General features: G+C 50.6%; 5 protein-coding genes across 12 annotated transcripts; 4 read left to right on the top strand and 1 right to left on the bottom strand.

The window, feature by feature from the left end:
- Positions 1-6,292: 6,292 nt before the first annotated feature.
- On the bottom strand, positions 6,293-28,397 carry SZRD1 (SUZ RNA binding domain containing 1). The gene is made up of 4 exons (XM_073316299.1): positions 28,284-28,397; positions 13,333-13,382; positions 10,553-10,807; positions 6,293-9,344 (listed from the first exon to the last, which is right to left on the bottom strand). Exons 1-4 carry the CDS (start codon positions 28,377-28,379, stop codon positions 9,242-9,244), a joined length of 504 nt encoding a protein of 167 aa, XP_073172400.1. The 5' UTR covers positions 28,380-28,397; the 3' UTR covers positions 6,293-9,241.
- Positions 28,398-39,347: 10,950 nt separating this feature from the next.
- On the top strand, positions 39,348-143,655 carry FBXO42 (F-box protein 42). The gene is made up of 10 exons (XM_073317006.1): positions 39,348-39,457; positions 79,059-79,325; positions 89,471-89,587; positions 100,148-100,282; positions 133,489-133,642; positions 135,670-135,780; positions 136,840-136,936; positions 138,161-138,217; positions 138,743-138,859; positions 139,127-143,655. Exons 2-10 carry the CDS (start codon positions 79,076-79,078, stop codon positions 140,240-140,242), a joined length of 2,154 nt encoding a protein of 717 aa, XP_073173107.1. The 5' UTR covers positions 39,348-39,457; positions 79,059-79,075; the 3' UTR covers positions 140,243-143,655.
- On the top strand, positions 138,777-163,263 carry CPLANE2 (ciliogenesis and planar polarity effector complex subunit 2). Of its 5 annotated transcripts, none has more exons than XM_073317009.1 (7): positions 138,777-138,859; positions 151,914-152,075; positions 156,034-156,186; positions 157,935-158,059; positions 158,810-158,946; positions 161,023-161,344; positions 163,020-163,263. In XM_073317009.1, exons 2-6 carry the CDS (start codon positions 151,970-151,972, stop codon positions 161,282-161,284), a joined length of 783 nt encoding a protein of 260 aa, XP_073173110.1. In that variant the 5' UTR covers positions 138,777-138,859; positions 151,914-151,969; the 3' UTR covers positions 161,285-161,344; positions 163,020-163,263. The 5 variants fall into 5 exon arrangements, with proteins under 5 accessions (XP_073173110.1, XP_073173108.1, XP_073173109.1 ...); XM_073317007.1 differs by lacking the exon at positions 138,777-138,859 and adding an exon at positions 147,629-147,713; XM_073317008.1 differs by lacking the exon at positions 138,777-138,859 and adding an exon at positions 147,836-148,507.
- A 6,143-nt stretch (positions 163,264-169,406) lies between these two features.
- Positions 169,407-199,309, top strand: LOC140900101 (anoctamin-7-like). The gene is made up of 23 exons (XM_073316729.1): positions 169,407-170,670; positions 173,276-173,375; positions 175,386-175,534; positions 177,876-177,983; positions 178,253-178,389; positions 180,826-180,883; positions 181,553-181,663; positions 181,946-182,111; positions 182,777-182,867; positions 183,223-183,319; positions 183,811-183,954; positions 185,217-185,354; positions 186,382-186,480; positions 187,017-187,119; positions 188,252-188,363; positions 190,461-190,515; positions 191,137-191,234; positions 191,757-191,893; positions 192,314-192,519; positions 194,588-194,733; positions 195,279-195,369; positions 196,838-196,997; positions 199,200-199,309. The coding sequence occupies exons 1-23, from the start codon at positions 170,539-170,541 to the stop codon at positions 199,229-199,231; spliced, it is 2,670 nt and encodes an 889-aa protein (XP_073172830.1). The 5' UTR covers positions 169,407-170,538; the 3' UTR covers positions 199,232-199,309.
- A 20,454-nt stretch (positions 199,310-219,763) lies between these two features.
- ARHGEF19 (Rho guanine nucleotide exchange factor 19) lies at positions 219,764-247,171 on the top strand. Of its 4 annotated transcripts, XM_073316709.1 has the most exons (17): positions 219,764-220,082; positions 221,533-221,670; positions 228,792-229,426; positions 232,777-233,169; positions 233,852-233,948; positions 235,089-235,165; positions 235,708-235,979; positions 237,355-237,515; positions 238,008-238,160; positions 239,244-239,373; positions 241,841-241,915; positions 242,517-242,606; positions 243,509-243,672; positions 244,271-244,429; positions 245,118-245,197; positions 245,679-245,783; positions 245,918-247,171. In XM_073316709.1, the coding sequence occupies exons 3-17, from the start codon at positions 228,817-228,819 to the stop codon at positions 246,073-246,075; spliced, it is 2,724 nt and encodes a 907-aa protein (XP_073172810.1). In that variant the 5' UTR covers positions 219,764-220,082; positions 221,533-221,670; positions 228,792-228,816; the 3' UTR covers positions 246,076-247,171. The 4 variants fall into 4 exon arrangements, with proteins under 4 accessions (XP_073172810.1, XP_073172809.1, XP_073172812.1 ...); XM_073316708.1 differs by lacking the exon at positions 221,533-221,670; XM_073316711.1 differs by lacking the exon at positions 221,533-221,670 and having other exon boundaries at positions 219,772-219,852.
- The last annotated feature ends 35,756 nt before the right edge of the window (positions 247,172-282,927 follow it).

Raw genomic sequence — 282,927 nt, 5'->3', positions numbered from 1 at the left:
GCTCAGTGGCATAGGTGATAGTTTTCTACCAGAGTCTTGGAATAACTGTTCTCTTTTCCAGGAAGGAGTCTCCAGGAAAGTTCATACCATCCAGTGCCACCACAGCCTGAAATAGCGCAAAGACCAGCACTGATTGTGACAGTGCCCACATCATGCTGGGTGCCAGCCAAAGACACAGAGCGTTCCATGCTCTTAAGTGTTCACAGTTAAAGGAGACATAAAGCAAACACGGGCTAGACCAGGGTAAAAGCTGCAATTTCCCCTTTCTAAATTCTTCCCATTGTTGTACAGAGTCATTTGTTTTAAGATCCAATAAATACCACACTGAGTTTCAGTAGCTCAGACACTTTTTTGCAGGATCAATTTGTACCCTCAAAAATATGCTCGTGTTGTTCATGTCTGCAGATATAAATCTCTATCTGTGGCACGTGCATGGCTTCCCATCACTGTAGTATCTGAGCATCTCACTATCTTTAATTTATTTTTCCTCTCTTTCCCCCCACTCCCCCGTGTGTGAGGCATTTCAGAGCTATCTTTCCCGTTGTACTGATGGTAAACCAAGGCAGAGAGAGACTACATAACTTGCTCAAGGTCACCTAGGAAGTCTGTGGCAGACCAGGAACTTGAACAAAGGACTGAGCCACTGGACTATCTTTCCCATCAGTAGCTGCATCTCCTACCTGATACCAAGATAACGTACACCTTAGAAAAAAGAAAAGGAGTACCTGTGGCACCTTAGAGACTAACCAATTTATTTGAGCATAAGCTTTCGTGAGCTACAGCTCACACCTTAGAAATACTGTGACATTCTGGCATGCAATCCAGACCAGTGAGAGGCTGTGTCACCCCTGCCCTGCAAACGTGGGTCCCTCACTATGCTTTGCTGCTGTAGCTCCTACCTGGGCAACTCAGTCAAACATCCTGCAGGTCACACCCTGAGTGTCTGTATATAGCTGCAGCTCACAAGTCACACATCAGTCACACTCTGGCTTCCATCAAGCCTTGGTTACCACTTGCAGGGTGACTCCAACACATTCCCACTTCTGGATTTCCCCCAAAAATGTGTGTTCTGCACTGTCCAGCCTTCTCGTGGACAGTCCAGATATATTAGGTCTGTTGCCCTCTAAGGGGATCAATATAAAACAGTTTGCTACCAAAAATGGAGTTACCCACATAGTTCAGTTTAAAGACAACACTGGTCTGTTCTTAATTAAAGAATAAAACAGGTTTATTTAACTGCAAAGAGGGAGATGTTAAGTCATTACAAACATAAGGCATTAAAGTCAGAAATGGTTACAAGAGAAATAAAGATAAAATCCTTCCTAGGACTAAAACATAACGAGCTAGACTTGGGTCAAGATAAAATTCTCACCACATGCTCCCAGCAACAGGGCTGACTAAATTTCAGGTCAGGATCTCTCCCAAAGTCAAATGGGCTTGTTTCTTTTGAGGTCCTAGGTGAAAGAACGAGAGATGGATAGGGAGAGAGAACTTGGGATGTTTTTGTCTGTCCCTTTTATAGTTCAGTCACCCTTTGAAATGCATTTTCCTGAGGGCTGTGCCTAGATAAAGTTCATTCCTCTTGTGTGGATGGAGACAAGCAATTTGGTGGTGAAAGAGGGTCCATGCTATTGTTTGCTAAGATGCTGATCTGTTTGTTCCTGCCCTCACTCTTTGCCAAAGAATTGGCCACTTGACTGGTGATTGTCCATCAGTTTTGATGACCACTTGGCTAGATGCATCAGCTTGTCCTTTGTCTTTAAGAAACAGGTTCACTCCCTCCCCAGAATTGTCTAGCAGACGCACTTCAGCCATGATTTCAGCTCAAGTCCATAACTGTATTACACACTTTTCATCATATTATTGACCAGTGAGTTATTAGTTTTCAGATGATACCTCATAAGGCATATTTTGTACAAAGATTGTTACAGTAAGGTGCAGGGTGTGAACAGAGGGGTGCATTCCATCACAAATACCTAGGATGGATGCAATGACACAGATCAAGCAGTTAGGCCTGGCATTAAGGTTTGTGCCCACCATTCATTTTGGACACACTTCTTGCTGTACAAATTATGTAGACACTTTCTTCTTTTCCTTGCCTCCCTTCACACAAATAAATGTGTCCATTTTACAAAAGGGTTGTCTCTATATTCTCTCTGGTTGTTGCCTTCAGCTGTTGTCCAAATAAAGGGCCTTAAAACTTTACGCTATATTTGCTGGAGACGTGGTGGAGGGAAATGGTAGCCATGGATGTATAATTTACTTTGGGTGTTAGTTGAGCCCATAGAACCTGCTAAAGACTACCCATTTATCTCACGTGAGCCTGTGTCGGCAGGGTGGTGGTGGAACGGCCCTTCATTGTTTTGAAAACACATTGTACATTTAGGCTCAAGAAAAGCTAAAGGAAGTAGCTGGAGTTGCCAAGAGGTTCCATCTCCCACTGTCTACTTCTCGTTCCCTATTTTCCCCCTCCACCTCTAAACGGCCCTTGGCTGGATTGGAACCAGTGACCTAGAAGTGAACAGCCACCAGCTCCCACCTTCAGTTCAGGTGTGCTTAAAGCAGAGGAAAGATGGCATAGGTATTAGGGTGCTCACTTAGAAGACCCATGTTCAATTTCTTGTTCCACCACAGTCTTCCTGCATGACCTTGGGCAAGGCACTTCCCACTCTGGGCCTCAGTTCCGATCTGTAAATGGGTCTAATAGCCCTACCCTGCCTCACAGGGCAAATACATTAAAGCTTGTGAGGAGCTCAGGTACTGTGGCAATGGGAGCCAGATAAGTCCCTAAGACAGTAAGTATTTTATCAGCAGCGCCATGCCTGGGTCCTGCTTGTCTGGCATTGTAATGGCTACATTTTGTAGTGTAGTTTCCCTTTTGGTTGTTGATGGCCATATTGGGGGAAACTATTCTGTTGTTTCTGATTTTTTTTAAAGCAATAAACAAAACATTTAAAACAAACTTCCACTGACCTTAGTGGGAGCAGGCCCAATATTAGTAATTCTCTTTTTCAGGTGCATCCCAATCATCAGTTGTTAATACACTCTCCACAGGAGATGTGATTTGTAGGGCCAGGCAGTGAAAGGTGCTGAATCCCTCAACTCCTGTTGATATCAGTAGGAGCCGAGTGTTCATCAGCTCCGAGGATCTGGCCTCACAACCACTCAGGTTGAAGTCGGTGGGAGTTTTAACACTGATTTCCCTGGGAACAGGATCAGGGTCTTAATTTACTCCAACAGCAGTTCAATCCATTAGAGCATCAAGGAATCCTTGCACTGCGGAGTCAAGGGGGTCAATGTAGTTTGCCAGGCACCCCACCACTGTATACCAGCCCTCCCCAGGCTTTGAGATCAACCTAGCTAGTTCCAAGGGACTTTCTTTTTTGGGTTGTTGCTGTGTCATCCAAGTTTTCCCCTGAACTCAGTCCCTCTGTGAAACATTCCCAGAGCAGGGAGCCAGCTCCCCGTTGCAAGCAGAGGTGGTGAGCTAATGGAAGCTGCCAAGGCTCCATCAAAGCATTCCCAAGTCCCTGCGAGCGCTGAGTCATCAAGGAAGGGAGGACATCATGAGCAATGGTGAACAATTCCAAGGACCATGCAGATCAGAAGGCGGTGATGCTAGAAGCAAGCCCAGTAATTAAACTGGCAAAGGGACCAGCAGGGATAACTGGTAGGTTTGCTTGGATGAATGTTTAATAAATAGGACATGACAGAACATGCGTTACTGTGCTATGATCACCTCATCCATGCATCAGAAGAAGCCTTATATGGAACCTTAATATTTAAGGTCAGACTTAAGGCTGGCTGGTGGTTGTTCAGGATGAAGGTAAAGCTACATGGGATGTGGATTGTGGAAAGGAGCTGGAGCTGAGATTGCAAAGGGGAACTGACTAGAGCTTATGCGGGGTGATGTTGAATGACTCAACTGCTTCTTTCCTAGCTGCATGTGATTTGCATTGGTGGGAGGTGCAGGGAAGCATCTTATTAGGTTAAAGTTTTGTCTGAGAATTTCCCAGCTTTATAATGGAGGAACATTAATAGTTCTTCACATGAATGGCTATGAACACGGTTGTGTATTATTTCTTGGATGTCTCCTGTGCCATCCTGAGCTGCATGGTTTGTCCTTATCCCACGATAGAGCCATTTCCCCTCTACTTCGCAGTAACCCCATTGCCCAACTCCAGAACATTTGCCCCCCTACATTCTGCATCTAGGCATTACTGTAATACACAGTATTCCATGTCCTGCTGTTACGTCTCAAGTACTTTGAGATGCCCACATACAAGGTCGCATAAGATGGTGTAGCTGTAGTCTATTCATGAGCTATTTACTGTTCCTGTAACTAAGATCAATGCAGAAGGCCACTGGCTGGCACCTTGGCTTCATAGACAGCTGCAAGAACAGTAGGTTTGCAGCAGGAAAGGCAAGTCTGAACTCCTGAGAGCCCCATGAAATCCTGTTCTAAAGCTTCCACTGAGAGTTCTCACAACAGGAAATAAAATATCCTACTTGCTGCACTTCTCTTGCCCCTGGACCCCAGATCAATAGTTGGACTGCGAACAGAACATGGGTTACCGCAACTTCAGCGTATCAGATGAGGGGTAGCAATTATGTCCCAATTGTGGCCAATACTATAACGGGGTTCAAATGGGAGCTAGATAGATTCATGGAAGATAGCCAGGATGGGCAGAGATGGTGTCCCTCGCCTCTGTTTGCCTAAAGCTGGAATTGGGTGACAGGGCATAGATCACTTGATGATAACCTGTCTGTTCATTCCCTTTGGGGCACCTGCCATTGGCCACTGTCAGAGGACAAGATACTGGGCTTGATGGACCTTTAGTCTGACCCAGTATGGCTGTTATGTCCTTTATGTTCTCCAAACAGCACTACAAGCAGTAGAGGAAGTGAAAACTGAAAGCTCCACAAAGGAGAGCTTAGTTCTGTTGTATGGTTGCTCCTAGGAGTTCGGTACCTAGCAGACAGTCTAGCCTATGGTGCTGTGACACCAACCAACTAATCCCCAGCTACTGAAGAAACTGGTATAAACCTGAATCTAATCTCAAACTGCGCCCAATTTCCTTGTCGTTCCAGCCTTAATGCTCTCTATAGAAATCACATCTTTTGCCTTCTCTCCAAAGATAACGAGATGGAATTGTAAAGTGAATTTGGCTCTGGAGAAATCTAAATTGTGCCACGCTGTATACAGACAGGGCACGAAGCTGTAAAAGAGCTGATGCTGTTCCTAAGCTTGAGTGCACCAGTGAAGCTGGAGGATGTGATGTAGTAGGATATCTGAATATATGGTGACTGACCATTCCTGCCTGAGGTCCAGGTCCGGTGATATGAGGAAAACTCATCTCCCTCCACTCAGGGATATGCACATAATGCTTTCTAGTGTTCAGTTCACTTAAGTCTCACATAAGACTGTTTGCGCTACCATCCCCAGAGCCTGGGACTTACACAGAGACTGTTAGTTTCTGTGATTTAGGAGAACCTCAAAAGAAAAGGGAAGTGTGTTTTGCAGAACAGAGGCAGCTTTCCACCCATGCTGCTGTCTAAATCACACATTGTAAAGGACCCATTGAAGGCCACTCTGCTTGTTGTGTAGGTGACTTGAGGGTTCAGGATCCTACAGATATGTTTCTGTTTAGTACAAGGTGCCTTAGGACTTTTGACTGCTTAACCCATTACAAAGGCTCTCAGACTTTTCATGTGATCTAGACTATGGAAGAGAGCCTGACTAGGATCCATGACAACTGCATGAACCATCCTGCCTACCATCCATGGTTACTTACCATCCCAGGGGCAATTGCTACCAGTTACTTTGCTGGGATTAGTGTCTAGGTAAGCAAGGTAGCAGTAGCTAGTTTCTAGTGCTTGCTTACTTCCCCCTCCTTAGTAGGAGAGCCAGCATCCTAGAGCAGACAGCTCTCTGAACCATCCCTCCACCCCTGCCCTCAGAAAGCACCCCTTTTAATTCAAGTAGTTTTCACATACATGGGAGGAGACCCTGTTTCAATGACCTGCCCAGTACATTAAAAGCATATTATAGAAACCCCAACAAGGAGACTATATAGGAGTCAAGTAGTTTCAATCCACTCTCAGCAGGAATAAACTCCCCTTGGCCAACAGTTATTCACAACCCCTTGTCCTCCCCTTCCGGTGTTGTGCCTCTTGCATGTGTTCTCACTCCAGTTTAGACTGTAAACTCCTGGGGCAGCTTCTAGAGCCCAATTTAGCCCTGGGGCGCTCCAGGAAGAGGGCACACACAGTTTGAAAAAATAAAACGGCATTTTAAAAAGTTTAACACATTTATTTAAAATACAATTTATAAAATGTTTTTCTGCATACTTAGGAGCACTTCCATGGGGAGACAGACAGCTGTGTGTCCTGTAGCAGATGCACACAGCTTTGCACTTACCACCTGAATACACACACATGCGTGCACACGCATACACACACACAGATAACCATAAAGTGCCCCTAAGAACACACACAAAAAACCCTATAAACATGTATTAGAACAAGAGCTCTAGCCCCTCTGTAAACAGGGCCTTTGACTTATCCCAACACTGATTTCTGGACAGGATCACTGACCTACTGTCCACCTGGAAGAGGGGGCCTAGTGGCAGGTTTCTCCAGGAACGTTGCCCCCCCCCCGCCCGCAGGTTGGAAGCATCCTGACTGACCACGCTATAAGGATGAATAAGCTGGAGAGGGGTGCTCTGGTTAGCTCCCCCCACATAATCTTATATTAGTTATGTGAGGTTGATGCTGGAGGACCTGATTTTGTCCTATGAGCAGCTAGCAAGGATGTCAGACCCCTGATATACAGGTACCAGGTGGTAGAAAAGGGATACTGTTGTCCTAACATTGGCAAGATATCAGAAGCTACATCAGGAGGCTTTTGCCAGCAGCTGGCCAGCCAAAGTAATAGCTATTTTAATTATTGATTAAGGAAAGGCGTGGTGACTACACAGTTATCGCAAATGTCTTTCCCCATCCTCTTCTCTTCTACCCTCCCCCATCCAGCTACTCTTCCCATCAGTTTCTCCTTGCTGCCATGAGGGAAAGATGTTTCCTGTGAAGCAGCTGCTGGCGGCTTGTACAGGTGCTCATGCAGCACATTCCAAGCCCTACCTGAGAGGAAGTTAGGTAAACATCAGATTACAGTCTTATAAAACCACAAGGACTTGAGCCCAACTGCAGGCCTAATGGGACATCTGTACACCTGTGCCCACCTCTCTGATTACAGCAGCGTAAAAAAAAAATTATAATCCTTTAACAAGCATTCCAAGGGCTCACTTGATTTAGGGAATCGCAGGAGGGCAGGACAGAAAAGAAATTCAGTTAAAAGATCAACGTTCTAGTAGATTTCATCTTTTGTACACAGGTAGTTTATTTTACCAGTTGTTTGCTGTATTTCTGTACACATCTTGGTTTACTGTATGGGAATCTCCCATACAACTCACTTTAGGCAGAGGTTCTGTACAGCTGCTTCCTTTCAGGCAAAAGAAGATGGGTTCAGGTGCCCAATATTCAACCTATTAAGCACAAACAGTGGCCCATGTCATATTGCACCTGTACAGAATACATCCTCCAAAAAACCAACTGTGTGGAAAGGCAGCTTCTGGAAACACAGTGAAGCAGACTAGCCCACGGTCCTTTTAGGTGAAGGGATGATCTAAATCCTTCTTGGCCTCTGGCTGCTGTCACAGAAAGATAGTCTGTTTCTATGCCACACATGCTGTCTACAGTAACAGGTCCTATCAACATGCTGAGACATCTCTACTACTGGAGTCTTTCCAGCATACAAGATACATTCTTGTTGCCCCAGCAGAAGGAAGCTTTAGTGTTCATCTAATCCCTTGAGACAATTAATATTAAGAGTTGATCAGCTTCCTTGTTGTCTAATATACAGTTAGACAATGCAACACAATAGTATAGGGCACAGGAGAAGCAATGGAGTAGCTATATTTGACAGCTTGCAACAGCTGATTTGGTGGTACCTTAAAATTCTCTTCCATGGCCAGGACCCCTTCCTCAGACCCCTTTCTTTTTTGGGGGCTGGAGGACAGAGCTTAGCAGAAAGCCATTTGTTACCACCAATGCATGAAAACAGGGATTTTTTTTCCAAACTTTATTGAACATGGTTTGTTCCCGATGTCTATGATTTCTAGAAGTAAATGCATCAAGTACAGCACTGGAATTGTACCATAAGCCATCGGTCCATCACAAGCCACTTAGGGTTCAAACCTCTGGAGCAGTGGTTGCCCAGCCTCCTGCCATACGTCAGCCTTCCAACAAGCACATGCTGCACAGAGCCAGGCTCGTTACCATGCACTAACCGGAGTGGACCAGTACAGTATTGAACTAGTCTATTCCTAGCTTGTAAACCTAGATGCAACAGAGCCCTGTTCCTTCACCCTGCTTTCTCTGCTGGAAGCAGCAGGTGTCTCCATGGGATCTGTCGACATTCCCTTCTCCCCAAATACAAGAAATGTATTACTAAGTTTTTCCTCAAGCCAGCAGAAAACTAGCCAAGCTTATGACAGGTGCAGTAAGCGAACTAGGCCACTGGACTCCACTGGCTTCTGGGGCCAAGGCAATTAGAAAGCCCAGGTACCTGGAAGTCCCCTTCCATTTGCTTGGCAGCAGTGGAGATACAGAACGAGAAGCTAAGCTTGCCAAATCCTAGCCATTATATTGTGGAAATTCCTAGAAACTCCTTTTTTAGAACACTATCAACTACCTCTCTCAATTAAAACAAACTAAACAGTTAAAACCCTTCCCATGCACTTGGTTTAAAGTTGATCTGATTTACAAACAAAAAACAAAGATTCTTTGAAACAGAACTCGCTCAGAAGTGAGAGAGACAACATGCACATGTGGGGAGGCTTCCCATTCCTCTTTTAAATCCCAGGCTAATGAGTATGATAAACATTATTGCTGGCGCTAGCTTCAACTGAAGTGGCACACACGACTCTGCACCTGTTCAGAGTCCTTAACGTACCCCCCTTCCTTTTACAGTGACTTGGGACAGCCCTCGTCGGTGTGCCAATCACAGTGGGTGGAGCAGGGGGTCACAGTGCATGGGGTTCAAGGTCACAGTGGGCAGAGCAAAGGGATCACAGTGCAAGTAAACCAGGTAGTTCCCTCTGCTCAAGTCCATTTGTCCACCACGGCAGTGCAACCCGTGGCAGCTGACCCTGCTTTTGACAGCGTGATCTCTTGCCCATATCTATCTGCGTTGTTTGAAACCTTGTGAACCATCAGGACCCAGTGGTTGCCGTATCACATTATTGGGCTGCCTGGAATCTTCTGGCTGGGAGATCCTTGTTGGCCTGCAGGAAAGAAATCAGTCTTAAAAAGAAGAAATACGTCTACCTCCCCCATGCAATTCCAACTAAGACGGGGAAGAGTCCATCAGTGGAAAGTCACCGCCATGGTGAAAGTGCTGCTGTACTCTGCAGGATCTCACAGGCAATTGAGAATTGACTAGTGCTCCATTTCCCCAAGCCCTGCTCTTCGGCAGCCAAAACTCAGGTAACTTCAAAGTCCAAGTTCCTACCCTACCCGAGCGGAATCATCCTGCTCTGGTTTTATTACCAACCCCTTTGTTCACTGATGTTCTTTAGGAACATTTATCATTTCTGTCTTTTGTCAGAAAGCCATTCCAGTGATGCACCTTTTCCCACCCCACGCACACCTTTTCTTTTTTTAAACTGAAGTCCTTTGGTCTTTGGAAAGAGTGGCTGCTGGTCTGTTCAAACAGGACTCCAGTTTAAGTTGATCCCCCCCTCCAAGGTTATGTTTAGTTGGAGAATACACTGGGAAAGGACTACAGAGCCAATTAGATGTCAATCAGAAGGCAGGGCAGAACATGCAATATGGGGTGGGAAAGTGCCTCTGGAGCAACTGGTCTGTCTCTTTCTAATCTCCAATCAGTGATAAAGCAGCATGGCTGTGGGGGGTGTGTGTGTAAATTCAGCTTGTTCCACACCATTTGAGTGAGGCTAGCCAGCTCAGCTTGATAGTCACAGACAAGACTCTCAACTCGGTAGCCCCCTTGCTTGGGGAAACAGTCACATTTTGTTGAAAGGTTATGCTCCCTGTGTAGACAGACAGACACTGATCTGTGCAGAATTATTTCTAATCCTTTTGTTTTACTATTAAAGACATTTGTATGAAACATGGCAAGTCCTTCCTTGCAGAGTCAACCTGCTCCTGCTGCCTAGTCCCCTGGTTATGTCAGAGAAGGTTTTGTCCTCGATGAAGGTGTTTAAAAGCCCACAATCTGTATCTAAACACCTTTGCTTCCAATAAGCATTTGCTTTCATTTCTATGCATTTGAGCTATACCGTGTCACATTTGCTAACAGCATGCCCCCACCTCTCCGTGGGCTTTAGGTATGTAACATATTAGGTATCAGCCTGGCTCCTCTTCCCTCTGGAGGACTATCATCTGTAGGATGGCATTTGCTGAAGGACTTCCTACAGGGGTTAGTTCAGGGATGCGGCTAGAATTGCCATTAAGCCCCAGCCATTCTCACCTGTCTAGAATGGGTTTCTCCTGTTCCTCTTCTGGGCTTGCGCTGCCCAGAATTCGTTTTCTGGCTTCTGCGTATTCTGCTTCTCTCTGTGCCAGAGACTTTACTGGAAAAGCTGGTCTGCTCACAGAGTTGGGGTTACTAAGCACACCGTTAGTTGTGGGCCTCTTTAAGATCCTGATCTGTGGAGGAGGACCTGAGGGAAGGCTGTCGTCCTGAATGACAATCGGCACTTTAGGAGGAGATTTTGATTTTCTGCTGTTGAAGAAAAGACACAAACATTTAATTAGTATCTATATCCCACTGACAGAAAGCGTTAACTGCTGGGAGCGGGAGCCCTGCCAGACGGATACCGTCTTCATGACTAGGAGGTGTCTTGCAACAATTAAAGACCTTGTTATAATTGCAACTCAGATACTGTAGTAGAGAGCATCCTTATTTGAGATTTGCCCACTCAAGTCAAACGTGTGGAAGGGCAGAAGATAGACCTGGTGCTTTGGTTCCTCTCCTTTAAAAAAAAGAAAAGGGGGGATGGGGGGAAGAAGAAAAGGAGGGGTGCTAGGACACAGACCAGAGAATCTCACTTTCAACTGGGTGGGATGATGAATTAGAGTTTTTTGTTACCAGTTTCAATCTTAAAAATTAAAAGCCCAAAGTTTCTGAGTTGGGGTGTCCCAAGTTAGCTTGTAAATTCTTTGAGGCAGGAAGTATTCTATAGTTTTGTGAGGCATCTGGCCCATTCCTGAGTGCTAAAAAACCCATAGCACCTACATTTGAACATGTAGGAAGGAAAATATACTTAAGTTATCTCAGGATTTCCTACAGCATGCATCAGCATTTGATATTCTCTCTCCAGCTCCACCCACCTTCCTTTCTGGAATTATGTCCCCACAACCCCACTTCAGATTTTTGGTACAGTCCCTCTCCCACCTAAAATCACAACAAAACAATTCTGTTAGCTTAGGCATTTGCCCTTATTGAGCCACCAGAAAACTGAACGAAAGACTGACACTCATCAGAAGTTTAGATTTTTTTTTTTTTTTTTGGTTTGTGGGGGAGAAAGAGAGGTGGGAAGGGGAGGTAGAGCAAGCAGGAAGATAGAAACCCAATTCACATCACTGAGAACAGTGACAAGTCATAGAATCACAGAATATCAGGGTTGGAAGGGACCTCAGGAGGCCATATAGTCCAACCCCCTGCTCAAAGCAGGACCAATCCCCAATTAAATCATCCCAGCCAGGGCTTTGTCAAGCCTGACCTTAAAAACTTCCAAGGAAGGAGATTCTACCACCTCCCTAGGTAACACATTCCAGTGTTTCACCACCCTCCTAGTGAAAAAGTTTTTCCTAATATCCAACCTAAACCTCTCCCACTGCAACTTGAGACCATTACTCCTTGTCCTGTCATCTTCTACCACTGAGAATAGTCTAGAACCATCCTCTTTGGAACCACCTCTCAGGTAGTTGAAAGCAGCTATCAAATCCCCCCTCATTCTTCTCTTCTGCAGACTAAACAATCCCAGTTCCCTCAGCCTCTCCTCATAACTCATGTGTTCCAGACCTCTAATAATTTTTGTTGCCCTTTGCTGGACTCTCTCCAATTTTTCCACATCCTTCTTGTAGTGTGGGGCCCAAAACTGGACACAGTACTCCAGATGAGGCCTCACCAATGTCAAATAGAGGGGAACGATCATATCCCCCGATCTGCTCGCTATGCCCCTACTTATACATCCCAAAATGCCATTGGCCTTCTTGGCAACAATATGTTGACTCATATCCAGCTTCTCGTCCACTGTCACCCCTAGGTCCTTTTCCGCAGAACTGCTGCCTAGCCATTCGGTCCCTAGTCTGTAGCGGTGCATTGGATTCTTCCGTCCTAAGTGCAGGACCCTGCACTTATCCTTGTTGAACCTCAGATTTCTTTTGGCCCAATCCTCCAATTTGTCTAGGTCCCTCTGTATCCTGCCCTCCAGCGTATCTACCACTCCTCCTAGTTTAGTATCATCCGCAAATTTGCTGAGAGTGCAATCCACACCACCCTCCAGATCATTTATGAAGATATTGAACAAAACCAGCCCCAGGACTGAACCTTGGGGCACTCCACTTGATACCGGCTGCCATCTAGACATGGAGCCATTGATCACAACCTGTTGAACTCGACAATCTAGCCAACTTTCTACCCACCTTATAGTGCATTCATCCAGCCCATACTTCCTTAACTTGCTGGCAAGAATACTGTGGGAGACAGTGTCAAAAGCTTTGCTAAAGTCAAGAAACAATACGTCCACTGCTTTCCCTTCATCCACAGAACCAGTAGTGATAGGTTTGTGGCAGCACAGGATGATGTAACCCACCCAAGCCAGAATACAGGCACAAAAGTCTCACTGACAGAGCACAGCAGGTCAAAAAAGAGTTGGTACATGAAGGGGTTACTTGGCTTTCACCAATTTCTTCATTCTATTTCAGTTTTGGTTTTTTGTTTGTTTTTTAAATGGCTTCCCTATAGGCGTGGCTATATCTGCTCTTGAATACGCTACTTCAGGGATCAAATTATCCCCAATGATCTTTCAGCTACACTGCTATGGATTAGAGGTGCCACAAAGTGACATATTACTTAATACAAGCTCCCCATTTCTTAGCTCAAATTGGAGGTTAGTTACATCAAATTTAGTGGGTATCTAATGCAATTTACCCTCCTTTGCCAACTCTCTGAACCTGCAAGTGTCCAACTCCAGGCAGGGGAGCCTAGAACAAGGGTGTTTCAGACCAACAGATCACCATTACCTTTCCTTTTGTGTAATCTTCAGTTTCTTTTCCAACCGTCTATCTATTTCCTGTAAGGGATATGAGAAACACAGTGTGAAACCTCTCCCCTTTTATAGAGAATTTACAGATTCTACTTGAGGACACTTGTAATTTCTTTAGTCTCACTTTTTCCATTACAACAATACTCTTACTTGCTTGCAAATCACACACAGAAAGATACCAATCTGAAAAAAAAAATCCAAACCCTTATATGAAAGGGTCATGTACATTTTCCTGTATTCGTTGGTATTAGCAGTAGGAGAACAGCAAAGCATTAAAGATAGTTTGGGACCCATACTAATGGCTTTTTAAAAAGTTTCATGGTGATAGAGTGGCAGTTCATCTCATCGGAACAGCACCTTTGATCCCAAGGATTCCCCAAGCACTTAAGCGACCACTGAAGCTTCCTCTGGGGTGAAATGTGACTGTTTAACAATCAGAGTAACATTAAACAGTTTCACATATTATACACTCCATTGAGGAAAAGGAAAATATACCTGAGTGTCTCTGGTACAGTTACACTGGAACAGACCACTGGGGTAGCTGCTGCTCCTTGATTCAGTCATGCAGGTGGTAACTAGCAGGGCTCAAGGAAGTGTATACCGCTGGCTCAGCTTGCTGTCCTCCGCCCATTTGCTAGCTTACAAAGCTATTATATGAACTCAACTCATAACCAGAACCATAGTGAAAGCTTGCTCCTAAGGAGAGAGGCTGTCTGCATTGCCATCACGAGCCATTATCAGGTTGGAAGCTATGTGGCCTACAGCCATCCATTCAGCTACATGTGGTTTGCGTAGCAATTCCCCACTATACTAAGAACAGGGAAGGGATGCAAATGCTAAGTCACTGACAACCCTACTTGGTTCTATACAAGTATGGTTTTACTATTGGTTGTGTGGTTCTAGGGCCACCAGCCTGAGAAACCTGTAGCCAAAAGCTCAAGTGACTATGCTGAAATTGGTAAAAGTACTACCAGATGGCAGCTTCATAATGTTCCACTGAGTTGTGTGTTCAAGAAGCCACAGCGGTCTGGGTGGAGCAAACTTTGATTTTAACTGGAAAAGGGCAATGAATGGTTTGGTAGGTTTTTCAATTGCAAAACCAAACCAAAGTTAAGCCATTTGACTATGACAATGACATAGTTCTAGGCACCTACAGCCTCTTTCGACGTCATAAAGACTCCCAATATTGTCAGAAAAGTTAGCATCAAGTTGCAATGCTACACAGACGGTTGAGGGTGTATGCATAAATAAAGCATATCAGAAGCTGCCTACTTCTGACCACCTGCAAGAACAGAAAGACTGGCTGGGAACTGGAAGTGGAGATGCAGCCATCTTGGCTGGCAGCTAGAAGTCTCCTGTACTGGCTGGTGCTGAATCTGAGGATCAAATCAAGGTGAAGGAGCTGCCTTATATGTCTGCACAAGCCCAAAAGAGGTTAATTTCCTGCTATAGAAAAGCGCATTTAAAAAAAAAAAAGCGTTGTGAAAGCCAAGTGCTTAACTACCCTCACCCCAGGTAGTAGACAACTGGAAGGATGCTTCCTCAAACATCTCATTAACAACTCTGTTATTTGGGAGTAGGATGGGGAAAGAGCAGCATCTCAACCAGCTTAAGAGTTCCATGCTTTTAATTTACAGTGCTATTTCAGTTACTTTGAACACTACACAGTGACCAAGCTTCAAAATCAGTCTTGTGTCCAAAACATCCAAGCCAATCGTGTCCCACAACTCCTTTAAACAGGAGCTGAATTTGATAATCCCCTTCTGGGGAACATGGAAGACTAGACTCCTTGTTACACTCAACATGCAGCCAGCAATAGGGAACAGATACCTGGCAGGATAGCATAGAGAAAGGGTGTTACAGGTTTCAAAGTAGCCCTATGGAAATACAATTGGAAGCTACAAAAAAAGCGAAGGGCTTACTGTAAGCACATGAAGCTTTACAAGGAGTCGAGCTGGAAAGCCTACTTTGGTTTCTCTTACATGTCTGACATGAGAGCATGACTGGGCTGAACCCTTTACAGAGTACTGACTCTTGGGGGGGAGGAGGGGGGCAAAAACACCTGTGTTTTGGGGAACATCACTCATTACAGCTCCTAAATCTCTACTTGCCAAATGACACATCAAATATTTGCCTGATGCATTTATACCTAGTGGCAACTTACAGTAGCCAGTACCATTTCACAATCTTAAATAAGAGAAAAACTAACCCGTGTTTTCTCACACAAGTACTGTCTTTAAGCTGCATCACATCACATCTTAGAAACGAGTCCCATTCTCCAATAAGATCACTCTCTAGATATCAAAAACTTAAGATAGAGGCACCTTTGCTTTGCACCAGCAGAGATTCATTGGCATTTTGCCAGGTGTCTAAAGGCTTCAACCAATTTGCACATGTTCCAGGGAGAGATTAAAAAAATACAACAAAGCCATACTATTTGCTTGAGGGTTTTGCTTCCTTGACAGGAATCATAGAATATCAGGGTTGGAAGGGACCTCAGGAGGTCATCTAGTCCAACCCCCTGCTCAAAAGCAGGACCCATCCCCAATTAAATCATCCCAGCCAGGGCTTTGTCAAGCCTGACCTTAAAAACTTCCAAGGAAGGAGATTCTACCACCTCCCTAGGTAACACATTCCAGTGTTTCACCACCCTCCTAGTGAAAAAGTTTTTCCTAATATCCAACCTAAACCTCTCCCACGGCAACTTGAGACCATTACTCCTTGTCCTGTCCTCTTCCACCACTGAGAATAGTCTAGAACCATCCTCTCTGGAACTACCTCTCAGGTAGTTGAAAGCAGCTATCAAATCCCCCCTCATTCTTCTCTTCTGCAGACTAAACAATCCCAGTTCCCTCAGCCTCTCCTCATAACTCATGTGTTCCAGACCCCTAATCATTTTTGTTGCCCTTCGCTGGACTCTCTCCAATTTATACACATCCTTCTTGTAGTGTGGGGCCCAAAACTGGACACAGTACTCCAGATGAGGCCTCACCAATGTCGAATAGAGGGGGACGATCACATCCCTCGATCTGCTCGCTATGCCCCTACTTATACATCCCAAAATGCCATTGGCCTTCTTGGCAACAAGGGCACACTGCTGGCTCATATCCAGCTTCTCGTCCACTGTCACCCCTAGGTCCTTTTCCGCAGAACTGCTGCCTAGCCATTCGGTCCCTAGTCTGTAGCTGTGCATTGGGTTCTTCCGTCCTAAGTGCAGGACCCTGCACTTATCCTTATTGAACCTCATCAGATTTCTTTTGGCCCAATCCTCCAATTTGTCTAGGTCCCTCTGTATCCTATCCCTGCCCTCCAGCGTATCTACCACTCCTCCCTGTTTAGTATCATCCGCAAATTTGCTGAGAGTGCAATCCACACCATCCTCTAGATCATTTATGAAGATATTCAACAAAACCGGCCCCAGGACCGACCCTTGGGGCACTCCACTTGATACCGGCTGCCAACTAGACATGGAGCCATTGATCACTACCCGTTGAGTCCGACAATCTAGCCAACTTTCTACCCACCTTATAGTGCATGCATCCAACCCATACTTCCTTAACTTGCTGGCAAGAATACTGTGGGAGACCGTGTCAAAAGCTTTGCTAAAGTCAAGAAACAATACATCCACTGCTTTCCCTTCATCCACAGAACCAGTAATCTCATCATAGAAGGCGATTAGATTAGTCAGGCATGACCTTCCCTTGGTGAATCCATGCTGACTGTTCCTGATCACTTTCCTCTCATGTAAGTGCTTCAGGATTGATTCTTTGAGGACCTGCTCCATGATTTTTCCGGGGACTGAAGTGAGGCTTATTGGCCTGTAGTTCCCAGGATCCTCCTTCTTCCCTTTTTTAAAGTTTGGCACTACATTAGCCTTTTTCCAGTCATCCGGGACTTCCCCCGTTCGCCACGAGTTTTCAAAGATAATGGCCAAAGATAATGGAGCAGAAATTGCTTTTCCAAATCAATCAGTAATAAAAGTCTGGGACTGTTCAGCTGTCAGTACCCTGCAGTCACACAAAGAGGGGGCTATGGGCCACGTTTTAGAACCTCACAGGCGGTTTTCATGGCACACATATTAAATTTTATTTTTCATAGCAGAGCATTCAGAGTATTCTGAAATCTCATTTTGGTGATGCTGGAGGGCTCCCACCTCCATAAACTCTCATTCCCTCCCTCCCCACCCTTTACTTTCTCTATCACCATCCTCAGAGAGCTAGTGCCAGAAACTTCCCCTTTCAGTCAAGTCAATTCAAGAGTTAAAAGCCACCTCTCTTGTAAAATTATTATGGTTTTCACATCAGATTCTTTTCTGCACATGTAAAGATCACTTCCTTGGATGCACTTGGAATGAGAGTCAAGGGGCTTGTCTACATGGTGAGTGAATGGACCACAAGCCAGAATGTGAACTTAGAGCACATGAGTTTCACACACACTAACATTGCTTGTGTGCACGTCTACAGTGCACTAGCAGTTCCTTAGTGTGCTATGAAACAGAGTACATCAAAGCTCAGTAAGGAACTTTTAGTGAGCTGTAGCAGCATCCGCATGGGACATTAACGTATGTTAAACTAGTGTGCTCTAGGTTCACAATGTGGCTTGCACTATACTAACTTGCTAGGTAGGCAAACCTAACATCACAATCCCTCTTAACTTTCTTCCGATCAAACCCCTAATTACAATCATACTAACAACTGTAAGTTGCTCCTAACAATTTCTCTCATTTCCTTGGCTAGAACAGCCTCACAATCAGAGCAGAGTTGAGATGAAAGAATATCCTGGTCATGCCACAAATCATTGTAATTAGAACGACTGGGTACTCTTCCAAGAGGAGATACTTCCCATCTTCACCCTATTCCAATTACACAAACACTTTGTGATCACACATGGGGGGAGGGATAGCTCAGTGGTTTGAGCATTGGCATGCTAAACCCAGGGTTGAGAGTTCAATCCCTGAGGGGGCCATTGAGGGATCGGGGGCAAAAATTGGGGATTGGTCCTGCTTTGAGCAGGAGGTTGGACTAGATGACCTCCTGGGGTCCCTTCCAACCCTGATATTCTATGATCCAATATTGCTGTCACATACTAGATCCAGCCCACGCAGTTCTTCCTAATAGCCCATGTCAGCAGCGACCCCACACCATCTTATCCTTCTTGTGCCACCCAAGTCCTCAGTCAGTTGGTCACATGAATCCAAGTGGGAGCAATTTTTGTGTGTGGGGAAGATACCACATGAGAAATAGGAAACAATACTACATCTCAACAATCTTCCCATTGGACAGGCAAGACCCCCATTTTTTCGTTTCAAAATAATCTATCAGTTTTGTCAGGGTGCCCTTTTAGACTAAGAATGCCTGGGGTAATCCACGAAGGATGACACTGCAAAGGGAATGAGTGTATTGGAGGAAAGGTGCACACACATCTATGGTCCAGCTGAGTACTCTGGATCTTCAGCAACTGATTAGTCTTGTTTAGTCAACATGGCATGTATAGTCATTTAACAAACCCCTATGATTTGGAGGCATAGCAGTTGCTCTAACTCAGATTTGAAATGGTTGGTCACAGAAATCATATGCCAAATGTCTTAACAAAATAGACTATAGGATTCCAAAGTGTCCTCACAAATAGCTGGCATTGTAGCCTACCAAAAGTCATAGTCAGTGGACTATATACAGTTGTACTCAGCTTAAGTGGTTCTACCATATATTTTCATTACATCAAGATTTAGTACAACAGAACTGAACACAGTAGAAGAACCTATATAGAGCTGCTCTCTCCCACCATCCCTCCTATTACTGTGTTCTATTTCTTTCCTTCTCATGACTCCTTGCAGTGTAATTCCTTGGTCAATTTCAGGACTCCTCACTGGTCCACTTCTAAAGCATGATATGGCAGCACAGCATCAGCTTTTCCCTACTGTTACCACCCTCACACCCTCTCCCAAAGAAGGTTTCCTTGTTACACCCATGATCCAAATAATCCCGACCGCCACCCATGTTGGGGTTCTAACGCCAGTCAGACACCCACTATGAACAGCAACAGACAATTGAGAGCTTCCAATTATGTTTAAAACTCCCGTGGCTAGCGCCCACCAAGGGGTTTACCAAGACATTTTGTAATTCATGTGTATTTATGCAGAGATACTGTATTAATCATATATTTTCTCTTGAAACAAACATTGTTACCTCACACTCTTGAGCTCTATTTGAGATTGTTTTTTTATTAGGTGTTGCTATATTTTGCACTCATGGTAAGAAAAGTCAAGTTACAGTTTGCAGAATGTTACCTATTCAAATTATGTTGCCACCTTACTGGACAGTGTCCCTTAACGGGTCAGCAAAAAAATGTGGGATATTAGTGACCTCTCTTCCACACGTCTAGCAGTCCATAACATTGCATGCATTTAGGGCTTGAAAAGTTGATGCACCTCACAAACTTTGGTCTCAACACTTTGAAACTGAAACAAGATCACTTTAGGGGCTCCCAGCAGTCCTGTTTTTGTCAGTTGATTCTCAACCAACTTCAGCTACTATCCTCACATGCTGCACTGTGTCACTGAGCTATGCAGATAACATGTTAAAATTAGGGTCTGATTTATGACTCTTGAGTGCCAGAAGCACTACAGCAACTGAAAGGCACGAGCTTACAGGAGAGACAATCAGACTTACTATTAGAAAATATCATGCAGCGCACACACTCATTAATTGGGTTGGTCACACTGCATGAGAGCTATGTTTATCTTTTGAGATTATTGGATTCTGTTATGGGAGGATACCTCCTCTTCACAATTCCCTATATACCAGGTTTACATTAACAATAGCTAAGAAAGTCCATTTTACATTCCCCTTTTTCCCCTGCAAAGGGATCTATGAATAGATTACTAAATTTAGTAAAAGAATTCCTATATGCTGTTTTTATCTCAGTCATTTTTTAAGACTCAAGAGAATCCAACAGAAAGCACAGTGTTTTGCTTATCCTTTGATATTAAAAGCCTGTTGTGGACGGGGGCTAACAGAAGCTATATATTTATCATGAAGTAGGTCTTTAATATCAAAATCTCCATCCATCTGCATTAGAGACAAATGCTATAAATATCAAGACCTAACGAAAAGTAATCTGTCGCATCCACCAAGAACAAAAGGCAAACCTACCACAATCACTGTCTATAGTCACTTATCCTGATTGAGAATTCCATTAATAGAGGACTAGTGTTCTGCAGCATGCATTAGAACATGTAGATGAAGGGCATCCATCTCCAAGGCAACCCAGAGATGCACATTCCAGACATCTTTTGGTTGGAGTCTGCATCCACAGTTCAGTACAGAGCTAGACGCCACACCAGGTAGGCATGGTTCTCCAATTTGTGGGGAAGTGGTGGAAAGGGAGAAGAGCAAGAATTAGCGTATCACGAATAGCCAAATTTGAGGTGGAGTCCCCACCTAGTTCTCCTGTTCCCAAGAGACTAAAATAGTGAGTGAAGGAAATTCCCTGAAGTTCCCCAGTGGCAGAATTTCTGGAAATGTGCAAATAGTGATAATTTGCCTTATTTCTCAAGATTTTTCTATATATGGACAATGTTTACACTTCAGATGTACTGGTATTTCTCCTATGTCTCCTGCATAGGCTATAATTTTTTTTAATGTTAAAATTAGTGCTTCATCAAATAGAGGAGTCTCATTTATGTCTGAAAAAACAAAGTTAATGCCCAAGGTTACTGGAACTGAAAGTAAACAGTTATCTATTTTTTTTTTCCAGTTAGTTTACTTTGTGAATTGCGTATTACTGTCCTACTATTTCTCCTGCATAGTCAATTTCTTCCTTGATGAGAATGAACAAGGGAACAGAAAAAATCCAGGCAATATTCTCATAAAACGATTCACTTTCTGAAAGAGAATTTTTTTTTAAGTTGCTCTTTAAGAATAAGCTTGAACAGCATTTTCTGTCACTTTAAGGAACAGTAAGGGAAGAAGTCTAGTGAACTGAAAACACAAGATTGGAGTTATTTTGTGGAAAATCAAGAGAAAATGTGTGGTGGAGCAGGCTGTAATGGCCACCAAGGAGAGAAGTTATGTTTGGAAGTTATAATTCTGAACAGCAGCCATGCCCCTTTCTGTACTTTGTACAAATTACCACTGAACACAAAAAAACCCCCCTAAATCCTGCTCACTTTACTCACTTGAGCAATCCCATTTGAGAGTGAATAAACTGAGTGGGATTGGGCTTTAGGAGTTGAATCCTTCAGCAGTGATGTTAAACAAGGTCCTTTCTACTTATTTGTAAGGATGCAGTTAAAGCTCCTACGGCATTTTATGAAGCGTAGGGGGATAACTCTGAGGACCTGGCTAGAATTCCCTTACTTAGTGAGAACAGGTTTTAAAATGTTCAAGGTTGCATGAGCCATTGCCGAGTGCATAATGCAGCCATTCAACCACTAATATCCAACTCATTGCTTCATAAGGTGCTTTGGGATATGCTTGAGTACAAAAGGCATTAGATACAACTAATTCTAAGATATGTCTAGTTTGTTTCCCCATTAATTTCTCTTCTCAGAAATGTTTCATTAATTAATGGAACAATTTTCTAGGGTACTCCCATTAAATCCTGGCTGTAGTTTGTAGTCAGTGCAAGGTTCTCAGTCAAGACTATTTTCAGCTTCACTGGGGCTTAGGTTTTCTGAAGGTAGCCAATTCTTAGCAGCAGCCTGTGCAGTTAGACAACTGGGAAACAGCAAGTACCACAGTTGTTCTGCAAGACTACATTAAATCCTAAGCAGTGACTTACAAACTTGTGTTCTGCGGCTTCAGAACAGCTAAATATTTTGATGAGATATAAAAGCCTTTAAATAGTATTTCACAAATTCCTTTGTAATCCTTGAAATCAAAACTCATCCTTGTACCTCATACATTTTAAACCTCGTCAACATCCTCAGCCTTCAACTTTACCCTGAAGCCATATTTATATGATTCTTTGTTCACACATTAAAATCCCATTGTGTTCCACTGAATTCAATGGATAGTTCTTTTATGACAAGAGGACAATGCTGATTAGCAGTCACAGGGTCAGACTCCATAACTCTGAAATAACATTTCCCCTTAGCTGTTGTGCTTTGATCACATTTCAGGTCAATTAGAGTTTACTGCAACAGGCTGGGAAAGATCCTAAAGTAAATTCCATATTAATATAGGGAGGCAGCGTGATTTAGTGGCTGAAGCAAGGAATTGGGAGTCAGAAGACTTGAGCTCTGACTGCTACTTACATGCCTCTGCTAACCCATTTCACAGTGCTATGAGACCCACGAGTGAAAGGTAGAATACACAGCAAATGCACAGACAATAAAAGTGCAGATCAGAAGTACAATCACTACTCTGCTCAATCGCTCTTATATATCACCTGGCTGCTAAGAATTTAGAAAAACTAAACTGTCTGCTCCCCATAGCACACCAGGGTGCAAGATGCATCCTAGCCAAGTGGCCAGGGTTCAAAGTCAATTTAAACTTAGACTTTGAACTACACCAGGCTCAGTTTTAAGCTTCCACAAAGAGCCATTAGAATTAATATTTTAGCACTACTCCTTGGAAGAAGAAGCCACAGCACCATCAGCTGAACAGTACTACTATGATACGAGATGGTTGAGCAAATCTGAATTTATCCCTCCCACTGCTTCCATAAGAGATGTTACCAATAAGTTGGCTTATTAAGTTGTTAAATTTGAAGCCACAGTTTGAGAATGGAAACAAGTTTCCAAAGAACAAAAAACTATCCTTAGGTTACTATCAGTTTCTTTGCAGGTAACAGTGACGTAACACCTTGGGGAAAGAGCAGCACAGCCGTACTGGAAATGGCTGTAGTAAGACGCACCGAAAGGGTTACATCAACGTTTCTGTCTTTTATATGAAGATTCAACAGCTATTTTTAAAAGGACAAATTGGAATCAGTCGCTTCACTGCAGGTCTGTACCAAGTAATTGGAATTTGGCTTTCAGTACAGAGTCAGTTTTACATAAAGATCAGAATTACATCAACGGCGAAAGTGGTGAAGAATACTATTGTCACTAACATCTCTGTTTATGAACAGAAACACAGGCGCGCCAACTCCTTCTAGCCTGTAAGCAATGGCAGCTTTTCCTTCCTACCAAGTTCAAGTAATAGTGGTGAGTTCTAGTAAAAGATGCTAAATTGTACGTCTGGTATACCATGTATCCTAACTAAATGTTATGCATGGATTATTTTTATAGACACGCAGGCTTTCCTTCTGCCCTGTACTTTTAAACACCAACATTGTACTGAAGAGTAAAAAATGAAAGGTTAAATTCCATACAGCATCTGTCAGAGTATTTGGCTCATGAACTCTGAAGCTGGAGGAACATATTTGTTGCTGTACTGGTCTTCAAAGACGACGGCCAAAGAGATCATCAGGATTTTATAAATAACCATTAGTCAGGCCCAACTTACAGCTGCAGTTACCTTCACTCAGATTAGTAAACGAACAGTATACTCTGGGAGACTTCTGGCTGGGTGAAAACAAGCTAACGCTGTATCAATACAAACCTATTTCTGTCTTGAGGTACTGATATAGTGCATAATTTGCAAAATACCATTGATGAACAGTTGATCAAACCAACATAAAGCAGGCAAATTAGAGCTCAGGCTGATATACCATTGGCTCCAAATGACCCCTTTTCTCCATACTCCCCATACACTTATAAGGCGGACATTCTAGCCTTGAAGTAGTCTCCAGCTTGAAGTCTATTCAGATTCAAAAAACAGATTAAAAATGGTTCCAGGTGCTACACCTACCTTTAGGCCCTCAGCTAATTTTTGTTATTTTACAATTACTTTTGAAAAATGTTACTCCCTATAGCTGTACAGAGGAACTCTCACAAACAGGACACTTAAGTTATGTTAGTGGTTAGGATGCTAGGCTTGGACTTGGGGGAAGATGTGCATTTGATTCCCTGCTCTGCCACAGACCATGGACAAGTCACTACATCTTTCCATGGCTCAGTTTCCTCATCTGTAAGATGGGAACAAGCAGTATTTTCCCTACCTCCTGGGTGTGTTATGAGGATAACTACATTAAACATTGTGATTGTTCAGATACTACAGGAATGGGGGCTTTAGACAGAAATGCACAAAGTAAACCAACTGAAAAACATGTGTTTACTCTAGTCGCTCTGTTATAGTCATCTTAGGTGTTACTTGCAACAAGATTCAGAATAGAGATTTAAATTGATCTCTCTTTTAATTTTCAAATTCTTGATTTTTATTAGTTTAAAGGTGACCAGCAAAGAAAAGAGTTGGATTTATGCCTGATTTGCCTAAAAGTTTTTTTTCTGTTTTCCTTGACGTAAGAAATTAAAGTCTTGTCTGCCCGGGAAAACTCTGGGTATATTTACACTGCCATTGGCAGTATGATTGCAGCACATGTAGACACACCCAAGCTACCTTTAATCTACCTAGCTAAGGTACCAATACCAGTGAAGCCATAGCAGCATGAGCACGTGCCCAGACTCCCTGGCAGGCTTGTATTAGGGCAGCTAGCCTGACGCTGCTACAGCTGCATTGCTGTTGGTGCCCAAGATTAAAGCTACTTTGGGTAGGTCTACACACTGCGGTGCAGACATACCTTCTGATGACAAGATGTCACAAGAATTGAGAGGGAAAGGCCATTTCCAGACAGCGTGTTTGAAACTCTGACTCCTGGGCAACAAACAACTTTTTGAAGTTTCACCAACTCATTCTTTCAGTTCAGCTGTGAGAGCACACAGTACATGTTTTCAGACATCTAGGAATTCCTCCAGCAAAACCAGGGAATACCAGACTAGATATTCCTGATATTTTAAGAGTATCAGCCAAGACACAACTTTCGGGACAAGCTGCAGCAAAAGGGAATACAAAAGCCCAATTCTTTAAAAATCCTTCATACATCATTTTCCCCACACACATTTATTATTACTTTGGAGATAAAAATAAAATATATATGCAAATAAGTCTACAAGTTCTATATTGCCCAACTGACAGAGTACCAACTAATGAGTCAATCTTTTGTAAAGGTATAATTAACAGGTAGGTATTCATTAAATTGTCCATAGGGACACTATTAAAAGTCATGTTTATTTTATTTTTTTTTTTGCTGGTTACTAATACCTTACACTGATCATATGTTTAAAAAGACATTTACTTTTCACAGTTTATTTTTTGCACCATATTCATCTTCACAAATGACTAGAATAATCAGTGTAACTATCTAGCTCTCCTGCACTAAGAGCAATGCTGCAATGTTGCACTAAGTATACTGTAGAGGCATGTATAAATTCAAGTGAAACTTTTCATATGAAGTCTTAAAACCCACAAAGAAAGATTTCTATTATTTTTCAGGGTTGTTGTTTTTTTTTTTAAATAAAAAAAGAGGGTTTGTTTTTTAAAAAAAAAAGCCCAAATTTCAGGCCTACACTACTCAGGAGTTCCTATTTAAACAACTGAGATATTTTAATATTTACGCATACATTTTTAAAGGAATACCATATACAGAATGGCTTACACATTTTTCCAAACCCACTCCTGTCTTACATGCCATGGTAGAATATGAACTACCTACAGTTAAGTACTTAACCTGTTTTGCTTCACCTGCCCATAGTGCTTCTCCAGATGGAAATTGACAAGCAGTTGTGCTCCACTGGGTAAGCTCTACATATCATAGTCATTGGGGTTGCTCTACGCCGAACAAAGTTTCGGTGAAGGAGAGAGAGAGGAGAAACAATGACCTATCAGCAACAGATGATCAGGTCAGTTCATGGGCTCTTGCACATAGCTGTTCCCTCATGGTTCTAGTAGCAGAGTGATTCCACTAAGGCAGCTCTCAAATTTTACAGCCTTATAGCAGTTACAACAGTTTACATGAAGAGTAAGCATGTCTACCTATAGCTGCCTTTAGAATGGCAAGTGTTTTATCCTTTGTGAAGAGTCACACTGTCTGCTTTTACCATCTCATCTCATCTCCCCCACCACTCCCTGTATGTATCCTGTTCCTCTTTTCCTGTGGGATCTCTCTCCACCACTGGTGGCCCTGGTCTCACTGTCAGCTCCTAGAGTCTCCAACTGGTGGCTGGCATCTCCAATCTGAGGGTAGCTCCTGTTTCCTCTCCTATGTAGCAGCAGCCTCTATAGGAGGTAGCTAGGTTTGCTCCTTCTTCCAACTGCTGTTACAGGCATCAAGAGACTGGACAACTGTAGAAGCAGCTGCAAGTATGGAGGAGTTAGCACCATGTGGTCAGTCTGCTCTCCATTGAGCAGTATGAATACTACTGCACTGAGGATTACAGCAGTTTCCCCCTGTTGGGCCCACTGGGAAAACACTTTAAGGAGGACCACCACTTGAGATGAGATTTTCCTGTAAAAGAAGTTTAGAAACAACTACTAAGGGTATAGACTGGGGGGGGGACACAGAGGGAAAGTGGGTGGAAGCCTAGAATTCCTACATTCCTTCAAGTCATTGGTCTTGGCCAGAATTATCAACAGCCCTCCAGACAAGTTATGTACCTTCATGGAACATTTTAACGAGATGGGGAATTAACACCAATGTTCTAGACAAATTCTAATAGCAATGATGATCACAGCATTGACAGACTGCATAATTGTTTCACTGGCAAACACTATCACTCCACTCCTGGCTTATTTAGCTTAATGGCTTTCAAACAAATTGTAACCCAACATCCTTTAACAGAGAAAAAAACAGTTTTACCCAAATAATGATAGTGAGAAATGAATTAATAAGTGTAAACAAGTAGAGAGACATTGTCCAAGACCAAATTCTATCTTCTCACACTTTAAAAGCTTACTGTTATTTAGCTTGTCCACTCTCTGAAAAGGGAAGATGCTAGGGCACATCTCACAAGAATACTAATTCCCCTTCCCTCACCATGCAGCTGTGTGCACCATACAGGTTACCCACCTACACTACCACTCAAATGATGACCGCATTTCAGTGGTGCTGTACGTAACACAACTTTGGGATTCTTCAGAATGAAAAACACAATAGATATGTAAGTTATTGATCTGGCTATTGAAGATCAAAAATGGGTGATTGATATTTGAAGTGAAACAAAGGGAATACTTGGTAATACTAAAAGCAGGCACATTCTTGTCTTAAAAAAAAAAGTATAGAGAGGAATCATGCTTCTTGTCAGCCTCTGGTTAGAGATACCAGCTCTTTAGTTAGTGAATTTAATGTTGCACGTTTGACAGAATCAAGTACCAATTACCTTACCAGCCACATCACCCGCAGCAGGTGATGAGCCAGAGCCCACCCAACATCACGACACTTTGCAAGTCTCACTGCGTCTCTCTAAAGCGAGATTTCATTTGAATCTTTCACGAGAGCGGGCGAGTGAGCTGCAAAACTTTCAGCACCTTCCCTGTGGTTGCTTTGTTTCAAGCTACCTTTGGAGGTAGGAAATCCTGACTCTAAGCCACAGCCAGAACTCTATTATTCAGCCGGCGATGAAGATCTCGCCCAGAGGCCCCCATTCATCGCCACATAATCCAGACACATTTCTTGGGGGGGAGCGATGGAGTTTAAACGCAGTGAGAGGCACGTGCGAGTCCAGCCCCAAGCCCCAGACCCGACCCAGCCCCCCAAGGAGAGCTGGGGCCCGGCCAGCCGGAGACACAATCCTGCCCCCGTGGACCCACGCGGGCCAGCAGCTGCCTGTCCCGCCGGGCCGGGCGGGGGCGATGAGGGCGGGGCAGACAGGCCCCAGCAGGAATGGGGACACGGTCCCTTTAAGAGGCCTAGCAGGCGCTCAGGGACCCGGGCTCTTCGCTGCCGCCCGGCGGAGACCACCCAGGCGGGGCCCCCTGGCCAAGCCGCGCGGCCTCGCCCGCGCTCCCCCGCGCGCGCGGCTGGGCCCGAGCCGGGGCCCTTCCTCACCCCGCTGTCGGCCGCCTCCTCCCAGCTCTCAGCGACCTCCTCATCTTCCATTTTAAGTCTCCGCCGCCGCCGCCAGGCCAGCCCGCCCCCGCGCATGCGCCCTGCCCGCGCCAGCGATCGGCGCGGCCGCAGCCTCAGCACATGCGCGCCGTGAGCCGACCTCGGCCCCCTTTCTGCACGTGCGCGCTCCTGCAGCCCCACGGACATGCGCACTGCACAGCCCGCCGCCTGGCTGAGTGAGTTGAGGCGTGGACACACCTGTCCCCCCGGCCCCCAACCCGTGGACACACCTGCCCCCCCCCCCCGACTCCCCATCCACGGGCAGCCGGGCGATGAACACACCTGTCCCCAGTCACACACCCCCTAGCCCATGAACACACCTGTCCCCAGTCACACACCCCCTGGCCCATGAACACACCTGTCCCCAGTCACACACCCCCTGGCCCATGAACACACCTGTCCCCCCAACTCCCGCATCCACAGGCAACCGGCCCATGAACACACCTGTCGTCATCCCCCCAGCCCCTGAACACACCTGTCGTCATCCCCCCAGCCCATGAACACACCTGTCGTCATCCCCCCAGCCCCTGAACACACCTGTCCTTCCCCCCCAAGCCACAGGCAGCAGGCCCCTGAACACACCTGTCCCCAAAGTAACAACAGGCAGCCAGCCCCATGAACACACCTGTCACCATGTCGGGAGGGGAGATAAATCTGACAAGGACCCGGGGAGTAGGAGGAGAACTGGGACTGGCTGGGCAAAGAGATGGACCAAGGAGCCAGTGGGGATGGAGACTTTGGTGATGGGGGTGGTGGGTGAAAAGCAGGCTGTGAGGGGAGGGAGATAGATCGGACAATGAGCCAGGCACAGGGAAACTGGGATAGGATGGGCAAGGAGAGTGGAGACAGGGAATTTAGGATGTGAACAACTGGTAATGGCTCGGGAAGGAGACTGGGCTGGGAGCTGGGCATAGTGGGGGGCTGGGTGTTGTTAAGGAAAAGTTAGCACATGTGACTCCATTTTGGTTTGGGGCCCACCATAGTTTAAATGCCAGCACATCATACACCAGGAGGAGCGATCCTTAGATACTGAATCCCTTTGAAAATCCTCCTCCTTTTCTCCAGCCTGCCTCGACTCCCAGGATCTGGTTTTTGTCAGTCTCTAACTCCCTGTCTCTTGGCCTTGATGTGAGGCCTCCCATCCTGATAAAAAAGGTTACTGATGCATGGCTTTAGGACCATGCTGTGTAATTAACATACTGGTATAGCAGGAGGAATGCACCAAGCAGGGATAGGTGGTAGATAAGACAAGGGTTTGTTTATTGGCTAAGGTTTCTGATGCACGAGGGCAACATGCTTTGCTAAAAAGTATATAACCTTTGTATAATCTGTATTCAGGGTCCCCTCCTGGCTAGCAGGGGGGCACCACGCTCGAGAGTAATAAACTTAGTGTCTTTTGGGAACTCTGCAGTTGTGGACTTTGTTTCTGTGCCTCAGCCTAGATTTGAACTGTGCTTGACCTATCAGGTATAATTCGCAGCATTGGTGTGCGTGTCCTACCAGGTGTAATTTGTAGCATTTGTGTGCGTGTCCTACAAGGTATAGTTCGCAGCAGTTGTGTGCATGTCCTCTCAGGTGTAATTCGTAACAGTGTGAGGGAGATGAGGATGGGGTGTAAGACTAGGACTTTCCAGGCAAGAGGTCTGGGAATAGGATGAAAAGCCTGAGGAGTGGAGACTGGGACTGGCTTGGTGAAGAGAATGGGGCTGGACCAGGAGTTAGGGGTCGGGAGGAGACAGGACTGGGACAGGGACAGGTTGAAGGGGATGTGGCAGAAGGGGTCAAGCTTGTGGGGAATGGGCAGAAGAGTCTGTGCCCACCAGAGTGCACTCCTCTCTAGAGCCGAGAATGAAATCCAAGATGCTGGAGTCTCACCATTCCTCTGCTGTCAGCAACTTCCTGTGAGACTCACTGGCAAATTGTTCCATCTCCCTCTAGTGCCGGTCCCCATAGAGGATGACAACCTACTTCTGCTAACAGTTACGCCATTAGCTCAAGGGGCAAAGGAGTGTGCAGTGACCTTGCCTGCTGTAGAAATCAAGAAGAACAAACTTGGACGGAGCCCACAGAGACCATTGTAAAGTCCACAGAAGCAGATTATCTCCAGAGCTCTGTTGATGGTTAACACCTTAGCCAACAAATTGCTCTTATATGAATACTGCCTCCAGCAGCTGCTGCTTTCTTGAGAGCACAGCAACATATTGCAAAGACCTCCTTTGTCTCACTCTCTAATATAGGTATTACCAGCGCTGGGAATGACAGAAACCTTTGGTTTGCCAGTAGTCGCACCACCCTATCCTGTGGTACCCATCAGCTCTCACAACGTAGGCAGGTTTGGGCTCGGCCAATACTTGCATAAGAGGCATCCAAGAAGCACCTTGGTGCTGCAAAATGGGACTGACAATTTAATAGATGGCGGGCGCCTTTCCTGTATGTTAATGTTGAACTAATGCCCCAGGATAGTCCTAAGAGTTGCGGTGGTGCGATTGGTGAGATGTAACTCCAAAGTTCTGGCTCCTTGGGGCTGTTGAAGTTGCCAAGGCATTTTGTAGGAGCAGAGGTGGCCAAACTCCCATCTGCCTCCCTAAATTCCCTGGTTTGCACTCTCAGGCAAAACTTCAGCAATGGTAAAGCACAATAGCTTCCTAAGTGCATCAGCTGGGCTGATTGGTTGATAGAAGGGATATAAAAGCATATGATGTCACTGTTAAAGTTTTGTGTTACAGGGATGTGACGTTATTGACATAATCTGGGACCGTATAGATCATCGTTGCAACCAACGTCCTGTAGTGGCACCAAATCATATAAAGGGGGCCAAATGAGGTGTCTAAGACAAGGTTATGGTTTGTTGATTATCCTGTCTATATGTGTGTATCATTTTTGTAGTTGAAGTTATGAATATTGGCTCTATACTGTCTGTAGTTCAAACTTGTGCTATGCTTCTGGGTGACACCCCAGACAAGCTGGTGTCAGCTCAGCCTAGCTGGCTTGAAGGACCATGAGCTACACAGCTGACCCATTGAGAGAAGGCAGACAGGCCTTGGGACTCAGCAAGGCATGCAGAGACCTGCCTATGGACAGAACTCTGAGGTGTTTCCAGGCCATGGGATGGGCAGCTTGTCCTTGGGACAAAGAAAGAGAGACCACATGGCAAGAGACTATAAAAAGCTGCTGCAGCTCCTCCATCTGGTCTTCAATCCTGCTTCTTACCTCTGGAGGGACCTAAGCTTTGAACCAAGGTCTGAAAGACCCATCCCAGCTGTGGGTGTTCTCCAGAGACTGGATTTGAACCTGCAGTTTATTCCATCACTTCTGCAAGCCTGAACTAAGAACTTTGCCATTCCTGTATATAATTGATTCCATTTAACCAATTTTAGCTCTCATCTGTATCTTTTTCCTTGTATGAATAAACCTTTAGATTTTAGATTCTAAAGGATTGGCAACAGCATGATTTGTGGGTAAGATCTGATTTGTATATTGACCTGGGTCTGTGCTTGGTCCTTTGGGATCGAGAGAACCTTTTTTTCTTTTACTGGGGTATCGGTTTTCATAACCATTTGTCCCCATAACGAGTGGCACTGGTGGGGATACTGAGAAACTGGAATGTCTAAGAGAATTGCTTGTGTGACTTGTGGTTAGCCAGTGGGGTAAGACCAAAGTCTGCTCTGTCTGTCTGGTTTGGTTTGCCTTAGGGTGGAAAAACCCCAGCCTTGGGCTGTAACTACCCTGCTTTTAGCTGTTTGTCCTGAATTGGCACTCTCGGTTGGGTCCCACCAGAACCAGCATCGTTACAAGGGAGCTGGCGGATGTGTTGCTTTTGGGTATCTGTTGGTGACGGACAGGAAAGCCTGATGGAGTGCTGGAGTATGCTATTGATAGCATTGTACCCAAAGTGAAAGTGGGCACGAAGGCACAAGTCTTTCCTCTTCACTCACTTCCATTCTTTCAAGATTTTGGGCCAATCCCTGGGGAGTACCCCTTGATGCGATGGGCAGGCTTCTGTGTTCCAATGACGCTCAGACTATGCCAGCGGGCGTTTGAATTCCTGGGAGGACTCCCTATGCCAGAGAGGTCAAAGGGCAGCAAACAGACGAAAAGCAGCCCAGATTGGATTTCAGTGATGGGCTAACAACATATCCTCAGAAAACAGGGAATTTATAGAAACACAGCAAGGTCAGTACTCATGTGGAGCCTTGTTCGTGGCCTAAGTGACATTGATGGCATGGAAAGGATTCTGATTCAGAAAGTTTTGAGTGGATGAAGTATGTCCTGCTGCAACCTTGACTTCTACTAATCCTAGCATTTGTTTGCTAGTAGTAACCCTTAGAGAGACAAGGTGTGGGGGGGTCGTGTCTTTTATTGGACCAGCGTTAAAAGATGTGACCTCCCCCACCTTATCTCTCTCATATCCTGGGGACTGACTCGCTTCAACTACACTGCATAAAACAGTAATCCCTGCTAGTTATCTAATTCCTTTTAGTGTCCACACAAGGACCCTGCCCTAGTCTCTAAAACCCAGAATTTGAATAGTTTTAGGCATATAAAAAATCTGGGCCTATCTGCCTTGGTCATTAGTTAATTAGCCACATCAAAAAGATTGAATTGGCAGCTGCTCCTCACCTCAAACCCAAAAAATTATTAACTGTAGATTAAATCAACCCAATCAGTCCTGCCGTGATGGAGCTTATCCCCCATCATGGGCAAGGTAAGAGATAAAACCCCAGTTAGTGAGGTGCTGTACCTGATTAACTAATGGCCTCCTAACCAGAAGAGACAGAGCTAGGCCTGATAAGTAGCCTGAGGGAGCTCAGGTGAGGGAGTTTGTTCCTCTCCTTTGAGGAAGGTCTGGGCCAGGTAGACTAAGCAAAGCTATAGGGACAGGACTGGCTATTCCAAAAATGGGTGAGATCTAGGGGAGACTGCAGAGAGGGCATAACTTTCCTATAGAGGGAGGCTCATAGGGGGCAGAGCAGGCCCCTGTGGGAGGGAGCCCTGAGATATGCTTTGTAAGCAGATAAAAGACAGGGCAGAAGAATTATTCAGTTTTGCCTGAACCTGGCTGGAGGCTGGTAGCCTGCGGGAAGTGCTGGAGCTGAAGATAGTTGCAACACCCTGCCCTGACCCATCTGGGAGGGTCACCCAGGGTGAGTGAGTACTACCAAACCTCTCTTACCACAAACTGCTAGTTTCTATCCCTTCTCCAAAAGGCTGGATAAAGAAGGGCCTTGCAACCTTCCCTGAAGGTTAACATAGTCTGGCTACTTCTTTCTTTCTTAATGGTCTTAAGTGGGGACACACACAATTGACTGTATAAAATTGATTTCTAAAAAATCAACTTCTATAAATTTGACTTAATTTTGTAGTGTAGCCAAAGGGTGAAGACTCCTCTTGAAAAATGCCCTGCTCTCTTATATCCAAGAGGCTGCACCTTTGCTGATCCCAACTGCAGCAGTATGAGATGGGGAGAGATGTCACCCCCTTTAATCTCAAATAGCCAGGTCTCAGGCCAGATGGTGTTCCTAGGGCAATATGTTCCCTATCCTCAGGGATAAATAGCCAGTCAGTACAGATCAAAGACCTGGTGACCTAGTGTTGCCAGGCTGCATCTATATCTGTACGCACTCTTCAAACATCTGGTGATAATCAAGCACATGGTACTCTCTCTACAGGAGCATGATTGAAGCAAATTGAGAGACTCCCAAAGCTCTCATGGACTTAAACAGGCTTTGGATCAGGTTCTTTACTGCTTATCTGCCTTGCAGGGGTGTTGTGAAGCTTAATTACGTATGTACAATACTTTGAGGCTTTTGCTTGGAAGGTGCAACTTGACTGGAGTTCTGAGGATCCACTCTCCTTTGAGTTTGAACAACAGTCAAAATTTTGGAGCAAAAATATGGGGGGAAAGATGCCAATATCACTTGTTGAGACACCACTTTTTAAGTCACAAAGGGCCTGATTCTCTCCCCCTGCTGTAGGATAGGCTTAATTCTCATTGATTTCAGTGGCAGCTACTGCTCACCTTTGGTCGGAGAATACAGATTACATTACCCCAGTGCCACACAGTTATGCAGTATCTTGAAAATAGTGGTGTAAGCCACTGGTGAGTATGTGCCACAGGGATTATATGGTGAAGTTGCTTGTGATGACCCAGGAGGTCCATTTTAGTCTGATGTTCTTGGTCCTCCTCTGTGCTGGTCCACACACACAATATGAATTGTCACAGTCCTCCGCTATAGAGCTGCGAAGCGCGAGCTACAGTAGCTGGATTTAAACTCCAGAGGTTGGTCTGTGGTTCAGTCCCACTGTGTCAGCCAAGAGGGCAATTGTCACACTGTAACATTCTACAAACCACTAATCCTTCAGTTTCCTGGACAGATAACCTATAAAAGCCAGGGAGCTTATATTTACTCCACTTCCCTCTGACAATGGTATAGTGGTGGCAAGGTTTCAAATGAGCCCTTTGAAGAGTGGTTTAAAATTAACTAATTCAAATAGTGGTAACAAACCTGAATTCTACCAGCGCTTGGGATCCAGGTTAGGGGTGTGGGGAGGGAAGGCGTTTAGGGCCTGCCCTCATCGTGCCAAGGTGCTGAATGACTTCACTGGGAGCTGAAGCCAAAGGGAATTGGTCACTCAGCCCCTCCCAGCACTGGGCTCTAGGAAGGCTGGTGTAGTGTTACATACAACTGGGGGAGTGGAGTTCATCTGCTGTAAGTGCAGGGGATAGAACCCAATTTGAAGGCACTTCTGTGCCTCCTGCTGTTGTTTCACCGGACTCACCTGAACTTCTGGTATGCAGATTAGACATAATGGGCTGAAAAACTCTCTAGTGCAACTCCCCTTAAATCAGTCAAGTTACACTAGGGATGAACTTGGCCCATTCCCTTTCGCAGGAGCTCCCAAAGGTAAATGCCAGGCGCTTTTCAAGCTGTATTTGTTACTGTGGCTTGTGACTGTAGAGCAACTCAGTAGGTTTATTTTATTTATTTAGATTTACATCATAAAAAGACTCCTATGCAAGGACCCTAGGGCCCCCAACACTTAAATGTACAACATTATACTGCCCCCAGCAGCATTAGAAAGCAAACATTCTTACTGGAACAATACCTCAACCTGGCCACCTACAAAAAGCTCCTTTTCATCTCCATCATCCTGGGACCATCTCCTCAACTCTCCCCAAAACCTGATGAAAGGCAGCTGAATGCAATTATGCCAATGTACTAGCAGATGGCGACTAGCATCCTACGAACTCCACCTAAAAGCCTCCTGAACATGGTTAGGTTCTACACTCCTCCTTAGATCCCTTGTCTGACACCCCCTTTCAGCAGCCCCCACCCCACGCAGCTGAATCTGCAGTCTCTCTCTCTCTCTGCGTGCTCTCAGGGGTGGCCAGTACAGTCATCCTCTCCTCTGGAAGGTTATACCAACAAAACATCCAGCCTGTGGGAGGAAAAAATATTGCAGTGCAAAGCCTCTGCATCTTTTGGGCAGAACCTAATTCAGCAGTATGATGCCATGCGTTGAAGCAAAAGCTTCTGCAAGCCGCAGCAGGACTGAGAGAGGCTGTGAATACCTTCCAGCTGTCCACACGGCTATTTGTGCATAAAGGTCAGCCTGACTCAGTTGCCTCTCGGACAGAAAGCATGTGCAATGCATTGCATGCCGTTGCGGGGGAGGAGGGATGCAGCATTGGTGGAGGTGCTGATCTCCAAGGGCAACATTAGGCTGCTTCTGTGCCTTTCCAGAAGGAACTGAAATGTCCTCAGGCATGTTTTAAAAAAAGAATCCAGAACAGATGTGTGTGTCCTGGGCAATAAAACAGCTGAGAATGTCCTTGGGAGCTGCTCTGTTTGCTTGCTTACAGGCTCAGATTTAGGACCTCAGCGGCTTCCACCAGTGTTATCTTGGAGGGGGCCCCAGCCCTCTTTTTTGCCCTTGCATCCCCCCTGATCCCTTAGGAGTGATGGAGGAGGGGAGCGTCCCTATGTAATGCCTATGTTCAGCACATACAGTAAAACTTATTCTAATGACGAGGGTAAAATGTTCAAAAGCACCTAAGTGACTTAGGTACTGGGAAAATGGGACCCAGGCTCCCAAGTCACTTAGATGCTTTGAAATATTTTACTCTAAGACTCGTCCCCATAGTACTTTATATGCTGAAGTATATGCACATCAATATTGGGGAATAAAGTGTATTTATGCCCTGAAGCAAGTCCTGGCCCTCACCTCTGCAGGCATGTGCCTCAGTAGAGGCAGTGAGTGGAAACTTGCTTTGAATGAGGGGGCAGAGTGGTGGTGCTCTGCATGGGGAGTCTGGGGCAGAGGAGCGTTGGGGTATCACAGAGAGGAGGAGGAGTGGGATGGGTGCTCTGCATGGGGAGCAAGGGGAACTATTGAGACTTGGCAGAGCGGGAGGGTTCCTACCTGTGCTCCAGCCTGATCCTGTGCGCCGTGGTGGATGCTCCAGCCCCTCCCGGGTCCTGCTTCCACCACTGCCTCTCCCCCCCCACTTGCACACAGTTGACAGGGAATGACACATGGGGTGGAAACACAGATCAGCCCCACTATATTTCCATTGCAGGGCACTAGCTCACACTCCCCACAGTCCCATTCTGCTACTTCTGTGCTTCAGTGTTGCGGAGCCCAGGTCCACAGGGTTTCTCTGAGCAACCGTCCATAAGGCCTATTTAGGTGGCTCACGGACAGGTTCAGGTGATCTGCTGCTGTACATGTTGTTCAGTCCTTCCACCACTCTAATGGCTGGAACAGTCTCAGTGGAGGGGTATCACTGCTATGTTAAGGGCTTGGGAGCACAATTCTTTCCCCACTACGGATCTCGTCACTGCCCAGCTGTGATACTTGGCCTGGGTGCTGAGGAGTGGTTACATTTTCTGTAATATTTGTATGAATCCTTTGCATGCCTCAGTTCCCCACTGTACTGTGCATTGCTACCCAATGGATGTGAAAGGATGAACACCAGTGCTGGAAGTGAGTGTGAGTGTGCGCGTGCGTGCGTGCGTCTGTCCGTCCTAGCTGTCTAGGTGGAATGACTGGGTCATTCCAGAGCTGGTTGAGAACAACACAGATCAATAGAGGATCCAGCGATAACGAGACCCCCCAATGACTGAACAATCAACACAAGAAACCCTAGGAGAAGGGACATGTGACCTCAGCTGGAGAACAGATGGAAAAAGTGTCAAACAGCTGGAGTAAGGGCTGTCCTTTGGAGGCACCCAGCATTCACATTTGGAACTAAGGCCACAGAGTCAGATGGAGCTGATAACAGCCTTCATTGCACTGGCTTGGCCAGGATGAACTGTATTTAACCTTTGTCTCTCTGTGATAACCTAAGGACTGTAAGCTTCTGTAGCCAGGTCACTAATACATTGTTACCTTGTTTTGGAAAGGCTGCCACCGCCAACACTCACTGAGAGCATTGTGCCCTGAAGGGGCCCAGGACAAGCCTGCTCCAGGCATCTGGTTCAGCTGAATTCACTGCAGGGAGCCAGGGGGAGAAACAGGGATTGCTGGGGCCCGAAGGCCCAGTCTTGGTGGCCATGGGCCTGTCCCTGTAGAAACATGTGGGTCCTTGAGATCCGACACACTAAAGGGGTCATTCGTAAGGGACTGGTTACCGACTGGGGCATAGACGAGAGCCTGTGAATCCATGACACTTGGCCTGGGTGCTGTGGAGTGGTTTTGGCCCTTGATAATTCTGTATAATAATTCTAATTTTAAAGAAAAAGAAATTCACACACCAAAAACTTTGTGAACAATAGGTTAAGGATGCTACATTACAAATGCTACGTACCATGAAAGTTGCCATTAATAAAATCTAAGGGTTAAAGTATAGAAATGATAAATGCTGTTTTTAACCTTACAGGAAATATATTGGCATGAGGAAAAAATGTATGAAGATCCACATTCAACTTTTCAAGAAAAATCTTAACACTTTCCCTCCCTCCCATGGCAGTGACTGCTGTAATTTAGGTGGCCCGAATGTTTCTGTTCTCACCTATTTTCACTTGCTCAAGATCCTGTCCAGTCTCTGGCCCTTTGGGCGGTTTCCCAGGCATGGTCTCCGCCTGAAGCAGACTCCTTGTTAGCAATGGTCCCTGGGGCGCTTGTGGCTAAGAGGTGGCTGGAGCAAGCCTCACACCTTTTACCTGCTCTGCACGCGGGAGGGTTGGGAAGGGGAGACTTGGGGGAAACAGCCTGGCTGAGGCGAAGGGGTTTCTGAAGTGTATGCAGGATGTTGCTGAGCTGGTCAAGGGCCTGGCTAAAGGATGCACCCAGCGTAGGGTGCAAAGGGCTGGGCGACAGGGCCTGCAATGGCACGTTCTCTAGTCTGCAAATGACCTCCTAAACATGGTGCCCAGCATCGGCACTCTCCCTCCATGACTGCCCTTCTCAACATGGCGCCCACCCCTTTCACGCCCCGCTTAGATTGCCCTTCCCAATATGGTGGCAGCATTCGCCCTCTTCAGTGACCTTTCCAATATGCCGCCTTTCCTTGCCCTCATACTCTAACTACCTACATTTGCCTTTTGCAACATAACAACAACTCCCCTTCCTGTGCGAAAACTGCCCTTCCAAATATGGCGCTCAGCCTGTCCTTCTTCGTTGACCTTCCAATAATGGCGTCTGTCCTGTCTCATTTGTGTCCGTGCTGCGACTGTCCTTTATGGTTATTCGTTTTCTCCCTTCCCAATATGGCTCCCGGTTTGGTTAAACCTTCCTACTGGCCTGTTTCGCAGCTGTGTAGCCTCCCCAGTATGACCCCCAGACTGCTACCCTTTGCGTGACCTTCTCAATATGGCGCATTTCCCGTCCTTCTTCTCACGTGACCTTCTGAACACGATTTCCGCCGCTCCCAGGTCACGTGACCGGGCCGGCGCGCGCCTGCGCGCTGCTCTCCCCCTCCTGGCTGGACTGGAGCGCTGGTGGTTGCGATGCTGCCGAGCGGAGCGAAGATGGCGGCGGCCGAGGGCGGCTCGGGCTCCCGGTGCCCGCTGCTCTGAGGGGGTTGGGCAGCGCGGCCGCGGAGCAGGGGGAAGGGCCCCGGCTCCTGCCTTTACCCCGGGCCCTGGAGAGAGCGAGGCGGCGGCGCGGAGGTGAGTCCCGCCGGGGGGTGGAGCGGCGCCCCGGGACGTGGGGGAGGGGGCTCGGCCGGGAGCGTGAGGCGAGCCGGGGCATGGCGGGGCCCGACAGCCAGTGCGGGAGGAGCCCCCGGGGCTGCGGGTGGGATCCCCCACGAACGACGGTGGGGTCGGCCAGGGGATCGGGTCTCCCTGTAGTGGGGGACGCCCCATGTGAACGGGGGCCTGGGAAGCTGCCTCTGGGGCCATGAGAAGGGAGCTAGTTCCTCAGCTTGGGGTGGGGGGAAGGGAAGGGTGAGGAGCTCTGCTTGGGGGCGCTGGGGTGTGGGGAGAACCCCTCAGCTCCCTGCCCGCGACCCCGGCTCTGATTCAGGGAAGTGGAAACCCGAGCAGACATGTCCGCTCCCTGTCTGGGAGGTGAGGAGGGGCTACGGCTTTCTGTGCCGCCCCCCCCCCCGCGGCCGCCAGACTTGGGGGCAGTGGGGCGTGCAGCCTCTCAGCAGGACTCCGAGAGAGGAGGTGGTTGTGGGAGCACCTGCAGCGTTCTCTGCCCTTTCCTGGGAGGGAAGAGTGAGTAACCCTGGAGTGTGCTCAGGAAAGACCTGTTCTGGTGTGAAGGTGGCTGCTTTTAGGGAGGGAGGTCTGGAAGGGGGGATTAAACAGCAAATCCAGGGACAAGAGTTGGAGACTCTGACCATCCTGTTCGTTAGAGAAGCGCTTGAGTTCTCTGTGTCTAACGAAAGCTGTGTATTTTTGCTGTCTTTGATATAATGCTGATGAGGGAGTTACGCTCCAGATTACACACCACAGCTCCTGCCAAACTCTGGTCAGTCAAGAGTAGTCTACATATAAGGCATGATTCTTTAAGTTTCCATTCTGATTGCTATGCTGAAGGGGAGGATGGTTCTGCTCCATCATAGCATAGTGCATAGTGTGTGCATAGTGCTTGTGTGGGGAACAGTTGCACTAAGATTCCCATTTGCTTTCTTTTTATTACTCACTAAATACTAACTTCTGAGAGGATGTTACAACTTCACCATTTTAGGAATAAGGAAAAAGCTTGTTTCTCTTCTCAGTATTTTCATTGTCTGGGATATTGTTAGTAAGAGCACATTCTGAGAAAAGGGATTTCTTTCAATATGTTCTGGTTTTGTGAAGGGCATTAAACTCTGTACTAATGTCTTGGGACAGCCAAAGCTGTCATAAAATTGGGATTTCATTAAAAAACACAAACTTCAGCAATGCAGCACAAAGCGTGAATTTCAGATAACGCAGATCCAGACAATCAGGACTGAGAGAACTTGCGTTCACTTGTGTTTTTCATAACAAGGCTGGTGTTATAATGAAGTTGCCAGTAGAAATAGCATTTTATATGTATAAAAATAAAGATGAGTCCAAAGAAAATATTTCAGATCCATGGAGAACTTGTTGTGAGTTCAGAATCTAAACGAGGCTCTGCATGTTGTGCCTTGGGTGTCTGTGAGAGAGATATGTTGGATTTAGGAAGCTTACATTGTATTCATGCTAGTGGTGAACATAACATAAACAGCAAGAGATGGTAGCATGGGTATTACTTTACATTATCCACCTTCTCTGGCTTTCTTCTGGTAGTCTGTTTCACTGGTGGTATGAGTGAAAAAGGGCTTTTTGTTAAACTATGAACTGAATAGTATTACTTCGGTGGGATTGCCTCAAAATGCATAGCTCTTACGAGGATTACATTGTATTGCTGTAAGCAAGATGAAACCAAGCCTCTCTGGCTGAAGTATTTTGCATAGATGAATTCAAATTTGAAATCCTAACATATTCCATCTGAGAACAGGTGTTTATTTTTTCGTGGCCTCTGAGGCCGAGGGTGGAACATTGGCACATAGCATTCCTGATTTTGTGACCCAAACTCTGCTGTTGGAGGTGTTGGGGAAAGAACGAAAGGTATATGAAGGTATATTGAAATGTATGTCTGTAGTGTATGGCATCAGTTTGTTACCTGTAACTATTTCCTGCTTATAAACTAACTCAGTTGTGGGACTTCTGTTGTGAGGCTTGCTTAATGCCTATTGATGGGCACATCGTTTGCATTAAAATGGCTTCAGTTATCATAGTGAGAACTGTTTACACTGCAGGCTAATAAATGGTGGAACTTTGCAAAAGAAACACTGTTTATTTGGGCAGAGAAAAACAGATTTGATCTGGGCAGAAATCATGGTCCTTTCTAGAGGAGTGGTTGATTGCACTTGAGATACCACTACTAACCTAAATTCTAAACTTAAGAGTAGCAGTATTCAGCCTTTAAGAGCCATCTTGCCACCTAATGGCACCGCAGAGCTGGAAAGAATCCGTGTACGATGCCCCAGTATTGTGTGCATTATGAAGTCACATCTACATGATGACATTACATTGTCATGACAAATTGATGCAACATCACAATACAATGGTTATAATCAGGGAATGAAAAACTTATTTGATGTGCTAATCAGAAGATTAAACCTGTTAGCTAGATGCTGACTTGAAATATTAGGGGAGGCTTACCATCATGGTTCGGGGCAGTATTTGATGAGAAGTGTTATGCTAATCCAGCTTCTTGGGAGGAAGGGATGCTGGAATTCTTAGTAGGGTTTTGTCCCTGGACCTTGCTTGGGGAAGGGTAGGGACCTCTTTCTTAATAAGAGATTACATTGTTGCATACAATAGGTATACGCAAAAAGAAAAGGAGTACTTGTGGCACCTTAGAGACTAACAAATTTATTTGAGCATAAGCTCTCGTGAGCTATAGCTCACTTCGTCGGATGCATTCAGTTTTCAGTGCTGTGTGACATTTCTCTCTCATACACTCTAACGGCAGCAGGTATAATAGTAAAACTGAGCTTTTTATCATCAGCCTTTACTGTCTCTCGATAAATAAACTCTCTTGCTAGCCCACAAATTGTCAACTCCAATAATGGATTTTTCTATTCTCAAAATTCAAGAAAGTTGTAAAAGAACCTTTTTAAAGAATGAGGCTCATGCGCAAAGTGGACACAAACATTGTAGCTGTGGTTAAAATACAATATCTCAATTGTTCATTGGTAGGAAGGAGCCTGAATTAAATTTTACTTGATGGAGGATTTTAGGTAATCGGTATTAGAGGATACTACTTCTGCTATTTTTGTTTCTGGCTTTTTGCTGGTGAGGTGCATTTGGAAATCCTTTCGTTAGAATATTAAAATATTAAAACAGTCTGGCTCTGTACTGTATTTAGTTTTACATTTTCTTTTCATATGTTTAGTGGAAAGAGTGACGTGAACTGTTGGCAGGGGACAAGGTACACATTTCGTGTGCAGAGAGGAGGATTATTATCAGCTCATTCCCAGAATATGAATGTTTTTTTAAATGTGTGTTCAAAACTTCACTAAACTTAAATTGCACTGTAGTCAGCTGAGGTAGTTGCCAATTTATGTTGCTTCCACAGCATAATTTATGCTGCTGAGGGTTGCTTAACAAGGTTACCAGTTTATATAAACACACCTTTGTGACAGTGTGAAGCTTTTCCCCCTGTATTTGGTTATCAGAGAAAGTTGTCAAAGATATTGATTCATGTCTCTAACAAATTTATGACACTGGTAAACACTGATGAATTTCATAGTCTCATTGGCTTTTAAAAGACAACATCTTTCTGATATTGGACATGGGCGTAAGAAAACAAAGTTTGGCATATAGTCTCAAATAGCTGGATTAAAATTTCCTTTCCAGAATGCTTGCATATAGCCCAGTGAGACATCTGTATCATTATTAAAGTGGCAATACTAGGCCTGGTATTGTGCAAGATGCAGAAAATATTGTTGTTACCCATGGGAGTTTACAATCTCAAGTGCCATGAATGTCCTAGAGCTTTAGTTCATTCCCATTAGATTGTTCTGTGGTTTGTCCTCTTCCCTAGTTTACTAGAAACCATTGATACATGTGTGCTCCTTTAGCCTGGAGATGGACACCACCCAAATGCCTGGAAATACAAACAAATAAAAATGGGAATTTACCTCCCATCTAATGTGAATTGAAGCATCATTTACACTCCAATAGTCTGTATTGCTTCCTTTGACTTGAATGCATTTTAAAATGTTTGTCTGGTTTATTTTGTCCTGTGAAGTTCCCGAGTTCCATACTGGACCGGGCATTCATTGGTTTTAGGTAGGTTCTTAGTGTTACCTGAATTTAGTTTTTGCTTGCTTGTTACATGAACATCATTGCACTATGTCTGAAACTGTACCCTCTCTGGCCATGATTTCGTCAGAGCTAATAAGATCAGTAGTGTTAATTGCAGAACTCTGGGCTATCCAGGAAATGGTGTTGGACTCAGGAAGTTGTTACTCCCTGAGTCAGTACTGAACCAGTGTATGGAAGTACTATGCTGATTATGTACTGGAAGAGAGTGTCATTTTTCACAGTGGTAAGGATATAAACCCTGATGTCTTGGCAGAATTCAAATTTGGTAGGTGTACATTCTGCCTAATTAAAATGCCTTCTGTGGGTTGATGAAATATTAATTTTGCTGGCACAGAGGGGATATACTGTCCTAGAGGTGGGTGCATTTCATTAGTAGGTGAGTGAATATATGTAGTATTCAAACTGATTTAGGATCCTTCAGGATGAAAGCCACTGCATAAGCATAAAGTTTCTCTCTGAAAGGTAGACTCCCTTTACGAAATATGTCTGAACCTGAAAAAGCAGTAAATCCATCCATGTACTGGATTCAGGTGCCAAATTTTGTAAGTGCTTAAACAGTGATATTTTCTTGTGGCATTTGTTTGACGGGGAACCTGGTACTGTCCATTTATAAACTTTTATCACACTGGAATTGAGACTGGGAACCATGAAAGAGGTGTTATAATGTGTCCAAAGTCCCCAGACTGCTTCTGTTTAAATCATAACAAATTCGGACATACTTCTAGTGTATAGGGGGAGCTATAATAATAGAGGCTTCATTCGTTTTTATAAATTGTTGTGAATCTCCTTGTACTTCTCTGTGAACTCCCAGTCACAAAGAAGGGGGCTGTTTGTATTTGGGAGATGAACCCTTCTGAAAGACTGAAATCTTTACAAATCTATATTTTTCAGAAGGCCATTGGTTTACTGCTCTGACTGATGTTATGCATGATCTGATTCCAGTTCTAACGAGGCTTTTGCTTGTGTGCATTATGGTGGTAAGATTTTTTTTTTTTTTTTTTTAGACACAAGTGGTTGGAAAATCACTCGTCTTTAAGTGTTTCTTGGTTGCTTTGTGAGTTAAATTTCTTTTGTTAGAAAAGGAAGGTGTCTGTGTTACATTTGAGTAAATACATTTACAGACAAGTGTCAGTGGCTTTTTTTACCCTTTTTACATATTCTATTCTATGGAATCAAGTATATGAGCTAAAATTATTTAGATTAAAGGTAGCAGTTCAAGGGATAAGTGGGAAGTTAACTTTTCCTGTCTTGCTGAATTTGTACTGTACCCCTTTCCCACTCCTAGGTCTCCTTCACTCTGGGGTAGCTAGGTGATTGTAGGTTTCAGAGTAGCAGACGTGTTAGTCTGTATCCGCAAAAAGAAAAGGAGTACTTGTGGCACCTTAGAGACTAACAAATTTATTTGAGCATAAGCTTTCATGAGCTACAGCTCACTTCATCGGATGAGTGCTGTGGAAAATATAGTGGGGAGATTTTATACACACAGAGAACATGAAACAAGGGGTGTTACCATACACACTGTAACAAGAGTGATCAGATAAGGTGAGCTATTACCAGCAGGGGGGTAGAGGGGAACCTTTCGTAGTGATGATAAGGGTGGGTCATTTCCAGCCGTTGACAAGAGTAACAAACCATTATGAATTTCTAATGTCAGAAGCCCACTTGAGTATGATGATTCTGGGCCAAGCATTAGCCTGTTCCAGGCGTACCAGAAAGTGTAACTCTGAGACCTATAAATTATGTAGCAGGTGTGCATGCTGTCTCCTGTCACTGTTTCAGAGAACATCTTTGACTCTTGGACTACAAACTTTTTAGATCATGTGCTGTTGTGTGCTATTAGATGTCGTCATGTTTTGTCCCAGTAGTTGATGAAATGAGCCCACATATATAGTTCATTTTGATTGTAGCCACCTGATCACTCTGCCTTTCTGACAATGGGGAGCTAGGAGTCAAGAGATCTAGTTCTCAGTGCACCCTGGTTTGCTTCAGTTGACCACTCTGTAAAATGGGGATACTTTGTGAACTCTTGTAAGATCTTTGGATGAAAGGTGCTAAATAAATGCAATAGAAGATCAAAAGTTAATTATTGAATTTGCCAGTGGCCTGTATAATTTATTTGTAGTATCCTTAAAAAAAAGTTTCTTGGTGTGTTGCCTTTATAGGACATTTTGGTAAAATGTTATAAAAATCTAAACAAAAACCAATTCTGAAAATAGTTGAAAGACAGGAGAGAGCAAAGCAAATATATACTTGTCCAACTTGTGTTTTACATCTTTCCTCTTCTGACAAATCTAATGAGAGAAAACGAGCTATTATAAAATTCAGAATCCTTAAATTACTAATGAGCTAATGACCTGAAGAATAGCTCTGTGTTGCTCAAAAGTTTTTCTCCCACCATCAGATGTGGATCCAATAAAAGATAGCTCAGCCCCCTGTCTTTCTCAACAATCTAACTAGAAATGTAATCTGTGAATTGTCTCTAGTATTGTAGTGAAGCTGGATGTTTGTACTTAACTTTAATTTCACATTTTTGTAGATTTGCATTGTGTTTTTCTATTCATGGGCCAGTCATCTCTTGATCTTTCTTAGTCACTGGGCTGCTCGTAGTTTTCTCACTGTCCTGTCCTCTTCTCTCTTAGGTGTGTCAAGATTTAGTATAAACCTTAATGTCAGATCTGTCCATGCATGTGGCTGATCACCAGGGGAATCCAGAAAAAATTACCACCTCATAATGCAGAATAGCCATTGTATCCCCAATAACTTGCCACCCTTAGAGCCAATTTGTTGTACTCTTCATCTTTGTATAATGTTTGGCTGGCTAACGGGGGAGGTACTTATCCTTCTCTTCCCCATCTGCATTACCTCCTTAAGAATCCAAATGAATCACTTCTGACTTGCCTGAAATATATCAACACTCCAAATGAGATTAGTGTTCCTTCTGAATCCTGTTACAGAGCTGCTTTTCCTCTTGCATGCATGTGTAGAAATACTATTGCTAGTCATGTAAGAAACATCATTTTTAATAGTCTTAAACCTCTAGCACTGGAAGTTTTAGCTCTTCCAACTTCTATTGGTAGTGCAGAGCTTATTGATGATTAGCATAAGGGATTCCAGACTGCCAGCTACAGAGTTAGTGGTAGCTTGGCAGGATTTTGATATGTAGGTAGAAATGTTGCCTTACAAATCAGTCTAATATTTGTCAAATTGTAGTTTGACTGTTGTAGGGACACATGGTGCAGTCATAATTACATGCATCCATTGTCCCTGTAATAATGTACTTGCCTAGTGCATATAGAACCCAGTGAAGAGATGCAAAATATCTTCCATTCTGAATTGCAGTATACGAAATATATGTAATTTTTTTATGTATAGATAGCGATCAAAGTATTTATTGCTTCTTTGCTCTCCCTGGTCATATCGTGAGTGAGAATGCCAGTGACAAATGCTGACACATTTGAATTTACATGTTAAACCCCTTTGCTCAATGTGAAGGTAAGCATTTGTGTTTTCTGCAGAGTTCTGTACTTACCTTTCTCATATTGGTATCCAACAACCTTTCAGTTTTTGCTTATTGTGTTTTTAGTTTAGTCCTAACTGTTCAGTTAACTGTCAAATATCAAATGAGCTCTCTCACAAATAGTCGAGTATTCATTTTAATATCTAGAGAGGCAGTGTCCTAGTTTATTAAGCGCGGGTTAGGGAGCCAGAAATCTCAAATTCTAATCCCAACTCTGTCAGCAACTTGCTGTGAGACTCTGCTTCCTCAAGTTCCTTATCTATAAAATAGAGTTAATTACCGCAGTGTAATGTACAGAGTTAGGCAGTGAAGCACCCACTGTCTGAATGCTGTTGGAATTCATAATAAAAATATTATTTATGAACGAATTTAGGTTAACTTTTTTGTAATTGAACAGCAGGTTTATACATATGAAGTGCTGTCTTTGAAGTGTGTTTTTTTTAATAACACACTTTTGGTGTCATGTAAATTTTTTTCTAATTAGAAACTGAAAATTATACATGCTAGTGGTTTGTTGCATTAGTTTTGTCAGCTAAAAAGTAGTGCTTTAAAGAAAAAAAAAAAAAAAAGCCTTGTGTATAGGTGATGTTTCCCTCCTCCTTTATCCTGGTCAATATGAAATCAAAAGTTTGTAGGTGGTTAACATTGTACTAACTGATTTTTGTTGTCCTTTCCTTTGTAGCATGAAAGCTGAATGTGGCTCTCATCCTTTCCAGACCCACTGTACCCCTTTCAGAAGTCTGATTTGTCTTGCGTACCCCCAAGTTTCACCTCACTTAAAAGCCACTTGCTTACAAAATCAGACATAAGTGTCACAGCACACTATTACTGAAAAATGGCTGTCTCATTTTTACCATATAATTATAGATCAATTGGAATATAAATATTGTACTTACATTGAACAATGTAAGCAAGTCATATGAAGTTTTAGTTTGTACTGACTTCTCTAGTGCTTTTTATGTAGTCTGTTGTAAAACTAGGCAAATCTCTAAATGAGTTGATGTCCCCTGGGAAGACCTCTGCGAACCCCCAGGCGTGCAGGTACTCATGGTTGAGAACCACTGCCCTAGTTCATAGAATGTGATTCATGGGATCTGTGTGGTTATGATTAACCAAGTGGATGCCATGAAGCATCTTTTTAGGACAGGCTTGGTTAGTGGGTCACAGTTCTTCATGGGATATATAGTCTAGAATACACCGTTAATCTGAGTGGATATGAATCTGATACGGAGGAGACTCTCTGGTGCAGGTGCTAAGACGGTAATGTCCATGACAAACTAGCATTACCTAGATTCTCATGCCATAGCTGCTAAGCAGAAAGATCATTGCAATAGCCAATTCTTCAAAGCAGTGCATTCGGACAGTTTTAGAGATTGATTAAATCCTGAATGCTGAACCTGTCCTTTGCTTTTGCAGCATCTGTTGCTTTTTGATCGTAAATTACATGGCATTCCAGGCACTCTTCCTACCTTCAAATTAAATATCTCAAGGCTGCTTGTTATGTGAATTTGTTAAGCAACATGACATGGTGGGGAATGGAGCATCATGGTTCTTAAAATTAGGATGCAGTATAATTTTGCTCTGTTGTAAATACAGAATTTGCTTCTCTGCAAAGATACTTCATTAAGTGTATGCATGCTTATTCAGAGACTAGTAGAACTAGACATTTAAGATTTGGGTGTAGAGTGAAGCAGCATATACTGCTCTGCCAGTAATCCTAACTTTGACCTGGAGTTTGTGCTGAAAACTACTTTTATTGAGAATTTGAACTGGCTAAGCATAAATCTGGTGGATACTTGTCAGAAATCTGAACTTTATTGAAGTCTCAGTCATACCAGTACACGTACTGGAAGCTGCAGTTGATTGCTTGACTTTAAGCATTAAACAAAGTGTACAAATATTAATTACTAATTACTTTTCTTCCCTCAAACCTCCATCATCCTTCTAGACAAAGCTATATCTGCCTCCGTACTCCATTTAATATACAAAGTCAGATGACAGTTTGTCTTAATTTCTCTCTCATTTCATTTTTCATTGAATGACAGTGTCCATAAGGTTACTTTGTGCAACTCAGGCTGTCTCAGCTGCTCCTGGAACTCAGCATTAGGCCGGTATTTATCTTTCTGAAATTAAGGTTTTGAGGCACAGGCCTTCAACTGGGGGCAAATCTCCAGTATACAAAAGGAAACAGTTATTTTTTTTTTAAAGTATCCCTGTAACTTTTTCTTGTGTATGCTTCCTGACTTAATGTTCCCAACTATAAAAGCTGTTTTTGGTGTTAGGGGTGCAGTACCCAGATGGTCAGTGTTTTCCTTTTGTGTTTGTTTTGTTTCCTTGTGGCCTGCTGAAATTTCATGAAGCAGGTGCAATCTAGCAGGATCTTTCCAATCCAAGAATGCTGCAAACTGTATGGAATTGTCACTCGGGTTGGGGTGCTGCTTTACTGTCAGAACAAGTGTAATTGACACATGGTTATCTCGCTGACCTTATGTGACAATGCAGTCTTCTTGCACTCTTTTCACTTGGTGTTTTGCAGCATTAACCCCTTTCTTTCATTGTCATTAATTTAAACATGGATGTCCTGCTGCTGAATTAATGCTGTCATGCAAATAACTAGTCTTTTTCAACTTGGAAATTCTTGTGTTACTGCTGTGACCGGACATATTATACCAGTTGTATATTTTCTCAGACCATTCTTCTCCTTTGCTTCTGCCCACATTTTGTCCTTGCATGTGGCTCTCAAATCTTACCTTCAATAATCTTTTTGTCCTGCCCCATTATATGCTTCATGATTATTGCAGTGCTTGGTTAACTTGACCCCATTATTGGCAATTCCTGTGACTCTTGTTTTCTTGGTTCCCTTTCATCTGTCCCATGTGCACGATCAATTCTGTTTGGTTAATGCCATCTGACGCTCATTGTTAGTCTGGTTTTTCACTTTGATCTATTCAAGTACACAGTCACTCAGATTTACCACCTGTCCATTTGGACTACACAGGCTCATTTTTACACCACTCATAAATATTCTTTTGGCAGTTTAAAAAAGAAGAAATTGTGTTTGCCCTCCATTTTCCAGGTCTACTTATTTCCTGTGTTTGCTGGTGAGTTTGTTAGGAATTAAATTTATAGTCAGTCCTTTAAAAAAAAATCTGATTTATACACTAATGTAGTTTTCAAAATTAGGATTAAATCCAAAAACATTTCTCAAAATAAATAAAAATTCCCATGTGGTCAGTTGCCATTTTACCTGTGCTATGTGTTAGTTGTTGGCTAGCTTAAATATAAATAGTCTTCAGATGGCCATTTGAGGATCAGACAGCATTTGCACATGTTTAAAAAATTAGGGAAGATCCTAAATTAACAGTATGGCTCAGGTATTGTTACTCCTGCATGATATCTCTCAATTAGCGTGTGTGTGTGTTTAGCTCCTTGAAGAAACTAGCACCTTTTGCATAAAATCCCCAAATGCGTTAGTTCACCTGATTGTTAAACCTGAATTCCAAAAAGTAAACTTTGAAAATGCATGTCTTTGCTTATTGTGGAGAATTTTCACCTTCATCTCCCATCCCTTGCTGCTGATCATTGTCACTTAGTCGATGCTCTCTCTGATGCACAATTTGGCTTTGTGCATCTGGGGCTGGGAGGGTCACTGAAGAGTAATATAATGGCTACAAGGGGTAGGACAGAGGAGTCTCTCAAACCTAGGTCTCAGTCATGTGAGTACCTGTTTCATAGTTTGTATTGGAAACAATGGTTCATATTTATTTGAGCATAAGCTTAGCTCACTTAATCGGATGAAGTGAGCTGTAGCTTATGAAAGCTTATGCTCAAATTGGTTAGTCTCTAAGGTGCCACAAGTACTCCTTTTCTTTTTGCGAATACAGACTAACACGGCTGCTACTCTGAAACCAATGGTTCATATTGATCAAGTGGTAGAAGTAGTACAGGAAAATAATCCTTTATTATAGTAAAAAAATAAGATTAATATGCTACAAGTGATGTCTACTGCAGCGTAGCTGGAAAAAGCAGCCTTGAATAGAATCATAGAATATGAGGGTTGGAAGGGACCCCAGAAGGTCATCTAGTCCAACCCCCTGCTCGAAGCAGGACCAATTCCCAGTTAAATCATCCCAGCCAGGGCTTTGTCAAGCCTGACCTTAAAAACCTCTAAGGAAGGAGATTCTACCACCTCCCTAGGTAACGCATTCCAGTGTTTCACCACCCTCTTAGTGAAAAAGTTTTTCCTAATATCCAATCTAAACCTCGCCCACTGCAACTTGAGACCATTACTCCTCGTTCTGTCATCTGCTACCATTGAGAACAGTCTAGAGCCATCCTCTCTGGTACCCCCTTTCAGGTAGTTGAAAGCAGCTATCAAATCCCCCCTCATTCTTCTCTTCTGCAGACTAAACAATCCCAGCTCCCTCAGCCTCTCCTCATAACTCATGTGTTCCAGACCCCTAATCATTTTTGTTGCCCTTCGCTGGACTCTCTCCAATTTATCCACATCCTTCTTGTAGTGTGGGGCCCAAAACTGGACACAGTACTCCAGATGAGGCCTCACCAATGTCGAATAGAGGGGAACGATCACGTCCCTCGATCTGCTGGCTATGCCCCTACTTATACATCCCAAAATGCCATTGGCCTTCTTGGCAACAAGGGCACACTGCTGACTCATATCCAGCTTCTCGTCCACTGTCACCCCTAGGTCCTTTTCCACAGAACTGCTGCCTAGCCATTCGGTCCCTAGTCTGTAGCTGTGCATTGGGTTCTTCCGTCCTAAGTGCAGGACCCTGCACTTATCCTTATTGAACCTCATCAGATTTCTTTTGGCCCAATCCTCCAATTTGTCTAGGTCCTTCTGTATCCTATCCCTGCCCTCCAGCGTATCTACCAGCGAATATACCTTGGTTGCTTTAAATCAACTCCACAGTTCTTGTTTTTCTTCAGCAAAAACAAATTTTCAATGTAATTATCCCTGCAAAAAGTATATTAATTGGTCAAATATAGAGATATTGTCTTTTAAGACTACACTGAATCATTTAGTCTAATAAAAATCTGCGAACATGGCCTCTGTTTTATGACTCGTATTAGTAGTACACACACAGCTCTACTGGTTCTAGAAGTATAGCATGTCTCCCTCATGACATAACTGTAGGCTTGATTTTATGCACCTAAACCTATAAACAAGTTGATTAGGTTTAGTGGTCTTTGTAGGTTAAAAAATAATTTCAGACACCACAAAGAGGAACAGTCCTGCATAGTAACCTTGAGAGTTGTCCTCTAAACAGTGGATTTAATTTTAATTTACTAGTACAACTTCACATGCTCTGCAATCCAATATCCTGAGAAAGGAGTTGGGCTGTATTTATTTGAAATATCTAACTGTGACATGTCTTGTAGCCTTTATCAAATGCAAACTGGGTTCTTGGTAATGATTCATTTTAGGCACTTTTGGAAAGACACCCAAATTCTTGCTGACATTCCAAAATTTGTTCTGTACAGACTCTGTACCACCGTCAAGATAAAAGCATTGTACTTTGTGCTCAACTTACATTAGGATTGGAAAAAAGTCTACTTATCTTAAATCTTCCAATACATTCTGAAGCCTGAAAGCCATCTCTTTGTTAATTTGTGTCCTTTCCCCCTTTTTTCATTTGACAAGCATGCACTTGCCTTTTTACTTCGGATGGAGCTGAAATCAACCAATTTTCTTTTCCCCCTAGGAAAGCACAGCTCTAAAAGTAGTTAACAGCTGATTCAGAGCCAGCAGAGGGAGCACAGGAGCAAAAACGTTTCCTGTGTACTTTCCACTAGAATAACAGTGTTCTTCTCAAAAAGAAAAGGAGTACTTGTGGCACCATAGAGACTAACCAATTTATTTCAGCATAAGGTTTTGTGAGCTACAGCTCACTTCATCGGATGCGTGCAGTGGAGTAGCCAGTACAGTGCATGCATCCGATGAAGTGAGCTGTAGCTCACGAAAGCTTATGCTCAATTAAATTGGTTAGTCTCTAAGGTGCCACAAGTCCTCCTTTTCTTTTTGCAGATACAGACTAACATGGCTGCTACTCTGAAAAGTGTCTTCTCAGTCTCATCAAGAGCAACACATTTAAAAAACAAATTGAGATACTTAAGTCTTGTCTGCACATGGAGTTGTTCCTGATTAACTTTCAAGGTGTTGAAGTTAAACAGGAGCACTTATTCCAGAATAAATTGTTCACATATGGAGTTAATCTGCAGCATGTGCCCACAAGACTCCAGAGAATTAGTCCACTAGATTAGAACCGTTTCAAAATAGGGTCAAATTTGTGTCTAAATTACTTGAATGTCCTTTTTTTAATTAATCCAGATTACACAGTTTGTGCCAATTCCAAGCTTAATTTATATTTGGCTCAGTCAGTCTGGATAGAATATCTAGGTTCACCGGGGGAAGGAGACCAAAGCCCTGAGGTAAGTGGGAAAGCGGGATACCGGGAGGAAGCACAGGCAGGAATGTCTGTGAGGGGAGGGCTCCTGCCTCATACTGGGAATGAGGGGCGATCAACAGGTTATCTCAAGTGCTTATATACAAATGCACAAAGCCTTGGAAACAAGCAGGGAGAACTGGAGGTCCTGGTGATGTCAAGGAACTATGACGTGATCGGAATAACAGAGACTTGGTGGGATAACTCACATGACTGGAGTACTGTCATGGATGGTTATAAACTGTTCAGGAAGGACAGGCAGGGCAGAAAAGGTGGGGGAGTAGCACTGTATGTAAGGGAGCAGTATGACTGCTCAGAGCTCCGGTACGAAACTGCAGAAAAACCTGAGTGTCTCTGGATTAAGTTTAGAAGTGTGTGCAACAAGAGTGATGTAGTGGTGGGAGTCTGCTATAGACCACCAGACCAGGGGGATGAGGTAGATGAGGCTTTCTTCCGGCAGCTCACGGAAGCTACTAGATCGCATGCCCTGATTCTCATGGGTGACTTTAATTTTCCTGATATCTGCTGGGAGAGCAATACAGCGGCACATAGACAATCCAGGAAGTTTTTGGAGAGCGTAGGGGACAATTTCCTGGCGCAAGTGCTAGAGGAGCCAACTAGGGGGGGCGCTTTTCTTGACCTGCTGCTCACAAACCGGGTAGAATTAGTGGGGGAAGCAAAAGTGGATGGGAATCTGGGAGGCAGTGACCATGAGTCGGTTGAGTTCAGGATCCTGACGCAGGGAAGAAAAGTAAGCAGCAGGATACGGACCCTGGACTTCAGGAAAGCAGACTTCGACTCCCTCAGGGAACGGATGGCCAGGATCCCCTGGGGGACTAACTTGAAGGGGAAAGGAGTCCAGGAGAGCTGACTGTATTTCAAGGAATCCCTGTTGAGGTTGCAGGGACAAACCATCCCAATGAGTCGAAAGAATAGTAAATATGGCAGGCGACCAGCTTGGCTTAATGGTGAAATCCTAGCGGATCTTAAACATAAAAAAGAAGCTTACAAGAAGTGTAAGGTTGGATATATGACCAGGGAAGAGTATAAAAATATTGCTCGGGCATGTAGGAATGAAATCAGGAGGGCCAAATCGCACCTGGAGCTGCAGCTAGCCAGAGATGTTAAGAGTAACAAGAAGGGTTTCTTCAGGTATGTTGGCAACAAGAAGAAAGCCAAGGAAAGTGTGGGCCCCTTACTGAATGAGGGAGGCAACCTAGTGACAGAGGATGTGGAAAAAGCTAATGTACTCAATGCTTTTTTTGCCTCTGTTTTCACTAACAAGGTCAGCTCCCAGACTGCTGTGCTGGGCATCACAAAATGGGGAAGAGATGGCCAGCCCTCTGTGGAGATAGAGGTGGTTAGGGACTATTTAGAAAAGCTGGACGAGCACAAGTCCATGGGGCCGGACGAGTTGCATCCGAGAGTGCTGAAGGAATTGGCGGCTGTGATTGCTGAGCCATTGGCCATTATCTTTGAAAACTCGCGGCAAACCGGGGATGTCCCGGATGACTGGAAAAAGGCTAATGTAGTGCCAATCTTTAAAAAAGGGAAGAAGGAGGATCCTGGGAACTACAGGCCAGTCAGCCTCACCTCAGTCCCTGGAAAAATCATGGAGCAGGTCCTCAAAGAATCAATCCTGAAGCACTTGCATGAGAGGAAAGTGATCAGGAACAGCCAGCATGGATTCACCAAGGAAAGGTCATGCCTGACTAATCTAATCGCCTTTTATGATGAGATTACTGGTTCTGTGGATGAAGGGAAAGCAGTAGATGTATTGTTTCTTGACTTTAGCAAAGCTTTTGACACGGTCTCCCACAGTATTCTTGTCAGCAAGTTAAGGAATTATGGGCTGGATGAATGCACTATAAGGTGGGTAGAAAGCTGGCTAGATTGTCGGACTCAACGGGTAGTGATCAATGGCTCCATGTCTAGTTGGCAGCCGGTATCAAGTGGAGTGCCCCAAGGGTCGGTCCTGGGGCCGGTTTTGTTCAATATCTTCATAAATGATCTGGAGGATGGTGTGGATTGCACTCTCAGCAAATTTGTGGATGATACTAAACTGGGAGGAGTGGTAGATACGCTGGAGGGGAGGGATAGGATACAGAAGGACCTAGACAAATTGGAGGATTGGGCCAAAAGAAATCTGATGAGGTTCAATAAGGATAAGTGCAGGGTCCTGCACTTAGGACGGAAGAACCCAATGCACAGCTACAGACTAGGGACCGAATGGCTAGGCAGCAGTTCTGCGGAAAAGGACCTAGGGGTGACAGTGGACGAGAAGCTGGATATGAGTCAGCAGTGTGCCCTTGTTGCCAAGAAGGCCAATGGCATTTTGGGATGTATAAGTAGGGGCATAGCGAGCAGATCGAGGGACGTGATCGTTCCCCTCTATTCGACATTGGTGAGGCCTCATCTGGAGTACTGTGTCCAGTTTTGGGCCCCACACTACAAGAAGGATGTGGATAAATTGGAGAGAGTCCAGCAAAGGGCAACAAAAATGATTAGGGGTCTGGAACACATGAGTTATGAGGAGAGGCTGAGGGAGCTGGGATTGTTTAGCCTGCAGAAGAGAAGAATGAGGGGGGATTTGATAGCTGCTTTCAACTACCTGAAAGGGGGTTCCAGAGAGGATGGCTCTAGACTGTTCTCAATGGTAGCAGATGACAGAACGAGGAGTAACCTTCTCAAGTTGCAGTGGGGGAGGTTTAGATTGGATATTAGGAAAAACTTTTTCACTAAGAGGGTGGTGAAACACTGGAATGCGTTACCTAGGGAGGTGGTAGAATCTCCTTCCTTAGAGGTTTTTAAGGTCAGGCTTGACAAAGCCCTGGCTGGGATGATTTAACTGGGAATTGGTCCTGCTTCGAGCAGGGGGTTGGACTAGATGACCTTCAGGGGTCCCTTCCAACCCTGATATTCTATGATTCTATGATTAGGCCTCAACTGGAGTATTGTATCCAGTTCTGGATGCCACATTTCAGGAAAGATGTGGACAAACTGGATAAAGTCTGGAGAAGAGCAGCAAAAATGATTAAAGGTCTGGAAAACATGACCTATGACGGAAGATTTGAAAAAATTGGGTTTGTTTAGTCTGGAGAAGAGAAGACTGAGTGGGTAATATAACAGTTTTCAAGTACATAAAAGATTTTTACAAAAAGGCATGAGAAAAATTGTTCTTGTTAACCTCTGAGGACAGGACAAGTAGCAATGGGTTTAATTGCAGTAAGGGTGGTTTAGGTTGGACATTAGGAAAAACTTCCTAACTCTCAGGGTGGTTAAGCATGGGAATAAATTGCCTAGGAAGGTTGTGGAATCTCCATGATTGGAGATTTTTAATAGCAGGTCAGACAAACACCTGTCAAGGATGGCCTAGAATTGATAATATTCAGTCCTGCCGTGGATGCAGGGGACTGGACTAGATGACCTCTCGAGGTCCCTTCCAGTCCTATGATTCTTTCATTTATAACAACACATAGTACTGGACTCTGTGTAATTGAAATAGGTTTTTACAGGCTTGTATCTGGTGTCCTTTATGTATAGTAATACTGTACGGGTTTTAACATGTTCAACAGGAAAGAACTACTTATGGAAAATCATTGCTATTGCATACATTTGAGTTTTACACATGTGAAACAGCAGGAATCTATGCAAATGTTTATTTCATTCTCAAGGTTTTAGATTTCTTTCTTTGGGTATCCTTTTGAAAAGCAGTTAGGGGGAAAAGCTCAACTTCAAACCTCACTTCCAAGGACTCCTGACTGTCCTCTCAGAGCTAGTGGTGTTGAGAAAAAGCTTACTGAAAACATCTTCCAGTGCCTCAGTCTGACTCAATCCTATGCAGCCATTTTATGTCTCTGCAGACAAGGGATGTTGCACATCATTCTGGTCCCCAAAGCTCATTGCCCAGATGCACATTTTTTTTTAGTCTGGATGTTCCAGTGCTTTATAGAAACATTTTTCTGCAAAGATAATTCATCCGATTTGCTAGGTACAGCAGTGTAATGACCAAATCCCTCTTCCTTTTTCCTACTCTGCTGCTGGACTAAGGTCAGGAAAAGAGTAGGATTTTGTTTCCAGCACAAGTTATGTCAGGTGTTTCTTAACCTGTTACTGACATTTACTTTAATTACAATTTTAGCGCTACTCTTCCCTTGCGAATTAACTGGATTTTGCAAAAGAATTCTAGAATCTCCCCAAGGGAAGTGGTTTTCCTTTATCATTGAGCACCAGCAATTCAAGAATTGATTTAAATATTTACACACACATTACAGGATCTCTTCCCTGCCTCTCCATCCACCCCAAGATCCCTGACACTCTTAAATATCTGTTCTCTCCCTGCTATTCTCCACCTGTCACTTAGTGCTTAAAACAAGTAGTGTCTTAGAATTGCTAACTTATTCCTTGAGTTCTGTCATGTACGTTCAGTGCTCTTCACCTGACTGCATGGACTTGACATTCTGTACAATCTGTTTTTGTAAATAGCTTTTCTACCATAATTTTTACTGAGGAAATAGGATTTGCCCATTTTAGCAGTAAGAAAAACAAGTGAAGCTTGGATACCTCCTTTGGTTTTTGGGGTATTGGTGGTGCTAGTGGCACTGGGATAGGCTTGGCGAGGCTTGATTATCTTGCTTTGTTTTATGCCTTAGCATTTTTCTTCAGTTCCGTGCTGCCACACTTTGTTTCCTATTTTGTATGAGACGATGGTGTGATCTTCCAGGGGGCTGGTTCAAAGAAAAAACAGTACTTGTAGCGCAGGTCAGAAGCTCTGAATATGGGACCTGTCCGGTGACTGGTCGTCAGCACATGCATTGCCCCAATACCACAGCTTGAACGTTCCCCCTCTGACATGGTGATCTTTGGAAGGACATGGCTAAGTGCATAGAAGCCAGCCATTTTTATTTACCTACCCATTGCGTTTTTTTCCATTTGGCAAACGTTCATTTTCCACTCTTGTCTCTTACTGGAACTGAAATGACTCCCGTGGTTCTTGTTTCCACCAGTATCCTTGGTAGTGCAGCTGTGGGCAGATAGCATTAGCTGTTAGCGAGAGCATGAAACAATCTGCAAATCCAACAAAAAATGTCACTTGAGAATTTTCTTTTCTGTTAGAGGTGATTTCTTTAAGGGGGAAAAAAATAACAAAATCAACCCCCAAGACTTAGAATCTGAAGAACCCCTCCCGTTGGATAAGTGTTTTTAAGGTAGGTTAACAATTGTCTAAACTACTGGAGTGTCTCAGTAAATGCTGACTAAGGCCATGTCTACACTACTGGGACGGCAGCAGTACAGCTATGGAGCCACAGCCCCATGGTGTTGATGCAGTCTGAAGTGATGGACATTTTTCCCTTCACTGTAGGACAGTGGTCTCCAACCTTTTTACGCCCAAGATCACTTTTTGAATCGAAGGGCAACCCAAGATCTACCCCCGCCCCCTTCCCCAAAGCCCTGCCCCACTCACTCTTCTCCCCCACCCTCACTCACTTTCATCAGGCTGGGGCAGGAGTTTGGGCTGCGGCCAAGGGGTCTGCAGTGTGGGAAGAGGCTCTGGGCTGAGCCTGGGGCAGGGAGTTTGGGAGCAGGAGGGGGCTCTGGGCTGGGGCAGAGTGTTGGGGTATGGGAGGGAGTGCAGGCTCTGGGAGGGGGTCAGGGCTGGGGCAAGGGGTTGGGGTGTAGGAGGGGGTAAGTGGTGCTAGCTCTGGGAGGGGCCTTAGGGTGGGTTGGGGTGCAGTGTGTTGGGGTGCAGGAGGGGGTACAGAGTGGCTCTGGAAGGGGGGGGTCAGGCTTGGGGTTTGGGATGCAGGAGGGGGTTTGGGGTGCTGACTCTGGGAGGAGGTTCAGGGTGGGGCTTGGGGTGCAGAAGGGGGTGTGGGGTGCTGGCTTCAGGAGGGGCTTCAGGGATAGGGGTTAGGATGCGGCCTCCTGCCGGCAGCACTTACCTCCAGCGGCTCCCGGTGGGCGCAGCGAGGCTGAGGCAGGCTCCCTGCATACCCCGGCCCCACACCACTCCCAGAAGGGGCCATAGCGCCCCTGCAGCCCCGGGGGGAGAGAAGGGGCATGTGGCTCTGCGTGCTACCCCTCTCTGCAAGCACTGCCCGCTACAGCTCTCCTGCCCAATGGGAGCTGCAGTGGGCAGTGCTCGCAGGCAGGAGCAGTGTGCAGAGGGAGACCCCTGGGGCGACAGGGCTGCACTGGCCACGGGAGGAGTGTGGGGCCAGGGTAGGCAGGGAGTCTGCCTTAGCCACAGCCACACTGCGCTGCTGGAGATTGTGATTGACTGGGAGATCCTCTAGGATCGACGGGTTGGTGACCACTGCTGTAGGAACACCATCTCTCTGAGTGGTTGCGGCTAGGTTGATGGAAACATTCTTCTGTGGCTCTAGCTTTGTCGCTAGTGAGTAGGTTGGCATAGCTACGGGTTGCTCTGTGGTGTGGATTTGTTTTACATCCCTGAGTGATACAGCTATGCTGACCTAAATTTTAAATGACAGGTTTCAGAGTAACAGCCGTGTTAGTCTGTATTCGCAAAAAGAAAAGGAGTACTTGTGGCACCTTAGAGACTAACCAATTTATTTGAGCATGAGCTTTCGTGAGCTACAGCTCACTTCATCGGATGCATACCGTGACTTCTGCTGCAGTTTCCACAGTATGCATCCGATGAAGTGAGCTGTAGCTCACGAAAGCTCATGCTCAAATAAATTGGTTAGTCTCTAAGGTGCCACAAGTACTCCTTTTCTTTTTGTAAATTTTAAATGTAGACCAGGCCTAAAGCCTGGCCTACACTACAGAGTTAGGTTGAGGTGGGGGAGCTTACGTCAACTTAACTCTATAAGTGTCTATGCTACAATTTTGCGCCCGCTGATATGAGTCACTCACTACACCAACCTAATAAATCCACTGTGTCAGTGTAGATTGAGCCACCCAGGGCTCACAGCCCAGAGCCCCGCACTGCTCCACGCTGTCAGTTACATGATGGAAATGCTCCTGGTGAGGACGTGCACTGCCCACAGAGGGAGCATAGTGTGGACATGAAAAAAAAGATTCAATGACTGTGGTGGCTGTATGTCAGCATAATTAAGTTGATTTAATTTTCTAGTGTAGACTTACCTGGGGATACATTAGGCCTGCCTTCGCTTTGAGGGAAATGCTAAGCTTTAGGTAAGACATGTAGGCCTTTTGTCTTAATCCTCTCTCTGAATGCTGCATTCCTGTAGATACATTGTTTTGAAGAAGCTGTACTGTAGTGGTTCCCAAACTTTTTGCTAAGGTGACCCACCTACTCCATTTTGTCCTTTTTGGGTACCCATCCGCTCCCCCACCCCAGCTCCCTGCTTCGCTCTTCCCAGCCCCATTGCTTTTGCTCTCTCAGCCCTACCCCCTCCTGCAGCCCCAGCTGGCTCCTCTCTCCCCATGGATGGGTTGTGATTGCTACAAGACTGCTGACTGTCTGCTTGCTGGCTCTGGCCATTTCCTCTGCATTGCTACAGCTACCCGTCTCCTGCTCTCAGTTCCCATTGCTTGGGGAGTGTGCTCCAGCTGGCAGCAGCAGTGTGAAGGAAGCAGCAAGGGCCAGGGAGTGGACAGTCAGCAGCCGGTGTGTGGCTTGGAGGCACTTCCAGGGCCAGTGCAACCACTAGGCGAACTAGGCGGTCGCCTAGGGTGCCAAGTGGTTGGGGGCAGCCAAAAGTGCGCTCCAGGGAGGTGGTGGAGTGGAGGTGAGCTGGGGCAGGGGGTCGCGGGGAGGGCCGCCTGCAGCAAGTAACGGGGGGGGGGGGCGCGGGGAGGTGGCGCACAGGGGAACCACTCCCAGCCCCAGCTCACCTCTGCTTCGCTGCCTCCTCTGAGCGTGCCGCCCCGCTCTGCTTTTCTCCCTCCCAGGCTTGCATGCCAAATGGCTGATTGGTGCTGCCTGCCGCGTGCTCGGAGAGGAGGTGGAGCAGAGGTGAGCTGGGGTGGGGAGTTGCTGCATGACTTCCTGGGCCGAGGGGGGTGTGTGTGTGTGTGTGTGCCTCAGGGTGGCGGGGAGCTGCTGCGGGGGGGGGGGGTGTGTGCTTCAGGGCGGAGGGGGGCGGTGGGGAGCTGCTGCGGGGGGGGGGTGCAAGGGGGAAGTTTTGCCTAAGGCGCAAAACATCCTTGCACCAGTCCTGGGCAGTTCCTCCATGCTGCTGCTGCCCAGATCCCTCTCCCTTAGCCTGCTGCCCAGGGGATGTGAGAGTGCGGGGGGGTGCGGGCAAGATCTGCTTAGAAACACTGCTGGACTGAGTCACTGTATATTCACCCACTGGTCGCAGCTCCTGAAGGGAAGTCTGCTGCAGGTACCAAACCCAGCTGGGCCTGCTAAGGCAGCAGAGTTAGTAAATGGGTGCTGTAGCCCAGGATCCAGTCTGATTGGAAGAATTGCAGGATGCCACCCTAGTGAGGTAAAGGCTTGAGGCCGAAGACCTGGAGGTGGGTGCTCGCCAGAGAGATTAGCTAGGGATACCAGGCAACTGTGTCAGGAATGTTTTAATATTTATATATAAGCAATTTAACAATCTGTGGTGGTTCTCATCAGATTTCAAGACAAGTCTAAGATCAAAACAGTAATTTTTTTTGCTTACATCTAGCTTCCCCACTGTTTTTGTTACACAGCAGTGAATGGTCACTTCAGCAGATTCCTAAAACAAGCAAGTTCTATTTCAAATGTATCTGGGAAGGGAGGGCAGGAAAAAATGAAACCCTATAAAATGCCAAAAGCAGTTATAAAATATATTGACAGTTGCAGTGACACAGCTTTTGGGGACAATCAAACAAATTTGATTATCACTAGCCTGACTTGAATTTTATTACATGAATTTGTTCATTTATTTATCTGTTATTTTAAGTGTTTGGATTTTCTTTTTGGTGGGGTTTTGGAGCTAGTTGGTAAATGTTTTGAAATGTTCATGCTGCTTTGGAATAAAAACACTTCTCTCAGAAAATGAAATAGGAGAATATACATCCGGTGAAAAATTAAAGGATGCTTCAGAGCAGTCCTATTATGTGATAAGTTGTTAGAGTAAAACTGGGCTCCAGTCTGTCTACATGTTGTGGGTAAATGAAGACTTGACTGTATATTTTTGATGTGGTGCCATCATTTGACTTCAGTATAGATGAGCTCTTGATCTTGAGTATTAATGCTGCACAAATTAATATTTACAGCTTAGCTAAACTGAAGCCTACTTTATAATGTAAATAGTGGACACTCAAAGTGCTAGATTTGCTGATCAGTGATGTCTGGGAGCAAGTCCTCTATTATCCAGGAAGCCCTGCTTTGAACTGTTGGAAAACTTAAGTTCAAAATAAAACAAGAATCATATGGAATAATTCATAAGGGGAAGATGATCTGTTCTTTCTTAACTCAGAAGTAGAAATAAATACTTCCTTACCTAGATAGTACTCTCATCTGCAAATGTCAAGTGCTTTATGAAGGTAGGCATCACTGTTGCATGTTAGAGATGGGGACGCTGATGCACAGATAGGTGATCTGACTTGGACAAAGTCATCAAGCAATTTAGTGGCAGAGTCACTGGCCTGGGACGCTGGTGCTGTTTTCTAGAATCCTTTTTCCCTGAATAACAGGTTCTTATTTTCAGTTTTGTTTCTCTGTAATAAATCTTCTGGAGTGGATCATAGCAAAAGCGTTTCTCCGTCCCCCGTCCCACCCCAAGGTAGGTGGAATGGACTGTAATCCTACAACAGTCTTATGGTAGCCACTCCCTACCCAGTGTAAAACACTGCTCGGGTACACAGATTTTTCTGATAGTAACAAATCAAGTTGTGTAGAATTATTTGTCCGCAGATTTTTGTGTTTGTGGAGTTGAAGGAGTGTATTACTAATTTGGGGGTGTGTGTGTGCATGTGTGTGAGAAAAATAACAGTGGAAAGGCTTAGAGGAATATTATCTGTGAAACTAAAATGTTTAGAAAACCATAAACTAGCAAAGTGGAATGAATCCAACTATTTCTAATGTGACATGATTTTACACAGCAGGCTCTAATACATCCCTGGCTGGGGTTGTTAGGTTGGTTTCTTTGATTTCTGCTTGGAGAGTAAATAGGACTTCCATTGTTTCCATGTTGAATCCTGTAATACCAGCGCACCACCAGTTTCAACTTCCTTTTAGTCCACTTCCTGTGATTTTTTCCATAGAGAATTTCAAGATTACACAGATGACAATTAATGTTAAATATAAATGTTCAAGGAATGCATTCACTGGAACTTGGTGCTTAGTAGCCAGACTAGTTAGAAGCACTTTCTCCTGTGCTAGTCAATATCATACAGTTCATCTTTATATACACTTTCTTCATACATGGTATGAGGACACTCTTTATGTAGTCAAGTGTAAACTAAATTGTGAAAATTTTAGTATTAGAACAGATTAACTGGTTCATTTGGGGAAAAAGGGTGCAGGAAATGAGAACGGAACAAGTGGAGCTGTTGACACTTGAACTAGGCTAACCCAGATGCTGATCACTCAGGCTAACTCTGCAGTGCTGCATGCTCTAAAGTGTCTGGACAACTTGCTTTTAGTTTCTCCACGCTGCTATTTGCAGCTATTTTTCTGGCCTGTGCCAAAGACTGAACTTGCTGACTGCGCTTGCTCCCTGTTTGGAAAGATTTGCTAGGATTATACTTCCTGAGTTTTTAGCCTATATAGAGAGGGCACCAGAACACCTGTTTAGGGGAAATGGAGTGCCTCACTGCAGCCTGATAGATGTTGTAGGCAGACATGAGATGGAGTGGGGGAGAGCATCATTGTTATACAGAGGACTAGAGTAGCTGGTTGTGGGTGCACAGGAAGTCAGATTGGGCATCAGGTGTGTTTCATATAACAGCTGAAAGGGAGAGAGAAGGATAAAGTGACATACATACTGAAAGTGGACTAAGGGCTTGTCTACACCACGCAGTTTTAGTGACAAGGCTGTGTTGACACAGCCTTGTCGCTAAAAGTCAGCGTGTGTAAACGCTCTTTTTCAGTACTTTCTCTGCACTTTAGCCAAAAAAATACTTCCAGCCCCACGAGCGGTTTTAGCTTTGTGGGCAGGAGAGCGCTCCTGCTGACAAAGCTGCTTTCACACTGCCACTTGCGTCAGCAAAAGGTTTGTCTTTGGGGGAGGGCAGGCGGCTTTCTTAAGTCCCCATGAAAGACAAAAGTTTTGTCAACAACTTCGCAGTGTAGAGAAGACCTAAATAGTGAAATATATTACGTCACTTTTGGTTCATGAATTTTATCCCCTTTTGCAAGCCAGGAGAATTTTAAAATTATACATATAAAAATTGTGAATACGTTGGGTTAATTGCTGGAAACCTGGTAATCTGAAATGGATACTCTATAACCATGCCCAATGTAAAGAAAGATTCTCTGAATAGAACCTGTGCTGAAAATGTGTATGGTAGAGTTTAAGAACTAATTGCAATGTGGGTGGTATCCTTAAATAGAGAAGCAGATTTGTGTAGAACTTTATAAATGTGACACCAAGAGCTCTGTACCCCCTGGCTAGGACGATAATGCAAGAAGCTGAGAGCAGGATAAACTACATCTCAGAGGTGCAGTGTCCCTAACTAGAGTGTCAGAAGTGCTCCGACTTTGCTACTCTCTCTGATAGGGTTTTGCTTCAAACAGTGTTAGGGATCTTGGTCACAAAACAGCAGTTTGGATAACTTAAACTAGCATGGAAGGGTTTTAAATGGACCAGATATCTGATCTGTTACGACAAATATTGTGATAAAACATGAAGACTGGTATTAGCTAATGGTATATGGGCTCCAGGGCCTTTTCCACTTCTCCTAGGAGTAGTTTGTGTAAACACACACCACTTTTAATCTGTTTCTGAAGCACCCTTCATGGTATCTAGGCACTGTATATAAATAATAGAAAACAGGGATCCCTCCAAACAGGACAGGCATTTCTCTGTTCTGCTCTCCCACTGGATCATTGATTGCTTTTTTAGAACAAAATGTTGCATGTTTTATATCTTTGTATTTTGGGGTAATGCTTTATGAAAGAGGTAAATTATGCAGCTTGATGGGAAGATGGCAAGGACTCTTCCTGATCCCCTTGGGCAGGTTATTCCATAGTCTTGGTCTAGCTATTGAGTCTCTTCCCCTTGCGTTTAGACTTGGGTTCCGTTAGCCATAGTGCACTGGGTAACTGTTGCAGTGGGTCCTGGAAGGAGAAGTGAACCTTCATTTGGCACGGTCCTCTCAACAACTAAAAATGTTTTACCATACATCTACTAGCCAGAAATAGACATGAAGGACAAAGGTAGATATCTGAGAGACATGAATACCCTTGTGTACTCCATTACTGTTGATTTCTAGGTTTGCATTTGTTAAATTTTGGAGGCAGGTGTATGTTTTTATCTGTTCTTGTCTAAGTAGCATGCAGTTTGCTGATAGTAACAGCAGTTATGTCAAATCATTCTGGTTCCAGGCATTCTTTGTCATAACATTTGCTATATTAGGGAGTAAAGACGCTAGAAGATTTGAGAGCATCAGATGATATAATAACTGTAGCTTTTAGCAGTCTGTAAATTTGATTATATATTTTAAACTTTATTTCAAAGATTTTGACAGCCCATATAATTTAGACTAGCTCTCCTAGAATTTTGCATGGCTCTGCCTAATAAAAGCAGAGCAGTTCTGTTTAAAATGTACAATCCATGCGTGTTCCTAAAAGCTATACAGAACTTTTCTTGTCTACTTCTATTCACCCGGCAAGTTCCATGGCTTCTTTGTTTGTTGATTCTGTTTCTATACCAGTTTGTTGGTAAAAATAAGCTGCTGTGTTTCAGGACTAATCGTGAAAATTACTCTTATTTGGTCACCTGGCAACACTCATCATGCATGTGTAGGAGAATGTGCTGTGTGAAATTTCTGACCTTTGAAAGATGACATGCATATATACAAATAATGTAAACTAGACACACGCATTGGTCACCTGCAAGGATTGTATTGGTTAATTCCATAGTGGTCCAGCTATCCCATTTTTCACTTAATTGATCCCAGGAGAGAATTCGGTGGAGGTTGAATTCTTCCATGCTTTGTTTCAGCAACGGGGGTGGTTTTTTAAATGTTGATCTACTTGAGTACAGTCAATCTGAATTCAATAGGTTTCAGAGTAACAGCCGTGTTAGTCTGTATTTGCAAAAAGAAAAGGAGTACTTGTGGCACCTTAGCGACTAACCGATTTATTTGAGCATAAGCTTTTGTGAGCTACAGCTCACTTCCACAGTATGCATCCGATGAAAGTATAGAAGATCTTTTTATACACACAAAGCATGAAAAAATGGGTGTATACCACTACAAAAGGTTTTCTCTCCCCCCACCCCACTCTCCTGCTGGTAATAGCTTATCTAAAGTGATCACTCTCCTTACAATGTGTATGATGATCAAGTTGGGCCATTTCCAGCACAAATCCAGGTTTCCCCCCCACCCACCCCCGCAAACCTACTCTCCTGTTGGTAATAGCTTATCTAAAGTGATCACTCTCCTCCTTCCTGAGGAAACTACAATCCATCGGTGATCTTCCTGATAACACCATCCTGGCCACTATGGATGTAGAAGCCCTCTACACCAACATTCCACACAAAGATGGACTACAAGCAGTCAAGAACACTATCCCCGATAATGTCATGGCTAACCTGGTGGCTGAACTTTGTGACTTTGTCCTTACTCATAACTATTTTACATTTGGGGACAATGTATACCTTCAAATCAGCGGCACTCCTATGGGTACCCGCGTGGCCCCACAGTATGCCACATTTTTATATCTGACTTAGAACAACGCTTCCTCAGCTCTCGTCCCCTAACGCCCCTACTCGCGCTATATTGATGACCTCTTCATCATCTGGACCCATGGAAAAGAAGCCCTTGAGGAATTCCACCATGATTTCAACAATTTCCATCCCACCATCAACCTCAGCCTGGTCCAGTCCACACAAGAGATCCACTTCCTGGACACTACAGTGCTAATAAACGATGGTCACGTAAACACCACCCTATACCGGAAACCTACTGACCGCTATTCCTACCTACATGCCTCCAGCTTTCACCCTGACCACACCACACGATCCATTGTCTACAGCCAAGCTCTGTGATACAACCGCATTTGCTCCAATCCCTCAGACAGAGACAAACAACTATAAGATCTCTATCAAGCATTCTTACAACTACGATACCCACCTGCGGAAGTGAAGAAACAGATTGATAGAGCCAGAAGAGTTCCCAGAAGTCACCTACTACAGGACAGGCCTAACAAAGAAAATAACAGAACGCCACTAGCTGTCACCTTCAGCCTCCAACTAAAACCCCTCCAACGCATTATCAAGGATCTACAACCTATCCTGAAGGATGACCCAACACTCTCACAAATCTTGGGAGACAGGCCAGTCCTTGCCTACAGACAGCCCCCCAACCTGAAGCAAATACTCCCCAGCAACCACATACCACACAACAGAACCACTAACCCAGAAACCTATCCTTGCAACAAAGCCCGTTGCCAACTGTGCCCACATATCTATTCAGGGGACACCATCACAGGGCCTAATAACATCAGCCACACTATGAGGCTCGTTCACCTGCACATCCACCAATGTGATATATGCCATCATGTGCCAGCAATGCCCCTCTGCCATGTACATTGGGTCAAACTGGACAGTCTCTACGTAAAAGAATAAATGGACACAAATCAGATGTCAAGAATTATAACATACATAAACCAGTCGGAGAACACTTCAATCTCTCTGGTCATGCGATTACAGACATGAAAGTTGCGATATTACATCAAAAAAACTTCAAAACCAGACTCCAGCGAGAGACTGAATTGGAATTCATTTGCAAATTGGATACAATTAACTTAGGCTTGAATAGAGATTGGGAGTGGCTAAGTCATTATGCAAGGTAACCTATTTCCCCTTGTCGTCCCCCCCCCCCCCGACGTTCTTGTTAAACCCTGGATTTGTGCTGGAAATGGCCCAACTTGATTATCATACACGTTGTAAGGAGAGTGATCACTTTAGATAAGCTATTACCAGCAGGAGAGTGGGGTGGGGGGAGAGAAAACCTTTTGTAGTGGTAAACACCCATTTTTTCATGCTTTGTGTGTATAAAAAGATCTTCTATACTTTCCACAGTATGCATCCGATGAAGTGAGCTGTAGCTCACGAAAGCTCATGCTCAAATAAATTTGGTTAGTCTCTAAGGTGCCACAAGTACTCCTTTTCTTTTTGCTGAATTCAATAGGTGAAAAATACCCTATTTCTGATTCCCATCCCCAGTCGTTTCTCTCACTCTTACAAAATGGCTGTACTTTCCCTCCTGTGAAATCCAGGAACATCAATATTCATCCAAAATTATCAGTCAGTATTATTGCAAGTCACTAACTCTAAATGACATTAATATTTTATATAGACAACAGACATCAAAATAGCTGTAACTTAGTTTTTAATGTAATCTAAATATATGTGAAAAGAACATAAAGGTTGCAAAGCTGAGCGGTCAGGTAACGCCCAAATTGAAGTTGCCCATGCATTCTTAATTTAGTCTTCTTGTGTGTGTACATTATGATTTCCACTTATGCTGATGTATTTGTGTCTTTAAGTAAAGATACCTTCCATACTCCTGTAATTCTCAATCTGGACTTGTTCTAAATAACAGGATTAATGTATTCCCCAGTTTCCAGCTGTAGGAAAGTTATCTATCTTTAAAAAAAACAAAAAAACAAAAAAAACCCACTTAAGTTACAGTAAGTTAAATTACAATTTCAGAGCAACAGCCGTGTTAGTCTGTATTCGCAAAAAGAAAAGGAGTACTTGTGGCACCTTAGAGACTAACCAATTTATTTGAGCATGAGCTTTCGTGAGCTACAGCTCACTTCATCGCATGCATACTGTGGAAGCTGCAGCAGACTTTATATATACACAGAGAATATGAAACAATACCTCTTCCCACCCCACTGTCCTGCTGGTAATAGCTTATCTAAAGTGATCATCAGGTGGGCCATTTCCAGCACAAATCCAGGTTTTCTCACCCTCCACCCCCCCACACAAATTCACTCTCCTGGTGATAGCCCATCCAAAGTGACAACTCTTTACACAATGTGCATGATAAACAAGTTGGGCTATTTCCTGCACAAATCCAGGTTTTCTCACATCCCCCCACCCCCATACACACACAAACTCACTCTCCTGCTGGACTTGGAGAGTGGTCAGTTTGGATGAGCTATTACCAGCAGGAGAGTGAGTTTGTGTGTGTATGGGGGTGGGGGGGATGTGAGAGAACCTGGATTTGTGCAGGAAATAGCCCAACTTGATTGTCATGCACATTGTGTAAAGAGTTGTCTCTTTGGATGGGCTATCACCAGCAGGAGAGTGAATTTGTGTGGGGGGGTGGAGGGTGAGAAAACCTGGATTTGTGCTGGAAATGGCCCACCTGATGATCACTTTAGATAAGCTATTACCAGCAGGACAGTGGGGTGGGAAGAGGTATTGTTTCATATTCTCTGTGTATATATAAAGTCTGCTGCAGTTTCCACGGTATGCATCCGATGAAGTGAGCTGTAGCTCACGAAAGCTCATGCTCAAATAAATTGGTTAGTCTCTAAGGTGCCACAAGTACTCCTTTTCTTTTTGCGAATACAGACTAACACGGCTGTTACTCTGAAAAAACTTTATCTAAAGTGATCACTCTCCTTACAATGTGTATGATAATCAAGTTGGGCCATTTCCAGCACAAATCCAGGTTTTCTCAACCTCCCCTCCCCCCCCTCGCCACAAACCCACTCTCCTGCTGGTAATAGCTTATCTAAAGTGACAAATTACAATGAAATGTTATCATACGTGGTATGTAACTAACTTATTCAGGATCAGGTGAATACTCAAAGAACTTGGCTAAGGATTCCTGCTTACTGGTGGGGGAGCTCTCCTCTTCTGAGTGCACTAAAAAGGATGACCAAATTTCAAAACAGCTATCCTCTTTTGGCACTCTTCTTGTGTACGTACTTGGTGTGAAAGCTTTTCCATGACAAGGACAGTCCATATTTTATAATACCACAATCCATAGGAGGAGGAATCACATATTTCCAATAATGTGCAATATAAAGTCTAATTGTTAAAGATAAAATAAACCTTCTCACATTGTTTAAAATGCAGATCCTTCACTGGAGCATTAAGTAAGCAAACTGGGGAATGCTAGCAATCCAGTATTTTGTCAGAAGATGTCTCTCTTTAATAATTTCCTCCAAAAACTGTCTTAACTCCTGGATGCAACCACCACATGTTCCTATATCCCCGCAAACCCTCCAGTGGAGAGCCTCCATAGTAGCAAAAATATTATGGCTCTTAAGTGGAGTTCAAGCCACGTACGCAGTAATTTATACATTTCCTTGAGCTACCCAAATTGAGGATGTATATCTCCTTTCCCATATAGAGACCCACTTTTCCATATAATTTGTCCAAATCCCTCTCTCATCTTTTCATCTGCTTTTCTTCTCAACATTTTTCAATCAGAATTGTATATATTTTAGAAATTAAACCTTTTGTTCCAACTTGTTCCTGGGTCAACTCCTCAAATGTGGTTAAAGGTCTAGATAGAGCTGACTTGTAGCCAGAGTTCACAATAAAATGTTTGACTTGTAAATACTGAAAATACAAGATCTTTATATAGTTTATATTACATATCTCTTGGTATGATTTCAAATCAGGACCCACGAACAGCCGTCTGCATTGTGTAATTTCAGCTTTTACCTGTAACAAATAGGTACTTTAATAACCAGGAATTTATTTTTAGGCAATATCAGTGAAAGGGCCTTGATCGACAAGAATTTAAAAAAAAAAAAAAAACTGTCCAAAGCTGCCAGGTGTGTGAGTGGGTGATTTTTTTTATTTTTGATCTAAATTTCTTTTTAACCCAATAATTATTAAAAATAGTTATATTTAGGCTCCTGTTCTGTTTGAGTGGTCTGTCATTAACCCCGTTGATCACATTTTAATCGTGATGCATAATAAATCAAATTAGGGAAAGCTTACTTTTTAGGTTATACAGAACTTTCAGGTTCACCCTGTTTCTTTTATGTTTCAGGACAAATTTTAATAGCACATCCTGCCATGTTCTTAATGTCATGTCGGGGGTGCACTGAAACAAAAATAATAACTTTGAGAGGACACTCAACCTTAACCAAGGCTACTCTACCTAACCAAGAAATGTTATATTTGGTCAATTTCTCCAGGTCTTTTTTTATTTATTCCACAGTGGAGGGTAATTTGCCTTAAAAATGTTTTCTCCACAGTGAGTATTTCTAAATATTTTAAAGATTCCTTTTCCCATTTAAATTCATGGAGCTGAGCACCGTTTTTGATCTTTTTGGGAATATTAATTTCTAAAATTTCAGATTTATCATTTATTTTGAAACCTGATACCTGCCTAAATTTCAAAGTCAATTGTTCTGTAATTTTTAATTGAGTCTTCTGGATCCTGAAAATATAAGAAGTCATCATCAGCATACAGAGCTATTTTGTGTTCTAATTCAGAAAGTGATTTGATACCCTTTACCAAGGGGCAGTTTTTCACATTTATTGCAAATGGCTCTATTGCCAAAACAAACGGGGGCATAATGGGCAACCCTGTCCCTTACTGTTACATAAATTAAAAGGGGATTAATGACCACTAACCACAGCAGAAACTCAGGGTTGAGTATAAAGAGCTGATATGTCCCTATAAAACTTATTTCCAAAACCAAACCATACCAAATTCTGCCTGAGGTACTCCCATTCCAGTCATTCAAAGGCTTTCTCAGCATCCAAAGGAAGCATCACTCAAGAAGATTACTAGAATTAACATTACAGATCAAATTCAGAGTTCATCTGCTATTACCAGATAAATGCCTGCCAGCAGCAAACTCAGATTGGTCAGGGTGAACACATTTGGACAATATGATTTTCAGTTTGCTTGCTAAGTTCTTGGCATAAGTTTTAACATCCATGTTAATTAGGAATAGGTCTGTATGTTGTGCAGTTGGTAAGATCTCTTCCTTCAGGAGCGACCACAATTTTTGCCTCTTTTTAGGAATCTGGAATCTTGTTTCCTTGCAATAGACCACTGAACAATTCAGTTATAACAGGGACCAGCACTTGCTTTAGCGCTCTGTAATACTCCCCAGAAAACCCATCAGGACCTGGTGCTTTATTGGATTTTAAATTCTCAATTACAACTTCAACTTCCTTAGCAGTAATTTACCTATCAAGACCTTCCTCTGGCAGTGAAAGTAGTTTCACTCTTCTCAAATGTCTATAAATTTAGGCTTTGGATGTTCTGAAGGGTACAAAGATTGGAAAACGTTTTAGTGATCTGTTTAATGCCTTTTTATTTCTAACCAGGATGGATGGCTGATTATTTGTTAATTTTTCTGGCTAAAAACATATCTTTATTGTCCTTTTCATAATTTGATATATCTGTTTGCTTAGTCTTACATGTTTGTAACAGGTGAATCTTCCCTCTTATCATATTTTTTTCTATACACTCCTTTAGTACCTGTAGATTCATGTCTACCTTGCAAAACAGAAAGTTCTTTAACCAAACTCTTTCAAGAGCTCTTATCCTTTTGAGATATAATGCTTCAATTATAAGGATCCTCCTCATTACTGCCTTTTCAGCACCCCAGAGAACATTTTTGATCTCTTCCATATAATTTTGTTCTATATATCTGAAAAATTTCCTTCAGCTTTTGAATTCTGAGGGAGTCCTATCACAAAGCTATATTCAACCACCAGGCCCTTTGTTTTTTCACTGTCTCAGGCCATATCTACACTACAAAATTAAGTCGACCTAACTTTCATCAGCATACAGCCACTTACATGTGTCTACATTTTGCTGCTTGCGTCAGAGGTGTGCGTACTCACCAGGAGTGCTTGTATCAATTGTACTGTCAGTGTGGGGGCATTGTGGGACAGCCCCTGAAAGCCAGTAATCATCAACATAAGCAACAGCGTCTACACTGACACACTGTAGACCGAATTACATCAACCTTGACTTTTTCCTGCTCGTGGAGATGGAGTTATAAGTCAGCCTAGCAGGGCAGTTATATCCGTAGGAGCAAAATTTTAGTGTAGACACATCCACAATTAGGTCGACGTAAGCTGCCTTACATTGATTTAACTGTGTAGTGCAGAGCAGGTCTCAGTCTTTTAATCTAATATATTATGCAGGGACTTGTCAGACCAAGTAATAACTTCCAGATCAGCTTTTTTGACCAAATTAGCCAAGGTCCTAGAAATAAAAATCACATCTATCCTGGAATAAGATCCATGAGTAGAAGAATGTGTAGACCCTGACATCTGGATTCATTTACCACCAGATGCCCATGAGATCCTCTTTTTGTTTGTGATGCAACAAATTTGCTCTTCCTCCTCCTGATCACCTGCTGTGTCCATTTGATTGATCCAGAGTGGGGTTAAGCATCTCATTAAAATCTCCCCTAGAATAAAGTCCCTTTCCCTAAAACTTCTTAAAACCCTAAAAAAAAACAAAAACCCAAAACAAAGCTCTCCCTGATTGAGAATATACACATTGGCTAATGTGAGAAGTTTACCTTTCAAGGACCCCTTAATTAAAATATATCTGCCCTCTGTCTCTGAGTTGTGCAGAAACAACAAAAGGGAAGTGTTTAGCGAAGAGTATTGCCACCTCTCTTCTGTTAGATTACCCTGGAGAGAGACAATGACTGCGTCCAAGAAGTATTTAGGTATTATCATTTTTCTTCAAATGTGTTTCCTGAAGATACTGGGGAAATCCTTTTTCAGTGAGCAGAATACCCTTTTCCTTTTTGTTGGATTGTTCACCCCTTTAACAGTAACAGTCATGACATTAATAAACTCGCCCATGAATTCAGGTCTGTTCTTGTCTATTATATTACCATTGGTTAAAAGCAGTGAGCCCTCTTAGCCAGGCCTCCATTACATTTGTGCCTCTTTAAACATGACATTTTAGATAGTTCCTATCATATAGCAATTTTAAAACTCCAACAAATACTGCTTTTCCTTTTTTAAGCATCTATATTGCTGTACCTGATCTGGAGTCTGATTTACTGTAAATTTTTTAATTGAGCCGACATTTTTATTAATCTTTCTATTAAAACATAACAATATTTAACACCTGCTTGTTTCTTATCCTGTTTCTGTATCTGTGCATTTCCCATTGTTGCCTGGTCCCCTCTGGTAGTGAGTGTCTGGGTTATACTTCCTTTATTGGCATTTTAGTTCCCTGCTGGAGGGGGGTTTCTCTTGAGAACTAATCTGTACGTAATCTTATCAAACATCTTTATAATATTGCGGCTCATGAGATTATTTATACCATCGCTGAGTTCACTTATTCTTAAAATTTTCCACCATAGATGACCCTTCTCCAATTAACATAAATGTTGGAATGTTTGTGATAATTCTGACTTCAAACTCTCTTCAGTAGGGGAGATCTGAGTCTCTTGATATTTTGTTGTTAACTTTGTTTATAATATAAATCACATTAAATTAACTAAATATTATACCTCTGAAGTATATATTACCCACAGAGTTAAATATCCTGTCAGCTAAAGTTTTAATCCTTAAGCTCATTGTTTAGAAAACTCTTTACTTGTTGATTTTACCTAGATTTTACCTGCTACTCTTCCAGCCAGTGATCTCTCCGCTTCCATATTACATTCTCTATTAATCAGATATTAGATCAAGAGTCTTTATTTGAGAAGAGTAACTATGTTCTGGCAACTGGAAAATGTTTCCTTAGCCCTCAACAGAACAAAAAGTTGTTCAAAGTTTCTCTTCTCATTGGGTGCCTTTGTTAAATGCTATTCTAGGTTGTTAGCTTCTTGAGCTAGTCAAGACCACTTGACTTTGGAGTTTCTCCTTCATTGGTGGAGTAGGAGGCTTGGAGAGGCTTGTTAGGAGCCAGCTACCAAGTGGGATGCTCCCAAGTCCATCTCATGTTGTAAATTGGACTCCTTCATGCTCTAGTCATATTATTGGCAGACTACTCACTCGAGTGGCTACATAAAGATAATAAGAAAAGGAGTACTTGTGGCACCTTAGAGACTAACAAATTTATTTGAGATAATAGTCTCCTAACTTACTGCTTGCTATGTTAAGGTCTGATGTAAAGGTCAGGTCTGGGGAGAAAATGAACTGCTAGTTTCCCTTCAGATTATCGTCCCATCCCAATCTTTCTTGAATCTGTGCAACGTGGTAGCAGTGTTCTGAATGAGTGTCTAGTTCCTGGCTCTAGGAGCCTTCAGATGTTCCTTGATAATCCAGCAAAGTTGTCTTAGGTTGATCAGTTTGTTGGAAGAGCTGAAAAAGATTGATGAACTTTGTATCACTTGCAAGTCAATGTTTATAATTTAGCATATTGTTTAAAATATATCTATACATAAAGGGAAATTTGTTACTTAAATAAAAAACCCCTACCCTGGGAGCATGGAGAGATATTGCTCTTCATTATGGTATGATTGGAATGAACTTTAAAAGCTGGTTTGAACTAGCAATGAGCATGTAATTATGGAGCAGCTGCAGCACAACCCATCCCACTGATGCCTTAACCTGGCAGCTGTGTATGTGTAAACTCAAATTACCACAACTCTTCCACTAAAATGGGATTAGTCATTCTCCTGGGAAATGGGGTTTGATGTTTTTAAAATGACTAGGATGGTCTTAATGAAGACAGAAGCTTGTGTACCACATTGGTTGGCAGATTGCCTGCAGCAATTGGTTTAAGGCTTCGAGCGCTGCCTAGTCTAGCATTATTGTCACTGTATTATCCTATTACTTTTAGTCATATCTAAATAGCTGGAGATACTGACAAAGAGGCCTGAAGGGCCATAAACCCCTACTTTGCCTGCTGTTTTCTTCTCCATACCTGCTGTGGATAGACAGCTGGACACAGGTGGTATTGAAATAACCTTTTAGTTGTTTATTTGTTTAAACTCTAGTGACTTGTAAGCCATCTAAGTAAATTATCAAGTCAGTACTTTTCTATCTGAAGCTCTGCAGTAAATGTAACAAGTAGATTAAGTGATGACTTGCCTCGTATTCTACAAACCGGAGCTCTATTTTTTCAAATATGAGACTCCATTGTTCTAGCGTACGCAAGAGAGAATTGTTCGTGTGGCTGAGATAAAAGTGAGAGGCTGTTGGTGTCATGGGACACCGCCAGTACCAGGTCGAGTAACTGAGAATGCCGACCAGGGAAATAACCCACTTCCTTCCCTGACGAAACAAGGGATGCACCCCACCCATGTACTTATTCTCTACTTACTTGGACTCTTAATACATTCCATGGGTGGCATACCTGAGCCCACTTATCCACTGATGCTTTAAAAACTCCCACATCTCAATCTGGATCGGTGCTGGTTGTGATATGTATGTACCTTGGGAACCTTGTAACCGATACTTGCAATCCCCCATAACCCAAGCCCGACCCCAGGTGTACAGTACCTTCCCTCTTAACTTGTGTAAATTTGGTTTTAAACATAACTTTAATATTTTTAAAGCTAACACAGATTTCTGAAACATTTTATTAGCTTATCCTGCAGTAGAATTAACATTAATTTGAATATAGCTCTAACTGTATCAGGAGCAAACGCCTCCTACTTCTAAACATATTTTAAAGTCAATCTTTATTTACACAACTGATCTCTAAATGAAGCTTTTGAATTGTATTTGATGGGAGTTAGGAACTGTACAAATAATGATGGACAATAATGGAAATAGTGACAGGCTGAAAGACCTTCACTAATAGAAAGCTTTTTCTTTTAATTTCTGGCACTATTTGGGCAAGCTGAGTGGTATCTTCTGTCATGAAAATCAAATAGTTTATAAGGACGCAATGTGCGAGTGTGTCTGATTATATAGGTAAAGGGGACTATTTCGTTAAAAAGTTTGGAGTTTTGGCTCCAAATTTCGGTTCTATTTCTTGTTTTTATTTAATAAAAAGCTTTCAAACTTTTATAAATAGAAATAATGTATTTGTTTGGGTTTAATTATTTCCCAGTTTGAAACGCAAACATTAGAGCGCAGGGATAAGAAAAGTGACTCCGACTATTACTGTTTTTATTGTTCAAACTGAGTGAAATGAAGAAAATGAGTAGGTGACAGTAAACTAGTCTTTTTGTGCTTTCAACTTCACTAATCTGTGGTGGCACAGGTAACCATTTGTCATTTTAACTATTATTTTTAAGCAGCCATGACCTCTGAATACTTTAGATTGACTAAAAGAAAAGGAGTACTTGTGGCACCTTAGAGACTAACCAATTTATTTGAGCATAAGCTTTCGTGAGCTACAGCTCACTTCATCGGATGCTCAAATAAATTGGTTAGTCTCTAAGGTGCCACAAGTACTCCTTTTCTTTTTGCGAATACAGACTAAGACGGCTGTTACTCTGAAACCTTTAGATTAACTGACTGTCTCTCATTGACATGCACAGCTTATTAAACCCTTCCCTTGGCCATAAACACAAGCAATGGAGGTTGAGGCAATTGCTTCATGATCTAGTCTCCTCCTTTGCTTTCAGCAGCAGGGCAACTCCCAGTTCAAGTTTTAATTTCCCCTTTTTCTCCTCCTAGACCCCTGTCCCACAGGGGGGCCTAGAGGAGAAGACCCTGCCATTGTTGGGGCCCTGTGGTGAGTTTCTTGCTTGGCGAATTGCAAACTCATTCTTGATTACATTAACAGATGATATGGGACTGAATTTCTTCATTGTGGTAACCTCTAGATCTATACCTGGAAAGAACCATTAAAATGAACGTGCAACATCTTGTCAGCCTTAAAAGCTTAACTTTTAGTAGCAGCAAATTTCATTTAAAGGCTTGTAAACATTAATGAGCCTCTATAGTCTGAAATCACCAATTTTCTGTTTTTTCCCTTTATCAATAAAACTTAAGCCTGGGGTCACAACCCCAGATAAGATGGAACATTGTCACTACAAGTGACATATTGGATGAGATCCACATTAGAAATTGATCCCACGATCATGGTAATAGACTTTGTAATGTTGTGCATAAATTAAATACGCTTAAAATTACCCATAAGAAGAAACTCTGAAACAGTTTTTCACCCTGGTTTTATTAAAATCCCCCTACCCCCTAAACAATCAGTCTGTAGCTGGTGACCATTGTTGGTGGTGGTGGCTAAGGCTGGTTCCACTGATTACTTTGTGCATCTTGCTCACTTAAAGTAGGTCGTTTGTGCCATTGTCATGCATTATCACTGCCACACTTAGCAAGAGGACTGAAATATCAAAATATTTTGCCTCGCAGTTTATTGAAGCAGAACTTGGTGTAGATCTGATGTCTAAATCCAACATGTGAGGCTTTTCTAAGCACACTATTTCTATATAACTTTAATGTGGTTTTTTTTTTCCTTCTTGAAGCTGTGGAGTGGAATGCCATGGCCAGTTCCTCGGACAGCGAAGATGACAGTTTCATGGCTGTGGACCCAGAAGAAGCAGTGGTGGAAGGGACAATGGAGCAAGACGATGAGCCGCATGCTGAGCTGGAGGTTGAGGAGACCAGGCATAACCGATCAATGTTGGAGCTGCCAGAAGAGGTTTTAGAATATATCCTGTCCTTCCTTTCACCATACCAGGAGCACAAAACCGCTGCCCTTGTCTGCAAACAGTGGTATCGCCTCATCAAAGGTACAAACAGCAGCAGTGAGATCTTTTATCCTTTCATTTGAGGAAAGATCTATTAGTTTTCCTGTCTAGTCTTTTTGCCTTGTTTTTAAAATTCATCTCTCACTGTTGCTTGCCCTTCCCTCCACACGTTAATCTGGATGCTGCAGCGTCTTGTTGTGCTTACAGAATTAATGCTAGAAGAATAACTAAAGCTGTTTGCTTCATTCTGTGCAGATAGGGCTCGCAGGAAAGCACCACATAGTGAAGTCTCATCTACTAAAAAAAGTGGGGTGTTTGCTTATTGGCCCCACACCAATGTGGCAGACTCTGTCAAGATAAAACTAGTCAGCTGACTACTTCTGTAGTACTCGCAGGTATTGGTGTATGCATTGTTGCCCACCTTGCATTCAGATCCCTCTCTTCCATTCACTGTAGCACTTTATTCGTTCCTGGGCTCCCTGTCTAATGTGGCTGCACATATTGCTGCATAACTGTGGTCCAGAATCTCAGCCTTTGCGTGAAAAGAGAATTAAATCATTGGCTTTTGTGGTTTTGAAGATAAACTTCATAATATGAACTGCATGTAAACTGATGTAGTAATATCTGCCTGTGTCTGCAGATCGCCTGGAACATTAGCCCTATGGTATGAGCTACTCCTATTTACCTCAATGTAATACTAGTTTCAAAGCATAATAGGGATGTTTGAAATATCAGCATTCTTTCAGCGGTGCTCATTGTAGAAGAATCAGAATAGAATCTCAGGGTTGGAAGGGACCTCAGGAGGTCATCTAGTCCCACCCCCTGCTCAAAGCAGGGCCAATCCCCAATTTTTGCCCCAGATCCCTAGATGGCCCCCTCAAGGATTGAACTCACAGCCCTAGGTTTAGCAGGCCAATGCTCAAACCACTGAGCTATCCCTTCCCCGAAAGAAGCATTCATCAAAGGTGCTTTATCATTCTTGGACGTACAGGCAGATACTGGACAAGTCCCCTGCTCTGCCACATGCTTCGTGTGTGACCTTATGCAAGGCATTTAGTCTCTCGGGGCCTTAGCTCCCACTCTGTAAAATGTGGATAATAGCACTGCCCTGGCTGACAAGGGTGTTGGGAGGAGAAATACTTTGATGAATGCTTCTTTCGGGGAAGGGATAGCTCAGTGGTTTGAGCATTGGCCTGCTAAACCTAGGGTTGTGAGTTCAATCCTTGAGGGGGCCATCTAGGGATCTGGGGCAAAAATTGGGGATTGGCCCTGCTTTGAGCAAGGGGTTGGACTAGATGACCTCCTGAGGTCCCTTCCAACCCTGAGGCATTCAGATGCTGCAGCAATAGGTGCCCTATAAAGTACAATGAATTAGGTAGACCCTCCCCCAAATTTAAAATACCTCCTCCCACCCCACTCTCCTGCTGTGGGAGTGGGGTGGGAGGAGGTATTTTTTCATGCTTTATGTGTATAAAAAGATCTTCTACACTTTCCACAGTACGCATCCAATGAAGTGAGCTGTAGCTCACGAAAGCTTATGCTCAAATAAATTGGTTAGTCTCTAAGGTGCCACAAGTACTCCTTTTCTTTTTGCGAATACAGACTAACATGGCTGTTACTCTGAAACCTGTCATTAATGAGAATCATCCTTTCTTTAAGAAAATAACTAAAAAGTACAAGTACAAAACAAGATGAAAATTAATGATTTCGATCAAGGTTTCCTGCTTGATATTTAAATTGCCTTGATTTGCCCCAGGCTGGACTGGATACATGCACAGAATCCTACAATGCCGTTATGTTTTCAAAACAAAAATATGCAGCACAGTAAGTTGAGGGCAGTGCAAGATAAATGGGAATTAATATCAAGCAGTAAATACTGTATTGATGGTATTGGATTTGATTAGGGCTGAATGCTGACAGGGGAGAGAGGCCTGAATTATAAAAGGCAAACTTGTCTTATAGGACACAGGGTATTTTTACTTTCATTGCATTTTTTCCCTGGTCACACTTGTGGGATGTGTCTTAAGCCTGCAGTTGCCATCAGTGTCCGTTTGTTAAATGACCTGTGCTGTATTCTCTGAGCAGGGAGTTCTGCACCTTCTCCCACGTTATCTGGCAGTTTGAGAATGTTGCCTGCTTGGTCTCCTGGAGGTGAGGGCCATTGAAATGCAGAGGTTTTCTCTCTCTCTCTGCCTGGAAGCTGTGTGTCACCACCTGGTATTTCTGGAAAATATCTAACTTGCAGGTAAAGCACAAATCCCCATCTCAGTTTAAAAGATTTTGAGTGGATGGGGAGGACACATTGCTGCGATTCTCCCTCAGCTTACTTTTACCCCCTTTAAAACAATCACAACAAAAATAACTGCACTGGTCATCCCGATTCTCATTAGTTTGTTTTATTGCTGTCCCAAACTCTTCATCTGTGTCTTTTTTTTTTTTTAATTTATTTTTTTTAGGCTGTCTACACTGCCGCTTTCAGCGCTAACACTTTAGTTGTTCGGGGTGTGAAAAAACACCCCCCACGAGCGACAAAAGTTTTAGCGCTGAAAAGCGTCAGTCAGTATAGACAGCACTTTATCGCTGAGACATGCTCCCGGTGTTAAAGCTGCCACCCCTCGCTTGGGGTGGTTATTTTTCATCATCCGGAGAGCTCTCCCCCGGTGATAAAGCGTGACTACACTGCCCACGTCACAGCGTTGTCAAGGCAGTGTGCTGTCACATGGGCAGTGTAGACATACCATAAGATTAAGCCCTTTGGGGCAGGGGTTTTCGGTCTCTGGAGCTCTGTGTGCTGGCCGCTGTAGTATGCAGATTGGAGTTTAATAATAATGTGCAAAACTTACTGCTGGCTCTTTGCTGGCTGGAAAAATGAAGTAGGTAGGTGTTGAGACAGAAATACCTGAGTTTCTCGTCTTGGCTCTGTGGGGAGCCTGGAAGTCACTTTGTGCAGTCTTCTTTTGTAAAATGGAATTGGTACTTGTCTACCTCATTGGAAGGTCGAGAATGGATGTTTGCTGAGTTCTTTGAACATGTAAAGCTCTATATCACGTCTAAGTATTCTCTCCCCTGCTCTGAGTTTGACAGGTCATAGTTCAGATGGAGCACTTCTGAAATTGAGCAATGCAAAATTCTTTCAGCTCATCAAGTTATGGGAGGTAACAAACACTTCTCCAGCACTCCTAAAGCAGCACAGCGTTCAGCCCCTCATCTGAAACTCACCCTCTGCTGCTATGTGATGTGCAGTCACCTGCTTGCTTGTTCTTGCAGTTACCATGGCTTCAAGGTATAAAGGAGAAGACTGAAATGAAGTAGAAATGAGTGATTCACCCGAAAAAAGAATGTGGGAGAGGCACACTGTGTACAGCAGGGATGAGTGGCTTTAGGCAGCATACATATGCGTGACTAGTTAGTCTTTAATGCTGGGAGTGTGGTGGGGGAGTTGTTGTTTAGCAGGTATGTCATTTTAGCAGCTACTATTGACTAAAGCAAACGTAGTTGCTCACCTGTACCCTACAGTCCAGAGAGGGTCACTTGAGGTAAATGCTGTTTGTTTTCTAATGCTTAATTTTTCTCTGCTTTGAAATCATATAATTCAGGTTACATTTCCAATGTGGCCTCCTGGGGACCAACTGCCCAGGGATGTAGTGCTTTAGTTTGAAATTTTCCTGCCACAAGTCATGAAGTATGATACTTAGGATTTTTTTGTTTTTTGGGTTTTTTTCCCAGCACAGGGCTTTCAGTAAGAATTTTTGGGAAAATCTCTTGTCAAGTTCTAGCATCTCCACTGTCATAGATTTCAAGGCTGGAAGGGACCATTGTCTAGTCTGACCTCCAAAAATGTCTAGAGCAGATCTTTTAGAAGAATATCCAGTCTTGATTTAAAAAATTCTGTGATGGAGAATCCACTGCAACCCTTGGTAAATTGTTCCAGTGGTTAATTACCCTCACTGTTAAAAAATTATACCTTATTTCCAGTCTGAATTTGTCTAACTTCAATTTCCAGCCATTGGATTGTTGTTATATATTTTTCTGCTGGATTGAAGAGCCCATTATCCAATATTGTTTCCCCCATTTAGGGGATAGTAAATTGTAAGTAAGCCACCCCTTAACCTTCTCTTCAAGATAGATTGAGCTCTTTGAGTCTGTCTATCATTAGAGGGCATGTTTTCCTATCCTTTAATCATTCTTGTGACTCTTCTCTGAATTCTCCAATTTATCAATATCCTTCTGGACACCAGAGCAGGACTCAGTGTTCCAGCAATGGTTGCACAAGTGTCAAATACAGAGGTTAAAATAACCTCTCTCCTCCTACTCAAAATTCCCCTGTTTATGCATCCAAGGATCTCATTAACCCTTTAGACCACAGTATTGCACTGGGAGCTGATGTTCAGCTGATTATCCACCATGTCCATCAAATCTTTTTCAGACTCACTGCTTCCCAGAATAGAGTCCCCCATCCTGTAAATATGGCCTACATTCTTTGTTCCTAGATGTATACATTTACTTTTAGCTGTGTTAATACTTAAATGGTTTGCTTATGATCCAGATCACATTGTATCATTTATCATTTTCCCCCAATTTTTGTCATCCTCAAACTGTATCAGCGATTTTGTTTCTTCTTCGAGTGATTGCTCATGTGTATTCCCCAGTAGATGTGCATGCTCGCCACGTGTGCTGGTGCCGGAAGTTTTTTCCCCTAGCAGTACCCGTAGGGGGAGTGCCCCAGCGACCCCTGGAGTGGTGCCTCCATGGTGCGGTGTAAGGGGATCTGAACCCAAACCCCCCCCCCCCCCCATTCCTTCTTGCCGCCAGTGAAGGTGCATCGGAACTACTCTGCTCCAGCTTTGCTGTAGCTCGGCCCCAGAACTGCCTTTTCGTTCAGTGTTAGTACCTGTAGTTAGCTGCTCGGTTAGTTCAGTTAGTTAGAGCGTCCAGACCGGGGCATGTCCCGTGCCCTGGATTTTAAGTCATGTGACACTTGTAGGCGATCTATGCCAAGGAGTGACTCACATGCAGACTGTTTACGCTTTTTGGGAGAAACCCATATCAGCAATCGTTGCAAGATTTTCAAGTCGTTCAAACGTCGGACCAAGAGGGAAGGAGACATTAGGCTCTGGACCATTCTGATGGAGCTGGCACTGATCCTGACTCCAGTGCGCCACTCCGAGCCAGCACCGGGCACCGCGAGCCTTCGACCGGTCGGCACCGCTCACCATCCACGGGGCACAAGAAGGCAAAGACTCCTTCTTCGCAGCAATATTGAGGAAAACCTGGGGCAGAGGCTAGACCCATGTCAGGCAGTCCTCGATCCCCTCAGGCTTCCAGGCCTCCGACTCGCGTAGAGTGGAGTAGCCCGGCCACTTTGGACCAGGTCTCCCCAGATGTCTGGGTGCCCTCCATGCCAGAGGCCCTACAGGCAGACCGGGACGTCATGTCCATGCCGGTACCAGGAGCATCACTGATGTCGGTCCCACACTGCAGGGACAAGCCACCACTGGGATCTCTGCAGTCGCCCCTGGCTCAGTACCGATCTCGGTCGAGGAAATGCTGCCCAGCGACCGTTCAGGGCAAAGTCCACGTGGATCGCCCTCAACTCCCACCAGACTGTCTGGTTGGGTGCCATCCAACCGAGACTCTTGGCACCGCTCCACTTCAAGGAGTGAGTACCGATGGGACCGAGGCAGATGTCGCCAGAGGCCCTTATCTTGGAGGGGTTACCGCAGCTGGTCATGGCATGGACGTCAACCCCGTTCCCGCTCAGAATCCCACTCCAAGACTCTGCCAAGGCATCGATCACCAGCATCTCGCTGTCGTGGGTCCGTCCGTTGGAGCCGATCACAGAGGAGCTGCTATCGACGGTACCAGTCCTCCACGTTGAGATCGTGGTCCCGTGGTCGGCGTTGCTCCTAGCACCACTGCTCCTCCTGGTCCCAGGACAGCAGCAGGCCGTTCATCAGCCTGGCCTCCACTAATAGACGTCCCTCCATGGGCTAGGCCAGCCAGGCCGAGCAACTGGGCCCACTGGTGCCGCAGCAAGTGCAGGGCTCTGGGCCCTGTGGCCGGCCCAGTGGTACCAGTGGGCACCGTGGCCCCTGACACAGCCCTGGTGGGGGTTCGCTCGGTAGCTGGAGCTTCAGAGGCATCATCGGCCTCCATCTCCAGACCTCCAAGGAAGGAGTCGGTGGGATGTACACCTTCGGTACCATACCCAGAGACCAACCAAGTGGTGGACCCTCCGGTGCCGGCGGACACCCAAGGAACGGCACTGGTCTCCGCGGCCTCCCCGGATGAGGCGATTGTGGCCTCGCTCCATTCAGTCACGCAGGAAGGGCCCATCAGGAACTCCTAAAAAGGGTGACATCAAGCCTCCACCTCCAGGTAGAGGCGATGGAGGAGCCCTCGGACTCCCTGTTTAATGTGCTGTTCTCTTCGGCATTGGGCAGGGTAGCCTTGCCTCTCCATGAAGGGGTGGCAAAAATTTCAAATGTTCTGTGGCAAATGCCGGCCTCTTTGGCCCCCACCTCCAGGAGGGCGGAACACAAGTACTTTGTGCCCACCAAGGGACATGAGTGCTTATACACACACCCGGCGCCCAACTCCCTGGTGGTCGAGTCGGTCAACCACAGGGAACAGCAGGGCCAGCCAACCCCTACCCCGAAAAATAAAGATTCACGAAGGCTGGACTCTTTCGGAAGAAAAGTTTATTCATCTTCGAGCTCCCAGTCACAAGTGGCAAACCACTAGGCTCTCCTGGGCTGGTATGAATTGAATCTGTGGGGCTCCCTTCTCAAGTTCGAGGACTCCCTCAAGGAGCATGATAGGAAGGAGTTCAAGGCGCTGGTGGAGGAAGGTACAGTGGCTGCCAGGGCAATCCTGCAAGTGGCTTTGGATGCGGCGGACACGTGGTTTCCATAAGAAGGGCGTCGTGGCCCCTGCTGTCCGGGCTGTCCAGTGCGGCGCAGGCTGCCATGCAGGATCTACCGTTTGATGGCAAAGCTCTGTTTGCGGAACAAATGGATACAAAGCTGCATGGTATAAAGAACTCCCTCATGACCCTCCAGACTCCGGGTCTCTATGTCCCGGCTCTGGCTAAATTTAAATTTAAGCCGCAGCAGACTCCCGCTCAGGCCTCCACCCAAAATACAAGGCCGCCTATAAGAAGGCATGGGACTATAAAAGGCTCCCTCAGAGGCAGTCGAGGCTGGCCCCACAACCCAGGTCCGCCAAGGGCAAACAGGCGGGGAAAAGGCGATTTTGATGGGACGCTTGGGGGTGCCCTGCCAGTCCTCCTCAGGGATCCACCCTCAATAAAGCTCCAGTTCAAAGACAAGGGGTTCTACTCCCGCTATTTCCTTACTCTGAAGGCCAAAGAGGGGCTCAGGCCTATCCTGGACCTGTGAGATCTGAACCAGTTCATGGTGAAGCTCAAGTTCCGCATGGTCTCCCTGGCTTCCATCATCCCCTACCTGGATCCCGGGGACTGGTACGCTGCCTTCGATCTGCAGGACACGTACTTCCACGTTCACATATTCGAGGGGCACAGACGCCTCCTCCGTTTTGTGGTGGGGCAGAATCACTACCAATTTACGGTTCTTCCGTGTGGCCTATCCACTGCCCCCAGGGTATTTACAAAATGTATGTCAGTGGTAGTGGCCTACCTCAGGTGCCAGGGGGTCCAGATTTTTCCCTATCTGGATGATTGGCTGGTCAAGGGCAGCTCCTGGTCGCGGGTGAGGGATCATATGTTTGTCCCGGTTCAATGCATGGAGTTTATCCTGGACGCCTTGTCGGCCACAGCTTTTCTCCCACCGGACAGGTTCGAGACCGTGAAGGGGCTCATCAACACTGTCACAAGGTTCCCAGTGACAACAGCCAGAGTGTGCCCCCAGCTCTTGGGTCACATATCGGCGTGCACGTACGCGGTCCGCCACGCCAGACTGCAAATGAGGCCCCTCCAGCTCTGGCTGACCTTGGAGTTCTCCCAGGCCAGGGACAGGATGGACAAGGTCCTCATCATGCTAGACTTGGTTATCTCCTCCCTACAGTGGTGGTCTGCCCCGAGCAACGTGATCCAAGGGGTCCCGTTCAGGGACAGGGCCCAGTCGCTGGAGCTGGTGTCTGATACATCGGACCTGGGTTGGGGAGTTTATGGGGGGAATGTTCAGCGGGTGTCTGATTGCAGTGTAGACATTGTGCCATGAAAGGTCACAGTACAAGCCTCCAACAGGAGTCTGGCTTGGCTGGATTTGGTGCATGGCGCCATGGTGAGAGACTGGGAATGCTGATGCTGCCAGCCCAGTCTTGGAGGCCAAAGGCCTGCCCCTGTTGAACCGTGTGGGTCCTTGAGGCCTGGCACACTGAAGGGGTCACTCCCAGAAGACTGACTACAGTCTGGGGCATAGAGAGACTCCATGACAGTGGTGCATAACTGAAACTAGAATCCAGCTCTCAATGAACTATTCTCTTGGTAGGTAAATCTGGTATTTGTTTGCTAATGTTAAGATTCTCTAAGAGCTGTATCCTCTCCTCTTGTATCTGGCTTAAGTATCGTGGCTTGGTACAGGAGGTTTTGTGAATGCTGGCAGGAGCGAATGTTTCCAGGCCTTAGAATATCTGCCAGGATGCTCTGTGACAGCTACTGTAGCCCTGTGGCTTCAGTAGACATTTCTCCTTCCATTGGGGGCAATGTCTGGTGGATCCCCAGAGCCCCATCCCAAATCCCTCAGCATAAATCCGTACCCCACATACAGAACCTGCAGCTCTGGTTCTGGTCCTGCTCTGCATGGGGGCCTTTGTGGCCACAGGCAAAGAGGCTAAATCTCCCCCTTAGTAATGTGAGAAATGAACAGATTTTAATTATGGTATGTTCTAATAGGAATGTTTAATTGTAAATTTATTTTTAATGTTGCCAATAGCAGCCAACATGCTCAGAGACCTTATAAGGTATTGTGACTCCTCCAAAGGTTCATTTCAACGAACAGGCAGATGCTCATCTGGCAAAGAAGCAGTTGTGCACAGATGATATGTGGTGATTAGGACACAACAGGCTTGCATGGCAGCGTAGAACACCGGCATTGTTTATCTTAAAACACCTATTTTCTAATGCCCAAAAGTGTACTAAGCTCCTATTCACCACTAACGCAAAAAGATATTTATATACATCAGACATCTCTGGCATCCATCTCTCACCTGGTCTCTCCAGCGTCTGGCTCCAGCTGGCAGATGAAATGGTATTGCATTGTGGTTTGAGGGAGGTTCATTGGACCTGCCACTGTTAGACTTTGCTTCTTTATCAATACATTTGTCTCTTACCAGCCTGTATATCCTCCATGTTTTTCCTCTGCAGACACCCTCCTTAACTGTAGTCTAGGCGTTTAACACACTGACCCCAAACTTCCAAATTCTCACGGTCTTCAGCTGTTGAGCCCTCTGACCTATTTCTGACTCTAATTTAAGCACTTGCCTCTGAATCAGACTCATTTAGAACATGGTAATCTTACAGTGCTGGTAATTTACCCTAGCTAGCTGCAGGTTTTGATCAGGAGAGGATAACTGATGCAGACAATATGTGTACGTGATTAGATTGCACAAAGGGTTTATTCTGTCATCAACCTGTTGAAGTTGAGAGTGCTTAAAAACAGATATTGTGCAGATCACTTATAATTAGTTACCACCTTTGGGCACACTCACTGGCTTTGAGTTTTGTCCTCTCCCCTCTTGAATCCTCTGTGGGCCTGCACTAGAGCAGTTATAGTCCTTTTGTCAAACTGCAAGGACTTACCTTCTGATCACTAACCACCTTCTTACACCTTCCAGGCTGCTCCTCCATTACTAGCCTTATGACATCCATTAATTAAACTGTAATTATTAACCTTTTATCATTTTCTTTTCCGACCTGGTATTGCAAAAAGGAACAGCAGTCAAGTCTGCATGGCTTCTAGGAGAAATGGATATACTGTCATTTATTTCTGTGGCTCCCGTAGCCTTAGCATTTGCCATACTGAGTTGGACTATTTGTTCATCAAGACCAGTGACTTAACCCAGGCCTAATTTAGGCGTACTATGGGTTGTTTGTTTTCCTCCGGAAATTGTGCAATGCTGATCATGGAGGAACAACTCCTTCCTAGACTTGTGACGATAAGTTTATGCCAGAAGCATACTCAAGTATTGTTTTCTCCCTTTTCTAGGTGTGGCACATCAGTGTTATCATGGCTTTATCAAGGCAGTCCAAGAGGGAAATATTCAATGGGAGAGTCGCACGTATCCCTATCCTGGAACCCCAATCACACAGCGCTTCTCACACAGTAAGTACCCATTTAGAAAGGAAATATGAACTCTGCTCACCCAGTAATTTAGCGTGTTCCACCCCTAGCAGCTGCTGTCATGTTTGCAGAGCATTTATAATGCAAGGTGTTTGTACTTTGAGCCAAGATGTAGCAGTAGTGCACATCCCTGTAATTGGGTAAAAGTTAAATGTATGTGTGCAATATGCTGTTCTGACAACACAAACAGTATACGAGTATAGATATGTATAAACCATTTGTTGTTGTTAACACTCTGATGTTAAGAGGAAAAGTGACTGAGTGACTTAGGAGCACAACTCCTATTGAAAGTCAGTGGGACATGTGCTCCTAAGGCATTTGGGAACTTTTGAAAACCCCACCCTTAGACTTAACTAATTTTCCTCTTTAATATTCAGTCCCTCTTAGCTTTCTGCAGTCAAAATGACAGAACCTTCACTCTAATGACTTGAGTGCAGTGACATTGGTAGAGCTAATGAATTGGAGCCTATACATGGCTGCTGGATTGGCATATGCGGGTTTCTGTAGTAGATGATAATTACATATTTCTGCATTATTTGGAGGAGCTAAGCTATATTTTTCTTCATATAAAGCATGCAGGATTGCAGATTAGAGGTACTGAAGCAATCACATTTTGATATGGATCTGACCTGTTCATAGAAGCCAATGACTCAACTGATGCTGCTTAATTTAGGAGTGAATCTTTGCTTTCTGCTTCTGAAGTTCTGTAACAAAATTGAAAAATGTTCTCATGCGGGGACATAAATCAAATGACAATTCATTTGTATTCCAGTAGCTCCTAGAGGTTCTAGTCGTATTGTGCGAGGCAATTATAACACAAATTCAGTCCCTGTCTATATACATCTCTGGCTCTGGCTCTGCTGGAAGATGGCTCTCGAGGGAGCAGGATTTCATTGTAAAAAGGTAAACAAATATAAAGTGAGTGGTAGGATTCTGAGCATCATCAGTCATAACATTTTCATATTCCCAAGTAGTAATTTATTCAGTGAGTGATGCACAGCGCCTGCACACACCTACACCCCTCAGGTTTAAGTACCAGTGCTAGAAAACCACCTGAAGATGACTTGCACATTGTTCTTATGTCTTTCCCTCACCCGTCTGGCACTATTTTTACTAATTGCCTTTAGTAGCCAGGCTCAGGGGGCAGCCAGGGAATTGGATACAGATTTCTAGGTTTAGGGTGAAACTCGCCAAACCTAATAAAACCCCCTGCCAGAGCAAAATTTTGAGACTCTTTACTAAAAATAAGCTGTGGAAAATCCCTTAAATTTCCTCTTTTTCAGTGTTGAAAATTGTAGATGGGTCTGTTCTGGTATATTTCGGGGTGTAGACACGCACTGTGGCATCCTTCACCTAGGAAGTAAACGGATAGCAAGTTTGCTTCATGAAAAGGGATCTCAGCCAGGCTTGGTTGAAAATGCTGGAGAGAACTTTGGGTGAGAGAAGCTGTTAGGAGGATAACTTGGTAGTTAAGTTTAGGCTTTAGAATGCATGGTTGTGCCATTTTATACATAATCATTTGTTCCCATCTCTCTCTCTGCTTTTTATTTGAATCTCTATTCTTAAATTCCTTTGTTTTGTAACTGAGCTCAAGTGCTGTACATAATACAGGAGTGATGGTCTAAGGTAGAAGTGGTAAACTGTGGTACACTGTTCCTTTGGGAGCAGAGGATCTCTGTGTATCCAGTCATCAGGATCTGGATACCCCAGGGGGACACCTGAAAGGGACTTGGGGACTGGGGTGCATCTGTTGTCAACGTGACAGGCAAAGATGGCTGGTGTAGCCCAGAGGAGAATGTGGGTGGCTGACATGCTGGTTGTGCCTAGCTGATTAGGCAAGAGTCCCTCATGTTGGAGGCGGGTAGTAATAATGTGACTTTCAACCCTGGGTGCCCCGAGAAGTGTCACAGTAGTATCTGTTAAAACTCACATCCCACACACCAGTCTAACCCTCAGCGAGTTCAGAGAGTTTTTTAAATGATGCTTTGTATTCAGAAAAGCTGGTTCGAATTAAGTTGTTTGGTGCTGTCCTTAGTCAGATTTTTGGACAATGTCTCAGTGTGGGTGAAGAGACCTTTGGTTCTTGACTTCCATGTAATCAATTGTTCCATATTTTTGAAGATTCCTACATTAAAGCCTGGAAGGAAAAAATGCATTGTGTAGGTCTGATTTTTGCCAAGTGTATTATAAAACTCAAGCAATCTTTAGTCATACTGTTTTTGTCTTGATCAGAATAAATAAGAACCTATTATACAAATGTAGTACAATCTAAAAATATACAATTACAATAGAACAGTGACTCATCTAGTAAAACACAAGTGACTGATGCGGTCTCATAGCTACATCGAAAGGTCGTGGCAAACAGCAAAGGAATGGAATACGTTACGCCAGAAAAATTGATCCTTCAATGGAATATTTAGTTCTGCAGTGACGTCTAAATCCCGAATCTTTTTTCTCAGTAGTGAAGCATGTTACCAGAATACTGGCTAATCAAGTTATTTTAATTGGGAAAATTCTGAATAACTGTCAGCAGTCCAGATGGTTTGTTCACACCTGTACCAGGGCATGGGGAGAGAAAAACTCAGAAAAACATACCCATAGTGGTGGTTGCTTCAAGAGTGGTCAAATTGGCTTTCAGCCATATGGTGGCTTACTATAATAGGAACAAGACCAGCTGTGTCTTTTTCTTTGTACGTAACATTGTTAAATATGTTTCTGCCTGTTGGCTTTCAGTTGGGTTGAAAGCTTGGACTGAAGGTAGCAGGCAAATACAATTTTAATATATAAAGTAAAACCATGGGAATTTTTTCACTGAAAACATTGGGGTTGGGGGGCAAAGCAGAGGAATGCAGGATTTAGTTTCTTGAGGTCTGGAATAGTCTATACTGGCACTGACATATCAGTTTAAATCTATTCCTGCTTTTGATGTAGGTAGTGTAAACAGTTATTGTAGGGCCGGTGGTGCTGTTAATTTGCAGTCTTACCACCCATTGCTGTGGTGCTGTCAACTCTCTTAAGCTAAGCAAGGTCAGGCATGGATAAGAGAGCTCTAAGAAACCCCCAGGTGTTGGAGGGAGTAGTGCTGGTTATTTAGTGGATAGCATTATTTCCTCTGAGTCAGTACTGAACCACTGCTGCAGTGCGTTAGGAGCTCAGTGTACTATTGGGAAGGCAGCCTTTCATGAGAGATGGAAACTGATTTTGATGACTTAGGGTCATGAAAAACCCAGGGATGGTTTTCATAAGAGTAGGGGTTTAGCTTGGTGACTTCACTAAATTCTAACTCTAGTAACTGTGTTTTGCTTCCCTAAAGTGGTGGTGGTGGTATTCATTTCCTGTCCTAAACTGCAATGCCATGTCTGTGTACTATTAAATAGCTGCTGTATTGCTCCTCAGCAATTGCAGCACTTTGAGGGTGCGTGAAGGGATCTGTATAGAGAACCGGTACCAGTTTGTTATAGTGCTTTGGGACCCTTCACTGAGGAAGCCATTGTATATAAAGGGCTGTCCTTACACTCCAACAGTCAGGTCCACTAAGGAGACTTCACAAAGAATTTACAATATTTTCATTGGGAAGGTGGTGAGGAAATGCAAGTTGGATCTAAATAGAGCACATTTCTTTTCCTTCCTCTTAGGGTGAGACAGATAAACTTCTTTTATTTCTGACCTTTAAGGTAATTGCTGTACGCATACTCAGTTTTGATGCTCTTTGTTGTATTTAGTAAAGTTAACAAGTTGAGCACTTCCTTTGATCTGAAGGGTTTTATGTACTGAATCCAGCCTTCTCTGTAATAGTTGGCTGATCTTACGCTGGATCTCTTAAACTACTGTATAAGAAGCTGTGATATAGCATAGAAGTAATAGACAGAATTTAGAGAAAACACAAATGTTTAAAATAAGATAAATTTGAAATCAGTACTGTTGATCATCTCTCTAGGGTAGGTATTCAAATATAAAGGAGTGTTTTACAATGTTTTTGTTTTATTTATGATGATAGTGGTGATGGTGGATTTTAGGAGCACAAATCCTCTTGACTTTCAGTGGGACTTATGCTCCTAAATCTTAGTTGCTTTTGAAAAATCTACCCTTAGTTCTCAAATTCTCATGCCATCCGCCCAGCAAAAAGCTCTAAGTACAACTACTTCTAGTGGACCACATTTTCCACCCTACTTCGTAGATTGATGCTGGCCCTTTAAATATGTACAACTGGAATTTTCAGTTGTACTGTCATTTTTACATAAATGGAGCTGCCTTCCTTTTCCAGAAGCTTTAAATGGTTTGCTAAAGAGGGGCAGGAAAGCACAGTTTAAATTATTTTGGTCTATGATTAAAATACATACTGTGTGGACGTCATGGTGCCTGTCTGGCTGGCTTGTTTTTAAAACCAAATAGAGGAGAAGAATGCTGCCACCTCCCTTCAAAAAATAATAAATTGGCTGCATTATGATGCTGCTTGAAAGTAGCAGTTGCCAAGAGTTTGGATTGGGGTGGAGGAAAGAGTTTCAATAACTCTTAACCTGCCACTATTAGCAAATGATTGGTTTGCAGTTTGGCAGGGAATCCATCAGGCAGCCTCTAATGCTTTTGTATTTTCCCATTATCTCTTTGTATATGAACAAGGTGAAGTTATACTTGTATTCGCGTCTATTGATTTAAATTCCACAAGATATGGGAGGCTAGAAATAGATCTAGTGGACTAATACCCTGCCCTTTCACCTGTAGAGACTGGGGTTCGAATATACATTGAGTCACTATGTGAAAATGAAATGTGGTGTTAGCCTAGTCCTTATCAGACATGTGCCTACATCACAAAACCACTGCAAAACCTGGCAGTCTCTGCTTAGGGAGAGGCCCAGGACGATAGCAAGCAGTGCTGCAAGTCAGCATCATGGTGAGCTGCCAGAGCTTGGAAAATAACACAGACACAATATAATGCAAGGATGGTGCACCATATCATCCACCCTAAAATCTATCCCAATACTAGTTCTGCTATTGGTAATTTAGGTTTGAGTGGGTGTGGTAGATGTTAAACCCTTCCATTATGTGGCAATGGTATTCTGAGTAGGAGAAATAGGAAAAAATATTTGATAATACTCCCTGTCTTTGAACACGCTGTAAGCATGTATATGCCAAATGATCATGCTCTGCGTAAGATGTTGACTGGGACCATTGTCCTTGCGTGCTCTGTATCTGCAAATCCCCAGTTCCTGCTGTGTGGTCAGCTCATGCACTGGACTTTTCTGTAAAAGCCAAGGGCATTAGAGCTATTGGCCTTTCTGTGGGCTTTGAATAGAGGAAGCAGGTGATCTGAATGACAAGTCACAGGTCAGACAATGAGCCATTTCTGAAAGGAGGAGATGGGTTTCATTGCTTCCCCTGCTGAGTGGAGTTGTCAGTGGTTGAATGTACTGTTTTATTACATCTAATTCATTCAGACCTAGTGGCTCTCTTTGGTGGGATGAATATGACTGGTGTGCCTATGGGTGGGCTGTGTTTAAAAAAGGGTCATTGACACTATGAATATATTACTGAGTTAAAGAATTATGGCAGGGGCATTTGATCAGTAAAATCCAGGGACCTTTTACTAATACTGAATAAACTGACTCTGAGTTCAGAATAAATCCTGTGAACAGTGACCTTTGGTAACAGCGACCTACCCTAACATATTTCCCCTGGCCACCAGAGTTTGAGCATCACTCCACTTGCTCCTGTTATTCCACATTTCCCTTTGTTTTCTGTCACGGATATTTTGACTCCAGTTACCTCCACCAAAATGTTGGTTAATTCCATAACTTGTGATTTAGAGGAAGGGAAGGGCTGGCGCAGTTTCCAAATACATTGTGTCCTCCTTGAGTTTTACATCAAAGGACAGCAAATATCAGGGTTCATCAAAGCTGCAAAAACCGAGCTCTAATATTGTAAAAGGTGCAGCTCCAGTGCACTCTGACAACCTCGAATTTCCTTTCCTTTCCAGCCTTCGTCCCTTCCTGGTGGGATTACCACCCTCCTATCTGCTGTTACTCGTATAGCTTTGCTTCACTTGTCTTGTAGGTTATTTATGATGGTGCTTGGTCTTGAACTTCCGCATCTGTTGCTGTGGTTTTGTTTGCATAATTAGAGCTACTCCTTCACTTCTGTGTTAGATCATTAACCACATGCTGGTCTACACCATTGGCTGAACTTTGACATTCTCATCTGTTCTTCTCCTGTCCTATCCCTGTCCCTTGCAAGGACAACTATCAGTGCTCTCTGCAAACCCCAGCTGACGCCCTTTAGTTTTCCCAAAGCTTAGAACACTTCACTCTTGCTGTACAGACATCTTTTTTTTTTTTGGGGGGGGGGGTGGAGGGTTATATCTTGCTTTAGTATTGGCATTGCTATCACTTTGTTCAATGCAGTTCTGTAGAACTTTGGATTTTCTTAATGGTTGGAAGTATCCTTACTGATATGTATTCAATCCGTGAATCCTCATTGAGACTTAAGTGCCAGTTCTCGGTGCCGTCTGTTTTGGAGAGGGGTGGTTTTGCTTTTTGAAGTGGTGTGTCCAAAATGTAATCAAGCTTTGGAACAGCAGGTGGGCACTCCAAGTCTTTACTGACATTACAGCCCATCTTCGTGGGCTGTTTCAGCAGAGAACAGAGCCAAAGATTCCAGGGCCAGAAGGGACCATTGTGATCATCTAGTCCGACCACCTGTATAACATAGGCCATAGAACATCCACAAATGAAGTCCTAGAGCAGATCTCTTAAAAAAACATCCAGTCTTGAGTTAAAAATTGCTAATGATGGAGAATCCACCATGACCCTTGGTAAGTTGTATCAATAAGTAATTACCTTCACTGTTAAAAATTTACACCTTGTTTCCAGTCTGAATTATCTAACTTCAACTTTTGGCCATGGGATCGTGTTATGCCTTTCGCTGCTAGATTGAAGACCCCTTCATTAAATATTTGTTCCCAATGTAGACACATATAGACTGTAATCAAGTCACCCCTTAATCTTCTGATTGTTAAGCTAAACAGATGGCACTCCTTGAGTCTATCCCTACAAGGTATCTTTCAGGGGTGCTGGAACAATTTGTATAGTTCGGGTGCTCAGAGCCATTGAACCAAACTGTAAACCCAGTATATGATGGAAACCACTTCAAGCCAGGGGATGTGGCATGTTTACTAATCCTTTAATAATTCTCGTGGCTCTTCTCTGAACCTTCTCCAATTTATCAGCAATTTAGATTATGCCTATTGCAGAACTCCAAGTACTTGTACAATATTAAAAATACACAATCAAATGCAATAATCTGTCTAGCCAGGCCCTCAACAGCAATATAAATTAAATATCAGGAAATAAACTTCTTCCTCACCTCCAGCCATGCTACGTGCCTCTTGCCAAAGCTCTGAGAAAATAAATGAACTTTGCAGCATGCCTTGAAGGTTAAAATTTTGGAGCAATTTCAGATCAAGGATTAATTGAATTCCTGGGTGGAGGACCATTCATGGAGGACATCCCTCCCTTTCAGACCAGGAGACTGACAGCTTGATTGCAGTTGTCAGAATTGTTCAGAGTGAGATTCAGTCTTTTGGTATAGCCCCATGTTGAGTGTATTACAGTAGACTTATTTTTAGGAGACAAAGGCACGGATAATTAGCGAAGTCTGCATCCCAGAGAAGAAAAACCTCACCAAGCAGACTAGAAACAGTCTTGCAATTTGTTACCTGGTCATCTGGAATAGCTGTTGTGAATTTAAAATCTCTCTCCCCACTCTTTCCTTTCACCAGTTTGCAAGCTCAAGTTACAAACAGCAAATGCTCAGCCTCAGTCAAGGAAGCTTATTAAAGTTTAGCTAATTCTTCCAGTTGCTTTCCCCAGCCTGCCTCTTCCTGACCTTTGTCGTGTCTGGGTGATCCTGTGCCAGCTAGCTGTCTGTCATTCATGTCCCTGTTGCTGACACTGGGTTAGATGAGAGACATGAAAAAGGGTATCCTTGCCACACTGAACTATACAGGACTGAAGATGAAGTAACCGTACAGGACTCACGAACATAAGAGGGAAAGTGGTCATTATAGTAAGAGATAACAAGAGAACCCAAGACTTTGAGGAGAAATACTCAAATAAGGAGTAAACTGGGAGGAGTGGTAGATACGCTGGAGGGGAGGGATAGGATACAGAAGGACCTAGACAAATTGGAGGATTGGGCCAAAAGAAATCTGATGAGGTTCAATAAGGATAAGTGCAGGGTCCTGCACTTAGGATGGAAGAATCCAATGCATCGCTACAGACTAGGGACCGAATGGCTAGGCAGCAGTTCTGCGGAAAAGGACCTGGGGTGACAGTGGACGAGAAGCTGGATATGAGTCAGCAGTGTGCCCTTGTTGCCAAGAAGGCCAATGGCATTTTGGGATGTATAAGTAGGGGCATAGCGAGCAGATCGAGGGACGTGATCGTTCCCCTCTATTCGACATTGGTGAGGCCTCATCTGGAGTACTGTGTCCAGTTTGGGGCCCCACACTACAAGAAGGATGTGGATAAATTGGAGAGAGTCCAGCGAAGGGCAACAAAAATGATTAGGGGTCTAGAACACATGACTTATGAGGAGAGGCTGAGGGAGCTGGGATTGTTTAGCCTGCAGAAGAGAAGAATGAGGGGGGATTTGATAGCTGCCTTCAACTACCTGAAAGGGGGTTCCAAAGAGGATGGCTCTAGACTGTTCTCAATGGTAGCAGATGACAGAACGAGGAGTAATGGTCTCAAGTTGCAGTGGGGGAGGTTTAGATTGGATATTAGGAAAAACTTTTTCACTAAGAGGGTGGTGAAACACTGGAATGCGTTACCTAGGGAGGTGGTAGAATCTCCTTCCTTAGAGGTTTTTAAGGTCAGGCTTGACAAAGCCCTGGCTGGGATGATTTAACTGGGAATTGGTCCTGCTTTGAGCAGGGGGTTGGACTAGATGACCTTCAGGGGTCCCTTCCAACCCTGATATTCTATGAAGGAAGTTCATCGGTATCATATTGGCCTCTTGCACTAGTCAGGATAGTTTAGTAGTCTGAAGTTCAGAGATCATATATCCGGAATTTCTGTAGCCCCATGCAAACCCTGGCAGGATCAAGTGAGCTGTAGCTCACGAAAGCTTATGCTCAAATAAATTGGTTAGTCTCTAAGGTGCCACAAGTACTCCTTTTCTTTTTGTCATTCTTTTAGGGCAGATAGGACCTATTTATAGTTTCTGTTCAGTATGTTCTTGTTTACTCTTGTGAAAGGTGCTCCCATCCCATAGTGATGGTACCATGGGATAAAAACCTGGATGGGTAAATGCAGGCATTATAGATCTATGTCTTAGTGTAAGAATCTGGGTTTTCTTCAGTCTTAGCCAAGATTTCCCCTTTTTACCCTCTTGTCACTTTTATGCAGCTTGCTGTGCATCAGCTACTGCTAGCTCCACCTGAAAGTGATCTGCCTTTTGGCTGCTTGTGAAGTGTTCTGTGCTTCTTCAGGGCAAAAAGTTCTTTGTAGATATAAAATATTATGTTACTTAATATCTCCCTCTATCTGCATATACTTGGGCTACGTGCTGTACACCTGTAGTCTTTGTGGCACCTTAGACACTAACAAATTTATTTGGGCATAAGCTTTCATGGGCTAAAACCCACTTCATCAGATGCCTGGAGTGGAAAATACAGTAGGCAGGTATAAATACACAGCATGTGAAAAGATGGGAGTCGCCTTACCAAGTGGGCGAGTCAGTGCTAACGAGACCAATTCAGTTAGGGTGGACGTGGCCCATTTCCGTCAGCGTGGAGGGGTTCTTTGGACTTCAGCCATGCCTGCTGGGACTCAGGACTTCAGCTGGAGAGAGGCTGACGCTCCAAGCCCTGTCAGGTGGCTCCCGCATGGCTGAAGCCCTGGCAGGCACACCCTGGCTCTCAAATTTCTGAAGATTTTGTTGTATGCAGCTCAGAGGGTGAGTAAATTTGGCTACCCCTGGCTTATTACCACAATCTGTAGCCTACTAGCAACCCCCACTCCCTTCTTTTCCCCCCTATAACTGGAGGGCTTTGAAATGTGTGTTAACTACTTATTCTAAACAATCTGTTCCACTTTGTATTTAGCTGTGACACTGAGTACCTTTCCCAGACCTGAAGAAGGGTTCTGTGTACCTTGAAAGCATGTCTCTCTCACCTGGTCCAATTAAAGTTATTACCTCATTCACCTTGTCTCTTACTAAAGTTTGACAGCAATACAAATCATATGGACTAGCTTAGAAGAAGTGAGCATTTTGAATGTGCGATTCTCAGATAATCTAACTGAGCTTTGAGGTGACAGGTTTTTTTTATACTTTCAGGAACAGGTCCAGTTGACTGGATAATCATTTTACAGCAAAGTTGCTGTAGGTTTACTTTGGTCTGTGACACTTCTAGACTATTCAGTGTTTATTTAAAGGACTCTAACATGTATTTTCTCTGTTGTGAGCAAATTCCCTAATTTTATAAAAAATATGGGGGAGATAATTTTAACTGATTGTTTTTGTTTTTGTCTCCTCCTTTTTTAGGTGCATGTTACTATGATGCTAATCAGTCAATGTATGTTTTTGGTGGCTGCACCCAGAGCAGTTGCAATGCTGCGTTCAATGACCTCTGGAGACTTGACCTCAATAGCAAAGAGTGGATCCGTCCTCTGGCATCAGGTGAGATGTTAAAGATCTTTGATTGCTCTTATTCTTATTCCTTACAGTAAACTACCCAAAGCTGACCCTAAGTGTCTTCCTTATAGGGCCCCACAGCTTGATACTTAGCTTGCCCATTCCTATCATCGTTAGCTTCTTTAGCTGAATGATTTTTAGGTTGTATCTGTTGGTAAATGCAGAGTGTTTTGTTGTCCTTCCATCCAGAGAACTGTACTCTGGGGCAAGTTGAATCATAGAATATCAGGGTTGGAAGGGGCCTCAGGAGATCATCTAGTCCAACCCCCTGCTCAAAGCAGGACCAACACCAACTAAATCATCCCAGCCAGGGCTTTGTCAAGCCTGACCTTAAAAACTTCTAAGGAAGGAGATTCCACCACCTCCCTAGGTAACACATTCCAGTGCTTCACCACCCTCCTAGAGAAAAAGTTTTTCCTAATATCCAACCTAAACATCCCCTACTACAACTTGAGACCATTACTCCTTGTTCTGTCATCTGCTACTGCTGAGAACAGTCTAGATCCATCCTCTTTGGAACCCCCTTTCAGGTAGTTGAAGGCAGCTATCAAATTCCCCCTCATTCTTCTCTTCCACAGACTAAACAATCCCAGTTCCCTCAGCCTCTCCTCATAAGTCATGTGTTCCAGTCCCCTAATCATTTTTGTTGCCCTCTGGTGGACGCTTTCCATTTTTTTCACATCCTTCTTGTAGTGTGGGGCCCAAAACTAGACACTACTCCAGATGAGGCCTCACCAATGTCGAATAGAGGGGAACGATCACATCCCTCCATCTGCTGGCAGTGCCCCTACTTATACAGTCCAAAATGCCGTTAGCCTTCTTGACAACAAGAGCACGCTGTTGACTCATATCCAACTTCTCGTCCACTGTAACCCCTAGGTCCTTTTCCGCAGAACTGCTGCCTAGCCATTCGGTCCCTAGTCTGTAGTGGTGCATGGGATTGTTCCGTCCTAAGTGCAGGACTCTGCACTTGTCCTTGTTGAATCTCATCAGATTTCTTTTGGCGCAATCCTCTTATTTTGTCTAGGTCCTTCTGTATCCTATCCCTACTTTCCAGCGTATCTACAACTCCTCCTAGTTTCGTGTCCTCTGCAAACTTGCTGAGGGTGCAATCCATGCCATCCTCCAGATCATTAATGAAGATATTGAACAAAACCGGCCCCAGGACCGACCCTTGGGGCACTCCGCTTGATACCGGCTGCCAACTAGATATGGAGCCATTGATCACTACCCGTTGAGCCTGACGATCTAGCCAGCTTTCTATCCACCTTATAGTCCATTCACCAGCCCATACTTCTTTAACTTGCTGGCAAGAATACTGTGGGAGACCGTGTCAAAAGCTTTGCTAAAGTGAAGGAATAACATGTCCACTGCTTTCTCCATCATCCACAGAGCCAGTTATCTCGTCATAGAAGGCAGTTGGATTAGGCAGGCATGACTTGCCCTTGGTGAATCCATGCTGACTGTTCCTGATCACTTTCCTCTCCTCTAAGTGTTTCAGAATTGATTCCTTGAGGACCTGCTCCATGATTTTTCCAGGGACTGAGGTGAGGCTGACTGGCCTGTAGTTCCCCAGATCCTCCTCCTTCCCTTTTTTAAACATGGGCTCTACATTAGCCTTTTTCCAGTCGTCCGGGACCTCCTCCGATAGCCATGAGTTTTCAAAGATAATGGCCAATGGCTCTGCAATCACATCCGCCAACTCCTTTAGCACTTTCGGATGCAGCGCATCCGGCCCCATGGACTTGTGCTCGTTCAGCTTTTCTAAATAGTCCCAAACCACTTCTTTCTCCACAGAGGGCTGGTCACCTCCTCCCCATGCTGTGCTGCCCAGTGCAGTAGTCTGGGAGCTGAGCTTGTTCGTGAAGACAGAGGCAAATAAAGCATTGAGTACATTAGCTTTTTCCACATCCTCTGTCACTAGGTTGCCTCCCTCATTCAGTAAGGGGCCCACACTTTCCTTGACTGACTTCTTGTTGCTAACATACCAGAAGAAACCCTTCTTGTTACTCTTAACAGCTCTTGGTAGCTGCAACTCTAAGTGTGATTTGGCCTTCCTGATTTCACTCCTGCATGCCCAAGCAATATTTTTATACTTTTCCCTGGTCATTTGTCCAATCTTCCACTTCTTGTAAGCTTCTTTTTTGTTTAAGATCAGCAAGGATTTCACTGTTAAGCCAAGCCAGTCGCCTGCCATATTTACTATTCTTTCAGCACATCGGGATGGTTTGTCCCTGTAACCTCAATAAGAATTCTTTAAAATATAGCCAGCTCTCCTAGACTCCTTTCCCCCTCATGTTATTCTCCCAGGGGATCCTGCTCATCAGTTCCCTGAGGTTGTCAAAGTCTGCTTTTCTGAAGTCCAGGTCCGTATTCTGCTGCTCTCCTTTCTTCGTTGTGTCAGGATCCTGAACTCTACCATCTCCATGGTCACTGCTTCCCAGGTTCCCATCCACTTTTGCTTCCCCTACTAATTCTTCCCAGTTTGTGAGCAGCAGGTCAAGAAGAGCTCTGTCCCTAATTGGTTCCTCCAGCACTTGCACTAGGAAATTGCCCCCTACACTTTCCAAAAACTTCCTGGATTGTCTGTGCACTGCTGTATTGCTCTCCCAGCAGATATCAGGGTGATTGAAGTCTCCCATGAGAACCAGGGCCTGCGGTCTAGTAACTTCCGTGAGTTGCCGGAAGAAAGCCTTGTCCACCTCATCCCCCTGGTCCGGTGATCTATAGCAGACTCCCACCATGACATCACTGTTGTTGTTCACACTTCTAAACTTAATCCAGAGACTCTCAAGTTTTTCTGTCGTTTCATACCAGAGCTCTGAGCAATCCTATTGCTCTCTTACATACAGTGCAACTCCCCCACCTTTTCTGTCCTGCCTGTCCTTCCTGAACAGTTTATATCCATCTTTGACAGTGTTCCAGTCATGTGAGTTATCTCACCAAGTTTCTGTTATTCCAATCACCTCATAATTCCTTGACTGTGCCAGGACTTCCAGTTCTCTTTGCTTGTTTCCCAGGCTTCTTGCATTTGTGTATAGGTACTTAAGATAACTTGCTGATTGTCCCTCTTTCTCAGTGTGAGGCAGGAGCCCTCCCCTCTCGCACTCTCCTGCTGGTGCTTCCTACCGGTATCCCACTTCCACACTTACCTCAGGGCTTTGGTCTCCTTCCCCAGGTGAACCTAGTTTAAAGCCCTCCTCACTAGGTTAGCCAGCCTGTTTGCGAAGATGCTCTTCCCTCTCTGTTAGGTGGAGCCCGTCTCTGCCTAGCAGTCCTCCTTCTTGGAACACCATCCCTTGGTCGAAGAATCCAAAGCCTTCTCTCAGACACCACCTGCGTAGCCATTCGTTGACTTCCACGATTTGACGGTCTCTACCCGGGCCTTTTCCTTCCACAGGGAGGATGGACGAGAACACCACTTGCGCCTCAAACTCCTTTATTTTTCTTCCCAGAGCCACCTAGTCTGCAGTGATCCACTCAAGGTCATTCTTGGCAGTATCTTTGGTGCCCCCGTGGAGAAGCAGAAAGGGGTAGCGATCCAAGGGCTTGATGAATCTCTGCAGTCTCTCCTGGCAAGCAGCAGACTACTTGGTTTTCCCGGTTGGGGTGGCAGATAGATGACTCAGTCCCCCTGAGGAGGGAATCCCCAGCCATCACCACTCACCTCCTTCTCTTGGGAGCGGTGGTCGTGGAACCCCCATCCCTAGGATAGGGCATCTCATGCCTTCCAGTTGGCGGAGTCTCCTTCTGTTCCCTTCCCTCAGATGTATCATCTAGTCCACTCTCCGCAGTAGTACTTGTGGAGAGAACCTGAAAACGGTTGCTTACTTGGACATTCCCCTTTCTTCTTCTGGAGGTCACATGCTGCCAGATTTCTTCACAGTCCTTCTGTCCCACTGTGCAGCCTGCTCTGAAACTTCAGAATGTTGTGTCCGTAGAAGCATATCCTGAAGTCTGTCTAGGAAATCTTCAGTTTCTCCTATGCAACGCAGGGTCGATACTTGTTTCTCCAGACCTTGAACCTTCTCTTCCAATGTGGAGACCAGCTTGCACTTCTGTACAGACAAAGTCACTTCTGTCCTGTGGAAGAAAGACAAACATGGCACATCCTGTGCAGGTAACAGCTGAACGCTCCCCATCCATATTACCTTCCTTCTACAAGCTTCCTCAGGAGTTGTAGTAACTACTCAGAGAACCTGCAAGATGTAAGCCTCAGTGGGCTCTCTCCAGGCAAACTCCTTCTGTTAGCCTCTCCATTGGTGGCTCAGCTGGTTCGCAGCTGACTGGCTTTTTATAACAGTCAGGCCCACTCAAGGCTCACCTGGAACAAAGCACTCCCAATTCACACTTTTCAAACAATCAAGCACACAGTCAAACTGACAAACTGTCCACACAACAGACACTCAGATACTCACCAACACAGCCCCCCAATGCAGCCCTTAGCGTACCTCCTCTCAGACAGAATGCCTTTTCTATGGTCTAGCAAACTGTTTTATGCTACTTTGTGCTATGTATAATTAGTGACACTTAAGTGAAGTTGAGAGCCTGGGTTGATAGAAGTCATTGTCCCAGTGCTGAGAGCTTTGAATAACTTTGGAGGTTGCCAGTTCAGGTATTTGGAGGAGTGGATAAAACATGTCTCAGCTGGTTACCCACAGCAACCAGGGAGCGTGGGAAACAGGTATTCATGCAATCCCCATATTGTGAGCTAGAGCTAAAAGTTATTTCCCACAGTGGTTTTAAACATTAAAAATCTGTGTTTAAACATGTTTTTTTTCCATATAACTCATGCTTTTGCAACTTAAATTGAACAACTGCGGAAGTAGAGGCAGCTCTTTGGAATGGAATGAGGTGGCAAGCACATGAAATAGAATTCACTTCAATGTGAGGTGCCCTCCTGTCACAAAGGAAGCCAATGGGAAAACAGTGTTATCACTACTTATTTGTGTTATCTTAGTGCCTAGAACTGTCCTTGTCATGGATCAGAACTCCATTTTGCTAGGCTCTGTACAGACACTGAGGAAAGATGGCCCCTGCCCTTAGTATCTTTCATGCTCATCCTAGAGAGTTGGGTGCCGATGACCTTAACAATGTTTTTAATCAGAAAATCCAATGTCTTGTATCTAAGGGTTAAAAATAAGCAGGTAGTGAGTGCTTAGACTTGAGCTCAAAGTGTATAAAGGTTTGACTTAGGCTGTGTCTATACTGGTGCTTTTGTCAGTCAGGGTGCGGGGGGGGGGGGGGGGAGAAAAACAACCATACCCTGATCAACATAAGTTTCACTGACGAAAGCACTGGTGTGGGTAGCACTATGTTGGCGGGAGATGCTCTCCCACCAACATAGCTACCGCCATTCATTTGGGGTGGTTTAATTATGCCGACAGAAGAGCAGCTACACAGGAGAAATCTACAGGTTTGTAGATTTCAGAGTAAGGGCCGTGTTAGTCTGTATTCGCAAAAAGAAAAGGAGTTCTTGTGGCACCTTAGAGACTAACCAATTTATTTGAGCATAAGCTTTCGTGAGCTACAGCTCACTTTATCGGATGCATACTGTGGAAAGTGTAGAAGATCTTATTATATACACACAAAGCATAAAAAAATACCTCCTCCCACCCCACTCTCCTGCTGGTAATAGCTTATCTAAAGTGATCACTCTCCTTACAATGTGTATGATAATCAAGTTGGGCCATTTCCAGCACAAATCCAGGTTTTCTTCCCCCCCACCCCCCCCCCCCCACTCTCCTGCTGGTAATAGCTTATCCAAAGTGACCACTCTCCTTACAATGTGTATGATAATCAAGGTGGGCCATTTCCAGCACAAATCCAGGGTTTAACAAGAACGTCTGGGGGGGGGGGGGGTAGGAAAAAAACAAGGGGAAATAGGCTACCTTGCATAATGACTAAGCCACTCCCAGTCTCTATTCAAGCCTAAGTTAATTGAATCCAATTTGCAAATGAATTCCAATTCAGCAGTTTCTCGCTGGAGTCTGGATTTGAAGTTTTTTTGTTGTAAAATAGCGACTTTCATGTCTGTAATCGTGTGACCAGAGAGATTGAAGTGTTCTCTGACTGGTTTATGAATGTTATAATTCTTGACATCTGATTTGTGTCCATTTACTCTTTTACGTAGAGACTGTCCAGTTTGACCAATGTACATAGCAGAGGGGCATTGCTGGCACATGATGGCATATAACACATTGGTGGATGTGCAGATGAACGAGCCTCTGATAGTGTGGCTGATGTTATTAGGCCCTGTGATGGTGTCCCCTGAATAGATATGTGGGCACAGTTGGCAACGTAGATTTGTAGAGTAGACATAGCCTTGGTGAGGAGAAGATATGGATGTTCCAAGATCAGAGTCATGAGGGTTTTTATGGGAATGATTTGCAGTTCTGTTATAAGACAATTTGCACAATTAAAAAGGAGGAGCTGATGAAGATGTCAAGATTGTTTGAGGCTCGAATTGTTGGTTTAAGTAGTTCTTGTATTTGAAGATCTGGGAGATCTGATCTGTTTCTGATAACTAACCTTGCAGGCGCTCAGATGGTGATGGACAACCTAATCAAAACTCAGGATTTTTTAAATCTTCTTACAATGCAATAACTTAACATCTGTATGATCAAACTTTGACTTATTCTCTTCTTCCTCTCCTGTTATAATGCTGTCCCACCCTGAATACATTTAATCTGGTGAGGAGTGGGGAAGGTGATGTAACTGGCAGTGGTTCTTCATTGAGGCTGAATGTAGTATATGGCCTGCAGGTTGTTTTTATTTAAAAAATGTTCTGTGTTTAATGAATCCGGATACTACCACCCTGATCTGCATCTAGATTCCTCTGTCAATAATATGTACAGAAAAATTCCCACTGTCTTAACAAATAGCGCTCTTAAAGAGCAAGTCCTGTGGGAATATGTCAGTTAAGTCCTATGGGAAGATCCCCTGGGGAAATATTTCTGCATGCTGTCATCAGCACACGTGCCCAGATCAGATCGCAACTGAAACTTCAGACAAGGAGTCTAGCTGAACAGAGCACATTTCTCCATCTGTCTTCAGATGAGATGACTCACCCATGCTAGTGCTTCTGGTGGTTTCTTGCCCATAGCTAGCTGCCTTTTGGTGTCCTTGCCACATTATTCTCTACTGCCTGGAAAAAGAGTAGGAAATTAGAGGGGCAAAAGCAGAAAAACAGAGTAAGGACATTAAATTCAAATGAGTCCTTGAACAAGTAAAAAGAAATGACATTTAAGGCACATGTGGAATTCACTGCATCTTGAGGCAGAGGTAAATGAAGCAGGTGGGCTTTAAAAGGAGAGCTAATTTTATTAACACTTGGTGCTGCACAGGGAAATTAAATTAAATCTTACCCTTCAGTGTAAGCTAACAGCCTGTAGGGGATAGGGAGGAATCCCAACTACCTGTCTTTCAGATCCAGTATTACACATTTAACTCACAACACATTATGGGTTGAGATTTAATCTAGAGGCAGGGCCTCTGCAGGAGGCCAGATACTAGATTTGGCAAAGGCTTTGATCTGATATGACAAATTCGTGTGCTTATTTAGAATGAGTCTCTCAAGTAGTGAGAAACTGCTTAAGTCTTGAAGAAATTTTGGTACTGTACTTGATGGCTAAGTGGACAATGGAATTGCTTCCAGAGGTAGTTCAAAGTACACCTTTTATGATCATATATTAAGATCCAGCTGATCCTTAAGGAAGAAGCATGAAAGATATTTAGTTTAGGGTCTATGGAATCTGTTTTTCCATTTGGAGGAAGAACAAGGAGCTATCTTGATTCCATTCCATAGGCTCAGGAATCAGTTCTTTGATGCTTCCCATATTCCATCTTATCTCTGCCTCTTGGACAGCTGTTTTGTTGAGAGAGTGAGGAAGACCTGGCTATTGCTCCTTAAAGCAAGCTGAAGTGTGTTGACTGAGGGCCAGGCTGCATGCTTTGGCATCTGCCCAGTCTAATGATTTTAAAATGAGCTGAGAAAGGTCTTAATGCCAGTCACATTCCTACTGCCAGAGTTCCATAAATGGATCACACTGTCTGCAGGTGAAGGGCTTACTTTGTTTCAGTTCATATCTGTTGTCTTCATTTTGTTTTTGTCCTATGGGGGAATTAGACTAAAGGACAATGAGGTTGGGTACAGCATCTCCCAAGGGAGATATTGTGCTTAAGCTAGCAATAAATATTTAGCTTTCAAAAAAAAAAATGGCTAACGCTTGCTTTCTCTCAAAGACATAGGGAGGAGTGAAATAATGCCTTCTGGTTTAAAGGAAACCCCCCCATTGTTGAGATTTCAAAATACTCTGTTTATATCTGTAACCAAGGCAGTGGCTTTCTTTTTATATTAACAATGTAGTTAACATTAATAGAGCTAAAATATTAATACCCTGTAGCAGGTTTTGAGACAGAGCAAAGGGGAACCTCTCTAACCTTTACTCCCTTTCACTCTTCTGGCCGCATCCCTATCCCAAGAATGTGCAGTTTCCACTCCATGCAAATCTGTGGTGGGCAGAAGGGTGTGCGTATAGAGGTGATTAATGGGCAGGGTCACTGGGAAGCTTGCATGCAAGCTCACCACCAGCTGGAGGGGAGAGAGCCAGGGCCAGAGAGGGAGACAAATATATGGGGTGGCATGCAACAGCTGCAGGGGAAGGGAGTTCAGAAAGGACACCCGGAGGTTTGGTTTAAGGAGGAAAATAGGTCAGCTAGGCTTGGAGGATTTACCAGTATTCAGGGCTGAGGTCAGGCTGGGTTCCCTAGTTGAGGCTGTAGGCATTAATGTTGTATGTGGGATCTCTGGAATATGTAGAATGTGCCTGGCCAGTGTGACATGCACTAAATAGGATTCTTTCCTTCTGGGTGCCTAGAAACCACGACAGGACACAGGTCCTGGGAGCCCACCATAGCCGAAGAGTGAACTGTGTCCCATCAAGACATGGGAAAGGGAGTTGTGGAAATAGTTTACATCAGTGGTGCCCAACCTTATTACATAGGAGGGCCACATACACCTAAGCACAACCTTGTGTGGGCCAAACAGATTCTGCATATTTTAATATATTTTACGTTCAGCTTGTTTTGTATGTATTTAGATAGGTTGTTTCTATGTATAATAGTGTCTATTTACACACTTGTATAAATTAAAATGATGTAAACATGACGACAGAAGGCTAACGAATCGTCTGTTAGTACATTGGGTTGAAGCAGGCTGCAGGCCTTGTGAAATGCTCTGGTGGGCTGTCAGTTGGGCACCCCTGGTTTACATTAATCAGTACACCCAGGTGTCGCAATAGATCATTGTTGGATAAATAGGTATAAGAGTGTATCCCCAAAGAGTTGTCATTCTGGTTAGTCTTTGCCAAAGGAACTCCTTGATCATCTACATTTTTCGCTAATCTCTTTTCCCATTCTGTTGTTCATATGTTTATATTCCTCTGGAGCCCTGCACTTGGTTCCTGTGTGCTTAGGCCTTGTGTCAAACCTGAAAATACTCTTTCTGACTGAGTAGAGGAAGGCCTACAGCACAGACCACAGTAGATTATCAGGATGCCCCTGTTCCCTAGTGAGAGAAAGGGGGGTTTGACGGAGGGGATTTTAGAACCCGGGTGTTTATCTTAGCATCACAACCATGACAACATAACTGGTTTCCCAAAGTGATAAAATCCCAGGAATAACCATGACACAAGAGTAGTTGAAATCCAAATGCTGTTCAAGTAGATGAGCCTCTTCAGAGCCTGCCTGCATTCCCCATTGGTTCTGCCTCATCAGATCATTAACTAAGCAGCCACCACCTTCTTTCTTGGTGCTGCCTTCCCTTCAGCTACCTGGGGAGGAAAGCTGTCTATATTTTACAGCTCCCAAACTTCTCCCTTTCCTCAGCATGCTTTGCCATGAAAAGTGCCCACCGGGCAATGGCCTTCCCTTCCCCCTCTGATATCAGAAGGGTCAGTAGACTCATGGCTTACGTCTTCCTGTTAGCTGTGAACATGCATACTAAGCCCCTTCCATTCAGAGCAGAGGGTAAAACTTTCCAGAACCTGCTTCCTGGTGCTTTCCTGTCCCTAAAACCAGGCCATCCCAGCCTTCTGTCACTGGGGAAGTGGGAGCCTTCTCTTCCTTGGCTCACAGATTCACTCTCGGGGCCCTAACAAAACATAAACAGAGAAAACTAATTCTAGCTGTCTAAAAGCACTGACCCATTCCTTATTCTCCAGAGACAGCTTGTCTTGTCACAGGGCCCTTTTTATAGGTCTAACTCCTTTGGGAAAGAACATTCCTACCCCAGTTGTAATACTTTAGCCAAAAATGAGAAGAAAAATTTCACTTAAAGCTTTATCTAGAATATTCTTGGTGGTATATATTTTTCTTAAGTAACGCAGTGCTTGTATCGGATAGTTGCTCCAGCAGCTGGCTTTATTAATCTTATTCCTTATGTCTGTGACTCTCTCCTTCCTTTGATTACTCTTGGGGGAATTTTGTCACTGTGCATGCACAGAATTCATGGCCACCATAGATTTCTTTGCTTCCCCGCAGAAAATAACTTCTGATGGGGAAGCAAAGGGAAGCTGCAAGAGCGGTCATGTGCCCCTCCCCGGCAGTGTAGGCAGGTCAGTTTGGGCACCTGGAGTAGCCAGTAGAGAGACAAATCACCGCTGGGACGGGAGGCTGGGCATTCATGCGTGAGAGAGAGACACACACTGACCCTCTCGCTTGCTATTGCGGCATGCTGTGTGGGGAGGGGCAGCTTTTTGTGATGTTTCTAGAGAGGTAGTGTGGGGCAGGCTCTGTCCCCTCAGGCAGAGCAGAATGTAGCCGCTTGCTTGCTTAGTGAATTATTCCCATTGTTCTTAATGAATTCTTCCAGGAATATAAAACAGGTGTAAAAATGTTAAGGCTCCTTTACATTGCCAGAATGGTGTAAAGGAGTCTTATTTTAAAGGACATTATGACCTTATAAATGCTTATTGTGCTCTAGTGATTAGAACTGGTCTAAATTTTTGGACTGAAAAAATTTCCTGTCAAAATGTGCTTTATGAACTGTTTGCTACTGACCTTCCTGGAGATGCTCAGTAGCCAGTATAAATTGTGAGTTTGAGTCCCCAGCCCTCGCTTGCTCTTCAGTTGTCTATGATGTAACACTGAGCATATGGCTGCATATATTTTTTGACTAATAACCAGAAGTAAAGGGTCAGTACCAGGTACGTTACTATCAGACCGAGGGAGTTGGGGATTTCCTTCAATGCTCCCCACCCCCATTCTTCATCCATTATATTGCCGTTTAAATAAATTACCAAAATAATTAAAACTAGTGTGATTATATTGCATTATTTTAACAAATAAAATATGCAGAATTTTAAAATATTATGCTCAGAATGTTTAATTTTTTGGCACAGAATTCCCTCAGGAGTACTTGATGCATGTTTCCCCTCCCCAGCCTCTACACATTGTCTGGTCCTGTGTGTGTGTGTGTGTCTGGGGGTGGTTATAAGAGCATAGATGTTGTCACAATTAATGCTGAATGCCCTTATTTAGGTGAATGTTCCACTGATCAGTAGGATGCTGAGCATTCTCGCCCAGTGTCAAGCGCAAGGTTCACCAAACCTTAGCCACTGGAGTTTTAGGATCACAGTTCCCCTCTTTAACTGAAATGGGAAGATGCACTTGATGTTGATTCAGTAAAGCTAAAAGACTCTCTGAATGAGCTAGGATAGATGCTCTTGTCGTCTGTCCATCATTCTGATGTTAGATGCACCCTTTCTGGTGTTGGAAGGCTGCATTGGCTGCGGCATGATAGAGCAAGAAAGTTGGCCTTTGGTCATTTTTGTGTTGTCATTGGCCTTTGAATTCAGTGGTGTAACCTTGACAAAGCAATCCAAAAGACTGAGGCTGAGCTTTTGTAGCTCTCATGAAACAGTGAGAGATGTTGCTAAGAGATGGTAGTGAGTTTTTGTAGCAGCAACACCTGATTAAATCTGGCAAGATTCGAACGTGAGCTTCCTTGTTCATAGTTCTGTCACAGATGGTTGTGCCTTCTGTAGCTGGGGATGAGGCATAATCCAATTGAAAGAAATGGCCTTATTCCTGAAACCTTTGGGTACTAACAAAAATCAGTCATGGGCCTGAACTGCTGCATTAGAGACTGCAGGCATTCAAAGTGGACACCTAGAATCTATTAACTTGTATCCAATTATGGATGTAAAGTAATGGACAACAATACCTTCCTCAAATCATGATATACATGAGCACCACTTACCTGACCGCTATGGGCCCACTCTTGGCTTCAGAAGGTCTCTGAGGTAGCTGTAACGTTATAGCATGGCCTGTGTTGGGCAGTTACAATGATGATGGTAGTTGGCTGGTTTGATTTGAGACCCTAACATGTGATGATAGGGTGGAAGGGGCAGTCAAATAATTATAAGTCCTCATTTTCAGATCACCTTAACGTACAGCTTCAGCACACTTTCTGAGCCCTATGGGAGAGGAACTCTGTTTACATACAGCATCAAGCACCTTGTGGGCATTAATGCAACATCTATAACAACACGTGTATTTGGTATTCAGGAAATGATTCCGTTCCTGTTGCTCTAGTGCTCTCTCCAGTTGAATAATTACTCTATCCTTGGTGTTTCTGTGGCTAGAAAATATTCCAAGACACTTATTTTCCAGGTGATTATTGCATACATCAAGGCCAAGTGACTTTGCCTGCCTATAAAGTGCTGTAACTGCTCATATATAAGCCTGAAGTTTAATCATTGTTAGAGCCCTGTGTGGATACAAAATTTGTATCCACATTTGAGCCACAAACATGGTCCACGGCTATCCATGAATGCACATGTCCACGGATATAGAGTGGATATCCACAGATTTGTGGGGCTCTAATCATTGTTGGTGTTCATGTGGCTCCAGGTACCTCAGACTGGTCATGTTGTCATGTCAAGGACTTAGAGAAGCAATTTTTGTTACTTGTTTGTTTCTTGGAGTAGCTAGTTCTAGTGTATGTAAGAGGCTACTTTAACCTCGTAAGTAGGGTTACCAGATCGTAACTGTGAATAAACGGGACGGGGGTGGGGGTAATAGGCGCCTATATAAGAAAAAGTCCCAAAAAACAGGACTGTCCCTTCCCCTACTCGTAAGTAGCACAGAGGAGTTGATACAAGAAGCTATTTGATTTACATTGTTGGGTTCTAAATTAACTATAATCACACAGGAAAAAAGCAGGGGAGATCATTGCGGACAGCTCAATGAAAATATCTACTAGATACTCAACAGCATTTTTAAAAAGCCAACAGTGTTAGAATGCATAAAGAATGGAATAGAAAATACTGAAACTGTCATTAAATTGTTAGTATACCCTGTGCTTGGACTACCGTGTTCAGTTCTGGTCACCTTATCTCAAAAAAAAAAAAAATCAGAGACAGAAGGGATCCAGAGAAGAACAATGAAAGTGAGTGGAGGAATGGAAAAGTTTCCGTATGAGAAGAAACTAAAAACGTCAGAGTTTAATTTAGTAAGGATAGGGTAGGGGATATGATAGAAGTATGTAAAATAATGCTTCTTAGGCACATACAGTTTACTTTCTCTCTATCTACTTTCTCCTGATATAGAACAAGGGGGCATTCACAAAGACGACAGATTAAAGGAGATTCTGTTTTACACAATGTGTAAGGCCAAATCTACAAAGTTTTCCTGACATAGCTATGTTCGTTAGCGGTATGGAAAAAAATCACATCTCTGACCGAGCTATGGCTCCCTGTGTGGGCATAACTTATACTAGCAAGAGTTCTTTTGCTAATAAGTCTTCGGTCATTTGTGGAGGTGGTTTAACTATACTGGCAGAAGAGTTCCTTTTGCCAATATAGCAAAGCCTTTGCAGTGTAGACTAGCCCTAACCTTGTGGGACTAGTTACCAGAAGTCCAATAATTTAATAGGATACAAAAAGAGAAAATGTATATTGATAATGGAAATATTTACAGTTGCATTAGGAATAACCCCTGCTCCCCCCCATGTTTCAGAGTATAAACCAGATGCCATCTGCCTGAGGTTAGTGTTTAAAAAAAATAAAATAAAGTTGTTCCATAATTATCTATTGAAGTGTCTTGCACTGAAGCGTTTGGAGGAGACACTAAACTAATGGACACTGAACTCCTGTGGAGGAGACACTGAACTAGACAGACACTTGACTGATCCTGTATTGCAATTCCTGTGTTCCTATTATGAAAGACTTTTATGCCCTAAAACAGGGAACACTGTAATATGTGCACCTGCACTGAACAGAATAGGTCCTGATCTGAGCACACCAGTACTCAGTTGTCTAAGGCAGTGGTTCTCAACCAGGTTACTAGTTACTAGGTTACTTTGGGTTACTAGATCTCATTTGAACCCATATCTGTTCTTAGTAGACTGATATACTACCAACTGTGTCACTATGGCTGAATTACTACATGTATCTGATTATTGTATGCCCGAGGCAAATCCAGTCTTTTAGAATAATTCTTTCTCATGTCTAGGTCTGGCTTTTTCTTCCCATAGTAGTTAATGAGTTTCTACCTTGACTCAGCCACTTGGCTTCTTTCTGTCTCAGCTACTGCCTCTGCAAAATGTGGATACTACCTCCTTCACATATTTGTTGTGAGGCTTAATTAAATGTTTCTAAAGAGAGCTTCAAATGAAGGATGCTGTAGAAGTACAAATTGACTCAATCCTTCTTTGCTATTGGCTGCACAAAGGCTTGTACCAGTGTCTTGGAAAATCAGCTACTGCATATGTATGTACAAGTGCTATAGTTCAGTGGTTCTCAACCAGGGTACACAGAGATCTTCCAGGGGGTACATCAACTCCTCTAGATACTTGCCTAGTTTTACAACAGGCTACATAAAAAGCACTTGTGAAGTCAGCACAAACTAAGTGTCCTACAATGACTTGTTTATAATGCTCTATAGACTGTTCACTGAAATGTAAGTACATTTATATTCCATTTGATTTATTTTAGAATTATATGGTAAAATGAGTGTCAGCCATTTTCCAGTAATAGTGTGCTGTGACACTTCTGTATTTTTATGCCTGATTTTGTAAGCATATTTAAGTGAGCTGAAATGTGGGGGTACGTAAGACCAATCAGACTCCGGAAAAGGGATACAGTAGTCTGGAAAGGTTGATCTTTCATGATGCCTCCCTTCTGACACGTCACCACATGATAGCCTTTAATACACAGTATTTCTGACATGAGTTTTGCCCTTGTAATTAAATGCATTGGACACGTCTCATTGTCTACACTTTCAACAAACTCAAACGGGATTGTAAAACTCTTCAGTGGCACTGCAGTGGTCCTCTTCTGTGCCATAGTGTGCTGTGGAGGAAAAAAGACCTTTAAAAATGATAGGCTGCATTGGGAAAACCATGGGAATGGGTATGAGCGAAAGCATCTCTGAAGAGGATTTCTGGTGACTAGAGAAATATGGTTAAATTTTACATTTATTATAGCATTTCATCCTGAGAGAATCCCAAAGCAATTTTATAAATAACCGCATCACTGAAATACAGCCACATCTCTGGTACAGGACAGCAACTGACTGTCCAGCAGTAATGGGGATGAAGAGTTTGGTCAAGGAATGAGATCTTTGATGTCCACATAGAACAGACAAAAGCTTGATCATAGCCTCCAAACGTAGCAAACTGCAGGGTACTTGGACATTTTTGAAAATTGTACCCTGAGTCCCATTTTCAAAAGGCACTTAAGAGCCTAAATCTCATTGAAAGTCACTGGGACATAGGAGCCTAAGTCACTTTTATATTTGACTTGAATTCCTAAACCACTTTGCTTTTGAAAAGTTAACCCTTAATTGATGTGCTTCAGTTGAATAAAGGCCTGGATTGACCCTGCAAGACTCAGGTCTGTGGTTCCATGAAATTCAGGTATTCTGAACCGGATGCACATAGAGCCCCTTGACTAGTCCATCCTTGAAAGGCTGGATGTTAGTTTGCTCTCTATTTGTGCAGTTGTGGAAAATGTCTTTAGTGGAATTTTTTTGATTAAATTATGGAAAATTTCAAGGCTGAGGGATGGGAAATCAGCACTCTCAAGTTTGCTAGAGCTACTACTTCTCATGTTCCAAGTGAATTCATCCATGCAGTGCCTGTGTGTGCAGGAGCAGAGGGAGAGCCCCTGGGAGGTTAATCAATCGCTATTTGTGTTCAGAAGGGGTGAGCCATATTGGAGATTAGACAATCTAAGGGCAGGTCTACACTACAGCGGGGATCTATGCTCTGAGATCGATCCGCTAAATAGACTGATGGTGGGTCTAGTAAAGACCCATCAAATCGACTGCAGGTTGTTCTCCAGTCGACCCCTTACTCTACCACCGACAAGAAGAGTAAGGTAAATTGACAGGAGACTTTCTCCCATCGACCTCCCGCGGTGTAGACCCCACGGTAATTCGACCTAAGGTACATCAATTCCAGCTACGTTATTCATGTACCTAGTGTTGCATAGCATAGGTCGACTTACCACGGTAGTGTAGATGTAACCAGTGTGTTTTGTTTCACAACACAGATCTGTCCTCTCTTGACTTGCAAATCCTTCTCCATTTCCCTACTCTGGCCTTTTCTTTGTTTGCAGATTTAGTTTTCCTCTGTCTCATGAATGACAAGAGAGCAATTAGCGCTGCTTTTCAACTCAGATGAAAGCAGAGCTAACTACTTCTTCTGAGGATGGATTCCCCATTGTGCCTATCCAGACAAGCTCCTGGGAATACCTATATTATGATAGAATACCATTCCCTTTTGGAAGGCAATGAATATGGCATTCCATAAGGCCATGTTGGGAGGTGAACAGCTCCTCTGAGGCCAACAGAGGTCAAATGTGTTGCAGTCCCGAATATTCTTGTGTGAATGGTTATGGTAATAAAGGGATGAACGATGGAAAAGTTGTGCCAAAGTAGGGAATGTGTTCCCTGCCCCCGTAGGCTTACAGTTTGCAGGCATAAACGCAGCATGAGTTCTATAACCATCTGTTTAGGGATCCAGAGACCTGTGGCAGCTCTCAGGCTTCCTGTGCTGTTGAGCTGTCCGGCCAGTTATGACTATACCTTCACTCAAAACCAGGTGTATGCTCACTCTGTGTATCTCAATGTAATGTCCTAATGGAGACAAGCCAGGCAGAGGTACTTTTCAAGTTGCAGTGTGGGAGGTTTAGGTTGGATATTAGGAAAAACTTTTTCACTAGGAGGGTGGTGAAACACTGGAATGCGTTGCCTAGGGAGGTGGTGGAATCTCCTTCCTTAGAAGTTTTTAAGGTCAGGCTTGACAAAGCCCTGGCTGGGATGATTTAATTGGGGATGGGTCCTGCTTTTGAGCAGGGGGTTGGACTAGATGACCTTCTGAGGTCCCTTCCAACCCTGATATTCTATGATTCTATGATTCTACCTTAATGTAGCTTGTCAGTGTCACCCCCATGTCCCCAGTATGGGGGATAGTTTTTATCTCAGTGGAGCTAGTCAAGGTATCCCCAATACTGGGGACATAGGGGTGACATTGACAAGCTACATTAAGGTAAAAACTATCTGTGCCTTGTCTGTACTGGGACTTTACATACAGAGATCTATCTCGATGTGAAAATCCGCTGCTTTTGTAGTGAAGACATAATCTTAACTCTGTTAATTTTTAGTCTGATATAATTGTTTCTTCCTGACAGAAGCTTTATTTCATGCCCTGAAATGACTTTCCCATATGAAAAGGACTGTGGCTCTTGAAGTTGCTTCCTCTCTTTTGGGGGACCTTAAAAACACTGATATCTTTCAGAGAGAAATGACTTCTCCGCTTCTGTCACAGTGCCAGCTTCTCCCCACCCACCCAATCCTCCCACTCTGCTCATGCCTGGGAGCCACAGTTCCTGGCTGCAGTGTGCCCTTTGACCCAGCCGGCATTGTTTGAATTCTCCTTATCAGTGCCTCTGAGCAGGTTTCCAGAGCACTCCAAATCATTTCAGCTACAGGAGTAACAGAAATGACATTTGTAGGCCCCGGGTGAGCTTGTCATAGAGTACATGAAGTCACCCTATGATTTTCATTTTGTTCTCCCCTTAACCAGTATGACTTCAAGGTTGGGAGAGTGTTTATAATGCTGTCAGCCTTAAAAAAGAAAATGCACCTCTGGTCCTCACTACTTTCTTCTACAGGAAGGTTGAGATACCAACTGCTCCATCCATTGTGCTGAAGTGCACATGGTACTTCATGCCTGAAGTGCAAGATGAAGGAAGAAATCCCTTCTCTGAATAGGTTAGTCTATGCAGATAAGAACAGGACAGAACAGTTAATGGCTAACTGTCTTTACAGCTGGAGTGACCTTGCTGCATGCAGAGGGCTCCCTCATCCAGCTCTTTAGCTGGGAGTTGAGCTCCCTCATTACTGGTGAAGACAGGGTGAAGCTGATTGGGATGAGCTCTGATCCCTCATTCCTGTTTTGCCACAGTGCCAAATTTTCATTCATCTGGTGCATCTCCATCAGCTTCCCGCTCTGCACTGGCTGCATGGCATCCATAGAGAAACAGATCCATTTCTGCTCTCATTGCGCCTCTGTGCTGCTTTTGAGGAGATGGTGTCTTTAGTGTATGCTTTTCTGTGACCACCAGTAAGGGGTGTTGGCAAATGGAATGGGCACTCCATCTTTTATTCCTCAACATGGTGCATCGATTCCATAATGTGCGAACTCCAACAGTATACAACTGTCTCTGCTTTAAGCAGCTTAGACCTTCATACAGATCACTACCTGTTTTTACCAACAAGCACGCTGTAAGGGCATGCAACAAAACGTGCTTTATATAGTGTGGACTGTGGTGTTAGGGAAATAGTGTTCACTTCACAGTTATGATTTGTGCTAGTTATTGGAGCTCCTTGCCACTGGCAGTATAGCCGTATGTGGTAGGAATGTTTGTTGCTTTGTTTAGCACGACTTGCCCAGATGAAAAGAAAATGTAACCGCAGCCAGAGGAAACGAGGAGGGAAATTGTTCAAAAGGAATCAAAGGTTTTAAGCAGTCTTCTGTTTTTCCTGGTTGTGTTGGGGGATCTCAAGGCCTTTTCTCCAAATCACCAGGATTCAGAGAGGAAATCAAAGTGGTCGATGCATTGGAACAGGTTCAATTCCTGGGAGAGTTGATTTAGCCCTTCATCTGAGAGTAGATACGTTGAGTTCCATGCAATGTAGTGGGTAGGTCTTTCAGATGAGATCTCAGAAATGGGGAACCTGTCTACCCTGTGGACATTGGATTCCAGGACACTTTTTATAAGAAGAGGGACTTGCCCCAGTGCTCTTAAGGTGGGTGGGAGAAATTCTCCTTCCCTCTGTTGTACAGTGTGGTTTGCACTGATTTGCACTTTGCTCCCCAGAGGAGGCTGTATATACATAGAATGTAAGGTGCTGATTTTCCTTTAGGATGAAAATTCCTGTGTAAACATTGTATAATATATGTTGGGAGACTTCAACCTGAACACCTTAGTGCTTTTATGTAATTAGTCTCGGTCCCTGTGTTAGCATACAGATTCTGTATTTTTCCATAGGGTCTTTCCACTTGTGCCCCTCACATCAGATCACCCTTTACTCTTAGCTGCTCTCCCCTCATATCTCTTCCCTTACGGAAAGGGTGCTGAGTGCACATAGGTACCTGTAACTGATTGGATTTTAACAAAGGAAAACGTTAGAAGCTGGAAGAAGCTTCCTACCTGATGGCAACAATTGTAAAGACCAGCAAATGTGTATGTATGGGACTGGGGTGGCTTTGACATTCCAAAGAATACTTTCCTGATTAGAGACAACACTTAACAGTTAAATTACAAACACTGATTAAAAACTAACTTTTTTCAAAAGAAATACTTCAATGCTCAAATCAGTGCCAGCACCCCTTCAGTATCAAACAAGCATGCACATTCCATGGGGAAAGGCAGTTTTGATAAGGGGAAGGATTCTGGGTTACAATCGCATGGATAAGTGTTGTTAATGAGAATTATTTCAAAAAGTGTTCAGCAAAATACACCTACACTGCTTATCCCTGTGGAAACTAGCAATCTTGTGCCCTTTGTGTAAGAGTCCTTTCAGTTCATCCTGTGCGGGGCAGAGGCCAATTGTCATGAGAAACTGCATTCACCTACCTGCATGTTCTCAGCTAATGAAATTGTAGATGCAAAGAAACACTCAAACTCCTTTATTACGTTGACTGCCAGAATTATTCATGTTTCTGGGAGGTCATTTACATTACCAGAAACACTCAGTGTGAATTTGCAAGACAGCTGACCCTGAAGAGCTGCTGATTCCCTTCCCCAGCATTCATTTAGTGCAGCAAAAGTAATTTTGGAAATCTCTTCTTATATTCAGCATCTTATCTTTATTTCTGAGAGTTTTTGCTTTTATTTTCTTAGAAACGTATACAAACAACCAGACAGCCCCTCCATAAGACTTTATCAATGTGGTTGTAGTAGGAAGGAATGAAAAATAACTTGTTACTTTAACCTTCTCATATTTAGATTCTGACAGACAAGGTCCATGGGCATGAATCCCTCCAGAGAGTAATATAAGGATTTTTCCCACTATTCCCTTCACAGGCCTTCTTGTCAAAGAATGGTGTAAGGAATTTTTTGCTGCTACTCTTCTCCCCAGTTTTCTCCAAGTTAGCATGTAAAGATAGCTGTGAACAGGAAAAAGAAAAGAAGTACGTGGGCACCTTAGAGACTAACACATTTATTTGAGCATAAGCTTTCATGAGCTACAGCTCACTTCATCGGACGCATGTAGTGGAAGGAGGGTGACTATTCAGGGTTTTGGGAGCTTTGTGTAATGCACATTCATTTAAAACATGACCTCAGGTTACATGAAAACATGGAATATATTGCCGACAAGCATTTTATACCAAAATTGGGGAAAACTATTTGTGTTCATGTTAGTAAATAATGGGACCAAGCTTTTCAAAAATAGGTACCTAAAGTTAGGTTCCTAAGTCCTTATTTAGACACCTAAAGATATGGCCTTATTTTTAACAGTGCTGAGCACCCAGTCTCTGCCATTGACTTCACTGGGAGCTTCTGAGTACTTAGCGCTTCTGAAAATCAGCCACTTGGGAGCATACCTTTGGGCACCTGTTTTTGGAAATCATGGCCGAGGTCTCTATTAAACTGCTACTTATTCAGCTTTCTAAGAGGCTCCACTTGGAACACTTTGCTTTTAGTTGGTCTCAAAGTCAGTTGCCTTAATCCTCCTAGATTTAGAAAAATAAAGTACAAAAAAGTCCTACATACAACCCATAAATATTTAAATTTATACTAATAGTGCTACTATTTATTATATCTATAATGGATTGCCCTGGGAAGAAAGCAGATCAGCCTGGCAGATCAGACCAGTGTCCCAGCATGGTGTTAGGATCAGTGTACTCAAGGAAGCTGTCTTTCAGGTGAAAAATGAAGCCCAGGCCGTGAGCAGTGTGGCACTTTTAACTGGAGTAGAAACATTTATCCCTGGATTCTTGGCCAGATTCTCACCCTGATAAACTGACTAAATTCCCCATGCAATTTTATTTGCATACTGAGTTCATTTCCTCTCCTAAACTGTTACATAGTGTTACTTTTAGATACCTGTATCCCACCCCAGAGGTGGCTCTGCTTCAGTGGTGGAATGAAGTGGTACCAATATGTATCATGCCTATAGTACAGATGTTTTGTTGAGAATTAATTTGCCAATATTTGTAAAGCATATGGAGATCGTCAGGTGAAATGAATTAAAGAATGTTTAATGTTGTATGCCACACAGTGAGGCCCTTCTAAAATTCTATGGCATGATGTTTACTGTGGACTGCAGAGACACCTATTGGTAGGAGTAGAATAGATCATTTGAAATAATCATACTGCTAAAATGTGCTTTAGTATTGTCTGGTTTTGCTCCATGAAGTTAAAGCCCTTATTATGTCTCTGTATTAGTGATGCTCCCTAATGTTGGTTGAATATATACATTTGTTCAATGTACATTATACGTTGTGGGAGGAGAGAAAACCTTTTGTAGTGATAAACACCCATTTTTTCATGATTTGTGTGTATAAAAACAAACATCTTCTGTATTTTCCACAGTATGCATCTGATGAAGTGAGCTGTAGCTCACGAAAGCTTATGCTCAAATAAATTGGTTGTCTCTAAGGTGCCACAAGTACTCCTTTTCTTTTTACATTTGTTCTAACTCTATTTTCATGTGTGTATTAATTTTTTTTTTTGAGGGGAGTGCCCTTTGGAATGAAATTTCTCATTCCAAAGACTATTGTCCCAGCATATAATAGAAAAGTCACATTATGATCACGATGAAATTGGCAAAATAACAAATGCTCATGGGTCACATGCAAAGAAAAATACCCTTTTTCAATAAAGATTAATTAAGATTAATTATAATTAATTATATAATTAAGATTAATTATACTAGTATGCCTTTAACCAGTGCAAAAAATTAAATGCTAATATGTAGTAGTGTTTTCAAACTAAAAATATATTTACCGATCAGTATTATATCTTTAAAGAAATACAATAGACTCTTCTGTACTTTTGGTCATTAGAAGGGGTCTGTTTAAATTGTTTGAATTTTTTCATCCTTAGTTATTTTAGATACTTTAAAAGCATTTGTTTTTTACTTGTCCATCATCAATCTTAGAAAAAGAGCCTCATTAGATCTGATACATGCATCCAGAACGAAAAAGCACTAGCCTAAATCAGGCCTGTTTGCAGCCCAAAGGTGATTTTTGCATATGGAAAAATTCAAAGAGCTTTATCTTCAGCAGTTTACCAGAATAGGGAAAAAAGTGCATTTCATGATCTAAGAGAACTGAAAGCAAAAAAAAAAAAAAAGCTTTAGGCAATTTTTTTTTGCTAAAAGATGTGTGGCCACCCACAACGTATTTTTAGGGGGCGCGGTAATTGGTTTTAATGGTAAGATTTATAGATGTGAACCAAATGCAAAAATTGTATCCAGGCTTGGATTCTGAAATTCCCACACTCCAGCATGTAGTGTGTGTTTCTGGAGCTTTTTGCTAGGGTCTGTCTCCAGGTACATCTGACCTGTACATGCTGTGATTCCCACTTTCTTGCATCCTTCCCCCCAACACTTATTTTCATCCATTCTAATGAAAGTGCAGAGCACCAGATCCAAAAGCACGTGAGCATCTGTATATTTAGCGTCCTCCAGGTTCAAATAAACAGCTGTTTGTTTCAGTGACAAGAAGTGGAAAGAACCATAGTGTCCTCTTCTTCTTTGGCATCATGCTATAGGTAATTAGTGAACAAGCTTATTTGAATATGCAGTCAAACAGGATGTTCTTAAGGAAATACAAGGTGATGGTTGAGATGCCCACTCGGTACAAACCCATGAAATTTAATTTCATTGGTTCCCACTGCAGCTATAACTCAGCAACATTGTACATAAATGATTCCCTGTAACTTCTCTGATTTTATTGACATGGACTGAAAGAGCCAAGAGATTTCGCTCATTGCTGTAAATGCGCTCAAGTCAGCAATCCCTGTACAGAGGGATTGAAGTGTGCTGCATGCTGCCAGGGATTGTGTAGCTCCTGCAGCCTGTGTAGTCGGGCTGTGCATGCAGAGCCATTGCTCTCCCCTGCTCAGGGTTTGGTTTCAGTATATGTACAAAGGGGTAGAGTTACATGTGCTGTGGAAAGGAGCTTCACTTTGACGGTGTAAAAATGTAAACCACACTGTCTTGTTGATGGGTATTTTGTGTGCAATATTTCTCTTCCTCCCAAGAGGAAATGTTCCTTTTGACATGGTGAATAAAACAGAGCCGCGAACTAGCAGTGCTGTTCAGTGGGATGGCTGTGGAGCAGAGAACCAATTGAGTGTACCCATCTGCTCAGCCGCACACACACCCAACCCCCTTCCCACCAATTATTTTTGTATTAGCACTTTGTAGTTAATAAAGTAATTTCCATTTTCTCCATGTGCATCCTTAAGGGAAGATGAGCAGCAGGAGCTGATCAGCCCTCCACCCCCACTTCAGATCAGAAAGCCTTTAATTAGCCCCAGCATTGCTTTGTGTAGCATTTTCACTATTACTCAAATCACTTGAATTCTGCAGAGTACAATATCAGGCAGAAAAAACATGGCAATTAAGCAGAGCATTGCAGTAAAGGGTGTTTTTCTGACTGGCTTTCTGCTTCTACACGTGAGTTGAAAGAAAGCTTAAAACAGTACTGATCTTAGGAAATTTAATTCATGCTTTGCTATTAGCTGTCAAGTTGATTGTGTTTATATGGAATACTTTGACCGCTTACCAAGGTTTATTCAGCGCTCTGTTGGAATGATATTACTGACAAGGGGCAAAGAGACGAGCAAGTTACATTACAGTGCTCATCCCAGACTACAGCCCAAAAAACCTTTTCCCCACACCATCTGTGTATGCTGTGTGTTACAGAACAACTAGTTTACAACTGCCTTAGATGACAAATTGGGCGGAGGGGGGGACATCTGGGGACCTGTTTACACTAGCCTTGCTGTCACTACCCCAAATGATATTGCAGCAGTGGGAACATTCTTGACAAATGTTAGTGTAACAAGCCTCATGAATCCAATTATACAAGGCTCAGAGAGGGAGTCAGAACCTCTAGTAATGACTATCAGTAGTTTTCTGTTCCCATGGGACAGTAAAATTGTGACTCTTGAGATCTTCTGGGATAGAAGCAAGTGCTGTCATTCTCATTGGAAAGCTTGGGAATCTCCCCTTTCCAGTGGGATAGAACCCATGTTTCTAGTTCTGCACGTAGGATGGCAAGATATCAGACCTTAAATCCTTCACTGAAGAAAGTCTGAATATTCCTGGCCTTGGGCCAGTATAACTCTTTCTGCAGGGAGGGATGGGAGTGCCACACTTGTGTGTGAGAGAGAGAGGGGAAACCTTTCTCTGAATAAGTAGCTGTGTTTTAATGTTGAGAGGTGTGCTGCATATTTATTTAGTAAGATCTTCTTGGGTGCCTCAGTTTGCTCTATAGCAAATGACCAGTTAGGAGTTTGGGAAAAGTTTTATCCTTTGCTCTTATATACCTCTACCCCGATATAACGCGACCCGATAGAACATGCATTCGGATATAACGGGGTAAAGCAGTGCTCCAGAGGGGCAGTGCTCCAGAGGGGCAGGGCTGCGCCCTCCGGTGGATCAAAGCAAGTTCAATATAATGCGGTTTCACCTGTAACGCAATAAAAAATTTTGGCTCCCGAGGACAGCGTTATATGGGGGTAGAGGTGTATTATAAAGATACTTGGGATTTCATACACTGCTAGTTGTGTGCAGGTGCCTTAGACACATTAGACAGGGTTCCTGCCCTGAAAAGCTTATGGTTGAAATGGATTTTGACTATATTTGTGAAGTTGCAATTCAGAACTTGTTTAATTCTTTCTATATTAAACTAAATTCCATGTGAGATGCTCCAGAGAGCACACCTCTCTCCTTTTCTCTACACCGTGAAGCCTGGGAGCAGGAGGAGCAAACTGAACAATGCTTTCTTGACTCTTCCTTTAGGGTCTTTGTGTTGAGAAGTCCCAATCTAGGCTAGTAGTAAATTCATGTCTGTTGGGACCACTCAGAATCTCAATGTTTGCCTAGTTTTTAATGTCTCAGGACAGAAATCGGAAGGGTGATTATCAGGCACTGGTACAAGGGAGCTGAATATTTTGAATTACAGTATTTCTCAGACCTTGTGGTTTAAGGCTGAGTTGGAACTATAGTTTATCAGTACTCTCAAGGAACATTATGGAGATTTCCTCTTGACTTTCCTTCTCCTAGCACTTCCCCTGTAGTATTACCTAATTCTGATGCTTATGTTGTGATCACCAGGAAATGTCATTCTCTGCCTGTCACTTTGCTTTCTGACCTCTGAACTGCTGCTCTCCCAGGCTCAGACACCTCATGTTGTCAGTTGTTAGAGCTCCACTCAGCAAACTGCTTGGGAAAGGCTTTTGAAGAGCAAAATGTGGGCTGGATCATGAAGGCAAGGACTTATGGATATCAAACTGTGCTGAAGTCCTCATGATGTAGTGAATGATGTTGAATGCAGCACACCTGTCCTTGGGACCAAGCTATGCCCCATATGGCAAAGATGAATGAAGTTCCATGTGCTAGGGTCTAAGATCTGGCTTATTAAGTATTGTTACTGTGAACCCAGCAGCCAGTGTAATAAACATGGACTTGAACATCAGACCAGCTGTTACAGATCATTCAGAATTAGTGCAGTGGATTTCATTGTTTGACAAGTAGTACTGGAGAACAGAAGTTCTGAATTCTTTGTTTTCTAGGGTATGTGCATTATTTAAGCAGTAACTTGACAGTTGATGCTTTCTTTGGGGAATTATTTGGGGTGGTGTTTTAAGAGGTTGAAGGCAGTAATTTCAGCCATGCAAGTACAACACTCTCCATCAATGTGCACAGCTTGTTAAATCTCATATCTGTTATAAAATTGATTGACAGCCACTCAATTTGCAGGTTTTCCTGGGAGGAGTTGCTATCGGGTGTGGATGTTAGTTATGAGATGAATTGCACAGAATCAGTCTTAAGACATGAGCTTTTCAGGATTGTTGCACAGTTGTAGCAAACTTACTGTAAAAACACAGGAGAATTTTGATTAATTACATTCCATTGCAGTTGCTCATATATTGCCATTGGCTGATTTCGCGGAAGGCCAAAAAGCTTGGGAAACATCTACACTGATTAACAATGGCACAGAATGTTGCTTCATGTATCTGATTATCCAGATTTCATCATCAGATCTCATTGGTTTATATCCTTTCTTTGGGGTAGAGGGCAAGGAAGTTTTAGTTAAATTTGTTCCAATGACTTTGTGTCTGATAAGATTAAGTGCATGCAGGGTTAAGTGCAGGATTATCCTGAAGGGTGAAATCCATGTGGATACCCACGCCTGTTCAGAGTTTCTCCCATGGAAAATCTGGCTTCAGGACAAGAAATTGGTCTTATTTTCTGCAATTTCATTGCTCTGATTGTACTGTCTTTATCTTATGCTCCAAGGTTTACCAGTACTGCTCTGCTTTTACCAAATGGTAGTGTCAGCATGTGTTGAAAAGTCACCACTCCCCTGATCCTTCAATCTCTGACACTTCCAGTATCCCTGAATTTTAGGGGGTTATTTTGCTGTCTTTCTAAAGCCCAGCAGCATGTTGGTGGCTTCTCTGCAAATGCTTCTCCCCCTTTACAATTCGCTTAATAAAAGTTAGAGGTAAAATAAAGCCCCTTTCTCTGCCAAGGCAGGATTGTTGCTTTTCTAGTGTCTTGTCTAGTTTTGTTTTCAGTGTTCTTTTTTAAAGGCTGTTGGCACCAAGAACTTTCCTTTTCCGGGAAGGAGAGAGTGGGCGCCTATGTTGCATTTGGGAGCAAGCCTGCCAGTGTGCGTCCGCTGACGTGTGGTAATGTACCAGCACACTAAATACAACTGAATAGATAGTGCTTTGATGTTGCAGCTTGGGCTTGGAAGGCCACCACCGCCTGGCTTCAGAGCCTGCGCTCCAGCCAAACAGCCACATCTACACAGTTACTTTTAGCGCACTAGTGTGAGTCTGTGACCTAGGCTGAGAGGCTCACTTCCACACACTGTGTAGACATATTGGGACATGCCTGGATGTCTCTAAAGCTGTTAAATGAACTGTCGGGATTTGGGAAAGTGGGAACCTGTGAGGTCCTGCTGTTTTTCCAGAAAATTCTCACCCTCTGCTGTAAGTTGCTGTTCTCAAACAGGTGACATGACCAATAGCGCTGGAGAGGGGTGTTGCTAGAGACCCAGTTGCCATGCATGCTCCTCCAACCATTAAATAAAGCTCTTTCCGAATATGAAATCGTAATCTAGACTTGGAACCTCCCTAGATAAAGTCCACGAAGTTTCCCCTTAGAACATTCTTATTTTCTCTTATTTAATTTGTCATCATGAAGGCCTCACTTCATGGTGATTATTCTGTGGCCTGAGGAGCTTCTCTGCTGGTCCTTCTGGAGTTATGCTGGTAAAAGGACAGAGCTGGTTTTGAACTTTGCACATCACATGCTACCACGATGTAGCTCTGAGACTACTAGACTGTCCATACCCCAAATGTACTATGATACATGTATTTTAAACATTGAAAATACTTACAATATAAGCTTCTGTCTTAGATAGTTTCTGGTGGGACTCTGTCTTGACTAGAATCGCTACAGCTGTACTGCTGTAGCAGTTGAGTGTAGTTGCTCACTAGAGTCACAGAAGCAGTTCTCCCATCGCTGTAGTTAATCCACCTCAAGAAGTGGTAGCTAGGTTGGCAAAAGAATTCTTCCGTCAACCTAACGCTGTCTATACTGGGGGTTAGGTTGGTTTGACTGTCTCCATGGGGTGAGGATTTGTTACATCCCTGAGCAACGTAACTGGGTCGACCTAAATTTTCAGCTAGACCTGGCCGGGGGCGGGAATACTTTTCAAAGCATCCCTGGAGGCTGGAGAGTGCCTCTTTGAAAGATTCATGTCTGCTTCGTGAGTTGGCAGATTCATCAGTTGAAAATTAAGTAACCAGAAACCTGGCAGAAGCATCTCGCCAAGCAAAAAGGTGCAATGCCGTGTGTCCTTGAAATGTTTAGTCATTGCTAGGTCCTCTGCATGCTGAAATCCTTACCCTCAAGGAAAAGGATCCAAGAATTGTGCTTCCCATAAAGACTCTTTACATCAGTATCAGTGGTGAGCAGGGTTGAAGCGGGAAGTATCCAGAAGTCAGCACAGTCAGCTGATGAATGTAGCTAGTAATTTATTCTAAAACAGAGCCCACTAGATCCGTCTGTGGTTGACAACTCACCTTATAGTGCAGGATTTCTTAAACTGGGGTCCATGGATCCCTGGGGGTCCATGAGGGTACTCCAGGGGGTCTGCAAGCCCCACAGATGAACTCTTCCCCCTCTCTGCCAGCACCTCCTGCACTCTGGGGAACAGCTATTCAGGGCGCACTCGGGGGTCGGGGAGGAATCCTGTCTGGGGCCACTGGCCCCACTGCTCAACTCCTCCCCGTGCCTCCTGCACACCTCGGAACAGCTGTTCCCCAGCATGCAGGAGGTGCTGGGAGAGAGGGAGAGGAGTGGGGATGGGGTGCGTTCGGGGGAGTGAGCGGAAAGAGGAGGGGCAGGGGTGGAGCAGGGGCGGCAAGAGGAGGGGCAGGGCCTTGGGGGAAGGGGTGGAGTGGGGACAGGGCCTGGGGCTGAGTGGGGGGTTTGGGGTCCATGAAAGATTTGAAATCAAAATGGGGGTCCTTGGGTTGCTAAAGTTTGAGAACTGCTGTGTGTCACTCTGCTTCTAACAGACAATTAAAGTCATAAAGAAAAATAAGCCCACCTGTGTTGAAGAACTTTATTTTTGCCTTTGAAATGCTGTTAAGCAAATTTTATAAAGTTGTTTGAAGGAGTCATTTTGCAGCTCCAAGTAGTTGAGCCTGTCCCTGTGACGTTTTTGATGGCATACTTCATCTTTGCATTCTGCACGCTTGAGACTTGGGAAGTCAGAAAGGCTGCCTGTCAGTTCCCTTCTTTGGAGTGCACAGTCAGAACTCTTGTTTCATATTCTTCTCCAAGAAGCTCCTGATCTTTTCAAATGCCTGAACTTGCAAAGTGACATGGGGAGTCAGTAGACAGCCAGCCAAGGAGACTGTGCTTAGTTTATGGTGGGTTTAGCATATTGTGATGAAGTCATTTTCAGATTAGCGTCTATCACGGTGGTTTCTCAGTTGCATTTGTTAGCCTTTTCTCTACTGGGGACTTTTAGATAAAGAATCTGCTGCTGCCACGACAAGGTGCAATGTGGTTATTCTATTGCTCAGAGCAGAAACAGCCTTCTGTCACTCCCTTGCTCGGTCACAGCTTGATCAGTGTGGTGGATGTGTATTCTTATGTACTTTATTTTTCACAGCTATTCTCTGGTTGATGATTCCATCTTCACATGAAACCATGTAGAACTGTCTCACATTTATCTGATTTCTAGATTAACTCTTCTGAAAGTACTTTCCTGGCTTACCAAATTGTGATTTCTCCTTCGTGTCAGAATAAAACCCCACTCCAGTAATGCACCTGTTCACCATCTGTTAGTAGACCAAATGTCTCAGTCAGGGCCAGATTCTGCCCCCATGGACAGGTGGACAACTCCTGTTGACGTGGTTGGGGGTTATGTGTGTATCTAAGTCAGGAATTTGATCTTCAGGTCATAGCAGTGACAAGATTTGTCACTTTACCTGACTATACATTATAGAGGAATCAAGTCAGTCTGTTATATTTTTGTAGTGATTTCTTCCCAGGTTCCCAGCTCTTAGCATGCTTTTTTTTGTTTCAAACTAATTTCTGACCCATTTTAAGAACTGATCAGAATGCATCTTTAGCTTTGGAGTTGGTACCAGCATATTAATTGCATACTTAGAAACTGATCAGCCTTTATTTAATACGGAGTAATGTTCTATTTTTATATTATTCTTCAATAGAAAAGAAAGATGTATTTGCCTTTCTAGTGGGAGATAAACTTTTGCTAAATATCTATTGTCATCACCAAGCTAGGGGATTAAGCATACACTATATTTTAAATCAAGTTGCAGTGGGGGAGGTTTAGATTGGATATTAGGAAAAACTTTTTCACTAAGAGGGTTGTGAAACACTGGAATGCGTTACCTAGGGAGGTGGTAGAATCTCCTTCCTTAGAGGTTTTTAAGGTCAGGCTTGACAAAACCCTGGCTGGGATGATTTAACTGGGAATTGGTCCTGCTTCGAGCAGGGGGTTGGACTAGATGACCTTCAGGGGTCCCTTCCAACCCTGATATTCTATGATTCTATGAAATCTTTCTGTGATAGGAATCCATTAATTGTACATTCACCTGGGACCGGTGGTGTAAGAAGACAATCTCCTTGGCTAGTTCCTTAAGACTGGTGGGTTCTCGGAGCTCTTAACGCAAAACAGTTGCGTTGGGAAAATTTAATTTTGTATGGCCAAGTAATTAGCGATGAAAAGTGGATATTGTTAAGAATTTGATCAGTGGCATAGAGCAATCAGATTTGAACCACTTCATTTTAGTCATTAAGGAAACTAAATATTTTTGGAACTACTGTCAATATATTTTAGTGTGTGAATTACCATTTGGGCTCCATGTTTTTCCCCCTTTGTCCTCCATCTGACAGCAACAGCAAAATGTGCTCATGCCTGGAAAAAAGGGATCCTGGGGCGCAGGGGACAGTCTGTCGTCTTGTTTTGTGTGGGGGATGCTTTCATGTAGGCTTCGAACTTCCTGTCACTTGAGATTCAGGCTTGGACTAATGACTTTGCACAGCTGTAGCACCTTATATCCAAAGCTCTCAAAGCATTTTACAAACATTGAGAGAAGTTTCACAAGTCCCCTGTAAGGCAGGAATGTTTAAATAGCTGTTTTCACTTCTCAAAAAGAGTGTCTTGGTTCTGTCTCATTACCTACTGAAATATGCCTCTGTATAAACTGCTCTATTAGGACCGTAAACTAATTAGCTTGGGTCCGTTAGCTCAGCATTTTAGATGGTAATAGAACATTTTTGGCCAAATGCATGGGCCTTGCCTAGAATTGCACATCAGTTTCTGCAGTCAGGCTTGCTTAAGTGTGCATTTCTAATTTCTCTTTCTAATTGTGGGCACAGTTAGGTTTTTATCCTTGCTTTGTGTGGTGTGTCTCCTTACAGATTATGTTATTATGACCTTGCTACAGGGTACTGTTGTGAGAAGGTGCTAGAAAGCTTCTCTGCAAAGTACAGGGAATCACTTCAGATCTGCTGATTGACATGGGAGTATTTGGGGGGAAGTGTCACTGTGTCTATTCTGCCTGGGACAATTTTAATATTTGACTGGGAAGTAATACAGAATGTTTTATACCTCAGATTGTTTGTTCAGCAAGGTCACGCATGGTGCAGCACCTTGGCCTGTTAGCACAAGGAAAGTTTGTATTTTCTCAGTGAATTGTGGCAGGTTCCCTGATAGTTCAAAGGGATGTGATCCTTTTCTAACTGTTCTTGGGAGAGGACTCTCTCTGCCTTGGAGAAGACTATCTCTGGCCAGTTCAAAAATAGTCATGTTAAGAACCAATTCTGAGTAGTATGACTAATTACAAAGACAAGATGTAAAAAAAAAAGAAAAAAAAAGTCAAGATTATAACTTTTATAATTTATTGGGGGGCGGGATAGCTCAGTGGTTTGAGCATTGTACTGCTAAACCCAGGGTTGTGAGTTCAATCCTTGAAGGGGCCATTTAGGGATCTGGGGCAAAAATTGGGGATTGGTCCTACTTTGAGCAGGGGGTTGGACTAGATGACCTCCTGAAGTCCCTTCCAACCCTGATATTCTATAATTCTACGATAACCAGTCAGTTCAGTAATGTACTGGCGGCATGGAGTGTGAGGCGAGATCAATGTTCTTTGTCTGGTTTAGTAAAATAGAAAATAAAAGCCATCTGATCTTGGGTAATATGTTGCAACAGATTTCAAGCCCTGGGATACAGCCACTTTTCCCTCTGTTTACATGCAGCAGCAGTGCAGCCCAGAATGCCTCATCTGAGCTACATAACCAAGACTGGGACCAGTAAGCGTTTAGAATTTTAAATGGAGTAAATCTAAGATAACTTACTTGTTAAAGTGCTTCGTATTGTAAGAATTCTCTCCTGCCATCTGTAACCTGCAGTCTACCGTTGCTCCAGATTCTGAGATGTGACTGTTAATCCCTGCTGGGAATATGTAGGGTTAATTTTGCAACTTCCTAGCTCTGTAAAATGAGATTCATAATATGCTGTGGCTTGTAAGTACCAGGAGATTTTCCTTGGGGAAAAGTTACTAGTTATTTGGAGATAATTATTGCTTTTATTCAGCACCAAAGCAATAATTTAAAGTGATATGTTAGAAAGCTAGTAATTTCCTGTCACTGACTGACAGATGTTTTGCCATACGTGAGATGTGCTTTCAGGCTTGTACTAATTACGATGACACAAATTGGCAGTAGCTTTCTTTCCATGCTCCCTACTCTAATTTTGTCATCTTTTCCTCTCTGCCTTTTAGAGGGGAGGTTCCATTTTGTCACATAAGATCTGTGCACAGCTTGGCTGCTGGTTTGAAATGCCGTTTGCTAACTTTTTTCCTTTCTCTGCTCCCCTCCAGGTTCTTATCCGTCACCTAAGGCTGGGGCCACTTTAGTGGTGTATAAGGACTTGCTTGTGCTGTTTGGTGGGTGGACGCGGCCAAGCCCCTACCCTCTGCACCAGCCGGAGAGGTTCTTTGATGAAATACATACCTACTCGCCTTCCAAAAATTGGTAAGAGAACATCCTGAGAGGCTGGATTGGAAATATGCCTTTTGCCTTGAAAATGTATCCATACACTCTGTGTATACATACGGAGCTGCTCTTAAAAGCTTGGCTGAATCCCTCTGACTGACTTTGCTTGTGGAGACTTAGGAGGAAGGAGAAATGAACATTCCCTGATCTTGGGTTAAATGTCCTGAAGCTGTTGTGACCCTGGGTAAAATATCTAGCGAAGTAACGTCCCGAGACGTGAAGAGCCAAGAGTCCTACTGTCTGAGCTCCCCGATGGCCATAGCTTCCTTATTTTCTTAGAGTAGGAACTAAAATGAAACTAATCCATTTTTTTTCTTAACTCCTTCCTGCTGAGGCTATATAGGTGCACAGTTCGAGAGTAGAAGTAGGTATTTGGAACACGTAGTTCATTTGGTCATACATTTTGATTCTTTATTATGTGTTAAAAAGTCTCTCTATTTAGCTTTTTTTTAACACCTAGGGATTTTACTTAAAGTAAAAAATTTGAGAGGAATAAGATGAGGAAGAAAAGGGACACGTGGAATGGAAGAGGAGGAACAGACGAAGTCTCACATCCCAGGTGGTATTTCGGATTTAGCTGGCGGAGGTGGGAGTGTCATCTGTATCTCCCTTGTATGACCCCGTCTGGTCAGGACATATCTCAGGATTAGGATGGAGGAGGTCTGGGGTCACAGGAGATGGTGGCGAAGCTTTCTCCAGTAGCCAGTCCAGGCAGGCAGACCTCCTATTTCTGAATTGCTGCCTGCTCTGTCAGCCTTTAAGATTAGCTAGGAACATCAGAAAAATATATTAAAGATGGTAGCAAAACTCTTTTTCTAGTGTCCCCCCCCCCCCCCCTTCCCAGAATAAGTGCTCACTTACAACATACTTCCCTTCAGAACTGATGTATGTGAGCTAATGCCTTACTAAAGTAGCGATGAATCCTACGTCTGTTTCATATGGGCATTTAATCACCAAAAGGCTCAGTCATCTATTGCAGTTGTGGGCAGTGTCTTTAGTGTGCTGTAGGTAAATAGTTAATGATAATAGTTGAGGACAAATTTCATTGAAAATACCAGTACTACCAATTTAAGATCCTCGTTCCTTGTCATGTTAAACAGTTTACAGCAAGCTAACATTTTCAAATACTAGCTTTTAGTCATATTTGGTCTTTGTAGACGTTTTTCCTTGAGGTTTTCTTCTCTGTAATAAAATGTCTTTTATGAACCTGCTGTTTCTTGTGACATTATTTAGACTTGAGCTAATTCTTTTGAATTGCTGATCTCTCTGCTCTTCAGATTGCATAGAGGGCCTTTCCTTCGTATTTGCCTGTAAAGTGCTATGCCCACTTAAGGAGCTAGAAACATGTTTCGTCCCCAAAGGGATTTATTTGGTACAGATCTAGAGCCAACAAAGTAAATGTATTTTCTTTTCCATGTTGCTAGCGTGTTCTCTGACAACTGACTTTCCCAGCACAACTACACTCCAGTATGAGCTGAAGTGCCTTGGCTGTACTTTAGTTTGAAAACAGTACTACGTATTATCATTAACTTCAGACCTGTTTTGGTTCCAGACTAAACTTCGTCTGCCCTCCATTCAAATAATGTTGCTGGTTCTGATACCATACCAGAGCATTTAGTCAAAATGCTCTATCTCAGGTTTATCCTTTTTCTGTCTCTTCGTTGTTTGCGTCATCACCTTGTTTTATTTCATGTTCATTTACATTTTATAAATCCCTGCTCTCCACACTCTTGGTGGCCTCTGTGGTATTTGATACATAACAAATGATACAGTGCCCCCCTTTTCAATAAGGCAGCGTTTAGATCTCGGGGGCTAGAAATTGCAACACCAGAAAGTCATGAGCCAGTGCACTTTCTCAGGAGGCAGTTTTCCATTTAAGGGTGTAAGACTGTTTGTTTCTAAAAAAAAAAATTGGCCATTTGCCTTTTTCATCTCTGGAGGAGAAATCTGAGGGGAATTTGTAACATAATTCACAGATTTTAATGTATCCTCACCTGTTTCCTTAGGTGGAACTGCATAGTGACAACACACGGACCCCCTCCCATGGCAGGCCACTCCTCTTGTGTAATAGACGACAAAATGATTGTCTTTGGAGGTTCCCTAGGATCTCGGCAAATGTAAGTTTATAACTTTTTTCCCTCAGAGGTATTACTGGGAACCTGTGAACATGAAAAATGAGGAACAAACATTGGGTAGGGTCAAGTACGGTGTGGGGCAGAATTGATGCAAGCTTTTCACCCGGGGCTGTGACAGTGCATCATGATCCTACCCTCCCCCTCAGCTGTGCCAGTCTCTAGAGCTGAGCTGGTTCATTTTGCTGATTCATACCACGTTGTGAAGTTGATAAGCATTGTTTAGTGAAACCACTGAGCCCACATGGAGCTCCAGTGAAGTCAGTGAGGCTGTGTGCCATGGTCCACCCACATTGAGGCCTAGACTTCCACCTGGGAGGATTCGAGGTCAGAATGGCTCTTAAAATGAAAGTGAATTTAGCGGTCTCCGCTAAGGGCAGTTTATCCACTTCACAGTGTGCTGCGTCAGCAAGCTCCGTTGAAGAAAGTGCCCTGGACTGGAATAAGGGAGGGGAAGTCAGGTTCCTGGCGCATGGTTTCAGCTCTGGGTGGGAAAGCTTGTATTATGAAAATACTAAATTGCGGTGTGTCTGTGAAGCCTTGGGCCTGCTGCTCCCCACCTCCCCATTGTGGGGGAGGTGGATAGCTCAGTGGTTTGAGCATTGGCCTGCTAAACCCAGGGTTGTGAGTTCAATCCTTGAGGGGGCCATTTAGGGATCTGGGGCAAAAATTGGGGATTGGTCCTGCTTTGAGCAGGGGGGTTGGACTAGATGACCTCCTGAGGTCCCTTCCAACCCTGATATTCTATGATTCATTGCTGCCCTGTCTTGGAACAAAGCTTAATAAGTACTTGATGCATGCTCCTGATTGGCTGCTGTCCCATTACTGGTTCCCTTCTCTGTGGTAACCTGTGTGACACACCAATACACACACATCCCCTGCTCGTGGGAGGAATCAGTTTAACTCTACTAATGTGTCCCGAGGTTTGAGCACTACTGTCTAATGAGAACAGTGCTGCAGTCTTCCTAACTGTTGCTTATTTGAGATCCCAGGGGACTGGGTCTCTGTACCTCTGGTTCCACGTTTGTCATCTTGTCCTTGCAGGAGTAATGACGTCTGGGTTCTGGATCTCGAGCAGTGGGCTTGGTCGAAGCCAAACATCTCTGGGCCTACCCCTCATCCACGTGGCGGCCAATCTCAGGTGACTGTCTCCTGCAGTTATTCAGCAAACATTGCAGTACCTTGCGGTGAGCTCTACAAGGAGCTCTAGCTGCCTGCACGAAGTGTCAAGGATAAATTAGAGAAGCAAAATCCCATCACGCATTTTGTGATCAGCTTCCAATCCTCACCCGAGGGGCTTCTAAAAAGTAATTCCCCCTTTCTAAGCCATCTTTGCAGTCTCAGCATGCCAGGCCTTTGCCCCCTTTCCACCTATTTCACTGCTTTGAGAGGATGCATTTTTAAAACTTCTTGATGTTGAGCCAGTTTGTAAATATCTCCGTGTTTTGTGCATGTGCCAAGACTTGTGATTAACATGTCTAAAAAACAAACCTTCCCATTTTAACATTTTAAGCAAAATACTGCAGTCTGTCTCAACATATAAAGGATCCATTTGTGCTTGCCCTGTGAGGGACCCCATGGATTACCAGACCCTTCAGATTTCAACTGACATGGACAGTGCCCAGTAAGATCATTAGTTCTCTGGAGCCCATCTTGACACCCTGCATAAGCCCTACAACATGCATGCCAGAGCGTTGCCCCAGATTCCCCATCTCCTGTCCTGGGAATGACAGGGGGAGGGATAGCTCAGTGGTTTTGAGCATTGGCCTGCTAAACCCAGGGATGTGAGTTGAATCCTTGAGGGGGCTGTTTGGGATCTGAGGCAAAAATTGGGGATTGGTCCTGCTTTGAGCAGGGGGTTGGACTAGATGACCTCCTGACGTCCCTTCCAACCCTGATATTCTATGATTCTGTCTGACTTTGGTACCAGCAGGGCATTGATACTGCTCTCCTCACCATACCACTCAGATAGCATGGTGATGGGGGCCATATAAATACAGACCATGGGCATTTGAGTGCTAAATGAACAGAGTTAAGTTCCCTAACTAGTTCCCTCCACTTAGCAAGTTGCATTTTGACTCCACCTCCTGGATTCATTGTCCATGTATATTAGGTGGAGTCACAAAGGTGTCAGAGTTTCAGACAGGCTGGTGAGAGAGGAAAGGTTGCGCCAGCCCTTAAAGGAGGTTCTGTGAGTAGGCTGGGGCAGGAAGGATGTGATGGGTACATTGAGGGAGCTGGATGAGGATGTTGCTTTGCCTAGGGTCCTGCAAAACCACACAGCTTCATGATAAAGCAGTGATGGTCTTGCTTAAAATATTGTTGTATTCTCCCAAATCTGTAATACTTTTCTTTGCCCCTTTAGATCATTATAGATGATGAAACCATTTTAATCCTTGGTGGTTGTGGCGGTCCAAATGCAGTAAGTATATAAAGTGTGCAAGCACGAACACCAAATGTGTGCCCCTTCCTTGTATGACACAAGCTTCTGTATACGGCCATAGTTGCACGTTATCACAATAGCAGCTCCATAGGTCAACTTCTTGGTGTGCTGCAGAGCAATCTTGACTGGTGGGCGTGGCAGCTGAATTGTAGACTTCATGTAGTTGTCACCCATGCTATAGTTGCCCATAAATAACTCCTAATAAAATGCATTGCAGGTCTCTAGCACCCATGCAGGCATCTCAGAGCAGTTTACAAACATGCCCTCTGCGATAGGCCAGAATTAGAAATTGGATGAGAAACTTAAGGCACAAAGAGGTAACTTGCCCTTAAAATCCCACAGTGGTAGTCAGGGATAGAACCCGGAATACCCATCCTGTGCTTTCACTTCCAGGCCAGGATTCCTTGCCATCTGTAGGAAGATGGCTTCTGGAAATCTTTGTTTCTGGGAAGATCTCTCTGCACTAAGCCTAAGTTTCTGGTTTTGTCACACTTTTCTTTGCAGCTATTTAAGGATGCTTGGCTACTGCACATGCGCACAAATCCCTGGACATGGCAGCCATTGAAAGTGGAAAATGAAGACCATGGAGCCCCTGAACTATGGTGTCATCCCGCATGCAGGGTAAGGGGGTCAGAAATGGGGCAGGGTGGTATTACGAAGAGGAATTTGTCATGAAGGAAAGCTTATTTATTTGATTCAGATCTCCTGGCTCGTTAACATGATATGGTCTCTGCAAGGGTGTTCTCATGTGGAATATCCTGTGACTGCTGGTTCATTGGATGTTTGGTTTCCAGCATACGTTTTTCACCAATGCACTAACACACCCATAGGGGTTTAGGATCATCTCTGCAGCAGTTTGTAATAGTGCACTCATTTTTTGTCTGTTAGGTGGGACAGTGTGTTGTGGTCTTCAGCCAGGCTCCCAGCGGGAGAGCTCCACTTAGCCCCAGCTTGAACTCTCGCCCGTCTCCTATCAGTGCCACGCCGCCAGCCCTGGTTCCTGAAACACGGGAATACCGCTCTCAGTCTCCAGTCAGGAACACCGACGAAGCTCCTTGTGTGAATGGCCGCTGGGGCACCCTGAGACCTAGAGCACAAAGACAGACACCATCAGGCTCCCGGGAAGGGAGCCTGTCCCCATCCAGAGGGGATGGGTCACCTGTACTGAACGGTGGGAGTTTATCCCCTGGAGCCGCAGCAGTGGGGGGTGCCTCATTGGACAGTCCTGTACAGGCCATATCGCCCAGCACACCTTCTGCTGCTGAAGGATATGACCTGAAAGTTGGACTTTCCCTGGCGCCGCGACGAGGATCGCTACCAGATCAGAAAGATCTACGCTTAGGGTCTGTAGATTTGAATTGGGATCAGAAACCAGGTTCTGTTAGCTGTCAAATGGATGCTGTGGACAATAGGACAGTTGGTGGAAGCATGAGAAATCCCCCAGAGCAGACAAATGGAATCCATACCCCACCTCATGTCACTAGTTCCCTACCAGGGGCGGTGTCACCAGGTGCACTCCGAAGAAGCCTGGAGGCTGTCAAGGCCCTGTCTTCCAAAGGTGCATCTGGTTCAGCAGCATTAAGTCCTCCTTTGGTGTCTTCACCAGGATCCCCTGGTGGCCAGAGTGGGAGCAGTGCCGAGATGGTGCCAGCACCACGCCCGGGCTCCGCCCAAGGGGATGGCCATTCCTTACCTCCGATCGCTCGTCGCTTGGGCCACCATCCACCGCAGTCTCTGAATGTCGGCAAGCCTTTGTATCAAAGCATGAACTGCAAACCCATGCAGATGTATGTGCTAGACATTAAAGACACCAAGGAGAAAGGGCAAGTCAAATGGAAAGTGTTTAATAGCAGTTCTGTGGTGGGGCCACCAGAGACCAGCCTGCACACTGTAGTGCAAGGCAGGGGGGAACTGATCATATTCGGTGGCCTAATGGACAAGAAACAAAACGTGAAGTACTATCCCAAAACAAATGCCTTGTACTTTGTGCGAGCAAAAAGATAATGTGGCAAAAGCTGTTCAACCCTTTCCCTTCCTGCCCCATCCCCTTACCATGGCTTTCTTTTTTAACCCTTTCTCTGTCACGCAGGCATTTAAACTGTGAACTAGGGAACGACAAACCAATAAAATCCAAACACAGTTTCAGCGCTGCCCTCCAGTTTCCAGTCTATGATCCTGGCTCTGGGCTTGGTTCAGAAAGTCCTATTTTTTAAAAAAAAAGAAGAGAATATTCTGTTTACAAATGGGGAGAAATCTCCATTCCAGTGGGATGAATTGTTGCTGTGTTCTAGCAGGAGCTTCACTGCGCCTTATCCTTTGCTGGTAACTAGACCAAGAATTTGGGGTGAGTGGGTGGAAAAACTTCTAGGATCCAATAATTTCTTCAGAATTTTTCAGGAGTATAGACGGGCCCTCCTCTCTATCTCTACAATTGCAGTTCCTATAGGGATGCTGGTAAGAATGGTCTTTGAAGAACATACTGAATAGCTGCAGGCAGGAGGCTGTGTGCTTGTATGCACTGACAAATACTCATGCTTATCTGTTGAATGTGGCTGCATAATGAAAATAGCGCTTTTTTTAAATCTACCAGTATTGCAGCCATTACTGTAATCCTTAATCTGCAAAATGACACAGATGCCTTTTTTCCTAAATGCTTTGGCCTGATAGAACTATTCTTGTCCGATACAATGAGAGAGTTAGAAGGGAGAAAGGACAGTTTGACATTGAAATGCCAGGATCATCCAGAATTAAATTTATACAGCCCACCTTAGTATTCCACCGGGTAAAGTCCTGCACTAGATCAAACCAACAGCTTAGATTGATGACTTTGGAACCCCTGATGGTCTTGAGTTGCAAGCTGCCGAAATAGTGCATACAAATACATCATTGACGTCTGAAAACAGTAAATAATGGAAATTACAAATTTTAGAATGATTTGTACATGCGTGGTTAGGATGTTTTATAAGAATCAGTAGCTATGTGCATCCTTAAAGCTTGACTTCTACTTTTTTTCCCCCATAAGATTTTGTTCTGGATCCTTTTGTTATCTTGAGAGTGCTCCACTCCATACTTGTACCTGTGCAGACAACTGTCCTGCAGACACTGGGATGTCTTAGGTCATCTTTGCTTATCAAACAGAACGTGTGTACAGGTTCAGATTGCTCAAAGTACTTAAGCAAATGTTGAAGTCCTGTTGACATTAAGCATGTACTTAAGTGCTTTGCTAAACTGTAGCCACACAGACCATATTCAATTCTTTTTCATAGCTTGTTTGAGCTAGTAATTTATGCGGTTACTACAGTTCAAATTCCCTGGTTCATGCTTACATTAAAGTTATCCTGATGGATAATGCATCGGAAAATAACATTAATCCAAAGTAACATTACAATTATATCAACCAACCAAAGCAAGGGAAATTCAGACGTAAAGCTGCTGCTCCATCCTTTACTATAGATTACATTTTATCAGTTTGCTACTCCTTCAGTCTTACTCCAGAGTGCTTTCTTTTCAATTACTTGGAACTTTTTATAGCTTTCTTTGAGTGTACAAGACATTTTGGCAATCATTGAACTGGCAAATTTTAGTCTGGAAGGGATTTTTCATCCAAGTTACAAATACCTGCAAAGTAAGGGTTGAAGTGGAATGCTGGCCCAGCATTAACAGCCTCCGGGGTAATCACTGATGCTGAGAATTCAGTTACCTAAATCAACAAAGACTTTAGTTCAAATCAATTCTGATTCCTTTTAATGTACACTTTTGGATGAATTCTCTTTCCTTCCCTCTGCAGCTTGGAAGAATTGCAATAGAGACCGGCTGATCCACAGAGGGGCACCAGTTTGCCATAGGTTTCTTTCACTAGCCTGTGATCCTGGCTACTTCTGAAGCCTACAGTTTTCATCGGACATTGTGGATTGTTAAATCTGTTGGCCCCTGTTCTACAATAGTCTCCACCCACACAGGGCCCTGTTGTAGTTGCTGGGGCTCCACACATTGCAGGATTCAAGGTTTATTATTTTTACGACTCTTTCTAAAGCAAAAACTACTTGTTGCTCACACCAGCAGGTTCAGAAAGTTGGCAATGCTGGTTTAAAAAAAGCAGGGGGAGGGACTGACAAGCTAGGCTGCACAATGTCTCATTAGACAATAACGAACTAGAAAATACACTTTGAAGCCAATACTCAGACCTGCCTGAAAGTTATCTGCCCCTGCGGTACACCACATTGTGGTGTTAATACTGAAGCACAAAGCTCACTTTCCCTCATCTCATTATATCACGATGGTCTCCAGCTTTGCCTTGGCCAGAGATGTTGAGAACTGTTCCAGGTGCATTGTAGGGCTGTTCAGAGAGAGGAGCATTTAGTTAACTACTGAGCACGCGTAGTCCTGAAGTGGTGGTTGAGTGCTGAGAAAATGTTCAGAAACGGCCTGTATTCCTTGAGCAGACTAATCACAAAATAAATCTTAATACATACGTGGCATAAAAGTAGGAAATCCTTTCCTAATCACAGTGAAACCTGCACACTGGGCAGATCTGTGATAGTTGTCATTGCATTGGATGTACCACAAAGTGGCTCCTTTAAGATTTCCAATATGATTTTGGTTGGACTTTTAACTGTCTCCACTGGGCCACTGAGTTTTGCTGGACCTTTGGTGGTCACTCAAAACAGTTTTCTAAATCTAGAATCACAAGCCTTTTTAAAGGAAAAAAACCCTTCTCTAACTCGAGTGTTCTTTCCCATTCTGCCCCCGCTGAGAAGGTATTTGTTTGTTCAACAAGCCCCAAATGGTTTCTTTGAACCTGATGGTTTAAAAATGAAAGAAACCCAACCATGGCTTTATATTTATCTCCAGGCCTCCAGTAAAACCTGTCTCTGTTAGACTGAAAGGCATTGAAGGTACCTCTTTGTGAACTGCATTTTCAGCACACAAGCCTGCTTCAATTTCTGTGTTCATCTTGAGTGCAAGAATCAGTTTTGTAAAATGCAAAGGTTGTGGTAGGGTGGTTTGAAACCCTTTTACGGGACAAAACAAATTCAGTCACTGTTGGTTTGTTAATGCTGGACTGGGTTTAATGCAAACCTGGTCTATCTCCCAGATCCTCCAGTGTCACTTGAGCCTTGAAAAATTGATTTGAGGGTGTGAGCTATATTTGAATGCACGTTTAATGCTGTTATATAGAATCTTTATTAAGTCCAGCTCTGATTATATTTAACATGTAAGCCAGTTTTGTCTCAATTAAATGAGACATCCCGCCTTACAGTATCTTTATCAATATTTAAAATGTTCTTCTCGAAGCTTTAACCCCTTCCATGGCTGCAGAGGGGCTTTTCATGATGATGACATTGGGTTGACTGCTGTTGCTTAACGTAGCAGAGGTGGGTAGCCAGTGTTTGGGGTTTTTTTTTTTTTTTTTTTTTTTCCCTCATCTGCCCCAGCTTGATCAGAACTCCATTGTGATTTCTCTATACAGGATGACATTAACATGCTTCATTTGCATGTCTGTCTTTCACCCAGGGTTTTTTGAAAGCAAAAACTGAAAGTTTTAAAAAGCCAACTGCTAGTGAATTTACACTATCTGTCACTATAGGATTTATACCCTTCCCCACAGACACACACATCATACCCCAGCCCTCAAGTGCTCGAAGTTCACTGCAGAAGATAAAACTGTACAAAGTGACATAGGAAGTGGTCTGGGCAATTATAATAGCTTCATACCAGGTTGCAAGCCACATGGAAACTGTAAGGAGTCTTCCCGGTCTTGCTTGTGGCATTTCCCAATTCATATTTCCATCTGTTCTAGTCCGTGTGGTGATCCTGGCATGATGATGTTTCATTGCTTTGCTTCATTTGTGGCCTCTTTACCAACACATTCATGTTCTGCTAGGTCAGCAGACTGGAGTGGAAGGACCCAGGAACACAAAAAACAGTCCCTTTGCCTTTCCCTCCTCTGCCCTGTGTGTTGCAGAAGGCATGTTCTGCATGGTTTCAACATGGCTCCCAAAGTGGTCTCTATGAATGACAGAAATGTGGGTCTTTATTTCCTCCCCCATCCTGTCCCCAGACAAACAGGTTTTGTGTAATACGCACAAAGTGTGATCCAATGTCGCTGGTGCTGTGACTCAGGTGTACAGGATGACTTTGCCCTACTCGTCATTTTAGGCTCATCCAAGTGTAGGAATGAAAAGTGGATTCATTGATATTTAAATGTGTAAATTTCATTTTTGTTAATGTTTTCCCCCAATGAATTTTTAGCAATTTAACAAATAAATAATAATAAAAAGATGGCTGGCAGTTGTTTTTAAATGACTGGGTTTTAAATCTAGCCTTCATGTAAACTCTGTATATTGTTCCAGTGGCATCTATTGGCTTTCTTCCCACATCTCGCTCCCTCTGTGCCGTTTTTTCTCCACCCCCTCCCCCCCTTGTCCTAAGGGCTTGTTGCTATGATAGACAGCAGACAAGCCTTAAGGGTTAAGTTTTGAGATTTAAATTGAGATGGGGAGGAGTTTTATTGTTTCAGTTAAATGGATCTGTTTCGTTGCACTGCCTTCCCTTACAAGAGGACTATACGATTCCTTTTGAGTAAGTGGGCCGGAGTCAGGCAATTCCTACTATAAGATCCTCAGCGCCCTTTGGTTGGCTCTGTACCTTGATATCTCTGATCCTATGCCTTGTGAGGCCACTGGAGGGGCTATGACCTCACATCATGAGTTGTCTTTTTCCAATTTCTCAGCTGCCCCTTAAAGGGCTTAACACAACTTTGAAATAACTAAAATGACAGAGGTTGGCTATTTTCAAAGGAGCCAAAGGGATTTGGGCACTCAGTTCCCATTGCAATTCAGTGGGAGTTGGGGCCCAAGACCTTAATCCCCCACCCAGTGAACTCTATGGTGAAGCTCCCATTGACTTCATTGGTGCAAGATCAGGACCCAACTTGCTTAGCCTCTCTCAAATCTCACCTACATTCTTGCACAGGGGCACCGTGTCCAAATACAGTAAAAACTTGATCTAGTTTATCAGGCAACCCTTTGTCTCATGGGGTGCTGGGTGACTAACTTTCAGAGGTCCTAAGCCTCCACAGTAATGCGCTGAGCCCCCTTCACTGCGTCTCTAAATCAGGGCTTGAGTGCAATTTTTTTCTCCCTTTTCAGGACCATTTACTAACCAATTCAGACCTTTCAGAAGGCACCATGGAAGATTTTGTGGTACATCCAAGATTGGGATCTGAAGGAAAGGGGAATTATACCCCCAATATACAATTAAATGTCCAACAATAAAGTGATGCGGCAAAAACATGCACCGCATTCCTCTACAATGGGGGAAGATTTTTCAAAGGCATAGATGATGGCAGGTGTCTACTTTTTGGTTTGGTTTTGCCTCTGAAAATTTCCCCATGGGTCTTTGGTTTTTACCCATCTAAAGGGCAAGGGCTTAATTAAACTAAGATCCATGTTGATGTGGGTCATGTGTGGTGCTAAGAGGAGCAACTGTCTGAATGATAGTCACTAGTACAGGCTTTTCTTCTGCTCTAGGGTAAGGGAAATGTTCACGAAACTTGGCTGTGATGTATAAGCGTTGAGCCATTGTTTTTCTATGGAGTGCCCGTGGGAAATGTTACTGTTTGACGTTGGTAATGGAAACCCCTTTACGTAAGAGGGGAAAAAAAGGAATTGTTATCACAACCCTGCCTTTGAAACTCCCGTTGTTTGTGTACCTTTTATAATGATCCTTGTTCTTATTGGAGTGTCACTCTAGGGGTTCAGGGGGGAGTGGCTGGGGCTGCATGCAGGCTTTTCAACAGAATTGCCAATGTTCTACTGTACTCGCACAAAACCGAACACCTTTGCCCCACCCCTCTCTGAGGCCCTTGTAGCCCCGCCCACATCTGAGGCCCTGCTCACCGTATCCCCTCCTCCCTCTGTCACTCGGTTCCCCCACCCTCACTCGCTCACTCATTTTCACAGGGCTGGTTTGGGATTGGGGTGTGGGAGGGGGTGAGGGCTCTGGCTGGAGGTGTAGGCTCTGGGGTGGGGCCGGGGAAGACAGACTTGGGGTGCAGGAGGGGGCTCTGGACTGGGGCCGTGGGGGTTTGGAGTATGGGGTGGGGGCTCTGGGGTGGGGCCAAAAATGAGGGGTTCAGGGTGTGGGAGGGGGCTCTGGGCTGGGGTAGGGGATTGATGTGTGGGAGGGTTGAGGGGTGCGGGGTTTGGGGCACAGGAGAGGTTCCAGGCTGGGGCTGAGGGGTTTGGAATGTGGGAAGGGGATCAGGGCTGGAGCAGGGGGTTGGGGCATGGGGGTGTGGGAGGGCTCTGGCTGGGGCTATAGGGGCTGGGGATGAGGGATTCGGGGTGCAGGAGGGTGCTTGGGGTGAGGGGTTCGGATCAGGGTGGGGGGTTGAGGTGCACCCTCTGGGTGGCGGGCGCTTACCTCAAGCTGTTCCCGGAAGCAGCAGCTCCTACAAAGAGGTGCAGCTAGGCTGCGCTGCCCTGTCTGCAGGTTCCCGGCCAATGGGAGCTGGTGCCTGGGGCGGGGGCAGTGTGTGGAGCCCCTGACTGCCCTTTCCCACAGGACCCTGACAGGGATTATGCTGCTGCTTCCCGGAGCTGCGCCGAGCCATGGCCCCTGCCTTAGCCCTGCTGCACCAGTGACTGGGCTTTTAATGGCCCAGTCAGCAGTGCTGATGGGAGCCACCAGGGTCCCTTTTCGACTGGGGAGTGCTGATTGAAAACACAACACCTGGCAACCCTACTTTTAAAGATGCAAAAACTGAGATTAAAACGCATGTTGTCATATCAGCACTGCTAGTGCCTGCAGAGCTTTTGTTTGTCTCTGGGGGGAGGTTCTGGGGCTTGCAGTGTGCAGGAGGGCAGCCGCGGTGACCTGAATCTCAGCTCTGGGCTGATGGACTCTCTTTTGTACAGTACCCTCCACAGGGGGCTCCCAGGCCAGAGTGGGGGCCCTAGGCCCTGCTGTAACACAACCGCCAGGAAAACGTGCTGAGTGTGTCAAGGCAGGGGACAGCTGCATTGCGTGGCTATGGGGTGATTGATCCCTCGTGTGTACCCTTCTCGTCCCAGGGTCTGAGACCAGCGAAAGTGCAAAGCTCTGGCCTCCCGGGAGGGCCCACAGCCAGTGCATGGGGGGTGGGGGGGAGTTTCTTTGCAGGGATGTCAGCTGCCCCTGGCGCTGGAGAAACGGCCCCCGCTGGGGCAAGCTGCGAGCCGTCGGGGCCCGCGGGGTGCAGGCCGGTGCAGACCCAGGCAGCGCCCGGGGCGGGGGCGGGGGCGGGGCTGCCCTGCACACGCGGGCTCCTCGCGCTGTCCGACCCCACGTGCACCCAGCCACAGCGAGACCCGGCGCAGCCCTCGCGCATGCGCCGCTACCGAGCTGGGGCAGGGCGTGGGAGCGCGCTCAGGGGGCGGGGCGAGATCGTGCGCGCTGAGGTCACACGCCGGCGAGGCGGAAGTGGCTGCAGGTGAGAGCGGGGTCCCCTCAAAGCGGCAGGCGCCGGGTGCGCGCGCTCGGCGGTGCTCGCGAGGGGAACGAGGAGCCACCATGGCCGGGTGGGGCGGGGCCCCTTGTCACACGTCATAGTTGTTCCCCTCCCCCACCCCAAGACCTGCCCCGGGTTCTCTGCCACTGACTTGCTGTGTGACCCTGGGCCCCTCCTTTCCCTGCTCCGTGACTCAGTTTCCCCATCTGCACCATGGGGCCTGGCAACGCCGACCATCCCTCTCCCCTTTGCAAACCGCCACCCGCTCCCCAGCAGATGGCTGCTGTGTAATTGTGCGGGGGTGGCACTGATACCTTAACAAGGGGCCCTGAGCTGTCCTCTGCCCCGAGACGGAGACCGGCGGGGAAGGCGAACAGAGCCCGAGAAGCACCCACAGCAGCTGTGTGGAGTTTCCTCCCAGAGGGAGAAGGGATGAATAACATTGGGGTAGTAAGAACTTTTATACAGCATGAGCCAGAGACGTTACCTGCGGGAAACTGATCATCACATCAGTGGGTTAATAACAGGTCTTGTGTTTCAGCCTGCTGTGTCCAAGGCACTTTACATGAATCGGAGAAACACTTCCCCTGCCACTGAAATGCATCCACTTCTGGGGTGCAACATGGCAGCTGTTTAACAGTGCACAGTAATGCTGCACAGTAGTATAGGATGGAATGTAAGGAGGAATCCTGTATCGAGACAAACCTACAGGAGGGATTTAAGGAGGCAGATTATAATTACCTGACCTGGAGTTTGGCCAGGACGCAAGTTAATGGGTAATTATTAGTTAACTTGGAGAAGATGGGGATTAATATGAGAACTGAGAGGTGGATAAGGAACTGGTTAAAGGAGAGACTACAGCGGGTCGTACTGAAAGGGGAACACCCAAGCTGGAGAGAAGTTACTAGTAGAGTTCCTCAGGGATCAGTCTTGGGACCAACCTTATTTAACCTTTTCATTCATGACCTTGGCACAAAATGTGGGAGTGTGCTAATAAAATTTGCATATGACACAAATTAAGAGGTATTGCCAATATGGAGGAGGACTGGAATATCATACAAGAAGATCTGGACAACCTTGAAAACTGGAGTAATAGAAATGGGATGAAATTTAATAGTGCAAAGTGCAAGGTCATGCGCTTAGGGACTAACCAGAATTTTTGCTATGAGCTGGGGACATATCAGTTAGAAGCAACAAAGGAGGAGAAAGACCTGGGTGTATTGGTTGATCACAGGATGACTATGAGCCACCAATGTGATGCGGCTGTGAAAAAGGCTAATGCAGTCCTATGTTGCATCAGGCGAGGTATTTCCAGTAGAGAAAGGGAAGTGTTAGTACCATCATACAAGTCACTGATGAGACCTCATCTGGAATACTGTGTACAATTCTGGTCTCCCATGTTTAAGAACCATGAATTCAAACCGGAACAGGTGCAGAGAAGGGCTGCTAGGATGATCCGAGGAATGGAAACCTACCTTATGAGGGGCGATTCAAAGACCTTGGCTTGTTTAGCCTAACCGAACAAAGGCTGAGGGGAGCTATGATTGCTGTCTATAAATACATCAGAGGGATAAATACCAGAGAGGGAGAGTTGTTATTTAAATTAAGTGCTAATATGGACACAAGAACAAATGGCTATAAACTGGCCATCAACAAGTTTAGGCTTGAAATTAAATGAAGGTTTCTAACCATCAGAGGAGTGAAGTTCTGGAATAACCTTCTAAGGGGAGCAGTGGGGGCAAAAAAACCTAACTGGCTTCAAGACTGAGCTTGATAAGTTTATGGAGGGGATGGTAGGATGAGACTGCCTTTGATGGCATGTAGCCGATCTGCAACTGCTAGTAGTAAATATCTCCAACAGCTGGAGGTGGGACACTAGATGGGGAGGGCTCGGAGTTATAAAGAGAATTTCCCATGTTTTTGGCTGGTGGGTCTTGCCCATGTGCTCAGGGTCTAACTGATCATCATATTTGGGGTTGGGAAGGAATTTCCCCCCAGTTCAGATCGGCAGAAACCCTGGGGGTTTATGCCTTCCTCAGCAGCATGGGGCACAGGTCGCTTGTAGGTTTAAACTAATGTAAATGGTGGATTTTCTGTAATTTGAAATCTTTAAATCATGATTTGAGGACTCCAGTAACTCAGTCAGAGGTTCTGGGTCTATTACAGGAGTAGGTGGGTGAGTTTCTGTGGCCTGTGATGTGCAGGAGGTCAGACTAGATGGTCACGATGGTCCCTTCTGGCATTAAAGTCTATGAGAACAGTCCAATGCTTACTAATGAGAATTGCAGAGTGTTCTTTAGTAACCCCAAAGGGAATGCATCTGATGAAATGAGCTGTAGCTCACGAAAGCTTATGCTCAAATAAATTGGTTAGTCTCTAAGGTGCCACAAGTACTCCTTTTCTTTTTGCGAATACAGACTAACACAGCTGTTACTCTGAAACCCAAAGGGTCAGTAGCTCAATGAAAAACCACACAGGGCCTCCCCTAGTACCTTTGTAGGGCACTGGCTAAGTACTGACACGTAATCTCAGCTACTGAGCTATCATTAAAATGTACTAACTATTTTTAGGAAATGAAGGAAAGCTTACCCGTTGGTGGTGGTGGGGGGCGCTAATGTGTGGTGTGAGCGGGAGGCCAGCATTCAGTCTGTGCACGAAGAAGAATACACCCCACACATCAGCAGGTCTAGGCCTGACTGTTTTCCATTGACTCTGTTGAATGTCTAGAAAATCAGTCCAGCAGCTGGCAGAGGAATAATTTATGCAGCTAACACATCTGTTCCCAGCTTGTTAGTTTCTTTGCTTTGATCAGTTGCCTTTTCCCCTAAAAAGGGGATCAAAGCCTTCAGACATCTCCCTCCTTTTGAGAGGTGCATGTGAGGTTGGATATACAGCCTGTGCTAGTCCCGCGAGCGCTTGCAAAACCCTAGGCAGGGCCCCCAACTAACAATCGCATCTATTCATTGTTATGGCCTTCAGCAATACCACCTTGTGTTGTGGAATTCCCTCTCCACGTCAGGCCAAGGCAGTGTCGGGATGGGAGAGCTTCCAGGAACACTCAGGAGCAGTAGGCGGCGGTGCTAGGGATTCACTGGTGGCATTAGTCCCTCGGAATCGGTATGGCATCAGGGCTTTGGCATAGCATTCTGCTCCTGGACTAGCAGTGTCACAGCGCTGTCCTGAGCACTTGCCACCTGGAAGGGTCCCCTGGCACTTTCCAGGAGTTACGCCCATTGTCCTGGCCAGATTCCAGCTAGGCTAAAAGTAACTACGTTCTGCTCATCTGAACTCCCGCAGCTTTCACATGGGCATGGCATTTGTCTTCATTTCTTGTCAGAAGCTGCTCTCCTGAGCTGAGTGCTGCTAAAGAGTCAGGGGCTAGCTAGAGAACTCATCTCTTCCCAGCGGTCAGTCTAGCACCCGACACCCAATGCTAAATGCCCCAAAAGAAATAGCATCTGTAAAACTGGGTGATTCCAGGGTTTCCCAGACCGTGAGTCCTGTTTATGACAGAGCCCGTGTTTTTATGTATCCATATTTAAATGAACACAAACAAAAGAATGACCTAGACCGCCTTGCCATCAGTCATAGATCTATAACAAAAGCCAGGTATCATCTCTGCTTTGGAAGCCTGGGGTCTGGAGTAATAATAATTATCCCAAGCTCTTACATAGCATGTGTTATCAGTAGAGGTCAATGCATGTCACAAAGGAGATCAGGATCATTATCCCAATTTTATGGAAGGGGAAACTGAGGCACAGAAGGGCAAAGGACTCACCCAATGTTGTCTGGTGGGAGAGATGGGAATACAATCCAGTTCTCCTGAGTGCCAGTCCAGTGGTCTGTCCACCAGGCTACTCTAACTCCCTTAGAGTATCTGGTAGCTGCTGGTTCTCTCTTAAATTAACCCCATTATTATTATTAATTGTCGATATTCCAGTAGCCTCTAAAGGTCCCTATTGAGATCAGGGTCCCTTTTTGCCGCACAGACACATAGTGAGAGACAGTCCCTGCCTCCAAAGAGCTTACAGCCTAGACAAAGGGTGGGAGGGGAAACTGAGGCACATAGAAGGAAATAATTTGCCCGCAGTCATAAATCAGAGTAAACCTATTGTATTTTTGATTTTTAGTAAATTTATTATCCACAGATTTAATTCCCTTCCCTTCTCTCTCTTTACACAGATTTTTTGACAATGGTCCAGTAGCAGACACTGACTCTCGCAGCCACCTGTCCAGAGATGGCAGTTTCCACTGGATCTGTGATTGTTCCAGACTGGCACAAGTCCCCAGAGGGCAAAGAGTACCTGGCCACCATCCTGCGGAAAAACAAGCGGAAATTCTTCGGTGAGTCCTCTCTGCACCCATCACCGCTGCAGGCCCTAGAGGCAGCTGGTGAGAAGAGACGACTCTATGGGATAAGATTAAGCCACAGTAAAGGAGGAAAGTGGTGGGAATCAGGCTGCTAAGTGCCTTTGCCCCCCATTGAGGCTTTTATTGGCCACCTATTTTTGGTACCACTGGGGAAATAAACTGTGAATTCAACAACGGATCATTTATAGATGTTATTGAATGGGCCTGGGGAGCAAGAGTTCTAGGCTCTGACCTTCAGTTTCCTCCTCGGTTAACTAAGGATGTCATAAATATAAAGGGAAGGGTAACCACCTTTCTGTATACAGTGCTATAAAATCCCTCCTGGCCAGAGGCAAAACTTTTTCACCTGTAAAGGGTTAAGAAGCTTAGGTAACCTCACTGGCACCTGACCCAAAATGACAAATGAGGGGATAAGATACTTTCAAATCTAGAGGGGGGGAGTGGGGAACAAAGGGTTCTGTCTGTCTGTCTGTCTGTGTGATGCTTTTGCCGGGAACAGATCAGAAATGCAAGCCTTCCAACTCCTGTTAAGTTAGTAAGTAATCTAGCTAGAAAATGCATTAGATTTTCTTTTGTTTAATGGCTGGTAAAATAAGTTGTGCTGGAGGGAATGTATATTCCTGTTTTTGTGTCTTTTTGTAACTTAAGGTTTTGCCTAGAGGGATTCTCTATGTTTTGAATCTGATTACCCTGTAAGGTATGTACCATCCTGATTTTACAGAGGTGATTCTTTTACCTTTTCTTTAATTAAAATTCTTTTTTTCAGAACCTGATTGCTTTTTCACTGTTCTTAAGATCCAAGGGTTTGGGTCTGTGTTTACCTGTACCAATTGGTGAGGATTCTTATCAAGCCTTCCCCAGGAAAGGGGGTGTAGGGCTTGGGGGGATATTTTGGGGGAAGACGTCTCCAAGTGGGCTCTTTCCCTGTTCTTTGTTTAACACGCTTGGTGGTGGCAGCATACTGTTCAAGGACAAGGCAAAGTTTGTACCTTGGGGAAGTTTTGAATCTAAGCTGGTAAGAATAAGCTTAGGGAGTTTTTCATGCAGGTCCCCACATCTGTATCCTAGAGTTCAGCGTGGGGAAGGAACCTTGACAGGGGATAATAAGGGTTAATTCAGTACTGTTTGCAGTGTGCTTTGAGATCTTTAAATGGAAGGGCAAAGCGTTACTTGCCGCATGCCCATTCAGACCCATGGCATCTGTGTCATAAGACGTCATGGGATAAGAGGGAAGGTCCTCTCATGGATCAGTAACTGGTTAGAAGATAGGAAACAAAGGGTAGGAAAAAATGGTCAGTTTTCAGAATGGAGAGAGGTAAATAGTGGGGTCCCCCAGGGGTCTGTACTGGGACCACTGATGTTCAACATATCCACAAATGATCTGGGAAAAGGGGTAAACAGTGAGGCAGCAACATTTGCAGATGATACAAATTACTTAAGATAGTTACAGACAGCGAAGAGTTACAAAGGGATCTCACAAAACTGGGTGACTGGGCAACAAAATGGCAGATTAAATTCAATGTTGATAAATGCAACGTAATGCACATTGGAAAACATCATCCCAACTGTACATACAGAATGCTGGGGTCTAAATTAGCTGTTCCCACTCAAGAAAGAGATCTTGGAGTCATCGTGGATAGTTCTCTGAAAACGTCCACTCAATGTGCAGCGGCAGTTAGAAAAGCAAACAGAATATTGTGAATCATTAAGAAAGGGATTGCTCAGGGATGGGCAAACTACGGCCCATGGGCTGGATCCAGCCCGTCAGGGCTTTGGATCCGGCCCGCGGGATTGCCACCCCTGTGGCGCTGCAGGCCCTGCATCACTCCCGGAAGCAGCTGGCACCACGTCACTGTAGCCCCTGGGGGAGAGGGAGGCAGAGGACTCCGCACGCTGCCCTTGCCTTCAGGCACCACCCCCCACATTGGCTGGGAACAGGGAACTGCGACCAGTGGGAGCTTTGTGGGAGGTACCTGCAGGCGAGGGCAGCGCACGGAGCCCTCTGCCCCCCTGCCTCTCCCAGGGGCCGCAAGGACATGGAGCCAGCCACTTCTGGGAGTGGCGCGGAGCAAGACCAGGGCAGGTAGGCAGCCTGCCTGAGCCCCGCTGCGCGCTGCTGCCCCCCCGGAGCCACTCCAGGTAAGTGGTGCCGGGCTAGAGCCCGCACCCTGAACCCCTCCTGGACCCTGCACCCCAACCCTCTGCCCTGAGCCCCCTGCCGCACCCCACACTCCTCCTGCACCTCAACCCCCTGCCCTGAGCCCCCTCCTGCACTCCTCCCTGCACCCCTCCCTTGAGCCCCCCCCACACTCCGCACCCCCTCCTGCACCCCAACCCCCTGCCCTGAGCCCCCTCATACACCTCACAACCCCTCCTCCACCCCAAGCCCTTGCACTTCGCCCCTTCCTGCACACCACACCCGCACCCCTGCCCCAGCCCTACATTCATGGCCCTGCATGCAATTTCCCCTCCCAGATATGGCCCTCGGGCCAAAAAGTTTACCCATCCCTGGGATAGGTAATAAAACAGTAAATATCATAATGCACTATATAAATCCATGGTACACCCACACCTTGAATGCTGCATGCATATCTGGTCACCCCATCTCAAAAAAATATATTAGAATTGGAAAAGGTACAGAGAAAGGCAACAAAAACGATTAGGGGTATGGAACAGCTTCCATATGAGGAGAGATGAATAAGACTGGGACTTTTCAGCTTGGAAGAGCAACGACTCAGGAAGGATATGATAGAGTTTTATAAAATCTTGACTGGTGTGGAGAAACTGAATTATGAAATGTTATTTCCTCCTTCACATAACACAAGAACCAAAGATCACTCACTGAAGTTAGTAGGTAGCACATTTAAAACAAACTAAAGAAAGTACTTCTTCACATAATGCACAGTCAACCTTTGGAAATCGTTGCCTGGGGATGTTGTGAAGGCCAAAACTATAACAGGGTTCAAAAAAGAACTAGATAAGTTCATGGAGGACAGGTCCATCGGTGGCTAGTAGCCAGGATGGGCTGGGCTGGTGTCCCTAGCCTCTGTTTGCCAGAAGCTGGGAATGGGCAACAGGAGGTGGATCATTTGATGATTATCTGTTCTGTTCATTCCCTCTGGGGCATCTGGCACTGGCCACTGTTGGAAGACAGGGTGCTGGGCTAGATGGACCTTGGGTCTGACCAAGTCTGGCCATTCTTATGTTGTGTTCTTATGTGTGAGGACGTCATTATCCTTATCCCCACTTAACAGATAGCGAAAGTGAGGCCCAGGGAGAGGAAGTGACGTGTTGAAGCCCAGTCAGTAGGTCAATAGCAGAGCCAGGGATAGAGCCCACTGTTCGGTCTCACAGTTTCCAGCTCCTGCTACTAGACCTTGTTGCCTCCATGCATGTTGTGTTCCCCCGAAGCTTTACGTAGTTAGATACGAGACGGGACATGGTATATCCTGGGGCTGGAAGCTAAAGCCAGACAATCGCAAACTAGAAATACAGTGCAGTTTTGTAACAGGGAGGAGGGTCACTAACCATTGACAGAACGTACATAGGGATGGGGTGCAGTCTCCATCCTTGGTAGGCCTGTAAATTCAACCTGGATGTCTTTCGGAAAGATACGCTCCAGCTCAAGCAGAAGTTCTGGGCTTGATGCAGGGCTCACTGGTTGCAATTCTCTGGCCTGCATCATACAGGAGCTCAGACGAGATGATCATAATGGGGCCTTCTGGACTTTACTTCTGTGGATCTATAAAGGATAGAAAATGGGTCATTCTGGGATAAATTAAAACCCGGCCAACTTGGGGTGCGTGGAGAGATTGATCCTTTAACTGGGGGCTGGGAGAGCTGTGATCTCAAAACAAAACTGCTTCTTGTGGAAGTTGGGTGGGGAATGTAGGGTTGAGAGACATTGACAAGTGCTGTTGTTTCATTCCAGGGCTGATTGAAAGGCCAGTGCTCCCCCCGCAGATGGCCGCTGACACTGCCAGCTATAAGATTTTTGTCTCTGGGAAAAGCGGCGTGGGTAAAACCGCAATGGTGGCCAAGCTGGCTGGCCTGGAGGTGCCCAGTGCACATCATGAAACAACAGGTGATTGATTGGAGGGTGGCAAAGGGCCACTGACAGGGAGTGAGACTGTCCCTCAACCTTCCCAGCACGGGGGAGAAGCAAGACAGGATGGGGGATGGTTTCTCTGGGAGGCAGCGCTTTCCTGGGAACTGCTGGTGAGATCACTAGCAGCAGGACATCTTGCTCTAAGCCAAGAGACGACTTAGAGGCAGCCATAGAGGATAGGGAGCCAGAAGGGATTTCCTTACCCATCCTGGGTCAGCCCCATGCTGGTCTCTGCTATGGGCCATGTCCCTGCTGTCAGTGACCTGCCTATCTACTGCTTTCCAGCTCCTTGGTTTGGATTGCAGTGTATCGGAATTGGGTGGTGTCCCTTTAACTTGCTTGGGAGCCCTCCGTCTTCTTTTGCAGAAGCCACCAGAACCTTACAGAGCACTGATGTGTCTATGGAGCTAGGCCTTGTGTGTATCTAGCTCATTAACATGGTTATTTGAAACCCAGCTGGGTTTGGGTCATTTCCTCCTGCTTCTGCTGTTGTGTCGAGAGCACAGGCACAACGGGGATGGGGGAGGAGGACAGGTCTCCCTCCATCTCAGCAGGCGGCTGGAACAGAACAGCGGCTTGGAGCTAAGGGAAGAAGACCTTCAAGCAAGGGAGCAGGAAGGAGTTCTTCCCAGTGCAAGCGACCGGCCCGTGGGATAGACCCACTGCAAGTGAGAAGTCGGGGCAGTAGCACTGCAGGGAGCCTGGAACTGGCTGCAGGTGGTAATAGGGCCAACTTCAGGGGTCAGCCGGATTCCAGATGCCCTTTGCCTCATTTCCTCTTCCTCCTACTCCCCAATACAGACACGATGCTTTCTGTTAAGCATCCAGCCCTGTGTGCAGAGGTTTCCCCCAGAGGCTCACAGCACACAAGTATTTTGTGGACAGGGCAACTTCTGTAGAATAACACAACAAGCCAAAGCCGTGGGATGGTATTTTGTGGCTAGAGGAGACCTGGGGCCTCAAGACTCTGGCTTCTGCTCAGGACTCTGCCACCATGTGACATTGGACAAATCGCCTTATTTGTCCTGGGCCTTCATTTCCCCTTCTGTGAAACAGAAATCCTAACCCTTTCCTGGCGGGAACGTGAGGGCCGTGATGAGGTGAGTAGAACAGCAGCTGGTTGCTGGGTGTGTACATGCAGCATTGTTATTCTTTGGGCATCTATGGGAGCAGTGTCGTTATTCGTTGCACTGTGTCATTCTCCTGGGTCAGCCATAGACTCTCTCCCTGAAAACTGTTTGTTCTTAAACATCTTTTAAAGGCTGGTGAGTTTGGCCAATGATGGGATGTTCCCTGTTTACAAGTGGGGAAATTGAGGCACAGGACGAGGCTGAGACTTGCTCAAGGACATGCAGCAAACTAATGGCACGGAGAGGAATAGAACCCAGGTCTTGTGACTCCCAGATCAGAGAACTGTCCATGGCCTTCGCTGCTGCCTTAGCATGGCTGCCATGCCCACTATTTGAAGAGTGTAGCAGGTATCAATTGATAAAACCTCAAAATGTCCCTGTGAGGTTGGTATGTGTCAATCTGTTTCACAGATGGGGAGACAGGCCCAGAGATTATGAAGCCCAAGGTCACAAGGGATCATTGGCAGAGTCAGGATTAGATGCCACGTCTCTTGTACGCTGGCCACTGAATACGTGATTCCCTCCAAGCCCCGAGAAAGGGCTCTGGGTGCCCTTAGGGAACTTGGAAGCTAAACGGGGGCGATCTCATTTCAGGGATCCAGACGACGACGGTATATTGGCCGGCCAAGCTGAGGGACAGCGGCAGGGCGCTCATCTTCAGATTCCACTTCTGGGACTGCGGAGAAGCAGCTCTAAAGAAATTTGATCACATCCTACCTGTGAGTCAGCCCCGGGGTTGGGGAAGCTGTCATGACCTGCTGTCTCCCTGGAAGCTGAGACTGCTTCAAAGCACAGAACTTTGGTCCGGATTTCAGCCTCCCAAAGCTCGGGGGATGTTCAGAACTGGGCTGGAGGGTTAAGCCTGTCTCTATCAGCAGGTGTTAAACACCCTTCTGGGTCCTATAAACTGCACCCCATGTACATCGCAGCAAAACCACTGGGGAGGAATGGGTCTCTTAAAGGAATAAACAGCCCGTGTCAGGAGAGAGAGCATGGGCTGTCGGCACAGCCTGCATGGTAAGGGGTAAAGCTGAGGGTTCACAGCAGGACCAGATACCCCCTCCCCTCTCCTTTGTCTCACTGGAGGGGTGGGCCTGTATGGCACAAAGCCTGCCAGCTTGGCTCCAGAAGGAAATGCCTCTGAAACTCATTGGGCCTGATTCTCATTTACATTTTATGCCCCTCTGGCCTTGGTGCAAATGAGAGTCAGGCCTGCTCATGTCAGGCACACCTTGCTGGGCCAGTGCTAGCCAGGACTGATGCTGGTTGGCCTTTCACACTTGGGGGAGCTGAGGCACGGCAGGAGGAAATGATTTGTTTCAGATCACACAGGTGTCAGTGGCAGTCAGGAATGGAGCACAGATGCGTCTGCCAATCCAGGGTTAAGGCTGCTAACCAGTCCCTCCCTGCACTGGCTGGGACTAGCTGTGTGCACCCTGGCTGACATCCACAGTGTCGCTCCCTTCTAGGCCTGCAAGGAGAAGGCAGATGGCATCCTCTTCCTCTTTTCTTTCACCGACCGCTCATCCTTCGACGACCTCCCCAGCCAGATCTCCCGCGTCACGGAGGGATCCGAAAACTTCGTCAAAATAGTGATTGGCTCGAAGTATCCTTGACTCGCTGGCTCCACTCCACCCTGTCGATTGCTCCTAGCTCTAGTGACCGCTGGGATGCGCCTCACACTAGCAGTGGAAGCTTCTGGCCTGCTTGGGGTGGGGGTTAGCGAGACACAGGTAGGGCTGTTTGCTTCCTGTGATGCTGCAGAGGAAGCTGGGAATTTTTAGCACGTACACAGTAGTTACGCCTTCAAATCCCTGTGCAGGCAGGAACTGGTCTTAACAGGCACCTGTCAGGAGGGTCAGTATCATTAGCTCTGCTTCACAGATGGGAAAACTGAGGCTTGGAGCAGGGCAGGGACTGGCCCAAAGCTACACAGGGAGCCAGTGGCAGATCTGGGAGTAGAACCCAGGAGTTCCTGGTTCCCTCTGTATCAGAGATTGGTCGGAGGGCACTCACTGACGTATCTCCTTCATTCTTACTGCACTAGTCAGGCCAGGGCTCAGAAACAGGCAGTACGTACCCACACCGTGAGGGTACCTGCACCTCTCTGAAGCTGCTGTCTTGTTCTGCAGAATCTCCACTTCCATTAGAAGCAGGGTGGGGGGGGAAGTGACATCAGTAGGTTGTGATTAAAGCCTCGAAAACATGAGCGGGGCGTCACCGATGTAGGTCTGAATCTGCAGAGCGCCTGGGGAGTGGCTCTAAAGAGGTGTGAACTGTACATCTCATCAGTGCGAACTGGGGTCGATTCTGCTTCTTGGCAACCCCTTGGTTGCCGGTGAGAATTGTCCAGCAGTGCTGATACGTGGAAGGCAGGTTTGCGAGGCAGCAGCCAGGGAAGGAAGAACTGGGAGGCCTGCTCTGACTGCAGCGCCTGCCTGGGGGTGGGGCAGCTGTAGGGAGCAGGAGGCTGCAGCCCAGGTGCTGGCCATTTCTGTGGGAGGGGGGAGGCTGGGGCCTGCGGCGCTGCATGCCCATACCTCTCCCTGTGCTCTCCAGGGGTTGGGGCTCAACACGTCCCCTTCCCGGGAGCTGCCTGAGGTAAGCGTTACCCGGAGCCCACACCCCTGCCTAAGCCCTGAGCCCCCTTCCGCACTCCATACCCCTTGGCCGGAGCCCCCTGCTGCACCCCAGAACCCACACCCCCAGCTGGAGCACTTACCCCTCCGTACTCCATCCCCCTGCCCCAGCCCAAAGCCCCCTTCCACACTCTGAACCCCCCATTTCTGGCCCAAGCCCAGAGCCTGCACGCCCAGCCAGCGCCCTCACCCCTTCCTGCACTCCAACCCCCTGCCCCAGCCCAGTGAAAATGAGCAAGTGAGCAAGGGTGGGGGAGAGTAAGCGATGGAGGGAGGGGGGATGGAATGAGTGGGGGACGGGGCCTTGAAGAAGGGGCAGGGCCTCTGGGCAGGGGCAGGACAAGGATGTTCAGTTTTCTGCAATTAGAAAGTTGGCAACCCTATGCATAGCCCATGGGCGTAGTCAGACCTCCCAAGCGGGAGCCAAGCTCCAGGAGCCCAGCGGCGCTGGGGAACACGCACGATCCTGGGTGGAGCAACTGCCCCGTCTTCTGTGGGTGGCGTCTCATCAGAGCCACTCACATGGGCAAGACTCATTTTGTAGGCGGAGCTTGGAAGAGCACCTCCATCTTTTCCCCCCTCGATGGGACCCCGCAATCAGGCTGTTGGAGGATGACGGGGGTGGGTGTGACTGGGGTCCCGTGGGGCAGAGTCCCTGGTTCTGTCTCAGGTTTCCTCTAGCACCCATCACGCCAATCGCGGACCTGTAGAGCCACATGCCGCTCTCGTGCACTGCCTGGGTGTGGGTGGCACTCGGGGCAAGCAGGGAGCTGGGCAAATGGGCCCGTGCTGCCAGGAGCCCTTCCCCTTGTCCAAGCAGCCAGCGGGGAGGATGGCGAGAGAGGAAGGACTCGTGTGCCCCCTCCTCCCGTCAGGAAGGGGGCTATTGGGCCCGGTCTAGACTTGCTGGTGACCCCAGGCCGGAACGTGGCCCATCATGTTGGGTGGAGCCATGCAGTGGTTGTGGTGTGATGACCCGGTGGCGCACCGTGCGGGCGCCCTGTGCCATGATGAGTGCTGGCTCCTTGACGGCGCCCGCCCAGGTTCGACCAGTTCATGCACACCGACGTCACAGAGCGGGACCTGGCCGAGTTCCGGCGAGCCTGGCGCCTGCCCGTGCTGCGGATGAAGAGCGTGAACGGGCCCCGGCTGGCCGACGGGCAGACCCTGGACGGCCGCGCTGGGCTGGCACATGTGGCGCACGTGCTGAACGGGCTGGCGGAGCACCTCTGGTACCAGGACCAAGTGATGGCTGGGATCGTCCCAGCACCGCAGCCTGGCACAGAGGAGACGTCCCTGTGCTGAAAATCAGCTCCCCAAAAACTCAGGATGCAGCCGGCAGGTGGAGCCAGAGGCCTTTCAAAGGTTGGTTTGGTGGGACTCTGCTGCAGCCTCGTAAGGACCAGCTCTAGCCTCCAGATCTGGGAGCCCCCGGCCCCCACTGGCTCTGGCATCACAGAGGTGCCCTGCTCGGCACTGCCATCACGCAAACCTGTGGCCAACTTGATCTGGGGACCTTTGTTTCTGGGAGCCCTGCCCTGAGACAGGACGGGCCCGATTTCCAGAGGAGCTAAACGCCCCCAGCTGACACTGACATGGCTTGGGATCAGAGCACCGCAGCCCCAAGCCTCTCACGGCGAGTACCCAAAATCACTGACCACTCCCGGCTTTAGCTTTGATCTGAGCCAGTCCAGAAGAGCTCCAGCCTGCATGCTCCTTCCTCCATCCCTGTAGCTAACCAGAATGGCAGCAGCATCCCGGGCGACAGGCCACAGGAGCCACTGGAGGCTGGCACTAGAGGAAGCACTTTCTGCAGCGCTGTTTGGGGCTGGGGAGTTTTGCAGCTCTGGGGTAGGGCGTGCCCCAGCACTGGAGTGCCAAGGCAACAAGTTTCAGAGTAACAGCCGTGTTAGGCTGTATTCACAAAAAGAAAAGGAGGACTTGTGGCACCTTAGAGACTAACCAATTTATTTGAGCATGAGCTTTCGTGAGCTACAGCTCACTTCATCGGATGCATACTGTGGAAAGTGTAGAAGATCTTTTTATACACACAAAGCATGAAAAAATACCTCCTCCCACCCCACTCTCCTGCTGGTAATAGCTTATCTAAAGTGACCACTCTCCTTACAATGTGTATGATACTCGAGGTTGATTATCATACACATTGTAAGGAGAGTGGTCACTTTAGATAAGCTGTTACCAGCAGGAGAGTGGGGTGGGAGGAGGTATTTTTTCATGCTTTGTGTGTATATAAAAAGATCTTCTACCCTTTCCACAGTATGCATCCGATGAAGTGGGCTGTAGCTCATGAAAGCTTATGCTCAAATAAATTGGTTAGTCTCTAAGGCAACAAGACGAGCTGGGTGGATCGTAGCCCACTGTGCATTTGGACGTGGCATTGCTAAACGTATCGTTTGGCTGCACACACACTTCTGAAGCTCCCATCACCTTAGTATCTGGGCTGTCTCAGGGCTCAGAGGAGCTCGTACGGTCACTTTCAAGGTTATTAAACATTGATAGCGCCTGTCATAGAATCATAGAATCTCAGGGTTGGAAGAGACCTCAGGAGGTCATCTCTTCCCACCCCTGCTCAAAGCAGGACCAACCCCAACTAAATCATCCCAGCCAGGGCTTTGTTAAGCCGGGCCTGTCTGTGGATTGAATTGAATTTTATCCTCGGGGGGGGGGTTAGCCTGCGCTGGCTCTGCCTGCGGCATGGAGGTGTCAGGTTGCAGTCCCGTGTGGGACTTGAGGTGAGACTCTGCCCCTGTTTGTGCTGATCACAGGAGAGCTGGCATCATCGGGTGCCGTGGCCAGGCGGGAAGTTGGGCTGGCAGCCCTGGAGGGGGCCAGCTGTAACACAAGACACTCTGCTTTAGGGGGCAAAATGGAGCCCTGCCCTCAGTGGACCTGTGAGTAACTGTCAGGCCCTGAAACCTGAGGCTCACAAAATTAGTGGCTGGGTTTGACAACATGGGCCCATGCGCTAGCCAGGAACCCAGCTCCCAGCAAAGCCAGTGCTCATTGTGTTGTCTTGCAGGAATCTCTCACCCTGTCCCCAGCTGCACCTCTCCGCCCTGCGACAAGGAGCGCAGGTTGGGTTCTATGGATCAACGATCGTATCCTAAAGGTGGCACTTCAGGAGTAGCCGCTCAAGATCGACTCTTTCCTTGTTGCACTGACCCCTCCGGCCTGCGACCCCCCGTCCCTGGGATGATGTAGTAATAGGATTTTATGTTTGTATTTTGTATAATTTTAAATAAAGGATCAAGAGTAATAACGTAGCATGTATTAAATGTATTATGTATGATTTCACCATATGCTGCCAGCCACCCTTTCTGAAAGCAGAAAGGAATGGCCTGCTGGGCCATTGGTAAAGATGCATCAGCCAGAATCTGTATCTGAGATGATTTCAAAGCAGTAACAGACCTTTTAGGGTCACCACTTTGTTGTAGGTTTAGTTTTAAAATAAGTATAAGAATGCAATGATTGTTTTCTCTTTCATTGCAGTTTGATGTTCCTGTTCAAATGCTCTGTGTAAATCAATTTGGTGTTGTGTGTGAATGAGGAATGTGTGTGTTAAGAGGTAAGTGTGAAGGCCATCGCTGGACCAGATGTTCTAGGGAGGAACTGAAGAGGTTGCAACATGCCCCTATTGAAATGTCAGAGGAAGGCAGATTGACGACTTTAAAGTGGGACCTATCAATGGGGGCAAGATAGCTGTGATCAAACCAGCCTGGGGTAACTCCCTGAGAGACTTGATGAAAGAACAAGATAAAGGATGAGGAGGACAATTTAAGAAAACAAGCACTTGTCAAACAAAAACTGATTACAGCATGACAGTGCAAAACTCATGGGTCCCAATGAAGAAAAATCACTGTATAAACAGGGGCCTTGCCATGAAACTTTGGGTTCATCCTGCCAAGACTTCCCTGGAGCATCGTGTCGCAACTGACAGAACCCGGCTCCTCCCTATCCGTGATCAACCTAGCTGACCACTAGATTGATCCGCAATCTGGACTGGTAACTGTAACATCGAATGGCAGGACAGAGAGAGAGAGTGTGTGTGTGTGTGTGTGTGTGTGATTGAATGCATATGCTAATTGTTGTATCTTCCGTAAACGCGGCGTATTGCCTTTTCCCCTGAAAAAGATCCCGTGCGCTTCTTATAAGCATAACACCCACGCTTCAGTTTACAGGGCACCTTCTACACATCTCACGTGGCTGTGCAGTCGGACGGTGCACACCACGGCCAGCCAAGGGTTCCTCCCATTGGTGAGGAGAGGCCTGTGAGGGAGGAGAGGTGACATTAAGGGGGCAGAGTTAAGGTGGCATCTGCTGCTCTTACAACCACCCAGTTTGGCTGTAGAGTTCACCAACACCATGAGCCCTGGGGCAAAGGTGGTAAAGACCCCAGGCTCTGAGCGAGGGCTCGGGAATAGCAGATGAGACTGGGGGAAGCATTTGGAAGTTATCAGAAATCGTTCAAAGCCCTCAACGTCACCTGAGGCGAGGGAATAAAACAGACGGTGCCTCTACCCCAAGTTACTTTAGAGAGACAGCTTCCCAGCAGAAGAGAGAGGGCTTTTCAGAGAGGGAAATGCACACTGGTTTCCAGTCCCAGATCTTAGAAGCCTCATGTGATTAACCTCAAAATATTCACCCACCCCCGCGGCTAACGATCACGCAAGTGGCTCTTCAGGGAAGAATTATTGTAGGGGCTGGGAATGGAAAGCAAGTTACAACTTTACCTGTGGAATTGCTAATGTGTGTGTGAGCTGCCTGTGGGGGAGGGGATGAGCGTGGTGTGGAATTGGGTGTAAATGATCACTTGAGTCGGACCCAGAGTTCCCTTCCAGGATTGCTCCATATACAGACAGACACCAGATGGCCCGAGAAGCAGGGGCGGCTTTCACCGAACGTGTTGGGGATCACGTTATGCTGACTGTCGCCCAAACTCGCAGATCCGCGGCTGGCTCGTGCCAGGTAACATGCACGGCTCATTTCAGCTCCTGGCCAACGGCAGTGCCTAGGGGCACTGGAACCATGTGTATCGTGGGGGGGCTGAGAGCCACTGAACCAAACTGTAAACCCTGCCTAGGATGGAGACCACTTCAAGCCAGGGGGTGCGGCAGCTCCCCTAGTTCCAGCACCTATGGCGGTGTCTCGGGTGCGCCTGCCCCCACCTCGCCCCTCTGATCACGTCCCTTTTCTGGGTGCAGGCTTCCTAGCTACCAGCGGAGGGTTCCAACAGCCAGGGTGCACTTCCTGGGGTGCCTTATTCAGCAAAAAAGATTTTAGGAAGTGAAGTGAGATTGACAACAAACCCATCGGAGTCATGTCTAGATGGTCTCGTCTATAGGGAGTGAGGGGGAAAGCCACTTCGCTTAGATCTACTGAATCTACTGCATGGCTCCCTGGGATTTTTATTCTAATATCCCCTGGAGGGCCCCATTGAAATCAGGTCTCCTGTGTGCTGGGTGCTTCACGGACACATGGCGAGACAGTCCGTGCCCCAAGGAGCTTACAGTTTAAATAGACAAGACAGACAAAGAGTGGGAGGGGAAACTGAGGCATGGAGCAGTGAAGTGATGTGGCCAAGGGTTCAATTCCCTGTTCTGTAGGACTTCGGGCAAGTCACTTCTGCCCTGCCCCTCAAAGGCATTTAGGTGCCTAACTCCCTTTGGAATCCCTTTGGTGTTCTGCCCTTAGCTTCCCTGGGCCTCAGCTCCCCATCTGTACAGTGGGGATAACAGCCCTGCCCTGCCGTATGGGTGTGTGTGTGTTTGAGATCCAGTTAAGGTTGTGGGGGAGCGGATGCTCTGGTGCTGAGGGGCTGCTAAGGACCTACAGAAAGGTCCTTATTGTACAGATGGGCCCAGAGAGATTACGTCTCACAGGGAATTGAGCACTAACCACTAGGCCATCTTCCCTCTCCTTGGACTAGCGGGTTTGATTCCCCCTCTTGTTCCTTCAGCTTGGCTGTTGGGGGAAGGGGGAGCTCCACCTACGGGGGATGATGCAGAACAGAGGGTTGGGGAGGCAGGTCGGACAGGCCAGTTTGAGGGGAGAGGAAAGCCCCAGAATGACCTTGCTGGGGAGGTTTTGCTCTGATGTCTGCCCCTCAGCCCCACTTCTACTCTGGGGTCGCAGCCACCGCCCCTTGGCGTGCAGCACTGCACTAGGATCCAGAGACAGATGCACTGTATGGAAACTGCACTGGCAGTAATGCCCCCATCCCGCCACTATCTCCGCCACACCCTCCATTCCCCACAGCAGCTGGCAGGAGAGAATCAGTGCAGACCCAGGGCCTCTTCCTGTGAGAGAAACATGAGCATCTTTCTCTGCATGTCTCCACCGGCCTGGAGATCTATGCTGTCCTGTACCAGAGATGGGCTGGGGCCTGTCACAGTGTGGAGAGCTGAGGATGGAGGCCGAGACCTTCATTGTGTCCTGGTTTTCTGGGACCATGATGAGATGCAGACAAGGAAGATCCCTCCACCCCGGAGTCTTTGCTGAGAGTTGGAGCCAAGCTCAAGCCAACCTCTCTAAAGGTTGGGAATGCTCAAATGCTGGGGGGTGTAAGTGGCCACCATAAGCAGGTCTTTGATCCAAAGACTATCACAGGCCTGGTTAAAGTCGTTGTGTGCACTAAATAACCCCTTCTCTCAGGCAAAATAGGAGGAGCAATTAAATGCCTTGTTATGGAGTGATAGTTAGAAGTAATATGAGGCTACTGCCCAAGGCACTGGACTGCATGGCAAAGCCTGAGCAGGGTTAAGCCATGGGGTCTGAGGAGCTTCCCTGGGCCTGGTGTGAACACAGTTGCTGGGGCATTGCTTGGCAAGCTGTGTGCATGAGTAAGGTGAGAAATCTGGCAGACAGTAAGAGAAGCAGTCCTGAGTGTGCCCTGGAGAGGGAGCAGAGAGACAGCGCTCCTTGAGCACAGAACTGATTGAGGGGGCAGACTTGGGGCTTTCTGAGCAAATGTCCTGCCTGTGTCCAAGGGAGAAGGACCAGCTGGACGTTCTGTGTAAATAAACAGGATTTCACCAAAGCAATACCTGGCCCGTATCATCCATTTCTTCTGCTAACGGAAACAGCAAGGCCCTGGATGTTCACTACCTGCTCAATGCAAAAGCGGCAACAGCCTCCATCCCCAGACTCCTGTTTTCTCAGGCGCCTCTGTCCTGCCAGTATGTGGCCAGCGCTGGTCATAGCAGCCCCCTGGGCCCCCATTCCTCAAGAGAGACTCTTGGAGCAGGATTTCCAGCCCACGGAGCACACTGGAGAGATTTGGACGAGTCATGTGGGGCAGGGCTGGCTTTGTAGTGAGACAGGGAGCTAGGGGCTCCTAGTTCTGTTCCCAGCTCTGCTGCTGACTTGCTGTCTGAATGTGGGCAAGCCATATCCCCTCTCCGTGCCTCAGTTTCCCCATCTGTAAACGGGGACTGATGTTCTGTGTCTCCCATGGGGGGCAGGCAGCTCTTTCTGATCATGTGTGTGAAGGGCTTTCTCTGAGCAATGGAAGGGCTGATCCATGGGCAGCAGGATCTGAACTGAACCCACACTCCAGATCTGCCATGATGGGGAGGGGGGATCTGGGACCCCCTACATTCCTCCCCATTACTCTGTCCCTCCCTAGTCAAGCCTGGCTCTGCAGCACTTGTCCTTGCAGCCATGCTTCCTCTGCCCCCAGCCTCAATTAGAGGGGAAGCTGGTCTGGCAATACAAAGTGCCCCTCCACCCTCCCTCCAGCCCAGGAGCCTTTCCTCCAGCCTTGGTGGCCTCTTCCAGGCTGGGACGCTCCAGAGCTGAACTTGGATCCTGCTCATGTGCTGGCACCTGCCTGCCAGCGTGGCCTGCCCACCACTCCTGCTGACCCTTCCCAGCTGCTGGGGCATCCCAGGGATCATTCCTAGGGGAAGGATCTGGGCGTGTATCATAGGTGCTTTGCTTGCTGCGTGGCATCAGTGGCACTTGCTGGCGGAGAGCAGAGTAGCAGGAGGTGGCAGCTCGTGGGGTAGGTGGTTCACTGGTCCCCTATCCAAGGGGCTCTGCCCCTAGGGAAGCAGCAGCAATGAATGTGGGTGACAGATCTGCTGGGTGTTGGACAGCAAGTGGCTGGAGCCACCTGCAGAGAGATGCAGGACGTGTTCCCACTGTGGCCAGTTAGCCCGCTGTGTGCGATCCCACAGAGGCCCACAGCCCTGGAGACGCGACGTGCAGAGGAGCAGCTGGCTCGGAGCAGCCATGGCAGGGGTGTGGCTTTGCTTTTAATGGAACCTTTTTGCTCTGGCTGTCATCTCCTCCCAGACAGTCACAGCGATCAAAATCAGAGACTCGCCCATCGCCTTTGGATGACAGAGCACAGACTGTCAATGCACCCAACCTGCAGCCCGCCCCCACTGCTGGGCCAGTCCTGACTCCCACCCCCACAGCTCTGCCGATCTGCAGCCCCCCTGCTATTCCAGTCCTGGACCCCTCGCAGCTGTGCCAATGCACCTGGATCATAACCCATAGCTCCAGCAGCTGGTCCAAGCTGGGATCCCCATGCACAGCTCTGCCGGTGCCCCTCAATCTTGACCTGCTCCTGGGGCCAAGCCAGAACATAGGGAGGTGCCTTTTATACAGACACAGCAGGGTGTGGCCTGAGCTCAGCCAGCTCACTCTTCAGTTGGGCCCAAAGCCAGCTCAGCCTGGCTATCAAACTGAGATCATCGCATGGGCCGCTCGCAGCCAGCGGGTCGCTCCAGATATCTGCGTCTCCCAGCCGTGCACCACACCAGAGCCTTCCGTTGCCTCCCCGTCACGTGGAGACGTCAGGTCATTTGCTGTCAAGCAGAGCCCGGGCTGGGTGCAAAGCCGCGTGCATGGTGCCAGGGCCCAGCAGAGAACCCTGGTTCATGGGAAACGACAGGCAACAAGTGTCTTCTCCTCAAGGTGCAGCAGTACATTGGCACAAGGGAGCAAGAGCGCAGAGGGAGGGCGGGAAGAGGAATAGATTAATTCATCCACCGTTGGGAGGCTAAAATTCCTCTGCTCCTCCCTCCCTGGGTCTAAAGCGGCTGCTTCGGCTCTTGTTTTCAGTGGCTTCTCTCTCTCCATTTTTCATGGAGGCATCTTTAATATTTAATGTCTCTTTCCACTGGGGACCAGGACTTTGCGCAAACTTGAGAGGCCGAGAGACTGAGAGAGATGCTTGCAAGAACTGTAACTGACGTCATTTCTCTAATAGCATCCTCTGCAGAGAGCCCCATTTCAGGCAGCCCAGAGGAAGCTGCCATCAGACCGGGCTGGGCCCAAGCTTTGTAAGGGCCAGAGGATTACGGATGCTGAGACCCGATGCACATGGGTCGGGATTCCAGTCAAGGCTGTTTTCTAAAACACCAGCTCACAGACTGCAGCTCTGACCTGCTGCAGGAGAGCCTGGAAGCGCAATTGACGTGGCTATGGCCAAAACCGAAGTGTCTCTTTTCCTTGCACAAAATGGCCAAAACCGTAAAGAAACGGCAGAAACGCAGCAAAGTGAACTGGGCTTTTAAAATTCATTCCCTTTCTGCGGGGGAGGGGGGATCTTATTGTTGGCTTCCCCTGAGCTTGTAGCTTAGTGGCTCTTTAGGCTAGTAACCAGCCCCTAGCTAGAGCGAGAGACAGGTAGATGTGCAGTTAGAGCGCTGGCCTGGGAATCAGAAGGTCAGAGTTCAATTCCTGCCATGAATGTGGGTGCCCGCTCTGTGCCTCAGTTTCCCCATCTGTGAAGCAGGAGAGGGGTTGTGCAGCTTAATTCATCGAGTGTGTGCAGCGCTTTGGGATCCTGTGTGGGCTGGGGGGACGCTGTTCCAAACTGGTGCTGTTTTGGCACCAGTTAGCTGAGCGTGGCTGTAACCACTAGGTGATGCTGCCTCCTACACGTAGAAGGGGGACAAGCCCTTAATCCTTTGGCTGTGTGACTCTATCTTGCATCAGCCCGTTCTGCCCTGCTGTGCAATTCACTGCTGTTGACCCCTTGTGCCATGTGGGGCCCAGAGACACCTCAGCCCCACCCCGGAGCAGGTCTGCATCTGCGGCTGTCTGCCTGGCATGGAAAGGCTGCATCCATCTACCCCCCTCCTGCACACCCCCCCTCAGGACTCCAGTCTCCTCCTCCAGCAGCGCCTACATCCTGCACTGATCGGAGCTCCATAATTACCAGCCACTGCCAGGCAGCTGCTGCTGCTGCTGGACCCCGTTCCCCTGGCAGCTCCGTCGCGGGGGCGTGCACAGAGGGCAGGAAGGGGGGTCCCATCGCAGCTGCTGGTTCACTAGGAATTACGATGCTTCCTTCTCCCTCTGCCATCACCTCTCACCCACCTCCAGGCGCAGGGATGCTTTGAACGGGGGCTCCTGGAGTACAGACCGCACGCCCCCACATGGTGCTCAGTGCAGCCCTGGGGCTGGAGCCCAGGCCCCCAACGGCTCCCCTTTTGGGGTAGCAATTGCTCCTGGGTACTCTCGCTCTGGTCCCCCGGGGGGCCATGGCAGCAAGGTCCTGAGGTTGGCATCGCAGATCCAGCGCCATGATCCGGAAGAAGGGGTCGGAGGCAGGCGCTCAGGACGCCAGCCTGCTCATCGCCCTGGACAAAAGCCGCTCCCGCCTGTCCAGCGACTCCTCCGGCACCATCTACAACGGGGTGCCCTACGGCGGCTTCGTGAGTACGAGGGGGCACGCGGGGAGAGCGGCTGACAGAGCCCTTCAGGTGGCCGGCTGCTCCGGGCCGGCAGGGCTGCTGCACAGAGAGGGGTCCGGGGTCTGCTCTTCCTGAGGCCCAGTGCAACACTGCAGACTGCAAGGGAGGGAGAACAGAATCGGGCCCAGGCGTTCCTGGAGCTCAGCAACCCCAGCCTTGTCCTGGCGGCACGGCTGGCGGTGGTGATTGTGGGTGTTTGCCGGTGCTACCTGGCTAGGGGGCTGTTGTGATAGAGTGTGTGTGTGTGTGTGGGGGGGTATTCTCAGGTGTTCCATGGCAGGGGGTTGGGGGGTGCAGTTGGTTTCATCCTTGTTTTCATAAATCTTGCCTGCACTGGTGAGAAAAACACCTGGCGGTTTCCATAGTGTCCAACGCGCACGCAGCCCAGCCCCCACGCCCCCGGGCGGAACACGGACAGGTGTGTGGAAAACTGGGTGGATTGGTTTTGTGAAAATCCCCAGCTACTCCGGCTCTGTGCCCCCAACCCACCGCTCTGCCGTCACCCCGCAGTCCCAGTCTGCAGCCCCAGCTCTCCCAGGGCCCGGCGCCACTGGCCAAACCGTGTATCGTTTTGGGGCCGGAGACCAATGCCAGCGAAAGACTAAGCTGAGACCGACAAACTCGTTTCGCTTGTGGCCCTTGCAGAATTGCTGCCTTGCAGTCACTAGGGCTGGTGGTTCACCCTGAGCCGTGCATGCTGGCAATAGACAAGAGACCCCCTAGATCACTGCTGGGGAGCCAGCAGCTCCGATTCCCACGAGTGCCCCCAGCGCAGGCTGTGGGGGGCGTTGCCAGTTCCCCCCTCGTCCCCAAAGGCCTCTGTAGGCCCGGGGTCTGAGCTGGGAGCGGTGAGCTCCCCAGTGCACGTTCAGTTTGCAGATTCTACTCTTTTCATAGCGGATGGACAGACAGACAGGCATGTGTGGGGCTGGAGCAGGGATCCCTCTGTCCTCCCTGGCTCAGGGCACCCCTGGCCCCAAGGAGCCTCTGCTCCAGCTAAAGACTGGGAGCTCCAACAGAAACAGCTCGCACCACGCAGCACCCATCTGGAGGGCAGCAAACGCCCCTGCCCGTGATCCACCCTAGACCGGCCGGTACTCCCACGCCGCCTGCCTCCCCCACACTGCAGTGCAGCAGCTGAGCCAGCTGTGGGTGGCAGCCCCGAGGCAACCAGACGGGCTTCCCCAGGGGCATCTGCCACCCTGGCATCGGCCCCATCCTCTCTGCTTTGCCACAGCTGGAAAGGCTGCTTTCCCGGCGGTTTCTATTCCAACCCTCGTGTTCCCTCCCCCCCCAGCAAGCCCCTCTTTCGAGGGGCGATGCCCTTGGTGGTGCTGAGTCCTGGGGGGTGGGGTGGGGGGAGTTTGTCAATTTCACAAACTGCAGCTCTTCCCATGTCCCCGATCTCTGGGAACTGCCTTTGTGATAGAATCCCCGCAGGAGTTTGGGGGAGGGGAGCCATAGCTGCCCAGCCCCCCCCCCCCCCCATAATCCAACCCTCCCCTTCCCCTCAGTAATTCCAGAGTCCCAGCCCAGCCCCTGCCCTGGTTCAGGTGGGTTTATAGTCCCAGCTAGCTCGGGGCCCTCTCCCTAGGCCAGCGGCTTTCAGCCCGCGGGCCGCTTGCAGCCCAGTCAGCATGCTGCAGCCCGTGTCCCATGCTCAGGGCCACACAGGGAGTATACGTCTCGTGCGGCTGCAGCCCACAATGGTTAGCCGGCAGAGAACCGCCACTGCTCTCGGCTAGGCCTCTGCAAAGCTCCCTCGGTCACTTACTGGGGGGCATTTCAGCCCCTGCCCTGGCTTAATGGTGAGGAGTGGGAGTTAGAGGAGGAGAGAGCAGAGGATGCTGAACGCAGACTGGGTGGGGGGGGGGTCATTGCAGTTCAGGGGCTGCCCGATTTGAGCCCGACCCGGTGTGAGAATCCCCAGTAGAGCCTGGTTTCTCGCTCTTCCGTGTGCTGACTTCTCCTTGAGCTAACAGAGACGGTGTCCAGGGGGTGGGGGCCTCCGCACAGACCCAGGGCGGTAAGCGAGGTGAAGGTTTGGCCTTCAGGATAGCTGGCGTTCTGTAGCGCATCTGCAGAACCATGGGGAGGGAGCCTGGGGCTGGGATAGCCGGGGGCTGCAGGTCAGGACTGAGGGGCACCGGCAGGGTTGTGTGTGTGTGTGAGGGGGTGAGCCCAGGGCTGGTCTGGCAGGGGGCTGCGGGTCGGGCGTGAGGGGCACTGGCAGAGCTGGTGTGGGGTGAGCTGAGGGCTGGGATATCAGGGGGGCTGCGGGTCTGGACTGAGAGGCATCGGCAGGGCTGTGGGGTGAAGCAGCCCATCTGGCTCTAGGTTCCTCCTCTAGGTTTCTTGAGCACGGAAACATTTCCCTGCTCCCCCCCACAGAAACAACGAATCCGACCTTGGGCGTGGGGACGAGGCTGGCCCAGGGCGCGGGAGCTGCACGGTTTCTCTCTGATCCCATCACACCTCCCCTGCCCCCAACATGCCTCCCCTGCCCCCAACGCACCTCCTCTGCCCCCAACATGCCTCCCCTGCCCCTCTTGTTTCCTGGCCACAGGAGGAAGAGGACAAGGACGATCCCATCTACGTGCACGCTGACGAAGGCTACAGCCCCAACGTCAGGGGCAACTACTTCCGAGATGGGCAAACCCAGATTGGTGAGCGCCCCTTTGCCCTGGCAGCCCCCTGGGCCCCCTGTCTGGGAGCAGTGCTCGTGCCACGGGGGAACCAGCTGGGAGTGGGTGGCTGCCAGCCCAGGCTCTCCGAAGAGCCCAGTGGGCTCCAGCCAGAGGAGCCCAGAGAGGGACATGTGCCCGCGCAGGGCCCTCTCTGGCTGTGTGAGCTGGGTCCAGTGCAGCCCAGGAGGGGGACCCAGGTGTCTCTATGCCACCCTATGTCTCTGCCCTCTGCAATCTGCCGTAGAGCAGCCCCGGAGATCTTTTGCCTTGTGCCAACTGCCAATGGGCCTCCCGGGCTGTTCTGGGGGCTGGGCACAGAGATGCTCGTTGCCCCAGGCAGAGGCACAAAGAGCAAGTGACTTTTTAAAGGACACCCAGGGGGTCAGCAGCAGAGCCAAGAAGTGACCCTCCATCTCTTGCGTCCCAGCCCCATGACCCTGCTTGCTCTGCGAACGTGTGCTCCCCACATCTCATTCCCTTGGCAACATCATGTGGCAGAGGGTTCTACCGGCTAACGTACATTGTCCTGAGCAGTAACGAAACGATCCAAAGCCCTTTGCTTGGCTACATTAGTGATCAATGGGTCCATGTCTAGTTGGCAGCCGGTGTCAAGTGGAGTGCCCCAAGGGTCGGTCCTGGGGCCGCTTTTGTTCAATATCTTCATAAATGATCTGGAGGATGGTGTGGATTGCACTCTCAGCAAATTTGCGGATGACACTAAACTGGGAGGAGTGGTAGATACACTGGAGGGCAGGGATAGGATACAGAGGGCCCTAGACAAATTCGAGGATTGGGTCAAAAGAAATCTGATGAGGTTCAATAAGGATAAGTGCAGGGTCCTGCACTTAGGATGGAAGAACCCAATGCACAGCTACAGACTAGGGACCGAATGGCTCGGCAGCAGTTCTGCGGAAAAGGACCTAGGGGTGACAGTGGACGAGAAGCTGGATATGAGTCAGCAGTGTGCCCTTGTTGCCAAGAAGGCCAATGGCATTTTGGGATGTATAAGTAGGGGCATAGCGAGCAGATCGAGGGACGTGATCGTTCCCCTCTATTCGACATTGGTGAGGCCTCATCTGGAGTACTGTGTCCAGTTTTGGGCCCCACACTACAAGAAGGATGTGGATAAATTGGAAAGAGTCCAGCGAAGGGCAACAAAAATGATTAGGGGACTGGAACACATGACTTATGAGGAGAGGCTGAGGGAGCTGGGATTGTTGAGTCTGCGGAAGAGAAGAATGAGGGGGGATTTGATAGCTGCTTTCAACTACCTGAGAGGTGGTTCCAGAGAGGATGGTTCTAGACTATTCTCAGTGGTGGAAGAGGACAGGACAAGGAGTAATGGTCTCAAGTTGCAGTGGGGGGAGGTTTAGGTTGGATATTAGGAAAAACTTTTTCACTAGGAGGGTGGTGAAACACTGGAATGCGTTGCCTAGGGAGGTGGTAGAATCTCCTTCCTTAGAAGTTTTTAAGGTCAGGCTTGACAAAGCCCTGGCTGGGATGATTTAATTGGGGATGGGTCCTGCTTTTGAGCAGGGGGTTGGACTAGATGACCTACTGAGGTTCCTTCCAACCCTGATATTCTATGATTCTATGCTCCCTCCCTCCCCAGTGCCCTGCTCACACCTGTGGGCTGCGGCTGCAGGGGCTTCCTGTTCGCCAGCTAGACAGTCCTGCCGCAGAGCCCGAGGCCACGCCCGCTGCAGTGCCAGGGGAATCTCCACTAAGGCTAGCGGTGAGGAGCCCCCGCTGGTGGAGAACGAGGGCTTCATGTGCCAGAGGGAGGCTGATGTTCCCTCCAGCAGGGGGCAGTGGTGGCATGTGTGGGCCCCCACCCGACCCTAGGGGCCCTAGGGCTGCTGCCCTCCCCCCCCCTCCCATCCTGGTCTTGGTACTTTATTATCACCGTGAGTCCAGCCCTGCGGGAGGCTCCCACCCCCTGGCCCGCTGCAGGGCTGGACTGCAGCCCCCTCCCCTTTGCCCCCGCAGACTTTGTGCTGGTCTGGGAGGAGAAGGTGCGCCCCCTGAAGAAGAGGAGGGGGAAGCTGGCCAGAGACGACCGGACAGACGGGCACCGCGAGCACTGGAAGAGGAAGTTCCTCAACAACCTGAGAAATGCCGGGCTGCTGATGGAGAAGGTGAGAGGAGAGACTTATCCCGTGGGCCCCTGCCACGTGCCTCCCCCAGGTCCCTGTCACGTCCCTCCTCCCCCTGGGCCCCGGGCCCCTGCCACGTGCCTCTCCCAGGTCCCTGTCACGTCCCTCCTCCCCCTGGGCCCCGGGCCCCTGCCACGTGCCTCCCCCCAGGCCCTGTCGCGTCCCTCCTCCCCCTGGGCTCCGGGCCCCTGCCACGTACCTCCCCCCAGGTCCCTGTCGCGTCCCTCCTCCCCCTGGGCCCCGGGCCCCTGCCACGTGCCTCCTCCCAGGTCCCTGTCGCGTCCCTCCTCCCCCTGGGCCCCGGGCCCCTGCCACGTGCCTCCCCCCAGGTCCTGTCACGTCCCTCCTCCCCCCGGGCCCCTGCCATGTGCCTCCCCCCAGGTCCTGTCACGTCCCTCCTCCCCCTGGGCCCCGGGCCCCTGCCACGTGCCTCCCTCAGGTCCCTGTCATGTCCCTCCTCCCCCTGGGCCCCGGGCCCCTGCCACGTGCCTCCCCCCAGGACCTGTCGCGTCCCTCCTCCCCCTGGGCTCTGGGCCCCTGCCACATGCCTCCCCCCAGGTCCCTGTCGCGTCCCTCCTCCCCCCGGGCCCCTGCCACGTGCCTCCCCCCAGGTCCTGTCACGTCCCTCCTCCCCCTGGGCCCCGGGCCCCTGCCACATGCCTCCCCCCAGGCCCTGTCACGTCCCTCCTCCCCCTGGGCTCCGGGCCCCTGCCACGTGCCTCCCCCCAGGTCCCTGTCGTGTCCCTCCTCCCCCTGGGCCCCGGGCCCCTGCCACGTGCCTCCCCCAGGTCCCTGTCGCGTCCCTTCTCCCCCTGGGTCCCGGGCCCCTGCCACGTGCTTCACCCCCCCTGGGTCCCAATCGCGTTCCTCCTTTCTCCCCCTTGGGCCCCAGGCCCCTGCCGTGTGCCTGCCCCACCCTGGGTCCCCAACGTGTTCCTCCTTCCTCCCCTCTGGGCCCCTGGTGTGACCCTCCCACCCAGGTACCCGCCGCATCCCTGCTCCCGGGCCCCTGCCATGTCTCTCCTCCCCTCTGGGCCTAGGGCCCCTGCCATGTGCCTCCCCGCTCCAGTCCCCACCATGTCCCTCCACCACCTGGCCCCCTGGCCCCTGCCATGTGCCTCCCCCCTCGGTCACGGCCGCATCCTTCCTCTCTCCTGGGCCCTGAACCCCTGCTGTGTCCCACCCCCCCCAGACCCCTCCCCCGGTCCCTCTCCCCCTGGGCCCCAAGCCCCTGTAGGGTTGCCAACTTTCTAATCGCACAAAACCGAACATCCCAGCCCCTTCTCCGAGGCCCCGCTCCCACTCGCTCCATCCTCCCTTCCTCCACTGCTCGCTCTCTCCCACCCTCATTCACTTTAGCTGGGCTGGGGCAGAGGGTTGGAGTGTGGGAGGGGGGTGAGGGCTCTGGCTGGGGGTGCGGGCTCCGGGGTGGGGCCGGGGATGAAGGGTTTGGGGCGCAGTAGGGGGCTAGGGCAGGGTGTGGACGGGGTGCGGGCTCCAGGAGGGAGTTTGAGTGCAGGAGGGGACTGCGGGCTGTGGGAGGGGGTTCGGGGTGTGGGGTCCTGGTGGGGCTCACCGCAGCTCCCAGGAAGCAGCCGCCAGGTCCCTGAGGCTCCGAGCCGCATGGGCGGCCAGGGAGGTGTCGTGTGCTGCCCTTGTGCCCGCAGGTGCTGCCCCCCAGCTTCCATTGGTTGCAGTTCCTGGCCAATGGGAGCTGCGGAGCCAGCACTAGGGGTGGGGGCAGCGCCCGGAGCCGCCCTCGCGCCTAGGAGCCACAGGGAGCTGGCGGCCATGTGAATTCTGGGCAGGCAGGGAGCCTGCCTTAGCCCCCAGCCCCCACTGCCCCGCTGACCGGAGCCCCCAGAGTCCCTTTTTGACTGGGTGTTTCGGTCAAAAACTGGATGCCTGGCAACCAAGGCCCCTGGCATGTCCCTCCCCGCTCCAGGCCTGACCCCCTGCAGTGTCCCCTCCTCCGAGCCCCAGCTCCCCACAGGGTCCAGGCCCCTGCTGCATCCCATGCCCCCCAGGCCCTCACCATGTCCCTCCTTCCCAAGGCCTTGCCCCCGTCCCACGTTCCTCCCTGCTCCAGCCAGGCCTGGCTGCTGCTGATTGGGGTGACTGTGCATTGGGGGGATCTCGAGGCCTTGCTGGCCCCAGGTGAAGGCAGTGGGGGGGAAGGCGGCTGTCTCCTGCCTGACCCCAGGGCTGTGTGTCCCATCCCTGCCCTATAGGCCCTGGCCTGGAGCTGCCCCTGGACGCTGGCACATGGCAGCTCTGCCCCTCTGGGGGCTCCGTGTTCAGCCCCCTCCTGCTTCCCCCCCAGGAGGAGATGCGGAGCAAGCGGAAGACCATCCACTACCTGAAGCTGAGCGCCCCGTGGGACGTGCTGGTGTACTATGCCGAGGAGCTGTGCATGCGAGCCCCCCTGCAGGTCCGTGCGCCCCAGCGGGGCGGGGTCTCTCCCACCGGCCCCCCATTGCCCTTTGCTGGGGGAGGGTGCCTCCTACCCAACTCTGCCGGCACCCCTCAATCCCGACCCGTAGCCCCCTACTATCCCAGCCCCCACGTCCCCAGCTCCGCTCGGCCCCCCTGGGGGTAGGAAGTAGTGGGGGGACGGGCCCCGTCTCCGCCCGGAGGCGACTGTCTGTCGGGGAGGTTCCCCTGGCCGCCCCCAGCCCTGACGCTCAATCCTGACCGCAGGCCCAGCCCAACCCGGACTGGAACAGCTCCGCCGGGGTCCTGGGGAGTCTGTGCATCCCCAACCTGCTGCACCGGCACATTCCCAACCAGCCCGTGGACTATTACACCTGCGCCTTCCGACGGTCCAAGCTGGACAAGTGAGTCTGGGCGGGCGAGCGGGCCGGGGAGGGGAGGGGAGAGGAGGGGGCAGCCGCTCCCCGTGGGCTGGGGCTGAGGGAAACCCTCCCCTGGTGCCCGCGAGTTCCTGTCCAGCGATGCCGTGTGGGTAACTCGCCAGGCAGCTGCTTGGGGCTGAACGTGATGTTCATAAAATCGATAGCTTCCCTGGCCCAGCTCTGCCGGTGCCCCTCAATCCCGACCCGCAGCCCCCCTGACATCCCAGCCCTTTGGCTTTGTATAGTTATGTACCGAGCCAGCCAAACACACCTGATGCCCACCTGTGCTGCCCCCCCCCAGCTCTGCTAATGCTCCTGAGCCACGACCCCTAGCCCACGGGCCTTCTCCGAGCCCTGACTGACCACTGGCTGTTGTGGGACCTGGTTTGCCAGGCTCTGTGAGAGCAATTGATCAGAGCCCCTGGTGCCCATCTCAGGGGAAGAGATTTTCCAGCCCTTGACACAGATGAGTTTGTAGTCAAGCAACCGGGGGCAGATCCTAGTCTGAATTTCAAGGCAGGGGGGCGAGTGGAAGCATTGCCAGGAAAGTAACTCCCAGCCCTCACCTCCTGGGCTGTTTGTGCAGGGAAGCCCCCTGCTGAGGGCCTGGCCCTGTGTCACGGAGTCCCCGGGCGATGCTCTGGAACTGCTCCCCATGAAGCCAGGCAGGACTCTGGGGCAGTCGCCTTCCTGTGAGCAGCCTGTCTGCAGGGCACACAGCTTCCACCTTCCTGGGTCTGACCTCGGAGCATTCAGCATCCTCTGCCCCTCCGTGCCAGGAAACAGGGTGTCGGCCATTCCCTGTGTCCAGACCCCTACACACACCTGCCCTCTAGGGCTCTGCAATGATCATACACCATTACCCCACCACCTAGATACTTAAGAACTACATAGGGGAAACTGAGGCACCCCCAGACTATTCAGAGGAAACATTAAGAACAGTCCCACTTCGTCACACCCTGCCAGTGGGATGTTCCCAGAGAGGCCAGCAGACGGTGAAGGCAGGTGACTGGAAGGGCTTTCAGAGGCAGCGGCTGCCTGGGTGCTTGAGAGCAGCCACTTCCCGCCATGCAGCACGTGCTGGCTCGGTGCTGCGTCTTGCAGGCTCATGCCCAGCCTGCTCCCACCAAGGCAGCGGGGCTGGATCGGGCCCTTTCCCTTGCTGCGTGTCAGGATATCTGGGAGGGTCAGGAATGGACCCTCCCATCCCTTTGGGGGCTGGGTGACTCACAGGTTCTTGGCCCCCGGCCCATCACCGCAGTATCTGAGCAGTTCCCTGTCTTGACTGGGTTTATCCTCCCCCACTTCCCGGGAGTCTGGCTGGGGTTGGGCCCTGCTGGGCCGAGAGCCCAGAGACACTGAGTGACATGCCCAGGGTCACACAGGGAGTCTGTGGCAGAGCAGGGATTCAAACCCAGGCCTCCCAAGTCCAGGCTGCTTCCCTGACCACTGGGCCACCCTTCCTGCTACTCATGGCACGTCCTGCACTCTGGAAGGCGCTCAGATACCCCGGTGACGGGCCTGGAATAAATCCCTGGGCGGAGGAGACCATGTGTTGCCCGCGTGACCCTCTCGAGGGCGCTGGAGCAAAGCCAACACCTCGCAGGGTCCCCCTGAGGCTTGGCTGGAGGCAGCGGTAGGGTTGCTAACTTTCTAATCCCTGAAAACCGAACACCCCTGCTCTGCCCCTTCCCCGAGGCCCCGCCCTCTGCCCCACCTCTTCCTTTGAGGCCCCCCGGCCCCACCTGTAGTGTGCTCCCCTTACCCCCTCTGTCGCTTGCTCTCCCCCCCGCCCCCGTTGCTCACTCCCCCTCCCCTGGGACTCAGCTGGTGCCAGCAGAACCGGGCTGGGAGGAGCTGAGGCCGAGTCTGTCCATTCGGGGCACAGCGTGGCACGGCAGGGGTCAGCCCCCGGGGCAAGGGGCTGGGGTGGGGAAATCGCGGCACAGCGGAGAAGGGAGGGGGGTCCCTGAGTGAGGGGCTGGGGAAATCGGGGCACAGTGGGAGGTGTGGGGGGCAGACAGGTAACACCCCCACCCCACCCTGGATGGCGCTGGGACCTACTTTGGAGCCTGGTCCAGGAGCCACCCAGTTCTCGCCATGGGGCTGGGGGGTGGGAAGAGCAGCAGCTGCTAGGCAGAGCTGCGCCCCCAGGCTCCAGCAGCAGCTGCTGCTCTTCCCACCCCCCAGTGGCAGAGGCCGGTTACTGCAGGTAACTGGACTTTTAGCGCCCAGTCAGCTGTGCTGACCGGACACTGCCAGGTTCCCTTTTCAGCTGGACGGTCCCGTCGAAAACCGGACACCTGGCAACCCTAGGGGACCCCAGGCCCAGGGACCAAGCCCGCCAGGCAGCACCGTCCTGGCTCTCTCTTCCCCTGGCCCCACTGCAGCGAGGCTGTTTGTTGTTTATCCCCCCAGGTTCCTGGGCAGCGACTCCCGGGACTCCTACTTCAGCAACACCCAGCGACATTGCATCGTAAGTGGGGTGGGGGGAGCCTGGGGACCTCAGGGGCCTGCCCCCCTCTGCGCCAGCCATGCCAGGCAGCCTGAGCTCTGCGGCTGCTCTGCTAGGGGCGGCTCTGCTGAAGGTTCAGGCTTGGGTCCAGAATTAACCCTCTTGCCCATCGCACTAGAGACAGCTCCGCGGACCCGTCATGTGGTGGGAGGCCAGATCGAAATCCCCTCGCTCTCTAATGGGCTGATTTAACCACCCCTCAGATCCAGCCCACCAGCTCTGTGTGGAAACCCCCACCCAGATTCCCCCTTCATGGCTTCAGGCCCAGCTCTGTGCTTTAGCTTCTGTGGGCCCCACAGCTGGTGGGAAATGCTAGAACCAGCGACGTGTGTTCGAATCCAATCTCAGGCTCTAGGGCATGGCTGATTGCCTGGGGAAGGGTCAGGAAGGCTCCCTCTGCCCTGCATCTAGCACAGGCCAAGGGGAGTGTGGGGGCATCAGAGCCGCGGGCAGCTCCTGCCCTGGGGGCTGGGCCAGAAAGGTCAATGCAAAGGCTCCCGTTAGCGTCCCAAGGCCCAGGTTGTGAGCTCCACAAGGCTGTGCCTAGCCGGGGCTTGCTGGGTTCCTGCTCTGTGTGAGCCCTGGCGAGGGCAGGCATTGCTGATGGTGCCGCGCACCTCGGGTCGGCAGGTCTATGAGATCCTGGCTCGCACCGTCTACGGGAAGCGGAAACGCGCCGAGATCGGGATCAACCGGCTGCTGAACGAGCGGGTGTACGCTGCTGCCTTCCCACTGCACGAGGTAGGGGCTGCCGGGTGGGCTGCCTTCCCTCCGGATCTGGGATGGGGGGGCCTGGGAGGGAGCCGTCCCTCTGGAGCTGGGATGGGGGGGCCTGGGAGGGAGCCGTCCCTCTGGAGCTGGGATCGGAGGTCCGGGGGGGCAGCTGCTGGCTCCGCAGGTCCTGGCTGGTCACTGCAGCCATTCAGCTGGCACTAGGCGGGGGTCCTGGGCACCGCAGAGACCCTGTCCCATCCTTGCTGTGCAGGTGGCCGACCCACCTCCCTCTCTGTTGCCTTGACCCAGGGCCCCTTCGAGACGCCTGAGTCTGAGGTCCCCGATGACGCCCTGAACCCTCGCCAAGTCCTCTACCGCTTCTGGGCCCAGTGGGGTTGCTGGTACCGGTACCAGCCACTGGATCACATCCGCGAGTACTTCGGGGAGAAGATTGCCATCTACTTCGCCTGGCTAGGTGAGAGCCCACCTCCTCCTCCCTTCTGTCCGCCTCTGCCCCACCGCCCCCGCCCCCTAGAGCATCCCAGGGGCCAGCTTGGGGCTGGGATGGGGATCACGGGGATTCTTCCTGGAGCCTGCTGGACACACAGAGCCCTGGGGCTTCTCTCTGCCCCCAGCCGGGCTCACCCAGGCTGTGCTGCCTGGTGGCACCGCCCAGGGCTCTCGGGGTCCTGGCCAGCAGAGGCAGACTCCCAGCACCCTGACTGATACGGAAGGGGCCGTGGGGCAGGACCACATGGGCAGTTCTCCTGGTTCTTTCCCTTGGTGCTGCTGCTAAGTGCCAGCAGTGCCATGTGGATGCTGCCCTGGTGCCCCGTGCTCCTGCTCCACAGGGGCGTGGGCAGGCGTGGGGTGGAAGAGGGCGAGCGAGGTGCCATGGGGAGCTCTGTGAGTGCCTTAGTCCTGCCTCCAGCCTGCCAGGTGGGGCGGGATTGTTGTCCGCATTTTACAGCTGGGGAAACCGAGGCACAGACGAGGGAGGGACTTGCCCCAAGCCACACAGAGCATCAGCCCCAGGGGTCTTGGTGCCCCACCCTTGATGGAGAGGGGAGGGAGGGGGTCTCCTGTGCCCGGTGTCGCCCTCCTCCAGGGGCTGGTCTCACGTGCCCGTCCCCTCTGCAGGCTTCTACACAGCCTGGCTGCTCCCTGCTGCGGCCGTGGGCACCATGATCTTCCTCGCAGGCCTGTTTGCCATGGGAACCAACACGCCAGCGTGAGTCTGTGGGGCTGGGGTGGGGAGCGGGGGGGGGAATGGGACGTGGTGTGTGTGAGGAAGACAGCTGCCATGCTACCCTTCCCCCCTCCCCCAGCCGCCCCCCCCTGCCATCCAGCCCTCAGACCCAGGAATTCACAGGCCGCCTCCAGCCTCCGTTACTGTGGTGGGGCAGGGCAGTTGCGGGGGAGGGGGAGGGGGGCTATAGGGGCTACTCCAGCAGCTCCCGTCACTCTCCGCTCCCAGGCCTAGCAAAAGCCATCGGGTCACTGCTGTGAGAAGAAAGGGGGTGGGGGCGAAACAGCGAGGTGCTTTGATATGGATGCTAACCCAGCCCTGTGCTCACTCCCCCCAGGCAGGAGATCTGTGAGAGCGGAGGCCAGTTCCTCATGTGTCCGCTCTGCGAAACGTGTGAGACCTGGAACATCTCGGAGATCTGCCCCATGGCTAAGGTAAGGGAAGGCTGCTTGGGGGTTAATGCAGACAGGGCCCAGACCCTGCTGCCCAAGGGGGCCCAGCTCGATGCAGTGAGAAATCCCTACCTTTGGGGTTTTCCCTGCACAGACGCCCACAAAGCCATGTGTTGGAGCTCCCTTCGCTGGCGCTGCTCGGAGCTGTGGGGAGGGGACTGGAGCTCTGACTGCAGGGGAGCCCCTGGCTGCTCCAGTCCCAGCATCTCCCAGCAGGAGGCGCTGTAGGAAATGGCACAGTAGTGTCGGCCCCAGGAACTAGCGCCGGCCTGTCCCACTCGAGGTGGGAAAGGTCTAGGGGCACCGGCTCAAGGAGAGCATCCAGCTACCCCCATACCAGCAGGAGGCGCTATAGGGAGCAAGGCTAGAGGTGTGAGATGGAGGCGGTGAAGATGTAAATGCATGTGCAGGGGGAAAGGGCTTTTGCGTCTGGTGAAGAGGCCGTGTGGCCCCTCTATTCTGTGCCCCTGCAGGTCGGGTACCTGTTTGATCACCCCGGGACGGTTTTCTTCAGCGTCTTCATGTCCTTCTGGGCCGTGACCTTCCTGGAGTACTGGAAGAGGAAAAGCGCCATGCTGGCTCACCACTGGGACTGCATGGACTTCCAAGAGGAGGAGGTGGGTTCCCACGACCATCCATCCACCGCGGCTGGCTCTGTCCGTCTGCCGCCAGGCCACCTTGCTGGCCAGGATGGGTGCAAGTGTGTGCATCGGGGATCCTTCTGTCTCCTCCCTGAGGCCAGAGGGGGCTATGGCTGGATACACACCTCCCCCTGCAGGGAACGAGACCTCCTGCCCCAAAGCTCAGGCACAGACCAGTGACGTTTAAGGAGACTCTCTCTTCAGGCCTCCAACCACTAACTGGCACCCGTCCCAGACACGGGAGCACGGCCGAGCACGGTGATGCACCGACTCCCCCAGCAGTGGCACTGAGTTGGCGGGTGGCACCGTTCCTGTATCCCCCTCAATAGCCCACCAGGAGCCCCCACCCTTCTGCTCCCCAGCTGTCCCCTCCCTTGGGTGGAGACCTGCGTCTCTCTCGCTGCTGCCTGGGGTATTTCCAGGCTGTGCAGCCCCCTGCTTACACAGTGCTATTGCCCAGCAAAGCAGGCTGGCAGGTGGCCAGCGTTGGCACTTTGCTTTCTCTCCAGAGGCTGCAAATGGTGCGTTGCCTGAAGTTATACGGCACCACCCAGCTCTTCCTCAGCAAGTACATTGCTTCGTATGGTAAAAGCATTACAGGGAAAATCGATTAAACAATAAAGGAACCTGCACACGTGCTAAACAGCTGAGCAGAGATCGCCCCACTCGAACCAGGGCTGTGGCTGGTGGTTAGTTCTTCAACCCCCCTAGGAGGTTCTTCTGGGCTCCCAATTTCTGCGCCGCTTATGCTCAGAACTAGCACCCCCGTGAGTGTGAGAGTCACCCCTTTAGCCTCTCTGGAGAGCCCCTGAATAGGGCCTAAGTGGACAAAAGGCCCCCGCAGGGTGATGCGCCGAAAGGAGATCTGTGGGTAGGAGCCTCCTCCTAGAGATTTCCTAGGGAAGCTACTTCAGCGTGTCTGGCCCCTTGTTTTAACAGTGTCCTCTGAAGCACGGAACCTTCCCAGAGTTTGCATCAGCCCCATTTCCCCCGAAAAGAAGTCACTTGCCCTCCCACAATAGGGCACAAACACCAGCGGTTGTAACGCTGGGAACTCCCATTTAACTCAGCAAGGAGATTGCAGGGGCTGGGCATGCCTGCGGATGCCCAGCTGTCCAGAAGAGTCCAGCAGAGCCTGTTCTCTCCCCAGCGGGGATGCCCTGGGAGGGGGAACCACACCAGTCATGCCAGGTGAATGGGGGCTAAATCCCCCTCTGGCTCCGTTTCCCCTCCTGCAGGAGCGGCCCAGGCCTGAGTTCGCTGCCATGGCCCCATGGATGGAGCAGAACCCCATCACGGGGGTGAAGGAGCCATACTTCCCCAGGCGGGACCGTCTCTCCCGTGTCCTGACGGGCTCCGTGGCCATTGTCATCATGGTAAGGAGGAGGACAGGGCCCGGACTGACATCCCCTGCCTCAGTGAGGTGGAGACGTGCCCGCGCGGGACACTGCCCTGTTCTTTGAACTGGCTGGCTGGGGCTCAAACTCATCTGCCACGGAGCAGGGCGAGGAGAGTGCTGACGGCGATTCCTGTCTCCAGCCCTTTTCCCTCCTCTCCTGCTAGCAGGAGCACAGGCTTCTGGCACCGAACACCGCTCCGCTGCCTCCTAGCTCGGGCCCTGTCCCCAAGCCAGCCTTCCTCTCCACCCGGGACTGAGACCCGGAAAACTCATCTCATGCCAGCCATGGTCGTAGTGAATTTAAACCCCGCTGACCTGGGGAAGCTTAGGCCCAAAGGGCTCCCTATCCTCCCACCCCAGATTCCCCCCAGCGCAGCATGCAGGGACCCCGGCGGAGCTGGGAAGCATGGGCGGGTTGCGAGAGAGGCCCCATGACTTGGGCTGGGTGCTGACAGCTTTGATCGTTAACGGGCATGGCAAAGAGAATGGAGACGATTAGAGCAGACAGCGCCTGGATCGGGTGTCACTTCCAGCTTCCCCCAGCAGGGGTCACTCTCCTGAAGCCCCCCGTTAAAGGAGCCCCTGGCGCGGGTGGGAAGGATGGACTGCCCGTCTCCACGGGACATCTGTCCTCCTTCGGCCGCCTGGGGTGGGCTCCTTCCACCAGGAACGTGTCGAAGTGGCCTGGCAGAGTGACAGAGTGTCCCCCAAAGCTGCGCCGAGACCTGCATGGGGGTGCTAACACTCCCCCCCAGAGTGTTCGACACCAGCCCCGGGCCCCAGAGACCCCTCACTTCACCCACCCCCACAAGAGAATCAAGCCCAGGGCAGGCCCGGGCCGGGTGTTGGCAGGTCAGAAGGCTCAGAGCCTGCGCCTCGCTGGCAAAGTGGAGCAGTCCAGCAGGGGGCACTCGCTGCTCCGCGTGCCGTCCACTCCCCGAGTCCAGCGCCGGGCCGCCCACCTCCTGCTGCTTACGCCTGGGCTTCCCCTTGCCCCCTCCCAGCTGTGCGTGGTGATTATCTTCCTGGTCTCCGTGATCATGTACCGGGGCATCGTCAGCGTGATGATGTATCACACGGGCAACGCCATTCTCATGACCCAGGTGAGTCCTGTGCCTTGCGGGGACTCGGAGCCACCCCCTCCCGGACAGCCCTGTGGTCCGGCTGTGCTTGGGGTGCTGTGAGCTCCCAGGGAGCTCTGACGGACCCTGCTTGGACCCAGCGCTGTCAGTCGGCTGCTGGCCACCTAGCTGTGGAGGGCACGTTGGCTGACGGCAGCTCCTAAGGCCGCGAATAGCGGAGCCCCAGCCAGCACTGTGCAGCTGCTGGAGAGGAGCCCACCCGGAAAGTCTATGCCAGGGCTCAGCCGGACCTGGGGCAGGGCTGTGGGGTGAGTGCTCTGCACTGGGACTCAGGAGACCTGGCTCTATTCCCAGCTCTGCCTTGGGGCAGGCCACTGCCCTGCTCTGCACTTCAGTTTCCCCATCTGTAAAATGGGGCTCGTGACACTGACCTCCTTTGTGAAGAGCTTGGGAGCTGGTGCTGGCTAGGAGCCAGGGGTGAGTCGTGATGTGGGAAGCTCCCAGGGCTGGCGAGGCTCCCGGGAGGGAAGCGCATTGCTTGTCTCGCTGTTTTACAGGCTGGGAACATAGCGAACATCAGCAGCACCCTGGTGAACCTGGTGCTGATCCTCCTCATGAGCCAGGTCTACACCTCCCTGGCGGAGAAGCTCACCCGGTGGGGTGAGTAGGAGAAGCCATTGGCAGTGCTGCCCGGCTGGGGCTCCCCCCGGGCTGCTCCCACTGTCCTGCAGAGACCTCAGCCTAGGCCCAGCCCCGGAGCTGTGTGCGGGGGAGCATGGCTACTCTGGCTTCTGGGGCTTCAAGGGCTGGATGGTGCCACCTCAGGCGAGCTCTGGGGGGCACCCTGCACCTTTGCAAAGGTCTGACACGTCCTGGCCTTGGCCACCTTCTGGGTGCCAGCCGTGCTGTGTGAACGCGGTGGGGGCAGCGTCAGGGCTCGGGGAAAGGCTGTATCGCAGATCCAAGCTCTGCTGAAATAAATATGGTTCCTCCATGCCAGGCCAATTCAGCTACAGAGACCTCGGCCCGTCCCCTGTGTGGGAGGAAGGGACAGGCTCTTTGGGACCCAGCTGGTCACTCCCACCGGGATAAGCCCCGCACCAAGGTCACCAGTGGGCGTATGGAATTTTTGATTGGCTGATGCCCTTTCCACTGGTCTGTGCAGGGCGTTGCTTGGGACCGAAGGTCCTGTGAGTGCCTGTATCCTCTTTACAGCCAGGCCAGCTGAGAGCCCGCATCATTAGGGGCCCTGCTGGAGAGAGAACCTCATGCAATAGGCGTTCGAGTCCCGCAGCCACCGACTTGTGTAACAGCCCTCCCACCATCGGTCGTCAAGGGGGATTGAAACGGAGACATTCAGCGCCAAAAGCGCCTTTCCCACTTGAGCTAAAGGAGCAACTCCATAAGCTGGCAGTAGTAGTAGACTCTTACCCTCTTACATGGACCAGTCACTAGAGCGGGACAAACACCCTGACTCCTGTACTGTGGGTTCCATGTGGACGTGTATTGCTCCTGTGCCCGGCTCAGCCCTGATGGCAGAGCTGTGACTAGAAACTGTTGCAGGAATCCTGTAAGGGTCTGAGCCCTGGTCTGTCAGCAGGAGGTGCCGGCGTGAGCTGGGGTTGTCTCAGATGTCGAGTGCAGGGAAGGGGGCATCCTCAGTGGCAGAGGAAGTGACGCTCCCTCCCGTAGTCTCCTGCCCGCTGGCCCGGGGAGCTGACTGGCTACCGTGGCCGCTGGGCAGTGCCCATGTGTGACTTCCTGACACTGCCCCCTTGTGTCCCCTCCGCAGAGATGCACCGGACCCAGACCCTGCATGAGGACGCCTTCACCTTCAAAGTCTTCATCTTCCAGTTCGTCAACTTCTACTCCTCCCCCTTCTACGTGGCCTTCTTCAAAGGCAGGTGTGAGACGGTGTGCTGCTCCCGGCTTTGTGGGCAAGGGGCCCGGGTGACAGGGATCACGTGTGAGGCAGGCTGGTCCGGGGCCTCCCTGAGGCAGGGAGAGAGGGGACCGGTGAAGCGGGGAACCGGGCTCCGTGGGCAGAGCTGGAGGCTGCGGCCACTTGAGAGATGTTCTGTCCCTGAGCCGCGCCACGTTCCACTGCAGTGACACGAATGACGCCAGTAAACGGTGCAGGCACACTCCCATGAGCCATAAGCGTGTTACATGGTGGCACATGCATGTCGGCATGCCTGACCTATATGGCAGCGTGTGCTGTGCGTGGCACACGTTAGCATGCTGGGTGGCCGTATGGTATGTTGCGCTACCCCTAATTCTGTGTCTTCCAAACACCGTTCTGACCCTGGCCATGGAGATAAGTTCTGGGGAGGGGTGGCTGGCTCTTGACACCCCTTCCTAGGGAGGGGAACCCCCTCCCTTGGAGCCGCCTGCCAACCCCCAGTTCAATCACATCCTGTGAAGGGAGGGGCTGGATCCAAGGTGCGCAGTGATCAGCCAGGGAGGAATGATGTGGTTACTCTGGAAGGACCAAAACGGCAGCTGTGACTCATCTGTGGAACATCTGGCTGCTTCAGTCATGCCCGGGATCCCCGTGCCATGTGTCTGCCGATGCCCCTGCACAATGGATGCACTGTTCAGCTGTGGGCTTGGAGATTCCTCCCCAAAACCACATGCGGGCGAGGTTTATGAATATGCCATTGAATTTATCACCCCCTCTCGCCCTGCATGAAACTGCTCTGCCCTCTTCCTGTGGGTCCTTGCCCGCGTTGCCAGAATCCTCTATAATTATTAACACATCATAGATTTCATGGGAAGCCCCCTCCCCCCCATCTGAAAGAGGGTCAGATCCCCGAGGGGCTTTGCACAACCAGCCGGCTGGCTGGCTCAGAGACGCTGCTGCCCTGCTCTCCTAGCCGCAGATGAAAGTCTTCGGAGCAGGTGACTTAATGCCGAATTTATGTGTAAAAAATCCCAAACCTCCCACATGTTCTGATTTCCGTCTCCCATCGCTGGAGTGCAGGTGACATTGGTTTTGGAGCTGGGAACTGACAAACCAGAAATCTGACCTACCCCGAATTCAAACCCCCGATCTTGAGCCTGGCCCCCCCAAACAGGGACTGATGCGAAATCTAGGCAGCTGGCAGGAGGATTGCAGGGATTAAATCTACCACCAGGGGGAGCCCTTAGAGCCCCAGTCATGAATGACCCCCCCCCCCCCCCCAAAGCACATGTGGCATGTCAGAGGCTGCGGGTTAGGTCCCTTCTCCAGTCCCTGGCAGGACTGTCCTGCAGAGCAGGGGTTGGGCTGAGTCTGGGCTGCAGCTGCTGCTTCAGAGAGGAGACGGGGACGGGCACCCACAGCCTCTGTGACGCTTGTTGGTGTACGGGGGGCGGGGGGAGTCTGTGCTGGAAGTGACATGCTGCTGAATGACCCCTTTCTCGAGCCCTTCGGTCCTGCAGGGCTGTAGCACCGGCGGGCCCATTCCTTGCCGGGTGGATCCAGGCTAGGGCTGAGGGAGGCCCCCTGTGGCGACAGGGGTCAGCGCAGGCCGTGGGGGCCAGCCTGAGGGTCAGAGAGAACCGCCGGGTCTGGCTCACGTCCAGCAGACTCCCCGAAGAATCCCTGCCTGCAGCTATCTCACTGCCTTGCAGGGTCGCATCCCTGCCCCCAGCACACCCAGCCCCTGTCCCTCCCCTGCCTCTTCTTTCCTGGGTGGGGCAGCTGGTGCTGAGGGGGCTCTGTCTCTGGGACAGCCTGGGCGAGAGCAAGGCGATGTGGAGCCAGAAAGGGCCGTTGGGCCGCCTGCTCCACCCTGCGTGGCACAGGCCAGAGGAGGTCCCCCTGGGCTGGGCCCATGCAGTTGTGCTTGGCTAAGGCAGGAAGGCAGCCGGGCTGGCTCCGAAGCCCTGAGGAGACGGAGAGCCCGACCCCTCAGCAGTCTGCCCCAGTGGTTAGGCATGGTGAGAAATGTGCCAGTCAATGCCTGCCCTGCCATAGATCAGAGAAACAACCGACCAGGCCTCTCCTGTCCCTGCAGGTTTGTGGGGTACCCTGGGCAGTACGGTACGCTGCTCGGCCTGAGGAACGAGGAGGTGAGTCTTGGGGGCGGGGGACACCACAGGGAGCCTCTTGGAGCCCCAGCTACGGCCAGGACCCCAGGGCGCTAGGTGCTGTACAAACCCAGAACAAAGAGCCTGTCCCCACTCCAAAGAGCTTTGATGGTTTATCCTTTACCAACCAGACTTCCTGCTCCCTTGGGGTCCCTCCACCCCGTCCTCAGCATGCCCAGCTCTTAGGAGACCCTTTTATGTCCCACCGCAACGGCCTTAGGGACCCTGCTGGGCTTCTCTGATGCTGCCAGGCAGACAATTCTGCCCGGGGCAGATCACTGCACTTGGCAGTGGCCGCTCTCTGAGATGGGATCCAGGCCAAGACGGACCCCAGGGCGTGGGGGCTCCCGTGTTGTGAGTCTGCTGGGGCTGCCCTTGGAGACGCCGTGCAATCCCAGCGCGGACCTGCTCTCGCCTGTGCTGGGAGCATGTGGGGGCTGGACCTCTGGAGGCTCAGATCTCTCTCCCACAGGGCTGGGTCTGGCTGGGTTGTTCTGCACTGGGGACGTGCAGGCCGAGCCAGCTGCTGAGCTAACCCAGCCCAGCTGAGCTTGCCCTTTGTTCATGGCCTGAGTGACTGTGTGTCTCTCCTGGCTCCTGCAGTGCGGCCCCGGGGGGTGCCTGATCGAATTGGCGCAGCAGCTGTTCATCATCATGGTGGGGAAGCAGATCATCGGCAACATCCAGGAGTTCGTCATCCCGTGAGTGCCCGGCGGAGCCTGGTGATGGGGCAGCAGAAGGAAACCAGCTGGCTTGGTGTTAGGCGGCCGGGAGTTGTTGGGGTTGTGTTGGTCTACACCCCATCCCATAGGGCTGGGAACCTTCAGGGCAGCACAGACAGGAGCCAGAAGGCGGGGGGCGGGGGGGCATGCTTGTAAGTGGCCAGAGCATTCGGTGACAGTCAGGAGCCTGCGTGCATCTGTCCGTTCAGTGACTGGAAAAGGAGGCCTAGTCTGGATGGCTCAGAAATCCAGTGCGGGTTTCTCCTCTGGCCAGGCTGGGGGGCTCTTGGCACTGACCCATGGCTCTAGCAGATGGCAGTTTCCACCTGTGATGGTTGCAGGGAAGTCCTGGACAACACCTGTGTGATACAGATTAGGACGCAGCACGTGGCCATGTGCCTCACCCCCTCTGGCTGGTGTAAAAGCAGCCTCCACCCTCCACACACACACGCCTAGAGCCAGCCCATGGATTCTCCCCTGTCCCTCTTCCCCCCTCCACAGCAAGCTGAAGGCCTGGCAGCAGAAGCGCAAGCTGGCCAGGGTGCGGGGCACGCAGATCAGCCAGGAGCCCCCGCGATGGGAAGAGGACTACGAGCTGATCGAGTGCGAGGGGCTCTTTGACGAGTACCTGGAGATGGGTGAGCGAGGGGCGCAGCCGGCCGGGTTAGGAGACGCGCTGGCCGCTGGTGCCCAGCGACTCTGGCTCGGCCTGCGTGGAAATCCCAGACCGCAGGTCGCTGGAGCTTCAGCCTTAATGCGGGGAGCTGTATACCCAGCCCCGCGGCTGGAGGGAGAGCCAGGGTCAGGCCTGAAAGATGTTTGATTTATAACTAAAAGCTATTCATTCTATAGAGAGCGCTGGCTGGGGGAGCTCCCAGCCATTTGCAGCAGGGGGCGCTGTAGGGAGTGGGGCAGAAGTGGTGACTGTGGAGAGGTGCGCCCAGGTACTCCAGTCCCAGCCTCTCCCAGCAGGAGGCGCTTCATGGGATCCTTCTGGCGATGGGGGAGCAGACCCTGGCTGAGCAGCCACCTCACTCCTTGCTCCCTTGGGCTTGCAGTGCTGCAGTTCGGGTTCATCACGATCTTCGTGGCTGCCTTCCCGCTGGCCCCGCTCTTTGCCCTGCTTAATAACTGGGTGGAGATCCGTCTGGACGCCCAGAAGTTTGTGTGCGAGTACCGGCGCCCGGTGGCCTACCGCACCCAGGACATCGGGGTCTGGTTCCTCATCCTGGAGGTCCTGGCTCAGATCTCCGTCGTCGTCAACGTGAGTGCAGTCGGCTCCTTGGAGGCCGTTCCCAGCCACAGCATCCCCAGGCCAGGCACTGAGCACGCCTGGAACAATCCAATGCCCTGTCCTCTCCCGACTCACCCTGCCCGTTCCATGCCCTGCTGGCTCCCTGCCTACATTCCCACTGCCCCCCTGCTTGGAGCAGCCTCCTGCTGCTTCCCTGGCACCCTCCTTCCTCCATCTTGCCCAGCTGCCTCTGCTGGCTGCCTGCCCCTGGCCTGTCCCTGGCAGGAGCTGTGTGGGGTGGGCGCCACCCACACAGGGCCCTTCGTACACTAATCACCCGCAAGTGTTACTGACACAGCACAAGGACTCTGCAGGGGCCCCAGAGCACTGGACAAAGCCCAGCTGCTAAAGGAGCGGTGCCCCCGGTGAAGGTGAGGGTGGATTGTGCCTTGTCTGCCTTGGGGATGGGATCTGAAGACAGAAGTCTACCAGAGCAGGGTACCATGCGCCCCAGCTTTCCCTGCCCTTGGTGCTTCTCTAGGGGCCTGGGGTTGGAGGTGTGCCCTGTGGCACCCATCCAGGCTCCCACATGTCTCCCTGCGGCTCCCAATCCCCTTCTCTGATCTCTGCCACCTGACACCCTCCAGCTGGTCTTAGGTGACTTGAGAGACAATGTTCTTTGACAGGGTAACAAGCTTTGTTGGTGGGGGGAAGCGGTAGATGTGGTGTAGGTCGACTTTAGTTCGGCTTTTGATACTGTCTCATGTGACCGTCTCATAAACAAACTAGAGTAATATTGCCTACGTGAAGCTACTATAAAGTGGGCGCATAACTGGTTGCAAAACTGTTCCCAGAGAGTAGTTATCAGTGGTTCACAATCATGCTGGAAGGGCATAACGAGTGGGATCCCTCAGGGATCGGTTCTGGGTCTCGTTCTGTTCAATATCTTCATCAATGATTTAGATAATGGCACAGAGAGTGCACTTACAAAGTTTGTGGACAATACCAAGCTGGGAGGAGTTGCGAGTGCTTTGGAGGATAGGATTAAAATTCAAAATGATCTGGACAAATGGTCTGAAGTAAATAGGATGAAATTCAATGAGGACAAACGCAAAGTACTCCACTTAGGAAGGAACAATCAGTTGCACACACACAATGGGAAATGACGGCCTAGGAGGGAGTGCTGCGGAAAGGGATCTGGGGGTCAGAGTGGATCACAAGCTTAATATGAGTCAACAGTGTAACGCTGTTGCAAAAAAAGCAAATGTCATTCTGGGATGTATAAGCCGGAATACTGTAAGTGAGATACGAGAAGTCATTCTTCCACTCTACTCCGTGTTTATATGGCCTCAACTGGAGTATTGTGTCCAATTCTGGGTGCCACATTTCAGAAAAGATGTGGACAGATTGGAGAAAGTCCAGAGAAGAACTACATAAATGATTAAAGGTCTAGAAAACATGACCAATGAGGGAAGATTGAAAAAACTTGGTTTGTTTAGTCTGGAGAAGAGAAGACTGAGAGGGGACATGAGAACAGTTTTCAAGCACATAAAAGGTTGTTACAATGAGGAGGGTGATAAATTGTTCTCGTTAACCTCTGAGGACAGGACAAGAGGCAACGGGCTTAAATTGCAGCAAGGGAGGTTCAGATCAGACGTTAGGAAAAACTCCCGCAGTGTCAGGGCAGTTACGCACTGGAACGAGTTACCGCAGGACGGTGTGGAATCTCGGTCAGTGGTGGTTTTAAAGAGCAGGTTAGACAAAAACCTGCCAGGACTGGTCTAGACGATACTTAGTCCTGCCTCAGGCCAGGAGACTGGGCTAGATGGTCTCTCGAGGTCCCTTCCAGGTCGCCATCTCTATATGGTCCCTGAAACCCTGCACTGACTTGGCTGCTCTCCTCCCCCTGCCAGCCCCGTTCCTCTCCTTCACTGCTCCCAGCAGGACAGCCTGTGGCCCGAGCCTTCAACCCGCCCTGTGGCAGCCCCATGTGCCCCACGGTGGGGAACCCTGGCTCAGCTGTTCTCACTCCTGGGGAGGGGGAACCGGGGGACGTCCCGGATGACTCGCCATTGACCCCCGTCCTTCGCGCACTCAGGCCTTCCTCATCGCCTTCACCTCGGACTTCCTGCCCCGGCTCCTCTACCAGTACGAGCACGAGAGCCAGTTGCAGGGCTACGTCAACTTCACCTTGGCCTACTCCCCCCCGTGCTACGTGGCCACCGGCAACCACACCCTGTGCAGGTGCCCGGCATGGGGAGGTGGTGGGAGGGGCAATGGGGAAAGGGGAGGGACAGCACAGGGGGTTGGGGAGTGGGTGAGGGGGGAGGGTGATGGGGAGCTGCAGTTAAGACCCTTCTCTCCCCAGCTGAGCAGAACCAAGGCCATTTTCAGAGGCTTCCCTGGGGCTGGGCCTGGAGCTGTTCACCACCGGGTCACTGGGTGCAATGAAACTGGGGCTGGTAGCAGGGGCAGTGGTTCAGGGGCTTGTGTAGATGAGGTTGGTGGGTCTCCGTCCAGTTGCCAAAGGGCAGCTGCCAGGAAGGCTCCGCCCGCCCTTGGCACCGGCTGGCCACTCACTGGCAGGTCAGCAGGGACCCTGGGCTGACTGGGCCGTGGGGCCTGACCTCCCAGCTTGTTCCCTGGGGGGGCTCTAGTTTGGGGGGGTTGGAATGTGGGAGCTGCCAGGGCTATCAGTCAAGTAACCTTTCCTCGCCCCACCCACCAAGGTGAGGCTCACGAGCGGGGGACTGAGCCAGCCCCCCCTAAGCTGCTGCCCCTCCGTCCAGGTACAAAGCCTTCCGGGATGCCAATGGGAACTACACCCTCTTCTACTGGAAGCTGCTGGCCATCCGCCTGGGCTTCATCATCGTTTTCGAGGTGAGCCTCAGCCAGCACCGTGCAGGCGTGGGCTCGGCGGTCCTCCCACCGGCCCCCTGTGCTGCTCAGAGCCCCTGCCAGCCCTGCTGGACCCAGGCCAGGCCGGGCAGCTGAGAGCAAGGCGGGGAGAGGCAGGGCTGCCCCTTCTTCTCTGCTGGGTCGCTTTAGGGTCCTGGACCATGCCCATCACCTTGGCTTATTTCTTTCCAAGTGGATCAGAAACCTCCGGGGGGCGAGGGTGGGGGTTGCACTGAAGGGCAGAGGAACCAGTCTGGGCACACAAACCTCACCCCGAGACCCCAGCTTGAACCAGACCTGAGCTGTGGATCCTTTCCAAGGACCAGAAAAGGTCTTTCCTGCCCCATTCCAACTATTTGGCATTTTCACCTGACTTTCTACCCTCCCTGGCTCACTCCAGAGGCGCCGGGAACATGCCAGTGAGGCCGGCTGTACAGCGCCCCCATCTGAAGGACTTTCATGACTGTCCATGACACACTTGGACGACGAATCGGTGCTGCGTATCCAAGGCCAGCTGGAGCAGAGGCTCTCGGACTCTGGCGAGAGGCCTCGTTATTGTTATGTGTGTGACCATAGCATTAGGATCCGACAGACGCTCCCTGCCCCTGGCGGTTTGGTATGAAGCTCCCAGGTCTGGGAATGCAGAGTTTTGGTTTGAGGGTAAACCTGGAGGTGTTGAAGGTGCCCAGACGTCGACTGGGGGTGATTCTGACCTGGGCTGGGCCAGGAGCTAGGGAATCAAAGGGAGAGGCTGGACGGTGCCCAGTGTGGCCTGAAAGGCAGGGCTGGGACCAGGCCACATTCAGCACCCTGCCTGCTGCTTAAAACAGGTTTCAGAGTAGCAGCCGTGTTAGTCTGTATTCACAAAAAGAACAGGAGGACTTGTGGCACCTTAGAGACTAACAAATTTATTTGAGCATAAGCTTTCGTGAGCTACAGCTCACTTCATCGGATGCATTCAGTGGAAAATACAGTGGGGAGATTTATATACACACAGAACATGAAACAACGGGTGTTACCATAAAACAGTCTCAGTGAATAGGCCAGTGGCTTGCAGCCTGTGGGCTGGAGGCGAGCGGCTGCTCTCTGTGGGGCTGGGTGGACGGCCCTCCTTTGCTGTAGGGCTGTGATCTGCATAGCTGTCAGGGCCCCTGGACTCTAGTACCTGAGCCCCACACGGTTGTCAATGTGTCTGTCCTCATGACTCCCTGATGCCCCACAAGGCTAAGTGCCAAGTTCAGGCCCTAACCACTGGGCCAGCCTTCTCCTCTGGCCAGGACTAACAGTAGAGGGCCATTGCGAATAGAGCCTCTCTGAACCTTGTCCTTTCTTCTTGTTTTCCATGTGGCTTTATCCTCCCTGCCTCTCTCTTTGTCCATCTGTCCCTGCTTCTCATTTTCTGTCTGTTTGTCCTCGCCTCGCCTCCCCTCCCCTCCCCCCACCCCACCAGCACGTTGTCTTTTTCTTCCTGCGCCTCATCGACTGGCTGGTGCCCGACGTCCCGGGGTCGCTGGAGCTGACGATCAAGCGAGAGCGCTACTTAGCCAAGCAGGCGCTGGCCGATAACCAGGAGGTGCTGCTGACGGTGAGTCGCGAGTCAGCTTCGCCAGGTCAGTGTGCGAGGAGCCGGCGGGCGCGTGTCTGTCCTTGTCCCTCTGTGAAACAGACGCGGGCTAGCGAGTGACTAACAGGAGACCCGCGGAGTGGGAGGGAGCGGGGACAGTTGAGGTCTGGGCCCACGCGTGGAATCGCTCTGCTTCTCGCTACCTCATTGCCCTCTGCCAGCTCTTTGCCACCAGCTCTCTGCGATGGCGCATCAGGAGAGGCTGAGTTTTCTTCTGCGCTAACTTAGCGAAGTGAGGAACTCGGAGCTCTGGCTCCTGCCGGGCGCAGCATGGACAAGTGTGAGATTCCGCACGCACAGCTCTGCCGGTGCACTTCAGTGCCCATCTGTCCAGTCCGGTCCCGCCCAACTCCGCTGTTACCCCAGAACCCTCATCTGCATCAGCTCCCCAGCTCTTCCAGCCCGGGCCTCGTGAGCACCAGGGTCTGCTCCGCACTCTTGCAGGGGTTTTGTGATACGGACAAACGTCTGCCAGGGTCAAGCAGAAGCTGCCAAGCTCGTATCACCTTTGGGACCCCAGATTTCTGAGTGCAGTGGGCTCCTCCCTCCGGGCACCAGCTGATCCCTGGGATAGAGCTTGCCACTTCCTGTCACAAAGCGGGTGGAGCTGATTGGTCGCTTCAGGACTCGGCAGTCAGGAACAGTTGGCCTCGGTGCCAGATCCTGCAAAGCGGGTATCTGCTGGGGCTGTGCGCTAGGCCTGCTGGTACCTCAAGGTCTGTGGGCCAGATACCTACCAGTGAACTTCAATTCATGGGTTACACCACCTCCTGATGTGTGTCTGCCCCACTCTGCCACTAGGAGGCAGATTTGGTTCTGCCAGCTGGCTCATTTCCATCACTTCCCCTCAACTCCAGAATCCTCTTCGGGCAACACAGACTCCGATCCTGGATTTCCCTGCACCTGTAACGGCGCGGGGGTGGGGGGCTTAGCCAGTGGGATCTGCAGTTAGGGCAGGCCAGGTGACTAACCCGGACTGGATCTCTCTGCTCACCTGGAATGGGCTCTGGGGGCAGTCTGGGCTAGGATCCAGCACCCCATAAGACAGACTCTGGGAACAGCTCCTGCTGCTGTTTCTCGATTGTTGTTGCTTGCTGTGGTGTGTGTTTGTGTTTGTGCAATACACACCCATGGTGCTCACCTTTCCCTGGCTCACTCCTGACAGCCCAAATGTTCCCTGGCCCATCCCCACACCCTCCTGGTGGGCCCCATCAGCAGCATTCACCTGCTGGGTCACTGTGGGCAGAGTGGGTTTGGCAATGTTGCCATCTGAATGTTAAAGGGGGCTGTGTGCCAGGGTGGGGAACTGCCCCCCCCCCGCTCCCAGGGCCCCCCCGCAGGGGTTGCTCCTCTCTTTTCATTCCCATTTTGGTCTGATTATTAGGGTGGTGTTGCTGCCCCCGAATGAACAGGATGGTGCGTGAGAAACACGGAGAAGCGGGGTCCGACCCTGGGGGGGCCGATTGAGATACATGGGGTGGGAGTTTCCAGAACGCTTCGCATTGCACTGTAGTTTTTTTGGGGGGGCAACACCCCCGTGTCCCCTCAACTCTGCCCATTGGCTCAGGGCTTCTGCCCCATGGGGAGCACCGGGGCTCGGGGCTCCAGAATTCAGCCCTGCTGCACCTGGCTTCAGCCCCTCAGGGGGCACCGGGGATCAGAGCTTCAACCCCGCAGCTCCTGGCTTCAGCCCTGCAGGAGGTGCTGGGGCTCAGGCTCTGGGTTTTAGCTGCAAGGCCCCGCGATGTATGAGACACTTTCATAGAGCTGAGTTCTTCATGTGTGAGCTGTGGAACTCATTGCCACAGGGGAGCTGGAGGCCAGAGAGGAACGGGCACTTGGGTGTATCACTGCAGCACTCGTGGGTTTACATCAGCTGGAGGAAGAGTGCAGTTCTGCAGGGGGGAAATGCCACCCCCACCCAGACACAGCCCCGGTTAGCTCCTTCAGACTTCCCTGGTCTGTGTCCCCCCCAGAGCTGGAATGAGGCATCAGCACCGCGTTTTACCCTTTTTATTTTATTGCCCCCTTACCCCCAATCTAGCCACCCCCTATAGTTACAGTGCTACTGTGTGGATCCAATCCTGCAACGCAAGGGGCCTCCCCACCCCTCGCTTGCAGGATCGGGCCCAGAGCCAAGACCATTGGTTGAATTCTAACCATGCCGTTCCCTCTCCACCCAATGCAGCAAGCAGCCTTTCATCCAGCAGCATGAGCTAGCCGCGCCGGCGGGGAGCAGCTCCCGGGGGCTTGACAGATGGGAAGGCAGAGCTGGCCTGGACCAGGGACCCTCCACACTTGATCAGGTGACTTGCCACTGGCAGGGTCCACGGAGCTGTGCAGAGGGGCCAGCAAAGCAGCAGTGGCCCATCAATGCCCCACGGATGACCTTCGACCTCCAGAGTGCCAGGACGAGGCTCGACGAACTCGGAGACATGTGCCTGGCCTGGGTGTCACTAATGAGGCAGCTGGCCTGTGTGGAGTATCCCAAGTCCGGAGGAGGAACCTGGAGCTGGCTGCCGGTGTGCTCCTGGCTGAGTTGGCCCAGTGGGCCGCTCGCTCGCCCCCAGCCTGCGAACGCTTTGCTGCCTCCAAGACGGGTGGTGATGGGTCCAAAGCTGGTCACGCTGCAAGGCAATCAGCAGCAGGGGCCCCATGCGTCCGGCTGACTCTGACCCATGCCGCGGACCCTCCGAATCGCTGTGAGTGGGGCTGGCTGTAAGGCCAAGGTCACCCCATTCAGAGGCGAGCCGCTCCGGGACACAGAGCAGCAGCTGGAAGGGTGCAAATGCTTCAGTGCAAATGCCCCAGGAAGGAGCAGTGAGACATCCCCCCGCTCTGCCCTGTTGTTCATCCCCCCAATGCACACAGTGGCTCTGAGCCCTAGTGGGCCCATAGCCCAAGTTGCTGGTGCAATTTACGGCTCCTTTCACGGCTGCACGGAGGTACCAGTAGAGACAGAGACACTGTGCCAACTTTTCCCTTCCTCCCAAGGCTCTTGGTGGAGTTAGTCTGCCAGCCCCAGCTCACTTACCTTCTGGGCCAAGATCGTCCAGAGAAGTTTGGTAGCAGCTCCTGCGGGCTGGGCTGGCCTTCTCCGGGCCGTGGCTGCAAGGGCTGTGAGGAGGGCAGGAGAGGCTGGGGGCAGCCAATAGATGCCAGCAGCCAGTGATACACCCAGGCCTCTGACTGTCACGTCCTGTCCCCATGTCAGAACCGGGCTGTCAATTTCTCACACTTAGAATGTTTGTGGATTGACCCCGCGCCAGGGATGTAGTGATGAGCACAGTTCCTTACCAAACTGGGCTAGGGTTCTGACTCAGTTCACAACAGAGGACACAATAAATTAGACCCCCCCAAGGAGCACGCACCTTGTTATAACTAAAGAGCACAAAGCTCCATAAAGACCCAAGGCTTTCAAGCCCTAAGGTAGCACACTTACACCTAACAACTCGGATGCAATAACGAGATGAATGGGAAATGGAAGCACCTCAGAAGCCCTGAATCAGGAGCCCAAAGAACCTGAAATGTCATGTTTCAGAGTAACAGCCGTGTTAGTCTGTATTCGCAAAAAGAAAAGGAGGACTCGTGGCACCTTAGAGACTAACCAATTTATTTGAGCATGAGCTTTCGTGAGCTACAGCTCACTTCATCGGATGCATACTGTGGAAACTGCAGCAGACATTATATACACAGAGACCATGAAACAATACCTCCTCCCACCCCACTCTCCTGCTGGTAATAGCTTATCTAAAGTGTCACATTGTAAGGAGAGTGATCACTTTAGATAAGCTATTACCAGCAGGAGAGTGGGGTGGGAGGAGGTATTGTTTCATGGTCTCTGTGTATATAATGTCTTCTGCAGTTTCCAAAGTATGCATCCGATGAAGTGAGCTGTAGCTCACGAAAGCTCATGCTCAAATAAATTGGTTAGTCTCTAAGGTGCCACAAGTCCTCCTTTTCTTTTTCTGAAATGTCATGACTTCAAGTAGATTTTTTAGACCCACCTTTCTGTAACTGCTGGGCTACATATCCATATTCAGTCCCTCTCTGTGACCAGCTAAGGTTTGTCCCTGTCCATTATCCATGCGTGGCATTCCCGGTGTCCACAACCAAACTGCCGGTCGTTAACATTAATAATTTGCACGGATCATTTCTTAACAATCCCTATATAGCTGTACAGTCAAACTATCTCGGTACCACCAGGTTACCAAACTGCCAGACTCCAAGACCCCCTGATTGCAAAAGCAGGTCTTGCAGAAACCAGAACTCGCGACCTGGGGTTATGTTCTCAGGCTGGAAGCACATTAGCTAAAATCCCGGCTTTTGCATGACAAAAATGTAGCCTTTTCCATGGAGACAGGCAAAGCCTAGAGCCCCCAATTATTCGTGGTCACCAACCATGTTTCAGTCTAATAGCCTTACAAAGCTACCACCCTTGTACCACACGGGTCTTGACACTTATAGCAAGTTAAGTTTGTGCATGGGACAGGGCGATAGGTCAACGCAGGGCTGGGCTGGTGGGAGCCAGGGCCACTTACTCTGCTGCCTGTCAAGCCAATTGCAGCTGCAAAGCTGCAGCCACCAATGACGTGCAGCTGTTCCAGGCCAGACCGAAGCGGGGCAGGGAGGGGATAATTTCAAGGCTATACAAAAGCTTCCACCATTGGTTGAATTTCCTCCATGTGCATGCTCATTCCCAAGGGGAGCCACTGAATGAGGACGTTCCCTGCCCAGCTCACCTGCAGTCCCCCTAAGCACCAAAGGGAGGTGCTGCAGGGTCAAGTCAGACGATGCGATCCTGGTGTGCCAAGCTTTGTGGCCTTTTCCAAGTCCTCTGTACGTAACGCTAGCGACTCCGCTGAGCCTGGCCTGCCTGGAGCTTGTGCCCCAGGCCACGCAGAGCCCCTTGTCACGCTGTATGTGCAAGGGGGTGAATAAAACCTGGAATGACCTGATGGCAGCTGGCGTGGTTGTGTGATGAGGGGTCGGGTGAGTTGTTTGCTTGTCCAGGGAGCCTGGATCTCCAGCTCTTATTGAGTGGAGCCAGCCCCACTCTCTTGCTGGAAGATGCTTAAGTCAAACACCAGTGACTGGGCGAGGGTTGCCAACTTTCTAATTGCAGAAAACCAAACACCCCTTCCCCGAGGCCCTGCCCTGCCCCTTCCCCGAGGCCTGGTCCCCATCCATCTTCTCTCCATCCATTCCTCGCTCTCCCCCAACCTTGCTCATTTTCACCTGGCTGGGGCAGGGGGTTGGGGTGTGGGAGGGGGTGCGGACTCTGAGGTGGGGGTGGGGATGAGGGGGTTCGGGTGCAGGAGGGGGCTCTGGGCTAGGCAGTGGGGCTGAAGGGTTAGGAGTATGGGAGGGGGCTCCAGGCTGAGGCTTGGGGTGGGGCCAGAAATGAGGGGTTCAGGATGTGGGCTGGGGGCTCTGGGCTGGGGTAGGGGGTTGGGATGCAGGGAGAGTGGGGTGCGGGCTTCAGGAGGGAGTTTGCAGTCTCCAGGCAGTGCTGACCTCAGGCAGCTCCTGGGAAACGGCAACATGTTTCTCCAGCTCTGAGGCAGAGGGGCGGCCAGGGGCCTCTGCACTCTACCCCTGCCCGCAGGTGCCGCCCCTGCAGCTTCCATTGGCCATGGTTCCTAACCAATGCAAGCTGCGGAGCCAGTGCTTGGGTGGGGGCAGCATGGTGCAGTCCCAGTCAGTAACGCATGTGGCCCAGAAGGTGCCGCGCTGGCAGAGGCCTGGCCTGGCGCTATCCCATAACCAGCTCAGCAAGCTGGCATTGCGCAGTGTGGATGGTTTCTTGAAGCCCACCTGTGTTTAGCCAATCCGCCCTCCCACCAGCACTCTGGCAGCCTGGCGGGCATTGTGCCATGTGCTGCTCTGGGCGGTTGTGCCCTCTCCCCTGCTGAGGTGGGATGGGCCATCTGCCTGTATTTCCCCATGATCGCCGGGTTCTGGAGAAGAAAGACAAACCCACTGCTCCGTCCCTGAGTAGGGACGAAACAGCTCGGCTGTTGGGGTTCGAGCTAGAGCGGGACCTGGCAGGACCTGGACAAAAGCAATGCAGCGCGCCCCAGCCCTGTGGCACCCGTCCACACAGTGGCAAGCCCAGCCCTGGTTGCCAAACGGGAGGGAAGCGAGCCCAGCTAGGAGGCGAACGAATGTCCTTTGCAAGAGGCTGTTTGAGCCAACAGTGAGAAGGGCCGACACAGGCCCATATAACTCGCGCCTAGGTGAGTGTGTTGTTGAAGACATGCCCAGCATGGTATTTATAACTAACGTTGTTAAACATTTGGGTACAAACTCCCCAGAGTCATCCGCAGGTGTCACAAAGAACGTCTTACAAGTCTGTTCTCAGGCTTAGATCAGATCCTAGGCTTTGGTCCAGCAAAGTGTTTAAACTGGAGTTGTCCCATTGACTTCACTGGCACTACAGATATACTTAAGTGAGTCACTGGATCAGGCCCCTAAGCAGTGGATATTGGTGAAAGGTGGTTTCCCACTCAGTCCCCCCAAAACCCAGTGCCAGGCCCCCCGCTAGCCCCCCAGGCTGCCCTGGACCCCACATCCCCCTGAAGCGTGGGCCAGGGGCGGTTGCCCCGATCCATCCTATGGACAAAACGACTCTGGGTCCAGGGCGGCCTGTGAGGTTAGTGGGGGTCTGGAGGGCTGCAATTCAGGCTCTCTTGGTTAAGAGTCCCCATCTTGAACTGGGCCACATACTGTTCACTTACAGAACTAGCATGGAGACATCCCTTTCTCAACAACCTTGTCTCCCCAACAAGCTGGCCAAACACAGCCACTTGGTTATAGGACTGTTTAACTTTCTTAACAGCTTTCACTTCATCTGAGACCTTCTCAAAGCTACCCACACTGGATCCTTCAACAGGAAAGTCAGTGGATCCATTCACAACAGAAAATTTCTGGCTGTTAGGAACTGAACCTTTCTTGATTAAATCACTTTCACACCCTTCAGTTGCAGTAAACTGCTTGCAAAGACTCCATGAGGATTCCTTTCCCCAGAGCTTTTCTATGCAACAATTCACCCCTCACAGAAATCCTGCTCTTACCTCTTTACCTAGGGCTTGCTCTAGAGGAACATTTTCCTGAGCAACAACAGACTCTTTCTGGGTCTCCCTTACATCCAGAATTACCTCTGGCCCATCTGGCAGATTCCTACACAATCCCCTTTCAGGCAAACTTACAGACTTCCTAGATAAAAGGTCAGAAGCATTCTCCTTCCCTTCGCCACACACAAGTTCAGGAATCTTTTCCTTCTTGCTACAGGTTTCCACACTCTCAGTAGGTAACACAATCAAATCACCTTCATGCTCTCCTTGTGCCCTGGCTAGGATCTCACCCTGATTAGACAGAATTGCTACACCCTTTCCCAACAACACACTAACAACAGGCAAAATACAATTGTCTGGTCTCTGGGATTTTACATAGACACTAATTGGATGCGACCTAGTTACAGGGCCATTCTCCCGAGCAGACACAAACTTAGGACCCTTCCCTTCCTGGGCTTTAGCTGAATCCAGAACCAACTCTGAGACAACTGCACTACCCTCAACCGTCACAGGCTGAAAGGCCCCTTCTGTCTGCTCCACAGACAAAGAGGAGCCGGACACACTTTCTCCTTTCCCAGACACACAGCTTGGGATCTCATTCCCTTGGTCCCAGCACACAAGGCTGGTCACAGACAACTCCTTGGAGATCAGGGTAGCTCCCTCCATAGGCAAGTCAATACCCCTGACAGACACACGCACGTTTCCTTCACTGTCACAATTCTCCACCCAGCTAACAGGTAAGGTCCAGGGACACTCATCTTCCACTCTCCTCGCCTTCCCACCCTGCTGCCTAGACACAGCCATCAGCTCACAAGGCTGCCTAGGCTTATCCAAACTTTCCTTACCAAGCACCTTGCCACTCCCAACAGATCCCCTGCCCTGCCGGTGTCTCCCCACACTCAGCTGAGGTCTCAGCTCCCACTGTGCTCAGCGCTGCCCTTGCTGTCTCTCACAGAGTGCCTGGGCGATGCTCTGGAACTGCTCCCCACGAAGCCAGTCAGGACTCTGGGGAAGTCTCCTCTCTGGGAGCAGATTGTCTGCAGGGCACACAGCTCACCCGGCTTCCACCTTCCTGGGTCTGACCTCGGAGCATTCAGCATCCTCTGCCCCTCCATGTGCTTCCCCCAGCAAGTCCGCCCAGGCGGAGTCCTGGGGAAGCCAGAGGGTCCTGCCCCCCAGCTTCGCAGCCAGACTTGACTCTCAGCCAGCCAGTAAAACAGAAGGTTTATTAGATGACAGGAACATGGTCTAACACAGAGCTTGTAGGTGCAGAGAACAGGACCCCTCAGCTGGGTCCATTTTGCGGGGCAGTGAGCCAGACAACCACGTCTGCACTTCACTCCATGTCCCAGCCAGCCCCAAACTGAAACTCTCCAGCCCATCATCCTCTGGGCTTTCCCCTTTCCTGGGCCAGGAGGTCACCTGATTCCTCTGATCTCTAGCCCTTTAGCTCTCACCTTGCAGGGGGGAAGGGCCAGGCCATCAGTTGCCAGGAAACAGGGTGTCAGCCATTCTCTGTGTCCAGACCCCTGCACACACCTGCCCTCTAGGGCTCTGCAATGATCACACCCCCTTACCCCACCACCTAGATACTTAAGAACTGCCTAGGGGAAACTGCGGCACCCCCACACTATTCAGAGGAAACATTAAGAACAGTCCCACTTCGTCACATTGTCCCAGTGGGGGTAGGCAGCGAGCTCGCTACTTTCCTCACTGCATTAGAGGCAGCGTGAGCCACCTGAGCCCCTCTCCAATGTGCAGGGGGGCGGGGAGCATCTCTCTGTCCCAGGATCTCGCCACCCCAGGAATGTCTCCCCATTGACCACACCTTCCGCTCCCACTGGGGGTCAGAGGGGCTTGACCCCAGGAGACTCCACACAGACATATAGGTTGGGGTCAGGAGTGGGAGCCTGTCCACCTCCCCACCCATCTGGCTGACGGAGTCTATGGCCTTGGGACTCAATAAGGGAGCTAGACACCGGGTCTTTTCCGCAGGGTCCCCCTGGTTCAAATCGCCAGCTTGCTCAAAGGCAGTGAGGTGGGCATCCACATCCCCCCTCCTTAACCAGGGGCAGAAATTTAGTCTCGAGGTTCCCTGTGGAACTGGCCCCCCGGGGTCTACCCCCACTCACCCCTGGGAGGTCCCCCAGGCCTCTCCGCTCCACCATCGCCAGTTCATGCTGCTGCTGGTTCTGCAGCTCTTTCTCGGGCTCTCGCTGTCTCTCACCGTCCTCTTGCTCTCTCGGACTCAGCTCCAATCCTGTCTGTCTCCGATCCCCGGATGGGGAACCCCATCATGAAGACCCTCGTCTGGTCGGGGACAGGAGTCTTGGAGATGCCTGGCTCCCACTCCAGCTGCTCCCAGATCCTGCTATAGCCCCATTTGGGGTGAGGAATCTGCTCCTTAGAGCCGTCATCCTCCTCCAGCTGCAGGATGAACTGTGCTTTGGTGAACTTTCCAATGTGTAACCCTCTCTTTCTGCAGCGGGTTACAATGTCCTTCTTAAGGAGATGGTGACAGGCCAACACTCCGCTCTTCCCGAGTTGTTGTGAACTCACAGGCCTGCGTGCTCTCAGCTCCCCATGGTTTCCAGGGAGAACCCCTAGTGTGCCAGCCCTTCTCCAGGTCACCACCTCTTTGCCAGGGTTGAGCGGCAGACTCCTCCACCCCTTGGACTGCTCGCTGCAATCCTCAGGGGAACCCTGTTACTGCAAAAGTCCTTCTCTCTCCCAGGGCCAAGCCGCAGGCTCCTCCACCCCTGAGACTGCTCACCGCAGTCCCCAGGGGGACGCCTGTTACTGCACAGTCCTTCTCGCTGGTCACACACTCCCAGGGGTTAACCGCCCCCCGAAACCGCTCCTCTCTGAGCCTTCAGCACGCCTGGTCCTCGTCAATCCCCCTTCGTTTTACTGCTCCCCAGTCACTTACTGCATGCAGGAAGCGCCATCCACGGGGTGCAGTACATCCCACCTCTGCCACCAGTCGTCACGGAGTCCCCACGCGATGCTCTGGAACTGCTCCCTACGAAGCCAGGCAGGACTCTGGGGAAGTCTCCTCTCTGGGAGCAGCCTGTCTGCAGGTTACAAAGCTCACACAGCTTCCACCTTCCTGGGTCTGACCTCGGAGCATTCAGCATCCTCTGCCCCTCCATGTGCTTCCCCCAGCAAGTCCGCCCAGGCGGGGTCCTGGGGAAGCCAGAGGGTCCTGCCCCTCAACTTCGCAGTCAGACGTGACTCTCAGCCAGTCAGTAAAACAGAGGTTTATTAGACGACAGGAACACGGTCTAAAACAGAGCTTGCAGGTGCAGAGAACAGGACCCCTCAGCTGGGTCCATTTTGCGGGGCAGTGAGCCAGACAATCCCATCTGCCCTTCACTCCATGTCCCCAGCCAGCCCCAAACTGAAACTCTCTCCAGCCCCCCCGCCCCCCGGGCTTTGTTCCTTTCCTGGGCCAGGAGGTCACCTGATTCCTTTGTTCTCCGACCCTTTAGCTCTCACCTTGCAGGGGGAAGGGCCCAGGCCATCAGTTGCCAGGAAACAGGGTGTTAGCCATTCTCTGTGTCCAGACCCCTGCACACACCTGCCCTCTAGGGCTCTGCAATGATCATACATGATCATAAAAAGAAAAGGAGGACTTGTGGCACCTTAGAGACTAACCAATTTATTTGAGCATGAGCTTTCGTGAGCTACAGCTCACTTCATCAGATGTTTACCGTGGAAACTGCAGCAGACTTTATATACACACAGAAATCATGAAACAATACCTCCTCCCATTGTTTCATGATTTCTGTGTGTATATAAAGTCTGCTGCAGTTTCCACGGTAAACATCTGATGAAGTGAGCTGTAGCTCACGAAAGCTCATGCTCAAATAAATTGGTTAGTCTCTAAGGTGCCACAAGTCCTCCTTTTCTTTTTGCGAATACAGACTAACACGGCTGTTCCTCTGAAACCATACATGATCATGGCATTTTTGGATGTATAAGTAGGGGCATAGCGAGCAGATCGAGGGACGTGATTGTTCCCCTGTATTCGACATTGGTGAGGCCTCATCTGGAGTACTGTGTCCAGTTTTGGGCCCCACACTACAAGAACGATGTGGATAAATTGGAAAGAGTCCAGCGAAGGGCAACAAAAATTATTAGGGTCTGGAACACATGACTTATGAGGAGAGGCTGAGGGAAGTGGGATTGTTTAGTCTGCAGAAGAGAAGAATGAGGGGGGATTTGATAGCTGCTTTCAACTACCTGAGAGGTGGTTCCAGAGAAGATGGTTCTAGACTATTCTCAGTGGTAGAAGAGGACAGGACAAGGAGTAATGGTCTCAAGTTGCAGTGGGGGAGGTTTAGGTTGGATATTAGGAAAAACTTTTTCAGTAGGAGGGTGGTGAAACACTGGAATGCGTTACCTAGGGAGGTGGTAGAATCTCCTTCCTTAGAAGTTTTTAAGGTCAGGCTTGACAAAGCCCTGGCTGGGATGATTTAGTTGGGGATTGGTCCTGCTTTGAGCAGGGGTTTGGACTAGATGACCTCCTGAGGTCCCTTCCAACCCTGATATTCTATGATTCTATGATACACCCTTACCCCACCCCCTAGATACTTAAGAACTGCCTAGGGGAAACCGAGGCACACCCACAATATTCAGAGGAAACATTATAAACAGTCCCGCTCCGTCACAACGTGACTCTCAGCCAGCCAGTAAAACAGAAGGTTTATTAGACGACAGGAACATGGTCTAACACAGAGTTTTTAGGTGCAGAGAACAGGACCTCTCAGCTGGGTCCATTTTGGAGGGCAGTGAGCCAGACAGCCACGTCTGCACTTCACTCCATGTCCCCAGCCAGCCCCAAACTGAAACTCCCTCCAGCCCTTCCTCCTCTGGGCTTTGTCCCTTTCCCGGGCCAGGAATTCACCTGATTCCTTTGTTCTTCAACACTTTAGCTCTCACCTTGCAGGGGGGAAGGGCCCAGGCCATCAGTTGCCAGGAAACAGGGTGTCAGCCATTCTCTGTGTCCAGACCCCTGCACACACCTGCCCTCTAGGGCTCTGCAACGATCATACACCCTTATCCTACCCCCTAGATACTTAAGAACTGCCTAGGGGAAACTGAGGCACCCCCACACTATTCAGAGGAAACATTAAGAACAGTCCTGCTTCGTCACACATGTGGATTGCAATCACCACTGGGGGCTGCGTGGCGGGGGCATCCCGTCTACCTGGCGTAAGATTTCCTTGCCGTAGGAGAAGGGAGAAGAAGCGGAGCCCCGAGGCCAGACTCCAGGCGGGATCACTGGGAGGTGAGGGACCTGAGTCCCGCTGGCTCGGACCCCTGCGAGGGGTGGTCCCAGTGCCCCCCTGCAACACCTGTGTGGGTCTGATCCCCCCCGGCCAGGGGAGTTCTGGGCTGACTGATCTCCCGGCAGTTCTCCAGCTTGCCGCCTGCTGGGAGGAGAAACTGAGCGATGGGGGGGCAAAAACAGACAAGGGGGGGGCGTGTTGCTAAGGGAGCCGCCTGACACTCTGTCTTGTCCCCTTCATGCTCCAGCCCTGCGTGACCAGGCCTCTTCTGCAGCGTTGCCGCTGAACCCTGGCCCCTGACTCCGGCCCGTGGGCGGCATCGGCCTTCCCACGGTTCCCAGCCCAGCAAGGCTGCTTCGAGGGGCAGCCCTGCTTCCTGGAGTGGCTCTGATCGCCACCACCTAGGGGGCATGGTGGCTGCTCCCTTCCACCTTCTTGCTCTGGGACAAGCCCCTCCAGCCTTTGGCCCCTGGCTTCTCACAGGCCCTGCGTGGGCAGAGGGGCACCCACGTCCGGAGCCCCGTGCGGTGGGGCACCCATCGGGTTCCACTGTCTGCAGAGAGCCGGGCAGTGGCGGGGTGGGTGCGCTGGAGCTGCCCGGACGGCGGACTCACGCGGAGCCAACGCGGGGGACTTTGGCCCTGTGCCTGGCGGCCGGGTTGAGGGGCTGGATGGGAGCTGGGGGAGCGGAGCTCAGGGCCCTCGCTGGGAAGGGCCAGGCTAAGGGCTTGCGGGGGAAGCGGCTCCTGAGGGAATCTGAACAAACCCGCGAACAAGGAGGCTAATTGCGGCCCCGCGCCCGAGCCGGGGCTCTCGGCCGCTGGAATTCAGCGCCTGCAGTAGGGTGGGCGGGACAGCGCGGCCGCCTCCTGTGATTTACGGCCCAGCGGAGAAGAAGAAGGCGAAGGGAGGAAGTTCGCTGGCTCCTCCGTGCTGAAATGATCCCAGGCGGCACCTGCGGTGGGGCAGCCCAGCTGGGAACCCCGCCTGGAGAGCGGAGCCGGACCCCAGCCCGGGGCCAACCCCCAGAGCCAGGGCCAGCCACCAGCTTTACACAGCGCCCGGCGGGTGGGACACCGCTGTCCCCACTGCTTCACCAGTCCGCAGCCCCGTCACGTCCCCGCTGAGCCCAGGGCCTGGATGCGCGGTGCCAGCGTGTCAGGGCGGCGCCCACCCAGCCCTGGGCCACCTCCCGGACCCTTCTTCCTATGCCAGCATGTCTCCAGGCGCCATCGCATCATGGTGCCAACCTGCCCTGCCCCCTGCCACCCTTTCACCACCCCGCTGTGCCCCCAGCAGCGGTGCCCGCCCAGGGGAGAGCAGCGCTGCTCCACCCCCAGCACGGCAGTTTGTCTGTGCCCCACCTGGTCCCGGTCTGGGGCCGGGGCAGCTCTGATCATGAGCTTCCGCCCCTCCTAGGGCAGGGTGATGCTGCTCCGGCCTCGCAGCCCGACAGGAATCGCAGCTGGCGAGGGGTTGCTCAGCCCTTGTGAAAAGCGACCGTGGCCTCTTCAGTGCCCGCAAAGGGGGCAGGTGTAGCCCTTGGCTTTTCCAGCCCCCTGGGAAGAGGGTCCCGTGGGGGGAGGGCGCGCTGGGTGGCTCGGGGCACGGGTGGCTGCCCCCACCCCATATGGCTCTGCAGGAGGCCGAATGGGCCGGCAGCGAGGGAGCAGGATCTTTGGAAAGTGTAGGGGACAATTTCCTGGTGCAAGTGCTGGAGGAACGAATTAAGGACAGAGCTCTTCTTGACCTGCTGCTCTCAAACTGGGAAGAATTAGTAGGGGAAGCAAAAGTGGATGGGAACCTGGGAGGCAGTGACCATGAGATGATCAAGTTCAGGATCCTGACACAACGAAGAAAAGAGGGCAGCAGAATATGGACCCTGGACTTCAGAAAAGCCGACTTTGCCTCCCTCTGGGAACTGATGGGCAGGATCTCCTGGGAGAATAACATGAGGGGGAAAGGAGTCCAGGAGAGCTGGCTGTATTTTACAGAATCCTTATTGAGGTTACAGGGACAAACCATCCGATGTGTAGAAAGAATAGTAAACATGGCAGGTGACTGGCTTGGCTTAACAGTGAAATCCTTGCTGATCTTAAACACAGAAAAGAAGTTCACAAGAAGTGGAAGATTGGACAAATGACCAGGGAAGAGTATAAAAATATTGCTCGGGCATGCAGGAGTGAAATCAGGAAGGCCCAAATCCCACCTGGAGTTGCAGCTAGCAAGAGCTGTTAAGAGTAACAAGAAGGGTTTCTTCTGGTATGTTAGCAACAAGAAGAAAGTCAAGGAAAGTGTGGGCCCCTTACTGAATGAGGGAGGCAACCTAGTGACAGAGGATGTAGAAAAGCTAATGTACTCAAAATGCTTTATTTGCCTCTGTCTTCACGAACAAGGTCAGCTCCCAGACTACTGCACTGGGCAGCACAGCATGGGGAGGAGGTGACCAGCCCTCTGTGGAGAAAGAAGTGGTTCGGGACTATTTAGAAAAGCTGGACGAGCACATGTCCATGGGGCTGGATGCGCTGCATCCAAGAGGGCTAAAGGAGTTGGCGGATGTGATTGCAGAGCCATTGGCCATTATCTTTGAAAACTCATGGCGATCGGGGGAAGTCCCGGACCACTGGAAAAAGGCTAATGTAGTGCCCATCTTTTAAAAAGAGAAAAAGGAGGATCCTAGGAACTACAGGCCAGTCAGCCTCACCTCAGTCCCTGGAAAAATCATGGAGCAGGTCCTCAAGGAATCAATTCTGAAGCACTTAGAGGAGAGGAAAGTGATCAGGAACAGTCAGCATGGATTCATCAAGGGCAAGTCATGCCTGACTAATCTAATTGCCTTCTATGATGAGATAACTGGCTCTGTGGATGAGGGGAAAGCAGTGAACGTGTTGTTTCTTGACTTTAGCAAAGCTTTTGACGCGGTCTCCCACAGTATTCTTGCCAGTGTAACCCTTCTGCCCGTCAGAGTTGGCAGCAACAAGGGCCGGGTTCAATATCTAGGGGTTCCATTCCAATAACACAATGCAAACCGGCTCGAGCCCCCACCCAGTGACCTGGGACAAATATATACCACCCCCGCTGGGCGCCTCCAAGAGCCAATACTTCCCCTCTCGCAAGCACCTAGTCTGAGTGTAGCAAAAAGTCTTTTAATAACAGAGAGAAACAATGTGGCATTATGTTGGGGAAACACCACCAAGAGGATTCATAACACAACCCATGAGCAAAAAACCCACCCCAAGCAAATTGGGGCATGCCCTTTCCCTTTGGTTCTTGAGTCCGGCAACCCCAAATCACCCAAAGTCCCAAAAGTCCAATGACCCAAAAGTCTCTGTCCCTGGTCAGGGCAGCCCCAGAGTTCAAAAGTTTATCTACAGAGCTTTACCTCCCAACCTGGGTGGAGATGGGGGCGGAGGTAAGAGGCACCTTACATGATCTGAAGCTGACCGCCCCACAGCTCCATAGGCCTCCGCTCCGCTCTGCCCGCCGCCCCACGAACTCCTTCGCTCAGCTCCGCTCAGCAGCCCACACGCAGCTCCCACCATCCCACAAACTGCTCCACCAGCCGGTCCACAAACTGCTCCGCATCCCACCAGCAGCTCCCGCCATCCTATGAACTGCTCCACCAGCCTGTCCACAAGGCACTCCAGCTGTCCCGCAAACTGCTCCCCCCCTACTTAACACAACGCTCAGTGAGTTCAGCTCTTAGGTGAATTCAGCTTGTAGTAAGGGAGCCTCAGTGCTGGTGCACCATTAGCCCAAAGTGAGCTCAGCAGCCCGTAACTAGACTCCTAATGGAATCAAAATTAGCTCTGATAGTCCACAGTGGAGAGAGGAGGAAGTGCAATTAGCATGTAAGGCCCTCACCAAGGGACCCAGGCCACCAAGTATTAATACTTGTCCCCAACCTCTCTCCATTCACAGAGTTTTGGAACCCATGACCCTTGCCTAGCGAGTGCTACTTAGTTGATGGTGAGTCCCTCCATCATAACAAAAGACCCAGTACAGTTCCCAGCACAGTTCCCATAATCAGGGTAATAACAATTTATTCTTTCTGCCCCAATAACAGAGACACTGGGGATCCCACAGCAGCCAAAGTGACCATTTGGGCAGCTATAGCCTCATTCTAGGCGGGGTGGGTGTGCCTATGCAAATGAGATCGGCCCCTGAAGTTCTTTTCCACAACTTGCCACACCTCATCACCAGATGTCAGGGTGGAGCTCATCCTGACACTGCTTACACCAGCAAGTTAAAGAAGTATGGGCTGGATGAATGGACTATAAGGTGGATAGAAAGTTGGCTAGATTGTTGGGCTCAAGGGGTAGTGATCAATGGCTCCATGTCTAGTTGGCAGCCGGTATCAAGTGGAGTGCCCCAAGGGTCGGTCCTCGGGCTGGTTTTGTTCAATATCTTCATTAATGATCTGGAGGATGGCGTGGATTCCACCCTCAGCAAGTTTGCAGATGACACTAAACTGGGAGGAGAGGTAGATACGCTGGAGGGTAGGGATAGGATACAGAGGGACCTAGACAAATTAGAGGATTGGGCCAAAAGAAATCTGATGAGGATCAACAAGGACAACTGCAGAGTCCTGCACTTAGGATGGAAGAATCCCATGCACCGCTACAGACTAGGGACCAAATGGCTCGGCAGCGGTTCTGCAGAAAAGGACCTAGGGGTTACAGTGGACGAGAAGTTGGATATGAGTCAACAGTGTGCCCTTGTTGCCAAGAAGGCCAATGGCATTTTGGGCTGTATAAGTAGGGGCACTGCCAGCAGATTGAGGGACGTGATCGTTCCCCTCTATTCGACACTGGTGAGGCCTCATCTGGAGTACTGTGTCCAGTTTTGGGCCCCACACTACAAGAAGGATGTGGAAAAATTGGAAAGCGTCCAGCGGAGGGCAACAAAAATGATTAGGGGACTGGAGCACATGACTTAGGAGGAGAGGCTGAGGGAACTGGGATTGTTTAGTCTGCGGAAGAGAAGAATGAGGGGGGATTTGACAGGCTGCTTTCAAGTACCTGAAAGGGGGTTCCAAAGAGGATGGCTCTAGACTGTTCTCAGTGGTAGAAGATGACAGAACAAGGAGTAATGGTCTCAAGTTGCAGTGGGGGAGGTTTAGGTTGGATATTAGGAAAAACTTTTTCAGTAGGAGGGTGGTGAAACACTGGAATGCGTTACCTAGGGAGGTGGTAGAATCTCCTTCCTTAGAAGTTTTTAAGATCAGGCTTGACAAAGCCCTGGCTGGGATGATTTAGTTGGGGATTGGTCCTGCTTTGAGCAGGGGTGGGACTAGATGACCTCCTGAGGTCCCTTCCAATCCTGAGATTCTATGATTCTATGAAAGGGACATGAGCCCAAGGCAGCCCTTTGTCCCTGTGTGTGTTAATGCAGCCCCCCCCAACCCCACTGCTGCTCCCAGCAGGGTTCCAGGAACGCCCCTCCTGGGCCCAGTGGCTGGGAGCCCTGGGACCCCCAGCCTGCTGTTTGAAGAGGAGCAGGTCAGTTAGCTGAGTCCAGGGCTGGGAGCCACTGCTGCTCCCCAAGTTTCATGTTCTGAAAACATCCTGATGCCACGATATAAATCCCTGGCATGGCCACCCGAGGGGTGGGGGTGGGGGCTACGATAGAAGGCTATAAAATTATGACTGGTTTGGAGAAAGTGGGGTCACCCAATGAAGGTAATAGGCAGCAGGTATAAAACAAACCTAAGGAAGCATTTCTTCACACAACACACAGTCAACTGGTGGAACTCCCTGCAGCGGGATGTTGTGAAGGCCAAAAGTGTAACTGGGTTCAAAAAAGAACTAGATAAGTTCCTGGAGAATAGGTCTATCAATGGCTATTAGCCAAGAAGGGTCCCAACCGCATGCTCTGGGTGTCCCTAAGCCTCTGACTGCCAGAAGCTGGGCCTGGACAACAGGGGATGGATGTCCTGGTCTGTTCATTCCCTCTGAAGCACGTGGCATTGGCCACTGTCAGAAGCGCGATACTGGGCTAGATGGACCATTGGTCTGATCCAATCTGGCTGTTCTTATGCACCCTGTGCAATGGCCGTGGCCTCCCAGCTGTCCCCACAGTGAGAGCCCAGACTCTGCAGCATCTCACCTCACTGTCCCCTGCTGGGAGAGGGTCATTCCCCCTCCAAAGTCCAGTGACTGACCACGGCAGAACCAGGGAGGTGCTGCACGACCTCCCTCAGCACAAGAGACCATCCCAGCTAAGCCTGCCAGACTCAGCTCGCCCACTGCCCCGGGCTGAATTCAGAGAGCCCACCAAGGAGCTCCTCTAGAAGCCTAGGGCCAGAAATCTCCTTTGTAGCAGCACCCCACCCCCATTCCCTGCCCTATCATGGAGAAGCACCTCTCCCTCTCCCCAGCGTCCCAGCAGGTGCTGTCTTCATCTCCGTCCTGGGACCCATGTTAACCCTGCTTGGCTACTCCAGGGTGGGAGACAGGGAGGTGCTTTCAGGAGCACATCCATGTTCTGGCTTGGGAATGGCAACTGGCGTAGGAGCAAGCCCCAAGCTAGCTGGAGCATGCCGATTTCACAGTGGTTGCTGTGGCCCAAAGGGCAGGACCTTGCCTCTCGGCTCGCCAGCCAGGCCTGAGCGAGGCCCGTCAGCACTGAAAGCAGAGAGGCCTTTCCTGCGCTGCACTCCAGGAATAACGGTCAGGTGGCAACTTGAACTGCAAGGAGGCCACGTCCCCCTTTAGCATTTGCCATGATGATGACAAATAACTCCCATAGCTGGCAGCACTAATAGGCTGGTATACTTCCTCCTCTCCCAAATAGCTCATTGCTGGAGAACTTGGCTGAGATCCAGGGCCCTGATGTGCCAGCCACTGCAAATGTAACCCACACTCCTCCTGGGCGTGGTGTCTGTCCCAGCTAGTGGAAACGAGACCACTTAGCGAGATTAATGGGTCTGGTCTACAGCCTTGGCCAGCAGACAGGTGGCTTTTAGCTCATGCAGTAGAGGCTCGTGCACTAAGCTCCAGAGATCCCAGGTTCGATCCTGCCCGCCAACAACCCGGCTCTGTCTGTGTGAGAGCCAGCTCTTGCCCCAGAGCCCTTGCAGTCTAACCAGCCACATCAGATGCAGGCAGCTGGCACTAAGGCCCAGATCCACGGAGAGATTTAGGCACCTATCTCTCATTGATTTCAGTGGGAGTTAGGCACCTAAATACCTTTGAGGATCTGGGCCCCAGGAATTGAACAGGGCCGGGGGTAGAACCTAGATCTCCTGAGTCCCAATCCAGTGCTTTATTCACAGCCCGGCTTTCTTGCTAGCCGCTCCTGTGACCCAGCCGCTGGTGAGAGGGCTGCCAGACTCTGAACCAGTGGTGAACAGCCAGACTTCCCCCCCGCCCTGTGCTGACACCCTGCCCCCCAACAGCCCCATATAGAGCTGACAGGGGAGTTGAGTCTCCCTGGCCTCTCTGCCCGGATCTACCCCCAGCAGTTTTTGCCAGGTGTGGTTTTGTGGGAACTGGGCCCAGACCCCCAAACACATTTTGCAGCCAGTCAGAGGATGGCCAAGCTGTCACAGGAGGCTGCGGGACCACGTGGTGCCCTGCCGGGGGGAGCCGTGGCACCATCAGTGGGTGCAGTGACCTGCTTTGCTGGGCACAGGGCCACGTCTCCGTGCCACACAGGGCAGGTTGCGGGCTGCGCCTATGGGGATGTGGCCCTGGGCATGCCAGTTGCACACACACAGGCCCTTGTATTCCCTGGCTGCATCGCTGGGCTCTGGGAGGGGCTGGCTATCTCCAATGGGGCCAGGCTGTAAGACACTTGTGGACTGGGATTTTGGGTGGGGAAACCGCAATTTTCACACACTGCAGCAGGTGCTGCAAACTTGAGCGGTGCAGCAACCCCGGGCGTGACCAGGTCACAACGCCATGCACTCAAATTCGGCCCCTTCTCTCTCGCTTTTTACAAACCTGCCCAAAAGGGCTCTCAAAGGCTGCAGATCAGGTATTCTTATACCAGCTGGCGAAAGGCAGGAGGGGGACACGACCAAGAAAAGACAGCGGCTGGCTTCATAAGCCATGACTGTTCGGTTTGGTGGCCGATCTTTTACTGCCCTTTCACGTATTCTGCATTAAAGGTGGGGCAGTTATTGTTCGCTGCGTTTTGTGACAAGTAATGCAAGGCATAGAAAATGCTCCCTTGCAAGCGATGACTTGCCAGCCAATGATAGAGGGACTCGTTTGAATCCCACAAATGCGCTAGGAAATTATTTGCATGGTTTTTTTCCTCTGTGTGTTTGAACAGATGCTGGTCATCCATCTGGAAAGCAGGGATCCAGTAGCAAGCCCTTGCGAGTTTGCGTATGGTACATGAACCGACCGCACCAAACCCACAACTTAAACAAACCGTGGCCACAACTTTTGAACCCCCCAAATCGCTACTTCCTCACAGCGTTCCCCTGGGGCATCCTAGAGGGACTCTGCACTAGCTCCGTTACTCTGTGATGTATTGAAAACTGTATCAAAATTACAGGCTGTCACTTTCAATCCTGAGGTTTTTTTCCCTAGCTCGGCTTGCAGGCGAGGGGGCTCTGCAGGGAAGCCTGCAATCTGGTCAGTCTGCAGAGAGCCAGCCTAAAGGAAGGTGGGATGAATTGTGCTTCTCTTAGGGAGCAGCCTGTTTTGTCTCACTCTGGTTTGGGGTTTTTGTGCTTCAGCAATCTAGATTCTAGGAAATAAAGCGAAGTAACAGTGTACCCTTCCAGCTAGAGTGTTTTGATGTTTTTATCTAATTTCTCTATGTGCTGTGAATGTAACATCATGGTCCATTGGAGAGCCACAGAGCAAGTGCAAGGGGTTGAACCTCTCCACAAGGAGTACTCAGCAGGTCACGGTTGTTTGAGGAGGGGCTCACACTCCAGGCCTCCAGGGGCTGTGCTGGAAAGTTGACCCTGTCCCTGCTACAGAGCTCACCTGGTCTTGGGCTTAAACACCGCTCTCTGTGTCTGCACCAGGTGCTGGGGGGAGGGCTTTCAATAATGTGTTAATTACAACGTGTCAATTCACACAGCTCATGTTCCTGGTGCAGACCCAGTGGTGGGGAGATGGGAAAGGCCTGATTACCAGGCGCTTGGGAGGAAAGGGGCTGGCATGGGTTGTGGGGGAGGGGATTGCAGGCGTGGTATTTGACGTGTGGGTATTTAATTCACACTCCCACATTTAAACACAAAGAAGGACTCAGGCCAGCTCTGGAGTCAGACTCAGTTCAGTGCAGGGGGGCAGGGAAGAGACATGTCCCTGGCCAAGAGACCAGGGGCCTGGCTCTGAGTCCCTCGTCACTGGCCCCACTGCCTACCTCACTATCCTCCTCGGGATTCGGAGGGGGCCCATCACCCTGGTATCAGGGCTGTCTGTTGTGCCCGCTACATAACGTTTTGTGGGTGACACCCACAAACTTTTGGAAGTGGAACCTTTTTTTCTCCGGGAACACAACCTGCCCGGCTAAAGGACCCCCACTGGCTGCATCTCCTGGAATGAGGGGCGGTGCTGTTGTGGCCCTGTTGGGCCCTGGACCTTGGAGAGACAAAGTGGATGAGGCAAGATCTTCTCTCCACGCCTGCTTGCCAGGCAGTGAAATAGTTAACCTTGGTGCCTTTCACTCTCGCATCATTAGGCTGCTAGTTACCACCCAGAACCAGTTCACACCTCTCAGATGTGGCTGGTTTCCAGGACTAGCACTTGCATATTTCGGAAGTTTTCTTTGCCACCAGCAAGGCTCCAAACAAAGCCATTTTTCCCAACAGCAACCGGCCGGTTGGTATCTCGCGCTGCCTACCAGCTGCGCTCAAAGTGCTTTATGGAGGCCAGCGGGAGGATTATCCCCCTATTGCGGGGGGAAACTGAGGCACAGGGAGGGTGCAGGGGGAAACTGAGGCACAGGGAGGGTGCAGGGGGAAACTGAGGCACAGGGAGGGGCAGTGACTTGTCTCCGGTCACCCAGCAGGCCAATGGCAGAGCTGGGACTAGAACTCGGCTCTCCCACGGACTTCTCGGGATCGACCCCCGGCCCTGGGGACTCCGGGTCACCGAGCCCCTGCTCGGCTGTGTGCCTCCCTCTCTGGCTCCCCGTGGGCAGGTGGCGGGCTCTCCCCCTCCTGCCTTGCTTGGCCCGCTCCAGAGCCTGCCCGGAGCACAGGGCGGCTATTGTGCGGCTCGCCCGCCCCCGCCCCACCGCTGGCACCGTTCCCGGCTCCGTCTGCCTCGCTACCCGCCAGACCTGTTTGCTTTGCTGCGAAGACATGTCCCCCGGGAAGCGGGGAGGGTGCGGCGGGGAGGGGGGAAGCCAGCGGGCAAGTCAGCACAGCCCCACGCCCCGCCGGGCCCCCGCCCGGCTCCACCGCCGACGCAGCGGGAGCACAGACGAGGGATTCAGCAGCACACGCCAGCGGGGGCCCCAGGCTACCCGGAGCCAGCCCCGGCGCAGGCAGCTCCAGCAGGTGCCGGAGATGAAGCGAATAAATCTCTCGGCGCAGGGGGAGATTCGGGGCGGCTCCGGGCTGTCGCACGGCCGCTGAGGCGCCCCCCTGCTCCCGGCGTCCCCCTTGCCGGGGCCGCTCGGGGGGCTGGCGCAGGGGGCCCCGGGGGGCTGAGGATGGACCCTGGGGCGGTGGGGAGCTGCCGGGGAGCTGCGGCGACAGCTGAGGCCGGGAGCCGGCGCGCAGATGAGGTACCACGTCGGCCCTGTCCCTTCCCCTCCCTCCGCGAGCCGAGAGATGTGACCCTGCGTGGGGTGGGCGCCGGGCCCGGGGGGGCAGGTTCCTCCCTTTGTTTTGGATGCCACGTGCGGCCAGTGGGCGGGTGGCGAGGGCTACCCGGGAGGGGACGTGGGGCTGGACCGTGGGCTCCTAACTGAGTGCGGGGCAGCAGGACAGGGTGGTCCCGGGGTGGGGGCACAGAGCTACTGAGGGGCTGAGACGGTCCCTGGCTCTAGGGAAAGGGAAGCCCCTGGGCTCAGTGAGGGGCGAGCGAAGGGGGAGCCGCGGGCCGGGCTGGGCGAGTCCAATCGGCTCCCACTGGCCTCTCCGGCACTGGCAGGGTTCAGAGCCCTGCCCCCGGGGCGAGCCGGGAAAGGAGCCTGGGCGCTGTGTGGGCGAGCGAGCTCCCGCGGGGGGACCCCAGACGAGGCGGGGGGGGGGGGGTCAGCTGAGCAGCGCGCCCCTCCCGGTCGGTGCCGTCCCAGGGCGCTGGGCAGCCGCGGGGGCCATTAACGACCCCCAGGCACGTTTCCCAGCTTCCAAGAGTCAGGGCTTAGCACCGGTGACCTCGCTAACCTCCTGCCCGCAGCTTCAGATGGATACGGGCCACTTGCCGTCCTAAGCTCCCGTGCGGCTTCGCTGCCTGCCCTGGGACAGCTGTGCTGTTCCACCCCCGAGGCAGCTGCATGTGAGGGACGGATACCTCCGGCCCCTCAGGCTCTTCTTCCTAGCTCGCAGCCCTCCCGTACAATGATCCGATTTTGTGGCAGCCCGCCGGGGGTACCGGCCAGGCTGAGCCTTGGCTCGAGGGACCGGCGCTTGGCAGCAGTGGGGAGGGGGGGGGGGACACAACGTGGCTCCTGTGTCTAAGGGGACATCTACACCCCTGGCTGGCTCGTGTCAGCTGCCTCGGGCTGCAAAACGGCAGGGTAGACGTTAGATCCAGAGCTCTGCGACCCCGCCAGGTTCCACCCTCCTCCCCCTTCAGAAGAGGCGATTGGGGGCAGCCCACCAGGAAGAGCCTGGACCCCAGGGAGGCCTCTCCCCACCCCCCCATCTTATGGACACGAGACTCCGTCCAGGTCAGTGGAGTTATGCCAGGGAGCCGTTTGGCGCCGTCAGAGCGACACTAGGTCCTTCCATGGACGGCTGGCAGGGTCGGAGATCTCAGCAGAGCCCTTCTCGCCCTGGAGCTGATGGGACCCAGGAGTCCTAGCCCTGGGCCACTGGTTGGCATCGAACCCATGTAAGAACCCGGCCATACCGGGGCCGATCACCGTGTGCCCAGGGCGCTGCTGGATCTTCCCCCCCAGCCCCGGCGCCGGCGGCAGAACTTGGCCGGTCGGAAGCGCCGTGTTGCTCCCTGATTCCACTTCAGGGGAACCCTCAACTCCATTCCGGGATTTCCCTGTGTCCCACAAGCTGCGGCCTGAACTGAAGTCAGCTGGGGAGGGGAGCCTGTGCCCGGCTGGAATATATTTTGCTACCAATCCCCACCCCTCCCCGGAGAGGAGAAGAACCCGGGCTGGAGGTTTGTGGCCGATGGAAGAACGGGGATAGGTGGGTTTTTCCTCTCCTGCTGGTCATAGCTCACCTTACCTGATCACTCTGGTTACAGTGTGTACGGTAACACCCATTGTTTCATGTTCTCTGTGTATATAAATCTCCCCTCTGTGTTTTCCACTGAATACATCCGATGAAGTGAGCAGTAGCTCACGAAAGCTTATGCTCAATAAATGTGTTCCTCTCTGAGGTGCCACCAGTCCTCCTGGTCTTAATTCCAAGACTGAGCCCCGTGGGCACCTTAGTTCTTGGGAAGTCGCCCGCTGTACCCCTCTCCTCTGTTAAGTAACAGGGAGCTCAGGTTGCCCAGGGCCACCTCGTGCCCTTCTGGAACATGGTGAGCGGCTAAACTTAGCCCTCTGAAAACTGGGAAATATGGAGTTAAAGAACACCCCATCCCCCTCACTCCCCTTAACTCTGCCCCCTGGAGCTGGCAACAGCGGCAGGGAATAGCTCAATCGGGGTGGTGCCATCCGAAGCCCTGAGTTAGGACTGGGAGACCGCAGTCGTTTTGGGTTCCACTGATTCGAATCGAATTCGTTTGGTGCAGCGGAACGGTGGAGGGATTGGCTGGCAGGGAGTGCACGTACCTGCACAGTTCCCGTAGAGACCCAACAGTAGAACCGAGCCCATGAGCCCTACGGGACAACGCCAAGCTTCTTCTGCTTGCTGCCTGAAAACCCTGCTTCAGGTCAGAAACCCTCAAGGCCAGGCTGACGGGCAGGGAACCTTCTGCAAGTCTGCCCCGAGACCCAGCACAGGGCGCACCAGGGTTTCCATTTTAACAGGGTGGAAAAGGTCTATGGAAATGCCACCTTGGGGGCTAGAGGATTGTCTTTAAATGCTTAGTTTGCACACGGCTTAATTCAGGCAATTCTATGGTCCTATTGTTTGATGTCCCATAGCTTGGGGGCGAGTGAGGGTTGGAGCCCACACGTTAGAAGAGCTGGAACGTTTTGGGGAGTGTGTGATCTTTGTAGGGGGCCTGTATCTCAGGAATGCCTTACTCAGACAACCCCAAATTTGGACTACCCTCCCCTGAGCCCTGATGAGGCATACTGAGTCACCCCCCCCACCCCCTTCCTGCAGCACAGCACCCCTACCATGGTGCTGGGACACTGGCTCCGAGTCCCCCCTGCTGAGTAACTTCCCGCAGCGCCCTGGATTTTCGGTGGGGGACTCACCTCCGGGTACCCATCACTGCTGAGTCTGGTGAGATCTGCCCTTGAGGATGGTGAGGGCTGGGAAAAAAAGCCTTTGCAAACTTCTGCCGTCTCCCTTGGCTCAGTCTCCCCTTCCCACCTCCTCTGTGCCCAGCTCCGGATCCTCTGTTGCTCCCTGTGTGTGTTCAGCTGCCATCCTGATCTTCTTTTTATCCCTTTGGTCCTCTCTCTCCCCTCCTGCCCTCCTTCCCTGGGCTTGTCCCTCCTCTTTGTCCTTTCCTGCTGCCTGGCTCCTTTTCACCTTCCTCGCTGACTCTCCCTCCTCTTCCAGCCCTGGCACAACTTGCCTGGCATTACATATGGACCACACACCTGCCTCTGGGGCGGGCTCTGGCAGTGTGTCTGGGCCCAGGGCCACCAGGAGAGTCCTGGGGAAGCAGGTGGCGTTCCCCTGCCAAGGTCTTTACTTTGATCTGCACCTGGACTCCATTCCTGGCTGGGCAGTAAACTCTATCCCAGCCTTTACCTATGACTGTGGCAGGCGAAAAGTGCTCCTGCCTGCCAAGCCCCGACCAGGGGCAGACAGGCAGCGGAGGCAAGGTTCTGTGATGAGCTTTTTGGTCTTAGCCCCAAGGCTGTGCCAGTCCTGGCCTCCCCAGCTTCCTCATCCACATCTTTTAAGTTTCTCTAGCACCTTTCGTCACAGTGCTGCCGAAATGCAGCCAGGTCTGGGGTAGGGCACAGACAGCATGGTGCACAGTTTGGGGAAGGAGTAATTTTGGCCAAGGACATCTCAGCAAATCCCATGGCTTATCCACTGCAGGGAGAGAGGACCTCGGTTTGGGGGTCTCTTCTGAAAGATCCCAGCAGAGCAAACTGTCTGGACCTCCCTGTATCTGCAGGGCAGGTGGAAGGGCCAAGTCAGACATGCGGGTGTTGAAGGTCTGGGGCCAGGTGCTGGTGAGTCCTAGGGAGTCACGCACTACATCCTTGTGAACCCGGTGAAATGGGCTCTTGATCTTTGGAAGGGTTTGAACCACTGAGCCCTGCACACGCTCCAGTGTTAACTGAATATGGAAGCAGTTAGTGAAGGGGCTGGATCTAAACATGGCCAGTCTCCACCTGTGCGCCGTGCTCTGCAGAGGCTTTGGCTGGCTTGGGGCTGTCCCCGGCAGATGGGATCCCCCATGTCACTGGACCAGCATGTCCTCCTTCCTCCCGGCTCTCTGTGTGACGGGATATCCCCGAATGCCTTGTGCCAGGAACTCAGCAGCCTCCGGGCTCGGCTGCCCAGTGAGCTTGGCTGGGACAATAAACCCTCGCTAAGTCCCTGTGCTCCCCACTGGCACCCTAGCAGCACTGTGGCTGCTCAGTGTGGTGGTGTGTGGACGCAGCTCACCGCATTGGCTGTAGCAGAGCCGGGGTGGCAGGTTGCACTGGCAGTGAGAACAGGCCCCATTCTGAATTCTCTGCCGCCCACTCCCCAGCAGTCCCCGGGGTCACGGTGCGAGGGTTCTCGGCCAGTCTGTGATGGGTGAGACCCGGGCAGCCAGGAGTTGGTTTCACCCTCTGAGCCGGAGGCAAGGTGACAAATGGAGCAGCCCTTTAGGTTTCCTTAGGTTCTTCGGTGTCGCCGAACCCAGGGCGAGCGCGGGTACTGTGAGCTCGCCCGTAGCAGCCTCCCGCTGTGCATGCAGAGGAGTCACCATTTCCCTCCTGAAAGTCCCACCGCAGTGTGGAAAGTGAGCCAGGGCGTGGCACTGGCACCTGGGGCACCTGGAATCTGGTCCTCGGTCTGCCCAGGACCTGCTGGGTCCCCTGGGGCAAGTCGCGTCCCCGCTCCAGGCCTCAGTTTCCCTGGCCCCGGTTGTCCAGTTAGCTCTTCAGGGTACGTATTTGTACAGCGCTTGCCACAATGGGGGCCTGGTCTCAGCTTGGAGGCTCCAGGTTCTGCTGTTGTACAGAGAATAAATCGCGGCATCTTGCCCACTGAAAGTCCTGATGCCAGGGGGACCCACCCCATTGACTGTAGCGAACTCAGACACTGGTTGCTTTCAGATCCCTAAGAAATGGGACCTAGGGTTAACCCGCCAGGGGCCATTCCCTGCGGATCCCAGCAGGGCAGCTCTGCCCCTCAGCTTGTTACCACGAGAAGCACATCCTGAAGGATCCTTCATCAGTAGCTTGCAAGGCTCCCAGGCCAGCAGCGAGGTCGAGAACCCAGAGCTGAGAGCCCCGTTTGGTGCCATTGGCTCTAACCTGACTCTGTGGCCCCCTGTGCCAGCAGGAACTGGGGGCCTAGCAAGCCTGGAAGGGGGTGGATGTCTCCTCGGGCTCCTGTTCCTCCGGGCCTTGCGGTGGGCTGACATCACCATGGAGGGACGCTCCAGCTCTTAAGGACAGGTTTCCCCCCAGGAGTTTCCAGAGTTGGCTGACTGGGGCTGGGGGGCCTGGCTGGGCTTGGCAGCACACATGGACCTCACAACCTGACACCCTCCCCCCCCCCCGCCCACCTCCGGAGGCCCTCAGCAAAGCCCTGAGGCACTACGCCAGTTCTGGCAGGAGTAGGAGGGTGCCTGGGCCCTGGGAACGCCCGCTGGCTTGGCTCCAGCTCTGTGGAGCTGCTCCAAGGGCGGTTTAGAAGCCAGAAGCCTGCCCCTGTTTCCTTACCCCCAAGCCCTTTGGGACAGTGGAGATCCAAAGACGGTAAAGGGAGCACCCAGCCGCTGTGGCTGGCGGGGCCCATCCCAGGGGCGCTGTGTGGATTCGAGCCCCTGGGATCGCACTGGGAAGCAACAAGGGCAGCACCTGGTGCACAGGGGCCCTGTGCCAGGAGGGGACGTCTGTCACCGAGTCCCCAGGCGATGCTCTGGAACTGCTCCCCATGAAGCCAGTCAGGACTCTGGGGCAGTCACCTTCCTGTGAGCAGCCTGTCTGCAGGGCAAGAAGCTCACACAGCTTCCACCTTCCTGGGTCTGACCTCGGAGCATTCAGCATGCTCTGCCCCTCCGTGTGCTTCCCTCAGCGAGTCCGCCCAGGCGGGGTCCTGGGGAAGCCAGAGGGTCCTGCCCCCGAACTTTGCAGCCAGACTTGACTCTCAGCCAGCCAGTAAAACAGAGGTTTATTAGACGACAGGAACATGGTCTAAAACAGAGCTTGTAGGTGCAGAGAACAGGACCTCTCAGCTGGGTCCATTTTGGGGGGCAGTGAGCCAGACAACCCCGTCTGCACTTCACTCCATGTCACAGCCAGCCCCAAACTGAAAAACTCCCTCCAGCCCCTCCTCCTCTGGGCTTTGTCCCTGTCCCGGGCCAGGAGGTCACCTGATGCCTTCGTTCTCCAACCCTTTAGCTCTCACCTTGCAGGGGGGAAGGGCCCAGGCCATCAGTTGCCAGGAAACAGGGTGTTGGCCATTCTCTGTGTCCAGACCCCTGCACACACCTGCCCTCTAGGGCTCTGCAATGATCATACACCCTTATCCTACCCCCTAGATACTTAAGAACTGCCTAGGGGAAACTGAGGCACCCCCACACTATTCAGAGGAAACATTAAGAACAGTCCCACTTTGTCACAACACCTCACTGCCCTGCGGGGTCTGGGGCATTCTGCACTGGCTGCTCCCCATCGGGGAACAACCCAGTGAGAGCCGGCTCAGCTCGCATAGTGATGGCCAGGTCCATAGAATCAAAGAATCTCAGGGTTGGAAGGGAGGTCATCTAGTCCCACCCCCCGCTCAAAGCAGGACCAATTCCTAATTTTTGCCCCAGATCCCTAAATGGCCCCCTCAGGGATTGAACTCACGAGCCTGGGTTTAGCAGGCTAATGCTCAAACCACTGAGCTAGCCCTCCTCCCCAGCTACTTAGCCAGCATGTAGAAGGAGGGGGTTGTAGGGCGGTCCCCCACTGGGCTGTGACTGGGGACCTCCAGAGCTGGGACAGCCGGGTGCTGCAAGAGACTCCGACCTTCTGTGGTTCAGGTGCACACTGGGGAGCAGGTTACACTGGCCCTTGGCCACCTGGGGACCTAGAAGCCGCTGGGGCTCCTTACAGGCCCCTTAGACTGCGAACCGCTTTGGCAAAGGGTGGGTGCCCCTCTCCTCCCCACCAATTCCTCTGGGCACTCCCTGCTACCCACCTGCACCACGTCAGGTCAACTCCTCTCCCAGGCTCCTAGCATGGCCAAGCAATGGGGGAGCAGGGCGGGCCTGATGGAGGAGTGACCAGGGCTGCATGGCATCCCACACGCTGCTGGCATTGTCCCCCCTGCAGCTTCACGGCCAGGAGGGGACCCTGCGAACACAGGAGAGACCTTGGGGAGGGGGAGACTTGGTCCGACGCTGCCCTCTGAGCCTGGCAGGGAAGGACCCGGGTGGGCAGCCCTGCCATGGAGCGCTGCACCCTAGCATTTCAAGGGACGGTCAAGTCATTAGCCGCATTTTATGGATGGGAGAAACTGAGGCCCAGAAAAGTGAATCCAGCTCTTCCACACCTGAGCCCCAACCACAGCTTGTCCAGTTCTCCCCCAGGACTGTGATCACAGCTGGGGAACTCAACCGGCTTCCATGGAGCTACAGTGAATGACACCCGGTGGGATCTGGCCCATTGGCTTCAATGGAGGAAGGCTGAGTTACACCAGCTGAGGATCTGGCCTTATCCTACAGCCCCTCTTAGGGAGCAGATCACGAGGAGACACGTCCATGTTCCCTGAGCTTGGCCCCCTGAGCCAGCTGCTCTGCTGCTCCCCCTGCACACAGCAGGAGAGCCCCAAACCCAAAACGACTGCAGGAGTTTGTGACTTGGGAGCCCCCCCGGGTGGGGGCAGCACAAGGCTTGGAGCTGTCAGGAAGCGGGAGGCTCCCAGGTTCCCTGGGGGTGGAGGCGGAGTTTGACACAGGGGAGCAGGGCAGCTGCAAATGCTGGCAGGTGTTTTTGTTCCATAGCTGTTAGCAGGGATCAGAGCCCTGCTCTGCCGGGCAGGGGTCTGTCTGGGTGGCAGTGAGGATGTGACAGGATGAGGGGTGCAGCAGGGGACTTCCCACGCGGGGGGGTGGGGTGTCTCTGCACCTATTGCAGCCCATGCCCCTGGGGGCAGGAAGGGGAGCTATCCCCGTTCTGGGCCCAGGCTCTCCCAGGAAGTGTCACCATGATGGGGAACAGTGCCGGGACCCAGGCGGTGGGGGAGCGCAGACACGCCAGACCCAGCCTGTCCCAGCAGGAGGCGCTGTGGGAAATGGTGCAGGACCACTGACGGTGCGGGCCTTCCCAGCTACTCCAGTCCCAGCCTCTCCCACCAGGAGGAGCTGCAGGGAATGGGGCAAAAGCAGCAGGTCTGATGGGGGACCCAAGTGTTTCGAGGGAGGGATACTTCAGTGCTTTGAGCATTGGCCAGCTAAACCCAGGGTTGTGAGTTCAATCCTTGAGGGGGCCATTTAGGGATCTGCGGCAAAAAGAAAATGGGGATTGTGCCTGCTTTGAGCAGGGGGTTGGACTAGATGATCTCCTGAGGTCCCTTCCAACTCTGATAGTCTATGAGTCTTGCTCGAGCCCGCACGGCAGAGGAGGGTCTCGAACCCAGGTCCGCTGCCTTGTAGGGCTGCCGAGCACGTGCTGATACGAGCAGCGGACAGGCCGGGACTTGGTAGCAGACAGGGAGTGGGGATGAAGGGTGTCATCTGGAGATGGGTTCTGAGATCCACTTGCAGGACAGCCAGATGGGTGCCCTGTTCCCTTCCCCTTGGGCTGGCCAGGCCAGCTGGGAGAACTGGGCTGTTTAATGGCTGCTGCAGACACTACCCTCTAATTGGGGGTGGGGGGCTGATCCCATTCGGAGACACCCCCCGTCACTGACCCAGTTAGCTCCCCACCTGCTCCCAGCCGGACCTCGGGGGGGATTTCTGGTCGTCCTGTCACCTCCCACCCCGTGCCTGACACGCTCCTGTTTTGCCTCCCCTACAGGTCTAGGGCAGGCCGGCCCTCGGTGATGGAATACCGCCCCCGGCCAGACTTCCAGCCACACCTGACATCGCTGCCCTACCAAACGGGGAGCCAGCGGATGGGGATCCTCACCGTGGGCGGGCCCCAGGCCCTGGGGGACAGGCCTTGCCGAACAAGGCACCATGTGGCCGTCTGCAAGCAGGAGAGTTTGTCCTTCGTGGAGCTGCCCAACCTCCAGCCTCCTAGTCAGGGGGACTTTAGTCTTGTCCCATGCTCCTCGGAGGGCCTGGGGCTCCCCATCTCCCACAGCAACCCCATGGACGGGCGGGGAAGCCCGCAGTTGAGCCCCGAAGGCTGGTCCCCCAGTCATCACAGCTACCCAGACTTCCACCCCAGGCTGGGCTGGATCCCAGACTCTGGGGTCCCCTTTGGAGGCGATGCTGCGGGTGGGGGCTCTGGGACTCACCCAGGGGCGGTGGGGATTGCTGCCCCCCAGGGATGGCAGGTGGTGAAGAAAGCAGACAGCTGGCCTCACGGCAGCTCCTTCGAGCTGCCCTCGCCTGTCCACGACGTCATCAGTGGGCCCACGAGCCCCCTGCCACTGCCCAAGTCCCAGGGGCAAGGATCCCATGGGGTGGAGAAGGAGAAGTTGGCCTGTGAGTATTGCGTGCTGGGAAAAGGCGGGCCTCATGGGGGAGGCTGGAGAGGGAGGGCAGGCAGAGGGGATCCATCTGGCAGGGCATGCTAGGGAGGAGGCATAGAGCTAAAGGCCAGAAGGGAACATTTATGATCTTCCACTCTACTCTCCGGTCATGCTCCTCCTGCACAGGGGTGAGGCCTGTGTTCGAACAGAAGGAGCAGGGGTCTAGTCCCAAGCTCTCCAGATGCAGGGGGTCCCTGCAGTGACTTAAAAGCATGAGTGCTAATCTCAGGGCAGAGTGTTAGGGCAGAACCCCCTGACTGGTTGTGAGTTCAATACTTGGATTTCACCAAGAAAGGATCAAGGGCAAACCCCTCCGGCCCTGTAACAGCCCTAACCATGGAGTCCCAGCCAGTCCCCGTGGGCACTCCGATCTGTCTTGCCACCCAGCTGAGTCTGCCTTTGTGATAGATGGTCCCTTACACTAAGGATCACAGCAGTACTCAGATTAATCCCAGTCCCAAAGGACCGGTCGCTTACCCCAGGTCAATAGAATTTTAGAGCCTACACCAAAAACAACATTTGCAGCCAGTCCTGTAATAAATGATCTGAAGATTTATTCTGGAGCAGTAGTTCTCAACCTTTTCCCATTTGCGGACCCCTAACAAACTTTGAATGGAGGTGTGGACCCCTTTGGAAATCGTAGACACGGTCTGTGGACCCCCAGGGGTCTGCGGCCCACAGGCTGAAAAGCAAAGACACAAGCCCTGTGTGTCCCTCAGGGCTAACCCAGGAGAAGCACTGGGGATCTTTTGCTTCTGCCCAGTAAACCTTGCCCCCTTTCCCCCCAAGTCCAGGCAGCATAAAGATACAGTTCCTTCCATTTAGGGCTTTTCATTCCCTTCCCCTCTTCTGCTCTGAGCTGGAAACTCAGCTAATGGGAGGAATTCACCTGCATGCCTCATCTTCATGGGGGGGAGGAGTAAACAACAAAGTCTTTTGTCTTCTTTAATGTTCCAGGCTAGTCCGCCTGGTGCGACGGGCCTTTGCCTTCCTCGCTGGGCAGACATAATCCTGCCCTGGGAGCCCAGCATTTCACACTCGTCAGTGTCTCTCTCCTCTCGGGCGATTTACACAGTCCCAGAGGCTCTCGCGAGGCAAACGCTCAAATACTGCCCTGCAATACGGGCTGCAGGCGTTCTACGTGAGATGAAGGCCGGCAGCCATGCACCAGCATTCCATAAAGTCGGAATGCTAAACACACTTAGATAAGTGCCTGTTTTAGCAATCCCAACGCCCAGGTGAACCAGACGGCTTGCAGCTAGGTAGCTGTCAGTATTCAGCTGAGGCAGGGGGACCGTGGGATGAGCTGGCACCTGGTAAGCGAGCATCACACCAGCGCTGGAATTGACCCCCCGCCAGAGCCTGGATGTGGGACCCCGCCAGGGACGCCAGTTTTGGTTGGACGTGTGCCTGGAAGTTTCATTGCATAACATAATACTTTAATTCCTGGGGACTCCAGGAGGCAAGTATAGACCCTATGGCAGGTGCTGAGGGGGTTTCTGGGAGGCTCTTGTGCAGAACCAGTCTCCAAACCTCTAGGCTGAGCTTAGGGTGGCCCCCTGTGCAGGGTTTCCCAGGGTTGTCCCTGGTTTGAGGTAGCTGCCCCGGTAAATCTGTCAGGGTCCCAATTCCCACTGCCAGGCCAGTTTTACAGGCTCAGGATCATCCCAGATGCCCTGCTGTTCTGTACCCCAGAAGTGGCAACCCCAGCTCCTGTGTTCCGTGCCACACCCATGCCGAGAGAGCGCCGCAGTGCGGGCACGGCAAACCCCTGTCAGTAAACGACAGACCACGGAGTCCATCAGCCCCTAGAGAGAGCAATAACTCGCTGTGCCGGATGCTGCAAAGCATTCTGGGATAGCATTTCTGCAAAACTAGCAAGCCCTGCCATGCTCCCAAGGGGCCTTGGAGGTAACGTCCAGGCCATGTTTGCAGGGACTGGACCTGTTCAGGGAGCAGATAAGAGGAGCTCAGTGAGCCGCAATCCGAAGTTTGAAACAGTAACACGCAATAGATCATATCACCTTGTTGTTGTCCTGGTCACACATGGCCCCCCGGAATATCCCCCCTTGGATAGTGCCCGCCGGGATCATAGGAAGGCAGCTGACCCTGGAAAATGCTGTTTATTTTCTTACTGTGCAGCGTCTGGTTTCTGACGGGGAGGACGGCCCAGTGGTTTTAGGGCCCTCGCCTGGGAGCCCCGGGTTCAGCTGGAACCCACTTAGCACTGCCACTGACTACGCAGGACCCAGAGTTAAATCCAGCTCCCTGGCCTGGCGCAGGGCTGCGCCAGGAGCAAACTCCAGTGCCCTCTCCCCAAGCTGAGCTGGCTCCTGCATGTGTGACAGGAGCAGAGGGCGGCGCACACCTCTCGGGAGGCAGCCCCTATGACACACAGCTGGGCAGATGCGCACTGCCTGCCATCTGCTCCCGCTGTCCAGGGGGAACAAGGCTGGAGGTGAAATCCAGCTGGCTATGTGCACATCACACGCCCTGGTGCCCCAGGGGAGACACAGTCCTGCCGTGCCAGGGTCCAAGGCCCAGCTCCTCAAAGAGCTTAGGTGCCTAACTCCCATGGGCCCAACTAATTCCATCTGGAAACATGTCTGTGAACAGTAACGTGCACACACGAGCCCACAGCTTTGCTTGCTGGTGCAACCGCACGTTGGCTGCTCGCTGCACCTAGAGGGAGGCCAGCCTGCCGGCTGGGAGTCAGGAGGCCCAGATTCTATTTCAGGATCAGCCATCGGCTTCCTCTGTGCCTCAGTTTCCCCCTCTGTAGAACAGGAAACATCCTGTCTCACAATGGGGGCAGAGGAAGGGGCAGCTGTGGGGCTTGATTCGCTGAGACCCCTGGCCAGAAGCTGCTGTAAAGGTCGGGCATTGTTGTGAAAACAGGTAGGAACAGGCAGAGACGGGCTCAGCATTCTGGGGTCCTGGGGGTGGAAGGTCACGCACATGCCTTGTGTGTTTCATGCTCCCTTCTGATGATTAATCCATGGAGAGGATAATAGCCTTCTGCTGCTGCCAGGGGGTGGAGCTCCTCCTTCAGCTCAAGTGGCAGAGGTCTGTGCTAGCACTCCTGGGCTTGAGCCCTACTGATGCCCCATGTGGCGGGTAGCACTGTGAGGCTGGGAAAGCTCCCAGCGCGGCAGGCCCTGAGTTCCAGGGGATGGAGCAGCCCCATGAGCTGTCTCCCCTGGGCAGCTCCGCTCTGCTGGACCCAATCAGCCCTGCTTCCACATGCCCCGCTTTCCTGCTAGCTGGGGCCCAATCCTCACCGTAGCTCCTCTCTCCTTCCAGGGAGGAAGATCAGGGTCTACTCCCCCGAGACCCTCAGTGACACGTCCCCCAGCCTGGATGGAGACACCGTTTTCCCAGGCTCCCCAGTCCACGAGGACGGCAGGTGTGCGGGGGAGCTCGCGCTGCGGGGGATGGAGCCGCTGGACCTGAGGCCAGCTCCTGAGGGGCCTCCCCACGAGGTGCCCGAGACACTGGACCTGGCGCTGCCCCTCTGCTCAGCTGGCCGGAGCGCCAAGGGCTTGGCAGAGCAAGAGAGGCGACGCTTCTCGGCCTCGGAGCTCATGAACAAGCTGCAGCTGTCTCAGCGCAGGGCCACCTTCTCCCTCAAGCTGGGCAAGTCTCTCTCTGCCAGGAGCGCTTCCAAGGAGAAAGGGGCTTGGGCGAGCCAGGAAGGTATTGGGATTCTCACACTGGGCTAACTGGTCAAACCGGTATGGTCGGCTTGGGGCCTTTCTTTCTTTCTTTCTTTCTTTCTTTCTTTCTTTCTTTCTTTCTTTCTTTCTTTCTTTCTTTCTTTCTTTCTTTCTTTCTTTTGACTCCAACCCCTTTACATCAAATGCTCTGTCCCACTATAGCGCCAGGTTAGTGGCTTTCATGCTATGGTGTACAGGCCTGTGGTCCTTGGTGCCCATCCTGGGGGATCTCCCTCCCCATCCACATTCAGTGGGGAGGTCTGGGAGTGATGATGGTGGGTCCACAAGTTCTCTCTCATCAAGTGGTCCCCCCAAATGAAGACGGTGGAGAACCATGTTCCTGGGAGGAGACATGGGCGGAAGGGGCACATCTGTAATGCCAGCTCCCCCCACCCAGCAGGGACCCCCTGAAAGCGTGAGACAGGGGTGGAGTCTCCATGGCCATGGTGAAGAGACTGGGTGGAATCCTGGGCCGCTGTCCCTCTCTTCCCCCATCATCGCATAGGTGCATGATGGGATTCTCCCTCTTCCCCTGAGCTGTTAGGCCTGTTGGAGGCAGGTTAGCGATGGACCAGTGGAGGCAGGGGAGGAAGGGTGCCCTGACTCAGACCCCAGCCCAACTCCTCCCTGATCAGCTGTGAAGCTGCCGTCCATCCTTGCAGGTAAACTGAATGGAAGGGAGAAGAGTTGCAGCAGCATGGGCAGTGATGGCCTCCCATCCCCAGAGTCACCCAGTGAGCCAGGGAACGTCTGGCCCAGGTAAGGTGTGCTGGGAGAGCCCATGGCCCTAGGGGGGTGTTCCCAGCCCACCAGAAGGCACAGGCTAATGGGCAGGCTGCAGGGATCTGGACCGTCGAGAGAGGGAGGATGGAGGAAGGTGATGCTGAGTTCCTTGGAGGAGCTGGATTTCCCAGGGCATGGGCTGGTGGGGATTGGGCTGCAAACCCAGTTATCGGTGAGAGCTGTGAACCAGACCCCAGACACCCAGCGCCACTAACTAAACTCAGCATCCTGATGGAGAAGGGGGTGAGCCCCCCTGGCATCTGCCCCGTGGGCCTGAGCCCAGCCCCACAATGTGGGGAGTGTGTCCCCCATTTCACCCACTGCAGGCCCGTAGGCATGTCTGAGCCAGGCTGGATGCCAAGGGGAGAGGCACACGAAAGGCGTTTCTCAGCCTCTCTGTTTTCTAATAATCTTTTATCTCTCTCCTTTTCTTTTCTTTTTTTTTTTTTTGAGTTTTTGATTTTTTTCTGAGGAAGTGAGCTGTAGCTCACGAAAGCTCATGCTCTAATAAATTGGTTAGTCTCTAAGGTGCCACAAGTACTCCTTTTCTTTTTGCGAATACAGACTAACACGGCTGTTACTCTGAAACCTTTGATTTTTTTAAGATCCTAAAATAACCAATAAATGATCCGCTCAGTGTTCACCTGGCGCTAACACCTGGCCCAATAGGCAGGCTCTGGCCACTCTGGTGTTTGGAAGCGGGAGGGAACACCCAGCCAGGACGGCCCCACCCTCCTTGCAACATGCTGATGGCTTTGCAAGGTGCATGTCGCACCCCTTGGACTGGTGTGATGCCTGTCCCAGGTGCAGGGCAATGGAGGAGCAGGGCTGTGTCCATAGGGCTGGGCACAGTGTCTCCACCTGCCGGGGGGTGGGGCGGTGAAAGTAGTGACAGCAGAGAGACCCTGTCCCGCTGGCTCATTCCCACTGCCTGATCTGGGTCTGGGTGACACCTGCTCTCACTCCTGATCCGCACTGGGGTTAGTGAGCTCAGGATCAGGCCCCATGGTGCAATTCAGCCCTCAGGCCCTGATCCTCCACCCTACAAGTCAATGGGGGGGGGAGGGGTGCAGACTCCAGTCCTCACCCCCCACCTCCATGTGTTCCTCTCTGTAGGAGCGAGGCGGAGCCGGATAGGTGCCTGAGCGCTTTGGTCCAGCACGAGAAGCGGCAGTCGAGGTTCCTGCTGAACTGTAAGCAGCCAGCTCGTCCCTCCTGGGGGATTTCCCCTCTGCCTTTAGGAACCCACATCCCAGCTGGAGCTGTGCTCAGGCTGCAGCTGTCAGGACAGCCGTGCCAAGCCCTTTAACGCCAGGACAGGGGTTGCAGGTCCCCCACCCCCTAGCCAGCCAGCGAACCCCTATCTTGGGCATCTGCTGCCTGGTCCAGAACCAGCTGACAGCAGAGGGCACAGACGCCGGAGAGAAGTGCCTGCCTGAAATGGGCACAGAGGGAAGGAGCTGTTGGCCTGTGCCTCTGGCCTGGCTAGATGGCAGAGGGCAAAGCTGGCACGGACCCTCCCCTCCGCCCTTATGGCCAGGCCCCTTCTCCCCAACCCAGCCCTTAGACCCAGGCCAGTCCCCCTGCTCCTAGCCATAGTGCCCCCCCACACCCAGACCATGCCCACATGGGGTTACCCTAGGGCCCCCGGAGGGGTGTCCCATTTGCCCCGGGGATGGCGTCTCGTTCCCTGCTGAAGGGCCCCCTCGGCCCAGCTGACCCCTCCTCCCCCTAGCCATCCTGTACCAGGAATACAGCGATGCCGCCACCGCCCGGGAGATCCAGCGGCAGCAGCGGGAGGACGCCCAGGCGGCGGAGGAGGAGGAGGAGGAGGAGAAGGAGGAGGCCGACCTGGCACAGCCCAAGCCCAACCTGTCGCCCAGCAGCTCCTTCTGTTCGCAGCGCTCGTCCCGCGGCTCCACCTTCTCGCTGTGGCAGGACATCCCGGATGTGCGGAGCAGCGGGCTGCTCAGCACCATCAGCCTCCAGGAGTGCAAGCTGCAGGAGGTGAGGGGGGGCCGGCCCCCTGCTCGGAGTGTGGGCACCGTGACGCAAAGCGTTTCCCAGCGCTTGGCCAGCCACCGCCGACACAGAGCCAGGCCTGGCACTTACTGGGCATCGTCCCCGCCCCGGGGCCACCAGGGCTGGCGGGACCCTCCTGGGCCAGCGGGTTCCTCCCATAGATTCCATTGTTCTTGGGCCCACGGTGTCCGTTCGCTTCAGTCGCCCTTCCCCCTCCCCGGGGCTCCCCCCAACGCATTCACAGGGCCATCACCAGCACTGGGATAGCAGGGGGCTGCGGGTCAGGACTGAGGGGCACTGGGAGCTGGGGAAGGGGGGAGCACAGGGCTGGGATAGCAGGGGGCTGCGGGTCAGGACTGAGGGGCACTCGGAGCTGGGGAAGCGGGGAGCACAGGGCTGGGCTAGCAGGGGGCTGCAGGTCAGAGCTGAGGGGCACTGGGAGCTGGGGAAGGGGGGAGCACAGGGCTAGGATAGCAGGGGGCTGCGGGTCAGGACTGAGGGGCATTGGCAGAGCTGAGGGAAGGGGGGAGCACAGGGCTGAGCTAGCAGGGGGCTGCGGGTCAGGACTGAGGGGCATTGGCAGAGCTGAGGGAAGGGGGGAGCACAGGGCTGGGCTAGCAGGGGGCTGCGGGTCAGGACTGAGGGGCATTGGCAGAGCTGAGGGGGGGGAGCACAGGGCTGGGCTAGCAGGGGGCTGCGGGTCAGGACTGAGGGGCTGAGGGAGGGGGAAGCCCAGGGAGACACAATGCCACTGGTGCTGCATGCCCTGTCACAGAACCCGTGCCCTCTCTAGGGTGGCCAACTTTCTCATTAGTGAAAACCAGACACTTAGCACCGGAATCTCCCCCGCACCCGGCTCCACCTCTTCCCCGAGGCCCCACCCCTTGCTCCATCTCTTTCCCTTGAGGCCCCACCCCTGCTCCTCTTTCTCCCCCCCCGCCCCCACTGTGGCTCGTTGCTCTCTCCACCACACTCCCCCTGCCAGCTGAGCAGGGCTCTAAGGGTGGAGGGGTGACTGGGGCAGGGTGGGGGAGGGAGAGCCGGGCTCTGGGATTTGGGGGGGGGTGAGTGGGGCAGGATAGGGGAGCTGCTGGTACCCCTCTCCACCAGAGCCATTCCTGAGTGCTCCGCCAGGCTCCAGCAGCAGCTGCTGCTCTTCCCACCCCCCAGTGGCGGAGGCCAGTTACTGCAGGTAACCGCACTTTTAGTGTCCGGTCAGCCCTGCCGACTGGACACTGCCAGGTTCCCTTTTTGAGTGGCCGCAGCGTGAGGACGCCCTGGCAGAGGAGGAGGAGGAGGCCGCCCTGGCGCCGCCCAAGACCAACCTGTCGAGGGTTCCCCCTCGCTCTCGCCCCGGCAGGCCAAGTTTGAGCTGATCACCTCGGAGGCCTCCTACATCCACAGCCTCTCCATCGCGGTGCAGCACTTCATGAACTCACGGGAGCTGAACGAGTGCCTGGGAGCCCAGGAGAAGCAGTGGCTCTTCTCCAAGCTGCCCGAAGTGAAGGACGTCAGCGAAAGGTCAGCTCCTCCCAGGGGATGGGGCCTTTTGACCTCCTGCAAGGTGCTATTGGGGAGCGGGGGCGGGGGGGGTGAGACAGGAGCGAGCCGAGAGGCCATTTCAGGTGACCGGGGAACCCGGTTCAGGCTCTTCTCCCTGCAGCTCTGCCCAGCGCCCTGGTCCGGGGGGCCCAGGTTCTGGAGATGTTGGTGCTCAGAGCACCATGCGGTTGTGGTGCAGGCTTGTGTTGCTCTCGGGCGCTGTCTTGCAGCCCCATCTCAGGGTCTAACACCTTAGTCCAGGGCTGTGGGGAGCTGAGGACCCTTCTCCAGACAGGAGGGAGACCATTCCCAGCGACGCTGAGATAGAGCCGGGGCCTCGAGCATCCCCGGGCGTGACCAGGGCAGCGGCATCACGCCCCCACCCAGTGCTGGGAAAGGCCAGCGGTATCCTCGGGGCCTCAGGTTCGCCTGCCCGCTAAGGCCCCATCTCACGCCCTGGCTCCCCGGCAGGTTCCTGCTGGAGCTGGAGGAGCGGCTGGAGGAGAACATCCTGCACTTCGACATCTGCGACATCGTGCTGCGCCACTGCCCGGCCTTCCGCCGGGTCTACCTGCCCTACGTCACCAACCAGGCCTACCAGGAGCAGACCTACCAGCGCCTGCTGTGCGTGAGCCCCACGCCGCCCACAGGCCTTGCTGCTCCACAGCACCGCCCCGGGGGCCACGCAGAGAGGAGAGCTGAGCGGGGAGCTCTGGGCTGGGGGGCCAGTGAGCAGGCGGGGGGGGGCTCTGGAGTGGGGGGCCAGTGAGCAGGTAGGGGGAGCTCTGGGCTGGGGGGGGGCAGTGAGCAGGCAGGTGGGGAGCTCTTGGCTGGGGGGCCGGTGAGCAGGCGGGGGGGGCCCTGGAGTGGGGGACCGGTGAGCAGGCGGGGGGGGCTCTGGAGTGGGGGGCCAGTGAGCAGGTAGGGGGAGCTCTCGGCTGGGGCGGGCGATGAGCAGGAGGGTGGAGGAGCTCTGGGCTGTGGGGGGCAGTGAGCAGGCAGGTGGGGAGCTCTGGGCTGGGGGGCCGGTGAGCAGGCTGCGGGGGCTTTGGAGTTGGGGGCCAGTGAGCAGGTCTGGGGGAGCTCTGGGCTGGGGGTGCTGGTGAGGAGGTGGGGGGGAGCTTTGGGCTGCGGGGGCCAGTGAGCAGGTGGCGGGGAGCTCAGGATGGGGGGCTGTTGAGCAGGCATGGGGGAGCTCTGGGCTTGGGGGTCCCCTGTGTCCCCCACAGCCTCCTTCCCCCTTCCCTTATCTCTATGTGTCCAGCTCTGTCTCCTCTTAGCTCCTCAGGGATTTGGTCCATCAGGGATGCAGGACGGTTCTCACCAGCTTCCCCTTCCCACCACCTCCCTCCCTGGCCAGTTCGAAGGCTCCTGTCACGCCCAGTCCTGGATCCTGCTAGTTCCTGCGGGGATGTCTCCTGGAGTGGGGGTGGGGGGGCCCTTGCCCAGTGCCAGGCCCTTCCTGTGGTGACAGCTCCTGGAGAGGGCCCTCGGGTGCTTCGATGGAGAGCCCTGGGTGCGTCGTACAGGCTCAGTGCTTGCTTCTGGCCTGATCCAACAGCCCACTCATGTCAGTGGAAAGCCTCCGCTAACTCCGGTGGGCTTTGGGGACCCGGCTGGGTGTGCTGCCCCTGACATCCCAGGAGCCTCTGCCCCTAGCACCACGGCTCTGGGGACTTGTTAAAATTCCTGTCCACATTGTTCCAGGCAGGACAATCCTAAATTCCCAGGGATCCTGGCAAAGCTGGAAGAGGGGCCAATGTGTCAGCGCTTACCTCTCACCTCCTTCCTCATCCTGCCCTTCCAGAGGGTCATGCGCTTGCAGATGCTGGTGGAGGTGAGCCCCAGGGTGGGGGGAGAGGGGACCAGGGGTGTAATTGGAGAGTATCACTCCAGCCAGAGCCAGCCTGGCATTAAAGGGAAGTGCCCTGAATTATAGGGCACCACACTGCAATCTAAGGCCTATCTCTGCCACTGACTCACTGTTTGCCCCTGGGCATGTTGCTTCCCCTCCCTGTGCCTCAGTTTCCCCCCGTCCCATGCAGATACCCTATCTTTGTGAAGTGCTTGGAGAGCTGCAGCTGAGGAGGGCTCAGTGTGACTTCATGGCCTGTTGTTCGGATTCTCTTTGTATTGTTATTACTTGGGCCAAACTCCCGATGGGCTCCCTGGGGGCTGCACCCGAGTGACAAGCGGAGCTAAGCCATTGTCAGAATGGCAGGATATCCCCCAGAGATTGTTAAAACCCACGTCATGTTTTGTCACCAACCAACAGTGGCACTACATTGGTCCATGTTAGGCGGTTTCACTTTGCATCTCTCATGCCGAGCCCAGGCCTGCCGTGTTAGCAACCCAACAATACAGGGATTGCTTAAAACCTGCTTGCAGGGCATTCAGGCATTTCTGCTGTCTAGCTTTCTCTGTAGCCCAGAGATCAGGTTCCCCCAGACCTCCGGGTAGGCATGTTTTAAGTGCCTTACAAGGGCAGCAAGTGTCATTTTACGGATGGGGAAACTGAGGCACAGAGGGGGCGATGTGGCTTGTCCAAGGCCAGGAAACTCAGGCTGAATCTGCCTGATTCAGAGCAGGGTCTCTGGCAACTGTGGTGAGTGCTCTAACCACCCGGCTTCTGGCTCTTGTGGGGTGGGTCTCTCCCTCTCTCTCTGAACAATTTCAGCTGTGATCCCAATAAGAAACAGGAAATTTTTTTGAAACCTCGAAAATTGTCACAGGATGGGAACACCCATGTCCCGCCAAGCTCTGTTATGAAATCTTCCCCCAGCTGTCAGCAAACATAACACGATCGCGAGCTGTCGGTGCTGTTGGGTGACAATGGGACAGAATAGCAGAGGGAGCCACTTTCTTCCAACACTGCACAAGGAACTCTCTCTGCTTCCCTGGAGAGCTTCTGCCTAGGGCTTCCCCCGTCTTAGCCCTGCCTGATGGCCTGCTCCAGATATAAAGAAACAGCTCCCAGACTGTCCCACGTGCTGCTTCCCACAGGCCTAGATAGCCGAGCCACAGGCTTGTGGCAGCAGCGGCCTCTGGGATTCATGGTTAGACCAATGGCGTGAGCTGAAGGGTTTCAGAGGCCTGGGATGTAGGGCACTGGTGACCTCAAGTGGCAGACTGGAGTCAGTGTACGCCACCCACCCTCCCCTCTCCCTTATGCCTCACTCGATCCACACACCTTCTGGGCTATCCCTTTCTTTGGTACCAGGTCCCTAACTCTCAGTGTCTGGCAACGAACTCCCTGCACTGGCTGCTGCCCTGGTGCTTAGAACCGGTCCGGAGTACTCAGGGAACCAAGGGAGGCAGCGTGGCCCGGTGGATAGAGTGTTATTAATAACCTGAGTGTTATTCCCAGCTCTGCTATTGCCTCGTTAGGTGACCTCGGGCAAGTCACAGCCCCTTCGTGCCTGTTTCCTAGCTGTAAAATGGGGGTGAAGATACTGATCTCCTTTGGGCTGTGCTTTGAGATTTCCTGATAACGGAGCTGTCTAAGAGCTAGCTATTATTGTTATTCAATGTGCAGGAGAGACCAAAGCCTCCATGGAAAGCTACCGATTTGCACTGAACCCTGATCAGACACTCTAGATTGCCACGAGATTTCCCCAGCTGCCTGGAGCTCCCAGTACAGGGGTGGGAGGGCCCAATATAAGCCCCCCAAATACTGTAAAGTGTTACCCACATGGCCAGGTACTGTGCCCGGGACCAGGACTGTTATTAAATAGCTCCTAAGCTGCTTTTTAGAACAGACTGGACCCCGTTCCTCGTGGCTCTGGACGGGGCGGACAATCACTGGCACCAGAGTGAGAGTGGATTGTTACCGCATGGATTTGGCAGGTTTTGCCATCACTTTGCCCTGGTCTGTGTTCGCCAGGAGGCCAGAGCAGAGCACAAAGGGCCCTGTAAAGGTTTGCTGAAGGGGCAGGGTCACAGTGCATCGGGCTCAGCCTACACCAGCAAAGTCCCCTGCCACGGAGAGCTCACACTCGCACGAGGGCCCCGTTGTGCTACCGAGCGCCTGTGCTGAGATCACCGAAGTCCCCCTGGATTCACAGGGCGCCAGCCGAATTCGACCTCAAACACGCTACAGGTCTGAGTCTGTAGCTCTGGTATCAGCTGGTGCCATTGACCCATTCTGCTCCTGGGGCACTTCCCGTTGGGTTCATGCTACTGATCTGTGCCCCCGGTGCTGGTCAGGACTGCTGATCTCTGGTGCTGAGGTGTTTGGCTTGGGACTGACACCCGGGGCATCTGACGCTTCTTAAGTCGATACGTTTTCTGCCTCCTGCTTGCAGAACATCCTGAAACGCACATTGCAGGGCTCCCGGGACGAGGCCACGGCCACCAAGGCCTTCAACCAGCTCAAGAAGGTAACTGGCGAAGGCTAGGAAGCGCTTTGAGAATGGTATAAAATCTCTCCACGTGGGCTGCGAGGACTGGGCTGGCTGGGGGGAGAGCAGGATGGGCACTGCTTTGTCTCCGTGACTGGAGCTGTGTGTGTGAGGGAGGGTGTACCTTGGGGCCTTTCTGATTTGGGGATGTGTGTGACTGGGACAGGTGTCCTTGCAGGGAGAATTGTGGGTCCTCTCTGTTGTCTTGGCTCAGATTCTCCATGACACTGAGTAGTAATGTGGTGCGGCACAGAGGGGCCTGTTAGGGAATCGCTCACACCTCGGCAACACCCTGGCCATTGGCATAGGTTAGAGCAGACTTGGGGCAGCTCTAACTTCCACCAGCTGGCAGAAACACTCCCCCCGTCCCCAGAGGACTGTGTGCCATCCGGGACTGTCTGGAGCCCAGAGCTTTATGGGGATGACACCGGGGCCATTTCTGCTGGCTCTGCACCATCTGGGAGCTCCCTTGTCCGGGGGAGATTCTCAGCTGGCCGGCCCTGGGGGCTTTCTGGCCCCTCAGCACTGGCTGAGTGGAGATTCGGCGTGGTGGTGGCTAACGGCTCCCTCGCCTCCCCAGCTCGTAAAGGAATGCAATGCCAGCGTCCAGTCCATGAAGAGAACCGAGGAGCTCATTCATCTGAACAAGAAAATCCACTTTGAAAGTAAGGTGAGCACGGGGACTCATCTGGGGGAAAGGGGACGGGGGGAGAGTCCTCGGAAAGCTGGTTCCCCCCAGAAAGCAGCGAACCCAGGGAACACAGACCGGACCCAGAGAACACAGAGAACACAGACCGGATCTACCAGAGAAAGCACAGCCAGGGTGTGTGCGTCTTGGGCCGGGTGCGTCTTGGGCCAACTCCAGGGACTGCGGGAGCTACCAAAGGGGCGAATCAGCCAAATCCTCAGCTGGTGCCAATCTGTGTCCAGTGGAGAGAGACAGACATACACCCCGTGAGGATCTGGCCCTGGGCTCTGAACAGGGTGTGCCGCCACCCAAAAGTGTTCTAGACACAGACACTTCTGGGTTCAATACTGTGTGAGTTCGACAGGGTGATGCTCGGTCAGCCCTGCCTAGGAACCCAGGCTCCAGTGGGTTTAAAGTCCAGTCTCATAGCATGCAGGTGATGGGCTCTGAGTTCACATGCTGACTGGATGCCTCCTCCATATGGCCACCTATTCGGCCATGGAGACACCAGCTTCCTGCTCAGAACTGCCCCCAGAGCTGCTACCTCTGCAGCCATCTGCACGGGCCACTGCTGCTCCTGTGACCAGAGCCCTTCGCGCTCTGTATCTTTCACTGACCCCCCAGCCACTCCCACTCCCGCCACAGCCAGAATAAAATGTAAAGGGCTCCCCATCCTTACCGAGCCCCAGGCTTCAGCTGAGCCACTGGGCTCCACCAGCCAAGCTCCTGGTGCAGCTGCATCATGGGAGGTTCACGCCATGGCCAGGCCGTTGGACCATTGATGTGTCGTGGGCTGGTGATCGTTGTGTCTCCGGGATGGAGCCTTACAACACCCTCCCGGCTCTGACGTCTTCTTCTCCTTTCTGGGCCGGGGCCCTCGGCAGATCTTCCCGCTGATCTCGCAGTCGCGCTGGCTCGTGAAGCATGGGGAGCTGGTGGAAGTGGACATGCAGCTCATCAGCGCCCTCGCCGCCAAGTTCAAGCTCTCCACCAAGATGGTGTCTCTCCACCTCTTCAATGACTGCCTCTTGCTCTCCAGGAGGAAGGAGTGAGTGGCGGGGCGGGGCGGGGCAAGGCGAGCTGTGCAGGGTGGATGGGATAGTCCTGCGGAGCGTGGGCCTAGCTGGCCTGGCTCTCCTCGGCTGGAGTTCACGCGTTGGCCCCCTCGCACTCACAGGGCCGGAGGAGCAGAAGGGGGCGGTGCGCTGTCCTCCCAGCAGTGGGACGAGAACCTGGGCTAACAGGCTGTAGACAGCTCTCCTTCCGGGTCTCCACTGGATGCCCCACTCACAGGTTCCCCTGTGCTGGGAGGAGAAAGCAGGCCACAGCTCGGGAGCAGGTGCTTGAGGCTCCCCATTCACCCTGCGGTCGGCGCTCTGAGCCCAGACAGGTTTGTGGCAGTTTCTGGCCCGCAGGGGAGAGGTCCCGGCGGAGTCTGGGGGATGTGTGGCCTGGGCCCGTCTGTCATGCTGGGCAGGCCCCAGGGTGAAAGCCGATCCTGCCCGTGCCTCGTTTCCCGGGTCCCTCCTGCACAGGAGCAGCGTGTCCTGCTCCCCAGGCGTCAGCACCTGCCACGCGCCGGCGCTGAGCAGCGGGCGCTGCTGCCCCTCGGTCACCGTCTCTCTCCCTTTGCCCGTCTCGCCCAGGACGGGGAAGTTCGCGGTCTTTGTTCACGCCAAGATGCCGGAGCTGAAAGTGACCGACCTGAGCAGGAAGCTTCACGGGGTCCCGGGACAAATCTTCCACCTCCAGCTCTTCGACAGCCAGCGGCTGAAGCACCAGGTCTTGCTGCGGGCACAGACCGAGTGAGTGCCCAGTGGGGCAGGGCCGTCTCCATGTGACACCCCCAAACACCCCAGCCCAGCTCCCGAGGGGAGGGGGAGAGAAGGCTTCTTCTCGCTGTCACCTGGCTCGGGGGAGGGTTACGACCAGCCTGGGACGGGAGCCCTTATTGCCGGCTGGCTGGTGGGGACCTGGCCAGCGGAGAGCCAGCATTTCTGGGGAGCTCCTGCCGAGCGATGGCTGGGGAGCTGTCTCTCACTCCGCCAGCGGGGGGCCTGCGTAGCCCTTGAGCAGTGTCAGTGTCCCAGCAGCGGGCACAGCTGACATGGGCACCAAGCCGCATCCCCCAAGCCACCAGGCTGCCAGATAGGGGGGGACCCAGCTGGCTCTGGAGGTAGGCTCACCAGAGTGGGAAGCATATAGTGCCCATCAGGGCAGCTCCACAGGACTCCAGCAAGGACCAGAGCTGGTCCACAGGCTGCCAAGTTTGGCCCTGCCCCCAGGACTGGATCAGAACCATCCCGGAGTTCTGGGGCATCAGGATGTGGGATTTGGGTTTGGCCTGTGTGGAGATGGGTGACCTGCTGCCGATTGGGGCTCTCCCCAGTTCTGAGCCTGTTCAGATCAGGGGGGCGGTCTGGGTGACTCTCTGGGAGCCTCGTCTGTCCTATCGGGCAGGGCTGGGCTGACCAGCTCCGTCTGGCCCTGCAGGAGTGAGAAGCAGCGGTGGATCTCGGCAATGGTCCCCTCCAGCCCCCAGACGGACAGGGAGCATGTCACCAAGAATGCAGGTACCCCTGAGAATGCGCCCGCCCCCTTCCTGCCAGGGCTTGAACCCAGCAAGGGACCAGCCTGGCTGCAGCAGGATCTCGGGTCCCAGGGGCATGACCCTGCTTTGGACATGACAGCTCTGCTGTGACTTCTGGCTTCTGTCCCTCATCCCTGGGTACTCCCCTGCCCCAAGCACCTAGCATCCAGGTGCCCCAATCACACACAGGTAACATGGTGCCATGGAGCAGTCAGTCCTCTGTCAGGCCAGCGCCAGCCTCCCCGTTTCTGGAGTCACGTGCCCCTCACTGCTCCCAGCAGAGCTCAGGCAGGGCTGGACTGGCTCAGGGGGGATGTGTCCGGCCACATCACTAGGGAGATTTTGTCCCCGGTGGAACCTCGAGGGTCCCAGAGTGGGTAGAAGCAGCCTTCCCTCGGATCCCAAACCCCTGCCCCGGGGTCCCGGGCAGTACGTGACCCTCTGTGTCTTGCCACTGCTTCCAGACACCGCCCAGGTCCAGTGTATCAAAGCCTACAAGGCCCAGGAGCACGACGAGCTGACCTTGGAGAAGGCGGACATCCTGGGGGTCAAGACGAGAACCAGCGACGGTGAGGGGCCCTGGCTTCGTCTCTCTTCTTCTCCCTCAAGCTGCCCTCTCCAGCCCCAACACCGCAGTGGCTGGCAGGCTGGGCAGTGCCCCCCCCCCCGCCCCCAGGCTAATGTTTCCTTCTCTCCCGCACAGGCTGGCTTGAGGGGATCCGTCTGTCAGATGGGGAGAGGGGCTGGGTCCCTCAGGGGCACGTGGAGGAGATCACCAGCCGGGGTGCCCGGCTGCGCAACCTGCGTGAGAATGACCGCATCAAGCATGCCACGAGCAAGCTGGAGGAGGAGCAGGCATGAGCCGGCCCAGGCGCCGGCCAGGGGAGACTCTGGGAACACAGTCAGAGCCCTGCGTCGTGGCAGGGCGATGGGCAGAAAGGTGGGGGCAGGACTGCTCCCGTTGCTAAGGGGCTGCTGAGCGAGCATCCTGGGCACACCCACCAAACGGCACCAGGCGATGGTAGCAACAGGCCGCGGCTTGGTGGATGATCTGCCGCGGCCTCCACGCTCCCCGCTGCTGGCTGAAGCTCCAGGGAGGGAATGAGGCCCTGGGAACCCCCTCCACAAACGGACCTGCTGTTCTGTGCTCTCTACACGGTTTCCTGGGAAGGTGGCACTGGCTGCCCTGGGTGGGATCCTGGCCTGGTCCTCATAGGCACGGCCGGCTGGGGGAACCATCTGGCAACGAACTCTCTGCCCTGGCCCCTGTCAGAAACAGGCTACTGGGCAAGGGGGACCCTTGGTCTGACCCAGTGGGGCTGTTCGTGTGTTCAGGCGCCACCCACCCAAAGCATCATCTGCCTGGAGGGCAGGGACCAGCCAGGCAAGTGTCTCCCCAGCTGGAATGGGCACCTTGTGGGGGGAGCAGCGCACCATCTCCATGGCCCAGGCTTCTCGGGGTAGGGTGAGGGCAAGTTCCTGCTGCTTCCATCCTGGGCCAGCGTCACACGAGGGAGGAGGGACCCCATTAGTGATCCCTGGAGCTGCCCATTCTTCGAGGGGGGTTGCAAGGCAGGGGGTCGCCTCCGAAACAGCATCGCCAAAGCCGGGCTCCAGGCCCCTCCCCTTCCCTGTACTGCTCTGCCAGCCCGGGCACCGCTGGTGCAGGACGCTGCCCCCGGCGCTCCCTTGCGATGGCCTGGGGAGGGTGGATCGGCCTCGTTGTCATGGCAGGGGACAGCCACGGCTCCCTCCACCACGGCCCGGCCCAGCTCTTGCCTCGGCCTGGAACCTCTGCCCATGGCTGGCGGGTCTGCAAAGGAGCCAGGGCGGAAACAGCCCCCGCTGACGTCTCACCCTCTGTTCCAGCTCGAACCGAGCCGAAGGAGGAGGGAGACGCCGGGAGAGCCGGAGACCCGCTGCAGGGGCTGGGTTTGCACAAGCCGCGCATCAGTAAAGGCCTTAATTCACTGCACGGGTGTTTCTTTCACGGGTTCCATTGGGCCGCGCCCACTGCCGGGCTGTTCCACTCCTGACCCCCGCCTGCCCCAGCTCTGCTGGTGCCCCTCAATGCCGACCCGCAGCCCCCCTGCTATTCCGCTCCTGACCCCCGCCTGCCCCAGCTCTGCTGGTGCCTCTCAATGCCGACCCGCAGCCCCCCTGCTGTTCCACTCCTGATCCCCGCCTGCCCCAGCTCTGCTGGTGCCCCTCAATGCCGACCCGCAGCCCCCCTGCTGTTCCACTCCTGATCCCCGCCTGCCCCAGCTCTGCTGGTGCCCCTCAATGCCGACCCGCAGCCCCCCTGCTGTTCCACTCCTGACCCCTGCCTGCCCCAGCTCTGCTGGTGCCCCTCAATGCCGACCCGCAGCCCCCCTGCTGTTCCACTCCTGATCCCTGCCTGCCCCAGCTCCGCTAGTGCCCCTCAATGCCGACCCGCAGCCCCCCTGCTGTTCCACTCCTGACCCCTGCCTGCCCCAGCTCTGCTGGTGCCCCTCAATCCCAACTCGCAGCCCCCCTGCTGTTCCACTCCTGACCCCTGCCTGCCCCAGCTCTGCTGGTGCCCCTCAATCCCAACTCGCAGCCCCCCTGCTGTTCCACTCCTGATCCCCGCCTGCCCCAGCTCCGCTAGTGCCCCTCAATGCCGACCCGCAGCCCCCCTGCTGTTCCACTCCTGACCCCTGCCTGCCCCAGCTCTGCTGGTGCCTCTCAATGCCGACCCGCAGCCCCCCTGCTGTTCCACTCCTGATCCCCACCTGCCCCAGCTCTGCTGGTGCCCCTCAATGCCGACCCGCAGCCCCCCTGCTGTTCCACTCCTGAGCAGCTGCCCCCGCCCCAGGTCACTCGCTTTTGCCCATTGGCCCCCCACATGAGCGTGATCTGCTTGGTTATTTAGCACTTGCTTAGCCCAGGCCTGGCAATCACCCACTACTGAGGGGTGCCAGAGAAGGTGTGTTGTTGGGAGGGGCCTAAACCATAGAAGAAGAAGAAGATTAGGGTTGGAAGAGACCTCAGGAGGTCATCTTGTCCAACGCCCTGCTCAAAGTAGGACCAACACCAACTAAATCATCCCAGCCAGGGCTTTGTCAAGCCTGACCTTAAAAACTTCTAAGGAAGGAGATTCCACCACCTCCCTAGGTAACGCATTCCAGTGCTTCACCACCCTCCTAGGGAACTAGTGTTTCCTAATATCCAACCTAAACCTCCCTGACTGCAACTTGAGACCATTACTCCTCGTTCTGTCATCTGCCACCCCTGAGAACAGCCGAGCTCCACCCTCTTTGGAACCCCCCTTCAGGTAGTTGAAGGTGGCTATCAAATCCTCCCTCATTCTTCTCTTCTGCAGACTAAACAAGCCCAGTTCCCTCAGCCTCTTCTCGTAAGTCATGTGCCCCAGCTCCCTGATAATTTTTGTTGCCCTCCACTGGACTCTCTCTCCAATTTCTCCACATCCTTTCTGTAGTGGGGGGCCCAAAACTGGATGCAATACTCCAGATGTGGCCTCACCAGTGCCGAATAGAGGGGAATAATCACTTCTCTCGATCTGCTGGCAATGCCCCTACTAAACGCAGCCCAATATGCCATTAGCCTTCTTGGCAACAAGGGCACACTGCTGACTCATATCCAGCTTCTCGTCCACGGTAATCCCCAGGTCCTTTTCTGCAGAACTGCTGCTTAGCCAGTCGGTCCCTAGTCTGTAGCTGTGCATGGGATTCTTCCTTCCTAAGCGCAGGACTCTGCACTTGTCCTTGTTGAACCTCATCAGATTTCTTTTGGCCCAGTCCTCCAATTTGTCTAGGTCACTCTGGACCCTATCCCTACCCTCCAGCATATCTACCTCTCCCCCAAGCTTAGTGTCATCTGTGAATTTGCTGAGGGTGCAATCCACACCATCCTCCAGATCATTAATAAAGATGTTGAACAAAACCGGCCCCAGGACCGACCCCGGGGCACTCTGCTTGATACCGGCTGCCAACTAGACATTGAGCCATTGATCACTACCCGCTGAGCCCGACAATCTAGCCAGCTTTCTATCCACCTTATAGTCCATTCATCCAATCCATACTTCTTTAACTTGCTGGCAAGAATACCATGGGAGACCATATCAAAAGCTTTCCTAAAGTCAAGATAAAGTCAACGACCCCCCCAGTCTCTGGGCTTGGGGGGAGGGTCTGGATTCAAACCTAGACCCAGATCCAAACATTGCTACAGGCCCCCAATGAATGGCTGAACCAACCAGCTGGATGTGACCAACCCAGACCTTTGGATCAGGCCCATCTCCAGCCCAGCCCAGGCCTAAGCTGAGCTGGCTGCTGCGTTGCTGGGGGGAAGTGCTGGACAGCAGCGCAGGGCCCTAGCCCCGATCCCAGGGCAGATGCCACCGGGGCCAGGTTGTGGGAAGTACAGCCCAGGGCTCTCCGTGGCCCACGATTAGCAGGAAGGAGCCAGGGGTCCTGGGGGAGCAGGTGCCGTGTTACTGGCTGACGGGAGGGGCTGTCTCCGGCAGGGACAAACCCCAGGCACGCAGTGGAGCTCCCCCGTTCCCAGGGTCTGGGCCAAGGGGTGCTGTGACTTTGCTCTGCTGGCTGGCCCGAGCCCTGCTGCAGATTGCGGAGCGCCTTCTCCGTCCTGGGGCAGCAGAACCGGGGCTGGAGGCTGGGGCTGGTGACAGCCCTGGGCTCGGGCCAGGGTGCTGGCAAAAGAATCAAAGACAGGCCCTCTCGTGTTCTGCAAAAGAGGAGGCTCTGGGGGCCCAGGCCAGGAACAGCCCTGTCCCCAGCCCTGCTGCAGAGCAGAGTGTAAGGTGGGGAGAGCATCAGATGTAAACACAAGGGCCAGACTCACGTGCTGGAGTAAATCAGGGTGTCTCCTTGCTGCCAGTGCGGTTACATTGGTGTAAGCAACGGGAGTCTGGCCCCAGCAAGCAACTGAGCTGAGGGGCCACTCCTGGCCACTGCGGCCTCCCTCTCCGGCACCGGAACCGGGGAGGAGGTACCTCACAGCCCAGCCCCCCACAGAGCCCAGCAAGCCCACCCTGGTTCCCACCTGGGTCCTGCAGGGAGAAAGGCCTGGCCGGGGCAGGGCAGTTGACAGGCCAAAGTCAACGCAAAGAGAAGGCCCTTGCCAGCCCCGCGGTGTCGCCAACTCCACAAAGCAGGAAGTCACCAGACAAACCCTGAAAAGTGGCTAGATGCAGCTGTTTAAGCACTCAGAAGGAGTCCAAAATGTCACCGAACAAAATTTCCAGAGAATTCAGCAGAGAATTATACACCCCCCCACCCCCCCCCCACACACAGGCGAGTTACACACGCACACACACACACACACACAGGCGAGTATAGTCACCAAATCATTCACAAGTGGCTCAATAGTGTTAATAAAATCCATTCCATGCCCTTCTTACTACATTCTCTTGCACACCAGAAGCAACTACACCAGGACGCTGTCATCATCAGGAGGGCGCCCTCTGCGTGTTGGGCAGAGCGCTCTGTCCAGGGCAGCCCCGTACAGCTGGGGTTGGGTCATTTCAGCTCAGCTTCCCTTTCTTGCCAGCCTGGATTTGAGCCGACTGGTGAGTGAAAGGGGGAGCCCGGACCTGGGAGGGGAAGAGGGCATCCACCTGACCTGAGCTCGGAGCTGCAGGGAGCCAAGAAAGCAGATTTAAAAACAAAAATCCACTAGCCGGACCCCTTCCCCCCACTTCCAGGGTTTCATTTCTGAAAAGAGCTGGGCAGGTAACCCCAGGCCAAGCCGGGGGAAGGAGTAAAGGGGAACCGAAATCAAGCTAGCTCCACCTTTGATCCTGCAGTAAGGGCTTCATCCCCGGAGGCCTGGTGCCCCCCGCCCCATTGGGGCACATGGCCCTGTCTCATCCCACCTTCCATCCGTGCGGCTGTCCTTGCTGGCTAACCTGCCTCCCCGGCCCAACCCGCTTCATTAGCCGTCTTCCCCTGCATCACAGGCTGGGCTACCTACGACTGAGCAGCGAGAATGAACATCTGGGTAAAAACAAGCCCTGGCTAAGGTGCTGCTCTCTCCAACGTGCACCTGGATTTAGCAACGTATTTAATTAGCCTCCACAAACTTCTTTCCTTTGCCGGCAGGTTATCGTGATCTCAGTCCAAGCAGCCCTGGAAGGCGATTCCTTCCGAGGCCGTGCTCAGCTGGGACGTAATGACACTGACTTGGGGTGCAAGAGAACGTAGTAAGAAGAGCACGGAGTGGATTTTATGAACACTATTGAGTGGCTTGTGAATGATTTGGTGACTATGCCTGTTGGTGACGTCTTTCTCTGAATGCCACTGTCATTGGCAGCAAAAGTCGCTAGATTTGTCACTGGTCACTTGGACACTTATTTGCTCGCTAGGGAACCAAAAAGTCACTAAATCTGGTGACAAAGTGGCTAAGTTGGCAACACGGCTGGCGGCACCTGCGAGCTCCGCGCCCTCCTGGGGCCATGCCCACCGCAGCCTGCAGCATGAGCCTAAGGCAAGGGGCGAGACCCAGAGGAGCCCAGGAGGCTGGGAAAGCCCTCGTTCGGATGGGGCGGTCAGCCAGAGGCCAGGCTAGCGCTGGGGAGGCTGGGGAGCATTGACTGAGCCCCGGTGCAGCACGCTACAGAGTGGCCTGGCCTATCCCCTCCCTAGCGGAGGCAGCCAGTCCCGGAGATCCCACCTGGGGGTCCATGTCCAGATCCCTGGTGCACACTCACACAAGGGAGGGATCTCTGCTCCCCGGCTCCGTTCTCGCACTCAGCCATCTCCAACCTCCTCCCCTGGGCAATTCTGCTGGGACAGACGGCAGCGTGAGCCATGGGGTATCCCCATCACCCTTGGCCCCTCTCCTGTCCCTTCTCCCACAGATCTCTGAGGGCTTCGCAGCCCCTGGCTCCGTGAACCACCACAAGCCGGGTGGAGACACCAGGGGCTCAGCCCACCCCTGAAGTGGACCCATGCGCAGGAGGCAGAGCAATTCATGCAGGCAGCTGGGACAGGACAGAGCTGGGATTGAGGCCAGCCTCCAGGGCTAATCCCCCAGGGACTCGGGGCCTCCTGTTTGCAGACTGGCCCTAAGGGAAGGCCTCCACCAGCTCCCTTCCCAAGCTTACAAACTGGGAATGGACTCGTGCTGGGAGTTCTCCCCACGTCCCGCCCTTGCTCCCGGTTAGGATGGTAAATAGCCCCCACCTGGGAAGCCAAGGAACCCCCCCAGCACAGCCCTCATTGCCCTGCTGCCATCTGCTCCATTGGGTGCCAACCGAGGGCAGCCTTTGGGAGCCCACGCTTGCTGCCCTTGGCTGATGAGGCCCCGGCGCTCTGCCCCTTTAAGGAGCTGCTAACTAGGGAGTCCTGGAGGTTATTTATTTGCAGGTGGGAGCAGCTGTACCTTCTTGCTCTCCCTGTCTGGGGGGATCCTACAGGTAAGAGGCTGCTTTAGCTCTGGGAGCTGTGGCCTTGGCCAGGAGCTATTGCCAAGGGCAGTGTGATGCGCCCAGGGCTGAGCAGGTGGGCAGCGGTATGGCCCTTGCACTGAATCTCCCTGGCCATAGGTGGGAGGGGCCCAGCTGGCCTATCGGGCCTGCCCAGCCCAGAGCAGAGTTCACCCTTTGGGTGCTTTGCCCCCGTTTTAGCTGTTTGGCTGGTCCTGATCCCAGAGCACTGCAGGGCTTCCCTGCTCTCTAGGCTAGACGCTGGGCTGTGGGCTAAGCACAGACAAGTGGCTAGAGTTGCAGAGGGGGCCTGAGCTGAGCCCTGGGCTAGCAGCCTTGGAGCCAGGGCACCGATGGAGCTGGGGGTTGCTGAGGCCACCCTGGCCCTCCCAGTGCCACCCAGGGACCTGCCCGATGAGACACAGCCCAGCTTTTGTGTCTGGCGTTCAGGGTGCGGTGCCGGGTGGCCCGGTGAGCATGGCAGGAGGGCACTTAAACCCTTTGGTGTTCCTGGGGGCCTTTCCTGGTGCCCAGCTGCTGAGAGAGGCCAGCCCCCGAAGTGGGAGCAAGCCACCTGGCCAGGACTGAGCCCCCTTCTCCTCTGTCTGCCAGGCATCTCATCGCCCCCATGGATTTCTTCTGCCGGAAGCGAGCGCGCTCAGACTCGCCGCCCAGGGCAGTGGTGCCAGTCAAGAGGCATGGCTCCTGCCCGGTGGCCCAGAGACCCCAGCCGGACAGGCCGGAGAGCCGCCCGGAGCTTGGCCCCTTCTTGGCCAGCCTCTTCCGCCCCAGGAGTGCCCAGAAGGGCCTTTCCACAGCTCGCAGGGGGCGGTCCCGGGATCCAGGCTCAGCAGCGGAGGAGAGGGTCCCGCTTCTGGTGGACAACTCCGAAGGTCTGTGTGCCTGTCTGCCATGGGTGTTCTCCTCCCCCCACCCCAGGTAAACGTGTGGGGAGTGCCCTGAAGGTGGTGAGTTTCAGTTCCCATAACTGGGACCAGGCAGAGTCCTGGGCCTGACTCCTGCTAACTCTAGAAATTCATCTCAGGCCTGACCCACAGCACCCGCTCTTCCAGCCCTGCCCCCCAGCTCTGCCAGGGCCCCTCAGTCCTGACCTGCAGCCCCCCAGCTCTGCCAGGGCCCCTCAGTCCTGACCTGCAGCCCCCCAGCTCTGCCAGGGCCCCTCAGTCCTGACCTGCAGCCCCCTGCCGTTGCAGGTGAGTGCTCTCCCGTTATCCAGGTGACGGTAGGTGGCGTCAGGCAAGTTCTCCAGCTAGCCCTGCCGGCGTGGGGCAGGCAGCTCCCTGGGGGTGATGGGGAGCAGAGGCGGGCGCGGGTTTTGTTTTGACGACGTGGCTCTGGTGCAGCCCGGTGCTAGCTGACCCCTCTGCTCTGCCCCTGCACCATCCTCATCCCCTCGCTCCTGCTCTCCCTAGGGGCTGACCTGCCAGGCAGCGCTGTCCCTGTCCCGCTCCGCTGCCAGCCCTCTCCTCCCACAGTGGAGCTGGCAGCCCTCAAGAGCACGGGCCCAGAGGAGCAGATGGAGGAGCCCCCTAGCTCTGCAGGGCCAACGGGCCCCGCTGGCCTGCTGGAAATGAGGACAAAGCCGCCCACCCCAATCCCCGGGAGGAAGGTCCTGCATGGCTCCCTGGAAGATCTCTCCAAAGCCACAGCTATGCAGATGCCAAGTCCGGAGCGCAGGTAACCCACCTCCCCCCGGGGAGCTCTCCGTATCACTGCCCTGGGGCTGGGAGATTGTCTCTTAGTTGCAATGTAGCTTGTGCCTAGAGAGGGATTCTTGCTTCCTTTTTCTTTAAGCTACTGGCATGTCCATGGAAATATCCAGTAATCATTCCAGGTGGGGTGCAGGAGCTGAATGGGAGGGGACCCAGCGCTGCCCTCTAGTTCCCACCACAAAACAAGCTCTGCCCATGAAGTGCCAGTCTTTGGGCAAATCTCTGTAATGTGATTGCATTTCTAAACTCTCTGGTGCTTTGAGCATTGATATGGTATGTGCCATCTTTAGGTTTCAGAGAGAACAACCCCTTGGATTAAGCAGAGGGCTGTGTCACGGAGTGTGGGGGAGTCCAGGCCCTGCACCCCTCTTCCTGGGATTCACTGAGACTCTCAGCCAGCCAGTAAAATGGAAGGTTTATTGGACAACAGGAACACAGTCCAAAACAGAGCTTGTGGGTACACCCAGGACTCCTCAGTCAAGTCCTTCTGGGGGAGCAGGGAGCTTAGACCCCAGCCCTGGGGTCCCCTGCCTTCCTCCACCCAGCCCCAAACTGAAACTAAACTCACCCAGCAGGTTCCCTGCTGCAGCCTCCGTGGTCCACATTCCCCAGCAGAGGTGTTACCTCCCCATCCCCCTCCTGGCTCAGGTTACAGGCTCTCAGGTCTCCCATCCCCAGGGCACATTCCCAGGTCAACACTCCCCCCTCCCTGCTGCGTCACATCGTCACAGGCTGTTCCTGTCTGGTCTCCTATAACTGTGGTCCCAGGCTGCCTCCTGGCTTAGTGTGTTTTACCCCCCTCAGTTCCCATTTTTATAGTTATCGTTGGAGCCAAAGGGCTAGCAGCTTCATTTGGGTTGAAACAAAAGATCTTTGAGCGCAAGATGGCAGCAACCAGAAAATGGCCTGGCTCTCTGAGCCTCTGCAGATTGGTTCAATTCAACCCCTGCCCAGATCCTTACACTTCCTGACCCTGAAGCTGGCCTTCCCAACTGCCACCTATTGTTATAATGGGATGATCCAAACATCTGGAACTTTGGGGACATTTGGAGCAGAGCTGGGGTTTATAATTCAGGCTTGGCTCTGACGATCACCTTATTTCTCTGGTACCTTTCAGAGCGGAAGGATAGCCCAGTGGGTAGGGCACAAGCCTAGTACTGGGGAAAGCTGGATTCAAAGCCCTGTTTTGCCACAGGTTTCCTGTGTGACCTTGGGCGAGTCACGTGGCTTCTCTGGGCCTCAGTTTCCCATCTATAAAATGGCCATAAGAGCACCTTCCTTCCTCACAGGGGTATTGTGAGGATCAGTACAATACAAAGATTGAGGCATGGTCTTACACACCATGTGTGGGAGATAATTAAGACTGTTGTGACGTTCCCCTCTGGTGTTATCCAGACCGGTGATCTGTGAGGTCACTCCAGTCCTTGACTCTGGGAGCCAGACTTACCCTGCTCTGCTGTGAGAACCCCCACTCCTGGGCTGTTCACACACAGCCTCGGGCATGTAAGCTGCTCCTTGGATTGTGCAACCGAATGACACTAGCCAATATCTCCGGTCCCAGACACAACCCTAGGAACCTCCTTCTTGCAGTGTCCAGTTATGCCCGCTGGATGCTGCAAGCTTATATGAGTTCATCAATTTAACAAAGAAATTGATATGTACCAGGCTTGTTATCCCAAGGGGAGTCTCTGACATGCTTTAAACCAAATGCACTGCGTCAGGTAGAATAAAAAAAATTATTAACTACAAAGATAGATTTTAAGTGATTAGAAGTCAAAGCATAACCAGTCAGATTTGGTCAAATGAAATAAAAGCAAAATGCATTCTAAGCCGATCTTAACACTTTTAATGACCTTACAAACTTAGATGCTTCTCACCACGGGCTGGCTCTCCCCTTTGATCAGCGCTTCAGTCACTTGGTGGTGGTGTCTGTAGATGGAAGTGGAAGAGACAGGAAGAGTATGGCAAACGTCTCTCCCTTTTATCATGTTCTTTCTTCCCTCTTGGCTTTGCGCCTCCTTCCCCCGCCCTTCAGAGTCAGGCGAGCATTACCTCATCACAGTCCCAAACTGACCAAAGGAAGGGGAGTGACTCACTCAAGAGTCTAACAGGTCCTTTTGTTGTTGCCTAGGCCAGTGTCCTTTGTTCCTGTGAGGCTTGCCTGGGTTTGTCCTATACATGCCCTGATGATGTGTGAACTGCCACTCCGCTCTTGGAGAGTTTTTGTCTGTGCTTGCTTTAAGCCATGAGGACACATTCTCAGCCTCATAACTATATACATGAAATTACAACCTATAACAACGATTACTATAACAATGCTCAGTATGTCAAGAGCCTTCCGTAGACACCCGACATGACAAACTTTGCACTAGATAACACAGAATCATATGATAAGGATGAACATGGGGTTACTGGGTGTTCCCCTGAGGTACAGAACATAACTGTATATCACCCAGTGTGCAGTTAGACTGTGGAACTCTCTGCCTCATGATGTCGTTGACTCCAGAATTTGGCAAGATCCAAAAATGGATTGAATGCTAATATGGATAATGAGAATACCCAGAGTTTCCATGCTTTATGGTAACAGTTCTGGGGGGGATGTCAACCCCCCACTTCAGAGTTTTAAACCAATCTCTATCTCTAAGAAATCAAGAAGAGACCTGATCTGAGGACCAGATTATTCCACACTGCTACTGTGGGTTCTCTCACCTTCTCTGGCCACTGTCAGAGACAGAACACTGGGCTAAGTGGACCTTAGTTCTGATCCACCTGGCATATTCCTACCTATCCATTTAACACCTGTGTACATTGAGGCACAGAGGTTTTGATTTGCACAAGGACACAAATAAGTGACAAAGCCCAGCAGGAGGCACTGTAGGGCATGAGGAAAGAGCCAGAGTTATGGGGGAAAGTTCATGTTTGCTGTAGTATAGGGCTCTCCCGGTGGGACTCAGTTCAGAAGCTTCTTCTCGCTGCCTTTTAGACTGTTCCGCCGACCACTGGGGAAAGGAGCAAAGGACACGGACAAGCGGAGGAGGGAATCTAAATATGTGCAAACCCGTGAGTACTGATCTGCTCCTTGTGCGATGGCTGTAGGGTCTCAGGCATGGCGGGATGGAGGGAAATTCCTAGAAGGGCTTCCGGAGGCTGCTGCCGTGAACAAGCCCTTACATGGGCCACAGAGTGCTACTTCCACCACCTTGGCCCTAGCCAGGAAAGGGAAACTGAGTCACTAAACATTATAAGCCTGTTCCGGAGCAGGCTGTGCCTTTAAGAGCCTACTGAATTGAGCTGTTGCAAAACTGTGTCTTTGTCCGCTGTGTGTTGGGCCTCAAATGTCTAAGACCTCTCCTGGCCTGCAGAGGGGAAGCCCACACCCTGTTCTCTCTCCTGGGGACTCTGCTCTTGTTCTTTCTAGTCTGGTTGTTTCCCTTAAGGTAAAATAAGCTACACGTTGGAGTTAGACACATCACACTGAAATTGGAGCCACGAGACCCTTTTACACAGCTCTCTCTGCACTAAATTCACTCTGAAGAGAGCGATCTTTTCCTTGCATGCAGATTGCTTAATGACCTCCTGCAATTGTGGCAGTGGGGGGAGAAATGCTAGAACCACAGGGTTAGAAGGGACCGCAAGGGTCAGCTAGTCTAAACACTGACTAGATGCAGGGTTTTTTTTGTCTAAACCATGAGACAACACACACACACCTGCAATCTGGTCAGGACTGTTTTGAATTTGCTGAGGGCATCTCCAAGACCCAAGGTGATGGTTGGAACAGAGATGGCTGCTCCTTAGAGATCCTTCAGTTCTCCATCCATTAACGATGAAGGCAGCATGCCGTGACTTCTGTCTGAGTGGGCTATGGGCACACATGGTGAACTGTGCTCATGGGGACACTGTGCTGGGGCCCAGAAATGGCGAAGACCACCCCGAAGTCCAGGAGAGGGTTTCCCAGTGTCCAGGGCCATGTGTGGAGCAGGCGGGCCGTGTCACTAGACCTGGGATTATATGAATCGTTCAAAGACTGCAAAAAGAAAAGGAGTACTTGTGGCACCTTAGAGACTAACCAATTTATTTGAGCATGAGCTTTCGTGAGCTACAGCTCACTGCAATTTTTCATGAAGCACTCTGGGAAGCCCTTGGCTGACCGTTGACGGGCAGGTTCCTGTGGCTAATGTCACTCTCATTGCGCTCCTTCCCAGAGCCTCTCTACCAAGACTACTGGATGAAGCGCCTCAAGGCAGTGGAGCGCAAGCCCAAGGACCCGTCTTTCCGGGTGGACGCCAGCCTATCCATCGCTGGCATCCTCTCCTCCTCCCTGCTCGGCGCAGCGTCGCAGATCTCTTCCCGCGACTACAGCTCCTGCTTCTGGCAGGAGATCCCAGAGGTGAAGAGCGGGCGGCTCCTGGAGAGTCTCACACCCCAGCAGCACCACCTGCAGGAGGTATTGGAGGGCAGCCGCCTCTTGGACTGGGAGGGAGGGGCTGATCATTTGATTGCACGGCTGGCTGGCAAGTAGGGGTGGGATGTTCCCACCTGCCAGAGGCGGGTTCAGCCCAAGCGAAAGCTGCTCCAGCTGAGGAGACCCCCACATGGCGAGGGGAGGGACAATGTTCTGCAGAGACCTGCCGTCTGCTGCAGCCACAGTTTGATCACTCTGGGGCCCCTGCTGCGGTGTGGGGATGGTACCACAGAGCGGGCAGTGCTGGAGAGCAGGATTCCCCCTACCCCCAGAGCCAGCAGTTCCAGTCCCTGCCCTGGTGAAAGCAGAAGGAGACTGTGGGGTAGTGCTGAGACTGGGCAGTGCCACCGCGCGGGTTAACCACAGACAAAACCTTGCTCACTGGGGGCGGGGGGGGGTGTCAACCAGTAACTGGCAACCTTGAAAATGGGGACCAGGAGACCGATGCTCTCTATCAGCCTCGAGGACAGCAGCTGGGCCTGTGGCTTGCTCTGGGATGCGCAGCTTCCTGTGGTCTCCAGCGCTGGCAGCATGGCACCCACCCTGCTCTCCTACTCCAAAGAGGGCATTTGCCCCACCTCTGCCCCCCGGCAGAGTGGCCCTGAATTTTCTCGCTCACTGGGCTACAGCCGAGCCGGGGTGGTTCTGGCCTTGAGGCCCCTCACCCGCCCCCTTTCTCCTGCACGCTGCAGACAGGAGAACTGGCGCTGCTGGCAAACAGAGGCTAGGGACCCCATCCCTGCTAAGAGCCATTGATGGACCTATCCTGCATGAGTTTATCTAGTTCCTTTTTGAACCCTGTTATAATCTTGGCCTTCTGGTGAGGGTGGCATGGTGTGGGAATGGGCGACAGGAGATGGGTCACTTGATGATGACCTGTTCTGTTCATGCCCTCTGGGGCACCTGGCATTGGCCACTGTTGGAAGACCAGATACTGGGCTAGATGGACCTTTGGTCTGACCCTCTATCGCCGTTCCCATGTTCTCATGCTTGTGTCAGCTGATGAAGCCGCAGACCTGGAAGCTGGATTGTATTCCCGGCTCTGCCCTGTGCCCAGCCCTGTACCGGTGCCCAGTAGGGATGCCAGCTTTGGTTGGATGTATTCCTGGAGATTTCATCACATGACAGTCTTTCATGAAAGACTAATCTTTAATTCCTGGAGACTCCAGGACAATCCTGGAGGCTGGCAACCCTACAGCGGCCAGAAGGCAATGCCCCTTGCCTGTCTGGCTGCCGCTCCCAGCAGGAGTCCTCAGAGCAAGAGGCCTGTAATGGAAGGGAAGTGTTTCCTGTAGGCGGACCGGGGAAGGGGCATGGCTAAGGCATTCCTCTATGCCAGCCCACTCTGGCTGTGGGAACAGCCCACAGGGCTGGCACAGAGCTGCTCAGGCAGCTGTGCCCCTTCCCTGGTGGCTGTGCACTGGCTCGTCTTGGGTACTTGCATTTGCAAAGTGATTTAGATGCCTGGTTCCCAGTGATTTCAGGGAGGCACCTAAGTCCCTTGAACCAGCAGGCCCAGAGCCCCTTGGCTTCGGGCACTAGAGGGGAACAGCGTGTTGCACTGTTTGGAGGGTTCCCAGGCCCTGCCGCGCTGCCTCGCTCTCCCCCGTCTTTTGACACACGGTCTCCGCTCCAGGCCATGTTTGAGATGATCACATCGGAGGCCTCCTACCTGTGCAGCCTCTCGGTGGCCATGAGCCACTTCAAGGGATCGCTGGCGCTGCGGGAGACGCTGACCAGGGCCGAGGTGCACCGGCTCTTCTCCAACCTGCAGCAGGTGAAGGACATCAGTGAAAGGTAACTGCGGTGGGTGAGGAACACCCAGTGATGCCAGTCCCAGCCTCACCCAGCAGGGGGCGCTGTAGGGAGGGGGAAGAGGTGCTGGCTGCGGAGGGAGCTCCCAGCTACTCCAGCCCAAACCTTGCCCAGTGGCAGGATCCTTTCCCTCTACTCCTGATCTCCGCAGGTTTCTCCTGGATCTCAAGGAGCACATGGACAAGGACATCTTCCTGGCGGGGCTGGGGGCCGTGGTCCTGAAGCACTGCCCCGCCTTCCACAGGGTCTACATTCCCTACGTCACCAACCAGATGTACCAGGAACAGCTCATGCAGCAGCTGATGTGAGGAGCCGCAGCGGCTCAGGGGGTGTCCTGAGGGGAGGAATAACCGGGGGCTGCTTGTGCCCCAATTGCTCCTCCCCACTGTCTGTGCCCCTTGGAGCAGCCCATCTGCCCCTTCCTAGATGGCTCCTCTCTCAATGGGGACACTGAGGCTTCATGCTAGTGAAACTTTCATGCCAGTGAGAGCTGAGAGTCTGCAGGGCGTCCTCCAGAGGATGCTTGGGCTGTTTGGAACTAGACTGGGCACTGCCCAGGGGAGTGGACTGTAGGGGACACCCCAGTAATGTCCCTTGGGGAGGATTCCATAACTCACTAGGTCTCTGTTCTCTCCGACTTCTCCATCGTGGAGAGGGGTCTCTGCTGAAAATGGTCACCAATTGTTATGCTACGTGGTTGTCATTAAGTTCCAGAGTTAACGCATTGTTTTGATGCCTGAGGGCGGCTGACCCCATTCCCCTGCTTGCTCACCTATTTGGGAAGGGAGGAACACCCCCCCCCCCACACACACACACACACATGTTCTCTTTGGGGCTGGAATGGCTAGCAGCTTGCTGGCTTCTGGCCTAGGGGATGCACAAGGGGTTCATGGGGAGCAGTAGGTCAGGTCCCTCCTGGCCTCAGGCAGGAGAGGTGAGCTGGGGCAGGAATTGATACGGGTCTGCATTTCAGTTTTGTACCTTCCCAGCTTGGCGGAGGATATCCTTCCACCCTCCCACCCCATGCCCCAGAGAAATAGCCCCACACATGCCTTCCCACACCCCATTGCTCTGGGAATCCCAGCATCAGGCCTTGCCCACACTCAACCTCTGGCTTTAGTGCAGACACAGCTGGGCTCGTCCAGCCAGGGTCTCTGGGCAGGGTTTGCCCTGGCGCTTGTAGCCCAGTGAGCGAGAGAATTCAGGGCCACTCTGTCGGGGTGGTTCTGGCCTCGGGGCCCCTCACCCGCCCCCTTTCTCCTGCACGCTGCAGACGGGAGAACTGGCGCTTCCGGCAGGTCCTGAGGAAGCTGGAGGAGCAGCCGGTATGCCAGCGGCAGCCCCTGAAATCCTTCCTGGTGCTGCCCTTCCAGAGGATCACCCGCCTGAAGATCCTGCTGGAGGTGAGAGGCTGGAGCAAGAATCCGTCTCTGGGATCTCACTCGGGGTGGGGGGAGGGGGTTGGCTGGGGCTGGCCTCCCAGGGATCCTGCCTCAGAGGGGCACAGGCTGCCCCGGCCAGCGTCCGCTGAGCTGCAGCCAAAGCAAAACACTGGGGTGACTGAGGTGGCTTTGTGCAAGAAGAGAGGGATAGGGACGGGCGGGGAGAGGGGAAGGCTCTGTCTGGGTATGGGGGCTGGGAGGGAGGGGGAAAAGGTCTGTAGGGAGATGATGGGGGGGGGGGTAGGAGGGAGGGTATAGGGTCTGTAGGGAGATGGGGTAGGGACTGTAGGCAGATGGGGGAAGGGGTTGGGAGGCAGGTGGGATGGGAGCGGGAGGGAGGGGGAAGGATCTGTAGGGAGATGATGGGGCGGGATGGAGACCCTCTCCCCTGACAGATCCTCCTGCTCTCCCCTCTGCCCCACAGAACATCCTGAAGCTGGCCCCAGCAGACTCCGAGCTGGCCAGTTCCACCAGCGTGGCCCTGGCGGCAGTGGGAGAGGTAAGGGCACCATTGGGTGCTTGTGGGAGGCAGCCGCAGGCTGGCTGTGCAGGTCCCCGCGTGGTAGCAGCCCTCACACTGCCTGCCTTGACCCGCCGTTCACGCCCCAGCGGCCCTGCGAGGCAGCATGTGGAGATGGGCTATGCTCTGGGGTTCGGGGGCTTGGTCCTCGGCTCCCTGGCGGAGCTGGGGGAAGTGGTTGGAGAAGGTTCTGGTCTGTCTGTTTCTGGTTCTCTGCTCATCCCGGCCCGCGCTGGTCTCCGCTCACTCCGCCCGGGGCGGACTCAGCCCCCCACCGCTTCCTGCATGGGCCGCGTCCTGCTGGCCTCTGCGCTCAGGGCAGCTCCGGTCACTCAGTGACCGGCTGCCTTTTGTGCTTTGAAAACCCCTGGCATTGGGGGTCTCTCTCTCGGCCTCTCCCCTGTCCCTGGTCAGACCTGAGCTTGCTGAGCCGTCTGGCCAGCGTGCCGTGCGGCCTTCCTGGGACATTACTCGGGGCCTCCGCTCCTCCTGGGGAGTGATTGTGCTTGTGGGGTTTTAGGGCTCCAGCCTGGTTTCCTTCCCCAAGGGAGGCTAAAATGCAGAACGTCCAGGGTCTCTCGTTCCCAGGCTCTGGGGAGCCCAAAAGGTGACTGCAAGGTGTGGGGGGGGGGGGGGATAAAACAGGCTTTGGCCATTTTATGCGGCTGGGAACGCCTGGAAGGTGTTTTTAAATAGGGGTTTTTCCTGCTTGTTTGCTAGTGTGGTAATAGCCCATCTTCTCTTCCCTGACTTCCCCCGAGGTCTCCAGCGAGGGGGTGGGAGGGAACTAGAGCTTCCTCCTCTATTCACTGCGGGCACACGTTGAATCTTTAACAAGTGCTTTTCTGCCAACTGTTTCTCTGGCCTTGGAGTTAATCATGTTAACAAACAGCCCGGGTTTAAAAACAAAAATCCCTTCCCGCCTGAATGAATCAGCCTTCATTTCCTTGTCCTCCGACTCGCGCCGGTTCTCCCTGGCGTCTTCCCCAGGAGTAACCGGGGAGGCAGGAGTTGGATTTCCTACCTAGAACCCGCAGAAACGCTGTGGTGAAAAGAACCCTCCGTCCCCACTTCAGATGTTCTAGCCGAGGTCTCCTCGCAGGCAGAACATCACCGGTGCAAAGGGCTGTGGGGTGCCAGCATCCCAGGAGGTCTCTGCAGGGTGGGATGTCTGAGCCTCTGTCCCTGGCACCCAGGGACCTAATGCGCAGCCTATCCCAAACCTGGCTGGTGGCACCCCAGGGCGAGTGAGAGCTCAGCCCTGATTCTCACCCGGGGCAAAGCCCGGGCACTCGCATGGACCGGGAGGTGCCGTGTGCACCTGACTCTTCAATCTTCGGCGGGAGCTGAGATATGTCCCATAATCCCCCAGACCAGCAGTGTCCAACGGCTTGAAAAGCTTCCTTCCTGTCCCCTGGGGTGCACCAAGTGTCCTGGATTCCCTGGTCTCTGCCCCCTCCTGTGGGACCAAGGGAGGCAGGGGGTGGGGGGAGCCCTGGCCAGAGCGCCCAGCTCCCCCGCGCTGGGCCTGCAGTTTCCCGTGCCCTTCCTCAGATCGTGTCAGAGTGCAACGAGAACGTGCGACGGATGAAGCAGACGGAGGAGCTGGTGCTGCTGGAGAAGCAAGTCGAGTTTGTAAAGACAAAGGTGAGGCCTGGCTCTGCACTGGGGCGGCTCTTGGTGATCCAGCCCCACAGGGGAGGGCTGGGGTGGCATGTGGTGGGAGGGCTAGACAGATGGGGGGCTGGGGTGAGGTATGGGGGAGCTAGAGGGATGGGACGCTGGAGGGGCTGGGTTGGGACATGGGGGGCTAGAAGGGTGGGATGCCATCATGGGACTTGGGGGGGATGCAGGGGTGGGTGGGGCGGGACATGTAGAGGCTAGAGTGATGCATGTGATCTGGTGAACTGCACAGTGCCATGATCTACCTCTAAGTAGCTGAGTGCCCTGTGGGACCTCCAGCCTCCCAGCCTGGACCTGGGTGTGTTCCAGGCAGTGTCCTGCAGGGATCCAGTAGGGGGCGCTGGTGCATGGCTCAGGCCGGGACTGATCCTGCCCCTTGGGGCAGCGCAGTGATGGTCTCTGCACAAAGTGATCTGTGTCTTTCTCTCTTCCCCGCCCAGTCCATCCCACTCATCAGCCGGGGCCGCTGGCTGGTCAGGGCAGGGGAGTTCTCCCAGGTCCTCATCCAGGAGGTGGGCGTGGGGTACAAACCCCGCCTGAGCACCAAGCCCATCCACCTGCACCTCCTCAGCGACCTGCTGCTCTTGTCCCGCCGGAGGGAGTAAGTCTGGGTGGTGCCCGTGCTCTACCCTCAGCACCTTGGGGGCCCTGCTGCTCTGGCCAGAGGCATCGAAACCTCCCGGGGGTGGGGGTGGGGGTAGGGGTAGGGGTGCATCAATCTGCTGTTCCCGTGCCCACTGTCCGCCTGCAGTTCCCCTCCAGTGTCCTGGTGGATCCAGCTGGCAGGGCGAGCCATCGGGGGGTTGCATTGTCTCCAGCCCTGGAAGAAGGAGCAGGCAATGGGGCAGGGTGGGGTGGGGTCCATCGGTGGCAGTGCCCATCTCTCTGTCGAGGAGGGAAAGCTGGAGGTCCCAGGTGGGGATGCCCCGTCTGTGGGTACAGGATCTAATGGCCTGTTGCAGTGAGCATTGCCAGGAAGCCAGGAGCTGGGCGTTCGGGGTGGGGCTCCATCGCCTGGCTCCACCCCACGAACGCTGCCCCTCGTACTTTCCCCGCAGCGATGGCAGGTTTTCCGTCAAGGATTACGCCGAGACCTGCCATGTGAGAGCAGAGTTCCTCAGAGCCAAGCCGCTGGGGCTCCCTGACCCAACCTTCCTCCTGTGCCTCTCCCGCAACCACCGCGGGGCCAGCACCGAGTTCATCCTCAAAGCAGCCAGCGAGTGAGTGTGGGGCTCCCGCTCGGGGAGGCTGGCGGGGTGGGAGGTGGGTTCCTTGGCTGGCTGGTGGCCGTGTGGGGCTGCTGCAGACCCAAAGCCATGCTGGCTGCCGGGGGAGCATTGGGCCTGCCAAGCTGGCACCATTGGCAGGAAGGGGGTTGTGAAGGAGATCTGCCAAGCTGTAAGTTGCTAGCAGCTCATCATCCAGGGAGCTTTGTAGCCTGGTTTCTTTGAGTGCCACCTGGGGGACCTTGGCAGAGGCCTTGAGGGGCAGGTGCATGAGCTTGCAGGCCAGTGCATCCAGCTCTGACACACCAAAGGGGCTCTGGAAATGAGGACCCCTCCCCACAAATGTCCTGCTCCCAGCCCCCTCCCGTGAGCTCTTGGGAGCCGTGAACTGGTGGGATGTGGCTGGGGGAGGCATGGTGGGGTCTGAGTGGCCCACAGGGGAGGAAGAGGAGGATGGCGCTAGGGAGGGAGACATTAGGAATGCCCAGCCCCTCCATGAACACGCCCCGGCTCACGCTGGGACCTAAGCCTCAAACTGAGGGATAGCTATGCAGCTTTCGGAGGAGTTCCCCTTTTGGAAAGATGCAGCCCCCCCCAGGGGTGTGGATTATGGGGGCTTGGCATGTGATCCCTCTTCTGTCTGACCTCTCCTAGGGCCCAGAGGCAGGAGTGGATCTCACTGATAACCAGCCAGGCGTCCCCTCGGCCTGCAGGTGTGATCAAAGCCCTGAGAGATGCCTGCGCTGGTCTCTGACTCACTGGGGCCCACGCCAGCCGGACTCCATGCTTGGCCTTTCCTTTTCCTGTCCCTGGCTGCTCCCCCAGAGGATGACCTCCCGCCTGCTGCACAAGGGGGTCTGCAGCCCCTCACCTGTTTGGAGCCCTGTCCAGGCCCAGCTGTTCTTCGCAGGCCTGGGAGCTCCGCTTGGGGACCTTGTGCGGGGTGAATGCAGCAGGCTGCGCTGGACTCAGCGGTGGGGCTGGGAAGGGCGGTGCATGGTGTGGCAAGCTGCTCTCTCTGAAAGCCATACGCTCTTAGAAGCTGCAGTCGGGAGCTGATCTCTGAGTGCTGGTGTGTTTCTGGGGGATCTGCCCAAATGGGGTCCCCCGACAGGCCCCAGTGAGGAGGGTACAGATTCCCAGCTCGCTGCCCAAGTAGCGCCGAGCCTTGACTTGCATCCGGCCAGTAGTGTTCTGGGGGGCGAGACCCTTTGCCAAGAAACCCTTTGGAAAACTTCTGGGGTCTGAGCCAGAAGCCTGGCTCCGGCCCTCGACCTGCGGGGGAGCCAGTGGGAAGCACTAGATGGGAGCAAGTCCTCTGGGTTCTAAGCACTTGTGTCTGTCAAGCGAGTTCCCGGCTTCTCCAGGAAATCTCCAGTTCTTGTGTTACATGGGGTCTTTGATCTGACTGGAACAGCCCTTGAGAAGCCAAAAGCTCCCCAAATCTCCCAGCAAAGGGGAGGATGCTGCCCACTGCCTCTTGGGGGGGGGTGTCCCCTACATGTGCCTATTGCGGAGGACATGATCCTGCGGAGGGCGCTCGGGGGGAGCTGGTCTCTCATTTGCTATAGCTGCCTGGCAGGATATTTGAGCTTTGGTCTCTGAACGTCCTCTTTCCCATTGGTTTATTTTTGCAAACGGAGCTTGTAGGTTCCCCCGACCCAGGCTCAGTTGGAAGTTTGGGGGGTGATTCCCACAGAGGCCGTGCTGGCTGGACCAAGCAGTGTCTTGGGTCTTGGTCTGTATGGGGCCATGGCGTGGGTTGGTGCTTTTGGCACTAACCCCGTCTTCCCGGTCTGGATTGACCCAGGGCAGGGGGCCTCTGGAGCAGGCCCACTCCAGAAGCACCAAGACCTGGCGCGTGGGTCCAGCTGTTCACACTCTGGGGTGGTTGATGGGGGATTTTCATTAGCTGTGGTTCTAAATGGGGCTCTGGGGGCCTCGTTCCTCCTGGGAGGAGCAGCTGAGGGTACGAGCCCCCTGTCTGTCTCCTGCTCAGCCTGGGAACTGCTGGCCTTAGTGGGGGCTGGCTTTCCGAGCTGATCTCCCCCCAGCTGTGCTGGGCATCAGTGACCCTCAGCCCCCGCAGGGCTGGGAAGCAAGAGGTGTCTGTCTGCTTCCCCACACCAGCTGGGCAATTAGCAGATCCTGGGGAATGTTCGTTGGCCCAGCTGGGCAGGAAATGCCTGGCTGGGGAGCTGCAGGGGGCCACTGCTCAGCGATGGAGGGGGAAGGGCTGGTGGCTGGGGATGGAAGACTGCAGGAAGCTGGGGTGCTACAACCAGGTGTGGCCAACATCTGTCCCCCTGCAAATCCCCACAAATCACGGCTACAGGGAGGGGCTGATCCGGGCACCACTGATGGAAGAGAAGATGCTTGGTTGGGGCGTGTTAGCTGGGGAGGGGTCTCTATCCAGACCTTGGTACCTGCTGCCCAGCCTCCATTGGAGGGGTTGAGGTCTCAACCCCACAGAGTCCAGCTGTGCTTTGTGTGTGGGGCAGCTCTCCTGAGATTGGTAGGGAGGCAAAGGGGTTAGTCCCTGCTGTGTCTTACCCTGGCATAGGGGAGAGGGCCCAGGGCCCAGCTGGTAGGGGGCGAGCCCTGTGTCTGGGCTCAGTGCAGAGAAGCTGGGGGAGGAGGGCCGGATCTGCTCCTTTTGCTGAGCCACCCCCAGGCCGCAGCTGGGCCCTAGCCACGCACAGTGTCTGAGGGGCTCACGCTTGTCAAAGTCTCTTGTTTTGAAATAAATATTGACCTTGTTTTAAGGACCCGGCCTGCCCTTGTGTCTACAGCAGCATCCTTTGGGGGTGGGGGGAAGAGACCCCCCCCCTTAGCCTGCAGGCCGCCAAGCCACGGCGTTTCCAGCAAACTTGATTTAAAACAAGGCACCAAGGGCCAAGCTTTGGCCATGGGCTGGTCTGTGGCTGCTGAATCTCTCCCCCTGCTGGGACCAGCAACGGCATCTGCATGAAAAACGAAAAGGAGTACTTGTGGCACCTTAGAGACTAACCAATTTATTTGAGCATGAGCTCAATCTGATGAAGTGAGCTGTAGCTCATGAAAGCTCATGCTCAAATAAATTGGTTAGTCTCTAAGGTGCCACAAGTACTCCTTTTCTTTTTGCGAATACAGACTAACACGGCTGTTCCTCTGAAACCTGCATGAAAAACGAGATTCTGGCAGGTGGAGGCTTAACCATTCCAACAACTCCCCCCTGGCCTTCCCCAGGGGCTGGCGAGTGACTGAGGCTTTCTCCAGCCACACATTATCTGCTCCTCCAGGTAAGGACTAAGCTGAGCTTCCAGAACCTAGGGTCTGAGCTTGTCTTCCCCCTTCCTCGTTCCTGCCTCCCCGAATGCCTTGGCTTAGAGGAAGTGCCTTTGTCTTGAGGTTAGAGGGGCTAGGCTGGGACTGGAGATGGGGTCATGTCCGGACTCTGCCCAAGCCTCTCGGAGCCCTTGGGCAAGTCACTTAGTTGCTCTGGGCCTCACTTTCCCTCAGCTGGAAGTGAAAATCTCTGTGTGGTTAGACTGCAAGCTCCTTGGAGCAGGGACTCTTAAGCCAGGGCATCTCATGCTCTGGATGTAGAGTGCCTAGCACAATGGGGCCCCGATCTCGGGTGTGGCCCCAGGGCATCACCCGAATACAATCAATAATTGGTTATAAAGAACTAGGGGCCCAAGACCTGGGGGCAGGAAATCCAGCAGGGGCGTGTTTTCTCAACAGGCAATCTGGAGGAGGGCTGAGTAGAAGGTTTTTCAAAGGCTGAACAATTTGATGCTAGCACTGGGTTCCAATTTGTGAGATGTGCCCTTGACCTTCGCCCCCTCAGTGCCCTACACCTGTAAGAGGGATTGCCTCATGCGTCCTGTCAGTTGACAGTGGCAAGCAAAGCTCTGGCAATGAGCCCTGCCCCTGGGACGTGCCCACTCTGTGTGGGGCAGAGATCCCTCTCTGAGTCGCCGGTCTGTGCCCAGCAGGCTCGGGAATGTGTGTGGGGGAAACGCACTCTCCATTCAGTGCATGCTGCTTCCTGTGAGTTTGCGTTTTTTGGTGGGGAGGGGAGAGTTGGCAGATCCTTGGTCTCCCTCCACCCAGCATCCCCCCTTTTTGTGGGTCAGGGGCTGCCAAGCACTGGACCCTAGTTCCAGACACCAGGGGGCAGTAGAGCTCTGCCTCTGAGTCTGGCTACCTGGCCTAAGGCTGGCTCTGTGCCTGTCCTGTCACCCCACAGCAGCCTCTGGGCAGGGCCTGAGCCACTCAGAAGGAAACTGAGTCACTGGGCCAGGCCCAGCTCCCTCGGGGCTGCTTCCCAGGCCTGGCTGCTGAGGTCCCAGACTGCAATGTGGGATGGGCCGCGACCGGCGTCGTTTTAGGGGTACGTACCTCCCCAGGGAGGGGGGGGTAATGACTGGAGGGCTTGGCCCCCATGGTCAGTGTCTATTAACTTGCACTGCAGTGGTGTCTCAGCTGCAGCCATGGCCAAGCCCTCGTTGTGCTAGGCGCTGTATGAACCCACAGCACAAAGGACGTCCCTGCCGCAGGAGGGGACAGCCCGAGCGCCCAGCGGTGGCTACAGAGGGAGTGAGGAGCACAAGGTGAGAATGAGCCAGCAGGCAGTGCTCTCCGCACACCAGCTGTCTGAGCACTGGCAGGTTTTGTCACCCCGGCCCCAGAGGGGTTGGCTGGAGGGAGGGCAGGCAGCAGGAGTGTGCGGCCATTCCCAGGGGGCCTCCTGTCCATGGGGGTCAGCCCAGGCACCTCCCTGTAGCCCTGGGAGCCTGTTCAGAGGGGAAAATTTTAAAACCAGCTCTGGGGGGACTGGTGAGCTGCTCCAGCCTGCTCCCTAGACTGCGAGATACAGGGCGGGAGGCGGGGGATTCTTTGCACTGAGACCTTAAAGCAAAACTCCCTTTGGTGCCAACAGGAACAGGATCAGGCCTTCACAGCACACTCCTGCATGGGCTTCAGCCCTTATGTCCTATGTCCTTCTCCTTCCAAAGATTTCTCCCCTGTTGGGCTGAGCCCTCCGTGCTGGTGGGTGACTGCTCCACCCCAGAGATGGCTGCATTTTTCTGCTGCTGTGTATGGGAAGTGCTGCCTTTGGTAGAGGAGTTGCTAGAGAAACACACGGTTCTTAGCTGCAGAGAAGTGAAATAGCAGCCCCCATGAGGGGTTGGTCAATGAACAGGGTCCTCTCCATGCAATTTGAAATGGCAATCCTGGCTTTTTCACCACCTGGGCGTGTGTTGTCTAATTCTAGCCTGGTGCAGTTTTCCCTGGACAGTCAGATGCTGCAACCTCTGCTCTTCATCTTCCTTGTCCTCGATGTACCTTGGACTATGGCCCCTCTTCCCCACCCTCTAAAAGGTGACTCCAGCCCAAATTTTCAGGAGTCAGGCCCCTCAAAAAATGCACGAATGGCAAAACCTGACCCCAGCAGATGTTGAAAAGATAAGTGGGGGGTGGTTCTTATTCTTTGTATAACAGGAGGCTTGCCATTAAACCAGGAGCATTGGCCATGGCTGGCCTGTTTCTGTGTCACTCCCCGCTCTGCTTCTGGGCCAGCTGGCTTTTTATTTCAGATCAAGGGGGAAAAAACAGCTGAAGAGTTCCTATATGTGAGAGCACGGGGTTTGCAGGGTCTTGGCTGCTCCAATCTGTGCTGACCTAACACACAGCGGCTGCTGTCTGGGCGCAGGCTGAGTATTTAGAGGTGGGAAGGCCTGGTACCCAGAAAGCAAAGGCAGGGCTGTTTCCTGGCTCCATCCACCCCACCCCCTGCTTCACCGTTAGCATCACCTCCCAGGAATAAGGGAAGCTAAAAGACCCTTGGTCCCTCGGAGTTACATAGGCAGATGCTACCCATTCCCCCTCAGTCTTCCTGGAAGGAGGACTCCATGCCCAGGGTGGTGCTCTACCCCTCTCTCTCTTCCATCCCCAGGGCGGTTTAGCAGGAAGACGCATGTAATGCTGAGAGAGAGGTGCTAGCTCGCTCTTATGATCAGTAGCCTTATCCCCATATTACAGGTGGGAAAACTGAGGCATGGGGAGGAGACACGACTTGCCCAAAGTCTGTGGCGAAGCAGGGCTAGATGCCAGCTCTCCCCTCAACCTGTGATCCACTAGGCCCCTGCAAGCGCCTCAAAGACAAGGATCTTGCACTTGGTGCTGTACACACACCTCTCCTGAGTTGTGGGCTGGCTCTGCAGGCACCCCATGGTTTCCAGCGCAGCAGAGACACCTCCCCCCCCTCATTTCCCACCCACAGGCTGGGCTGCAGCAGGCCAGTCTCATCTGTGGGTAGCGGTTCAAGCCCAGGTGTTGCTGGAGCCCAGGGCTGGGTGTGCTGGCTGGCTCTTGGGGACTGCGGCTCTGGAATCCAACCTTCCCCGTCCCCCTAGCAAGCTGCATGCTGGGCTCTAGCCCTCCTTCACTGTCTGGGCCGGGCCGCCCACCTGCTGGGGCTTCAGCTTTTGACCTGGGAGTTGCCCTCCTGCATCTGATCGATCAGTGCAGCCTCTGATGGGCCAATTCCAGGAGTCTGTGCAAGAAACCCTCTAGGGGGCAGTTCTGGAATAACCTGCTCCTAGGGCAAGCTCCTGCCTGACCCCCATTAGCTGGGGGCCGGCTGCTGCCCTGAAGGCATTTGTACAGCCCTTGGTGGTGGTTTAATTCTTACTATTAAAACCCTCCAACCTCTTGTTCTCTCTAGAAATATCCCACACTTCCTTTTTTTAATCCTGCTAAGCTCTCAGCCTCCAGCCTGCCTTGTGGCAATGAGTTCTACTGGCTAGTTGTGTCCCCACCCATCTTCGTAGCGGGCAGGGGATATTTTTCCCCTTCCAGGAGCCAGGAATCTGAACCAGAGTCCTATGGGGAATCGCTGATCTGCAGGTCAGTGGCCTTTTAGCAAAGCCTCCCTGAGGAAACTGCCTTTCTTACCTATAAGGGCGGGGGAGCCAATGTATCGAGACCCGGGCAGGTCTGCTCTGTAATTACCCTCGCAGGCAGGGGGTCTCTGATGCAGCTGACTGATCGTATGGCTGCTTCCACCAAGTGGGCAGTGGATGCTTCTAGCAGGCAGGTTCCTGAGATCGCAGCTGTGACACTTCGAGCCCCCTGCATGCGGGTTGGTTCATGCTCTCAGCAGGCAGAGCCCCATTAGTCCCATTTCACAGTTGGGGAAGTGAGACAAGGGCTAGTTTAAATGACTCGCCCAAGGTCACAGAGTCGGTAGCAGAGCCGGGAATTGAACCCTTCACCCTGCCGTCCTTTTAAGCAGTGTCATACGCTTTCATCTTTTCCCATCATGCCCCATTCCCACCTTATGTAACCGGCCTTTCCCACACCCACAGCTCTCTCCCTCTGCTAATTACCTGGCATTTGCAGGCTGCTGTTTGACTGACTGAGGCAACGACAGTGTGGAGCGTGGTGCTTGTCAGTCCCCTGAGAGTGGCAGTCCTCTGTGGCCCCTGTAGGTGGCGCTCTTGTGCATGCAGTATCATTTATACAGGGCCATGGGACTTTACAGCACCCCTGTCTGGAATGCTGCTCAGGGGGTAAGGGAAGAGGCACAGTCCTGGTGACTGGGGTGTCATGGTTCCTTGGAAAAGCAAAGCAGTGAAACGGGCCTTGTGCAAGCCGGCAGCCGACGTGTTGGCTGGGGCCTGGCTGAGGTGGCGTTCTAGGGTGGGGCGAGGGCTGTGAGCTTTGGGGACGTTGCCCTGCAACAAGAAGGCCACCAGGCAGCTTTGCCCAGGTGGTGGCGGGGCTGCCTCCTGGGGGGAGGAGCGCAGAGCGTGACAGTCACAGGGGAGGCGGTCATTTGGTTTTGGTGTCCTTCGCCTTTACATATGGACGCTTCGCCCTGCCTGCTGCCATTTTTGCATATTCTTTCCCATGCCACATGGTAGAGTGAGGTGCATGCTCTGTGCTTGCCCCGGCTGGCAGCTCAGCTGAGGTGGGTCTGAGGCACAAAGCTGAGCTTTGAACTCCTGCTCCATTGGGCTCTGGGCCTCACCCGTCCCTGCCATCCGGCCACCTACATTGATGTCCCATCGCTGACACCCCTGTCCCAAAAATCAAGCAGTCAGGTCCCAACACGCTGGTGAGGTTTGTAGAGCTATGTTTGTAGACTATTATAAATTAGAGACGCTACCTCATAAGGGACACTATTATGAACAGAGGAAGTTGGTGATGTGCCCTGGAGGCGGGGGTTGGGAACACTGTCTGGCTGTGTGCAGCAGCTCGCTCGAGAAGCTCACCAGGTTTTGTTATTAAAGTTTTATTCCTTTCTCGTTCCCCTGGTTTATTATTTGTAACCCTTCTGCCCATCAGAGTTGGCAGCAACAAGGGACGGGTTCAATATCTAGGGGATCCATTCCAATAACACAATGCAAAACTGGCTCAAGCCCCCACCCAGTGACCTGGGACAAATATATACCACCCCCGCTGGGCGCCTCCAAGAGCCAATACTTCCCCTCTCGCAAGCACCTAGTCTGAGTGTAGCAAAAAGCCTTTTAATAACAGAGAGAAACAATGTGGCATTATGTTGGGGAAACACCACCAACAGGATTCATAACACAACCCATGAGCAAAAAACCCACCCCAAGCAAATTGGGGCATGCCCTTTCCCTTTGGTTCTTGAGTCCAGCAACCCCAAATCACCCAAAGTCCCAAAAGTCCAGTGGCCCAAAAGTCTCTGTCCCTGGTCAGGGCAGCCCCAGAGTTCAAAAGTTTATCTGCAGAGCTTTACCTCCCAACCTGGGTGGAGATGGGGGGGAGAGAGAGAGAGAGGTAAGGGGCACCTTACATGATCTGAAGCTGACCGCCCCACAGCTCCATAAGTCTTTGCTCCGCTCTGCCCGCCGCCCCACAAACTGCTTCGCTCAGCTCGGTTCTGCAGCCCACAAGCAGCTCCCGCCGTCCCACGAACTGCTCCGCGTCCCACAGGCAGCTCCCGCCATCCTATGAACTGCTCCGCCAGCCTGTCCACAAGGCACTCCAGCCGTCCCGCAAACTGCTCCACAATCTCTCTTCAGGCTCCCCCACTACTTAACACAACGCTCAGTGATTTCAGCTCTTAGGTGAATTCAGCTTGTAGTAAGGGAGCCTCAGTGCTGGTGCACCATTAGACCAAAGTGAGCTCAGCAGCCTGTAACTAGACTCCTAATAGAATCAAAATTAGCTCTGATATTCCACAGTGGAGAGAGGAGGAAGTGCAATTAGCATGTAAGGCCCTCAACAAGAGGCCCATACCACCAAATATTTACACTTGTCCCCCAGCCGTTTTCTATTCATAGAGTTTTGGAACCCATGTCCCTTGCCTAGTGAGTGCTGCTTAGTTGATGGCGAGTCCCTCCATCATAACAAAAGACCCAGTGCAGTTCCAAGCACAGTTCCCATAGTCAGGGTAATAACAATTTATTCTTCCTGCCCCAATAACAGAGACACTGGGGATCCCACAGCAGCCAAAGTGACCATTTGGGCAGCTGTGGGCTCATGCTAGGCAGGGTGGGTGTGCCTATGCAAATGAGATCAGCCCCTGAAGTTCTTTTTCACAACTTGCCACACCTCAGCACCAGATGTCAGGGTGGAGCTCATCCTGACTCTGCTTACAATTTAATTAACCCCAAGATCATTACATGGTGCGAGCAGTGGGATTTAAACCCATGCCTCCACACGGAGACCACAACTTGAGGCTGTCGTGAGCCCCAAGATTGGTTCAGCTTTCCAAGTTGTCCTTTGCAGACACCAGGGCTTAAAAACGAAAGCTGAGCGTCTCGGTCGATCACGTGACTCCGGGAGTTGGAGCTGTATGAAAACCCCTGAATTAGTGCAAGACTCCTGAGAAAATTGTGACATTTGCCCATGCTGACTTTTTGCAGGCTGCCCCTGCTACTGTAACTCACGGGTGGTAGCCCCCCCCCATCCCTGCTGGGCTCAGTCCATAGAGGATATGAGTCAGTTACAGCCCCATGTAAGGATGCTTGGCTTCTTACCTCATGCTTTTGGCTCTGGGGACCCCTGTGTCAGTCCCGCCTATAGTGGCCGTCACACCATTGTTATTCATGGAGCACCTGGGCCCTGCTGGGTGCTGGATAGAACGAGGAGGAAGCAATCAATGCCACGCTCAAGGAGTTTCTCATCTAGTGGTCGATACAGGGCTGCTTTGGCAAAGGCCAGCTGCTGCAGGCTGTAGTCCTAAGCACTGGCGGGGGGAGGCAGCAGGGGGCCTGTGAGGCTAAGTACATTGACACGGGGGAGATGCTCAGCGAGTGTGGGGCTGGGGCCCAGAGCTGGTGTCCGCACAGCCTTCGCAGGTGGGTGGGGCAGGGCTCAGTGGCTGCTGATGGGCAGCTGGGCTCCTGGCTTGGGGCCTGGAGCAGAAATCGTCTTTCTTGTGAGGCACGTCCTGTCCCAAGCGTCTCTCCCCCTCCCCCCCCACCATGTGCCAGGGCTGTGGGAGGGGCAGCTGGGGGGGCTGCTTTTCATTAGCAGGAGGCAGCTTCCCCAGGCCTCCCCTGCTGGCTTATCCCTAGGTGGCACAAAATGGGGAGGCCTGGCCTCTCCTCGGAGCCCTGGGCTCTTTGCAGAAAGGCCAGGTCCATGCCAGACCTCGAGATCAGAACCTCCCAGGCTTGGAGGGAGCTGGGTCTGAGCTTGGAGCTTCGGAGCCTTCTGGATCCATAACCCCCACTCCCCCTTTCTGTGGGGCAATGCTGGGGGTCCTGGCGGGTGCCTGCTCCTGGGCTCATATACCTGACAGGTTGCACACCTCTCCAAGAGGTGAGTGTAACAGTCCAGCTGCAGTGATGATATTGGCAAGGGGCTTCCCACATGCACGCCTTCAATCCACAAGCAGGTGCAGGGGGTGAGTTAATAACTAGCTCGCTGTGTTGCTCTTTCCAGCCTTCCTCTGTAGCCAGGGGCATGGGTCACTTGCTGGAGGATTCTCTGCTCCCTGAAGTCTTTAAACCACGATTTGAGGACTTCAATAGCTCAGACATAGGTGAGAGGTTTTTCGCAGGAGTGGGTGGGTGAGATTCTGTGGCCTGCATTGTGCAGGAGGTCGGTCTAGATGATCATAATGGTTCCTTCTGACCTTAATATCTATGAATCTATGATGCTGGTTCTGGTGGGACCCAACCAAGAGTGCCAATTCAGGACAAATTGCTTAAAGCAGGGCAGTTACAGCCCAAGGCTGGGGTTTTTTCACCTCTAAGGCAAACCAAACCAGCCAGACAGAGAGGACTTTGGTTTTACCCCACTGGCTAACCACAAGTCACACAAGCAATTCCCTTAGACACTCCAGTTTCCCAGTATTCCCACCAGTGCCCCTCGTTATGGGGACAAATGGTTATGAAAACCTATACCCCAATAAAAGAAAAAAGGTTCTCTCGATCCCAAAGGACCAAGCCCCAGACCCAGGTCAATATACAAATCAGATCTTACCCACAAATCACACTGTTGCCAGTCCTTTAGAATCGAAAATATAAAGGTTTATTCATAAAAGGAAAGAAATATAGATGAGAGCTAGAATTGGTTAAATGGAATCAATTACACACAGTCATGGCAAAGTTCTTGGTTCACACTTGCAGCAGTGGTGGAATAAACTGCAGGTTCAAATCCAGTCTCTGGAGAACACCCACAGCTGGGATGGGTCTTTCAGTCCTTGGTTCAAAGCTTCAGTGTAGCAAAGTCCCTCCAGAGGTATGAAGCAGGACTGAAGACAAGATGGAGATGAGGCATCAGCCTTTTATAGTCTTTTCCAGGTGTAAGAACACCTCTTTGTTCTTACTGTGGAAAATTACAGCAAAATGGAGTTTGGAGTCACATGGGCAAGTCCCTGCATACTTTGCTGAGTCCCAAGGCCTGTCTGCCTTCTCTCAGTGGATCATATAGCTGATGGTCCTTAATGGGCCACCAAGCAGTTAGGCAGAGCTGACACCAACTTGTCTGGGGTGTCACCCAGAAGCATAGCACAAGTTTGAACTACAGACAGTATAGAGCCAATATTCATAACTTCAACTACAAAAAATGCTACACACATATAGACAGGATAATCATAATCAGCAAACCATAACCTTGTCTTAGACACCTCATTTGACCGCCTTTATGTAAGATTTGGTGCCACTACAGGACCTTGGTTGCAACAATGATCTATACGGTCCCAGATTATGTCACCATCTCCAAGAGTTTTACCGACCAGTCCAGTGATCTCACCTGTCTCTTCTTGTCAGGCAGGGCGGTAGTGGTATTATTAAAATGCATGACTGGCAACTGCAGGTCCCAACCAACATTGGGGCCCTCCTGTTCTAGGCGCTGCGCATACCATAGCGAGAGACAGCCCCTGCCTTCATGCGCTTATAATTATTATCCCCCTTTTACAGATGAGGAAACTGAGGGACAGAGAAGTTAGGCCCAGGTCCTCAAAGGTAGTTAGGCTCTGAATTCCCACTGATTCCAATGGAAATTGAGCCTAAATACCATGAGGGGCTGGCCCTTAATGACTTGCCTAGAGTGAGTGGTATTGCTGGGAATAGCACCCAAGAGTCCTGCATTGTAGCCCTCTGTTCTAACTGCTGGATGGAGCACATTGGGCGTGGGGCTGCTATTTGCTGACTTATTAGCTGGGCCTAGGGCTGGGAGTTTTAGTACAACATGGTACCAGTAGCACACGGCTAACTGATCTGCACTGACGGTTAGTTGATATGTGAAACTCCCTTCCCTCCTAAGCGCCTGGCCATTCCCTTCAGCTTAGAGAGAAGAATTCCTTTGATGTAAAGGTTCTGTGACTGGGCTGTTAGTGCTGACCCAGTGGGTTATGTACACCGCTGGGCATTTTCATAGCAAACAATTACCCTTGCCTGTCCCCTTGGGGAGCTAGCTGTCAGCTGGAGCCAACTACTCCTGACCCTCTCATCCGTCTTCTTGTAAGTTTCACCAGAAGTTGATTAGAACAGTGGCTTCTGCTGACAAGCGGAGCGAATGCAACTGACAGCACTGAGGTAAGGTGGATTGATACATCCTCCCTGGATGGGAAAGCGAGCCTGCCTTTGATCTTCGATGGCTGCTTGGCCACCGGCCAGGAACACAATGCAATTGCAGAGGAAGAGTGGTGCGTTTGGCTGGTGCAAGGGTCTCGTTAGCTGGGCCGTATTTCATGAGAGAAGCATGTCCTCATTAGCTCTGGTATGTTTCCCCACAGGGAACACGTCCATGACTGTGGTATTCCTAACGCAGAGCAAGCTCATCAGTGAGGATATATTTCCCGCAGGCAGCGTGCTGCTTAGGTCGGGTTAATTTCACTCTGGGAACGCATGCCTGGGTGGCATACTTGGTAGCAGTGGTAAATTTCGCCATGGTGTTCTCATGCATCCGGGCCACGTGCATTCTGTTCTCTAGCCGGTAAAAATACAGTTCCCTTCCCCAGGGCGCTCCCTCCAACTGGCAGGCCCCTCTTTGAGTTCAGATCCTTCCCTAAGATACACTTTTCAGGGTTAACGCTTCAAGGAAGCAAGCACATGGCTATGTGTGATCCATTGCTCTAAGATTGTCAGGTCCTTGAGGCAGGGTCTGTCTATTCTACATCTGTACAGCCCCAAGCACAAGGGGGTCCTGCTCCAGAACTCGGTCTCCTTAATTCGACCACAATACGGACTTGTCTTATCTTCCAATAAATTCTCATTTTCTGCTGCTAATCAAAACAGAGTCTTTTAAAAAGGTATATTTTAGTTAATAAATAAATCCAATCCCATGACACTTGGTATGAATTTAACTGGCACGGCTTGAATTCAGATCTGCTGTTTCCCAGAATTCAGGGGAGGTCCGAGAAGGGCTTTTGATTCAACCACAACTCTTTATCTTCAATACAGCCAGCTTTGTTTGGCATGCAGATTTCTTCCCCACTGTATTCAGGGCTGGGGGAGCAGTGCTGTGTGAAGATTAGCACAGTATTAGCTAATTTGGTAGAGCTGGTTGGGAAGTAGGGGGTTTTTCCCTGCAAAAAATGTTGAATTTTAGTCTAAAACCTCAAAACTGAAAATTTTGCCCCAAAGATTACACATTTTGGCTGAAAATGGGGGGGGGAGTTGGTTTTTCTAAGGAAACATTAAAAATGTTGGAGGAAAGCCGATGCTTTCTCAGAACTGTCCATTTAATTGACACTCCAAGTTTTCCGTTTCAAAAAAACAGTCCGAGCAGACCATTTTTGAGCAGCCCTGTGCTGTGCGTGCTGTGGTGAAGCTGTTCAGCACATACCATGTGGACAACCCCAAACTGCTGGGAGAGAGCTTAAAACAACAGCTCAGAGATGAGTGAACTGTCCAAGTCATGTGTGTCTTGCCCCATTGAACCTATGTACCTGATCCACAGGACTGTTCTCCCGTCCCTTGTACCATACTGATGCACTTGGATGCATCTTGTCTAGCTGCAGGAAGGTGTGCCGGTGTTCACTCTGAAGTCTAATGGTGGTATTTAAATGTGAGCATTGTTAACCCTTTCACTGCTGGTCATTTTTGCAGAAACATCCAACTACTGCAGAGCTGCGGGTGGAGCTAGGGTCACCACCCAAATCTGACTTTCTGACGTTAGAGTGCTGAGGCTGTAGGAGACTTGGGGAGCTCTGTTCTGTCACAGAAGAGGGAGCCGTGCCATCCGAGGTGAATACAGAGGGGTGTGGTGCCGATGGAGGGAGTCCACTTCCACGCTCACAAGACACTAGCAGTGAGTATTTGGAGCCAGAGCATTTTATTAAATGAGCTAAATGGGGGCTCTGGTTGTGGGGGCTGACTTGTTCTCAAGGGGTTGCATCAGAACATGTGACATGCCAGCCCTCATCTGGCCACTGCTCTGTGCATTCTGCCCCCTAACCTGTAAAAACACGGTCCATTGACAATAGCGTGAACAGTTCTGTCCCGGGACAGTGACATAAAACCAGAGCCCGCCATGGGGGAGGCTATTAAGAATTGTCTCACTCCTCAGAGAAGGAAACAGAACAGTCTGCTATTGGGATGGCAGGACACTACTGGAGGTGTGTCCCTCGCTGTACCGCTCTGCCTGCCTCCATCACTGAGCTATGGGAAAAGCGGAAGCCAGACAAGCTCATCTGGTCCCGACAGTGTCAACAGGCCTTCGGCAAGCGGAAGGAAGCCTGGAGCATCAGCCCAGTTCTGGTAAGCCAAGACTTTGATGAGCCTTTCCTGGTGTTTGCAGGCGCCTCTGGCACAGAGCTTGGGACGGTGCTGATGCAAACTGATGGAAAGGGGCGGAGACACCCCACAGCGCACCTGAGCAAGAAATTACGCAACGATACAGAAAGGTTTGGCTATGGCGTGGGCCGTCCGCAAACAACAGCCATACCTGTTGGGCCACGTTGCCCAGTGTACAAGCACCACTCACCTGGCTACACCAGATTAAAGGGACTAGTGCCAAGTTGCTACACTGGAGTTTAGTTCTCCAGGACGATGCCATGGAAATGATTCATAAAGGGAATGCCAGGTTAGTGGCTGAATCTCTATCCAGGAAATCAATCAGCGGCACCTTGGTCGTACCCACTTCTTTAGGGGAGAGATGTGGCAGACCTGTAATATCCTGGACAAACCGTATTGAATTGAGTTTAACATTTTGGAGGCCATTTACTAAAGTGCCATTGTCTATGTGTTACTGAGGGCGTGTCTGTATTTCCATGGGAAAGGCCAATAGAAAACCAGTAGGCCGTGCTCAGGCAAATCCCTCAGGTTGTAACATCCCCAGAGGAACATGACCCCATGGAGAGATCTGTGTATTCTAGGTCAGACTGGATTCTCCAGTGACCATGGACAAAGAAAGGGGATTTGGATAAATAGCTCGGTTTTAACCTGGCTTGGGCCCTCGGTTCTGATCCGGCAAATGGCCAGGCCCTCTGCTCCAAGGTGAGCCCCGACCCTTAGGGAAGGGTTGGAAGGAGTGGGCCTACTGAGGGTCCTAGACTGAGTGCTTGTTCTGAACTGAAGCTGTGATGAACTTCTGACCACAGGGATCACCCCCGGGGTGGGTTTGAAGAGCTAATTGCCAATCAGAGCCCTTGTCGGAGTGAGGGGGTGATCTCTGGTCGGCTTATTAGCATGCATCAGGTTCTTCTGTTGTTTTAATATGTTTTCTCTGCAATGCTTTTACCTTAAGAATAAAGGTGATTGCTTAGCAAGAGCTGGGTGATACCTTCTCACTGGCAATTGCAGCATGCAGCGTCTCGGAGGAGAGACGTGAAACCGGCTGCTTAGGCAGTGGGTCTTTGGCTGGGAAAATCGCAGTACAGTCAGGGAGCTGCTCAGCTGGCCATGCCCTGGTCAGGCAGGAGAGAGACGTGGAGTCTCTGCCCAGGAGAGGCACACCTGGGGCAGTGGAGGGGTCAGAGTGGTCGGGGTGGAACTACCGACTTTAGTGAACAAATCCTGCCTGGATCCAGGTTGACCCCAAGCCGCTCGGTCATCTCCCAAGTGCCCTAGGCCAGCATGCACTGGGTCTTGTATTCAATCTGGGGAGGGGCTGTCTCTGCATCAGTTGTTCTGGAGTCCGCGGTGGCAGCATGGAGGGACTGTGCCAGCTGTGACTCGTACGTGCCTCAGACCAGTCTGATGTTCCATGCACATCTGGCTGGATGGGAGGAAAGGGGGCTCGAGAGGGAGAATGGGGGGCTCCCAGCCACCACAACTGCCCTAGCATGGGGAGGATTAGCACTTGGCTCCCAAACCCTGTGACACTAAAAACCTGATGGAAGATTCAAACCAGACAGCAGGCTTCATTGCCCTGCCTACAGGAAAAAGAACCAGGAAAATCCATTGTGCAAAGGCAGCTCTGGCCTGGCTCCGAGCCCTGCTGTAACATTAATTGGCGCATATTAATTACTGCAAACACTGTGATCTAATTGTGCCGGCTTGCGAAATAACCCAGCCAGCAGGTGCTGCTTATTTGTATTAGGACTTGACCCAGGCGTTTGAGGCGTGTGTTGCAATCACCCGACTGCAGCGACATCGGAACCCCGAGGGGCTAACATGCAGGGCGTTCCGTCTCTGGAGCCCTGCTGCCATGGGGCTGCTGAGAAGTTGACTCTGATGGATGGGGAGAAGATCACGCGGTGGGGTGAGGGGGGGTGAAACTCAGCAGGAGGAAAAACAGCTGAATGGAGGCCGCCCAGGGATGAGATAGAGGCCAGATCTGCCCTCCCTCCCCAAGTGATAGTCAAACCAGAGGCAGGACAAAGTCTCACAGATCCAATCGCTTTTCCGAGGATTGGACTCAACCCTGTCTAAGGGCCGGTCTGGCCCTGATCTCCCCCAGACTCCAGCTGGGCTTTGGGCTTTCACCCCCCGAGCTGAGCAGGGTGGGTTTGGGTCGTGTGCAACTTGAACCGGTGACGCCATC

This window comes from Lepidochelys kempii, chromosome 18, assembly GCF_965140265.1.
Source record: "Lepidochelys kempii isolate rLepKem1 chromosome 18, rLepKem1.hap2, whole genome shotgun sequence".
Taxonomy (NCBI): domain Eukaryota; kingdom Metazoa; phylum Chordata; order Testudines; family Cheloniidae; genus Lepidochelys; species Lepidochelys kempii.
This window is presented reverse-complemented; position numbering and strand designations above follow the sequence as displayed.

Excerpts from the sequence above, each read along its gene's own strand:
- ARHGEF19 (XM_073316708.1), top strand. Across the intron at positions 229,427-232,776 it reads GGAGAAGGAGAAGTTGGCCT|GGAGGAAGATCAGGGTCTAC; the intron begins GTGAGTATTGCG and ends CTCTCCTTCCAG. Across the intron at positions 243,673-244,270 it reads TTGCTCTCCAGGAGGAAGGA|GACGGGGAAGTTCGCGGTCT; the intron begins GTGAGTGGCGGG and ends CGTCTCGCCCAG.
- LOC140900101 (XM_073316729.1), top strand. The coding sequence starts at position 170,539 with ATGATCCGGAAGAAGGGGTCGGAGGCAGGCGCTCAGGACGCCAGCCTG. Across the intron at positions 182,868-183,222 it reads ATGGGAACCAACACGCCAGC|GCAGGAGATCTGTGAGAGCG; the intron begins GTGAGTCTGTGG and ends CACTCCCCCCAG. Across the intron at positions 194,734-195,278 it reads GGCAACCACACCCTGTGCAG|GTACAAAGCCTTCCGGGATG; the intron begins GTGCCCGGCATG and ends CCCTCCGTCCAG.
- FBXO42 (XM_073317006.1), top strand. The coding sequence starts at position 79,076 with ATGGCCAGTTCCTCGGACAGCGAAGATGACAGTTTCATGGCTGTGGAC. Across the intron at positions 79,326-89,470 it reads GTGGTATCGCCTCATCAAAG|GTGTGGCACATCAGTGTTAT; the intron begins GTACAAACAGCA and ends TCCCTTTTCTAG. Across the intron at positions 136,937-138,160 it reads CACGTGGCGGCCAATCTCAG|ATCATTATAGATGATGAAAC; the intron begins GTGACTGTCTCC and ends TTGCCCCTTTAG.
- SZRD1 (XM_073316299.1), bottom strand. The coding sequence starts at position 28,379 with ATGCGCGGGGGCGGGCTGGCCTGGCGGCGGCGGCGGAGACTTAAAATG. Across the intron at positions 10,808-13,332 it reads AAGATTACACAAAAGGAAAG|CAGAAAATCAAAATCTCCTC; the intron begins GTAATGGTGATC and ends TTTCTTCAACAG. Across the intron at positions 9,345-10,552 it reads GAGAAACCCATTCTAGACAG|GCCAACAAGGATCTCCCAGC; the intron begins GTGAGAATGGCT and ends TCTTTCCTGCAG.
- CPLANE2 (XM_073317009.1), top strand. The coding sequence starts at position 151,970 with ATGGCAGTTTCCACTGGATCTGTGATTGTTCCAGACTGGCACAAGTCC. Across the intron at positions 152,076-156,033 it reads AAACAAGCGGAAATTCTTCG|GGCTGATTGAAAGGCCAGTG; the intron begins GTGAGTCCTCTC and ends GTTTCATTCCAG. Across the intron at positions 158,060-158,809 it reads AATTTGATCACATCCTACCT|GCCTGCAAGGAGAAGGCAGA; the intron begins GTGAGTCAGCCC and ends GCTCCCTTCTAG.